This window comes from Coregonus lavaretus, assembly GCF_964263955.1.
Source record: "Coregonus lavaretus genome assembly, chromosome: 8".
Classification (NCBI taxonomy): Eukaryota; Metazoa; Chordata; class Actinopteri; order Salmoniformes; family Salmonidae; genus Coregonus; species Coregonus lavaretus.
In genome coordinates, this window is record NC_139995.1 from 41,319,171 (window position 1) to 41,607,528 (window position 288,358).

The 288,358-nt window shown below is 44.3% G+C and overlaps 3 protein-coding genes and 1 pseudogene across 4 annotated transcripts; 1 reads left to right on the forward strand and 3 right to left on the reverse strand.

Moving 5' to 3' along the window:
• Positions 1-55,644: 55,644 nt before the first annotated feature.
• Positions 55,645-170,094, reverse strand: LOC311134173 (testis-expressed protein 264-like). The gene is made up of 4 exons (XM_084167784.1): positions 169,614-170,094; positions 140,065-140,286; positions 81,670-81,844; positions 55,645-56,477 (listed from the first exon to the last, which is right to left on the reverse strand). Exons 1-4 carry the CDS (start codon positions 169,863-169,865, stop codon positions 56,176-56,178), a joined length of 951 nt encoding a protein of 316 aa, XP_084023910.1. The 5' UTR covers positions 169,866-170,094; the 3' UTR covers positions 55,645-56,175.
• A 13,351-nt stretch (positions 170,095-183,445) lies between these two features.
• LOC311134056 (acidic mammalian chitinase-like) lies at positions 183,446-187,204 on the forward strand (annotated as a pseudogene). Its single transcript has 11 exons — positions 183,446-183,485; positions 184,583-184,612; positions 184,712-184,892; positions 185,120-185,180; positions 185,265-185,426; positions 185,503-185,615; positions 185,763-185,886; positions 186,101-186,286; positions 186,521-186,643; positions 186,915-187,039; positions 187,182-187,204. The product of its transcript is annotated as an acidic mammalian chitinase-like (transcript).
• An 877-nt stretch (positions 187,205-188,081) lies between these two features.
• Positions 188,082-209,563, reverse strand: slc6a14 (solute carrier family 6 member 14; the record flags this gene model as incomplete). The annotated part of the gene is made up of 15 exons (XM_084166593.1): positions 188,082-188,225; positions 188,680-188,847; positions 188,993-189,102; positions 192,068-192,167; positions 192,264-192,382; positions 199,938-200,063; positions 200,162-200,254; positions 200,402-200,537; positions 200,623-200,763; positions 202,229-202,361; positions 202,560-202,698; positions 202,939-203,100; positions 205,461-205,592; positions 209,053-209,230; positions 209,501-209,563. The coding sequence occupies 15 exons, from the start codon at positions 209,561-209,563 to the stop codon at positions 188,082-188,084; spliced, it is 1,944 nt and encodes a 647-aa protein (XP_084022719.1).
• An 11,190-nt stretch (positions 209,564-220,753) lies between these two features.
• Positions 220,754-225,159, reverse strand: fmoda (fibromodulin a). The gene is made up of 6 exons (XM_084166855.1): positions 225,024-225,159; positions 223,458-223,874; positions 223,191-223,313; positions 222,819-222,959; positions 222,378-222,645; positions 220,754-221,900 (listed from the first exon to the last, which is right to left on the reverse strand). Exons 2-6 carry the CDS (start codon positions 223,827-223,829, stop codon positions 221,749-221,751), a joined length of 1,056 nt encoding a protein of 351 aa, XP_084022981.1. The 5' UTR covers positions 223,830-223,874; positions 225,024-225,159; the 3' UTR covers positions 220,754-221,748.
• Positions 225,160-288,358: the final 63,199 nt, after the last annotated feature.

Consider the following 288,358-nt stretch of genomic DNA (forward strand, 5'->3'; position numbering starts at 1 on the left):
AGTAAGCTCAGCTATCCCCATTGAGAACGTGTCTGTGCCTCGATCTAGGTTGAGCAAAACTAAACATGGAGGTGTTCGCCTTAGCAATCACTGGAATAAAGTATTCAACTGAGCCTGGTGAAGCACGAAGCTAGCTAACCCACTGCCTGGACTAGCTAGAGGGTAGGTACTGGTAACTATTAGCAACTGTGGGATAGTTCTCTCCTTCTTTCCACTCCTCTCCTCTTTTGACCTCACCCTCTCACCGTCCCCCCTACTCACAAGGCAGGCAATACGCTTGACCTCATCTTTCCTAGATGCTGTTCTTCTACTAATCTCACTGCAACTCCCCTCCAAGTCTCCGACCACTACTTTGTATAATTTTCTCTCTTGCTCTCCTCCAACACTACTCACTCTGCCCCTACTCAGATGGTAACGCGCCGTCGCAACCTTCGCTCTCTCTCTCCCGCTACTCTCTTCCTCTTCCATCCTATCATCTCTTCCCTCTGCTCAATCCTTCTCCCTCCAATCTCTTGATTCTGCCTCCTCAACCCTCCTATCCCCCCTTTCTGCATCCTTTGACTCTCTATGTCCCCTATCCTCCCGGCCGCTCGGTCCTCCCCTCCTGCTCCGTGGCTTGACGACTCATTGCGAGCTCACAGAACAAGGCTCCGGGCAGCCAAACGGAAATGGAGGAAAACTAGACTCCCTGCCGACCTGGCATCTTTTCACTCCCTCCTCTCTACATTTTCTTCATCTGTTTCTGCTGCTAAAGCCACTTTCTACCACTCTAAATTCCAAGCATCTGCCTCTAACCCTAGGAAGCTCTTTGCCACCTTCTCCTCCCTGCTGAATCCTCCCCCCCCCCCCCCCCCTCCTCCCTCTCTGTGGATGACTTCGTCAACCGTTTTGAAAAGAAGGTTGACGACATCCGATCCTCGATCGTTAAGTCAAATGACACCGCTGGTCCTGCTCACACTGCCCTACCCTATGCTTTGACTTCTTTCTCCCCTCTCTCTCCAGATGAAATCTTGCGACTTGTGACGGCCGGCCGCCCAACAACCTGCCCGCTTGACCCTATCCCCTCCTCTCTTCTCCAGACCATTTCCGGAGACCTTCTCCCTTACCTCACCTCGCTCATCAACTCATCCTTGACCGCTGGCTATGTCCCTTCCGTCTTCAAGAGAGTGAGAGTTGCACCCCTTCTCATAAAACCAACACTCGATCCCTCTGATGTCAACAACTACAGACCAGTATCCCTTCTTTCTTTTCTCTCCAAAACTCTTGAGCGTGCCGTCTTTAGCCAACTCTCTTGCTATCTCTCTCAGAATGACCTTCTTGATCCAAACCAGTCAGGTTTCAAGACTGGTCATTCAACTGAGACTGCTCTTCTCTGTGTCACGGAGGCTCTCCGCACTGCTAAATCTAACTCTCTCTCCTCTGCTCTCATCCTTCTAGACCTGTCTGCTGCCTTTGATACTGTGAACCATCAGATCCTCTTCTCCACCCTCTCCGAGTTGGGCATCTCCGGCGCGGCTCACTCTTGGATTGCGTCCTACCTGACCGGTCGCTCCTACCAAGTGGCGTGGTGAGAATCTGTCTCCGCACCACGTGGTATCACCACTGGTGTCCCCCAGGGCTCAATTCTAGACCCTCTCCTATTCTCGCTATACACCAAGTCACTTGGCTCTGTCATATCCTCACATGGCCTCTCCTATCATTGCTACGCAGACGACACACAACTAATCTTCTCCTTTCCCCCTTCTGATAACCAGGTGGCGAATCACATCTCTACATGTCTGGCAGACATATCAGTGTGGATGACGGATCACCACCTCAAGCTGAACCTCGCCAAGACGGAGCTGCTCTTCCTCCCGGGGAAGGACTGCCCGTTCCATGATCTCGCCATCACGGTTGACAACTCTGTTGTGTCCTCCTCCCAGAGTGCGAAGAGCCTTGGCGTGACCCTGGACAACACCCTGTCATTCTCCGCTAACATCAAGGCGGTGACCCAATCCTGTAGGTTCATGCTCTACAACATTCGGAGAGTACGACCCTGCCTTACACAGGAAGTGGCAGAGGTCCTAATCCAGGCACTTGTCATCTCCCGTCTGGATTACTGCAACTCGCTGTTGACTGGGCTCCCTGCCTGTGCCATTAAACTCCTACAACTCATCCAGAATGCCGCAGCCCGTCTGGTGTTCAACCTTCCCAAGTTCTCTCATGTCACTCCGCTCCTCCGCACACTCCACTGGCTTCCAGTTGAAGCTCGCATCTGCTACAAGACCATGGTGCTTGCCTACGGAGCTGTGAGGGGAACGGCACCTCCGTACCTTCAGGCTCTGATCAGTCCCTACACCCAAACGAGGGCATTGCGTTCATCCACCTCTGGCCTGCTGGCCCCCCTACCTCTGCGGAAGCACAGTTCCCGCTCAGCCCAGTCAAAACTGTTCGCTGCTCTGGCACCCCAATGGTGGAACAAGCTCTCTCACGACGCCAGGACAGCGGAGTCACTCACCACCTTCCGGAGACACTTGAAACCCCACCTCTTTAAGGAATACCTGGAATAGGATAAAGTAATCCTTCTACCCCCCCTTACCCCACCCCCCAAAAAAAAAAAAAAAAAAATATTGTAAAGTGCTTATCCCACTGGCTATAAGGTGAATGGACCAATTTGTAAGTCGCTCTGGATAAGACGTAAATGAAAATGTAAATGTAATAGAGCAGTGAAATAATTTAGTTTGAGTCATCAAGCTATGCATTTTCCGCAGGTTTATTGATTGTATTTCTCAGCAATAGCAGTGGGAAAGGCTCTGTTCTTGAAAAAAAAAAGGTCTGAACATTTACAGTGGTCATAGCCTACTTCAAGTGAAGCTAATCAAAGACGAATCAGTAATGAAAAAGCTGAATCAAACATTTACAGTACAGCATCATGGAGTGTGAACCATATTACCCAAGAACTATCATCAGCTTGCCGTGCCTTACAAAGAGATATTATCACACTTGGAAGGGCTCTCTTCTTTGCTAACTGGGGTTACCATGGAAACATGGTGGGTAAAAAAAGAGGATGGTGGTAGTGGTGGTGGGGGGGAGGGGGCAGTATGACAAGAGTGTTGCTGATATAAATTCTCACCATGTTGAGGTTATATATCTGGTATATTATGGGCTGAAAGTATATTTTTGATTGGAGGGAGAGAGAGAGGGAGAAGGAGAGAGAGAGGGCGAGAGAGAGCGAGAAGGAGAGGGAGAAAGAGGGAGAGAGAGAGCGCTACATGGGTTTGTCAAACGAAGCAATGAAGCATTTGTAATGAATAGGAAAATAAATTAAGGAGAGAATATTATCTTGATATTCACAAACAGACGTTCAGGATATAAATTAATTACCATTTAATATAGACTCAACTGTGATGTGATGTAAGCAGTGAGCAAAATATAGATAAAAGCAGGCTCCCTGTATAGGATATACAGGTGTGCGTCGTAAATGGCATCCTATTCCTTATAGTGCACTACTTTTGACCAGGGCCCATAGGGTGCCATTTGGGACGCAAGCACAGTAGTGATCAACAAGAAATCAACAAGAAACAACCAATCTACACTAATGAAGCATATGGGGAAGTGGTCACTTTCTCTTGTGATTTCTATTTCACAATCAACATTCAATTTCAAACTATGATTGATCATCAGAGAACTTTGTGAAGGAAAGCTGAGGTAATCAGTCACATTAGGTGCTGGACACATCACCTCATCACTGATGGGAGATAGTAGCTATAGCTGTTAGTTGAAGATGTGGCTGGGTTTTTAGTCAACCATCTCACTCATAGGGGAGAGTGGGGTAAGTTGAGCAAAAGGGGTAAATTCAATTGAGCCACCCTTGTTTCTAGGAAACCATACACAAATTGAATAATAATAATAATAATAATAAAAATAATATGCCATTTAGCAGACGCTTTTATCCAAAGCGAATTACAGTCATGTGTGCATACCTTTTTACGTATGGGTGGTTGAATCATTTGACAAATATTTAGGAAGAGGTCATCATTTCATGGAGTCTGTGAAGGATGAAACCACATGGAAAAAGTGGTAAGCAAGTTCGGTCCAAAAAACGTATTTTCACCAAGTCAAATTAATGTATTGTGTTAGAGGTTTCATGATGCTTGTATCTAAACCAAAGTAGATACTTTTAAGATTGTTCTATACATCAGTTGGGGTCTCTATAAGTGTTACGGATACAGGTATCCTGTATGTGTTTTTTTGTGTTTTTCCTCTCCTTCTGCCCTAATCACAGGTGTCCTTTGTGTTCCTGATTGGTGGTCGTTGGGGTGTTCCACCTGTCCGACATCCGTTTGTCTGCTGATTGCTGAGGTGGACCAATCAGTGGACATTCCTCTGCATTGCACCACCTGTTTCTGGTTTTTCACTCACATCACACATCCCATTGTTTTAATAGCCAGTCAGTTGTGTTTTTGCTGACAGAGACTCTTTTCGTTTGCGAGTATGGATACTGTGGTGTCCTGTTTTTTGTGTACTCACTCATTTGCTGGTTACTCTGTATGGTAACTATGTTGTGTGTTCCGGGGAAAAGGGGGATTTAGCAAGTTGCCCTTGGGCATACATTACCTGTAGAAAGAACATTGTCTAAAAACACTAGTTAGACCTGAGCGGACCACCCACTGTATTTTTGTATGGTTAGCAGTAGCTTAGCGGTTCTTGAGGCAGGCAAGATCAGTTTAGGTTTTTTTTACATTATTGTTTCATTTCTTGGGTCCTGCTCAGCCCTTTTTCCCAAACCTTTACCGTGTGTTCATAATAAACATTTTGTGTTTGACGATAGCTTATGGTTGTCGGTGTATTTTTGTTCTCACTGTTTCCGTGTCACTATTCTAATTTGCATGAGTTATGTCACGGGTCTCTTGTCCATCCACCCTAGACTTTTAAAGCCACGGGGTTCGTAACATAACATTTTCATTACATTTTCGTCATTTAGCAGACGCTCTTATCCAGAGCGACTTACAAATTGGTGCATTCACCTTATGATAGCCAGTGGGACAACCACTTTACAATTTTTATTATTATTTATTTTTTGGGGGGTGGGGTAAGGGGGGGTAGAAGGATTACTTTATCCTATTCCAGGTATTCCTTAAAGAGGTGGGGTTTCAAGTGTCTCCGGAAGATGGTGAGTGACTCCGCTGTCCTGGCGTCGTGAGGGAGCTTGTTCCACCATTGGGGTGCCAGAGCAGCGAACAGTTTTGACTGGGCTGAGCGGGAACTGTGCTTCCGCAGAGGTAGGGGGGCCAGCAGGCCAGAGGTGGATGAACGCAATGCCCTCGTTTGGGTGTAGGGACTGATCAGAGCCTGAAGGTACGGAGGTGCCGTTCCCCTCACAGCTCCGTAGGCAAGCACCATGGTTTTGTAGCAGATGCGAGCTTCAACTGGAAGCCAGTGGAGTGTGCGGAGGAGCGGGGTGACATGAGAGAATTTGGGAAGGTTGAACACCAGACGGGCTGCAGCGTTCTGGATGAGTTGTAGGGATTTAATGGCACAGGCAGGGAGCCCAGCCAACAGCGAATTGCAGTAATCCAGACGGGAGATGACAAGTGCCTGGATTAGGACCTGTGCCACTTCCTGTGTAAGGCAGGGTCGTACTCTGCGAATGTTGTAGAGCATGAATCTACAGGATCGGGTCACCGCCTTGATGTTATCAGAGAACGACAGGGTGTTGTCCAGGGTCACGCCAAGGCTCTTTGCACTCTGGGAGGAGGACACAACGGAGTTGTCAACCGTGATGGCGAGATCATGGAACAGGCAGTCCTTCCCCGGGAGTAAGAGCAGCTCTGTCTTGCCGAGGTTCAGCTTGAGGTGGTGATCCGTCATCCACACTGATATGTCTGCCAGACATGCAGAGATGCGATTCGCCACCTGGTTATCAGAAGGGGGAAAGGAGAAGATTAATTGAGTGTTGTCTGCGTAGCAATGATAGGAGAGGCCATGTGAGGATATGACAGAGCCAAGTGACTTGGTGTATAGGGAGAATAGGAGAGGGCCTAGAACTGAGTCCTGGGGGACACCAGTGGTGAGAGCACGTGGTGCGGAGACAGATTCTCGCCACGCCACCTGGTAGGAGCGACCTGTCAGGTAGGACGCAATCCAAGAGTGAGCCGCGCTGGAGATGCCCAACTCGGAGAGGGTGGAGAGGAGGATCTGATGGTTCACAGTATCAAAGGCAGCAGATAGGTCTAGAAGGATGAGAGCAGAGGAGAGAGAGTTAACTTTAGCAGTGCGGAGAGCCTCCGTGACACAGAGAAGAGCAGTCTCAGTTGAATGACCAGTCTTGAAACCTGACTGGTTGGATCAAGAAGGTAATTCTGAAAGAAACAGCAGAGAGTTGGCTAAAGACGGCACGCTCAAGAGTTTTGGAGAGAAAAGAAAGAAGGGATACTTGTCTGTAGTTGTTGACATCAGAGGGATCGAGTGTAGGTTTTATGAGAAGGGGTGCAACTCTCACTCTCTTGAAGACGGAAGGGACATAGCCAGCGGTCAAGGATGAGTTGATGAGCGAGGTGAGGTAAGGGAGAAGGTCTCCGGAAATGGTCTGGAGAAGAGAGGAGGGGATAGGGTCAAGCGGGCAGGTTGTTGGGCGGCCGGCCGTCACAAGTCGCAAGATTTCATCTGGAGAGAGAGGGGAGAAAGAAGTCAAAGCATAGGGTAGGGCAGTGTGAGCAGGACCAGCGGTGTCATTTGACTTAACGATCGAGGATCGGATGTCGTCAACCTTCTTTTCAAAACGGTTGACGAAGTCATCCACAGAGAGGGAGGAGGGGGGGGGGGGGGGAGGATTCAGCAGGGAGGAGAAGGTGGCAAAGAGCTTCCTAGGGTTAGAGGCAGATGCTTGGAATTTAGAGTGGTAGAAAGTGGCTTTAGCAGCAGAAACAGATGAAGAAAATTTAGAGAGGAGGGAGTGAAAAGATGCCAGGTCCGCAGGGAGTCTAGTTTTCCTCCATTTCCGCTCGGCTACCCGGAGCCCTGTTCTGTGAGCTCGCAATGAGTCGTCAAGCCACGGAGCAGGAGGGGAGGACTGAGCCGGCCGGGAGGATAGGGGACGTAGAGAGTCAAAGGATGCAGAAAGGGAGGAGAGGAGGGTTGAGGAGGCAGAATCAGGAGATTGTAGGGAGAAGGATTGAGCAGAGGGAAGAGATGATAGGATGGAAGAGGAGAGAGTAGCGGGAGAGAGAGAGCGAAGGTTGCGACGGCGCATTACCATCTGAGTAGGGGCAGAGTGAGTAGTGTTGGAGGAGAGCGAGAGAGAAAAGGATACAAAGTAGTGGTCGGAGACTTAGAGGGGAGTTGCAGTGAGATTAGTAGAAGAACAGCATCTAGTAAAGATTAGGTCAAGCGTATTGCCTGCCTTGTGAGTAGGGGGGGACGGTGAGAGGGTGAGGTCAAAAGAGGAGAGGAGTGGAAAGAAGGAGGCAGAGAGAAATTAGTCAAAGGTAGACGTAGGGAGGTTAAAGTAATCCAGAACTGTGCCATCCTCAGGAAAGGAACTTATCAAGGCGTCAAGCTCATTGATGAACTCTTCAAGGAAACCTGGAGGGCGATAAATAATAAGGATGTTAAGCTTGAATGGGCTAGTGACTGTGACAGCATGGAATTCAAATGAGGAGATAGACAGATGGGTCAGGGGAGAAAGAGAGAATGTCCACTTGGGAGAGATGAGGATTCCTGTGCCAATGCCCCGCTGACCAGATGCTCTCGGGGTATGCGAGAACACATGGTCAGACGAGGAGAGAGCAGTAGGAGTAGCAGTGTTTTCTGTGGTAATCCATGTTTCCGTCAGCGCCAAGAAGTCGAGGGACTGGAGGGTAACATAGGCTGAGATGAACTCTGCCTAGTTGGCCGCAGAATAGCAGTTCCAGAGGCTGCCAGAGACCTGGAACTCCACGTGGGTCGTGCGTGCAGGGACCACCAGGTTAGAGTGGCAGCAGCCACGCGGTGTGAGGCGTTTGTATAGCCTGTGAAACTATAATTGTTGTAAACTACAGCGGTTCAATGTTTTCTAGGAATAGACTAACTTAGTTTATTCAGCTAGCTAACTTGGTACAGTATTCTTCCGTGAAAACCATCCAGGGCACTGAATCCTATGATGCAACAGCCAATTAGCATGCCATTCTCCAATAACACGGTTTAGCACCAATACTCGGCCACAACAAACCACCAGTGTGTCAACACGCCAAGCAGATCATTCGTGCCGTAGAGTGGATCTACAGGCTTTGGCTGACCACTTTTCTGTACCAATACCAAGGGTTTTAGTGAAAGCAGAAGTTAGGAAAGCGGTGTTGGAGATATTATTGAACGAGCGAGTGTTTGAGGTACCGCCGCCTGAGCCTGCTGGTCCTGTAGGGGATGTGGCTGCTGCTCCTGTAATCCCGTCGGTGTCTGAGGACGAGGTTAAGGCTCCAGCCACATTGCCCCGTTTTGACCCACTGTCCGACAGTGATGCCAGGATGGATGTCCGCTCGACACGGCTCCAAATGGAGGTGGAAGACTTGATCAGGAACTGGAGACGCGTAAGATGGAACTGGAGATGCGTAAAATGGAACTGGAGGCAGAAACAGCGAGGTTAGTCTCTGCTCATACTATGCTTGCTAGTGAGCCGTCCTCACCAGCTATGTCGTCTGCTACTTTTGATATTAGTAGACATATCTCCTTGGTACCTGTGTTTAGGGAGTCAGAGGTTGATTCCTATTTCAGTGTTTTTGAGCGTATAGCAGTAGCATTGAAATGGCCCGAAGAGGTATGGTGCCTATTACTTCAGTGTAAATTAACAGGTAAAGCCCAAGAGGTTCTGTCAGCGCTACCTCTTGAAGACAGCTTGAATTATGACGTGGTCAAAGCTACTGTTCTTTGTGCCTACGAGTTTGTTCCTGAGGCATATCGACAGAGATTTAGATCTCATAAAAAGTATTCTACACAGACTTATGTGGAGTTTGCTAGAGACAAGGGAAATCTGTTTGACAAATGGCACACTGCTAGTAAGGTAACTGATTTTAACTCTCTACTGGAGTTAATCTTGTTAGAAGAGTTTAAAAACTGCTTACCTGAACGCATTGTAGTTTATCTGAACGAACAGAAAGTATCCTCACTGTCGGAAGCGTCTGGATTGGCAGACGAGTTTGTGTTGACGCATAAGAGCGTGTTTTCGGCACGTACGGAGAGCAAGGCCGCGGAGTTGCTAATTCTTAGCCCCAGTCTACCAGTAGTACATCCAGCACGCCCGAAAGATGTGCGTCACTGTTTCTATAGTCATAAGGTGGGACATATGGTTAATGATTGCTTTCTGCTAAAACGCAAACAGGGGATGCCTCAGCATGCCAGTCCGCCAACGGCTGTTGGGCTGATTCGTACGGTTATAAGGCCGGAATCAAAACAGATGCCTCATAGTGAATGTGGTTTGAAAGTCCCAGTCCCAGATCACAGTTATGAACCGTTCATTTTTGAGGGGTTTGTTTCCATATCAGATGACAAAGCGTCTCAGCGTCCGGTTAGAATCCTCAGAGATACTGGTGCGGCGCAGTCGTTCATACTATCTGATGTGTTGCCCTTGTCCGATAATACATATTGTGGTTCCAGTGTGTTAGTACAAGGAATTGAAATGGGATTCGTGCCATTGCACTTTGTGAACGTACACTCTGAGTTAGTCAGTGGATTGTTCAGAGTTGGAGTACGTCCTATGTTGCCAGTAAAAGGTGTGACATTTATAATGGGCAACGATATTGCCGGAGGAAAGGTGATACCCGTATTGGAGGTCTTGGATAAAAGTGACCAGTCTCTCTCTGAGGAGCTGGCACAGGGTTATCCAGATGTGTTCCCCGCTTGTGCTGTCACACGTGCTCATGCACGACAAGTGGGTGACGTGATAGATTTGTCGAACACGATTCTATTCAGAGAGTGTGACCCAGAGGATAGCTTGGGTGCTACCTCTGGTAAGCTGGTGCAGTCTGACCAGCAGCCCAGGGAAAGGAAGAAGTATGTGGAACTTGTTGCTGAGGCAATACAGTTACCAGTCACTCGTGAGCAGCTGATCGCTAACCAGAAGGTTGACATTAGCCTGGCTAAATGTTTTTCTAGTGTTGTCTCAGTGGAGGAGCTAAAGAAGAAAAACATGGCATACTTCATTGATAGTAATCTCCTCATGCGTAAATGGACATCCCATGTTGACGCTGGCGGAGATTGGAATGCTGTTTACCAAATAGTGATTCCTACAGCCTTTCGACAAAATGTTGTATCCCTCACTCATGATCACCAGTGGTCCGGACATCTGGGAGTCACCAAGACTTATGATCGGGTTTTGCGACATTTATTTTGGCCTGGTTTAAAACAAGATGTGGCTCAGTTCTGTCGGACATGCCACACCTGTCAAGTAACTGGGAAACCGAACCAGGTTATTCCTCCTGCGCCTCTTTGTCCCATACCTGCCATAGGTGAACCATTCGAACATGTGACGGTTGATTGTGTTGGACCATTACCAAAGACAAAATCTGGTAACCAGTTTCTGTTGACGATTATGTGTGTGGCCACCAGTTACCCTGAGGCCATTCCTCTGTGAAGGATTACTGCTCTGGTGGTGAGTAAAGCTTTGATCAAATTCTTCTCAACTTTTGGGTTACCTAAGGTGGTACAAACTGATCAGGGTACGAATTTCCTTTCTAAGCTTTTCAAACAAGTGTTAAAATCCTTATCAGTTACACACCGTGTGTCAAGCACATATCACCCAGAGTCTCAGGGTGTGCTTGAACGTTGGCATCAGACACTGAAGTCTATGCTCCATAAATATTGCTTGGAATCTGAGAAGGATTGGGATGAGGGAGTTCCTCTAGTTTTGTTTGCTGTCCATGAGACGGTACAGGAATCCCTAGGGTTCAGCCCAGCTGAACTGGTGTTTGGACACACCGTGAGAGGACCTATGAAAGTCCTTAAGTTTTTATCACAAGAGTTGTGTGTGAAAGAAAATGTGTTGGACTACGTTAGTCGCTTTCGTGAGCGCCTACATGGTGCCTGTGCTCTAGCAAAGGAAGCGCGGTCTTCCTCACAGAGACGTATGAAACGGCACTATGACGACCAGGCTGTTTCTCGTTCACTGCAGCCAGGTGACCAAGTTCTTGTATTGTTGCCTGTGCCAGGAGTGTCATTGTCAGCACGTTCCTCTGGTCCTTATGTAATTGAAAAGAAACTACGTGAAACTGACTACGTGATACAGACTCCTGATCGGAAACACCAAGCTCGTGTGTGCCACATTAACATGTTGAAGACATACCACACCAGACCCGTCACTCAGACAGTCCAGAGAAACTGGCCGAGACGGCTGTCTCTATTGCTGCTGCGGCTGTAGTGGGAGGTCATGTTAATGATGTGGACGGAGATGGTTTGGAGTTGCGCAATACTCAGCAGCAGTGTGCTAGATTGCCCAATTCAGAGATGCTACTGTCTCTCCTGTCAAGCCTGATTAATTTAACAGACGGACAGTCAGATGATATTGTGAGGCAGATGACAGCTTTCCATGTCTTTTTAATGATGTTCCTACACGCACAAATGTGTTAGAACATGACAATAATGTTGGAAACGCTGCACCTATCAAGCAACATGCTTATCGTGTCAACGTCTAAACGAAAGATAATGAGGGATGAGGTTGGTTATATGCTGGAGAATAACCTGGCTATGCCAAGTTCAAGTCCTTGGAGTTTTCCGTGCATTCTGATTCCCAAACCTGATGGGACATCCAGTTTATGTACGGACTATCGAAAGGTCAATGCTGTCACAGTGCCCGACTCGTTCCCGTTACCCAGACTGGATGACTGTATTGACACTGTTGGTGCTGCTACTTATGTAACCAAACTAGATCTTCTAAAAGGTTACTGGCAGGTGCCGTTAACCTCAAGTGCCTCCGACATCTCTGCCTTTGTGACCCCAGACCACTTCCTACAATATGCTGTCATGGCATTTGGGATGCGGAACGCACCAGCCACTTTCCAACGCCTGGTTAACACAGTATTGGCTGGAGTTCCTAATTGTTGTGCTTAACTTGATGATCTTTTCATTTATTCAACTGAGTGGTCAGATCATATTAACACTCTAAGGGTAGTGTGTGAACGTCTAGCAGCTGCTTCTCTAACCCTGAACTTAGCAAAGTGCGAGTTTGGGAAGGCTACTGTTACTTATCTCGGTAAACAGGTCGGCCACAGTCAGGTGCACCCTGTAGATGCCAAGATGTCAGCTATAAATGCATTTCCCGCACCTACCACCAGAAGAGAGCTACGCCGCTTTTTAGGGATGGTTGGCTACTATCGTAGTTTCTGTAAAAATGTCTCTGCGGTAGTTGCTCCATTAACGGATTTGCTCAGTCCGGCGAGAAAATTTGTTTGGTCTGAAGATTGTCACACTGCTTTCAACACTGCTAAAGCACTCTTATGTAGTACCCCTGTTCTTGCTGCGCCAGATTTTGAACGGCCTTTAAACTGGAGGTAGATGCAAGTGCCAGAGGTGCTGGTGCTGTTCTACTGCAGCCGGACCAGAGTGGAGTGGACCATCCTGTCTGTTATTTTTCGCGGAAATTTAACAAATGTCAGACGAACTATTCCACCATTGAACAAGAAGCTCTAGCTTTGTTATTAGCTCTGCAGTACTTTGAAGTTTATGTTGGTTCCAGTGCACTACCAGTGATGGTGTATACTGACCATAACCCCTTAGTTTTTCTCCACCGTATGTACAACCAGAACCAACGCCTTATGCGTTGGGCACTTGTAGTGCAAAATTATAATTTGGAGATCCGCCACAAAAAGGGTTCAGATAATGTGTTGGCAGATGCTTTGTCTCGTGTTTAGAGATCTTTGAATTTTTGGGTGTTGTGATAGTACGTGTGTCGCAAACCATTGTGGTTTGCTCTTTTAAGAGTGGAAGTGTTACGGATACAGGTATCCTGCATGTGTTTTTTTGTGTTTTTCCTCTCCTTCTGCCCTAATCACAGGTGTCCTTTGTGTTCCTGATTGGTGGTCGTTGGGGTGTTCCACCTGTCCGACATCCGATTGTCTGCTGATTGCTGAGGTGGACCAATCAGTGGACATTCCTCTGTATTGCACCACCTGTTTCTGGTTTTTCACTCACATCACACATCCCATTGTTTTAAAAGCCAGTCAGTTGTGTTTGCTGACAGAGACTCTTTTCGTTTGTGAGTATGGATACTGTGGTGTCCTGTTTTTTGTGTACTCACTCATTTGCTGGTTACTCTGTATGGTAACTATGTTGTGTGTTCCTGGGAAAAGGGGGATTTAGCAAGTTGCCCTTGGGCATACATTACCCGTAGAAAGAACATTGTCTAAAAACACTAGTTAGACCTGAGCGGACCACCCACTGTATTTTTGTATGGTTAGCAGTAGCTTAGCGGTTATTGAGGCAGGCAAGATCAGTTTAGTGGTTTTTGACATTATTGTTTCATTCCTTGGGTCCTGCTCAGCCCTTTTCCCCAAACCTTTACCGTGTGTTCATAATAAACATTTTGTGTTTGACGGTAGCTTATGGTTGTCGGTGTATTTTTGTTCTCACTGTTTCCGTGTCACTATTCTAATTTGCATGAGTTATGTTACGGGTCTCTTGTCCATCCACCCTAGACTTTTAAAGCCACGGGGTTCGTAACAATAAGCTTCAATATGAGGTCCTAAACCTAGCATGAAATTGCATCCTTGTAGCTGTGTGGGCTTATATAGTCAAAATGTTTGCCTTGGGGTAAGTTGAGCCGATGGCCATGGGGTAAGGAGAGCCAATTGTTGAGAAATGGCAAGTTGAGCAAATGTAAGTGTTTTCTTCCCAGGCGTAATGCAAGGCATTATCGCGGGGATATGAGGTACAGTAACAACAGGGCATGGCCTATGTTACATTTTTTTTTTTTTAAGCCTGTGTTAAAAGATGCTTAAAATTATTAAAAGACAAAACGCTAGCGTGATTGTGTTGAATTGTGTTCTGGAAATAAAGATAGACATGTTTTTTTTTAAAAGTACAGTAGTGGTAATATTTCATTCTGTACAGAAATGTGTAGGCGGCTTAACTTACCCTGTCCCGCAGATCAACTTACCCCATTCCCGGGGTAAGTTGTGCCAAGAGACCACTTCTTTTTTGGACAAGCTATGTTTTCAAAACTTAAATGTTTACATGAATTCGGATTATTTCCAGGGATACACAACATCCTGAAATACACTGAGTATACCAAACATTAGGAATACCCTCAGAACAGCCTCAATTCCTCAGGGCATGGACTCTCTGGGTGTCGAAAGTGTTCCACAGGGATGCTGGCCCATGTTGACTCCAATGCTTCCCACAGTGGTGGCAAGTTGGCTGGATGTACTTTGGGTGGTGGACCATTCTTGATACACATGGGACACTGTTGAGCATGAAAAACCCAGCAGCGTTGCAGTTCTTGACACTAACCGGTGCACCTGGCACCTACTACCATACCCCGTTCAAAGGCACTTAAATCTTTTGTCTTGCCCATTCACCCTCTGAATGCCATACAATCCATGTCTCAATTGTCTCAAAGCTTCATCTACACTGATTGAAGTGGATTTAACAAGTATGAAAATGTATGCACTCACTAACTGTAAGTCGCTCTGGATAAGAGCGTCTGCTAAATGACAAAAAATGTCAAAACAAGTGACATCAATAAGGGATCATAGCTTTCACCTAGTCAGTCTGTCATGTTTTGTATACTCAGTGTATATGTAGATATATTTGTTAGAAAGAATACTATATTTCCCTTAAAGGAGTGATGCTAAATGTAAAGAATGGCTCAATTTACCCCACTCTCCCATACATGCTGTTGCTGAACCTTAACCAGTGAGCAAAGCTGGTTATAAATACATAATTTCAACCAGTTTTACAGTTGAATTTATGTCCTGTCGACCAGTTTTGCTCACTGGTATAGGCTATAAGGGTACTGATGTTGATCAACTTTGCCTAGCTCTGATCCATGGTAGTAGACATTATACAGTCGTGGTCAAAAGTTTTGACAATGACATAAATGCTAATTTTCACAAAGTCTGCTGCCTCAGTTCTGATGATGGCAATTTGCATATACTCCAGAATGTCATGAAGAGTGATCAGATGAATTGCAATTAATTGCAAAGTCCCTCTATGCCATGAAAATGAACTGAATCCCCCAAAAAACATTTCCACTGCATTTCAGCCCTGCTACAAAAGGACAAGCTGCCATCATGTCAGTGATGCTCTCGTTAACACAGGTGAGAGTGTTGACGAGGACAAGGCTAGAGATCACTCTGTCATGCTGATTTTTTTAGGGTGGTAGATCAGCTTTAATATTGCAGATACAGTGGGGGAAAAAATTATTTAGTCAGCCACCAATTGTGCAAGTTCTCCCACTTAAAAAGATGAGAGAGGCCTGTAATTTTCATACACAGTAGCCATTGTGTGCCGGGTGTAGCACGAAGCTAGCTAGCTAGCCGTTCTTAAAACAAAGCCAACACAGTGGCCATTGCTAGCTACCCAGCACGACCTAGCTACCCAGCACGACCAGCGAACGGTACGGTAGCAGCTAATTACAATATACTTGTCCTAGCTAGCCAATGTTGAATCATTGCTGCGTCATGAAAGGAACTTGACACAGACACGAATGATCTGTTTAGTGTGTTATCACACTATTGGTGGTTTGCTGTGACCAAGTGTTTGTGCTTGGCTGTGTGTTACTGGATGCTGGCATGCTGGTTAGCTAGTTAACACACTATTGGTGGTTTGTTGTGAGTATTTGTGCTTAACTGTGTGTTAAACTGTGTGTTATTGGATGCTAGCATGCTAGTCAGCTATGGTGTCATAGTTGGCTAGCTGAATAAAGTGGGTTTGAGTTTATTCCTTTAAACATTGAACAACTGTTCAGTGAAACAATTTTAGTTTCTGAGGTAGAAGTTTTTGGTGAGGGAGGCCCCCCTCTCTCCTCTCCCAGATGCTTAGCTCATTTCATTCCGATCTCCTCTGCATTTTTGTAGCCATTTGCTACAGCCTGTCAACTATGCCTCTGCCTATCCCTGTTCTCTCGTCTCTGCACAGGCTACACAAACAACGCACAACATCGCGCGGCTGCTGCCTCTCCAACCTGGTGGTCCCTGCTCGCACCCCTCACCTGGAGTTCCAGGTCGCAGGCAGCCTCTGGAACTGCCGTTCTGCTGCCAACAAAGCTGACTTCATCCCAGCCTATGCCAACCTCCAGTCCCTCGACTTCCTGGCGCTGACGGAAACATGGATCACCACTGAAAACACGGCTACTCCTACTGCTCTCTCCTCGTCTGACCATGTGTTCTCGCATACCCCGAGAGCATCTGGTCAGAGGGGTGGTGGTACAGGAATCCTCATCTCTCCCAAGTGGACATTCTCAATTTTTCCCCTAACCCATCTGTCTATCTCCTCATTTGAATTCCATGCTGTCACAGTCACTAACCCATTTAAGCTTAATATCCTTGTCATCTATCGCCCTCCAGGTTCCCTTGGAGAGTTCATCAACGAGCTTGACGCCTTGATAAGTTCCTTTCCTGAGGATGGCTCACCCCTCACAGTTTTGGGGGATTTCAACCTCCCTATGTCCACGTTTGACTCATTTCTCTCTGCCTCCTTCTTTCCACTCCTCTCCTCTTTTGACCTCACCCTCTCACCGTCCCCCCCTACTCACAAGGCAGGCAATACGCTTGACCTCATCTTCACTAGATGCTGCTCCTCTACTAATCTCACTGCAACTCCCCTCCAAGTCTCCGACCACTACTTTGTTTCCTTTTCTCTCTCGCTCTCCTCCCACACTACTCACTCTGCCCCTACACAGATGGTAATGCGCCGCCGCAACCTTCGCTCTCTCTCTCCCACTACTCTCTCCTCTTCCATCCTATCATCTCTTCCCTCTGCTCAATCCTTCTCCCTCCAATCTCCTGATTCTGCCTCCTCAACCCTCCTCTCCTCCCTTTCTGCATCCTTTGACTCTCTGTGTCCCCTATCCTCCCGGCCGGCTCGGTCCTCCCCCCCAGCTCCGTGGCTTGATGACTCACTGCGAGCTCACAGAACAGAGCTCCGGGCAGCGGAGCGGAAATGGAAGAAAACTAAACTCCCTACCGACCTGGCATCTTTTCACTCCCTCCTCTCTACATTTTCTTCATCTGTTTCTGCTGCTAAGGCCACCTTCTACCACTCTAAATTCCAAGCATCTGCCTCTAACCCTAGGAAGCTCTTTGCCACATTTTCCTCCCTCCTGAATCCTCCTCCCCCCCCCCCCACCTCCTCTCTCTCTGTGGATGACTTCGTCAACCACTTTGAAAAGAAGGTTGACGACATCCGATCCTCGTTTGTTAAGTCTAATAACACTGCTGGTCCTGCTCACACTGCCCTACCCTATGCTTTGACTTCTTTCTCCCCTCTCTCTCCAGATAAAATCCTGCGACTTGTGACTGCAGGCCGCCCAACAACCTGCCCGCTTGACCCCATCCCCTCCTCCCTTCTCCAGACCATCTCCGGTGACCTTCTCCCCTACCTCACCTCGCTGATCAACTCATCCTTGACCGCTGGCCATGTCCCTTCCGTCTTCAAGAGAGCGAGAGTTGCTCCCCTCCTCAAAAAACCAACACTCGACCCCACTGATGTCAACAACTACAGACCAGTATCCCTTCTTTCTTTTCTTTCCAAAACTATTGAGCGTGCCGTCTTTAGCCAACTCTCTTGCTATCTCTCTCAGAATGACCTTCTTGATCCAAACCAATCAGGTTTCAGGACTGGTCATTCAACTGAGACTGCTCTTCTCTGTGTCACGGAGACTCTCCGCACTGCTAAAGCTAACTCTCTCTCCTCTGCTCTTGTCCTTCTAGACCTGTCTGCTGCCTTTGATACTGTGAACCATCAGATCCTCCTCTCCACCCTCTCCGAGATGGGCATCTCCGGCGCGGCTCACTCCTGGATTGCGTCCTACCTGACCGGTCGCTCCTACCAAGTGGCGTGGCGGGAAGCTGTCTCCGCACCACGTGCTCTCACCACTGGTGTCCCCCAGGGATCGGTTCTGGGCCCTCTCCTTTTCTCCCTATACACCAAGTCACTTGGCTCTGTCATATCCTCACATGGTCTCTCCTATCATTGCTACGCTGACGATACACAACTAATCTTCTCCTTTCCCCCTTCTGATAACCAGGTGGCGAATCGCATCTCTGCATGTCTGGCAGACATATCAGTATGGATGACGGATCACCACCTCAAGCTGAACCCTGGCAAGACGGAGCTGCTCTTCCTCCCGGGGAAGGACTGCCCGTTCCATGATCTCGCCATCACGGTTGACAACTCCGCTGTGTCCTCCTCCCAGAGTGCGAAGAGCCTAGGCGTGACCCTGGACAACACCCTGTCGTTCTCCGCCAACATCAAGGCGGTGACCCGCTCCTGCAGGTTCATGCTCTACAACATTCGGAGAGTGCGACCCTGCCTTACACAGGAAGCGGCGCAGGTCCTGGTCCAGGCACTTGTCATCTCCCGTCTGGACTACTGCAACTCGCTGTTGGCTGGGCTCCCTGCCTGTGCCATTAAACCCCTACAACTCATCCAGAATGCCGCAGCCCGTCTGGTGTTCAACCTTCCCAAGTTCTCTCACGTCACCCCCCTCCTCCGCACACTCCACTGGCTTCCAGTTGAAGCTCGCATCCGCTACAAGACCATGGTGCTTGCCTATGGAGCAGTGAGGGGAACGGCACCTCTGTACCTTCAGGCTCTGATCAGTCCCTACACCCAAACGAGGACATTGCGTTCATCCACCTCTGGCCTGCTGGCTCCCCTTCCTCTGCGGAAGCACAGCTCCCGCTCAGCCCAGTCAAAAAAACTGTTCGCTGCTCTGGCACCCCAATGGTGGAACAAGCTCCCTCACGACGCCAGGACAGCGGAGTCACTCACCACCTTCCGGAGACATTTGAAACCCCACCTCTTTAAGGAATACCTGGGATAGGATAAAGTATTCCTTCTAACCCCCCCCCCCCCCCCCCCCCCAAATTGTAAAGTGGTTATCCCACTGGCTATAGGGTGAACGCACCAATTTGTGAGTCGCTCTGGCTAAGAGCGTCTGCTAAATGACGTTAATGTGCCCTTGAGCAAGGCACTTAACCCTAATTGCTCCTGTAAGTCGCTCTGGTTAAGAGCGTCTGCTAAATGACTAAAATGTAAATGTAAATGTAAATGTAACTATGACAGACAAATTGAGAAAAAAAATCCAGAAAATCACATTGTAGGATTTTTTATGAATTTATTTGCAAATTATGGTGGAAAATAAGTATTTGGTCACCTACAAACAAGCAAGATTTCTGGCTCTCACAGACCTGTAACTTCTTCTTTAAGAGGCTCCTCTGTCCTCCACTCGTTACCTGTATTAATGGCACCTATTTGAACTTGTTATCAGTATTAAAGACACCTGTCCACAACCTCAGACAGTCACACTCCAAACTCCACTATGGCCAATACCAAAGAGCTGTCAAAGGACACCAGAAACAAAATTGTAGACCTGCACCAGGCTGGGAAGACTGAATCTGCAATAGGTAAGCAGCTTGGTTTGAAGAAATCAACTGTGGGAGCAATTATTAGGAAATGGAAGACATACAAGACCACTGATAATCTCCCTCGATCTAGGGCTCCACGCAAGATCTCACCCGTGGGGTCAAAATGATCACAAGAACGGTGAGCAAAAATCCCAGAACCACACGGGGGTCCTAGTGAATGACCTGCAGAGAGCTGGGACCAAAGTAACAAAGCCTACCATCAGTAACACACTACGCCGCCAGGGACTCAAATCCTGCAGTGCGAGACGTGTCCCCCTGCTTAAGCCAGTACATGTCCAGGCCCATCTGGAGTTTGCTAGAGTGCATTTGGATGATCCAGAAGAGGATTGGGAGAATGTCATATGGTCAGATGAAACCAAAATATAACTTTTTGGTAAAAACTCAACTCGTCGTGTTTGGAGGACAAAGAATGCTGAGTTGCATCCAAAGAACACCATACCTACTGTGAAGCATGGGGGTGGAAACATCATGCTTTGGGGCTGTTTTTCTGCAAAGGGACCAGGACGACTGATCCGTGTAAAGGAAAGAATGAATGGGGCCATGTATCGTGAGATTTTGAGTGAAAACCTCCTTCCATCAGCAAGGGCATTGAAGATGAAACGTGGCTGGGTCTTTCAGCATGACAATGATCCCAAACACACCGCCCGGGCAACGAAGGAGTGGCTTCGTAAGAAGCATTTCAAGGTCCTGGAGTGGCCTAGCCAGTCTCCAGATCTCAACCCCATAGAAAATCTTTGGAGGGAGTTGAAAGTCCGTGTTGCCCAGCGACAGCCCCAAAACATCACTGCTCTAGAGGAGATCTGCATGGAGGAATGGGCCAAAATACCAGCAACAGTGTGTGAAAACCTTGTGAAGACTTACAGAAAACGTTTGACCTGTGTCATTGCCAACAAAGGGTATACAACAAAGTATTGAGAAACTTTTGTTATTGACCAAATACTTATTTTCCACCATAATTTGCAAATAAATTCATTAAAAATCCTACAATGTGATTTTCTGGATTATTTTTTCTCATTTTGTCTGTCAGAGTTTACGTGTACCTATGATGAAAATTACAGGCCTCTCTCATCTTTTTAAGTGGGAGAACTTGCACAATTGGTGGCTGACTAAATACTTTTTTCCCCCACTGTAGATTGTAACTTCCATCAATGTAATTGTCTGCAACACTTCCAATCCCCCATATGTTTTTTCTTTTCTTTTTTTCGCATATATATATATACATACATATACACATACATACACATATATATACATTCATACACATCCTTTAAAAATATATATATTCCCCTTTATTACTTTTCAACCCCAACATCCCCTCCCTAATTGGAGTAAACTAGTGAACAACAATGCTTAGGCCTCTACTTCATGCTTATACATACTATATACATTTTATGGACACAGTCACTAATTATATTTTGTTTGTTTTTACTCCTGAACTTCCTCCGATCATTTTCATGTAGTCCATCTGGTATGCTTCTATATGCCATATCTTTCTAACTGTGCTCTTTCACAAAAGCTTACAATATATAACCTATATACTTATTATGGACACGCTGATTGAGTTAGAATAACAGACTGGAAGCTTTAAAAGGAGGGTGGTGCTTGAAATCATTGTTCTTCCTCTGTTAACCATGGTTACCTGCAAGGAAACACGTGCCGTCATCATTGCTTTGCACAAAAAGGGCTTCACAGGCAAGGATATCGCTGCTAGTAAGATTGCACCTAAATCAACCATTTATCGGATCATCAAGAACTTCAAGGAGAGAGGTTCAATTGTTGTGAAGAAGGCGTCAGGGCGCCCAAGAAAGTCCAGCAAGCGCCAGGACCATCTCCTAAAGTTGATGCAGCTGCGGGATCGGGGCACCACCAGTGCAGAGCTTGCTCAGGAATGGCAGCAGGCAGGTGTGAGTGCATCTGCATGCACAGTGAGGCGAATACTTTTGGAGGATGGCCTGGTGTCAAGAAGGGCAGCAAAGAAGCCACTTCTCTCCAGGAAAAATATCAGCGACAGACTGATATTCTGCAAAAGGTACAGGGATTGGACTGCTGAGGACTGGGGTAAAGTCATTTTCTCTGATGAATCCCCTTTCCTATTGTTTGGGGCATCCGGAAAATACCTTGTCCGGAGAAGACAAGGTGAGCGCTACCATCAGTCCTGTGTCATGCCAACAGTAAAGCATCCTGAGACCATTCATGTGTGGGGTTGCTTCTCAGCCAAGGGAGTGGGCTCACTCACAATTTTGCCTAAGAACACAGCCATGAATAAAGAATGGTACCAACACATCCTCCGAGAGCAACTTCTCCCAACCATCCAAGAACAGTTTGGTGATGACCAATGCCTTTTCCAGCATGATGGAGCACCTTGCCATAAGGCAAAAGTGATAACTAAGTGGCTCGGGGAACAAAACATCGACATTTTGGGTCCATGGCCAGGAAACTCCCCAGACCTTAATCCCATTGAGAACTTGTGGTCGATCCTCAAGAGGCGGGTGGACAAACAAAAATCCACAAATTCGGACAAACTCCAAGCATTGATTATGCAAGAATGAGCTGCCATCAGTCAGGATGTGGCCCAGAAGTTAATTGACAGCATGCCAGGGCGGATTGCAGAGGTCTTGAAAAAGAAGGGTCAACACTGCAAATATTGACTCTTTGCATAAATTTAATGTAATTGTCAATAAAAGCCTTCGACACTTATGGAATGCTTGTAATTATACTTCAGTATACCACAGTAACATCTGACAAAAATATCTCATAACACTGAAGCAGCGAACTTTGTGAAGACCATATACTTTTGTCATTCTCAAAACTTTTGACCACAAATGTAGAGAAGTTCATGTAACACTGTTTGTCATGATAAACTTCTTAATCTTAAACGTTTTCTAAATAACATATTGCAGTACACTGTTGCAATGTTAAATCTCCCTATAAAGGTATTTAACATTTTTAGCATGGAGGGAATGTGCCCACCTACTCCTCTAGCTAGGATAGAGTTAGTAATAACTTATGGTCACAGTGTGAGTATGTCACCTATAGCATTTCCTGTCACTCTTCCTGTGGGTGGGCTCCTGGTGCATCTACTGTGTGCGTGCGCGATAGTGTTCAGTCGCACCCCAGCAGCAGACACAGCAACAGACAATGATGCAAATGAGCAGGAACAAGTGCAATGATTGCTGCTGAATCTGCCATCTCTACAGAAACTCACCACTACGTGACGGATAATCAACGACATTATTTTCTATGGAAAATAATGAATGATGTGGAAGGTGTGTTCCACAACGCGTTAGCGGAGTGGAACTAACCTTCTACATAGTTGCATTATTTTCCAGAGAACTCATAGAGCCCCGAGTTGATTATCCCTTTTATACCATGGCTATAATTTAACACATTTGCTCCTAGAAATGTGTTCATTTGCCGGTAGAAATGCGTTCAACACCCACTGAAAGCTAGCAAGTTTACTAGATAGCTACAGTAGTTGCCTTGGTAACCAAACAAACAGACTTGCTAGTTTAGCTAACCAAACCATCAGTGCTAGGTTGCTATTATAAAAATCGAATTCAACAATGCCAATACTGTTTTCAATTCAACTTTTGATTTCCAAAGCAGCTCAAACATAGAACATGTAAGAAAGAACTATAGCCATTGAATTCTACAATGCAGATACAGTGGCTTGCGAAAGTATTCACCCCCCTTGGCATTTTTCCTATTTTGTTGTCTTACAACCTGGAATTAAAATTGATTTTGGGGGGGTTGTATCATTTGATTTACACAACATGCCTACCACTTTAAAGATGCAAAATATGTTTTATTGTGAAACAAACAAGAAATAAGACAAAAAAAACAGAAAACTTGAGCGTGCCTAACTATTCACCCCCACAAAGTCAATGCTTTGTAGAGCCAGCTTTTGCAGCAATTACAGCTGCAAGTCTCTTGGGGTATATCTCTCTATAAACTTGGCACATCTAGCCACTGGGTTTTTTGCCCATTCTTCAAGGCAAAACTGCTCCAGCTCCTTCAAGTTGGATGGGTTCTGCTGGTGTACAGCAATCTTTAAGTCATACCACAGATTCTCAATTGGATTGAGGTCTGGGCTTTGACTAGGCCATTCCAAGACATTTAAACCACTAAAGTGTTGCTTTAGCAGTATTCTTAGGGTCATTGTCCTGCTGGAAGTTGAACCTCCATCCCAGTCTCAAATCTCTGGAAGACTGAAACAGGTTTCCCTCAAGAATTTCCCTGTATTTAATTCTGACCAGTTTCCCAGTCCCTGCCTATGATGTTCTCGGGGTGATGAGAGGTGTTGGGTTTGTGCCAGACATAGCGTTTTCCTTGATGACCAAAAAGTTAAATTTTAGTCTCATCTGACCAGAGTACCTTCTTCCATATGTTTGGGGAGTCTCCCACATGCCTTTTGGCGAACACCAAACGTTTGCTTATTTATGTATTTAAGCAATGGCTTTTTTCTGGCCACTCTTCCGTAAAGCCCAGCTATGTGGAGTGTACGGCTTAAAGTGGTCCTATGGACAGATACTCCTATCTCCGCTATGGAGCTTTGCAGCTCCTTCAGGGTTATCTTTGGTCTCCTTGTTGACCTCCTTGCCTGGTCCGTGAGTTCTGATGGGCGGCCCTCTCTTGGCAGGTTTGTTGTGGTGCCATATTCTTTCAATTTTTTAATAATGGATTATTGGTGCTCCATGGGATGTTCAACGTTTCTGATATTTTTTTATAACCCAACCCTGATCTGTACTTCTCCACAACTTTGTCCCTGATCTGTTTGGAGAGCTCCTTGGTCTTCATGGTGCCGCTAGCTTGGTGGTGCCCAGTGGTGTTGCAGACTCTGGGGCCTTTCAGAACAGGTGTATATATACTGAGATCATGTGACAGATCATGTGACACTTAGATTGCACACAGGTGGACTTTATTTAACTAATTATGTGACTTCTGAAGGTAATTGGTTGCACCAGATCTTATTTAGGGGCTTCATAGCAAAGTGGGTGAATACATATGCACGCACCACTTATCCGTTATTTATTTTTTAGAATTTTTTGAAACAAGTTATTTTTTTCATTTCACTTCAACAATTTGGACTATTTTGTGTATGTCCATTACATTAAATCCAAATAAAAATCTATTTAAATTACAGGTTGTAATGCAACAAAATACGAAAAACGCCAAGGGGGGATGAATACTTTTGCAAGGCACTGTATACCATACATTATAGGGAAATATTGCACGCTCTAGAATGCCCTTCAAGCCAATCAGATATGAGTATTCAACAATGCCATGGTATAAATGCTGTAGGCTGTGGGAGACAGAGCATATGGTGCATTAATGAAACCTCTTCTCGACTGAAACTGTCTGTGCAACATTTTCAAGAAAGTGATCCACGCTCAATCAAAAGAGTGTGAGGAAGATACTTATAATGTCCAAAACTTCATACACAACCAGGCTACTACTGTCCAAATCTACTGTCCATATTATTGTAAAAGACAAAGTGGACTGAGGTGACTCTTTTACAATGCTACATTTTATCCTTCTTAAGTGTTTTATAGCTCTTTAGACCTGTCAAGGCAAAACCCAGACCCGTTGTTTAGTGTAGTGTAGTGTAATGTAGTGTAATATAATGTAATGCAGGCGTTTAGCATGGCTGTATTTTTGTATTTGTATTATTACGTATCCTGCCAAGGCAGCAGATACACTTCCTGGGATCCAGCAACATTAAGTCAGTTAAATACAATTTAAAATATTACATTACATTTCATAACACTTTTCACAACACATTAAGTGTGTGCCCCCAGGCCGCTACTCTACTACCACATATCTACAATACAAAATCCATGTGTAGGTGTGTGTAGAGTGCGTGTCTTATCATGTGTATGTGTAAGCGTGTGTCTGTTTCTGTGTCTGTGCCTTTGTGTGTGTCTCTTCACAGTCCCCACTGTTCCATAAGGTGTATTTTAATTTGTTTTATAAATCTGATTCTACTGCTTGCATCAGTTACCTGACATGGAATAAAGTTCCATGTAGCCATGGCTCTATGTAGTACTGTGCGCCTCCCATAGTCTGTTCTGGACTTTGGGATTGTGAAGAGACCTCTGGTGGCATGTCTTGTGGGGTATGGGTGTCCGAGCTGTGTGCTAGTAGTTTAAACTGACAGCTCGGTGCATTCAGCATGTCAATATTTCTTACAAAAACAAGTAGTGATAAAGTCAATCTCTCCTCTACTTTGAGCCATGAGAAATTGACATGCATATTATTAATGTTAGCTCTCCATGGACATTTAAGGGCCAGCCGTGCTGCCCTGTTCTGAGCCAATTGGAATTTTCCTAAGTCCCTCTTTGTGGCACCTGACCACTTGACTGGACAGTAGTCCAGGTGCGACAAAACTAGGGCCTGTAGGACCTGCCTTATTGATAGTGTTGTTAAGAAGGCAGAGTAGCATTTTATTATGGACAGACTTCTCCCCATCTTAGCTACTGTTGCATCAACATGTTTTTACCATGACAGTTTACAATCCAGGGTTACTTCCAGCAGTTTAGTCTCCTCAATTTGCTCAATTTCCATATTATTCATTACAAGATTAAGTTGAGGTTTAGGGTTTAGTGAATGATTTGTCCCAAATACAATGCTTTTAGTTTTAGAAATACTGTATTTAGGACTAACTTATTTCTTGCCACCCATTCTGAAACTGACTGCAGCTCTTTGTTAAGTGTTGCTGTCATTTCAGTCGCTGTAGTAGCTGATGTGTATAGTGTTTAGTCATCCACATACATAGACATACTGGCTTTACTCAAAGCCAGTGGCATGTCGTTAGTAAATATTGAAATAACTAAGGGGCCTAGACAGCTGCCCTGGGGAATTCCTGATTCTACCTGGATTATGTTGGAGAGGCTTCCATTAAAGAACAACCTCTGAGTTCTGTTAGACAGGTAACTCTTTATCCACAATATAACAGGGGGTGTAAAACCATAACACATACCTTTTTTCCAGCAGCAGACTATGATCAATAATGTCAAAAGCCTTACTGAAGTCTAACAAAACAGCTCCCACAATTGTTTTATCATAAAAAATATATATTTTTAATTTTTTTTTAAATTTAACCAGGTAAGCCAGTTGAGAACAAGTTCTCATTTACAATTGCGACCTGGCCAAGATAAAGCAAAGCAGTGCGATAAAAACAACACAGAGTTACATATGGGGTAAACAAAACATAAAGTCAAAAATACAACATAGAATATATATACAGTGTGTGCGAATGTAGTAAATTATGGAGGTAAGGCAATAAATAGGCCATAGTGCAAAATAGTTACAATTTCGTATTAACACTGGAATGATAGATGTGCAAAAGATGATGTGCAAATAGAGATACTGCGGTGCAAATTAGCAAAATAAATAACAATATGGGGATGAGGTAGTTGGGTGGGCTAATTTCAGAATGGCTGTGTACAGGTGCAGTGATCGGTAAACTGCTCTGACAACTGATGCTTAAAGTTAGTGAGGGAGATAAGAGTCTCCAGCTTCAGAGATTTTTGCAATTCGTTCCAGTCATTGGCAGCAGAGAACTGGAAGGAATGGCGGCCAAAGGAGGTGTTGGCTTTGGGGATGACCAGTGAGATATACCTGCTGGAGCGCAGACTAAGGGTGGGTGTTGCTATGGTGACCAGTGAGCTAAGATAAGGCGGGGATTTGCCTAGCAGTGATTTATCATCAATTTCTGTCAGCCATGCATGTTGAATATCCTTCCCTATAAGCGTGCTGAAAGTCTGTTGTCAATTTGTTTACTGTAAAATAGCATTGTACCTGGTCAAACACAATTTTTTCCAAACGTTTACTATGGGTTGGTAACAGGCTGATTGGTCGGCTATTTGAGCCAGTAAAGGGGTTTTTACTATTATTGGGTAGCGGAATGACTTTTGCTTCCCTCCAGGCCTGAGGGCACACACTTTCATTGTATAGTTTCTTCTTTGTGATTGGTATGGTGAGATCATGAAGCCTACAGATATGCCAGCCAGATCCTTCTTCCTGCCTCATAGAGTGCGTTCCAATAATATCTCCTTTCTCTCGAAGTGTGTACTTCTTCACTTACCTTCATAAATTTGAAGGATATGGCTGGTATATGAAAACTCCCTCTAGCCAATGCCTATCACCAATTCAATGCTTTAAAATATGTGGGGAGTAGTGAATGAGTGCACACTTCAGGAGGAAGGAGAGATTATTGGGACTGAGCCACAGTCTTCCAGCAGGAGCTACAGGGCCCAGGTGACCCAAAACAGTTTTATTGACATTAGAAATCGAATCATCATGATCGACTGTCTCTTGGACCAGATGGGTTCGGTGGGGGCTCGCAATCGCCGAGCCCATCTAAGAATGGGAGTTTAATGGACGAATCAGGGCCAAACAGGAAGACCAAGAAGGGACAGGAACTAGGCCAAGGTAAGGTCTGACTGGCGTAAATGCTAAAAAAAACTCCTACAGATATAGGATGCTGACACATGATTGCTCCACCACATACCTTTAATTTGGCTCAGTTACACAACATTTTGATCCAAGAATGGATCTTTGTCTGGTGATAGCTAAAAAAGCGCTACCACAAATTCCCCAGGTGTGTGTTGAAGAGATTTGGGGATACACAAGCCTGAAGATTGGAGGTAGGTAGATATATCAAATTATATCAGTGGCAATATTAGGAAAACATTTGCCACTTAGCAGAGGCCATACTTATCGTTTTCCTGAAACAGGAGACCAAGAGTAATTTGACGTGATTTGGAGCTGCTACTACGACTGTCGATGCTCGCTCAGCCTCCTCTTAGTTCTGAGGTATCTTCTATCAGGCCTTGATCACATTAAATCTGGCTCACGGCAGAATCGGCCGTCATGATCACACTCGGCAGCCAAGAGAGCCGCTCCCTCCCTACCCAGCTGTCTCTGCACAATTATTCCCTGTGAAACAGGAGTTCAAAAAGAGAAAACAGTGTGCCTCGCTCCGCTTTGAACCCTCAGCTAGCTAGATACCACACACATACAGTACCCACTCCACACCAGCCTCACATCACGTGCATGGAAAAGCTGTTTGTCTCTCCAACTCAGATCACTCTAGCAACATAGGCTATATTAGTTAACCGCCTCCAATACAATGTGCCTCTCTCTTGGATCCAAATAACACACAACTCATATTATTGAGTGGCTAAGTACAGTTGTTGCTTTGAGCACGTGTTTCAACCAAACACAGGTCCTGAATATCATACAGATGACAGTTGGTACAGTATAGTTCACTGGCTTCAACTGTACAAAGAGTCCCAATTAAGCGTCTGTTTGCATCAACTGTGGGCAGCAGAAGCTTGTGAATATATTGATGTAGAAGAGTCTATAATAGATTCTACTGTGCTGGACTTTCAGGTCACATAGTTTGCAGCTTGTCATCTTGATAAATGGTGCATGATGGCACCTTCACATGGATGGTAATGTATATTTTCTATGTTTTTATTTATTTCACCTTTATTTATCCAGGCGAGTCAATTAAGAACAAATTATTATGTCCTCTTGGAAGATAATGGTGTGTGGCACCTTTACATGGGTGTTGATGTCCTTTTGGTAAAAAGAGCATGGCATCTTCATATGGACCTTAATGTTATCTTGGAGCATGACACCTTCATTAGTTGGTAGATGTCCCCATGCTGTGTCGAGTGGCACCGTGATCAGGTGGTGAGATGTCAGACAGCAGCCAGTGTTGAAAGGACTGACCCTCCCTCCCTAACGGACCTGAACACCATCACACAACACATGGTGGAGCCAGAAGGAGCCTAAGCCATGTTCACCCTCAGACAGAGAGCCCAGCTGCTCAAGGCACTGCTCAAATACAGCCTTTATAGATGAAATATGTCTGATTTTGTCTATCATAACATTGGTATTATAATGGATATTACCATTGGTATGAGTATGATTGGCCAGTGTGAGTATACTAAGTATTATATAGTCATTGGTATAAGTATGATTGATGCACAGTCTGTAATGTTTAAAATAATGGCGTTGGTTCTTATCTTGTTTTAACATTTCAATAAAGAAACGATTAAACAATTCATGCTAAGATGGATATAAATATTTAACCCATAACACATACAGTGCCTTCAGAAAGAATTCATACCCCTTGACTTATTCCACATTTTGTTATGTTACAGACAGAATTCAAAATGGATGAAATAGATGTTATTTCTCACCCATCTACACACAATACCCCATAATGACAAAGTGAAAACATGTTTTTAGTTGTTTTAGATATTTAAAAAAAAGGAAATACAGAAATATCTCATTTACATACGTATTAACACCCCTGAGTAAATACTTTGTAGAAGCACCTTTGGCAGTGATTACAGCTGTCAGTTTTTCTGGGTAAGTCTCTAAGAGCTTCGTACACCTGGATTGTACAATATTTGAACATTGTTCTTTTAAAAAATCCTCAAGCTCTGTCAAGTTGGTTGTTGATCATTGCTAGACAGCCATTTTCAAGTCTTGCCATATATTTTCTAAACTGTAACTAGGCCACTCAGGAACATTCAATGTTGTCTTGGTAAACAACTCCAGTGTATATTTGGCCTTGTGTTTTAGGTTATTGTCCTGCTGAAAGGTGAATTTGTCTCCCAGTGTCTGTTGGAAAGCAGACTGAACCAGGTTTTCCTCTAGGATTTTGCCTATTCTGTTTCTTATTATCCTAAAACACTCCCTAGTCCTTGCCGATGACAAGCATACCCATAACATAATGCAGCCACCACCATGCTTGAAAATGAAGTGTGGTACTCAGTGACGTGTTGTGTTCGATTTGGCCCAAACATAGTCCTTTTGTATTCAGAACATAAAGTTTCTTTGCCACATTTGCCTTATTGCAAAATGGACGCATGTTTTGGAATATTTTTTATTTTGTACAGGCTTCCTTCTTTTCACTCTGTAATTTAGTTAAGTATAGTGGAGTAACTACAATGTTGTTGATCCATCCTCAGGTTTTCCTATCACAGCCATTAAACTTTGTTACTGTTTTAAAGTCACCATCAGTTCAGGGTGAAATCCCTGAGCGGTTTCCTTCCTTTCCGGCAACTGTTAGGAAGGACGCCTGTATCATTGTAGTGACTGGGTGTATTGATACACCATCCAAAGTGTAATTAATAACTTCACCATGCTCAACGGGATATTCAATGTCTGCTTGTTTTTTTTACCCATCTACCAATAGGTGACCTTCTGTTCTTTGTGGTTGAATCTGTCTTTGAAATTCACTGCTCAACTGAGGGACCTTACAGACAATTGAACAGCGCCTTGCAAAAGTATTCATCCCCCTTGGCATTTTTCCTATTTTGTTGCATTACAACCTGTAATTTAAATGGATTTGTATTTGTATTTCATGTAATGGACATACACAAAACAGTCCAAATTGGTGAAGTGAAATGAAAAAAATAACTTGTTTCAAAAAATTTAAAAAAAAGTAATAACGGATAAGTGGTGCGTGCAAATGTATTGTATGCTATGAAGCCCCTAAATAAGATCTGGTGCAACCAATTACCTTCAGAAGTCACATAATTAGCTAAATAAAGTCCACCTGTGTGCAATCTAAGTGTCACATGATCTGTCACATGATCTCAGTATATATACACCCGTTCTGAAAGGCCCCAGAGTCTGCAACACCACTAAGCAAGGGGCACCACCAAGCTAGCGGCACCATGAAGACCAAGGAGCTCTCCAAACAGGTCAGGGACAAAGTTGTGGAGAAGTACAGATCAGTGTTGGGTTATAAAAAAATATCAGAAACGTTGAACATCCCATGGAGCACCGTTAAATCCATTATTAAAAAATTGAAAGAATATGGCACCACAACAAACCTGCCAAGAGAGGGCCGCCCACCAGAACTCACGGACCAGGCAAGGAGGGCAACAAGGAGACCAATGATAACCCTGAAGGAGCTGCAAAGCTCCACAGCGGAGATAGGAGTACCTGTCCATAGGACCACTTTAAGCCGTACACTCCACAGAGCTGGGCTTTACGGAAGAGTGGCCAGAAAAAAGCCATTGCTTAAAGAAATAAATAAGCAAACACGTTTGGTGTTCGCCAAAAGGCATGTGGGAGACTCCCCAAACATATGGAAGAAGGTACTCTGGTCAGATGAGACTAAAATTTAGCTTTTTGGCCATCAAGGAAAACGCTATGTCTGGCACAAACCCAACACCTCTCATCACCCCGAGAACACCATCCCCACAGTGACGCATGGTGGTGGCAGCATCATGCTGTGGGGATGTTTTTCATCGGCAGGGACTGGGAAACTGGTCAGAATTAAATACAGGGAAATTCTAGAAGGAAACCTGTTTCAGTCTTCCAAAGATTTGAGACTGGGACGGAGGTTCAACTTCCAGCAGGACAATGACCCTAAGCGTACTGCTAAAGCAAAACTCGAGTAGTTTAAGGGGAAACATTTAAATGTCTTGGAATGGCCTAGTCAAAGCCCAGACCTCAATCCAATTGAGAATCTGTGGTATGACTTAAAGATTGCTGTACACCAGTGGAACCCATCCAACTTGAAGGAGCTGGAGCAGTTTTGCCTTGAAGAATGGGCAAAAAACCCAGTGGCTAGATGTGCCAAGCTTATAGAGACATACCCCAAGAGACTTGCAGTTGTAATTGCTGCAAAAGCTGGCTCTACAAAGTATTGACTTTGTGGGGGTGAATAGTTAGGCATGCTCAAGTTTTCTGTTTTTTTGTCTTATTTCTTGTTTGTTTCACAATAAAACATATTTTGCATCTTCAAAGTGGTAGGCATGTTGTGTAAATCAAACGATACAACCCCCCCAAAAATCCATTTTAATTCCAGGTTGTAAGGCAACAAAATAGGAAAAATGCCAAGGGAGGTGAATACTTTCGCAAGCCACTGTATGTGTGGGGTACAGAGATGAGGTAGTCATTCAAAAATCATGTTAAATACTATTATTGCACACAGAGTGAGTCCATGCAATTTATTATGTGACTTGTTAAGCAAATCTTTACTACTGAACTTATTTAGGCTTGCCATAACAAAGGGGTTGGATACTTATTGACTCAAAACATTTCAGCTTTTATTAATTTGTTAAAGAAACATTTAAAAAAAACATAACTCCACTTAGACATTATAATAATATAATAATATGCCATTTAGCAGACGCTTTTATCCAAAGCGACTTACAGTCATGTGCGCATACATTTTTGTGTATGGGTGGTCCCGGGGATCGAACCCACTACCCTACTACATTATGTGGTATTGTGTGTAGGCCAGTGACACAGAATCAACATTTAATCCATTTTAAATTCAGGCTGTAACACAACATATGGAAAAAGTCAAGGGGTGTGAATACTTTCTGAAGGTAACAATCACTCACCCCCTAAGGCAATAATAGACAGCTTGTGTTGACGAATGGGAATAACACATGCAATCATTTCTTATTCTAGACAGATATGCTCAAAGGTGGGATCTATTTGTGACTGGGAAATAATCATGATTTAGATTTACCCATGTGATACAGCAACTTTCCAGCTTTCTTATTTCTCCAAGTCACTAGTTATGTTTCAATGCTCTATTTCATCTCTCAATCCAAACACCCACATGCACACTAACACATAGACACACAAAATGCTGGTCAATTCCCTTTTTCCTCAAAATGAGTCAAAAAGTCCTTCCCCCGGCACTCATCTCTGCGTTGCTATGGAATTTTCACCAGCACAGTGTGAGAATGCCCAAGACTCAATGGGCTTCAAAATGAACTCAAAAAGTTCCGCAGCTGAATCCAACTTTGATAGGTACTTCAAATTTCAAGTAGTTCTCACACAGTGACATTCAGAAGGCCAACTGGTGTTTATTTGTTAACGTATCAAAAAACTGCACTCTATAAACAGAAGCCTATTCAAACCAAATTGTGTGATTGAATAGACATTGTAGGCTACAATATAGTGCATTAGTGACTGAGTGTCAAATTCACACAGGAGGATTTTGGGCTCAATCCAAAAAGAAGTCCTCCAACTAAGACCTACTTTCAGTTGGGTGATAAGAGGCTTTTGACTCTTTCTACATGAAATGAATGGTGCTATTGGTCCTGTATAGTGAGCAGAGACACAACACACAATGGGTGTCACTTCAAAACAGGAAGGAAGGTATTTTGATGGTGTTTCATGAAGAGGGATAGAGCTCAATAAAATGAATCTCTGTTCTCATCTACATATGCCTATATATGATCCATTTCAGTTTCTGAGGAGAGTAAAAGCTGTTCTTCAGCAGATTTCCCTAAATCAATCATTGCACAATAATATTATATTGCTCGGGGCAATCATTTATGTTGCATACATGGACATTTGAATTTAGTGAAGTGATGTTCAAGTGGAAATCATACATTTGGACAAATTATAAGACCTAGGCTAGCGTATTCAATCATCACGCTCAAAAGCTTGCCCTGTGAAATCAGTAGAGAATTTGGCACAAACCTCCAACATGCCGGTTGGTCATCACGGTTTGTTTTATAAATGGAAATAACACCCATGGTAAAGCTTTCTATGCGTTCTCTCGAGACCAGACTAAATAATTGCCTTCGATTTAGATGATGACAGAAAGAATGGCAATGACAGAGGTAGTAGCCTACAGGTAGAAGAGAGGACAGAGGTAGTAGCCTACAGGTAGAAGAGAGGACAGAGGTAGTAGCCTACAGGTAGAAGAGAGGACAGAGGTAGTAGCCTACAGGAAGAAGAGAGGACAGAGGTAGTAGCCTACAGGTAGAAGAGAGGACAGAGGTAGTAGCCTACAGGTAGAAGAGAGGACAGAGGTAGTAGCCTACAGGTAGAAGAGAGGACAGAGGTAGTAGCCTACAGGTAGAAGAGAGGACAGAGGTAGTAGCCTACAGATAGAAGAGAGGACAGACAAAATCCAATTAGCCTCAGCAACATATTAAAGTAAAATCCTACCTGTTCACCACATAATGTTATTTAACAATATATTAATATAGCGCCTGCTGCTACCCTATGGTGACCTATATGCCTACCCTATCTGCTGCTATAGTGAGTTTTACATTTCAGGACAGATATCTGACGTCTCATGGACTATGGCTATTATTGTTTGGCACTGGCATTTCTTTGGTGTGTGTTGATTGATTGGTATGTTTCACTTTTCGTAGGCTACCGCCTGCATCTACAGCTCGGCACTCAATAAAATAAAAATAAAATATCCCTTCCCTGCTCTAAAGACCAAGTTATCATCATAACTTTTAAATAATTGCGTTGTTAACCTGTGCGTAATTTCTATATAGCCTACCTGTGCACAATAACTTGGCTATGATTGAGTAATAAACAATGGATAATCTAAGAATATTTCATTAAAAAAAATTCTGACCTGTCACACTTTGCATTAGATAATGTGCCTGTAGCACAATAAAGCATTGACTCCAGATGAAGTGGGAGTGGCAGCTACCTGTGCCTGTGTTTATAAACAATTGATTCAAAATTATATTCAAACAGCTTGTAAATTCATCATCTTTCTTAGAACAGAAAATAGTCCTTTTGTAGGCTATTTCCATAAATTGCATAATTTCGCCATATCGCATAGGGCTACAATGCGTAAACCTACATTGATATGGAGGTAAAATAACAAACAGCTATTTGTGCTAAGACTGTTAGCTACAGACCGTAGCTATCCTGTTCTTTATTCCCTGTATTCTTTACAATCCACATGTTGTAATAGCTCTGTTATGATTAGACTATCATGTATTGTAGGCTATAGACCTGTAGAAAGAGCATTAAATAATGTACGTGTAAACAATGCGTCAGCTCATGCTATATAAATGCAAAAATATTTGTGATCAAACTGGCGCGCTGTGAGTAGAAAAGCCTAAAACAGGAGTTAATTTCTTACCTGGTCGCATTTGTTAAAGTCTTGTTGTAGCCTTATCAAGAATTCGAGGTTCACTCATCCGATCCCACCAAAATGATGACCCTTCAAGTCCCTTCTTCCCAAAGTCGTGTGGAACTCTGACTTTTGAAATAGTATAAGAACTTTTAAGACAAATTGAGTCGGGAAGTGGGGAAACGTCGCGCGTCGGTCTCCCAGGTGGAGCAGGTGGGAACTGTCCTTGGTTCTGAAATCTAGTTCAGATTGTCACGAGTAGCAAATTCCTCGACGTTTTTGACCACATAGTTGTGCTCAAAGTTCCAAGTGCTGAGTGTATATAGTAGTCTACTATGACTTTAAACGGACACACCGACCAGAGTAGATAGTGAAGTAGGCCTATATAGTTACATAATTCAAAATGTTGCTAAATGTCTCGGCAAGCGCTCTTCAAAACCACGAAGCATTATGCTGTGTAAAATATTCTAAAGCTTAGAATTCTCATTAGCAAATTTACACATCACGCGCCATTTAATAATACGATTATAACATTCTTGCCTAATGTGTTACTTCCAATGAAATACCTTCATAGCAGAGAGAGAGAGATAGAGAGAGAGAGAGAGAGAGATCCTTCTATGCGCGGGAGTTCATCAGGATCAACTTAGAAACAGACACACACCCTGACTATTGAGGCAGACAGTGGGAAACTCAAGCGCTGTTGATAGTCTTCAGCTCAGACCAACCTCTCTGCTCTGTAGTCTCGCACGCAAGTTGCTTGGTGTAAAGCAGTTGTGCTTGGACTGCAGCTTGCAGTGTGTTATTACTCTGCACAAAATACTAGTTGTACATTTATATACATAAATCGTTGCTGCTGTAAATATTAATTAATGTCCTTTATGGAATGATCTAATGATCTAATATCCCTCTCATGAAAATCCGATCTTTATCGATGTGCTACAAGGCTACTCTTGTAACATTAGGCTGTTAATAACCCCAAAACATTCTTGGCAATAACTTTATTCCAATTGCTCAATCTCATCTCTCTTCTTAAGCTTCAGAGACTTCCCAAGCTTCAGTATTTAAACTCACATTATTTCAAGAGTCTTTGCCTGGCTTTGCTACTATGCAGACTGCACTGGGGTCCTTTCCATTCCCATTCAATTACAGGACTGTAGCCTATAGGACTGCTGCCTTCTGTTAGTTAGTGTGAAGAGGTTCCGTTGGCTGTGTTTAATGAGTGCCTGTCCACTGCCCTGACATGGATAGGCTACCAACTACCATCAGGGCAACTAACCCCCCCCCCCCCAACACGCCGATTGGTCATCACGCCCGGTGAACGGTTTGTTTTATATATGGAAATAACACCCATGGTAAAGCTTTCTATGCATTCTCTCGAGACCAGACTAAATAATTGCCTTCGATTTAGATGATGACAGAAAGAATGGCAATGACAGAGGTAGTAGCCTACAGGTAGAAGAGAGGACAGAGGTAGTAGCCTACAGGTAGAAGAGAGGACAGAGGTAGTAGCCTACAGGTAGAAGAGAGGACAGAGGTAGTAGCCTACAGGTAGAAGAGAGGACAGAGGTAGTAGCCTACAGGTAGAAGAGAGGACAGAGGTAGTAGCCTACAGATAGAAGAGAGGACAGAGGTAGTAGCCTACAGGTAGAAGTGAGGACAGATATAGTAGCCTACAGGTAGAAGAGAGGACAGTATTGCTCATTTTCGTAAGCTGTGGTCTGAAAACTGAAGTGAAGCTGTGGTCAGAAAACCCTCCTCAACAACAAACTATCTATTTGACTATACTACTGTGGGGAGTTTTTGTGTGTGACAAATTAGGTTAGTTATTTTGAGCTCTCTACTTCCGTAATGACACAAATTCATGGGGATAGGGGAGCAATGGAGATAGAGAGGGAGACAGAGAGAGACAGAGAGGTAGAGAGGTAGACAGAGAGGTAGAGGGAGACAGGAGAAGAGAGAGAGAGGGAGACTAAAAGAGAGGTAGAGAGGGATACAGAGAGAGAGAGAGAGAGAGAGAGAGAGAGAGAGAGAGAGAGAGAGAGAGAGAGAGAAGAGAGAGAGAGAGAGGTAGAGCTTGTAGGTGGCAGGTGGACAGAGGACTGTCTGTTTGGGCCACTCAATGGTGCAGCTGTTGTGATCAGCTGTTTGGATCAACTGGGACTGGATGAGGTGTGGGGGATTCCCACCGGAATGTCCTGAAAACATCAGGAGAAGTAAGAGAGAGAGAGAGAGAGAGAGAGAGAGAGAGAGAGAGAGAGAGAGAGAGAGAGAGAGAGAGAGAGAGAGAGAGAGAGAGAGAGAGAGAGAGAGAGAGAGAGAGAGAGAGAGAGAGAGAGAGAGAGAGAGAGAGAGAGAGAGAGAGAGAGAGAGAAGAGAGATAATTTATCACTGCCTATTTGAATTCTTCATAGACTACAGACTTTGACCTTGAAAACTTGATGATATTCTCTCAACCGGTCCAGAGCAGGCAGGCTATTTCGTAACACTTTTGTTGAATTTCTTCTATGGTGTTATAACACCTACCGGTATAACATCAACCAAATGACTGTTGCATAATCTGTCACAGGGGAAGTGTTCATGAAGTCCTCATCCCCCTCTCTCTCATTCCGTCTTTCCTCCCCCTCTCCAGTCGTCTTTTGTTGTCAGCTCATCTGAATGGGGACACAACCAATTAAGAGAAAATCTGGAAACAAGAACAGGAAGCAACATAAGAAAACCAAATCATTCTATCTCAAATGAACTTACTTCATTACCTATATCTCTCTTTCCCATCCGTCTTTCTCTCTCTCCCTTTCTCACTCTCTCTCGCTCTCACTCTATTTTCTCACTTTGGGACAGTTTGTTTTCAGTGGGAAAGAGAGAGAGAGAGAGAGGTAATTAAAATGACTAGCGGTTGGTATTTGTTCGTTGCATAATTCCCCCTCTGCTAACACAAAGGGACCAATTGCCTCCTGAAATAGACTTTTAGTTAACGTTACAATGTCAGGGAGCTCTGGGGAGGAGTAGGGAGGAAAGGAGGGACGTTAGATAGAAGCATGTCGATTAATGTCCTGGGGGATTATAGAAAATGGTCTGTTATCAAAGACTTCCTGTCCAGTGGTCACTCACTGTCTGATGAAACATCTAGATGTTGTATTAGGCTAAGAACCAAAAAGGAGGAATACAAAAAAAAAACTCTCTCTGTGTCTGTGTGTTTGTGTGCGTCTCTCTCTCTCTCTCGCTCTCTCTGTTGTTCCATCATTTGGAGAAGGATGAATGAATGTTGTGGTAGGTGGGTCATGAAAATCTCTATCCAAAAAAATGCTTGCACTTATTCATTTACTTACCAAACCATCAATATTGCATACAGTACGTGTTCTTTCATATCAATGGTTACAGTATAATTGAGCTGGCAATGGCAGTACCAAGCTCAGCCACTGTGGGGTGCTTGTAACTCTGGACTTTGCACTGTTCCAGGGTGAGTTACTCTCCTCACAGATATGTCCCAAATGGCACCCTATTCCCGATTTAGTGCACTACTTTTGACCGGAGCCCATAGGGTTCTGGTCAAAAGTAGTGCAGTATATAGGATATAGGGTGCCTTTTGGGATGCATAATCCTTTCCCTCCTCACTTCACTTTCACTTCATTTCACCAGACACTGTACAGCAGAGGAGGCTGGTGGGGGGTGCTATAGGAGGACGGGCTCATTGTAATGGCTGGAATGGAATAAATGGAACGGTATCAAATTCATCAAACATATGAAAACCATGTTTTCAGCCTCCTCTGCTGTAGAGTTCATCAATTTAATCGCACAATTCAGAGAATGCTCTATAAATTACTATGACTCAATCTGAGTTCTCTAGCTTTTAGCTATACTTGGTTTGTTTGTTCAGACCAAGCCAAAACCTACAGTGCCTTGCAAAAGTATTCATCCCCCTTGGAGTTATTCCTATTTTGTTGCAATACAACCTGTAATTTAAATTGATTTTTATTTGGATTTAATGTGATGGACATACACAAAACAGTCCAAATTGGTGAAGTGAAATGAAAAAAAATTACTTGTTTCAAAAAATTATACTAAATAAATAACGTAAAAGTAGTGCGTGCATATGTATTCACACCCTTTGCTATGAAGCCCCTAAATAAGATCTGGTGCAACCAATTACCTTCAGAAGTCACGTAATTAGTTAAATAAAGTCCACCTGTGTGCAATCTAAGTGTCACATGATCGGTCACATGATCTCAGTATACATACACCTGTTCTGAAAGGTCCCAGAGTCTGCAACACCACTAAGCAAGGGGCACCACCAAGCTAGCGGCACCATGAAGACCAAGGAGCTCTCCAAACATGTCAGGGACAAAGAGTTACAATCAGGATTGGGTTATAAAAACAATATCCGAAACTTTGAACATCCCACGGAGCACCATTAAATCCATTATTAAAAATGGAAAAAATATGGCACCACAACAAACCTGCCAAGAGAGGGCCGCCCACCAAAACTCACGGACCAGGCAAGGAGGGCATTAATCAGAGAGGCAACAAAGAGACCAAAGATAACCCTGATGGAGCTGCAATGCTCCACAGCGGAGATTGGAGTATCTGTCCATAGGACCACTTTAAGCAGTACACTCCACAGAGCTGGGCTTTACGGAAGAGTGGCCAGAAAAAAGCCATTGCTTAAAGAAATAAATAAGTAAAACATGTTTGGTGTTCGCCAAAAGGCATGTGGGAGACTCCCCAAACATATGGAAGAAGGTATTCTGGTCAGATGAGACTAAAATTGAGCTTTTTGGCCATCAAGGAAAACGCTATGTCTGGCGCAAACCCAACACCTCTCATCACAACGAGAACACCATCCCCACAGTGAAGCATGGTGGTGGCAGCATCATGCTGTGGGGGTGTTTTTCATCGGCAGGGACTGGGAAACTGGTCAGAATTGAAGGAATGATGGATGGCGCTAAATACAGGGAAATTCTTGAGGGAAACCTGTTTCAGTCTTCCAGAGATTTGAGACTGGGACGGAGGTTCACCTTCCAGCAGGACAATGACCCTAAGCATACTGCTAAAGCAACACTTGAGTCGTTTAAGGGGAAACATTTAAATGTCTTGGAATGGCCTAGTCAAAGCCTAGACCTCAATCCAATTGAGAATCTGTGGTATGACTTAAAGATTGGCGTACACCAGCGGAACCCATCCAACTTGAAGGAGCTGGAGCAGTTTGCCTTGAAGAATGGGCAAAAATCCCAGTGGCCAGATGTACCAAGCTTATAGAGCCATACCCCAAGAGACTTGAACTATGGTCAAAAGTAGTGCACTATAGGGACTAGGGTGCCATTTGTTTAATCGGATTAGTACAACTTGTGACAGATCAGAGGTTCTCTCTCAGGCCCTGTACACACTCATGTTGTACAACTAGGGTTGCAAAATTCTAGGAACTTTCAATAAATTCCCTGGTTTTCCAGAAATCCTGATTCCAGATTTCCTGCTTATTCCCTCCTGATTCTGGGAATCTCCCAACCGGGATTTCAGAAAAAACAGGGGATTTATTGAAATGTTCCAGAATTTTGCAACCCAATGTACAACTGATGTACAAGGCATGTACACCATGGTTGTGATAAACATCTGACATTCTTAAGATGCAACAGAGAGTTTGTCTACACAACCATTGTGCAGAGTCTCCAAAACACTTGTATAATTACTTAACTCTCCGATGTATTAAACGCTATGATGTATTAAAACAGTTGTGTCAAATACTTTGTACATCAGTTGTACAACTACACTGTGTATAGGGCCTCTCAGTCTGCCTTATTGGGTCCAACATTTGATTCTTGCTCTCTGAGGCAACTGATATATAACAGAATATTTAGAAATTGAGTGAACATAGAAATTACTTATGTATGTTGTGACCCTTAAAGGAATAGCAGAACTGTGTTTGTTGATACACATGTTTTATATGCTCATCATTTTCATTCATTCTGTTTAGTAACACAGTCCCAACAAAACTCTCAGGAGAACAATATTGTTTACCAGAGCGGCAAAAATTGACAAATCAGTTCGATATCAGCATTATCAGCATTCAGAGCCAAGTAAATGTTGCAATTGTTTTGCTATCACTGAACCTGCGACCAAAAACAGGCTACATATGGGCAGTACCAAAACAAGTGATCTAATGATTCTGTCTCTTCGCAGCAAAATCTGCAGAGCTGGGATGGTTGTATCCCCCATATATATAACATTATATTGGTTGCAAGAATTTTGTATAATAATTTACATAGAAAAACTCTAAGTTTTGAATCCGGCATCGTTTTGTGTATCAGTTCATAAACCATGTGCCATGTAAATCGGTACATTGAAAATCTCCTCCCATCTATTTTGCAACCTGTATGGCACAGCTGTCAATTTTTTGGTCCTTAAATGAAACTGGTCTACTTTTTTTGGTCTTTAATGCAGGGCCAACAGACAACTTCCTTACCTTCTCCCCTTTCCACTTGCCTCCTCAATTGTTGCGGTAATGCTGCAATCGGTTGTAATTTTGGATAGAGCAGACATTTCCATATATTTTTGTTAACTGCATGTGTGACATTCAGTGGGGAGAACAAGTATTTGATACACTGCCGATTTTGCAGGTTTTCCTACTTACAAAGCATGTAAAGGTCTGTCATTTTTATCATAGGTACACTTCAACTGTGAGAGACGGAATCTAAAACAAAAATCCAGAAAATCACATTGTATCATTTTTAAGTAATTAATTTGCATTTTATTGCATGACATAAGTATTTGATCACCTACCAACCAGTAAGAATTTCGGCTCTCACAGACCTGTTCGTTTTTCTTTAAGAAGCCCTCCTGTTCTCCACTCATTACCTGTATTAACTGCACCTGTTTGAACTCGTTACCTGTATAAAATACACCTGTCCACACACTCAATCAAACAGACTCCAACCTCTCCACAATGGCCAAGACCAGAGAGCTGTGTAAGGACATCAGGGATGAAATTGTAGACCTGCACAAGGCTGGGATGGGCTACAGGACAATAGGCAAGCAGCTTGGTGAGAAGGCAACAACTGTTGGCGCAATTATTAGAAAATTGGAAGAAGTTCAAGATGACGGTCAATCACCCTCGGTCTGGGGCTCCATGCAAGATCTCACCTCGTGGGGCATCAATGATCATGAGGAAGGTGAGGGATCAGCCCAGAACTACATGGCAGGACCTGGTCAATGACCTAAAGAGAGCTGGGACCACAGTCTCAAATAAAACCATTAGTAACACACTATGCCGTCATGGATTAAAATCCTGCAGCGCACGCAAGGTCCCCCTGCTCAAGCCAGCGCATGTCCAGGCCCGTCTGAAGTTTGCCAATGACCATCTGGATGATCCAGAGGAGGAATGGGAGAAGGTCATGTGGTCTGATGAGACAAAAATAGAGCTTTTTGTTCTAAACTCCACTCGCCGTGTTTGGAGGAAGAAGAAGGATGAGTACAACCCCAAGAACACCATCCCAACCGTGAAGCATGGAGGTGGAAACATCATTCTTTGGGGATGCTTTTCTGCAAAGGGGACAGGACAACTGCACCGTATTGAGGGGAGGATGGATGGGGACATGTATCGCGAGATCTTGGCCAACAACCTCAGTAAGAGCATTGAAGATGGGTCGTGGCTGGGTCTTCCAGCATGACAACAACCCGAAACACACAGCCAGGGCAACTAAGGAGTGGCTCCGTAAGAAGCATCTCAAGGTCCTGGAGTGGCCTAGCCAGTCTCCAGACCTGAACCCAATAGAAAATCTTTGGAGGGAGCTGAAAGTCCATATTGCCCAGCGACAGCCCCGAAACCTGAAGGATCTGGAGAAGGTCTGTATGGAGGAGTGGGCCAAAATCCCTGCTGCAGTGTGTGCAAACCTGGTCAAGACCTACAGGAAACGTATGATCTCTGTAATTGCAAACAAAGGTTTCTGTACCAAATATTAAGTTCTGGTTTTCTGATGTATCAAATACTTATGTCATGCAATAAAATGCAAATTAATTACTTAAAATTTTTCTGGATTTTTGTTTTCGATTCCGTCTCTCACAGTTGAAGTGTACCTATGATAAAAATTACAGACCTCTACATGCTTTGTAAGTAGGAAAACCTGCAAAATCGGCAGTGTATCAAATACTTGTTCTCCCCACTGTATGTGTGTCTGTGTTCTTTTCTCCAGATTCTCTTTCAGAGAATAACAAACGACAGAAAAAATATATAACATTTCATCCATGTCTGTTGTTATATAGACTTTCATAGTCCTTATCATTATTGTGTTTTACAAGGCAATATGCTGGGAAACAGTTAGCATATTGTAACTGTCTGTCATGAAGTAGACAAAGGAAAAGAGGGAATCATAAGTATTCACCTCCCTTGGATTTTTAGATTTTTTTTTGTTGCTCTACAAAGTGGGATTCAAATAGATTACAAATTTTTTGTAATTGATCTACACAAAATACTCCATAATGTCAAAGTGAAAAGACAATTCTACAAATTTGTACAAATTAATAAAAACGAAACTAAAATATTGTCGTTGCATACGTATTCACCCCCTTCGTTTAGGCAAGCCTAAATTAGTTCAGGAGTAAAATTTGGCTTAACAAATCACATAATAAGTTACATGGACTCACTCTGTGTGAAATAATAGGGGTTGACTACCACTTTCATAGATGCTAACTGCTTTAGCTAACGCTAACTCCTTTTTGCACTAACTCTTTCGGCTCACCACATACGCTGCTGTTACTGTTATTATCTATCCCGTTGCCTAGTCACTTTATTCCTACCTATATGTACATATCTACCTCAATTACCTCGTACCGCTAAACATCGACTCGGTACTGGTACCCCATGTATACAGACAAGTTACTCATTGTGTATTTATTCCTTGTGTTATTATTTTTCTATTTATTCCTATTTATTTTTCTACTATTTATCTTTTCTTTCTGCATTGTTGGGAAGGGCCCGTCAGTAAGCATTTCACTGTTAGTGTACATCTGTTGTTTACAAAGCATGTGACAAACCAAATTTGATTTGATTATTGACAATAGTATCTTCTGACAGGGGGTTTTGTTAAGAGTCTGGACGCTTTCTGAAAACATTAACACACATCACTTACGGTACGGTTTTGGACACATAAGGAACGTATCTTTCATATCAGCGAGAAATCATATTTTTAAAATTACTACACACCTTTATAGGGTTAGAGTTCCCACACGGCCATATTTCCATGTTACAGCGCTTGTTTACGGAAAACAGACGGAAGACAGAGTGTACTACCTGTGCTAATTAGCTATCTTCGTGTCCGAACACCTGTGTGTAAACGAAAGACAGATGCCAAAAACATGTTGTCACTGAAAAATACTGTCGGCTGCAACTGTGTTAAAACCGGTTAAGACAGTGTACAGTAAGTAGCAATGTGCATGCCCTGCCCACCTGAAGATCTGTCTTTTTCAGCCATCTTTCCTGTGTTTGAAGGGTGCAAAATCCACTTGTCACTTAAATCTCACTGGATTGATTGCTTTCATTTTACTCCTGCGACTCTTTCATACTCTTGCTTGTGTGATATTATGTCTGATCTCGCAAATAATGTAAAGTATAGATAGGTGTAATCTCGAGCCAAGTTGATTTTTTATCTAAGGATATCCTGCTAATGACACACTTGTTGAATTATGCAACAGAACGTGACAACAACAGTAATTCATGAGGCAGTCTAGACAGTGCAGGTAACCTGACAGAGCTTGAGAGGATCTGCAGAGAAGAATGGGAGAAACTCCCCAACTACAGGTGTTCCAAGTTGTAGCATCATACCCAAGAAGACTTGAGGCTGTAATCACTGCCAAAGGTTCTTCAACAAAGAACTGAGTAAAGGGTCTGAATACTTATGTAAATGTGATATTTCCGTTTTCTAAAAAAACTGTTTTTGCTTTGTCATTATGGGGTATTGTGTGTAGATTCATGACGATTTTTGAAATGTTAATCCATTTTAGAATAAGGCTGTAACGTAGCAAAATGTGGAGAAAGTCAAGGGGTCTGAATACTTTCTGAATGCACTGTATATGAGTGCATTCTAAGAAAAACAGGTGACATTTTACGATGAATGTAATACCTGAATTCCCACCAAAATCCCTGAACGTTATTTGTCTGTGCCAGTAAAATGCTTTATGTGCTGTAATTCAGTCAATATCTGATCGATTTACAAAATTCCAAAAGTTTGGAGTATCTTCATCCATTGTCCAACTGTTGCATTTATTTGAATTGTTTTAAAAATCTTTTAACAATTTTTATGACCATTGCTAATAGTAAGGCGGGAGGTAAGCTGTTAGCAATGGTCATACATTTTTTTTTAAAGATTTTTGGACAATGGATGAAGATACTCCAAACTTTTTGAATTTTGTAAATCGATCAGATTTATATGGTGTCGAGTAAAGCTTAAACCATGTATTTAGATTGTAGGTAGGTAGGTAGGTAGGTATTGTAGTTAGGTATTGTAGGTAGTTTATCTAGGTAGTTATTGTAGGTTATTGTAGGTAATTATTGTAGGTAAGTATTGTATTCGGCTGAGCCCGGTGAAGCACGAGGCTAGCTAACCAATAAAGCTAGCTAGCTAGCGGGTAGCTACTGGTAACTATTAGCAACTGTGGATACAGTGAGGGAAAAAAGTATTTGATCCCCTGCTGATTTTGTACGATTGCCCACTGACAAAGAAATGATCAGTCTATCATTTTAATGGTAGGTTTATTTGAACAGTGAGAGACAGAGTAACAACAAAAAAATCCAGAAAAACGCATGTCAAAAATGTTATACATTGATTTGCATTTTAATGAGGGAAATAAGTATTTGACCCCCTCTCAATCAGAAAGATTTCTGGCTCCCAGGTGTCTTTTATACAGGTAACGAGCTGAGATTAGGAGCACACTCTTAAAGGGAGTGCTCCTATTCTCAGCTTGTTACCTGTATAAAAGACACCTGTCCACAGAAGCAATCAATCAATCAGATTCCAAACTCTCCACCATGGCCAAGACCAAAGAGCTCTCCAAGGATGTCAGGGACAAGATTGTAGACCTACACAAGGCTGGGATGGGCTACAAGACCATCGCCAAGCAGCTTGGTGAGAAGGTGACAACAGTTGGTGCGATTATTCGCAAATGGAAGAAACACAAAATAACTGTCAATCTCCCTCTGCTTGGGGCTCCATGCAAGATCTCACCTCGTGCAGTTGCAATGATCATGAGAACGGTGAGGAATCAGCCCAGAACTACACGGGAGGATCTTGTCAATGACCTCAAGGCAGCTAGGACCATGGTCACCAAGAAAACAATTGGTAACACACTACGCCGTGAAGGACTGAAATCCTGCAGCGCCCACAAGGTCACCCTGCTCAAGAAAGCACATATACATGCCCGTCTGAAGTTTGCCAATGAACATCTGAATGATTCAGAGGAGAACTGGGTGAAAGTGTTGTGGTCAGATGAGACCAAAATCGAGCTCTTTGGCATCAACTCAACTCGCCGTGTTTGGAGGAGGAGGAATGCTGCCTATGACCCCAAGAACACCATCCCCACCGTCAAACATGGAGGTGGAAACATTATGCTTTGGGGGTGTTTTTCTGCTAAGGGGACAGGACAACTTCACCGCATCAAAGGGACGATGGACGGGGCCATATACCATCAAATCTTGGGTGAGAACCTCCTTCCCTCAGCCAGGGCATTGAAAAAGGGTCGTGGATGGGTATTCCAGCATGACAATGACCCAAAACACACGGCCAAGGCAACAAAGGAGTGGCTCAAGAGGAAGCACATTAAGGTCCTAGAGTGGCCTAGCCAGTCTCCAGACCTTAATCCCATAGAAAATCTCTGGAGGGAGCTGAAGGTTCGAGTTGCCAAACATCAGCCTCGAAACCTTAATGACTTGGAGAATATCTACAAAGAGGAGTGGAACAAAATCCCTCCTGAGATGTGTGCAAACCTGGTGGCCAACTACAAGAAACGTCTGACCACTGTGATTGCCAACAAGGGTTTTGCCACCAAGTACTAAGGCATGTTTTGCAGAGGGGTCAAATACTTATTTCCCTCATTAAAATGCAAATCAATTTATAACATTTTTGACATGCGTTTTTCTGGATTTTGTTGTTGTTATTCTGTCTCTCACTGTTCAAATAAACCTGCCATTAAAATTATAGACTGATCATGTCTTTGTCAGTGGGCAAACGTACAAAATCAGCAGGGGATCAAATACTTTTTTCCCTCACTGTAACAAGATTCAACAACTGAGACATAAACTGAACAAGTTCCACAGACATGTGACTAACATAAATTGAATAATGTGTCCCTGAACAAAGGGGGGGTCAAAATAATCAAAAGTAACAGTCAGTATCTGGTGTGGTCACCAGCTGCATTAAGTACTGCAGTGCATCTCCTCCTCATGGACTGCACCAGATTTGCCAGTTCTTGCTGTGAGATGTTACCCCACTCTTCCACCAAGGCACCTGCAAGTTCCCGGACATTTCTGGGGGGAATGGCCCTAGCCCTCACCCTCCAATCCAACAGGTCCCAGACGTGCTCAATGGAATTGAGATCTGGGCTCTTCGCTGGCCATGGCAGAACACTGACATTCCTGTCTTGCAGGAAATCACGCACAGAACGAGCAGTATGGCTGGTGGCATTGTCATGCTGGAGGGTCATGTCAGGATGAGCCTGCAGGAAGGGTACCACATGAGGGAGGAGTAACGTCTTCCCTGTAACGCACAGCGTTGAGATTGCCTGCAATGACAACAAGCTCAGTCCGATGATGCTGTGACACACCGCCCCAGAGCATGACGGACCCTCCACCTCCAAATCGATCCCGCTCCAGAGTACAGGCCTCGGTGTAATGCTAATTTCTATGACGATAAACGCGAATCCGACCATCACCCCTGGTGAGACAAAACCGCGACTTGTCAGTGAAGAGCACTTTCTGCCAGTCCTGTCTGGTCCAGCGATGGTGGGTTTGTGCCCATAGGCGACGTTGTTGCTGGTGATGTCTGGTGAGGACCTGCCTTACAACAGGCCTACAAGCCCTCAGTCCAGCCTCTCTCAGCCTATTGCGGACAGTCTGAGCACTGATGGAGGGATTGTGCGTTCCTGGTGTAACTTGGGCAGTTGTTGTTGCCATCCTGTACCTGTCACGCAGGTGTGATGTTCGGATGTACAGGTCCTGTGCAGGTGTTGTTACACGTGGTCTGCCACTGCGAGGACGATCAGCTGTCCGTCCTGTCTCCCTGTAGCGCTGTCTTAGGTGTCTCACAGTACAGACATTGCAATTTATTGCCCTGGCCACATCTGCAGTCCTCATGCCTCCTTGCAGCATGCCTAAGGCACGTTCCCGCAGATGAGCAGGGACCCTGGGCATCTTTCTTTTGGTGTATTTCAGAGTCAGTAGAAAGGCCTCTTTAGTGTCCTAAGTTTTCATAACTGTGACCTTAATTGCCTACCGTCTGTAAGCTGTTAGTGTCTTAAGGACCGTTCCACAGGTGCATGTTCATTAATTGTTTATGGTTCATTGAACAAGCATGGGAAACAGTGTTTAAACCTTTTACAATGAAGATCTGTGAAGTTATTTGGATTTTTACGAATGATCTTTGACAGGGTCCTGAAAAAGGGACGTGTCTTTTTTGCTGAGTTTACATACAACATTTGTATAAAACTTGCATTTAATTAAATTACAGATGCGTACATCCCTCTGTGTCGTCTGTACACTCCCAATTCCTCCCTCTCTCTCTTTCCTTCTCACCCCTCCCTTCTTTATCTCTCCTTCTCAGTATTCTTTAGTGCACAGCAGACCATAACATAGCATGGCTAAGCATGACAGACCAAAGTCATACGACAACTGGCAAGTCGAAAAATACATTTTATTCAACCAATAATAAACATAGGGACTCAGAATATCATTCATTAGATAAAACAAGATACAACTAACACCCAAAGGCCTGTCAGAGTAAAGGCTATTGAGTGAGTTGTATGATTGTATGCTTCTAAATACTCTAGATTCCGTAATAAAACTGTTACTATAATTAATGTATAAGAAAAAAAATGTTATTGTTATATCTTGTATATATTGTCAATATATATAGTCAATATGACCATACAGTGGGGAAAAAAGTATTTAGTCAGACACCAATTGTGCAAGTTCTCCCACTTAAAAAGATGAGAGAGGCCTGTAATTTTCATCATAGGTACACGTAAACTATGACAGACAAAATGAGAAAAAAAAATCCAGAAAATCACATTGTAGGATTTTTAATGAATTTATTTGCAAATTATGGTGGAAAATAAGTATTTGGTCAATAACAAAAGTTTCTCAATACTTTGTTATATACCCTTTGTTGGCAATGACACAGGTCAAACGTTTTCTGTAAGTCTTCACAAGGTTTTCACACACTGTTGCTGGTATTTTGGCCCATTCCTCCATGCAGATCTCCTCTAGAGCAGTGATGTTTTGGGGCTGTCGCTGGGCAACACAGACTTTCAACTCCCTCCAAAGATTTTCTATGGGGTTGAGATCTGGAGACTGGCTAGGCCACTCCAGGACCTTGAAATGCTTCTTACGAAGCCACTCCTTCGTTGCCCGGGCGGTGTGTTTGGGATCATTGTCATGCTGAAAGACCCAGCCACGTTTCATCTTCAATGCCCTTGCTGATGGAAGGAGGTTTTCACTCAAAATCTCACGATACATGGCCCCATTCATTCTTTCCTTTACACGGATCAGTCGTCCTGGTCCCTTTGCAGAAAAACAGCCCCAAAGCTTGATGTTTCCACCCCCATGCTTCACAGTAGGTATGGTGTTCTTTGGATGCAACTCAGCATTCTTTGTCCTCCAAACACGACGAGTTGAGTTTTTACCAAAAAGTTCTATTTTGGTTTCATCTGACCATATGACATTCTCCCAATCCTCTTCTGGATCATCCAAATGCACTCTAGCAAACTTCAGACGGGCCTGGACATGTACTGGCTTAAGCAGGGGGACACGTCTTCGCACTGCAGGATTTGAGTCCCTGGCGGCGTAGTGTGTTACTGATGGTAGGCTTTGTTACTTTGGTCCCAGCTCTCTGCAGGTCATTCACTAGGTCCTGTGGGATTTTTGCTCACCGTTCTTGTGATCATTTTGACCCCACGGGGTGAGATCTTGCGTGGAGCCCCAGATCGAGGGAGATTATCAGTGGTCTTGTATGTCTTCCATTTCCTAATAATTGCTCCCACAGTTGATTTCTTCAAACCAAGCTGCTTACCTATTGCAGATTCAGTCTTCCCAGCCTGGTGCAGGTCTACAATTTTGTTTCTGGTGTCCTTTGACAGCTCTTTGGTATTGGCCATAGTGGAGTTTGGAGTGTGACTGTTTGAGGTTGTGGACAGGTGTCTTTTATACTGATAACAAGTTCAAACAGGTGCCATTAATACAGGTAACGAGTGGAGGACAGAGGAGCCTCTTAAAGAAGAAGTTACAGGTCTGTGAGAGCCAGAAATCTTGCTTGTTTGTAGGTGACCAAATACTTATTTTCCACCATAATTTGCAAATAAATTCATAAAAAATCCTACAATGTGATTTTCAGGATTTTTTTTCCTCAATTTGTCTGTCATAGTTGACGTGTACCTATGATGAAAATTACAGGCCTCTCTCATCTTTTTAAGTGGGAGAACTTGCACAATTGGTGGCTGACTAAATACATTTTTTCCCCACTGTATGCATGGCATGCAATTGTATCACACAAACACGTTTAGGGTTTGGTCGTCATGGAGACTATTTGGAAAACATGGGCGTCTGTATGATAGAATTAAGCAATAAGGCCCGGGGGGGGGGGGGGGGGGGGGTATACTACCACAAACCCAAGGTGCTATTGCTATTATAAACTGGTTACCAACATAAATAGAACAGTAAACAAGTATTTTTGCATCATACCAGTGGTATATTTTCTTATATAGACACGTCTGAAATGCTGTTTCAGCCAATCAGCAGCCAGGACCCAAATTACCCGGTTTATACCAGAGGAGGTGTGGTATATGGCCAATATACCACGGCTAAGGGCTGTTCTTATGCACTACACAAAGCGGAGTGCCTGGATACAGCCCTTAGCCTTGGTATATTGGCCATATACCACAATCCCTCCGAGGTGCCTTATTGCTATTATAAACTGGTTGCCAACTTAATTAGACCAGTAAAAATGATTATTTTTGTCATACCCGTGGTATACCACGGCTTTCAGCATTCAGGGCTCGAACCACCCAGCTTATACAGTACTTATACTGATTTTATAGATTTAAAAAGTTGTTTGGAAAGATTGAAAGAATGGGGAAAATAAACAGTATGGAAAAACATTGAGCACTTTTACATACCCAAACAAACAGAATATTCTAAATTGTTGTTTTTTTACACACAAGAAAAACACTATATGAAAGTCAAAAGTAAGATCATCTCAAATATAGATACACTACAGTTTTACTGCAATTACAGGATGAAGGTCAAAACATTACTCAGTCACAAGGGATGATAATCATCATTTTAATAGTAAAAACATAACAATCAAGTAAAAAAAATCTAAAATGCATCCAAACACACTTATTCACCATGCATCATTTTGCTATTTATATCAACGAAATACTTAAAAACAAACATGGATTTCAAGAAACTCAGGTTACCTGACGTATTTCTGATAATTGTTTATTTCAAGTAGACTATTTTCTGTCAGCCAACCAACAGCAGGACAGAAAGAAGGAGACCATTTTCCCTTTGGTACTCTGCCTGACCAACAGCTCAACACAACACACTCATCAGACTGACTCATCACCTCAAAATAGGTTCGGGAATAAAAAAAACAATACTTATAGGAACACACTCTATCTCAATAAGTCTTTCTGTGATTCCCTGCATCCTATTTCCTCACCTCAACCATATTGGAGGAGAAGGTCCACAATGGGAGGAATCAAGGAAAAACTCATTGAGAAAGAGCCATAGAAAACTGCACATTAGAATTCTCTCCTCCTCCCCCAACCTCCTCTTCTTCTTTTCCTTCCTTCATTCTCCCCCGTCTCTCTGCTGTCTGACTGGAGAACACCACTCCCTGAACTGCACTCACTGTTGGAGTCCGCACCTAGTGAGACAGGGAGAGAGAGTAAGAATAGGTAGAGGCCGCACTTAGGGAGAAAAATACATGGGGAGAACAAGTAAGACTAAGGAGAGTGCACACCTTTTTGTTGGCACTGTGTTACTAAGCAGAATCAATGAAAATGATGAGCATATAAAACATGTCAATCAACAAACACAGACCACAGACAGACAGACAGGACACATAGACAGACAGATAGATAAGAGAGCTAGATAGATAAGACAGATAGATAGACAAGACATATAGGCAAGACATATAGACAAGACATATAGACAGATAGATAGACAAGACATATAGGCAAGACATATAGACAAGACATATAGACAGATAGATAGACAAGACATATAGGCAAGACATATAGACAAGACATATAGACAGATAGATAGACAAGACATATAGGCAAGACATATAGACAGATAGATAGACAAGACATATAGACAGACAGACAGATAAGGCATATAGACAGACAGACAGATAAGGCATATAGACAGATAAGACAGATAGACAGATAAGACATATAGACAGCCAGATAGAGACAGACAGACAGACTGACTGACAATACATATAGACAGATAAGAGACAGACAGACAGACAGACAGACAGACAGACAGATAGATAGATAGATAGGCAGATAGATAGATATACAGATAAGACAGTAAGAAAGACAGACAAGACCTACAGACATTCAAGACATAAGGACAGACAGACAAGACAGATAGATAGATGGACATATAGACAGACAGACAGACAGACAGGACATATAGATAGACAGACAGCCAGATAGAGACAGACAAGACATACAGACAGGACATATAGACAGATGGATAGATAGACAGGACATATAGACAGACAGCCAGATAGAGAGAGACAAGAAAGACAGATAGACAGGACATATAGACAGACAGACAGACAGAGACAGACAGACAAGACATATAGATAGACAAGACAGACATATAGACAGATGATAGACAGACAGACAAGACATATAGAGAGATAGATAGACAGACAGACAGACAGACAAACAGATAAGACATAAACAGATAGACAGACAGACAACACCCCAAGGTGCCTTATTGCTATGATAAACTAGTAGCCAACTTAATTAGACCAGTAAAAAGTATTGTTTTTGTCATACCCGTGGTATACAGTCTAATATACCACAGCTTTCAGCATTCAGGGCTCGAACGACCCGGCTTATACATATACATGTCACGCCCTGGCTCGGGGGACTCTCGTATGTTGAGCCAGGGTGTTAGATTCTATGTTTTTAATTTCTATGTTGGCCAGGGTGGCTCCCAATCAGAGACGGCTGTAGCTCGTTGTCTCTGATTGGGAGTCATACTTAGGTAGCCGTTAGGCTTTCATTCGTTGTGGTTTCTTGTTCTTATTTGGTTTGTGTTAAACCGTAGACATCACGTTATCGTCTGTTGTTTTGATCGTGTGATCATTCTCTAAATAAATATGTTCACCTTCAACGCTGCGCATTGGTCCTCCTCCTTAGACGATCGTGACAGAAGAAACCACCTCGACTGGATCAAGCAGCGTGACGAGGAGAGAGGATGGACTTGGGAGGAGATGAGTGCGAGTCTGGCAAGAGGGATGGAGGCCTTGGCCACGGGTAGGAGTGAAGCCCATACATTTTTTAGGGGGGGGCTAACGCCGTGGACGACGGGGCAGCAGGAGGCCGCCAGGTTACGGGAGTCACTGGTCACCAGGGGGAAGGAGGATGTAGAGGCACGGCGAGAGGTACTGGCGTGTGTTGCCAGTCCGGGCCGGCCTGTTCCTGATCCCCACGTAGGGCCAGTGGTGTGTGTTCCCAGTACGGTCCGGCCTGTTCCTGCTCCCCGCACCAAGTCAGTGGTGCGCTTCGTCAGCCCGGCTCGGCCCGTTCCTGCTCCCCGCACCAAGTCAGTGGTGCGCTTCGTCAGCCCGGCTCGGCCCGTTCCTGCTCCCCGCACCTAGTCAGTGGTGCGCTTCGTCAGCCCGGCTCGGCCCGTTCCTGCTCCCCGCACCAAGTCAGTGGTGCGCTTCGTCAGCCCGGCTCGGCCCGTTCCTGCTCCCCGCACCAAGTCAGTGGTGCGTTTCGTCAGCCCGGTTTGGCCCGCTCCTGCTCCCCGCACCAAGTCAGGGGTGCGTTTCGTCAGCCCGGCTCGGGCCGTCCCTGCTCCCCACACCAAGCCAGTGGTGTGCGTCGTCAGTCCGGCACAGCCCGTGCCTGTTCCACTGGTGCCTGGTTCAGCACGGGTCAGCTGCTTCACGCCGGAGCTAGAGCAATCCGCTCCACCAGTGTGCAGTCCAGCTCCGGTCAGCAGGGCCAGACCGGACCAGGGGTACTTTGGGGGGTTAGAGAGCGAGTGGGGATCATGCCCGGAGCCGGATCCGCCGCCAAGGCGGAGTGCCCACCCGGTCCCTCCCCTGTTGTGTTTGGTTGGCGCGGTCGGAGTCCGCGCCTTTAGGGGGGGGTACTGTCACGCCCTGGCTCGGGGGACTCTCGTATGTTGAGCCAGGGTGTTAGTTTCTATGTTTTTCATTTCTATGTTGGCCAGGGTGGCTCCCAATCAGAGACGGCTGTAGCTCGTTGTCTCTGATTGGGAGTCATACTTAGGTAGCCGTTAGGCTTTCATTCGTTGTGGTTTCTTGTTCTTATTTGGTTTGTGTTAAACCGTAGACATCACGTTATCGTCTGTTGTTTTGATCGTGTGATCATTCTCTAAATAAATATGTTCACCTTCAACGCTGCGCATTGGTCCTCCTCCTTAGACGATCGTGACAATACAGTACTTATACTGATTTTATAGATTTTAAAAGTTGTTTGGAAAGATTGAAAGGATGGGGAAAATAAACAGTATGGAAAAACATTGAGCACTTTTACATACCCAAACAAACAGAATATTCTAAATTGTTGTTTTTTTACACAAAAGAAAAACACTATATGAAAGTCAAAAGTAAGATCATCTCAAATATAGATACACTACAGTTTTACTGCAATTACAGGATGAAGGTCAAAACATTACTAAGTCACAAGGGATGATAATCATCATTTTAATAGTAAAAACATAACAATCAAGTTTTAAAAAATCTAAAACGCATCCAAACACACTTATTCACCATGCATCATTTTGCTATTTATATCAACGAAATACTTAAAAACTTCAAGAAACTCAGGTTACCTGACGTATTTCTGATAATTGTTTATTTCAAGTAGGCTATTTCTGTCAGCAACCAACAGCAGGACAGAAAGAAGGAGACCATTTTCCCTTTGGTACTCTGCCTGACCAACAGCTCAACACAACACACTCATCAGACTGACTCATCACCTCAAAATAGGTTTGGGAATAAAAAAAACTATACTTATAGGAACACACTATGGCGCTATCTCAATAAGTCTTTCTGTGATTCCCTGCATCCTATTTCCTCACCTCAACCATATTGGAGGAGAAGGTCCACAATGGGGGGAATCAAGGAAAAACTCATTGAGAAAGAGCCATAGAAAACTGCACATTAGAATTCTCTCCTCCTCCCCCAACCTCCTCTTCTTCTTCTCCCCCACTTCATCCCCTCACTCCTCCCCCCCGGCTTTAACCCCCCTCTCCTCTGTGGTCGTCTTTAGGTGCTTGTTGCAGGGGGCGTCGCTGGCTTGCTCTGTCCCCGCCTCCTCCTCCTGTCCATCAGGGAGTTCCATGTCCAACTCCTCAAAGGAGGAGGAGCTGGTGCTCCTGTCGCTGCGGTCTTCACCTCCTCCTGTTCCTCCTCTGTCGTGTCGGAGCAGGGAGGAGACGCTGGATGGTGCTAGGGAGGTCTCTCTGCTGTCTGACAGGAGAACACCACTCCCTGAACTGCACTCACTGTTGGAGTCCGCACCTAGTGAGACAGGGAGAGAGAGTAAGAATAGGTAGAGGCCGCACTTAGGGAGAAAAATACATGGGGAGAACAAGTAAGACTAAGGAGAGTGCACACCTTTTTGTTGGCACTGTGTTACTAAGCAGAATCAATGAAAATGATGAGCATATAAAAAACATGTGTATCAACAAACACAGACCAGACAGACAGACAGACAGGACACACAGACAGACAGACAGACAGACAGACAGACAGATAGGACATATAGACAGATAAGACAGACAGATAGACAGACAGATAAGACAGACAAGACAGATAGACAGACAGATAGATAGACAGGACATATAGATAGACAGCCAGATAGACATATAGACAGGACATATAGACAGATAGATAGATAGATGGATAGATAGACAGTCAGAGGGGTGGCGGTCTGCGTATATTTGTAAACAACAGCTGGTGCACGAAATCTAATATTAAGGAAGTCTCGAGGTTTTGCTCGCCTGAGGTAGAGTATCTCATGATAAGCTGTAGACCACACTATTTACCAAGAGAGTTTTCATCTATATTTTACGTAGCTGTCTATTTACCACCACAAACCAATGCTGGGACTAAGACCGCACTCAATGAGCTGTATAAGGCCATAAGCAAACAGGAAAATGCAGCAAAACTTAAATCAGTTTTACCTAATTTTTACCAGCATGTTAAATGTGCAACCAGAAGAAAAAACTCTAGACCACCTTTACTCCACACACAGAGACGCGTACAAAGCTCTCCCTCGCCCTCCATTTGGCAAATCTGACCATAATTCTATCCTCCTGATTCCTGCTTACAAGCAAAAACTAAAGCAGGAAGTACCAGTGACTCGATCAATAAAGAAGTGGTCAGATGACGCAGATGCTAAGCTATAGGACTGTTTTGCTAGCACAGACTGGAATATGTTCCGGGATTCTTCCGATGGCATTGAGGAGTACACCACAATAGTCACTGGCTTCATCAAAAAGTGCATTGATGACGTTGTCCCCACAGTGACCGTACGTACCAGAAGTCATGGATTACAGGCAACATCCATACTGAGCTAAAGGATAGAGATGCCGCATTTCAAGGAGCGGGACTCTAACCTGGACACTTATAAGAAATCCTGCTATGCCCTCCAACGAACCATCAAACAGGCAAAGCATCAATACAGGACTAAGATTGAATCGTACTACACCGGCTCCGACACTCGTCAGATGTGGCAGGGCTTGCAAACTATTACAGACTACAAAGGGAAGCACAGCCACGAGCTGCCCAGTGACACGAAACTACCAGATGAGCTAAATTACTTCTATGCTTGCTTAAAGGCAAGCAACACTGAAGCATGCATGAGAGCATCAGCTGTTCCGGACGACTGTGTGATCACTGTCTCCGTAGCCGATGTGAGCAAGACCTTTAAACAGGTCAACATTCACAAGGCCGCAGGGCAAGACGGATTACCAGGACGTGTACTCCGAGCATGCGCTGACCAACTGGCAAGTGTCTTCACTGACATTTTCAACCTGTCCCTGACTGAGTCTGTAACACCAACATGTTTCAAGCAGACCACCATAGTCCCTGTGCCCAAGAACACTAAGGTAACCTGCCTAAATGACTACAGACCCGTAGCACTCACGTCTGTAGCCATGAAGTGCTTTGAAAGGCTGGTCATGGCTCACATAAACACCATTATCCCAGAAACCCTAGACCCACTCCAATTTGCATACCACCCCAACAGATCCACGGATGATGCAATCTCTTTTGCACTCCACACTGCCCTTTCCCACCTAAACAAAAGGAACACCTACGTGAGAATGCTATTCATTGACTACAGCTCAGCGTTCAACACCATAGTGCCCTCAAAGCTCATCACTAAGCTAAGGACCCTGGGACTAAACACCTCCCTCTGCAACTGGATCCTGGACTTCCTGACGGGCCAACACGAGGTGGTAAGGGTATATAACAACACATCTGCCACGCTGATCCACAACACGGGGGCCCCTCAGGGGTGCGTGCTCAGTCCCCTCCTGTACTCCCTTTTCACTCATGACTGCATGGCCAGGCAAGACTCCAACACCATCATTAAGTTTGCTGTTGACACAACAGTGGCAGTGCGTACGGCCCAGTACATCACTGGGGCCAAGCTTCCTGCCATCCAGGACCTCTATACCACGCGGTGTCAAATGAAGGCCCTAAAAATGGTCAAAGACTCCAGCCACCCTAGTCATAGACTGTTCTCTCTGCTACCGCACGGCAAGCGGTACCGGAGCGCCAAGTCTAGGTCTAAAAGGGTTCTTAACAGCTTCTGTTTATTATCTATGCATAGTCACTTTAACTCTACCTACATGTACACATTACCTCAATTATTTTGACTAAAAATACAGCCTTGCTACTGTTATTTTACTACTGCTCTTTAATTATTTGTTCTTTCTTTTTCTTTTTTTCTCATCAATTTTTTACTTAACTCTTATTTTTCTTAAAACTGCATTGTTGGTTAAGGGCTTGTAAGTAAGCTTTACACTGTAAGGTCTACACCTGTTGTATTCGGCGCATGTGACAAATCAAATTGGATTTGATTTAATATTAAATGTTTGATTATTATTAAAATGTTTTACCCATCTACCAACAGGTGTGTGTTTGAAATTCACTGCTCGAATGAGGGACTTTACAGAGAATTGTATGTGTGGGGTACAGAGATAAGGTAGTCATAAAAAAATTATGTTAAACACTATTATTGCACACAGAGTCCATGTAACGTATTATGTGACTTGTTAAGCACATTTTTACTCATGAACTTACTTATGATTGCCATAACAAAGGGGTTGAATACATATTGACTCAAGACGTTTCAGCTTTTCATATTTTATGAATTGTAAAATGTCTAAAAACATAATTCCACTTTGACATTATGGGGTATTGTGTGTAGGCCAGTGACACAAAATCTCAATGTAATCAATTTTTACCTCTGAACACAACAAAATGTGGAAAAAGTCAAGGGGTGTGAATACTTTCTGAAAAAGTTGAGCTTTCCAAAAGTTGTATATATTATAGAGATCACTCCGTTCGGGAGGCCAGATAATTTATTTATAAATCCCATTATTGGATGGTTCGATAGGTGGGTTTCCCAAGGGTTTGCATAGGCCAGCATAGCTGAAACTGTAGAATACTGCAGAATATAGCTAGCGTAAATAAATGGAGGTGAAGAGTTGGAGAATCATTCTTCAGGTGGGTTTTTACTTTCAGAAACTGGGGGAGGTGGAGAGAGAGAGAGAGAGAGAGGGAGAGAGAGAGAAAGAGTATACTGTCTATATAATAGTGAATGTAGAAAAAAATCTATACAGTTACATATCAGGATATTATTTTTGACGATACATTGTATCGTTTTGATAATATTGCAATTTTATTTTTATTTTAAATTTTTCTATTTTTTTCTTGTTCTCCATCTTCTTTTTAAATAGGGAGCCAATTTGTTTTCAGCACTTATTTCCATAACTGATCAAAACTCGTTTTCTCATGGCTCTCTCTTGTCCCTCCGCACAGACATATGGTGAACAATATGTTTAGAACATTGAATCGCAATACATATCGTATTGGCACCTAAGTATCGTGAATATCGTATCGTGAGGTCCCTGGCAATTCCCAGCCCTACTATCTAACCCCTACATTACTGGTTGTTACCATGTTATAACTGCTATTCTGGCAGATTGTTAATTAACACTGGCAGCACCATCACCAGATTAGGGCTGCGTGTCTGCATCCCAAATGGCACCCTATTCCTTATGTAGTGCTATATCTAAGAACTACTTTACTTTCTGAGCTGAGCCGTCACGTGTGACTCGGCGGGAACTCAAGACCATTCAAACTTCTTCTCAGTGTTAATTAAGGGGTCCTATAGGCAGCCAACATAGCACTTTTTAATTGGACCTGATCATGTTAGCATAGCAGCCTAACACACTTTGACAATATAGAGAAATAATAGAAAAGTAAAACACATAATAAAAGTAATAATAAATACACAATGAGTAACAATAACTTGGATATATACACTTGGTACCAGTACCGAGTTAATGTGCAGGGGTACGAGGTAAATGAGGTAGATACAGTATGTATATATAACTAGGAATAAAGTGACAGATAATAAACAGCAGCAGCAGCGTATGTGATGAGACAAAAAAGTTAGTGCAAAAAGGGTCAATGCAGATAGTTCAATAGTTAACCAAATATACTGAACAAAAACATAAACGCAACAATTTCAACGATTTTACTGAGTTACAGTTTAAATGAATTATTTAGGCCCTAATCTATGGATTTCACATGACCTGGCAGGGGCACAGCCATGGGTGAGCCTGGGAAGGCATAGGTCTACCCACTTGGGAGCCAGGCCCACCCACTGGGGAGCCAGGCCCAGCCAATCAGAATGAGTTTTTCCCTACAAAAGGGCTTTATTATAGACCGAAATACTCCTCAGTTTCATCAGCTGTCCGGGTGGCTATTCTCAGAAGATCGCGCAGGTGAAGAAGCCGGATGTGGAGGTCCTGGGCTGGCGTAGTTACACGTGGTCTGCGGTTGTGAGGCCGGTTGGACGTATTGCCAAAAATCACTAAAACGATGTTGGAGGCTACTTATGGTAGTGAAAGGAACATTAAATTCTCTGGCAACAGCTCTGGTGGACATTCTTGCAGCCAGCATGCCAAACCTCCCTCAAAACTTGAGACATCTGTGGCATTGTGTTGAGTGACAAAACTGCACATTTTAGAGTGGCCTTTTATTGTCCCCAGCACAAAGTGCACCTGATCATGATGTTTAAATCTATTCTAAAATGGATTGAATTGTTTTTTTTCCGAAACAAATTACACACAATACCCCATAACGAAAAGCAAAAACTGGTTTTTAGAAATTGTAGCAAATGTATAAAAAATTAAAAAAACTGTAATAATACATTTACATAAGTATTTAGACCCTGTACTCAGTACTTTGTTTAAGCACCTTTGGCAGCGATTACAGAAGTCTTCTTGGGTATGACGCTACATGCTTGGCACACCTGTATTTGGGGAGTTTCACCCATTCTTCTCTGCAAATCCTCTCAAGCTCTGTCAGGTTGGATGGGGAGCGTCGCTGCACAGCTATTTTCAGGTCTCTCCAGAGATGTTCGATCGGGTTCAAGCAGGTTTTCATCAAGGATCTCTCTGCACTTTGCTCCGTTCATCTTTCCCTCGATCCTGACTAGTCTCACAGTCCCCTGCCACTGAAAAACATTCCCACAGCATGATGCTGCCACCACCATGCTTCACCGAAGGGATGGTGCCAGGTTTACTCCAGACGTGACGCTTGGCATTCAGGCCAAAGAGTTCAATCTTGGTTTCATCAGACCAGAGAATGTTATTTCTCATGGTCTGAGAGTCCTTTAGGTGCCTTTTGGCAAACTCCAAGCGGGCTGTCATGTGCCATTTACTGAGGAGTGGCTTCCGACTGGCCACTCTACCATAAAGGCCTGATTGGTGGAGTGCTGCAGAGGTGGTTGTCCTTCTGGAAGGTTCTCCCATCTCCACAGAGGAACTCTGAAGCTCTGTCAGTGACCATCGGGTTCTTGGTCACCTCCCTGACCAAGGCCCTTTTCCCCCGATTGCTCAATTTGGCCAGGTGGCCAGCTCTAGAAAGAGTCTTAGTGGTTCTAAACTTCTTCCATTTAAGAATGATTAAGGACACTGTGTTCTTGGGGACCTTCAATGCTGCAGACATGTTTTGGTACCCTTCCCCAGATCTGTGCCTCGACACAATCCTGTGTCGGAGCTCTACGGACAATTCCTTCGACCTCATGGCTTGGTTTTTGCTCAGACATGCACTGTCAACTGTGGAACCTTATATAGACAGGTGTGTGCCTTTCCAAATCATGTCCAATCAATTAAATTGACCACAGGTGGACTCCAATCAAGTTGTAGAAACATCTCAAGGATGATCAATGGAAACACTATGTACCTGAGCTCAATTTCGAGTCTCATAGCAAAGGGTCTGAAGACTTATGTAAATAAGGTATTTATATTTTTATAAATGTGCAAAAAGTTCTAAAAACCTGTTTTCGCTTCGTCATTATGGGGTATTGTGTGTAGATTGATGAGGAAATGTTTTTAAATAATTTAATCAATTTTAGAATAAGACTGTAACGTAACAAAATGTGGAAAAAGTCAAGGGGTTTCAATACTTTCCGAATACACTGTATATACCTGGTCTAACTATTCAGCAGTCTTATAGCTTGGGGGAAGAAGCTGTTCAGGGTTCCAGACTTGGTGCTAGCTACCGCTTGCCATGCAGTAGCTAGATAACGGTCTATGACTTTGGTGGCTGGAGGCTTTGACTAGTTTTAGGGCCTTTCTCTGACACCGCCTGGTATAGAGGTCCTGGATGGCAGGGAGCTCGGCCCCAGTGATGTACTGAGCTGTACGCACTACCCTCTGTAACGCCTTGCGGTTGGATGCCTAGCAGTTGCCATACCAAGCGGAGATGCAGCTAGTCAAGATGTCCTCAATGGTGCAGTTGTAGAACTTTCTGAGGATCTGAGGGCCCATTTTTTCAGCCTCCTGAGGGGGAAGCTGCGTTTATGTGCCCTCTTCACGACTGTGTTGGTGTGTGTAGACCATGATAGATCCTTGGTGATGTGGACACCGAGGAACTTGAAGCTCTCGACCTGCTCCACTACAGCCCCGTCAATGTGAATGGGGGTTTGCTCGGCCCTCCATTTCCTGTAATCTATGATCAGCTCCTTTGTCTTGCTGAAGTTGGAGAGGGAGAGGTTGTTGTTCTGGCACCACACTGCCAGGTCTATGACCTCCACCCTATAGGCGGTCTTATCATCATCGGTGATCAGGCCTACCACCGTCGCGTCGCCGGTAAACTTAATGATGGTGTTGGAGTCGTGCGCGGCCACACAATTGTGGGTGAACAGGGAGTACAGGAGGGGACTAAGCACACACCCCTGAGGGGCCCTCGTGTTGAGGGTCAGCGTGGCAGATGTGTTGTTGCCTACCCTCACCACCTGGGGGCGGCCCGTCAAGAAGTCCAGGATCTAGTTGCAGAGGGAAGTGTTCAGTCCCAGGGTCCTTAGCTTATTGATTAGCTTGGAGAGCACTATGGTGTTGAATGCTGAGCTGTAGTCATTGAACAGCATTCTGTGGTAGAAATTCTATAGGAAGAGAGATTCTTTCAAACTACAACTTTATTATAAGATTTGGGAAAATGAAGCAATCAACCATCACTAAGAATAGTTCGGAGTTGAAAGCTCAACAAACAGAGTTGTCTCTCTCCTTTTATAGAAAGTACATCCTTTTATCTATGTGACTGTTAGCAGATGTGCAGAAACAGGCCCTGGGAACAGAGTTGTAAAAAGTGATTTAGCTCGTCTGTGTAGATCAAGATAGCTGATATCGTCACCATTCTCTGTTCCTTCCTGCACTTCCCACATAGCTAAATTCCTGCCGATCGTAAACACATGGTAAACACATCAAGGTTCCCTCCGGTCATGCTACTACAGCCTCTGAACTGCCTGCCTCGTCAGCTGTAGAAGACCATCACCTATTACAGGGGTAGGCAACTAGATTCAGCCGCGGGTCGGGGGGCACTGCAAATTGATCACAATTAAGCCCACAAAGATAGAATTTGAAAATAACAATAATTTCATAACTTGATTACATTTTATTTTTTTGTGGGAATACTTGGGAACAGATTTCCTAAATGAAACTCCTTTTTAGCTGAATTCCTGGTGATTTTACAGTCTTTTTTTAAACAAAAATAAATCACACGCGAAACGGTTTTGGCCGGCGGGCCGCCTGTTGCCGACCCCTGGCCTAAGACCTGCCAGAACCCTACATTTCTTTGAGATTCTCCTTGCAATGAAAAGCGGTATATAAAATAAATCTATCACTATCATTATTATTATTATTATTTGAAACAAGATACAATGGTCAACATTATCATGTGCATTTCGGCATATTTGGATTCAGCTCAATATCAGCATATTTGGATTGTTTGAGTGTGTGCAGTAAATAGAAAAGGGTAAGAGGCCCAGTCAGGGGGAATGTGTGCCATAGCTGTGTACAGTCATTAGTGACCAGTGTTACCAAATAAACTAATCTCCCCTGGCAGCAAACTCCACACCTCAATCTGGCCAATCTTCCTCCTCTCAATCAAGATGTGTGAGTGCTATTACTACCACACTCACTCACGCACGCACGCACACGCACACACACACAGTACACACAATGTTCACTCACACAAACACACAGTACACACAACGTTCACACACACAAACACACAGTACACACAACGTTCACACACACAAACACCGGGTACTTCAGGAAACAGCAGAGGGTGCACCCCCCTATCCACATCGACGGGACCGCAGTGGAGAAGGTGGAAAGCTTCAAGTTCCTTGGCGTACACATCACTGACAAACTGAAATGGTCCACCCACGCAGACAGTGTGGTGAAGAAGGCGCAACAGAGCCTCTTCAACCTCAGGAGGCTGAAGAAATTTGGCTTAGCACCTAAAACTCTCACAAACTTTTACAGATGCACAATTGAGAGCATCCTGTCGGGGTGTATCACCGCCTGGTTTGGCAACTGCACCGCCCGCAACCACAGGGCTCTCCAGAGGGTGGTGCGGTCTGCCGAACGCATTGCCGGGGGCAAACTACCCACCCTCCAGGACACCTACAGCACCCGATGTCACAGGAAGGCCAAAAAGATCATCAAGGACATCAACCACCCGGCCACTGCCTGTTCACTCCGCTATCATCCAGAAGGCGAGGTCAGTACAGGTGCATCAAAGCTGGCACCAAGAGACTGAAAAACAGCTTCTATCTCAAGGCCATCAGACTGTTAAATAGCCATCACTAGCACATTAGAGGCTGCTGCTGCCTATATAAATCACTGGCCACTTTAAGAAATGGAACACTAGTCACTTTAATAATGTTTACATATCTTGCATTACTCATCTCATATGTATATACTGTATTCTATAATATTCTACTGTATCTTAGTCCATGCCGCTCTGTCATTGCTCGTCCATATAAGTGTATATTCTTAATTCCATTCCTTACTTAGATTTGTGTGTATTGGGTATATGTTGTGAAATTGTTAGATATTACTTGTTAGATATTACTGCACTGTCGGAGCTAGAAGCACAAGCATTTCGCTACACCCACAATAACATTTGCTAAACACGTGTATGTGACAAATACAATTTGATTTGATTTTACACACAATGTTCACACACACAAACACACAGTACACACAACGTTCACACACACAGTACACACAATGTTCACACACACAGTGGGGGAAGAGAAGGAGACCTACCGCTGACTCTAGGAATAATATTTTTCTCCTTTAAAAAGGGAGCTTAATTAAATTCAACAAGAGACATCATCTTCCTCCCAAGGTGAAGTAGGTCATAAAACCAAGGTACTACTAAGGTAGGTACAGTAATGAATGGTAGAGAGGTTAAATGTCAGCAGGAGTAAAAGGAGAATTCTGAAATGGCTGTAGTATCTCCCAGTAATTACAAGTGGCCCATATTTCCAGCTACCCCTTTGACACATTTCAAACAGTGTATCAGGAAGGACAGGGCCATCATGACAGGGATATAGTCTCCTGGTCAAGAAGAATATAGCCTGATAGAAAAAGACACTCCAAATGGTCACAGTCAGATGAAAGGTCATCATCATTGATCATTTCAATACCACAAAGTGTGAAATCAGATGAGGGACATACTTAGGTATGTACAGTAATTAATTGAGGAGAAATGTCAGTCATTAGGAGCAAAAATAGAATTGGAAAGAGAACCCCTAGTAATAATTGTAAATCCCAGTGATTACCAGAGACCCACATTAGGACGAAGGGATATCATGACAGTTAACTACAATACACTTACAGGTAATGACATTGTGACAGGTAAAGACATAGAAATAGAACTATGGGTACACTCAATATGTCTGCTGGCCCACCCATCACAGAACACTGACTCGAATGGGGATGCCGTTCTAGTAATTAAAATTCTATGGGTAAACAGAGAATATCATTTCAATAACATTCTAGAGGCACCAAATCCCTAAGACTTGATGCTGTGGAGGTTCATATAAACAACTCATATCTTTATTGACAGGGTTCATACACATTTTGACAGATGGAATTTCATGACTTCTCCATGACCATGAAATTTCGATGACCAACATTTGTCGGCATCTCTATGTACGTATAAAAAAAGCAAACATACAGTGCATTTGGAATGTATTCAGACCCCTTCTCTTTTTCCACATTTTGTTACGTTACAGCCTTATTTTAAATGGATTAAATAAAACATTTCCCTCATCAATCTACACACGATACCCCATGATGACAAAGCAAAAACAGGTTTTTAGAAAAACTGAAATACCTTATTCACATAAGTATTCAGACCCTTCGCTATAAGACTCGAAATTGAGCTCAGGTGCATCCTGTTTTCATTGATCACCTACAACTTGATTGGAGTCCACCTGTGCTAAATTCAATTGATTGGACATGATTTGGAAAGGCACACACCTGTCTATATAAGGTCCCACAGTTGACAGTGCATGTCAGAGCAAAAACCAGAGCTCCGAGACAGGATTGTGTCGAGGCACAGATCTGGGGAAGGGTACCAAAAAATGTCTGCAGCATTGAAGGTCCCTAGGAAAACAGTTGCCTCAATCATTCTCAAATGGAAGAAGTTTGGAACCACTAAGACTTCCTATAGCTGGCCGCCTGGCCAAACTGAACAATTGGGGGAGAAGGGCCTTGGTCAGGGAGGTGACCAAGAACCCGATGGTCACTCTGACAGAGCTTCAGAGTTCCTCTGTGGAGATGGGAGAACCTTCCATAAGGACAATCATCTCTGCAGCACTCCACCAATCAGGCCTTTATGGTAGAGTGGCCAGACGGAAGCCACTCCTCAGTAAATGGCACATGACAGCCCGCTTGGAGTTTTCCAAAAGGCACCTAAAGGACTCTCAGACCATGAGAAACAACATTCTCTGGTCTGATGAAACCAAGATTGAACTCTTTGGCCTGAATGCCAAGCATCACGTCTGGAGGAAACCTGGCACCATCCCTACGGTGAAGCATGGTGGTGGCAGCATCATGCTGTAGAGTTGTTTTTCAGCGGCAGGGACTGTGAGACTAGTCAGGATCGAGGGAAAGATGAACGGAGCAAAGTACAGAGAGATCCTTGATGAAAACCTGCTCCAGAACGCTCAAGGCCTCAGACTGGGGCGAAGGTTCATCTTGCAACAGGACAACGACCCTAAGCACACAGCCAAGACAACGCAGGAGTGGCTTCGGGACAAGTCTCTGAATGTCCTTCAGTGGCCAAGCCAGAGCCCGGACTTGAACCCGATCGAACATCTCTGGAGAGACCTGAAAATAGCTGTGCAGCGACGCTCCCCATCCAACCTGACAGAGCTTGAGAGCATCTGCAGAGAAGAATGGGAGAAACTCCCCAAATACAGGTGTGGCAAACTTGTAGCGTCATACCCAAGAAGACTCGAGGCTGTAATCGCTGCCAAAGGTTCTTCAACAAAGTACTGAGTAAAGGGTCTGAATACTTATGTAAATGTGATATTTCTGTTTTTTGTTTTGTTTTGGCAAAAAATTATAGAAACCTGTAGAATAAGGCTGTAACGTAACAAAATGTGGAAAAAAGTCAAGGGGTCTGAATACTTTCTGAATGCACTGTAAATGTGGTATCGACACTTGGAGGCTGTCTTTGTTCCCATGTACCATCTCCTGTCGTTGTGCAAGGCACTTAATCCCCCCACCAAGTACAATACCTATTAGGCAACTGTATGAAACACGTTGTCAAACCTCAGTCTGAAGAGCTACTGGGTGTGCAGGGTTTTGATCCAGCCTTGCTCAAACACATCAGAGACAGTTTATCAAGGTCTAGTTGAGCAGCTCATTTTTAAAATGTGGTTTGTTAGAGGGGGACTGGAATAAAAGCCTGCACACCTAGTAGCTCTCCTGGAGGATGGTTGACCACCCTTGATGTAAAACATTGCCTTTATAAAATAATTAGCTCATTCCATATATCAAATATCAAATGGCTATGGCAGGCAAAAAATATTTTTTAAGCATTACATTTACGTCATTTAGCAGACGCTCTTATCCAGAGCGACTTACAGTTAGTGCATACATTATTATTTTTTTATTTTTTTAATACTGGCCCCCCGTGGGAATCGAACCCACAACCCTGGCGTTGCAAACGCCATGCTCTACCAACTGAGCTACCTCCCTGCCGGCCATTCCCTCCCCTACCCTGGACGACGCTGGGCCAATTGTGCGCCGCCCCATTGTCTCCCGGTTGCGGCCAGCTACAGCAGAGCCTGGATTCGAACCAGGATCTCTAGTGGCACAGTTAGCACTGCGATGCAGTGCCTTAGACCACTGCATCGATGCCAACTATTTTCTTTCAGGAAATGCACCTTTTTTAGTTGTCATATTTATCTTAGCTACCTTAGAAGTGTTTATTTTGCAGGCTGACTAGCATCTATTGAGTTGCAATGTCCGATAAATTGACTGCCCAAATCAACTTTAAGTTTCTAAAAAACAAGTTTTGCAGCCACATAATCCAAAAGAAGGGCTATCTAATATGTTTTCCTAAAATTGCTGTTCGCGTTTCACAAATTACAATTTTTTATTCACATGATTCGATTCACAGCGATTGAACAGAATCCCAACTAATACAATAAATAATTAATCATATGAATTGTTCAAAAAAGTAAATCAACTTTATATGACCTTATTCGCAAGTGTCGGTGTAAAGTTTTTTTGGGACATGACAAAAACATTAATACATGCTAATAATAGCTAAACAGTTAAATAGAGCAATAACTAGCCAGGCTACAATATATGTTTTGAATTGGCTACCTAGTTAGTCTGTTTCTATCATATTTTATAGGCTAGGCCTACCTGCTGCTAAAATGTCCAACTGTAGTCTCTCCTTGAGCAACGGCCCTCTCGCACACATGCAGGTGATGCGCGCACATACGGACACGCTAAAGTGTCATATTCTGATCCTGGCTGATATGTTGATTTTTATGTGATTGCTCAAATATTTTAAAACTGTGCCTAATAAATTATATTATCAGAAATTATGAAATACATTTCCATGATTTTTCCAAAACTTTGGGTATTTTATCATTTTCAGGCCTGGGAAACACAATTTTGTACGAACACTGTACTGAGAACATATACAGTGAGGGAAAAAAGTATTTGATCCCCTGCTGATTTTGTACGTTTGCCCACTGACAAAGAAATGATCAGTCTATAATTTTAATGGTAGGTTTATTTGAACAGTGTGAGACTGAATAACAACAAAAAAATCCAGAACAACGCATGTCAAAAATGTTATAAATTGATTTGCATTTTAATGAGGGAAATAAGTATTTGACCCCCTCTCAATCAGAAAGATTTCTGGCTCACAGGTGTCTTTTATAAAGGTAACGAGCTGAGATTAGGAGCACACTCTTAAAGGGAGTGCTCCTAATCTCAGTTTGTTACCTGTATAAAAGACACCTGTCCACAGAAGCAATCAATCAATCAGATTCCAAACTCTCCACCATGGCCAAGACCAAAGAGCTCTCCAAGGATGTCAGGGACAAGATTGTAGACCTACACAAGGCTGGAATGGGCTACAAGACCATCGCCAAGCAGCTTGGTGAGAAGGTGACAACAGTTGGTGCGATTATTCGCAAATGGAGAAAACACAAAATAACTGTCAATCTCCCTCGGCCTGGGGCTCCATGCAAGATCTCACCTCGTGGAGTTGCAATGATCATGAGAACGGTGAGGAATCAGCCCAGAACTACACGGGAGGATCTTGTCAATGATCTCAAGGCAGCTGGGGCCATAGTCACCAAGAAAACAATTGGTAACACACTACGCCGTCAAGGACTGAAATCCTGCTGCGCCCGCAAGGTCCCCCTGCTCAAGAAAGCACATATACATGCCCGTCTGAAGTTTGCCAATGAACATCTGAATGATTCAGAGGAGAACTGGGTGAAAGTGTTGTGGTCAGATGAGACCAAAATCGAGCTCTTTGGCATCAACTCAACTCGCCGTGTTTGGAGGAGGAGGAATGCTGCCTATGACCCCAAGAACACCATCCCCACCGTCAAACATGGAGGTGGAAACATTATGCTTTGGGGGTGTTTTTCTGCTAAGGGGACAGGACAACTTCACCGCATCAAAGGGACGATGGACGGGGCCATGTACCGTCAAATCTTGGGTGAGAACCTCCTTCCCTCAGCCAGGGCATTGAAATGGGTCGTGGATGGGTATTCCAGCATGACAATGACCCAAAACACACGGCCAAGGCAACAAAGGAGTGGCTCAAGAAGAAGCACATTAAGGTCCTGGAGTGGCCTAGCCAGTCTCCAGACCTTAATCCCATAGAAAATCTGTGGAGGGAGCTGAACGTTCGAGTTGCAAAACGTCAGCCTCGAAACCTTAATGACTTGGAGAAGATCTGCAAAGAGGAGTGGGACAAAATCCCTCCTCAGATGTGTGCAAACCTGGTGGCCAACTACAAGAAACGTCTGACCTCTGCGATTTCCAACAAGGGTTTTGCCACCAAGTACTAAGTCATGTTTTGCAGAGGGGTCAAATACTTATTTCCCTCATTAAAATGCAAATCAATTCATAATATTTTTGACATGCGTTTTTCTGGATTTTTTTGTTGTTATTCTGTCTCTCACTGTTCAAATAAACCTACCATTAAAATTGTAGACTGTTCATGTCTTTGTCAGTGGGCAAACATACAAAATCAGCAGGGGATCAAATACTTTTTTCCCTCACTGTATATCACTCTCTGTATGAGTGGTGGGCATAAGCTCAAGAAGTGCCACTTCAATCTCAGCATTTATAAGTGATAAATACAACACAAAACGTCTTGCGTTTCAGTTTTTTGTGTCTATGTCAGTGTTTTTGCAGCAGAGTGATGGTTTGGTTTGTTAGTTCTTCAGTTTACAAAATAGCAGATAGGACAGACAGGATCCTTCCTAATGTTTATTTATCTCATTCTGTCACAGTGGCTCTCTCACACACACACACACACACACACACACACACACACACACACACACACACACACACACACACACACACACACACACACACACACACACACCACCCAAGGACAGAGAGGGAGAGAGGGAGAGAGAGAGAGAGAGAGAGAGAGAGAGAGAGAGAGAGAGAGAGAGAGAGAGAAACAGACAGACAGAGAAAAAGACAGAGAGAGAGTGTGACTGCAGACGTACAGAGTGAGAAAGAGAGAGAAAAGCAGAGAGAGAGATGAAGTTGAAGCTGATAGGAGATGTCAGACTCCTGAGCTGTTGACAGCAGTTTATGTTAAAGGGTTTACCACCTGTCCATCTCTTTCCATATCATTCTAAACTGACCAATGTGCCACTAATGAAAGGACACCGAACAACACTCTGTCAGGACAATAAGGCAAGACCATTTCATCCTGTGTGACTTAAGTTAGCCTATACTTGGCAACATGAGTAAAATAATAGGAAATAGCTATGAAACAGAGCTAAACTGAAACAATTTATTGTACACACAGAGACAAACTCACAACCAACGGCTTTTTATCTTAATAAAACTGCCTCATTGCAGTGCAACTGAAATCTAACCAAGAGCTGTCGCTGATTAATTCACACTAGACTAATTTACATGTGATGGATAGGAGGTAGTAGAAACTGAAATCTGACAGTGAACAGCACAAACACACACACACACACACACACACACACACACACACACACACACACACACACACACACACACACACACACACACACACACACACACACACACACACACTACAGCTTAGTCACATGGGTTTCTGCCTGGCTTAAATTTGAGAGGAAATGTTTAGTGGTGCCTTCAGGCTACCAGCTAGCTAGAGTCTTACCACCCTTCAAAACTATTTTTATTTTTATGTCACCTTTATTTAACCAGTTAAGCCAGTTGAGAACAAGTTCTCATTTACAACTGCGACCTGGCCAAGATAAAGCAAAGCAGTGCGATAAAAACAACAACACAGAGTTACATACGGGGCAAAACAAAACATAAAGTCAAAAAATACCACAGAAAATATATATACAGTGTGTGCAAATGTAGCAAGTTATGGAGGTAAGGCAATAAATAGGCCATAGTGCAAAATAATTACAATTAGTATTAACACTGGAATGATAGATGTGCAAGAGATGATGTGCAAATAGAGATACTGGGGTGCAAATGAGCAAAATAAATAACAATATGGGGATGAGGTAGTTGAGTGGGCTAATTTCAGAAGGGCTGTGTACAGGTGCAGTGATCGGTAAGGTGCTCTGACAACTGATGCTTAAAGTTAGTGAGGGAGATAAGAGTCTCCAGCTTCAGAGATTTTTGCAGTTCGTTCCAGTCATTGGCAGCAGAGAACTGGAAGGAATGGCGGCCAAAGGAGGTGTTGGCTTTGGGGATGACCAGTGAGATATACCTGCTGGAGCGCATACTACGGGTGGGTGTTGCTATGGTGACCAATAAGCTAAGATAAGGCGGAGATTTGCCTAGCAGTGATTTATAGATGGCCTGGAGCCAGTGGGTTTGGCGACGAATATGTAGTGAGGACCAGCCAACAAGAGCGTACAGGTCACAGTGGTGGGTAGTATATGGGGCTTTGGTGACAAAACAGATGGCACTGTGATAGACTACATCCAATTTGTAGAGTGTTGGAGGCTATTTTGTAAATAACATCGCCGAAGTCAAGGATCGGTAGGATAGTCAGTTTTACGAGGGCATGTTTGGCAGCATGAGAGGAGGCGGCTTTGTTGCGAAATAGGAAGCCGATTCTAGATTTCACTTTGGATTGGAGATGCTTAATGTGAGTCTGGAAGGAGAGTTTACAGTCTAACCAGACACCTAGGTATTTGTAGTTGTCCACATACTCTAGGTCAGACCCGTCGAGAATAGTGATTCTAGTCGAGTGGGCGGGTGCCAGCAGCGTTCGATTGAAGAGCGTGCATTTAGTTTTACTAGTGTTTAAGAGCAGTTGGAGGCTATGGAAGGAGTGTTGTATGGCATTGAAGTTCGTTTGGAGGTTTATTAACACAGTGTCCAATGAAGGGCCAGATGTATACAAAATGGTGTCGTCTGCGTAGAGGTGGATCTGGGAGTCACCAGCAGCAAGAGCGACATCATTGATATACACAGAGAAAAGAGTCGGCCCAATAATTATTATTATCTATTATTGCCATGTGCTGATGTGTGAAATATGGTGTGAAACTTTTAGCTTGTTACCATTTAATGTGCCATAGGCAATACTGAGCAGTGAGATATAGGCTAGCACAGCTATACGTCAGAAATGATGAAAAGAAACCTCTGGAAAATGCAACCAAGTGCAAATCCATACGATGTCCACCCACTCTTCAGTGCACCCTTACATGTTAGTAAAAGACAGAGAGGAAAGAGTGACTTTGAGATGGAAGGGAGGCTGACAGAGGGAGGGTGAGTTGTGGGGTTAGCTGGCCCCGTCACAAAGACATGGGGCGATTGTCCAAGAAGGCGCCAGTGTTTCGCTGACCTCTGTGAGATGAGACCAGTCAGTGACAGGACCATGGGTACCTGTCACAGTATCATCACACACACACAGCACTGCGTCAGCCGGGGACACGGGGAATAGAGAGCAGCTGGATTTCTCACTGTTCCTCAACATTCAGTAGGTCTGCAGCCATGTGTGGAGGGGACAGAGAGTGAGAGATGACATCTTCTGATTGTAATGAATGTCATGGGTGTGCGTGAATGTGCACATGCTTGTGTGTATGTCTGTGCGTGTCTGTGTTGCACATTTTACATCCCAATCTTCTACTGAAGATGGCATCCTGAATTGTGCAGACAGACGGGTGTTGAGTTATTCCCAGCTGAAGTCCCAGTCTCTGTGCTTGCCTTGGAGGGCTTTTGTTGAGGAGTTAGATCAGTTAGATAAGTGGGTCCAAGTTTGTCTCTGTGTAAGTGTGTATGTGTGTGTGTTGGCCAGCAGGCAGCTAGATTAGGCCGGCTTTACAGGAAAGCTTTGCCTCAAGCCCAGCTTCTAACAGCCTGTATGGGCTAAGACTTCCTACCACAGACATACTGCCACACTGCTCTCCTCTCATTTACATTTTACATTTTAGTCATTTAGCAGACGCTCTTATCCAGAGCGACTTACAGTTAGTGAATACTCTCCTGTGTGTGTGTGTGTGTGTGTGTGTCTGTGGTGGAAAGTTGAGGTGAAAGTATCAGTGACTGAATGCAAAAGAAAGTGTGTGTGTGTGGTGTCATCGGTGTCTGTATGTGTGTGTATCTGTTGCATGTGCGTGCAGAACTGAGGTCCCGCTGGTATATTAGGCTGGAAAATGTGATTCCTCACGGTGACAGAGGACAGGTCATCAAACATTGAGAGGGTCCACACACGACATCCCACTGCTACCCTGCGCACACACAGACACACACACACACACACACACACCACTGCACCCCTTCATATCCCCCTGTTACTGCTCTATTCCTCTGCTCTCTTAGATCACATCAACACAGCATGGCCCTGCCATGGGCTACTACACTGACGAAACGCTGCTGCCACAAAAATTATATTCCTCTCTCAGTTTGTAGTCACCCCCCACAATGTGCACAGATATTCACAACCATACACACAGAAATGTTTATATGGATAATTCTGCCTGCACACACATTTCACCCTCAGGTTTTCTATCACCCACTCTTCATGCATTTACACACACTACATCCGTCCATTCCCCAGCCCACCATGCTGTGCCCCACCCTGCTGCGTGCCTGTAGGCCAGGACCAGGCCCAGGCTGCCTCCCCTCCCCTCCCGTTGTGGCTGGAGTAACGTTAATGGCTCACCTGACAGGTTAAGAGCTGAGGGGAAGCTGATTTAAAGGGAAATCAGGCAAGCTGAAGCAGTAGGCCAAGCACACAGCTCCTGGAAGCATATCTCTCAGAGACAGAGAGATAGCATTCCTGGTCTATGGTAGATATGGAGTCACAGCTATGGGTTGATTTAGATCACTCAACTTTCTCATCTTATCAGTTTGTGCAGTCATCCATGGAATTAGGTCTAGGCAAATATGTGGCCCTCAATATCTACTATGGAATCTGCCAAAAGTCAAACAGCCTGATATACAGGTCTGATGTTCTCTCTCTGTCAGACCCTGACACACACACAGACACCCACCCCCACACACTCACACTCACACAGTGACAGACAGACGGTGTGTACAACACCTCCATGACACACCAACAGCAACACTATCTATGGTGATGTTTGGGTGGAGACTAATCTTTTGCACCGTCTCACTATCAAGTGATATCTGCAGCTGTCTCTCTCTCTAAAACATTCATTCTCTATTTTGGCTCCCCTCTCCAAGTCTCACTTCTAGTCTGACCCATCTTCACTTTCTTTAAATCACGTTTTTGCCTATATTCTGCATCAAAACTACCTGCATGAGTGTCTGTCCAAATGATTTGATTTGGAATATCAAGAGTCAATATAGCCAGTCATTCCTAAACATATCCTCATAAAGCAGTTACATTAGCTGTGTCTCAAATGGTCCCTATGTAGCCCATAGGGCTCTAGTCAAAAGTAGTGCCCTATGAAAGGCAATAGGGAGCCATTTGGGATGCAGCCACTGTTAGTATTCATAAACCTCACCTCTCATTCTTGCTGTTGATTAAACATTAGGTGCCATGCCACAGTGCTAGTGGAGCCCAGGGGACTCTGCTACAGTTCCAGTCCAGTCTAGTATGGGTGAGCACTGAGCAGCATCAGGCCGTACATATGGTTGTGAAGGACAGACCCATAGTAAGTGACGGCTACCCAGGTGTGTGTGTCTATCTGTGTGTGTGTGTGTTTTCTGGGCATATGGTGGTGGTGGTGGCTGTGGCCAGTCCCCTGGTGAGTGACAGCAGCGTCCTGTGGGCCTTAGCCTTTCATTAGCACCTGACAGGGTGTCACTCACAGGATACAGTGTGTGTGTGCATGTCTGTTTGTGTGAGTGTCACTCACATGACAGGAGCACACCCTAGGAGCCTAGCTCATAAACACAGCCACACTATGACACACAGTGGGGATTCAGCTCATAAACACAGTGACCACCAACCATCAACAAGGTCCAAATCCCATTGGTACCAACTGGAAACTGAAATGATGCGACAATAACATACAAAACATACACTGTATAAGTTTTGAGCATTATTTTCCAATCTAATCATACATCATTTTTGTATATCGTTTTTCAAAAGACGCTATTGTCTGCTAATACGATGGAGTGACCTGTTATTCAACAACAAGTCAATTGCAATAACAGTAAAACTGACACTAACTGTCACAATGGATCACCATTACATGAACATTATGTGTATTTCTCTGCCACCTAGCTATCTGTGTTCTTACACCTGCCAATGTGGACAGTCAAATCCATTATTACATATACAGTGGGGAGAACAAGTATTTGATACACTGCCGATTTTGCAGGTTTTCCTACTTACAAAGCATGTAGATGTCTGTAATTGTTATCATAGGTACACTTCAACTGTGAGAGACGGAATCTCAAACAAAAATCCAGAAAATCACATTGTATGATTTTTAAGTAATTAATTTGCTTTTTATTGCATGACATAAGTATTTGATCACCTACCAACCAGTAAGAATTCCAGCTTAATTATTATTTAAGAAGCCCTCTTGTTCTCCACTCAAAACCAGTATTAACTGCACCTGTTTGAACTCGTTACCTGTATAAAAGACACCTGTCCACACACTCAATCAAACAGACTCCAACCTCTCCACAATGGCCAAGACCAGAGAGCTGTGTAAGGACATCAGGTATAAAATTGTAGACCTGCACAAGGCTGGGATGGGCTACAGGGCTACAGGGCTACAGGACAATAGGCAAGCAGCTTGGTGAGAAGGCAACAACTGTTGGCGCAATTATTAGAAAATGGAAGACGTTCAAGATGACGGTCAATCACCCTCGGTCTGGGGCTCCATGCAAGATCTCACCTCGTGGGGCATCAATGATCATGAGGAACCATGCAAGATCTCACCTCGTGGGGCATCAATGATCATGAGGAAGGTGAGGGATCAGCCCAGAACTACACGGCAGGACCTGGTCAATGACCTGAAGAGAGCTGGGACCACAGTCTCAAAGAAAACCATTAGTAACACACTACGCCGTCATGGATTAAAATCCTGCAGCGCATGCAAGGTCCCCCTGCTCAAGCCAGCGCATGTCCAGGCCCGTCTGAAGTTTGCCAATGACCATCTGGATGATCCAGAGGAGGAATGGGAGAAGGTAATGTGGTCTGATGAGACAAAAATAGAGCTTTTTGGTCTAAACTCCACTCACCGTGTTTGGAGGAAGAAGAAGGATGAGTACAACCCCAAGAACACCATCCCAACTGTGAAGCATGGAGGTGGAAACATCATTCTTTGGGGATGCTTTTCTGCAAAGGGGACAGGACAACTGCACCGTATTGAGGGGAGGATGGATGGGGCCATGTATCGCAAGATCTTGGCCAACAACCTCCTTCCCTCAGTAAGAGCATTGAAGATGGGTCGTGGCTGGGTCTTCCAGCATGACAACGACCCAAAACACACAGCCAGGGCAACTAAGGAGTGGCTCCGTAAGAAGCATCTCAAGGTCCTGGAGTGGCCTAGCCAGTCTCCAGACCTGAACCCAATAGAAAATCTTTGGAGGGAGCTGAAAGTCCGTATTGCCCAGCGACAGCCCCGAAACCTGAAGGATCTGGAGAAGGTCTGTATGGAGGAGTAGGCCAAAATCCCTGCTGCAGTGTGTGCAAACCTGGTCAAGACCTACAGGAAACGTATGATCTCTGTAATTGCAAACAAAGGTTTCTGTACCAAATATTAAGTTCTGCTTTTCTGATGTATCAAATACTTATGTCATGCAATAAAATGCAAATTAATTACTTAAAAATCATACAATGTGATTTTCTGGATTTTTGTTTGAGATTCCGTCTCTCACAGTTGAAGTGTACCTATGATAAAAATTACAGACCTCTACATGCTTTGTAAGTAGGAAAACCTGCAAAATCGGCAGTGTATCAAATACTTGTTCTCCCCACTGTACTAGTGATTCAAACAGTTTACAAAGTATAGGCCTACTGTTCTACTGCTTATTGACAGGGCAATAGCCTCAAACACAAAGCGGTGAGCTCCCAGTCCATACTGGAGTAGTTAGATGTGAGGGTTGTGCTTCTATTGATATGTATGCCATAAAAGATATAGTGCAGTATGCCCATGGAAGTAATAATGTAGGGCAGGGGTATTCAACTCTTACCCTACGAGGTCCAGAGCCTGCTGGTTTTCTGTGCTACCTGATAATTAATTGCACCCACCTGGTGTCTCAGGTCTAAATCAGTCCCTGATTAGAGGGGAACAATGAAGAAGAAAAAAAAGCAGTGGAACTGGCTTTGAGGTCAAGAGTTGAATTTGAGGGATGTAGGGTGTTCAATCAAAAACGCATATTTTGACCAATGGATAAAATAATCATAATCCGTTTAAAAGTTATTGGAGTTTTTATCATTGTAGGATGGCCAAAATTAGGGGGACTAAATTAATGGAGGTGGTCAAAAATCAGGAAAATAGCATAGCGTCAGTTAGGCTGGATGCTGTGTGAGAATGAAGGCTACCTGACAGGCTCACCTTTGAACTCGTCATCTTTCTTCTCAAATCCGGAGGACATAAAACAATATAGAGATAGATATCGATTTTGAGTAGTATTTTCATATTTTAGCATTCGCTTTTCATATTAATGCAAAATTCCTGTTCTTTTTAAAAGATTTCTCACAAAAACAAGCGTATCTCTGAATTGTTAACGGAGCACTGAGTGTACCGCAAGCTTTTTATTTGCAAAGCTTTTTACATTTAATTCAGCTCGTGTCATGCTAATTTAGCTTTTTGCGACCCGTGGAAAAAACTTTGCAGATGACCACCACAACATGTAAAATCCCCAAAAGTCGTTGTGAGAAAGCAGCACCACTCTGTCAACAGAGCTCGGTGCTTATTATCGGATGTATTAGGTTATGAAATCCGACTTTTTGGATATAATGTTAATGATATGTTAGAGAAAGACCCTACTGAACAATTCAGAACATGAAGAATCATATTTGTCTTGGTAAAATCTATTTTATAACATACAGTGCCTTGCAAAAGTATTCATCCCCCTTGGAGTTTTTCCAATTTTGTTGCATTACAACCTGTAATTTAAATTGATTTTTATTTGGATTTCATGTAATGGACATACACAAAATAGTCCAAATTGGTGAAGTGAAATGAAAAAAATTACTTGTTTCAAAAAATTCTAAATTCCCCTTTGCTGTGAAGCCCCTAAATAAGATCTGGTGCAACCAATTACCTTCAGAAGTCACAAAAATAGTTGAATAAAGTCCACCTGTGTGCAATCTAAGTGTCACATGATCTGTCACATGATCTCAGTATATATACACCTGTTCTCAAAGGCACCAGAGTCTGCAACACCACTAAGCAAGGGGCACCATGAAGACCAAGGAGCTATCCAAACAGGTCAGGGACAGAGTTGTGGGGAAGCACAGATCAGGGTTGGGTTATAAAAAAATATCCGAAACTTTGAACATCCCATGGAGCACCATTAAATCCATTATAAAAAAATTGAAAGAATATGGCACTACAACAAACCTGCCAAGAGAGGGCCGCCCACCAAAACTCACGGACCAGGCAAGGAGGGCATTAATCAGAGAGGCAACAAAGAGACCAAAGATAACCCTGAAGGAGCTGCAAAGCTCCACAGCAGAGATTGGAGTATCTGTCCTTAGGACCACTTTAAGCCATACACTCCACAGAGCTGGCCTTTACGGAAGAGAGGCCAGAAAAAAGCCATTGCTTAAAAAAAATAAATAAGCAAACACGTTTGGTGTTCGCCAAAAGGCATGTGGGAGACTCCCCAAACATATGGAAGACGGTACTCTGGTCAGATGAGACTAACATTGAGCTTTTTGGACGTCAAGGAAAACGCTATGTCTGGCGCAAACCCAAACACCTCTCATCACCCCGAGAACACCATCCCCACAGTGAAGCATGGTGGTGGCAGCATCATGCTGTGGGGCTGTTTTGCATCGGCAGGGACTGGGAAACTGGTCAGAATTGAAGGAATGATGGATGGCGCTAAATACAGGGAAATTCTTGAGGGAAACCTGTTTCAGTCTTCCAGAGATTTGAGACTGGGACGGAGGTTCACCTTCCAGCAGGTCAATGACCCTAAGCATACTGCTAAAGCAACACTCAAGTGGTTTAAGGGGAAACATTTAAATGTCTTGAAATGGCCTAGTCAAAGCCCAGACCTCAATCCAATTGAGAGTCTGTGGTATGACTTAAAGATTGCTGTACACCAGCGGAACCCATCCAACTTGAAGGAGCTGGAGCAGATTTGCCTTGAAGAATGGGCAAAAATCCCAGTGGCTAGATGTGCCAAGCTTATAGAGACATACCCCAAGAGACTTGCAGCTGTAATTGCTGCAAAAGACGGCTCTACAAAGTATTGACTTTGGGGGGGGGGGGGGGGGGGGTGAATAGTTATGCATGCTCAAGTTTGTAGTTTTTTTGTAGTTTTTCTTGTTTGTTTCACAATAAAAAATATGTTGCATCTTCAAAGTTGTAGGCATGTTGTATAAATCAAATGATACTAACCCCCCCAAAATCCATTTTAATTCCAGGTTGTAAGGCAACAAAATAGGAAAAATGTCAAGGGGGGTGAATACTTTCGCAAGCCACTGTAAGGAAGTGAAATTTAATCACCAAAGCGCGTTTTCACCCACTCTGGGCAGAGTGGGTGGACACCCTAAATAATGGTCTCTACTTCTACAGTACTAGGTATAGTCCAGTGGAGGGTGTGTGTGTGTGTTTGTGTCTAGGGCAGGGCTCTCTAACCCTGTTCCTGGAGAGCTACTCTAATCTAGTGCACCTGATTAAAAAAATTAGCTGGTTGATAAGCTGAATCAGGTTAGTTACAACTGGGGTTGGAGCGAAAACCTACAGGAGGGTAGCTCTCCAGGAACAGGGTTGGAGAGTCCTGGTCTAGGGCCTACTGTAGTGTACCTGTGATGTTGGTCCCCCTGTCCTCCTCAGAGTCATCATCTCCCAGCAGCCTCCTGTCCGGGTCCTGGCGGACCTCTGGTACGTAGAAATCACCCTGACGAGCCAGAGGACTCATGTAGTGGATCAGATCATCTCTGTAGATCTCCAGGAATGGGTGGGCACACAACTTCCTCTCCTGGGAGGAGAGAGGGAGGGGGGAGAGAGAGGGAGGTGGGAGGCAACAAACAGAAGGTGAGAAACAAGGGAGATTACATTACGGAGGATTATACAAGTCATGGGGAATGGAGGACTAGGTCCACGCACACATGCACACACACACACACACACACACACGCTAACACACACAAACACACACACACACACTTCCTGTTGAAGGAGGATCTAACGGGGCTGAGGCCCGTCTTGTCCTATCAGTAAGATGGCGACAGTGTGGTGCATCTCTCTAGGGCAACCGAAACACAGAAAACAAACATACTGAGATACAATAGTTGCTCCTAATATTAATGCATTTCTAAGAAAATGTCATGACAACTTTAATAAGAATTGGACAATGACAGTGTATACATGTACAGTATGTATTCTGTGTAGACATACAGTGGGGTCCGACCATGTTATCTGATGGCGCCGGAGAAGATGACTGCCGTTTTACAGCCCTCTAACCAATTGTACTATTATGTGTGTTTTTTCGCGTTATTTGTAATTTATTCTGTACATAATGTTTCTGCCATCGTCTCTTATAACCAAAAAGAGCTTCTGCATATCAGGACAGCGATTACTCACCTCGTATTGGACGAAGATTTTTTCTTCAACGAGGCGGCCGCAAAGGATATACTACAGACACCCGACAAGGCCCAAATCCCCATCATTCGCAGGAGAAAGAGACAGAGATATCGTGGACGTAGGTCGGGGTGCCTCGTAAGGATCCGACGGCGAGCGAGTAAACTGCCTCTTCCATCAATTCTATTAGCCAATCTTCAATCATTGGAAAATAAATTAGATGACCTACGATTACGCTTATCCTACCAACGGGACATTCAAATCTGTAATATTTTTTTGTTTACATTTTAGTCATTTAGCAGACGCTCTTATCCAGAGCGACTTACAATTAGTGAGTGCATACATTTTTCATACTGGCCCCCCGTGGGAATCGAACCCACAACCCTTGCGTTGCAAGCGCAATGCTCTACCAACTGAGCTACAGGAGGGCCAATATAATATCTTATGTTTCACCGAGTCGTGGCTGAACGACGACATGGACAACATACAGCTAGCGGGCTATACGCTACATCGGCAGGATAGAATGGCTGACGGTAAGACAAGGGGTGGCGGTCTGTGTATATTTGTAAACAACAGCTGGTGCACAAAATCAAATACTATGAAAGTCTCAAGGTTTTGCTCGCCTGAGGTAGAGTACCTTATGATAAGCTGTAGACCACACTATTTACCAAGAGAGTTTTCATCTATATTTTTCATAGCAGTCTATTTACCACCACAAACCAATGCTGGCATTAATATTGCACTCAATGAGCTGTATAAGGCCATAACTAAACAGGACAATGCACATCCAGAGGCAGCGTTCCTAGTGGCCGGGGACTTTAATGCAGGGAAACTTAAATCCGTCCTACCTCATTTCTACCAGCATGTTAAATGTGCAACCAGAGGAAAATAAACTCTAGACCACCTTTATTCCACACACAGAGACGCATACACAAAACTCTCCCTCGCCCACCATTTGGCAAATCTGACCATAACTCTATCCTCCTGATTCCTGCTTATAAGCAAAAACTGAAGAAGGAAGCACCAGTGACTCGGTTAATAAAAAGGGGTCAGATGACGCAGATGCTAAGCTACAGGACTGTTTTGCTAGCACAGACTGGAACATGTTCAGGGATTCTTCAGATAGGATTGAGGAGTACACCAAATCAGTCACTGGCTTCATCAATAAGTGCATCATTGACGTCGTCCCCACAGTGACCGTACGTACAGTGGGGAGAACAAGTATTTGATACACTGCCGATTTTGCAGGTTTGCCTACTTACAAAGCATGTAGAGGTCTGTAATTTTTATCATAGGTACACTTCAACAGTGAGAGACGGAATCTAAAACAAAAATCCAGAAAATTACATTGTATGATTTTTAAGTAATTAATTTGCATTTTATTGCATGACATAAGTATTTGATCACCTACCAACCAGTAAGAATTCCGGCTCTCACAGACCTGTTAGTTTTTCTTTAAGAAGCCCTCCTGTTCTCCACTCATTACCTGTATTAACTGCACCTGTTTGAACTCGTTACCTGTATAAAAGACACCTGTCGACACACTCAATCAAACAGACTCCAACCTCTCCACAATGGCCAAGACCAGAGAGCTGTGTAAGGACATCAGGGATAAACTTATAATATAATATGCCATTTAGCAGACGCTTTTATCCAAAGCGACTTACAGTCATGCGTGCATACATTTTTTTTTTTTTGTGTATGGGTGGTCCCGGGGATCGAACCCACTACCTTGGCGTTACAAGCGCCGTGCTCTACCAGCTGAGCTACAGAGGACCACTTGTAGACCTGCACAAGGCTGGGATGGGCTACAGGACAATAGGCAAGCAGCTTGGTGAGAAGGCAACAACTGTTGGCGCAATTATAAAAAAATTGAAGAAGTTCAAGATGACGGTCAATCACCCTCGGTCTGGGGCTCCATGCAAGATCTCACCTCGTGGGGCATCAATGATCATGAGGAAGGTGAGGGATCAGCCCAGAACTACACTGCAGGACCTGGTCAATGACCTGAAGAGAGCTGGGACCACAGTCTCAAAGAAAACCATTAGTAACACACTACGCCGTCATGGATTAAAATCCTGCAGCGCACGCAAGGTCCCCCTGCTCAAGCCAGCGCATGTCCAGGCCCGTCTGAAGTTTGCCAATGACCATCTGGATGATCCAGAGGAGGAATGGGAGAAGGTCATGTGGCCTGATGAGACAAAAATAGAGCTTTTTGGTCTAAACTCCACTCACCGTGTTTGGAGGAAGAAGAAGGATGAGTACAACCCCAAGAACACCATCCCAACTGTGAAGCATGGAGGTGGAAACATCATTCTTTGGGGATGCTTTTCTGCAAAGGGGACAGGACGACTGCACCGTATTGAGGGGAAGATGGATGGGGCCATGTATCGCGAGATCTTGGCCAACAACCTCCTTCCCTCAGTAAGAGCATTGAAGATGGGTCGTGGCTGGGTCTTCCAGCATGACAACAACCCAAAACACACAGCCAGGGCAACTAAGGAGTGGCTCCGTAAGAAGCATCTCAAGGTCCTGGAGTGGCCTAGCCAGTCTCCAGACCTGAACCCAATAGAACATCTTTGGAGGGAGCTGAAAGTCCGTATTGCCCAGCGACAGCCCCGAAACCTGAAGGATCTGGAGAAGGTCTGTATGGAGGAGTGGGCCAAAATCCCTGCTGCAGTGTGTGCAAACCTGGTCAAGACCTACAGGAAACGTATGATCTCTGTAATTGCAAACAAAGGTTTATGTACCAAATATGAAGTTCTGCTTTTCTGATTAATCAAATACTTATGTCATGCAATAAAATGCAAATGAATTACCTAAAAATCATACAATGTGATTTTCTGGATTTTTAATTTTTAGATTCCGTCTCTCACAGTTGAAGTGTACCTATGATAAAAATTATAGACCTCTACATGCTTTGTAAGTAGGAAAACCTGCAAAATCGGCAGTGTATCAAATACTTGTTCTCCCCACTGTACATACCCCAAACAGAAGCCATGGATTACAGGCAACATCCGCATTGAGCTAAAGGGTAGAGCTGCCGCTTTCAAGGAGCGGGACTCTAACCCGGACGCTTATAAGAAATCCCGCTATGCCCTCCGACGAACCATCAAACAGGCAAAGAGTCAATACAGGACTAAGATTGAATCGTACTACACCGGCTCTGACGCTTGTCGGATGTGGCAGGGCTTGAAAACTATTACAGACTACAAAGGGAAGCATAGCCACGAACAGCCCAGTGACACAAGCCTACCAGACAAGCTAAACCACTTCTATGCTCGCTTCGAGGCAAGAAACACTGAAGCATGCATGAGAGCACCAGCTGTTCCGGATGACTATGTGATCACGCTCTCCGTAACCGATGTGAGTAAGACTTTTAAGCCGGTCAACATTCACAAGGCCGCAGGGCCAGACGGATTACCAGGACATGTACTCCGAGCATGTGCTGACCAACTGGCAAGTGTCTTCACCGACATTTTCAACATGTCCCTGACTGAGTCTGTAATACCAACATGTTTCAAGCAGACCACCATAGTCCCCGTGCCCATAGGACACTAAGATAACCTGCCTAAATGACTACCGACCCATAGCACTGACGTCTGTAGCCATGAAGTGCTTTGAAAGGCTGGTCATGGCTCACATCAACACCATTATCCCAGAAACCCTTGACACACTCCAATTTGCATACCGCCCCAACAGATCCACAGATGATGCAATCTCTATTGCACTCCACACTGCCCTTTCCCACCTGGACAAGAGGAACACCTATGTGAGAATGCTATTCATTGACTACAGCTCAGCGTTCAACACCATAGTGCCCTCAAAGCTCATCACTAAGTTAAGGATCCTGGGACTAAACACCTCCCTCTGCAACTGGATCCTGGACTTCCTGACGGGCCGCCCCCAGGTGGTAAGGGTAGGTAACAACACATCTGCCACGCTGATCCTCAACACGGGGGCCCCTCAGGGGTGCGTGCTCAGTCCCCTCCTGTACTCCCTGTTCACCCATGACTGCATGGCCAGGCATGACTCCAACACCATCATTAAGTTTGCCGACGACACAACAGTGGTAGGCCTGATCACCGACAACGATGAGACAGCCTATAGGGAGGAGGTCAGAGACCTGGCCGTGTGGTGCCAGGATAACAACCTCTCCCTCAACATGACCAAAACAAAGGAGATGATTGTGGACTACAGGAAAAAAAAGAGGACTGAGCACGCCCCCATTCTCATCGACGGGGCTGTAGTGGAACAGGTTGAGAGCTTCAAGTTCCTTGGTGTCCACATCACCAACAAACTATCATGGTCCAAACACACCAAGACAGTCGTGAAGAGGGCACGACAAAGCTTATTCCCCCTCAGGAGACTGAAGGGATTTGGCATGGGTCATCAGATCCTCAAAAAGTTATACAGCTGCACCATCAAGAGCATCCTGACTGGTTGCATCACCGCCTGGTATGGCAACTGCTCAGCCTCCGACCGCAAGGCACTACAGAGGGTAGTGCGTACAGCCCAGTACATCACTGGGGCCAAGCTTCCTGCCATCCAGGACCTCTATACCAGGCGGTGTCAGAGGAAGGCCCTCAAAATTGTCAAAGACTCCAGCCACCCTAGTCATAGACTGTTCTCTCTGCTACCACACGGCAAGCGGTACCGGAGTGCCAAGTCTAGGTCCAAAAGTATTCTCAACAGCTTCTACCCCCAAGCCATAAGACTCCTGAACAGCTAATCATGGCTACCCGGATTATTTGCACCCCCACCCCATCTTTTTACGCTGCTGCTACTCTGTTAATTATTTAGGCATAGTCACTTTAACTCTACCCACATGTACATATTACCTCAACTACCTCAACTAGCCGGTGCCCCCGCACATTGACTCTGCACTGGTACCCCCCTGTATATAGCCTCCCTACTGTTATTTTATTTTACTTCTGCTCTTTTTTTCTCAACACTTTTTTTTTGTTGTTGTTGTTTTATTTTACTTTTTTATTAAGAAATAAATGCATTGTTGGTTAAGGGCTGTAAGTAAGCATTTCATGGTAATGTCTACACCTGTTGTATTCGGCGCATGTGGCAAATAAAATTAGATTAGATTTGATTTGAATGATTGACACCCTTAATAAAGATTAGCAATAATGACTGTATAAAATAAATAATACAAATACTAAGCTATATTGTATGCAAAAAATAATTGGTAAATGATATTATGTTATGCTAATACAATCGTTAAGAGAAAATTATTGCCACCCCTTATAAATAAAGTAGTCAAAGATTTAGTCCTACCTGACATGAGTTGGAGGCTGAAGGACACATGACCTCTATAGTAACTGCTATGTTGTGTTACTTTAATACATTTTTATAATAATGCCAGTGTACATAAAACAGTTAATAATTAAAAGACAAGCCTTTGAAGGTCTAGTCACATGCAGTTAGCCTAATAAAAATGGATGATGCCTGAGGTGTGTGTCTGTACTATATGAAAGTGCATACGTACAGTGGCTTGTGAAAGTATTCACCCCCCTTGGCATTTTTCCTATTTTGTTGCCTTACAACCTGGAATTAAAATGGATTTTTGGGGGGTTTGTATCATTTGATTTACACAACATGCCTACCACTTTGAAGATGCAAAACAGAAAACTTGAGCTTGCATAACTATTCACCCCCCCCAAAGTCAATACTTTGTAGAGCCACCTTTTGCAGCAATTACAGCTGCAAGTCTCTTGGGGTGTGTCTCTATAAGCTTGGCACATCTAGCCACTGTGATTTTTGCCCATTCTTCAAGGCAAAACTGCTCCAGCTCCTTCAAGTTGGATGGGTTCCGCTGGTGTACAGCAATCTTTAAGTCATACCACAGACTCTCAATTGGATTGAGGTCTGGGCTTTGACTAGGCCATTTCAAGACATTTAAATGTTTCCCCTTAAACCACTCGAGTGTTGCTTTAGCAGTATGCTTAGGGTCATTGACCTGCTGGAAGGTGAACCTCCGTCCCAGTCTCAAATCTCTGGAAGACTGAAACAGGTTTCCCTCAAGAATTTCCCTGTATTTAGCGCCATCCATCATTCCTTCAATTCTGACCAGTTTCCCAGTCCCTGCCGATGCAAAACAGCCCCACAGCATGATGCTGCCATCACCATGCTTCACTGTGGGGATGGTGTTCTCGGGGTGATGAGAGGTGTTGGGTTTGCGCCAGACATAGCGTTTTCCTTGACGTCCAAAAAGCTCAATTTTAGTCTCATCTGACCAGAGTACCTTCTTCCATATGTTTGGGGAACACCAAACGTGTTTGCTTATTTTTTTCTTTAAGCAATGGCTTTTTTCTGGCCACTCTTCCGTAAAGCCCAGCTCTGTGGAGTGTATGGCTTAAAGTGATCCTAAGGACAGATACCCCAATCTCCGCTGTGGAGCTTTGCAGCTCCTTCAGGGTTATCTTTGTAATCTCTTTGTTGCCTCTCTGATTAATGCCCTCCTTGCCTGTTCCGTGAGTTTTGGTGGGCGGCCGTCTCTTCGCAGGTTTGTTGTGGTGCCATATTCTTTCCATTTTTTAATAATGGATTTAATGGTGCTCCGTGGGATGTTCAAAGTTTCTGATATTTTTTTATAACCCAACCCTGATCTGTACTTCTCCACAACTTTGTTCCTGACTTGTTTGGAGAGCTCCTTGGTCTTCATGGTGCCGCATGCTTGGTGGTGCCCCTTGCTTAGTGCTGTTGCAGAGTCTGGGGCCTTTCAGAACAGGTGTATATATACTGAAATCATGTGACACTTAGTTTGCACACAGGTGGACTTTATTTAGCTAATTATGTGACTTGTCAAGGTAATTGGTTGCACCAGATCTTATTTAGGGGCTTCATAGCAAAGGGGGTGAGTACATATGCACACACCACTTTTGCGTTATTTATTTAGTATAATTTTTAATAAGTTATTTTTTTAATTTCAATTCACCAATTTGGACTATTTTGTGTATGTCCATTACATGAAATCCAAATAAAAATCAATTTAAATCAATTTAAATTACAGGTTGTAATGCAACAAAATAGGAGAAACGCCAAGGGGGATTAATTATTTTGCTGGCAGGGCAGAAATTTGACAAACTGACTTGTTGGAAAGCTGAGCTCTTCATTACGGGCCATTCTACAATGTTTGTCTATGGATTTTGGAGCACTTAAATGCTCCATACATACAAAAAAATTGTCATATAAACCATATTGATAATTATAAATGATGACAATGGATTAAGAACTATTGCTCTGACAGCTACAGTATCCTATTAGATTTTTTAGGCTTGCATATCTGTTGTTATATTTACTTTTTTACTAACTAAACTGTAAAGGTCTGAAAATGGTTACTTATTTTATGTTTTACTTTATTTATTTTTTAATGATTAAGAGACTCCATGTGTAAGGCTGACACTCGCCGTTATGCTGCAACCATGTTATGATAGTGCAGGGCGGGGGGAACTGGGGAGAAGGGGCTGGGGGGAGGGTGGGGATGGTTTACAGGGAGGGTTTTCTGGGTGGGGAACGACCAATGGGTTTCCCTGTGGGTCCTGCTTTTTGTTACGTATCCATGGGCTTATCAACACTAAAGATAACAATTATATCATGTAATATAACATTGATTTCTGAAAAACAATGGCAACACTAGCTGTTCTCTCCTAGAATTTAAAAGGTTTTAATTGTCCTCTCAAACATTCCAGCTGTCTTGATATCTTAGCAAGAAACCATATTGATATAGCAATGCTCCAAGAAACACACCTGCGCCATAAGGACTCACATAGAATGCAGAACCATTTGTACAAAGTGGCTGCTTTTTCATCAGCCCCAAACAAAACTAAAGGTGTAATCATAATGATACATAAGAAACTCAAAATCACCATCTTGGGTAAAGGCGAAGACAAAGGAGGCAGAAATAATTTCCTTAAATGTATCCATAATGTGAAGAGAATTGCCTATATTAATGTGTATGCTCCAAATTCATGTGATCCTAAGTTTTTTGATTCTCTGAAAAACATATTGTTATAATTAACTGAATTCCATCTGGTTATTGGGACAGACATTAATGCTATTTTGGACATGCGGGACAAATATAATAAGATCAAATACAATCCACACGCATAAAACATTCTCCTGAATTGATTTTATACATTTTAATTTGAGATTTTAGTCATTTAGCAGACGCTCTTATCCAGAGCGACTTACAGTTAGTGAGTGCATACGTTTTTCATAATGGCCCCCCGTGGGTAATCGAACCCACAACCCTGGGGTTGCAAGCTACAGGAGGCCTATATCATATAGAACTCCATTTTTAAATATTACGAAAATCGAAATATGAGCTTGTCCAATCACCACACCTTCTACTGCCAACTACACATTTCAGAATCTCCTAAAAGAGCCAAAAGATGGCGTTTCAACGTTTCATTACTACAAAATCCTACATTCTGTGATCAAGATGGCCTTTTTCCCTTTATTCAGATCACAACCTCTCACTTTCAGTTATTTGAAAAGGAAACCATCTCCCAAATATCACTATTTCTAAAACAAGCCATTGAAAGTTGGTTGAAATTTCAATGTAATCCTCCAGAAACGACAGAACAAACAATGCAACAAATATTGTGGTTAAACTGAAATATACTAATTGATAAAAAAACATAATTTTTTGAAAAAAGGTTTAAAAAAGGTATAATCTTCGTAAATTACAGTGGGGGAAAAAATATTTAGTCAGCCACCAATTGTGCAAGTTCTCCCACTTAAAAAGATGAGAGAGGCCTGTAATTTTCATCATAGGTACACGTTAACTATGACAGACAAATTGAGAAAAAAAAAATCCTGAAAATCACATTGTAGGATTTTTAATGAATTTATTTGCAAATTATGGTGGAAAATACAAACAAGCAAGATTTCTGGCTCTCACAGACCTGTAACTTCTTCTTTAAGAGGCTCCTCTGTCCTCCACTCGTTACCTGTATTAATGGCACCTGTTTGAACTTGTTATCAGTATAAAAGACACCTGTCCACAACCTCAAACAGTCACACTCCAAACTTCACTATGGCCAAGACCAAAGAGCTGTCAAAGGACACCAGAAACAAAATTGTAGACCTGCACGAGGCTGGGAAGACTGAATCTGCAATAGGTAAGCAGCTTGGTTTGAAGAAATCAACTGTGGGAGCAATTATTAGGAAATGGAAGACATACAAGACCACTGATAATCTCCCTCGATCTGGGGCTCCAAGCAAGATCTCACCCCGTGGGGTCAAAATGATCACAAGACCGGTGAGCAAAAATCCCAGAACCACACGGGGGGACCTAGTGAATGACCTGCAGAGAGCTGGGACCAAAGTAACAAAGCCTACCATCAGTAACACACTACGCCGCCAGGGACTCAAATCCTGCAGTGCGAGACGTGTCCCCCTGCTTAAGCCAGTACATGTCCAGGCCCGTCTGAAGTTTGCTAGAGTGCATTTGGATGATCCAGAAGAGGATTGGGAGAATGTCATATGGTCAGATGAAACCAAAATATAACTTTTTGGTAAAAACTCAACTCGTCGTGTTTGGAGGACAAAGAATGCTGAGTTGCATCCAAAGAACACCATAACTACTGTGAAGCATGGGGGTGGAAACATCATGCTTTGGGGCTGTTTTTCTGCAAAGGGACCAGGACGACTGATCCGTGTAAAGGAAAGAATGAATGGGGCCATGTATCGTGAGATTTTGAGTGAAAACCTCCTTCCATCAGCAAGGGCATTGAAGATGAAACGTGGCTGGGTCTTTCAGCATGACAATGATCCCAAACACACCGCCCGGGCAACAAAGGAGTGGCTTCGTAAGAAGCATTTCAAGGTCCTGGAGTGGCCTAGCCAGTCTCCAGATCTCAACCCCATAGAAAATCTTTGGAGGGAGTTGAAAGTCCGTGTTGCCCAGCGACAGCCCCAAAACATCACAGCTCTAGAGGAGATCTGCATGGAGGAATGGGCCAAAATACCAGCAACAGTGTGTGAAAACCTTGTGAAGACTTACAGAAAACGTTTGACCTGTGTCATTGCCAACAAAGGGTATATAACAAAGTATTGAGAAACTTTTGTTATTGACCAAATACTTATTTTCCACCATAATTTGCAAATAAATTATTTAAAAATCCTAATCTCATTTTGTCTGTCATAGTTGACGTGTACCTATGATGGAAATTACAGGCCTCTCTCATCTTTTTAAGTGGGAGAACTTGCACAATTGGTGGCTGACTAAATACTTTTCCCCACTGTATAAACAATAGGCTAAATGTAGGCCCATTTTCTTGGGGCCAATGAGGAGATTCGGGATCTTTCCCCCATGGCATCTTTCCCCCACCCGTTTTCAAATAAAATAAAATAAACTTTTATTGGTCGCTTACACAGATTTGCAGATGTTATCGCAGATGCAGCGAAATGCTTGTGTTTCTAGCTCAAACAGTGCAGTAATACCTAGCAATAAAACAATAAAATATTGTTATTTCGACCAATTGACATTAGATTTTTAAACGTGTATTTTTCCCTATATAAACACGCTATGTGTTTTAATAAAATCAACTAAATGTAGGCTAATGAGCTTGTCTGATGCTTTAAGCACACTGTAATTAAATAATTAAGACACACAAATGACTCGAGTGAGCCAGAGATCAATATAGCCTATCCAGAATAAATAAACCTGTTCACGACCCTCCTCCTCCAGCTGGTGCTGGCCTTCGCAGATTCTGCGGTTATGCACCTGAAGTTGCCGGTAATAGGCTACACCAGGGGTCGGCAACCTTTTCCATTTGGAGTGCCAAGTTATCTTACCATTTCTACCAATCTGCGTGCCAGTTATGATTTTCGTGTGCACATTTTCATGGAACAGTTTCATTTCATTTAAAATAAAGTCTTCGTATCACAAAATCATGTTTATGTGGTTAATAAACATTTTAAAAGTAACTTCTATTGCCAATGCCAATTATGTAAAAGTTGCCTTCATAAAGCCAACAAGTAAAAACATTGCAGCCTGCAGGTAGAAAATATCCTGATAAAAATAAATATCCTATTAATCACATTGGCTACGCATGGCCTGTCTGCAAGGAACTTGAAACATTGTATCAACTATCAACTTGGTCCAGCCTGAAGCTCTTGCTAGCAAACTTGCAACATTGTGTAAAATATTCTGGGCCCTTAGTTTATGGCACCAGTGAGCTCCAGACAGACACAGCTGTAGACTATTTGCGCAAGGGATAAGAAGTAATCAGGTAGGCCTATTTTATGACGTTTCCACCGGATCAGAAGATGACATGCTTTTCCCCTTTCACGCCAAGTGGTTATCGAAAGTAAAGCTGAAAATATATTTCAAATAGGCTACGTTGACAAACTATTGTCATTCTCAATGGATGTAAAAACAGACTTACTTTCTGTTTGAGGTGAAGAAAAAAATACTTTGAGAAGCTCCACAGTGGTGGTGAGTTAAGACAATCAGAAATACTATCAGATCCCCAAATTGACATATTTATAGGCCTACATTTGCGCGCAGGCCAGGTAGCCTAGGCCTACTTCAATGCATAATCAGGTGCGCGTCCTTACTCAACATTGACAGGAGCACTACAAACAAAAGACAACGAATAAATTGACAACTCCTAAATGGAGTGAAATAAACCAAAACGTGTTCCTCACAAGTGTAGCCTAGGTTGTGCAGTTCGCAAACAACGTGTCCATTCTGACAATGAGAATGGTAAAAGACTGTAATAATAATATATTAAATGCATTAACAGAAATTACCGTAACCAAACAAACACTGTAGATTAGAAATTATGGTAATTAACGGTACATGTACTACATGTACTACTGGTGATACTGGTGTGCCATCCCCATGGATTCCACAATGGATTAGTCCACTGAGACAGGCGTGAATCAGACGGATGTCTCGTGTGCCATGAAAATATATATGTATTTGCGACTGCTCAACAAAAACAAATATTGGTCGATCAACAGCCTATCGACCAGACAATCAACCAATCGACTAAATGGGGTCAGCCCTAATACACACATAATCCCAAAAAATAAGAACATAAATTATATAGGATGAACCATCACTAGAATACAGTATTTACTGTACTTATACAATGGGTGAAACTGTAAACATTATTAAAATGACCAGTGTTCACTGCGGCCCCGTCGATGTGGGTGGGGGCCTGCTCTCTCTGCTGTCTTCTGTAGTCCACGATCAGCTCCTTCGTTTTAGTGACGTTGAAGGAGAGGTTATTTTCCTGGCACTCCGCCTGGGCTCTCACCTCCTTCCTGTAGGCTGTCTCATCGTTGTTGGTAATCAGGCCTACCACTGTTGTGTCGTCAGCAAACTTGATGTTTGAGTTGGAGACATACGTGGCCATGCAGTCATGGTGAACAGGGAGGGGGCTGAGCACGCACCCCTGTGGGGCCCCTGTGTTGAGGATCAGTGTGGCAGAGGTGTTGCTGCCTACCTTTACTACTTGGGGTCGGCCCATCAGGAAGTCCAGGAGCCAGTTGCATAGGGAGGGGTTCAGACCCAGGCCCCTGAGCTTAGTGATGAGCTTGGAGGGCACTATGGTGTTGAAGGCTGAGCTGTAGTCAATGTACAGCATTCTTACATAGGTATTTCTGTTGTCCAGGTGGGATAGGGCAGTGTGCAGTGCAATGATGCGGTGCAGTGATGTGATTGCGTCATCTGTGGATCGGATGCGGCGATATGTGAATTATAATGGGTCTAGGGTGTTGGGTATGGTCCTTAACTAGCCTCTCAAAGCACTTCATGATGACAGAAGTGAGTGCTACGGGGCGATCGTCATTTAGTTCAGTTACCTTTGTTTTCTCGGGTACAGGAACAATGGTGGACATCTTGAAGCAAGTGGGGACAACAGACTGGGATATGAAGATATTTCTTCTCACCCATCTACACACAGTACCCCATTATGACAAAGTGAAAACCTGTTTTTAGATTTTTGTGCAAATTTATTGAAAATGAAATGCAGATAACTAATTTACATAAGAATTCACACCCCTTTGCTATGACACTCCAAATTGAGCTCAGGTGCATCCAATTTCCTTTGATCATCCTTGAGAAGTCACTACAACTTGATTGGAGTCCACCTGTGGCCAATTCAATTATTTGGACATGATTTAGAAAGAAACACACCTATCTATATATGGTCCCACAGTTGACAGTGCATGTCAGAGTAGAAACTATACCATGAAGTCCAAGGAACTGTACGTAGATATCCGAGATAGAATTTTGATGAGGAATATACGTATCTAGGGAAGGTTATACAACAATTTCTAGAGTGTTGAAAGTTTCCAAGAGCACAGTGGTCTCCATCATTGAAAAAAATAATAATAATATGGAACTACCCAGACTCTGCCTAGAGCTAGCTGTCCGACCAAACTGAGCAACCGGGCAAGAAGGACCTTAGTCAGGGAGGTGACCAAGAACCCAATGACCACTCTCACAGAACTACAGAGTTCCTTGGCTGAGATAGGAGAACGTGCCAGAAGCACAACAGTCTCTACAGTACTTCACCAATCTGGGCTTTATGGGAGAGTGGCCAGACGGAAGCCACTCCTGAGAAAAAGGCACATGACAGCATGCTTGGAGTTTGCAAAAAGGCACGTGAAAGACTCTGAGATGACAAGGCAAAATATTATGTGGTCTGACGAGACAACAATTTTACTCTTTGGCCTGAATGCAAAGCGCTATGTCTGGAGAAAACCAGTCACAGCTCATCACCTGTCTAACACCATTCCTACCGTGAAACATGGTGGTGGCAGCATCATGCTAAGGGGGTGCTTTTCAGCGGAATGGACTGGGAGACTGGTAAGGATAGAGGGAACAATGAATGGAGCCAAATACAGGCAAATCCTTGATGAGAACCTGCTTCAGAGTGCAAACGACCTTAGACTGGGGCAAAGATTTACTTTCCAACAGGACAATGTCCCCAAGCATACATCTAAAGCAACGCTGGAATGGCTTCAGAACAGGAATGTGAAAGTTCTTGAGTGGCCCAGCCAAAGTCCAGACTTGAATCCCATTGAAAATCTGTGGAAAGACTTCAAGATTGCTTTTCACTGCCGTTCCCCATCTAATTTAACAGAGCTTGAGAAAATCTGCAAGGAAGAATGGGAGAAAATCCCCAAATCCAGATGTGCATAGCTGATACAGACATACCCAAGAAGACTGAAAGCTGTAATCGCCGCCAAAGGTGCTTCTACAAAGTATTGACTCAGGGGTGTGAAAACGTATGTAAATTAGATATTTCTGTATTTCGTTTTTTATAAATTTGCTAGCATTTCTAAAAAACACATTTTCACTTTGTCATTATGGGGTATTGTGTGTAGATGGGTGAGAAAACAATTACATTTAATCCATTTTGTGGAATGTGGAATAAGTCAAGGGGAATGAATACTTTCTGAAGGTACTTTATAACTACAAACACAGTTATGTTTTGGAGTTTTTACATATTTATTAACTTATTTCCAGATACTGTATCTTCGGAACTACACACAATGCACTATTTCTCAACGTCATATGGAGGATCTAGTCTGTGCTACCAAGTTCGTATGCTAGCTCAAGGTGGCTAACGTTAGCCACACCTCATGCTCTTCACAGACTTTGTGGCTGTGTTATCTAGTGGGAACGCATTAGCACTGCAGGCTCTAGTACCTTCTTTCTGTGGGCTCAAAACGAAAGAGAAAATCATACCTGCTTGCTCAAATTGTGTAATGGTGGTACTTCGTCTGTTCTCCTTTTTGTTTTGTCAACTTTTCGGCATGTTCTCTGTGAAGTAGGCTACGGGAGTTTTGCAACTGTTTTCACCTTGGCTTAATGCTAGCGCGCTAGCTGACTGACATCTGGATTTCTATCCATTTTAGATTTTTCTCACTATAGCTATTGGATTTTCCCTGACTCTTACCATCGGATGAATCTGTAAGTCTCTGCTCTTTTGATCTGCGGTTATTTTAGTTGTGTTGTGCTAGTTGTGTTCTAACTGGTTTCCAGTAGTTGGGCTCTAGAATGCTGACCATAGCCGTGCTAGTTGGCTAGGCTGGCTAGGCTAATAGCTAATGTTAGATGGCTAAATAGTTAATGTTAGCTGGCTGGCTAGCTTTATTTTATATTTAGCTGGCTGGCTATCTTGCTGGCTAAGATAACTGCATATAGCTAACATTCTTAGTTTTTTGGTTAGATGGCGTTATGTATTTCCAAAACTTTGGTTGACTTTAATGTAGCTTGTAAAATCCAATAGCTTTTCTCCGTGTATATCAATGATGTCGCTCTTGCTGCTGGTGACTCTCAGATCCACCTCTACGCAGACGACACCATTTTGTATACATCTGGCCCTTCATTGGACACTGTGTTAACAAACCTCCAAACGAGCTTCAATGCCATACAACAATCCTTCAGTAGCCTTCAACTGCTCTTAAACACTAGTAAAACTAAATGCATGCTTTTCAATCGAACGCTGCTAGCACCCGCCCACCCGACTAGAATCACCACTCTCGACGGGTCTGACCTAGAGTATGTGGACAACTACAAATACCTAGGTGTCTGGTTAGACTGTAAACTCAACTTCCAGACTCACATAAAGAATCTCCAATCCAAAGTTAAATCTAGGATCGGCTTCCTATTTCGCAACAAAGCCTCCTTCACTCATGCTGCCAAACATGCCCTCGTAAAACTGACTATCCTACCGATCCTTGACTTCGGCGATGTCATTTATAAAATAGCCTCCAACACTCTACTCAGCAAATTGGATGTAGTCTATCACAGTGCCATCCGTTTTGTCTCCAAAGCCCCATACACTACCCACCACTGTGACCTGTACGCTCTTGTTGGCTGGTCCTCACTACATGTTCGTCGTCAAACCCACTGGCTCCAGGCCATCTATAAATCACTGCTAGGCAAATCCCCGCCTTATCTTAGCTCATTGGTCACCATAGCAGCACCCACCCGTAGTCTGCGCTCCAGCAGGTATATCTCACTGGTCATTCCCAAAGCCAACACCTCCTTTGGCCGCCATTCCTTCCAGTTCTCTGCTGCCAATGACTGGAACGAATTGCAAAAATCTCTGAAGCTGGAGACTCTTATCTCCCTCAATAACTTTAAGCATCAGTTGTCAGAGCACCTTACCGATCACTGCACCTGTACACAGCCCATCTGAAATTAGCCCACCCAACTACCTCATCCCTATATTGTTATTTAATTTGCTCTTTTGCACCCCATTATCTCTATTTGCACATAATCTCTTGCACATCTAGCATTCCAGTGTTAATACTATTGTAATTATTCTGCACTATAGCCTATTTATTGCCTTACCTCCATAACTTGCTACATTTGCACACACTGTATATATATTTTCTGTTGTATCTCTGACTTTATGTTTTTTTTTTTACCCCATATGTAACTCTGTGTTGTTTTTTGTTGCACTACTTTGCTTTGTCTTGGCCAGGTCACAGTTGTAAATGAGAACCTGTTCTCAACTGGTTTACCTGGTTAAATAAAGGTGAAATAAAAAAAAAAAAAATAAAAAAAATAAATAAAAAAAAAAAAAAATAAAATAAAAAGCTGTAAGCTGACTCATTCAGTGCTAATGTAACGTTTGCAGGCTGGTAGGGCTAACATTAGCCGGATAGTAGGGCTAATGTTAGCAGGCTAGTTGGCTAGCAACCTTGCAAGTTGATTTTTTATAATAAATTCATAAAGTATTTGCTTGTAAGAAACCAGTTGTCATGAGTAGTCACGATTTGGTTTATTTTGAAGTTATACTTTTGAAGTTATTTCTGTTGGAGTTTACATTATAGGGAATAGGCTGGTTTGCCAGGTCCTCTATATTACATCACACTCGGAAAAACATTTTCCGACATGACTACGGAATTCTGATCGGTTTTATGTAATAACTCAAAAATGTGGTTACGTTTATACTACCTACCCTTTAAACTCTTCTTTACTAAACCTCCCGAATGTGCCTGTTGACAGAAGGGGTAGGCCCTTTCAGCTCCTTCTACCCAGAAACATATTTTTTTTTTATCTTCAACTATTTTTGCTATCTATTTACTGATTTAACACAGATGTGGCCAGAGAAACGGCACAGTAACATACACCCATCCCATGTATGCCTCATCTGTCCATGCTTACACACATACGCGCACGCCGGCATGCATGAACACACACACACTTACACACCTACGTAGAGTAATTGTGATTTAGCTAAAAAAAAATAGGAGAGATAAAGAATCTTAAGACTGTACTCTTGTTATTCAGGTCAGTGACTTCTAAACACACCTCTGTTGCCTTCTTGTGCGTTTGGCATGGCTGAACGGAGCAGGGTGAAAGAGGCTGTCGCTAAAATGAAGGCTCAATTCTGCCTGGTGGTGAAAATACAGTATCTAGTCACAGTCTTGTATGGAGATTTGTCAATCATTTACCCCTCTGCCTCAGTGACCACTCTCTGCACTTCGGTAATCCGACTAGAGAATTGAGGGTAGAGGGAAGATTAGGTCTAGGCTATGCTGTCAGCACCTCTAATCAGGGTACATTTGCAATATTAAAATGTTTGAAGTGTCCTGTTGATAAAGTTTATTTTAAAAATTTTTGCAAATGAGACCAACATGTCTTGGAGGGAGGGAAGAAGAGAGACATACGCAGATATCAACATTGACCAGAAAAGTGGCTGTAAAACACAGAAAGTAGGAGAGGATGTAAGAGGAAGAGAGGAAGAGTGAGATGGGGGAGTGGGGAGAAGGATGAATAGCAGCAACAGTATGAAAGAGAGACAGAGAGGGAGGGATAGAGGCCTGTCACCATTTGACACTTGCCTATACCCCTATCTCAGATTGAGTGGTCTGCCCCATAATCTCCTGTCTCAGATTGTGTCTGCCCCTAGTGCCCCGTAATCCCACAGATTACAGGCATTAGACCACACAGGAACCGGCCAAGTGTCACAAACCCGTAAATTAAATACTTTGTCCATGAGAAGGAGGGCTAAACTGTATTTGATATAATGTTCCAAACACAATAACGGAGTCTGGTACGAGTGCTTTTAGCTTTGCTGCCCCCTCATCTTGAAACACTTTGCAGAAGTACCTGAAACTAGATTATTTTATTCCGATTTATGATTTTAAAATCACAGATGGGAGGGCTGCTGACCACCAATCGCACGTTTTTAAATCAGCTCTTTTAAGCTTTTTTATGTACTATGCACCATTTTAACTTCCATTCATTGTTTTGTTTTATGTTGCATTTTTATGTTGTGTTTTATGTTGTTTACTAAGTATGCTGCTTTCTTGGCCAGGGCTCACTTATAAAAGAGATGTAAATCTCAATGTGACCTTGCTGGTAAAATAAGGGAGAAATAATCATATAAAACTATTTTGTATTTGATGCTGCCCCTTTGCTAAGTAAGATGCGCTGGGTTCATAGCATCTTGGATGAACTTTCTCACTGGGTGTGGTTAGTGTCTATTAATTTGTGGTTGATGTGATCAATATATTTTGTTTTATTATTCTTAATTTTTTTAAGGAAGATATCAAAAACTCCTGCAAGCACTTGTATACCATTACTTTATAAAATCCCTGTCATTATTGACAGTCTTGCACCGCTTTACCCATCATCTGTCCTCTTAGCCACTGTCTGCCAGTTGTGTTCAGTCCCCTCTATTTCCTGTCACTCCAGTGGGAAGGGGGTCTTTGTCTAAGCTGATGATTGCTGTCTTTGGGGTCTGTGTCAACGTAATGGGCAAAATCCTCCCTCATCTCCTCCTGTCTCCTCCATCCTCTCTCTCTTTCTGTCTTTCTCTTTCTCTCCCTCTCTCTCTCACTCTCTCTCTCTCTCGCACGCTCGCTCTCTGTCTGTCCACAACTGACCACTTGTCCTCGGCTCCCTTTCCCTCTCTCTTTTATGCATCCATGCTCTATCTATTCCCTTTTCACTTTCTATAGGCTATTTTAGACTATAGACTCAATCTGTCTCCTCTGTGTGATGCAGTACTAGGGGTGATAGGGGTCTGCTCTGGTCTCCCAGTGAGTGCAGCTGAGTATAAACTTTTTTTTTTACATTCAACCATGTCCCTGAATACCTTGTTTTTATATCTGCCATAGTGACTTGTCACTGCAAGTCAGAGGGGATCTTGCAGCTACACTACCGTTCAAAAGTTTGGGGTCACTTAGAATTGTCCTTGTTTTTGAAAGAAAAGCAATGTGTTTGTCCATTAAAATAACATAAAATTGTCAGAAATACAGTGTAGACATTGTTAATGTTGTAAATGCTATTGTAGCTGGAAACAGCTGATTTTTTAAAATGGAATATCTACATAGGCGTACAGAGGCCCATTATCAGCAACCATCAGTCCTGTGTTCCAATGGCACGTTGTGTTTGCTAATCCAGGTTTATGATTTTAAAAGGCTAATTGATCATTAGAAAACCCTTTTGCAATTTTGATCCAGAAAAAACCTGCCCTATTCCCTTTATAGTGCACTATTTTTGACCAGGGCCAAAGTCGTTTTTTGACCGAAGTAGTGCACTATATAGGGAATAGGGTGCCATTTGGGACACATCTTAAGTATCTCTTGGTATTCCCTGGATAGCACTAATTGGAAATGCTGGCATGTAGTCGACAGTAGTCTATATCAAGTTCTTTTCGGATGTGTGTGTTTACTGTACGTGCCTCACCAGAAGTCTCACAGGGACCTTTTTATAGCCCTCTTATTATAAACTGCAGTGTATTTTCATTTATTTATCTAAAGGGAAATGTGGATGTGGTGTATATGTTGTTTCTCTACGCAGCTGTTCTTCCCCAGGCTAAGAACCTGGAGAGGAGGAGAGGGAGGACACTGCTGCCCCATCCTTATCATCTATCTATTGAGCCTCTCTTCCATTCTCTCCCTCTCTCTCAGAAACGTTTCTCTCTATCTCTTCTCCAAACTGTCTCTCTCTCTCTCTCGCTCTCTCAATTCAATTAAATTCAAGGGGCATGGGAAACATATGTTTACATTGCCAAAGCAAGTGAAATAGATAAACAAAAGTGAAATAAAATAAAATAAACAGTAAACATTACATTCACAAAAGTTCCAAAATAATAAAGACATTTCAAATGTCATATTATGTCTATATACAGTGTTGTAATGATGTGTAAATAGTTAAAGTAAAAAAGGGAAAATAAATTAATATAAATATGGGTTGTATTTACAATGGTGTTTGTTCTTCACTGGTTGCCCTTTTCTTGTGGCAACAGGTCACTAATGGTGCTGCTGTGATTGCACACTGTGGTATTTCACCAAATAGATATGGGAGTTTATCAAAATTGGATTTGTTTTTGAATTCTTTGTGGGTCTGTGTAATCTGAGGGGAATATGTGTCTCTAATATGGTCATACATTTGGCAGGAAGTTAGGAAGTGAAGCTCAGTTTCCACCTCATTTTGTGGGCAGTGAGCACATTTTTACATTTTAGTCATTTAGCAGACGCTCTTATCCAGAGCAACTTACAGTTAGTGAGTGCATACATTTTCATACAGCACATAGCCTTTCTTCTCTTGAGAGCCAGGTCTGCCTACGGCGACCTTTCGCAATAGCAAGGCTATGCTCACTGAGTCTGTACATAGTCAAAGCTTTCCTTAATTTTGGGTAAGTCACAGTGGTCAGGTATTCTGCCACTGTGTACTCTCTGTTTAGGGCCAAATAGCATTCTAGTTTTCTCAGTTTTTTTGTTAATTCTTTCCAATGTGTCAAGGAATTATCTTTTTGTTTTCTCCTGATTTGGTTGGGTCTAATTGTGTTGCTGTCCTGGGGCTCTATGGGGTCTGTTTGTGTTTGTGTCTCTCTCCCTCTCTGTCTCTCTCCCCCTCCCTCCCTCCCCCCTATGGGAGATCTCATAGGGGAGATGTGACTGTGAGAGTCCACTGGGAGTTTTCCCAGTCATTTAACGTTCTCATTTTATCTTCTGGGTCATCATGGGGATCATACTTGATTATCACTGAATGAACACTTAGCCTACAGACCAGGACTACCCACTCACCGTTCACACCCCTTCCCTAATAGTTAACCCTGTTCCTTTCCTTCTTTCTTCTCCACCTCTCTTCCTTAACAACTTTAACTTTAATGAGTGCAACTCTGAAACTTCACATGTTCATCTTTAAATGACCATTATTATTATTATCTCATTTTCTGATACTTTTTTTGTTCTCGGACAGAATAATAGGCAATTAATTACACAGTGCCATGCACACTGTAGAGGGGAACCTGTCTGTGAATGCTAATTGATTCAGGGAGCATTAGCATTTAGTCGTTGTCTTTCTCCCCCCTCTCCCAGAGCAGAGGATTAGGTCACATACTGTGCATTCGGGAAGTATTCAGACCCCTTGACTTTTCCCACATTTTGTTACCTTACAGCCTTATTCTAAAATTGATTTATTTTTTTATTCCCCTGACAATCTACACACAATACCCCATAATTACAATACAAAAACAGGTTTTAAAAAACAGATATCACATTTACATAAGTATTCAGACTCTTTACTCAGTACTTTGTTGAAGTACCTTTGGCAGTGATTACAGCCTCGAGTCTTCTTGGGTATGACGTTACTAGTTTGGCACACCTGTATTTGGGGAGTTTCTCCCATTCTTCTCTGCAGATCCTCTCAAGCTCTATCAGGTTGGATGGGGAGCGTCACTGCACAGCTATTTTCAGGTCTCTCCAGAGATGTTCGATCGGGTTCAAGTCCGGGCTCTGGCTGGGCCACTCAAGGACATTCAGAAACTTGTCCCGAAGCCACTCCTGGGTTGTCTTGACTGTGTGCTTAGGGTCGTTGTCCTGTCGGAAGGTGAACCTTCGCCCCAGTCTGAGGTCCTGAGCGTTCTGGTGCAGGTTTTCATCAAGGATCTCTCTGTACTTTGCTCCGTTCATCTTTCCCTTGAGCCTGACTAGTCTCCTAGTCCCTGCCGCTGAAAAACATCCCCACATCATGATGCTGCCACCACCATGCTTCACCGTAGGGATGGTGCTAGGTTTTCTCCAGACGTGATGCTTGGCGTTCAGGCCAAAGAGTTCAATCTTGGTTTCATCAGACCAGAGAATGTTGTTTCTCATGGTCTGAGAGTCCTTTAGGTGCCTTTTGGCAAACTCCAAGCAGGCTGTCATGTGCCTTTTACTGAGGAGTGGCTTCCATCTGGCCACTCTACCATAAAGGCCTGATTGGTGGAGTGCTGCAGATGTGGTTGTCCTTCTGGAAAGTTCTCCCATCTCCACAGAGGAACTCTGGAGCTCTGTCAGCGTGACCATTGGGTTCTTGGTCACCTCCCTGAACAAGGCCCTTTTTCCGGATTGCTCAGTTTGGCCTGGCGGTCAGCTCTAGGTGGAGTCTAGGTGGTTCCAAACTTCTTCCATTTAATAATGATGGAGGCCACTATGTTTTTGGGGATCTTTAATGCTGCAGAAATGTTTTGGTACCCTTCCCCAGATCTGTGCCTCGACACAATCATGTCTCGGCGCTGTACGGACAATTCCTTCGACCTCATGGCTTGCTTTTTGCTCTGACATGCACTGTCAACTTTGGGACCTTTTATAGACAGGTGTGTGCCTTTCCAAATCATGTCCAATCAATTAAATTGACCACAGGTGGACTCCAATCAAGTTGTAGAAACATCTCAAGGATGATCAATGGAAACAGGACGCACCTGAGCTCATTTTGTAACGTAACAAAATGTGGAAAAAGGGAAGTGGTCTGAATACTTTCCGAATGCACTGTAATTCTTGACAAAATTCTTCAAGCTCTGTCAAATTGGTTGTTGATCATTGCTAGACAACCATTTTCATGTCTTGCCATAGATTTTCAAGCAGATTTTGGTCAAAATTGCCACTCAGTAACATTCACTGTCTGCTTGGTAAGCTACTCCAGTGTATTTTTGGCCTTGTATTTTAGGTTATTGTCCTGCTCCCCATTGGGGAGTTGCAGCGATGAGACAAGATCGAAATTGGGGGAGTAAATGGGGGTAAAAAATATATATTAACAACATTTCCAATTCTGATATCTTATTTAATTGTGATTTATTCAACCCAAATGCAAATGTAATTATTTTCAATAAAACCTTTGGTGTCATCCCTTAAAATCGTTAAAAAAAAAGGGATGGGGGGTAAGATCATCTTTAATATTGCAGATAGATTGTAACTTCCATCAATGTAATTGTCTGCATCACTTCCAATCCCCTATATGTTTTTTGTTAGTGAACAACAATGCTTAGGCCTCTACTTCCAGCTTATACATACTATATACATTTTATGGACACAGTCAATTTTACTATAATTATATTTTGTTTGTTTTTACTCCTGATCATTTTCATGATGTCCATCCGGTTTGCTTCTATATGCCATATCTTTCTAACTGTGCTCTTTCACAAAAGCTCTCAACCTATATACCTATTATGGACACAGTATGCTTTACATTAGTTATCTTGTTGTATTAGTTGTTGTTAGTCGTTATTACTTCCATCCTTCAGCTCCATTGAACACCTCCCATCTATCTCTTAACACTATCCATATTGGATTTCTATTTGCCATATATTTTTCAACTGTACTGTGATGTTTCACAAAAGTTCTGAACCCTTCTATTGTCATTGTTTCTACAGATTGTACATTGAAAATATTTTTTTTTGCTAAAAGTATTATTATATCATTGATCGATTGACTGACTTTTCAGATCACCCAGTAGTGCTATCTGCAGGGTTAGCACCAGGTAAATATTGCAATCCTTTAGCCATTCCTGGACCTGTGTCCAAAAACAAGCTACAAATGGACAATACCAAAACAAATGATCTAATGATTGTCTCTTCGCAGCAAAATCTGCAGAGCTGGGAAGATTGTATCCCCTATATAAATAACATTCTATTGGTAGCAAGAATTGTGTATAATAATTTACATTTGCCATGAAATCGGTACGTCAAAAATCTCTTCCCAACTATTTTGCAATCTACAGTGAGGGAAAAAAGTATTTGATCCCCTGCTGATTTTGTACGTTTGCCCACTGACAAAGACATGATCAGTCTATAATTTTAATGTAGGTTTATTTGAACAGAGAGAGACAGAATAACAACAACAAAATCCTGAAAAACGCATGTAAAAATTTTTTGAAATTGATTTGCATTTTAATGAGGGAAATAAGTATTTCACCCCCTCTCAATCAGAAAGATTTCTGGCTCCCAGGTGTCTTTTATACAGGTAACGAGCTGAGATTAAGAGCACACTCTTAAAGGGAGTGCTCCTAATCTCATTTTGTTACCTGTATAAAAGACACCTGTCCACAGAAGCAATCAATCAATCAGATTACAAACTCTCCACCATGGCCAAGACCAAAGAGCTCTCCAAGGATCTCAGGGACAAGATTGTAGACCTACACAAGGCTGGAATGGGCTACAAGACCATCGCCAAGCAGCTTGGTGAGAAGGTGACAACAGTTGGTGTGATTATTCGCAAATGGAAGAAACACAAAATAACTGTCAATCTCCCTCGGCCTGGGGCTCCATGCAAGATCTCACCTCCATGCAAGATCTCACCCGTGTAGTTCTGGGCTGATTCCTCACTATGGTGAGGAATCAGCCCAGAACTACACGGGTGAGATCTTGTCAATGATCTCAAGGCAGCTGGGACCATAGTCACCAAGAAAACAATTGGTAACACACTACGTCGTGAAGGACTGAAATCCATCAGCGCCCGCAAGTTCCCCCTGCTCAAGAAAGCACATATACAGGGCCGTCTGAAGTTTGCCAATGAACATCTGAATGATTCAGAGGAGAACTGGGTAAAAGTGTTGTGGTCAGATGAGACCAAAATCGAGCTCTTTGGCATCAACTCAACTCGCCGTGTTTGGAGGAGGAGGAATGCTGCCTATGACCCCAAGAACACCATCCCCACCGTCAAACATGGAGGTGGACACATTATGCTTTGGGGGTGTTTTTCTGCTAAGGGGACAGGACAACTTCACCGCATCAAAGGGACGATGGACGGGGCCATGTACCGTCAAATCTTGAGTGAGAACCTCCTTCCCTCAGCCAGGGCATTGAAAATGGGTCGTGGATGGGTATTCCAGCATGACAATGACCCAAAACACACGGCCAAGGCAACAAAGGAGTGGCTCAAGAAGAAGCACATTAAGGTCCTGGAGTGGCCTAACCAGTCTCCAGACCTTAATCCCATAGAAAATCTGTGGAGGGAGCTGAAGGTTCGAGTTGCCAAACGTCAGCCTCAAAACCTTAAATACTTGGAGAAGATCTGCAAAGAGGAGTGGAACAAAATCCCTCCTGAGATGTGTGCAAACCTGGTGGCCAACTACAAGAAACGTCTGACCTCTGTGATTGCCAACAAGGGTTTTGCCACCAAGTACTAAGTCATGTTTTGCAGAGGGGTCAAATACTTATTTCCCTCATTAAATAGCAAGTCTCTCACTGTTCAAATGAAGCTACCATTAAAATTATAGACTGATCATGTCTTTGTCAGTGGGCAAACGTACAAAATCAGCAGGGGATCAAATACTTTTTTCCTTCACTGTATATGGGACGGCTGTCAATCCTTTGGTCCTTAAATTAAACTGGTATACTTTTTTATTTATCACAATTTTCTTTAACCAATTATGTTCTTTAATGCAGGGCTGACAGACAAGTTCCTTACTTTTTCCACCTTCCACTTTCCTCTTCCATTTTTGCGGTAATGCTGCAATTATTTGGTTGTAATTTTGGGTAGAGCAGACATTTCCATATGTTTTTGTTAGCTGCATGTGTGACATAACTCCACCAGTCCTACCTATGATATACAGTGGGGAAAAAAAGTATTTAGTCAGCCACCAATTGTGCAAGTTCTCCCACTTAAAAAGATGAGAGAGGCCTGTAATTTTCATAGGTACACGTCAACTATGACAGACAAAATGAGAAAAAAAAATCCAGAAAATCACATTGTAGGATTTTTAATGAATTTATTTGCAAATTATGGTGGAAAATAAGTATTTGGTCAATAGCAAAAGTTTCTCAATACTTTGTTATATACCCTTTGTTGGCAATGACACAGGTCAAACGTTTTCTGTAAGTCTTCACAAGGTTTTCACACACTGTTGCTGGTATTTTGGCCCATTCCTCCATGCAGATCTCCTCTAGAGTAGTGATGTTTTGGGGCTGTCGCTGGGCAACACGGACTTTCAACTCCCTCCAAAGATTTTCTATGGGGTTGAGATCTGGAGACTGGCTAGGCCACTCCAGGACCTTGAAATGCTTCTTACGAAGCCACTCCTTCGTTGCCCGGGCGGTGTGTTTGGGATCATTGTCATGCTGAAAGACCCAGCCACGTTTCATCTTCAATGCCCTTGCTGATGGAAGGAGGTTTTCACTCAAAATCTCACGATACATGGCCCCATTCATTCTTTCCTTTAGACGGATCAGACGTCCTGGTCCCTTTTCAGAAAAACAGCCCCAAAGCATGATGTTTCCACCCCCATGCTTCACAGTAGTTATGGTGTTCTTTGGATGCAACTCAGCATTCTTTGTCCTCCAAACACGACGAGTTGAGTTTTTACCAAAAAGTTATATTTGGTTTCATCTGACCATATGACATTCTCCCAATCCTCTTCTGGATCATCCAAATGCACTCTAGCAAACTTCAGACGGGCCTGGACATGTACTGGCTTAAGCAGGGGGACACGTCTGGCACTGCAGGATTTGAGTCCCTGGCGGCGTAGTGTGTTACTGATGGTAGGCTTTGTTACTTTGGTCCCAGCTCTCTGCAGGTCACTCACTAGGTCCCCCCGTGTGGTTCTGGGATTTTTGCTCACCGTTCTTGTGATCATTTTGACCCCACGGGGTGAGATCTTGCGTGGAGCCCCAGATCGAGGGAGATTATCAGTGGTCTTGTATGTCTTCCATTTCCTAATAATTGCTCCCACAGTTGATTTCTTCAAACCAAGTTGCTTACCTATTGCAGATTCAGTCTTCCCAGCCTGGTGCAGGTCTACAATTTTGTTTCTGGTGTCCTTTGACAGCTCTTTGGTCTTGGCCATAGTGGAGTTTGGAGTGTGACTGTTTGAGGTTGTGGACAGGTGTCTTTTATACTGATAACAAGTTCAAACAGGTGCCATTAATACAGGTAACGAGTGGAGGACAGAGGAGCCCCTTAAAGAGGAAGTTACAGGTCTGTGAGAGCCAGAAATCTTGCTTGTTTGTAGGTGACCAAATACTTATTTTCCTCCATAATTTGCAAATAAATTCATTAAAAATCCTACAATGTGATTTTCTGGAATCTTTTTCTCAATTTGTCTGTCATAGTTGACGTGTACCTATGATGAAAATTACAGGCCTGTCTCATCTTTTTAAGTGGGAGATCTTGCACAATTGGTGGCTGACTAAATACTTTTTTCCCCCACTGTATGAGTGTTTCACACTATGTTAAGGTAAAAATTGGAGTATAATTGTTGTCATGTCAATTTCACCAATCAACTGCATTACAGTTAAAAACGACATTGACTACCACCACCGACTTCTCTATGCCAGCTATGCTACCAGCTTATTCGAACGGGAGTTAGCATTTAGCAGTCACTTCTTCTAAACCTGAAAAGGGACTACTTCTAAATGTTATGCAGCAAAAACCAAATATATTAAAATCTGACTTTAGTAACCAGATTGTGGGCCTGTTACAATACAGCAATTATTTGACGAATATCAAGTTTGTTAGATCAGATGTGTTGAATGTGTGCCAATCCAGCGTCCTTCTTCTATCCCCCGTGGTCTGTGTTTCATTGACCTCTTTACCACATCTACAGTGAGGTGGAAAATTAACCACCTTCAGATGGGCTTGTTGAATATGTGCCATGTAGCTTTTGAATGGTTCACCGCAACCATACATTGCATTCAGAAAGTATTCAGACCCCTTGACTTTAAGTTTTCATTACGTTACAGCCTTATTCAAAAAATAATAATTCTCTCATCAATCTACACACAATACCCCATAATGACAAAGCGAAAACAGGTTTTTAGAAATATTAGCAAATATATAGCAAAACAAAAATAGAAATACCTTATTTACATAAGTATTCAGACCCTTTGCTATGAGACTAGAAATTGAGCTCAGCTGCATCCGGTTTCCATTGATCATCCTTGAGATGTTTCTACAACATGATTGATTGGACATGATTTAGAAAGGCACACACCTGTCTATGTTAGAGCAAAAACCAAGCCATGACGTCGTTGGAACAGTCCGTAGAGCTCTGAGACAGGATTGTGTCGAGGCACAGATCTGGGGAAGATTACCAAAAAATATCTGCAGCATTGAAGGTCCCCAAGAACATAGTGGCCTCCATCATTCTTAAATGGAAGAAGTTTGGAACCACCAAGACACTTCCTAGAGCTGGCTGCCCAGCCAAACTGAGCAATCGGGGGAGAAGGGCCTTGGTCAGAAAGGTGACCAAGAACCCGATAGTCACTCTGACAGAGCTCCAGAGTTCCTCTGTGGAGATGGGAGAACCTTCCAGAAGGACAACCATCTCTGCAGCACTCCACCAATCAGGTCTTTATGGTAGAGTGGCCAGACGGAAGCCACTCCTCAGTAAAAGGCACATGACAACCCGCTTGGAGTTTGCCAAAAGGCACCTAAAGGACTCAGACCATGAGAATCAAGATTCTCTGGTCTGATGAAACCAAGATTGAACTCTTAGGCCTGAATGCCAAGTGTCACGTCTGGAGGAAACCTGGCACCATCCCTATGGTGAAGCATGGTGGTGGCAGCATCACGCTGTGTGGATATTTTCAGCGGCAGGGACTGGGAGACTAGTCAGGCTCAAGGGAAAGATGAATGGAGCAAAGTACAGAGAGATCCTTGATGAAAACCAAAGCACTCAGGTCTTCAGACTTGGGCGAAGGTTCACCTTCCAACAGGACAACGACCCTAATCACACAGCCAAGACGACGCAGGAGTGCCTTCGGGACAAGTCTCTGAATGTCCTTGAGTGGCCCAGCCAGAGCCCGTACTTGAACCCGATCAAACATATCTGGAGAGACCTGAAAATAGCTGTGCAGCGACGCTCTCCATCCAACCTGACAGAGCTTGAGAGGATCTGCAGAGAAGATTGGGAGAAACTCCCCAAATACAGGTGTGCCAAGCTTGTAGCGTCATACCCAAGAAGACTCGAGGCTGTAATCGCTGCCAAAGGTGCTTCAACAAAGTACTGAGTAAAGGGTCTGAATACTTATGTAAATGTGATATCTGTTTTTTAAAACCTGTTTTTGTATTGTAATTATGGGGTATTGTGTGTAGATTGTCAGGGGAATAAAAAAAAAAATCAATTTTAGAATAAGGCTGTAAGGTAACAAAATGTGGGAAAAGTCAAGGGGTCTGAATACTTCCCGAATGCACAGTATGTGACCTAATCCTCTGCTCTCTCAGCTTTTCACTCAGTAGACATTTTTAGGATCATTGGTGTTCACAGACCCACGAAGGCAACTCACAGCATAATGAGGTAAGAAAAACCTCTAATGAGAGTGAGAAAATGTGAATATGTTGTTGGTATTTTTACACATCATACCAAAAGTAGATGCCTGCACTATGACATTGATAAAGACTTCCACAGTGTTCACAGAGATACTAATAATCCTTCAAAACTATGACATGGAAGAGCCATCAGCTATAGGCCTACCAGACTGGACGCTTTACTCTCCCTCTCGCTTGGCAACTAGCAGGAGCAAACTGGTTGCTAGGGAAACTGTCTTTATAGATTCCCCCCTTTCCAGAGATGTTGGTTAAACTGATATTCCAAAGAGCAGAAGAAAGGGAGGATGGAGGAGGAAGTAGGGAGGAGGGGGAGAGGCTGTGGATGTGTCTCTCTATCTTATGTTAAGCTTCATTGGATACTGAGAGATGATGAACAAGAGGCAGCACACTTTAAGTAACCGGTGATCTCGTCTGCAGGTAGGGTCAAGGATTGGGCAACAGGTGCAATCTATTGCACCTATCTCATCTAGGCCTAATACATATCATTCCATGAAGAATTGGCACTTCTGAATTTTATCTAGCCAGGTAAATCTATAGATTTCAGAGCTGGGTTCAAATGTGTATTTGATTATTTGTTATTTAAATACTTATTTTCTGTGTATTTGAGTATTTTCTAATAATGTGGCTCAAATCAACTACTTCTATTGGAAGTATTTTAAAGTATTTTAAAATAATTTCCTATAAATAGCCTACTATTTGAAAGTATTTTCAAATACTTATTTCCAAATACATTATTTCAAATACCAAACAGACCTGGTTCAAATGCATGGGAATATTTAATTATTGTAAATACTGTGTATTTGAGTATTTTCAAATTCATGCCAATAATTTCCAAATGTATTTCCAAATGCATTCCAATATTCAATTTGTTTTCAAATGAAAATGTCCTTTCAAATGACTTTGAAAGTAATTGAAACACCCTAAATAATACTTAAACCCAGGTCTGATAGATTTCCCAATTTATTGTCATACATTTTTCCCAATTTACCATAACACACTACCATCAAAATGAATGAAAACTAGGCCTAGGCCTATATTGTGGAATACATCAACAAGGTTATATTTAAAATGCAAATCTCGAAATGTCTATGCTGACGCAATAAGCACATTCATGGAGACAAGCTCTCTCTGCTTAATGCCTTCCAGTGGTTCAGCCCCAGACAGTAATTATGACCTTCCTCACTGTAAGGTTCAGACACAACACCCAACATGACTGGAGCTTAGTGTGCTGGTTATTACAGAGAGGCTAAAAAAGGCCCCTGAAAACTCTCCTTATATCACTACATCCCGTCTCCCCAGGCGAATGTTGCATACGCCTGGGTACAGATTTGGCCTTATGGGAAGGAGAATTACTTAAAAACACAGAGCTGGTCTGTTTGATTAAACTGTTACACTCTTCACAGCATAGTATCTTCAGTGGGGGAAGACAATATTGGCCAGGCAGGCAGAGTGTGATAATTGGTTCAAAACCATCAGTCTAAAACGATTTCCAAATAAAGCACAGAGGGTGAAAGTCAGTCTGCATTCTGCAATCTCTGTGGGTTGTTAGAATAGACAGACAATTTCCACCTCAGAAGAGTTCCAGCTAGCAGGTTTATAAAACATTGGCAGGCTTTAACACCATTTTATTAAGCACAGTGTCACCTTTACACACAAAAACAAAAACATTACACAAATAGAAATTAACCATGCGTCAGAGCCAGGAGAGAATGACAATACCACCCCTCTCTATTTAAAACCTCCAAAAACAAAGAAACTGTTCATCTTCATTGCAAAGGAAAAAGTAAGAGACGGAACCCAGACAATACAAGACAATTAATTTTCCTCATACTGGAAATCTATGGCTTAAAACCACTGTTGCGTTTCAAGCTATTGTTCTGGGTGTGGAGGCTGATTAACACAACCTTCTCAGAGAGTGTTAATGTGGGGAGATCGAGGGAGAGGAAGAGATGGAGAGAAAGAGAGAGAAAATGAGAGAGAACGAGAGAGAGAGAAAGAAGAGAGAGAGAGAGAGAGAGAGAGAGAGAGAGAGAGAGAGAGAGAGAGAGAGAGAGAGAGAGAGAGAGAGAGAGAGAGAGAGAGAGAGAGAGAGAGAGAGAAAGACAAGGAGAACAAGTGAGTGATAGGAGCAGTGAACATCAAAGGCCCAGACTGAACACTTCCTCACACCACACATGTAGCCTCCCCAGCGCCCACGGCCGAAATGCCCGCCAGCTGCACACCACACCACAGACGTAGCCTCCCCAGCGCCCATGGCCGCGGCGCCCGCCAGCTGCACACCACACACGTAGCCTCCCCAGCGGCTCCCCAGCGCCCACGGCCCCGCCAGCTGTACACCACACCACACACGTAGCCTCCCCAGTGCCCACACCACACCGAGCAGGGTATTATGATAGAGCTGTTGTAGGGCCTGATACATGGAGGATTAGCCCTCAGCACAGGCTGCAGACATCAATGATTATCTTCTGAGATATGATGAACAACAGGATACCTACCTTACACAGACTTCACTATGGTCAATAAGGAGTATGAAAACATGGAGGACTTAGAACTGGTAGACCGGCTGTGTGTACTAGATTGGGTATGGCTGTAGAGTGAGTCTTGTACAGTGATGTAAATGGATGTCTTATTAAGTTTGATACACAAAAAAAACACAAGATGCCAGAGCCCCCCAGGCCTACTACTGATCAACCAATGACTACACAGTATTGGCCACATACACTATATATACAAAAGTATGTGGACACCCCTTCAAGTTAGTGGATTTGGCTATTTCAGCCACACACGTTGCTGACAGGTGTATAACATCGAGCACACAGCCATGCAATCTCCATAGACAAACGTTAGCTTGTATAAAATACGTTTCTCCAACTGAAATACATGTGTCTTTATACTCTGTTTTAATATTAAAGATCCCTTATTGAAGTAATTTAATCAAGAAAAGTTAGTTTTATTTAAGTTTATTTAATGCTGAGAGCTCAGTTACTTTCAACGTGGCACCGTCATAGAATGCCATCTTTCCAACAAGTCAGTTCGTCAAATTTCTGCCCTGCTAGAGCTGCCCAGGTCAACTGTTAGTGCTGTTATTATGAAATGGAAACCACATGAGGTCGGTGGCACCTTAATTGGGGAGGACGGGCTTGTGGTAATGACTGGAGCGGAATTAGTGGAATGGTATCAAATACATCAAACACATGGTTTCCATGTGTTTGATGCCATTCCATTTACTCCATTCCAGCCATTATAATGAGCCATCCTCCTGTCAGCAGCCTCCACTGGTGGAAACAGCTAGAAGCCACAATGGCTCAGCCGTGAAGTGGTAGGCCACACAAGCTCACAGAACGGGACCGCCAAGTGCTGAGGTGCGTAGCGTGCAAAAATTGTCTGTCCTCGGTTGCAACACTCACTACCGAGTTCCAAACTGGCTCTGGAAGCAACACCAGCACAAGACCTGTTCATCGGGAGCTTCATGAAATGGGTTTCCATGGCCGAGCAGCCGCACACAAGCGCAATGCCAAGCGTCGGGTGGAGTGGTGTAAAGCTCGCCGCCATTGGACTCTGGAACAGTGGAAATGCATTCTCTGGAGTGATGAATCACACTTCACCATTTGGCAGTCTGACGGACAAATCTGGGTTTGGCGGATGCCAGGAGAACGCTACCTGCCCCAATGCCTTGTGCCAACTGTAAAGTTTTATGGAGGAGGAATAAAGGTATGGGGATGTTTTTCATGTTTCGGGCTAGGCCCCTTAGTTCCAGTGAAGAGAAATCTTAACGTTACAGCATACAATGACATTCTAGACAATTATGTGCTTCCAACTTTGTGGCAACAGTTTGGAGAAGGCCCTTTCCTGTTTCAGCATGACAATGCCCCCGTGCACAAAGTGAGGTCCATACTGAAATGGTTTGTCGAGATCGGTGTGGAAGAACTTGACTGGCCCTGCACAGAGTCTTGACCTCAACCCCATTGAACACCTTTGGGATGAATTGGAACGCCGACTGCGAGCCAGGCCTAATCGCCCAATATCAGTGCCCAACCTCACTAATGCGCTTGTGGCTAAATGGAAGCAAGTCCCCGCAGCAATGTTTCAACATCTAGTGGAAAGCGTTCCCAGAAGAGTGGAGGCTGTCATAGCAGCAAAGGGGGGACCAACTCCATATTAATGGCCATGATTTTGGAATTAGATGTTCAACGAGCAGGTGTCCACATACTTTTGGTAATGTAGTTTATCTTCACAAACATAGGCCTAGTCATCCCAAAGGCCCTCAACAGACAACAAAGCTCTGAAAAAGCCATTCAGAGAGTAGGCCTAAGCTTCACTCACTGAAGATTTGAGTATGTTCCAGAAGACAGAGCTCTGAGTGAGTCAGTGAGTGAGTGAGTGAGCTATTAGGCTCAGAGATCCTTCTGATGCAACGAGAGATGAGAACCCTCAACCCTCACACTGTCACAAATCCCTTTTGAGTTACTAATAATAATAATAATTTTACACTTGCAAAGCGCTTTTCATTATAAAAGAATAATCTCAAAGTGCATAAAATAAAATTTAAAATAGACATTTTTAAATTGTTTAAAAAACAAAAATATATCTAACCATATCATGAAAGCAACAATCAAAGTCTAGGAGGAAGTGTAGGCCAGCTGATAGAGATGAGTGTTAAGGCCTGCTTTAAAAGCCTCAACAGTCTGAACAGCCCTGTGATTATCTGGAAGGGAGTTCCATAGGCATGGTGAGTGGGAGGAAAAGGCACAGTCCCCCATTGTGCGGAGCCTGGTCCTGGGGACATGGAAGAGTTTGGCGTGGCTTGAACGTAGGGTGCGTGGAGGTTCATAGGGGGAGAGTAGGTCTGACAGGTAGGCAGGTCCGATGTCATTTAGGGCTTTGTAGACAAGGAGGAAAACTTTATAGTCAATTCTTTGAGGAACAGGTAGCCAATGGAGATCAGCAAGGATGGGGGTGATGTGGGCAGACTTTTTTGTTTGTGTCAGAATCCTTGCGGTACTGTTTCGGATGAATTTGCAGGCAGGCCCCCCAAGTACTACGTTTCCATAATAAATTCAGGAGAAAATGAATGCATGGATTAGCGTTTCTGCATCAATTGTGGTGAGAGAGTGTACTAGTGAGATTGAAAAATAAAAACCTTACTATTCACTTTCTAATCCACAAAGGATATGCACTAACATCTGACATTCACTCCAAGACGCATCTTCCATCATGATCAAATGATCAACTGTATCACCTTCGCTGATTCTCATCTCAGGGTCAACTGAAAGGTCAAATGCCACACTAATGAAGTAGGCAACATGAAGTGAATGTTTGAGGGGACATTTCCCTGAGGGAAGAAACATTGAGAATAAGGAACAAATGAAGAGGGACAGAGATGGGGATGATGAGTATAGGAGGGATACAACCTCCTCTACCTCCGCTCCACCCATCTCTCTCTCTCGCTCTCTCTACAATCTCCCTCTCTCTCACCCGACAAACATCTCTCACTCTCTCTCACCCTCTCTCTCTCTCAATTCAATTCAATTCAATTCAATTCAATTCAATTCAATAGACTTTATTGACATGGCAAGTTAAATTACTTACATTGTCAAAGTATACATATAACAACAATGGTGGGACCAACAGCAATAATAATAGTAGTAGTGGAAATAGGATCACAATATTAATGAGAAAAACAATACATTAAAGCAATAGTAGTACACCAGTCTCAACACGACTGAGAAGACACACGACATGGTATGAAAGCCAAAACAAAACAGGAAATATTATTGACATTACATTACACTTTTCACTGGCTGTCCCTCAGGTTGTGGCAGGAGGACACATATTTGGCTGCCAAAACTGCACATTTAGGCATTTCACCCAATAAATATTTGATTTTTTCTTCCTCTTTTATAGTTTCAAATTCTTTGTACTGAATGATAATTTTGGGAAAGAAAGATTCTCTTAGGTCTGAATATTTGTCACAGTGTAATAGGAAATGCAGCTCTGTCTCTACCTCTCTCCGGGGGCAGAGTGAGCACAGCCTGTCCTCTCTGGGCAGCCAGGTTTGCCTGTGACGACCGGTCTCTATAGCCAGACTGTGCTCTCTTAGTCTGTACCTAGTCATTGTTTTCCTCAGTTTTCTATCAGTCACAGTGGTCAGACAGTCTGCCACCATGTACTGTCTGTTTAGAGCCAAATAGCATTGAAGTTTACTTTGATTTTTTGTGGTGTCTTTCCAATAGGTGATATATTTTGCTTTTTCCTTTGTGATGATTTGGTTGGGCCAGATTTTCTGAGTGCTGTCCTGAGGCTCTATGAGGTTGGTTTGGGTTAGTGAACTGAGCCTCAGAACCAGCTGGCTGAGGGGACTCATCTCTTGTTTCATGTCTTGACATTGTAGAGCTGTGTGATGGAATGTTTTGGGGTCACTTGTTTTTAGATGGTTGTAAAATTTGATGGCTCTTTTTTCTATTTGAATAAGGAGGGGGTATTGGCCCAATTCTGCTCTACATGCGTTATTTGGAGTTTTTCTTTGCACTTGCAATACAGTCTTGCAAAACTCTGCATGCAGTATTTCGATTGGATGTTTGTCCCATTTGGTAAATTCATTATTAGAGAGCGGACCCCATACTTCGCTGCCATATAGAGCAATTTGTTCTATAACTGATTGGAACATTTTGTGGCAGATTCTAATTGGAATTTAGATTGTAATACTCCTTTTCATGCTCTTCTAGCCCCCCCCCCCCCAACAAACATCTGTATCCTAGTCACTTTATAACTCAGGCTAACCATCCTATTTGTATGGGCCATAAAACGGCTCTCTCTTTCCTCAGTAAATGAGTAGTAAATATGCTGGTGCACCCCTCCTGCCTGATCTTCATTCAGAGCGACATCCGTCTGGAATAAAATCTACATCGGATCAATCATATTCAAATGTGACATTTAGCGCTAACAAATGTCTGTGGATTCCCCGTGGCCGGATGACTAAAGTCATGTTTGAGCACTTGACTGGCGGGGTCCACACAGCCCCGTGAGTGAGTGTTTGTGTGAGAGAGAGAGAAAGAAAGAGAGCGAGAGCGAGAGCGGGAGCGAGAGCGAGAGCGAGAGCGAGAGAGAGAGAGAGAGAGAGAGAGAGAGAGAGAGAGAGAGAGAGAGAGAGAGAGAGAAAGAAAGAGAGCGAGAGCGAGAGCGGGAGCGAGAGCGAGAGCGAGAGCGAGAGCGAGAGCGAGAGCGAGAGCGAGAGCGAGAGCGAGAGCGAGAGCGAGAGCGAGAGCGAGAGAGAGAGAGAGAGAGAGAGAGAGAGAGAGAGAGAGAGAGAGAGTAAGAAAGGGCCTCAGAGCTCCTCACAGCCATTGGACCGACCAGACCTGGCTCAGAGGGTCAGACCCTGTCTGATATCTGTCTCAGTTCCAACAGACCCCGCATGCTCTCACTGGACCTCACCTCACCTCAACTGACCCAACACAACAGCAAAATGATAGCCCGACTCGCTAACGGAAGCTCAGAGCTAGGGAACACAGACATGGATGGAATGTTTCACATTTCTGTATCAGTATCCTCAACTACTCTGCTAAAATGAAAGACATGGTTGTTAACATATAGGCTCAAAGAAAGTGGAGTTCTTCGCATTTCTTTATCATTGTCCTAGACTAGGACTAGGCTATATTCTCTGGTAAAATGATTTAGCCTAAGGCTAAACATATAGACCCAATACATTCCTGCATATTTCCCCCTTAGCCTCATTCCATTGAATTGTTGAAATGGAGAGAAAGCCTGTATTTCCATAGCTTGATAAAGCACCTTCTAATTTTGTCCATCTAATTTATCCTCCTAGTGCTGGTGATTGTTTACTACGCAACAGAAGGAGAGGCAGAGAATAGGATTAGGATGGATTTATGATAAATGGAGATATCTCATCAGAATGCCTCTGTATGGATAGTCCATAAACACACACACACAGGCACACACAACATGCACACGCACACACACACGCAGGGTGAGAAAACAGAGAGGGTTTCTGGAAGAAAACGGCACCGATCTGTTCGATCACTCCTTTAAACAGTGAGAGGCTCAGAGAGATAACTAATAGGCTCATCTGATTGGTTGAGGCTCATCTAAAATGTCTTCTGACTATTTCCTCTCCAGGAATGACTCAGTCCCAATGGAAAGAAAGTACAATTGTTAGGCTACAGCAACGTCAGAATGGAAAAGTGCTTCCTTTCCTTTGTCTAGGTACAGAATTATGAGTGTGAGCCGGAGAGAAGAGTCGGTGAGGTTTATTCCCATAAACCTCTCTGTTACAAATGAAAAGAGTGATCTGCTTTCTGTGTTGTTCTACTTGAATGTGTGTCTGCGCCTCTGAAGCATGCCCCAGTTGTAGAGATGTAGGATCTTAATTTGATCACCCTGTTGCAGGATGACTTTCCTGCAATACAGAAAATGTAAAACTTGTAGTGTATTTGAGGTTTAAAGAGGCTTCTGAAGTTTGTAATTTCCACTTTGAAATTTCAGACTTGATTTTCCCTTACCCAAAATGTATAAATCCCTACAAAAATGTCCATTAATTATAATCCACATAATAATTCATATTTCCTGTTGCTGTAGGATTGTTTTCCTGCTGTAGCAAACTGGCTCAAATTAAGGTCCTACATCTGTATGTGCAGTTTAGGTGTTTGAGAGTCTGAGCCATCCTCACACCTTTCCGGTGACCTTTTAGCCCAGGTCAAAGAGTGCCTTAATGAACTTGTAAGCCCAAATGATTGATCTGAACCTGGAAACCCAGAGTTGGATGGCAGGCCAAGACCAAGCCTTGTTAAGAAGCTTCACCCCTACACGACACTGTCTCCCTCCCATACTGACTGACTGACTGACTGACTGGCTGGCTGGCTGGCTGGCTGGCTGGCTGGCTGGCTGGCTGGCTGACTGACTGACTGACTGACTGACTGACTGACTGACTGACTGACTGACTGACTGACTGACTGACTGACTGACTGACTGACTGACTGACTGACTGACTGACTGACTGACTGACTGACTGACTGGCTGGCTGGCTGACTGACTGACTGACTGACTGACTGACTGACTGACTGACTGACTGACTGACTGACTGACTGACTGACTGACTGACTGTCTGTCTGTCTGTCTGTCTGTCTGTCTGTCTGTCTGTCTGTCTGTCTGTCTGTCTGTATGTCTGTATGTATGTCTCTCTTTATCTCCCTCTCTCGGTCTGTCTAGCTTTCACTCATTCTCCATCACCTTTTCAACTTCATCCATGTCCTTTCCTGACATTTACAACTGAGCCCTACTGTTCCACAGGCCCTGCGGACTAGCAGCTGTTCCTGAGCCTGTGACCTGTGACTGACTAGGCTAATAAGCACTGCTAGCTGCCAGTCACAAAACACACTCACCTACAAACAAGCCCCTATCATCAGGCATCTTGTTGAGGAAAACAACAATTCTGTTCATTTAGCCTCACCGTAACTGACAGTCACTCGACAAAAGTGACTTTATTTCCCAAAAGTCTGTTTATATTAAACTCAGTCCCCCTCTGTGCTGGTGAGAGACCACGTCGGTGCCCCCGAGCAAACAAATGTTCTGTCGCCAGTTTCACTAACCCTCAGATCTCTGTAAATGTCAACACTAGTGCCCCTCTACACCCCTCCTCTCCACACTCCCATCCTCCCCACCCCAAACTCTAAACTCCAGTCTCAAGATGTCATCTTTGATGTGACATAGCCCTAAAAAGTCAGACAGCAAACACCAGGGCTGGTCAATGGTCTCCTGTCTTTGTTTCCAAATATCAAGCCCCTAGTGCCCTCTACCCTGGGACCAGTCAGACAGCCCCTCATTCTGCCCTGACAGGCCAGCCATGCTTAATACTGATGAGTTCCTCTGAAAAGGTCTCACCACAGGGGGACACAGAGTGTCAGCCACCACAGACATGTTCAGCACACAGTATCAGGCCAGGGCTCATAACTGCATCGTGTTACAGGCTTTGGTTTTTCCATTTATATTTAGAGGTTGGACGTTAGCACATTAGCACGTGGGCCGCACCGATTGGTGTTACCTCGTTAGTCAGTATGTGTTACACCTGTGCTGGTTTGTCATCTCGTTAGTGGGAAGCTATTTCACCTGGGCTGGCCCAGTGCTCCAGTTGTGTTGAGAGACGTGGAGGGTTAACACCTTTAGTTGGCTCTCCCTATTTGATTTTTAGAAAAACAATCCTTTATCTGATCTTCCCTGTTTTCGTTTTGCTCCACCTTTGTGGTTTGCTTGCTGTCTTTCAGCTTGGTGTGGGTTTTAATTTAGTTTGCCTCTTCTTGGGTAAATTTAGTGGGCGCTAGTGGTGGTTGTCTTTTAGGTTCCAGTTGTTGCTGCTAGTCAACTTTCATTGGACAACCGCATGAGTGTCTTTCAGAACCCCTCCAAAAACCCCACCGGTTTCGTTTTGGTTGTTGTCAGTGACTCCTTCTGTTTGAGTGTCAATTTTTGGTTTTCTTGCTGGGGAACGTAACAGTCGAGACACTATCCCAGTGGGCTAAATTCGTTGAAATGGGGTAAAAAAAATGACTGGTTTAAATGACGTCATTCAGCTAGTTGTTATTCATTGGGATAGTATACAGGCGTTCTTCTATGCGACATCGAGTTACAACATAGACGTTTCATACTGACATAGACAAGGCTACTATTTCAGACCTCCTGTAGCTCAGTTGGTAGAGCATGGTGCTTGCAACGCCAGGATTGTGGGTTCGATTCCCACGGGGGGCCAGTATGAAAAATGTATGCACTCACTAACTGTAAGTCGCTCTGGATAAGAGCGTCTGCTAAAATGACCAAAATGTAAAATGTATTTCACGCCACAATGGAGGCCATCACATGTACATTTTAGTGAACATTGCAGTTGACTTCATTTGAGGCAGGATATCACTGCGTTTTGCTTCACAGTCTCCAAGATGTACTGTACTATCTGTATGAGATCTAATATTAGTACCAGAGGTGCAGTGATAAAATGAAATGTCAGGGTGACATCCCTGTCTGTGTGGCTCTATGATAATACTTTATGAGAGAAAAGGGAATAGAGAGGGAAGATATGCTATTTCAAAAGCATCAAAATATCATGACCACGTAATAAATCAGTACACAGACCAGACCACCGCATGTGGTTTAGACTGGACTCATCTCTCCTGTGCCCTTCTGGCCATATAATCCTCACAATTTATCACTGACATTCTAAGCAATATCACTCTGCTAAGAAATATCTCATTTTCTCACATGTATGACAGCCTAGAGTGTAACTTTCCAGTCTAAAAGCATAGCTCAGTTGGATGCCACAGAAGGGAAGAGACCACTCCACTGAGCAGTGGGCAACGTGCCTATTGAACAGAGAGCTTACGTACCATCTTAAAAGAGCGTCTCGACAGCTCTTTTCAATTGTCATCAAATCAAATGTTATTTGTCACATGCTTCATAAATAACAGATGTAGACTAACAGTGAAATGCTTACTTACGGGTCCTTCACCAACAATGCAGAGTTAAAGATGGCGTAGTAGTGCAGTTGTGTTTTTATCGTCTGTCTGTAAATAGCCTGTAAATACCCTATTTTTCGTACATATTTCCCTATCAGACTTTTCATCCTTCTACAAGATATACTTTCCTGCAACCCGCCTCACTCAATGTGGAACGGATTCTATTATTGACTTACCTTTATCTAGAATCTAGAATCTCCAGTTGAAACTAGCTAGCCAGCTAACTAGCTACTTGCTATTTGCTATTAGCCACAGCTAGCGGTGTTTCACCCAGAACATTGGATTTTTTTCTGCGGGATTAATTTTAATCACTGGACATTGATCACCGGATATTCGGCCAGTCTGCACAGCGCGTTATCGACCCAGAACATATCAGTTTTTCCGCCGGAATCACTGAATCACTGGACCTTTAACTCCGGATTCATCGCTACCAGCTAGCTACCACCAGCCAGCTACAACAAAACGGACGCTGTGGTCTGGCTAATCATCCTGAGCTAGGCCCATCGCCCATCTCCCGGCTATCTACCTCTCTGTCAACCGGACGGGACCACCTAGTGTTGACACGGAGCCCCGCCGATCCTACACGACTGGTCTGCCGACGAAATCGTCTGATGTGGTTACGACGTTAACCACGAAGATTCCATCCATCTGCTAGCCCTGGCCCGCTAGCACACGCTAGCCGTGGCCTCTTACTAGTGCTTCACCACCGGACCTTATGATAACTCAGCTATACAGCTGATATCTGCTGGACTGTTCCTTTTTACGGTACTACATCCTGTTTATGTTTAGCCTCAGCCCAAACATGGTTAGTTTATTGTTGTTTCGGTTATTTCTAATTGTACTATATCACTGTAGACCCCCCAACCTAGCTAAACCTGCCTTGGATAGCTCCTTTGCCCCTCCCCCTATACACGCGGAGACCGACTCAATTGATGCCTCCAGCGATGCTATCTCTTTCATTGTTACCCAACGCTTAGGTTTACCTCCACTTTACTCATATCCTTCCATATCCTTGTCTGTACATAATGCCCTGAATCTTTTCTATAACACCCGGAAATCTGCCCCCTTTATTCTATGTACCCAACGCACTAGAAGACCAGTTCTTAAAGCCTTTAGCCGTATCCTTATTCTAGTCCTCCTCTGTTCCTCTGGTGATGTAGAGGCTAACCCAGGCCCTGCAGCCCTCAGTATCACTCCTACTCCCCAGGCGCTATCATTTGATGACTTCTGTAATCGCAAAAGTCTTGGTTTCTTGCACATAAATATCAGAAGTCTACTTCCTAAGTTTGAGTTATTCACTGCGTTAGCACACTCTGCCAACCCTGATGTTCTAGCAGTGTCTGAATCCTGGCTCAGGAAGGCCACCAAAAATTCTGAAATTTCCATCCCCAACTATAACATTTTCCGTCTAGATAGAACTGCCAAAGGGGGTGGAGTTGCAATCTACTGTAGAGATAGCCTGCAGAGCTCTATCATACTATCCAGGTCTGTGCCCAAACAGTTTGAGCTTCTACTTCTAAAAATCCACCTTTCCAGAAATAAGTCTCTCACTGTTGCCGCTTGCTACAGACCCCCCTCAGCCCCCAGCTGTGCCCTGGACACCATATGTGAATTGATTGCCCCCCATTTATCCTCAGAGTTTGTACTGCTTGGTGACCTAAATTGGGATATGCTTAATACCCCAGCCATCCTACAATCCAAGCTAGATGCCCTCAACCTCACGCAAATTATCAACGAACCTACCAGGTACAACCCTAAATCCGTAAACATGGGTACCCTCATAGATATCATCCTGACTAACATACCCTCTAAATACACCTCAGCTGTCTTCAACCAGGATCTCAGCGATCACTGCCTTATTGCCTGCGTCCGTAACGGGTCCGCGGTCAAACGACCACCCCTCATCACTGTCAAACGCTCCCTAAAACACTTTAGCGAGGAGGCCTTCCTAATTGACCTGGCCCAGGTATCCTGGATGGATATAGATCTCATTCCGTCAGTAGAGGATGCCTGGTTGTTCCTTAAAAGTAATTTCCTCTCAATCTTAAATAAACATGCCCCATTCAAAAAATACAGAACTAAGAACCGATATAGCCCCTGGTTCTCCTCAGACTTGACTGCCCTTGACCAGCACAAAAACATCCTGTGGCGTACAGCATTAGCATCAAATAGCCCCCGCGATATGCAACTTTTCAGGGAAGTTAGGAACCAATATACACAAGCAGTCAGGAAAGCAAAGGCTAACTTTTTCAAACAGAAATTTGCATCCTGTAGCACTAACTCCAAAAAGTTTTGGGACACTGTAAAGTCCATGGAGAATAAGAGCACTTCCTCCCAGCTGCCCACTGCACTGAGGCTAGGAAACACTATCACCACCGATAAATCTACAATAATCGAGAATTTCAACAAGCATTTTGCTACAGCTGGCCATGCTTTCCATCTGGCTACCACTAACCCGGCCACCAACTCTGCACCCTCTGCTGCAACTTGCCCATGCCCCCCCCGCTTCTCCTTCACACAAATTCAGACAGCTGATGTTTTGAAAGCGCTGCAAAATCTGGACCCCTACAAATCAGCTGGGCTAGACAATCTGGACCCTTTCTTTCTAAAACTACCCGCCGAAATTGTCGCTACCCCTATTACTAGTCTGTTCAACCTCTCTTTCATAACGTCTGAGATCCCCAGAGATTGGAAAGCTGCCGCGGTCATCCCCCTCTTCAAAGGGGGTGACACTCTAGATCCAAATTGCTACAGACCTATATCCATCCTGCCCTGCCTTTCGAAAGTATTCGAAAGCCAAGTTAACAAACAGATCATCGACCATTTCGAATACCACCGTACCTTCTCCGCTATGCAATCCGGTTTCCGAGCTGGTCACGGGTGCACTTCAGCCACGCTCAAGGTCCTAAACGATATTATAACCGCGATTGATAATAGACAGTACTGTGCAGCCGTCTTCATCGACCTGGCCAAGGCTTTCGACTCTGTCAACCACCGCATTCTTATTGGCAGACTAAATAGCCTTGGTTTCTCAAATGACTGCCTCGCCTGGTTCACCAACTACTTCTCAGATAGAGTTCAGTGTGTCAAATCGGAGGGCCTGTTGTCTGGACCTATGGCAGTCTCTATGGGGGTGCCACAGGGTTCAATTCTTGGGCCGACACTTTTCTCCGTGTATATCAATGATGTCGCTCTTGCTGCTGGTGACTCTCAGATCCACCTCTACGCAGACGACACCATTTTGTATACATCTGGCCCTTCATTGGACACTGTGTTAACAAACCTCCAAACGAGCTTCAATGCCATACAACAATCCTTCAGTAGCCTCCAACTGCTCTTAAACACTAGTAAAACTAAATGCATGCTTTTCAATCGAACGCTGCTGGCACCCGCCCACCCGACTAGAATCACCACTCTCGACGGGTCTGACCTAGAGTATGTGGACAACTACAAATACCTAGGTGTCTGGTTAGACTGTAAACTCAACTTCCAGACTCACATAAAGAATCTCCAATCCAAAGTTAAATCTAGAATCGGCTTCCTATTTCGCAACAAAGCCTCCTTCACTCATGCTGCCAAACATGCCCTCGTAAAACTGACTATCCTACCGATCCTTGACTTCGGCGATGTCATTTACAAAATAGCCTCCAACACTCTACTCAGCAAATTGGATGTAGTCTATCACAGTGCCATCCGTTTTGTCTCCAAAGCCCCATACACTACCCACCACTGTGACCTGTACGCTCTTGTTGGCTGGTCCTCACTACATGTTCGTCGTCAAACCCACTGGCTCCAGGCCATCTATAAATCACTGCTAGGCAAATCCCCGCCTTATCTTAGCTCATTGGTCACCATAGCAGCACCCACCCGTAGTCTGCGCTCCAGCAGGTATATCTCACTGGTCATTCCCAAAGCCAACACCTCCTTTGGCCGCCATTCCTTCCAGTTCTCTGCTGCCAATGACTGGAACGAATTGCAAAAATCTCTGAAGCTGGAGACTCTTATCTCCCTCAATAACTTTAAGCATCAGTTGTCAGAGCACCTTACCGATCACTGCACCTGTACACAGCCCATCTGAAATTAGCCCACCCAACTACCTCATCCCTATATTGTTATTTATTTTGCTCTTTTGCACCCCAGTATCTCTATTTGCACATAATCTCTTGCACATCTAGCATTCCAGTGTTAATACTATTGTAATTATTCTGCACTATAGCCTATTTATTGCCTTACCTCCATAACTTGCTACATTTGCACACACTGTATATATATTTTCTGTTGTATTTCTGACTTTATGTTTTTTACCCCATATGTAACTCTGTGTTGTTTTTTATTGCACTACTTTGCTTTATCTTGGCCAGGTCGCAGTTGTAAATGAGAACCTGTTCTCAACTGGCTTACCTGGTTAAATAAAGGTGAAATAAAATTTTTTTTAAAAAAAAGATAAAGATTATAAATATAAATAGTGACACGAGGAATAAATACACAGTGAATAATGAGTAAAAATAACATGGCTATATACAGGGAGTACCAGTACAGAGTCGACGTGCAGGGGTACGAGGCATTTCTATGAAGTAGGCTACAGCCCAGCAAGCCTATCACACCCACTTGGAGTTTGCCATTCAAAACAGGAGAGGTCTTACTGATAGATTGTGAAGAGGGATATTGAATGGCAGATCATAATGAAATAGCCTACCTCCAAATAGATAACAGACATTGGCTATGTTCAAATGTCCGTACTATCATACCACTTCCAATGCCTGGCCAATACGTTGCTTCATTCTGAGTAATATGCTAGTGTGTGGACATTCCAACAGAGAAAATGGTATTGTGTGGACAGAAAATTAGGTGTAAGGTTCAAGAGATGTGGCCATTGTACACTGCTCAAAAAAATAAAGGGAACACTTAAACAACACAATGTAACTCCAAGTCAATCACACTTCTGTGAAATCAAACTGTCCACTTAGGAAGCAACACTGATTGACAATACATTTCACATGCTGTTGTGCAAATGGCATAGACAACAGGTGGAAATTATAGGCAATTAGCAAGACACCCCCAATAAAGAAGTGGTTCTGCAGGTGGTGACCACAGACCACTTCTCAGTTCCTATGCTTCCTGGCTGATGTTTTGGTCACTTTTGAATGCTGGTGGTGCTTTCACTCTAGTGGTAGCATGAGACGGAGTCTACAACCCACACAAGTGGCTCAGGTAGTGCAGCTCATCCAGGATGGCACATCAATGCGAGCTGTGGCAAGAAGGTTTGCTGTGTCTGTCAGCGTAGTGTCCAGAGCATGGAGGCGCTACCAGGAGACAGGCCAGTACATCAGGAGACGGTCAGAAACAGACTCCATGAGGGTGGTATGAGGGCCCGACGTCCACAGGTGGGGGTTGTGCTTACAGCCCAACACCGTGCAGGACGTTTGGCATTTGCCAGAGAACACCAAGATTGGCAAATTCGCCACTGGCGCCCTGTGCTCTTCACAGATGAAAGCAGGTTCACACTGAGCACGTGACAGAGTCTGGAGACGCCGTGGAGAACGTTCTGCTGCCTGCAACATCCTCCAGCATGACCGGTTTGGCGGTGGGTCAGTCATGGTGTGGGGTGGCATTTCTTTGGGGGGCCGCACAGCCCTTCATGTGCTCGCCAGAGGTAGCCTGACTGCCATTAGGTACCGAGATGAGATCCTCAGACCCCTTGTGAGACCATATGCTGGTGTGGTTGGCCCTGGGTTCCTCCTAATGCAAGACAATGCTAGACCTCATGTGGCTGGAGTGTGTCAGCAGTTCCTGCAAGAGGAAGGCATTGATGCTATGGACTGGCCCGCCCGTTCCCCAGACCTGAATCCAATTGAGAACATCTGGGACATCATGTCTCGCTCCATCCACCAACGCCACGTTGCACCACAGACTGTCCAGGAGTTGGCGGATGCTTTAGTCCAGGTCTGGGAGGAGATCCCTCAGGAGACCATCCGCCACCTCATCAGGAGCATGCCCAGGCGTTGTAGGGAGGTCATATAGGCACGTGATGGCCACACACACTACTGAGCCTCATTTTGACTTGTTTTAAGGACATTACATCAAAGTTGGATCAGCCTGTAGTGTGGTTTTCCACTTTAATTTTGAGGGTGACTCCAAATCCAGACCTCCATGGGTTGATAAATTTGATTTCCATTGATAATTTTTGTGTGATTTTGTTGTCAGCACATTCAACTATGTAAAGAAAAAAGTATTTAATAATATTATTTCATTCATTCAGATCTAGGATGTGTTGTTTAAGTGTTCCCTTAATTTTTTTGAGCAGTGTATATACAGTTGAAGTCGGAAGTTTACATACACCTTAGCCAAATACATTTAAACTCAGTTTGTCACAAATCCTGACATTTAATCCTAGTAAAAGTTCCCTGTCTTAGGTCAGTTAGGATCACCACTTTATTTTAAGAATGTGAAATGTCAGAATAATTGTAGAGAGAATGATTTATTTCAGCTTTTATTTATTTCATCACATTCCCAGTGGGTCAGAAGTTTACATACACTCAATTAGTATTCGGTAGCATTGCCTTTAAATTGTTTAACTTGGGTCAAACGTTTCGGGTAGCCTTCCACAAGCTTCCCACAATAAGTTGGGTGAATTTTGGCCCATTCCTCCTGACAGAGCTGGTGTAACTGAGTCAGGTTTGTAGGCCTCCTTGCTCGTACACGCTTTTTCAGTTCTGCCCACAAATGTTCTATAGGATTGAGGTCAGGGCTTTGTGATGGCCACTCCAATACCTTGACTTTGTTGTCCTTAAGCCATTTTGCCACAACTTTGGAAGTATGCTTGGGGTCATTGTCCATTTGGAAGACCCATTTGCGACCAAGCTTTAAGTTCCTGACTGATGTTTTGAGATGTTGCTTCAATATATCCACGATGGTCATTATGGCCAAACAGTTCTATTTTTGTTTCATCAGACCAGAGGACATTTCTCCAAAAAGTATGATCTTTGTCCCCATGTGCAGTTGCAAATCGTAGTCTGGCTTTTTTATGGCGGTTTTGGAGCAGTGGCTTCTTCCTTGCTGAGCGGCCTTTCAGGTTATGTCGATATAGGACTCATTTTACTGTGGATCTAGATACTTTTGTACCTGTTTCCTCCAGCATCTTCACAAGGTCCTTTGCTGTTGTTCTGGGATTGATTTGCACTTTTCGCACCAAAGTACGTTAATCTCTAGGAGACAGAACGCATCTCCTTCCTGAGCGGTATGACAGCTGCGTGGTCCCATGGTGTTTATACTTGCGTACTATTGTTTGTACAGATGAACGTGGTACTTTCAGGCATTTGGAAATTGCTCCCAATGATGATCCAGACTTCTTTCTTTTGATTTTCCCATGATGTAAAGCAAAGAGGCACTGAGTTTGAAGGTATGCCTTGAAATACATCCACAGGTACACCTCCAAATGACTCAAATGATGTCATTTAGCCTATCAGAAGCTTCTAAAGCCATGACATCATTTTCTGGAATTTTCCAAGCTGTTTAAAGGCACAGTCAACTTAGTGTATGTAAACTTCTGACCCACTGGAATTGTGATACAGTGAATTATAAGTGAAATAATCTGTCTGTAAACAATTGTTGGAAAAATTACTTGTGTCATGCACAAAGTAGATGTCCTAACCGACTTGCCAAAACGATAGTTTGTTAACAAGAAATTTGTGGAGTGGTTGAAAAACAAGTTTTAATGACTCCAACCTAAGTGTATGAAAACTTCCGACATCAACTGTAAGTCCTGGCCAGGCGTTGCACTGGACTGGTGGACTTGTCTGCTTTCTTCCACTGTTAAGAGTCTTCACTGGAAGTATACCCCTTGGAGAGGGACCTGATGTCTGACGATAAAACCCTAATGCTGGGAGATGACTTCATTAATAATGGATGATCAATTTAACATCACTGGGGGGATGGATGGGCCACGCTAGGCCTCGGCATGGCAAAACCTCTGGCTGTTGCTGCACACACACACACAGCGCAGTCAGACCTCAATCCCCAAGTCCCCAGACACTCAGCACTCTTTACAGTTGTGATGGAGACCAGTGGAGGATAACAGGGTCCGGGTGCACACACACACACACACAGTGGAGGGCTACAGAGGGCAGGGGACAGGGAAGCCATCAAAGACGAAGAAGCCCTGAAGGGCATAAGATCACATAAGAGCAGGACCCCGCAGGACCCATCAGAGGTACAGTGTCACACACACACACATATATACACATACACACACAATTTTAGTTGCTGACACTTGTTGACAAATGTGTTAATATTTTTTAAATACAGTACCAGTCAAATGTTTGGACACACCTACTTTACATTGTAGAATAATAGTGAAGACATCAAAACTATGAAATAACACATATAGAATCATGTAGTAACCAAAAAAGTGTTAAACAAATCAAAATATATTTTATATTTGAGATTCTTCAAATAGCCACCCTATGTCTTGATGACAGCTTTGCACACTCATTGACATTCTCTCATCCAGCTTCACCTGGAATACTTTTCCAACAGTCTTGAAGGAATTCCCACATGTGCTCATTTCTCTCTGCCTCCTTCTTTCCACTCCTCTCCTCTTTTGACCTCACCCTCTCACCGTCCCCCCCTACTCACAAGGCAGGCAATACGCTTGACCTCATCTTCACTAGATGCTGCTCCTCTACTAATCTCACTGCAACTCCCCTCCAAGTCTCCGACCACTACTTTGTTTCCTTTTCTCTCTCACTCTCCTCCCACACTACTCACTCTGCCCCTACACAGATGGTAATGCGCCGCCGCAACCTTCGCTCTCTCTCTCCCACTACTCTCTCCTCTTCCATCCTATCATCTCTTCCCTCTGCTCAATCCTTCTCCCTCCAATCTCCTGATTCTGCCTCCTCAACCCTCCTCTCCTCCCTTTCTGCATCCTTTGACTCTCTGTGTCCCCTATCCTCCCGGCCGGCTCGGTCCTCCCCTCCAGCTCCGTGGCTTGATGACTCATTGCGAGCTCACAGAACAGAGCTCCGGGCAGCGGAGCGGAAATGGAAGAAAACTAAATTCCCTGCCGACCTGGCATCTTTTCACTCCCTCCTCTCTACATTTTCTTCATCTGTTTCTGCTGCTAAGGCCACCTTCTACCACTCTAAATTCCAAGCATCTGCCTCTAACCCTAGGAAGCTCTTTGCCACATTTTCCTCCCTCCTGAATCCCCCCCCCCCCCCTCCCCCCCTCCTCTCTCTCTGTGGATGACTTCGTCAACCACTTTGAAAAGAAGGTTGACGACATCCGATCCTTGTTTGTTAAGCCTAATGACACTGCTGGTCCTGCTCACACTGCCCTACCCTATGCTTTGACTTCTTTCTCCCCTCTCTCTCCAGATAAGATCCTGCGACTTGTGACTGCAGGCCGCCCAACAACCTGCCCGCTTGACCCCATCCCCTCCTCCCTTCTCCAGACCATCTCCGGTGACCTTCTCCCCTACCTCACCTCGCTGATCAACTCATCCTTGACCGCTGGCCATGTCCCTTCCGTCTTCAAGAGAGCGAGAGTTACTCCCCTTCTCAAAAAACCAACACTCGACCCCACTGATGTCAACAACTACAGACCAGTATCCCTTCTTTCTTTTCTTTCCAAAACTATTGAGCGTGCCGTCTTTAGCCAACTCTCTTGCTATCTCTCTCAGAATGACCTTCTTGATCCAAACCAATCAGGTTTCAGGACTGGTCATTCAACTGAGACTGCTCTTCTCTGTGTCACAGAGACTCTCCGCACTGCTAAAGCTAACTCTCTCTCCTCTGCTCTTGTCCTTCTAGATCTGTCTGCTGCCTTTGATACTGTGAACCATCAGATCCTCCTCTCCACCCTCTCCGAAATGGGCATCTCCGGCGCGGCTCACTCCTGGATTGCGTCCTACCTGACCGGTCGCTCCTACCAAGTGGCGTGGCGGGATGCTGTCTCCGCACCACGTGCTCTCACCACTGGTGTCCCCCAGGGATCGGTTTTGGGCCCTCTCCTTTTCTCCCTATACACCAAGTCACTTGGCTCTGTCATATCCTCACATGGCCTTTCCTATCATCGCTACGCTGACGATACACAACTAATCTTCTCCTTTCCCCCTTCTGATCACCAGGTGGCGAATCGCATCTCTGCATGTCTGGCAGACATATCAGTATGGATGACGGATCACCACCTCAAGCTGAACCCTGGCAAGACGGAGCTGCTCTTCCTCCCCGGGAAGGACTGCCCGTTCCATGATCTCGCCATCACGGTAGACAACTCCGCTGTGTCCTCCTCCCAGAGTGCGAAGAGCCTAGGCGTGACCCTGGACAACACCCTGTCGTTCTCCGCCAACATCAAGGCGGTGACCCGCTCCTGCAGGTTCATGCTCTACAACATTCGGAGAGTGCGACCCTGCCTTACACAGGAAGCGGCGCAGGTCCTGGTCCAGGCACTTGTCATCTCCCGTCTGGACTACTGCAACTCGCTGTTGGCTGGGCTCCCTGCCTGTGCCATTAAACCCCTACAACTCATCCAGAATGCCGCAGCCCGTCTGGTGTTCAACCTTCCCAAGTTCTCTCACGTCACCCCCCTCCTCCGCACACTCCACTGGCTTCCAATTGAAGCTCGCATCCGCTACAAGACCATGGTGCTTGCCTTTGGAGCAGTGAGGGGAACGGCACCCCTGTACCTTCAGGCTCTGATCAGTCCCTACACCCAAACGAGGACATTGCGTTCATCCACCTCTGGCCTGCTGGCTCCCCTTCCTCTGCGGAAGCACAGCTCCCCCTCAGCCCAGTCAAAACTGTTCGCTGCTCTGGCACCCCAATGGTGGAACAAGCTCCCTCACGACGCCAGGACAGCGGAGTCACTCACCACCTTCCGGAGACATTTGAAACCCCACCTCTTTAAGGAATACCTGGGATAGGCTAACGTATTCCCTCTAACCCCCCCCCCCCCCCAAATTGTAAAGTGGTTATCCCACTGGCTATAGGGTGAACGCACCAATTTGTGAGTCGCTCTGGCTAAGAGCGTCTGCTAAATGACGTTAATGTGCCCTTGAGCAAGGCACTTAACCCTAATTGCTCCTGTAAGTCGCTCTGGTTAAGAGCGTCTGCTAAATGACTAAAATGTAAATGTAAAAAAAATGTGCTGAGCACTTGTTGGCTGCTTTTCCTTCACTCTGCGGTCCGACTCATCCCAAACCATCCCAATTGGGTTGAGGTCGGGGGATTGTGGAGGCCAGGTCATCTGATGCAGCACTCCATCACTCTCCTTCTTGGTAAAATAGCCCTTACAGAGCCTGGAGGTGTGTTGGGTCATTGTCCTGTTGAAAAACAAATTACAGTCCCACTACGCTCAAACTAGATGGGATGGCGTATTGCTGCAGAATGCTGTGGTAGCCATGCTGGTTATGTGTGCCTTGATTTCTAAATCAATCACAGACAGTGTCACCAGCAAAGCACCCCCACACCATAACACCTCCTCCTCCATGCTTTACGGTGGGAACTACACATGCGGAGATCATCCGTTCACCCACACCGAGTCTCACAAAGACACGGCGGTTGGAACCAAAAATTCAGACCAAAGGACACATTTCCAACGGTCTAATGTCCATTGCTCGTGTTTCTTGGCCCAAGCAGGTCTCTTCTTATTATTGGTGTCCTTTAGTAGTGGTTTCTTTGCAGGAATTCGATCATGAACGCCTAATTCACACAGTCCCCTCTGAACAGTTGATATTGAGATGTGTCTGTTACTTGAACTCTGTGAAGCATTTATTTAGGCTGCAATTTCTGAGGCTGGTAACTCTAATGAACTTATCCTCTGCAGCAGAGGTAACTCTGGGCCTTCCATTCCTGTGGCGGTCCTCATGAGAGCCAATTCCATCATAGCGCTTGATGGTTTTTGCGACTGCACTTGAAGATACTTTCAAAGTTCTTGAAATGTTCTGTATTGACTGACCTTCATGTCTTAAAGTAATGATAGTCTGCAATTTCTCTTTGCTTATTTGAGCTGTTCTTTACATAATATGGACACTTGGTCTTTTACCAAATAGGGCTATCTTCTGTATACCCCCCCTACCTTGTCACAACACAACTGATTGGCTCAAACGCATTAAGAAGGAAAGAAATTCCACAAATTAACTTTTAAGAAGGCAATGCATTCCAGGTGATTATCTCATGAAGCTGGTTGAGAGAATGCCAAGAGTGTCATCAAGTCAAAGGGTGGCTATTTGAAGAATCTCAAATATAAAATATTTTTTGATTTGTCTAACACTTTTTTGGTTACTATATGATTCCATATGTGTTATTTCATAGTTTTGATGTCTTCACTATCTACAATATAAAAAATAGTAAAAATAAAGAAAAACCCTTGAATGAGTAGGTGTGTCCAAACTTATGACTGGTAGTGTATATTTGTAGCAGAGCGAGCAGGAGCACAAACGAGAGCCACGAGTGTACAGCCACCGCTTGCTCCTCATCATCTCCCTGCAGTGCAGTGGCACGCATCAGTTATATTCCAGATGGTGTCAACATTATTTACTTTCAATGCATTATGGAGTAGAACGTATTTTTAAAAAGTCACCAAAAGTGACCTTTTCAGTCGTTCTACAAACAAAATCTCCTCTGGGTGATGCGCCTAGACCCCCCCGCTACCTTTGCCACTGCTACTGAAAGAAATCCTTGGGGAAACACTGCACACACACACACACACAGAGAGAGAGAGAGAGAGAGAGAGAGAGGAGCTAAAAACAGACGGGTGGTCAGCGTAACGGCAGCAGAATGAGAGATGGTCGTGACTCGTGGCAGTGTGGATATTGGATGGGGCCCAGGGTGTAAAGATGTAATATGGAGGAGCATGTAATAAGTACAGAGGGTGCTGGGCTGCGTTCTGGGGCAGGCTGTGGTTGTTACATATGAATGGGAGTAGTTTAAAAGGGGCTATATCAGCCAAGGGGCTAACGCATGAGTGCAGTGAGGATGATGCTACCAAGCGGGGTCATCGACTCTTGTGTGTGTGTGTGGTGCGTGTCTGTGTTACCTGCGTGGGTAAGTAGCATTGTCAAACACAACAGGGCATTATATGCTGCAGTGTTGTTTACTACGCATTCATTCCTCATGAATAAAACATTAACAGCATTAGTGTTTCGCACCATGCACATTGTTCCCCTCCAGGAGTTGATGTCCACTCACTACATTGTGTTTTACATTTACATTTTAGTCATTTAGCAGACGCTCTTATCCAGAGCGACTTACAGTTAGTGAGTGCATACATTTTCATACTGGCCCCCCGTGGGAAACGAACCCACAACCCTGGCGTTGCAAGCGCCATGCTCTACCAACTGAGCTACAATTCAAAGCCATGAGGATCTCCTTGCATCTTGACCAAAATTGAAAAGCTAACGAAGTGTGCGTGAAGAAGCACACAGAACATCAGTGGTTGGCCACACAATACGCTCTGCCACTTGACATCAAATTACTCACGTGTGGATTTATGCCGATAAAATCTAAGTTCATATTATGATTCTGAATCAAGGCCAAATTGTTTTCATAGATAACGCATCAACTAAAATTAATGTAACAAGGTTTTTATTCAATGTTTGGTTTTCAAGAGGTGCTTAAAACTATAACTTTGAATACTGTAGCCTATCACCGGTAAAGAAAGATAAATAAAAGAAAAAGCAGAACACTTGAATTAAACTAATCATGTCCGGCTTTTAACAAAAAGACAAAAAGGTGCGATTGCATCACCCCAAAAAATTATGAGAGATTCTCATTATCTTGCTCTCCTCTTACAACCACGACCAGATACAAAACGAACTTACTACACGGCATATTTCAGGGATGAAAGTAGGGTACTGAGAGTCAGTGGAGACAGAAAAGCTGTCTTTCATAATGATAATGTTTCACCACAGCTTCTGCTGAGTAAGTCCACACAGACTCTATAACGCCTAAGTGCAAATCAATGGGTATAACTGACTGCTGTTTTCTTATCATGACACATTTTATATGATAAGGTTATGGACTGAGGGTAAAAAAATAAAATCATGCTTTTATGAGAAGTCATTCTGGTAGGGACTAGGGAGTCTACTGACACTGAGTTTGTCTGAAAGAACAACATGCGTATTCTTTCCGACTCATTCACACACACACATAGACAGAGACAGAGAGACAGAGACAGAGAGAGAGAGAGACAGAGAGAGAGAGACATAGAGAGAGAGACATAGAGAGAGAGACAGAGAGAGAGACCGAGAGAGAGACAGGGAGACAGAGAGACAGAGAGAGAGAGACAGAGAGACCGAGACAGAGAGAGAGACAGAGACAGAGAGAGACAGAGAGAGAGAGACAGAGAGACCGAGACAGAGAGAGAGACAGACAGAGAGAGAGACAGAGAGAGAGACAGAGAAACCCGAGACAGAGAGAGAGACAGAGAGAGAGACAGAGAGAGAGAGAGAGAGATAGACACAGAGAGACAGAGACAGAGAGAGACAGAGAGAGAGAGAGAGAGAGATAGACAGAGAGAGAGAGAGACAGAGAGAGAGATGCTCTCTATGCAACTGGGAGGAGAACTCCCCAGAGATCTGAGCATAGGGAGCTTCCAAGAGACACTACATACATACAGGGTCTGATAAAGCTCACATAGTGAATCACTGTGTTTAAAATGAGAGGGGGAGGGCAGATACAAAATGCCTTCAGAAGAAAAGCAGCAAGGAGAGACACTGTGTGCAAGCATGATGGATAGGTAAGTAAAATACCCAAATAAACATTGTACATTGAATAATACATTGAAATGAAAGTGAATTCCATTCATTCCCCAACATATTTAGGCCTAGTTCATGAGGTGGATAGGAAACATTTATCATTTTAAATGTCACAATAAGTGAGAGAGGCATCTGTCTTCCTTAGGCCTCCACTGCAAACACCCACTGTCACTAGGGGTTATTAATGGACATGAACTCATGAAATTAAAATGAGTTTGGCACACAATACAGACACCAACTCACCCAAATAAACACAATCACTCCCACCTACTACTGTATAGCTTAGGCTACATTTTTCTGTTTCCCTCAACGTTTTCCAACACTCAGAGCTCACCTTTCACCCACTCAGTAGAACAACTAATTCAAAATGTTTAAAAAAAACAGTAAAGACTGGTTTAGCACTAAAACTGGGAACTGTACCATGACACATAGACAGAGGATTAAATAGACAAACTTGTATGCCATCTGTAAATACAAATACAATTGTTAAAAGCCTAGTTGGTTTAGCCACGGAAAAAGACAGGAACCTTCCCGCTAGCCATGATTGGCTGAGATAATGGGATGGGCTGGACATCCCGAGAGATGAGTTTGGGATTGGTCTGCCATGTAGCATCTATTACATGCGCTGCTCAGTATGTGTAGATAATCCTTGCTACCACAGCTTTTTTGAAAGATATAGTAGCCATTGAGAACTGCAAAAGTGTTGCTACTGCTCTCAACAACATTGCTGCCCTGAATTTAGCAGGCAACATCGACAAAGATCAGTGGGAAAAAGTTGGGATGGACTACTTTCTGGAGGACAATCGTGCCATGCTGACTCTGAAAATAAATCAGACGATGAGGAAATCCCTGACTTAAGTAAAAACATTTTCATTGAATCAAACATTGTAGTCTTCTGATGACAGTGATGGGGAAGAAATGGAGATCAGTGTTGTTGTCATGGAAGAAGTTGACCGAGTTTTGAAATCAGCGGAATGCCCGGTGGAGGCAGAGTATGAGAAGGAAAATTCTGGCGTTTGATTGCATCCATGACAGAGAGGGAGAAAGATTTTATGATTCTTATGGCATTGCACACGGTCAAGTCGACACCTCCAGCCTCATAAAGTATCAATGCAAGGAGCTAAAGTGGAATACTAGTTTGTAAATACCCAAGACAGAAGGCAGATGGTATAGGCCTAGGAAGTGGAGAAGCAACTGGCACAAGACTGTATCGGACGGTTACGATTGGTTGTGCCCTGAAACTGGGAACCGTGCAATGAAAGACAGAACTTATGTTCCTTAGATGTAACGAAAATAATTTGTCAGAGTCCAAAGCAACTTATACAGATGGGTCAAGTGCCACTGAGTGACGCTGGCCAGGCTTTAGCAGCGTCAGGCCCAGGGCAGATGGCATTGCCAGCCAGGGAATGTGGCAGGGGAGGCAGACAATCACTTGCACGCACGCACACAAACACACATACAAACACAGACACCTTTACCAGGAGCTCAGCATTGCTACAGTGGCTGGCTGCCCATGGTGATGCCACCTGTACCAGAATGCTACCTAATTAACCCTTGAGAAACCCACGGCTCAGACTCCGCAATGACTCACTTTCCCAGCAGCCCCAGGCCTGCCGCTGTACTGAGTCAGTGGATACAAGGAGGGATGGGGAGTGTTGGGCTAAGGGCTGGAGTAAACATGGAGAACTTGGACTAGGGAATGAATGGTTCTTAGGGTAGAGGACAGGACAGGACAGCATAGATAAGGATGGATAAAGGGGTGAGGGGCGGAGGAGAAAACAGAAGGCAGTCAGTCATACTGTATATTATTACCTTGATGTAGCTGTCCAGCTGGGGGTAGACTCTCTGCACTCCGAAGAAGATTGACAGGGGCGTCCTGTGGGGAAAGGAGGCGCTGACCACGTGAGTGACCTCTGGGAAGCTGAAGACCCGGAAACCAAACTTCTCATAGAGCTGTTGGAGCTCCTCACTAGGCCTAGTATCGCCCTCACTCAGGATACTGCCCACCGCACAGCGACACTTCTCTCCTATCACCTAGAGAAAAAGGAAGGAAGGACAGAAGGGAGGGAGGGAGGGAAAGAGAGAGAGTCTTGTCAGCAAAAGGTTAAATCTCACTGTGAGGTGGAAATGAACATTCTGATGTGACAACACAGTCTGTTTGCATTTGATGTGATAGCTTTAGTTTCTATTGGGCTGTTGCCTATTGGTGGTGTATATACAGCAATCATGTATCATGATGTTAGTATTCCTTCACATCAGATTATTCTGAAAACAATCTGAATATGTGTCAATATGTTTGTCCTCAGCCTCAACCGTGGAACAATTTCAAAATTGATCTTTCTCGCTTCCGACTCTCTCTATCACTGTTGTTCTGTCCCTCCATCTTTCTCTCATTACAGTCATTCAGAGAGCCTGTAATTATACATGCAAACTGCCTCCATGGATGACAAGCTCCGCTCTGTGAGAGAGAGAGACGGGAGATAACCATCAGTCTTTCTTATCTCTGTCCCCCTCCCTCCCTCCCTCTCACAACAACCCCCGAAGCCTGCCGCAACAATTAAGGACTGCAAAAGCACTATTGTCGTAAACGGTGCCTTTATCTAAGCCCACCTTTACCTATGCCCATCAAAGTCTACCAGTCCCCCCCCCCCCCCCTAAAAAAATTGTCCACCGTCTGAAAAATGGCCAACCAATTTCACGGACAGACAGTTCCTTCAGTCTCCCAAAATGTCCACCTTCTAACAAACAGATGAGTCACAAAGAAGAGGCAGAAGATAGCCTGGCAGAAAACAGCTTAACATACTATGTGAAAGGAAAACTATTTTACACAAATAAATGGAAAACTATTTTACACAAATAAATAAATACAAATAAACAAAAAAGGTCAGAAGTTTTAGAATGCAGCACAGTTGGCAGGCAATGTTAAGAGCAAGGCTCTCGTTAGGGCTCTAAAACACTAATTGCTACATTTGGCTGCTAAGTTGCACTTGGTGGTTTTCTCTCCAATCTGGGGAGCGAATCGAACTGTCCATTAAAGGGTAGAAAAAGATTAGCCACTTAATACACATGAAGACTCATGAGACATCCGAAATGGCCTCCGGATTGTGTACGAACTAATGACCAATCAAACGGCTGATCTTTCTCACCAATTTCCAAGTCCCAGCAGGTGTAGAGGACAGGAAAGGGGTTGTATTCAGAAGGAGTGATTCTCCACACAGAACGTTCTTATTGTTTTTCCTCTATATGACGAACGAGGGCTAACGCAGTAAAGAGGCCAGGCTAGCCCGGTGTGGCGTTAACTCATTAAGACACATCTAAGGAGGACTCTCTTTCTTTCTCCCTCCCTCAGTCTCTCAGCCTTGCTATCACTCCTACATTTACTACGCTACGTGAAGCGGGAGGAAGGAGACATGGAGACCATGAGTCCACTCTCTGTCTGTCAGTTTTTCCCCAGGGTGAGTTACCTACTGTAACTCCAGAGCAGTTAGTTACTGTAGAGTGAGGATGTTGGAGTTGAGAACCCCTTATATGGCTCAGTGTCTCCAGGGGAATTTGTTTGTTTTACATTTGTTTATATTGCAATTTCTTTTGATATACTGTATCCATTATAATGATCCTGATAAATGAATTTGCCTGGTTCAGAGAAGCTGTCAGTCTCGTCACGTTCATATGCATGGCACGGTGAAGATCACAAAAAAAACCTGCAACATTGTTCCACAGGTCAGACAGCAAGGTTTAGACAAACCCCAACTGATGCAAACCAAATGCTAGCTTAGTAGTATGGGGAAATATTGTCTAGACGCTTTTTTCCAGGGGACATGAAGTTTCTAAATTGACTGGCTGGGCTGTGGCAGTGGGATAGTGGATGCGCATTGATAAATCTAATCTAAGCCCTTGTGTTTGTGATATCTACTAAGATAACTTATGGAATTGTTTTAAGATGGTCATACCATGGATAATTTAGCTATTTGATTTGGAATTTTAGGACCCCTGTAGGTATAAATATATATACAGTACCAGTCAAAAGTTTGGACACACCTACTCATTCAAGGGTTTTTCTTTATTTTTACTATTTTCTACATTATAGAATAATAGTGAAGACATAAAAACTATGTAATAACACATGTAGTAACCAAAAAAGTGTTAAACAAATCAATTTTAGATTTTAGATTCTTCAAAGTAGCCACCCTTTGCCTTGATGACAGCTTTGCACACTCTGGGCATTCTCTCAACCAGCTTTCATGAGGTAGTCACCTGGAATGCATTTCAATTAACAGGTGTGCCTTTTTAAAAGTTAATTTGTGGAATTTATTTCCTTCTTAATGCTTTTGAGCCAATCAGTTGTGTTGTGACAAGGTAGGGGGGGTATACAGAAGATAGCCCTATTTGGTAAAAGACCAAGTCCATATTATGGCAAGAACCGCTCAAATAAGCTGCCAGCAACAGTTTGGGTCTCATGGTGTGTCCCTTTCCAGATGGTTAAGCATTGCACCTGTACTATTACTGTACCTCAATTCCAACTGGCAAAGTTTGCAATTCTTTCCCATTTAACTTCTCGAGGTATTGCCATACAGGACTTTGCTGCTGTCGCTTGCCTTTCTCTACCATTAAGCCAAACTGTTAACGACGATGAGGTTGTGGTGGAGAGTAGACTCCAAAATAATTGATTCCTCGACTCCTTGCACGTCGACTCCCATTTCTGATTGTCAAGATTCGATTCCACTAGGAATCGACTCCTAAGATTCTGTATTTTTGTAACGGAGGAGACTGATTAGTTGCCATACTTCCGAGAACACAAACACTCACATCATTCATAGTGAGCTAGCGAGGGATGGAGAGAGAGGGGAGGGGCACAGCATAGGCAGGTCGGCCACTATCGGCAATCAAAAGCTGTATCTCGCAATGGAATCCTGTAGGCCTATCTTGTAACTTCAGTAAAACAGGGCCTTTCATCAATGAATAGGCTAGGATATTCTACTCGCAAAAGAACGAAGACTGAACACACACTCTCATCATTAGTGAAGAGAAAGAGCAGGGGTGTAATCATTAATCCAACCAGTTGCAAAACATTTTGCAACTAAAACAAGAGTTTTATTGGTCAAATTCAGGTAGGTCCCTCCCCGTTTCGTTCCGTTTACAACAGAATCGGCGTAATGAATATGGCCCCAGGCGAGCCAGCGTGAGGGAGAGAGAGGAGGGGGCAGGCAGAAAGAACTGTGGTGCGCATATTATGTCTTGGTAATCTGTATCTCACAATGTCTTGTCTTGCATGCCTCACAAATTTACCAAAGTAGCCTAGTTCACCTCTTCCACTCTGGTTTGATTTAAATTACATTTAAACTTTCCCCAGGCCTTTATAGCCTATCGTCTAGTTTGGCTATAATACGGAAAATAATATGTTGTGATAACTGCCTTGTCATTGTAAGTTTGTAGTGGAAAAAAATATAGTTTTTCAGTTAGGGATTTTTCTTAACGTTAAGGATCCCAATTTCGTTTACACGTTTTAACGTTTAAACGTTCAGACCCCTACTCCTTGATATCAACCAATCAGCATCCAGGATCCAAATAACCAGTTTCATTATAAACGACATATCGCCTTCGCTCTCTCTCTAGTAATCTTGACTGAGTCTGAGAGGTCTCCTTTAACACTGGCGGATGAAGTAGAGTACCAATCCCCTTGCCTCAGGGAGACATCGCTCTTTCCTCACTCAAGCCATAACCTACTACACAGCATTGAAAAGTAGGCTACTGGTAAAACCCTTCAGATTCACCACACCAGAACCTCTTGACTCAACCGGTTTTGGCGCCTACATATCGATCCATCTAATTTCTCTCTCAGTATCTCTTCAAAGTATTGCGTTGCAATCATAAGGCAGCTGTCTACTGCCTACCTATCTCCAAAAGGCACGTACCTTCCCAGATAGTATTTCACCAGAAGATAGCCTAACTGAAAACGGAATCCTATTTGAGACCGGATTCAAAGGCAGCATCCTTTGTGGATTGAGGTTATGGCCACCATCATCTACTCTCCATCTCTGGTTCCTGCTCACGCTCACCCCCCACGCCCACTTCAGCCATCTCCGTCAAGCCTGTGGAGTGTCAGCAGCAGGAGGGCCAGTGTCTCTCTGCTCTCTCAGCATGGCTGTGGATGGCTCCTGTGACTAAAGCGTGTGGTTAACAAGCAGTCCCGTCACAGTAGCTCTATCCCTGCTAACCCCCCGTAGCACTACACAAAGGCCTGAGATACACACGCGGGGCTAGCTGGCGCCTGGGTCTTCCGCCGCGATGGGACGGGACAACTACCACCACATGGTGCATTAGAGACCAGAATCTCAGCAATCTGGACTGACCCAAGGAGGGATGCAGGACAAAAAGGGGGGAAGGATGGGGAGAGGGAGGGAGAGAGGGAGGGATGGGGAGAGGTGGGAGGGATGGGGAGAGGGAAGGATGGAGCAGGGATGGGGGAGGCAGTGAGGGAAGGGGTGGTGGTAACAGCAGAGTCCACACAGAGCCGCTCTTCATCAGCCAGTGACAGGCCAGGGACCCAAATGAGTCCCACAGTCCACTAACACTACTCTAATTAATGATCAATGTCAGCAGGGCTGGGGAGAGGAATATACACTGCAGTAGACTACACCTAACCCAGTCTGTCAGCACAGGGCTGGGGAGAGGAACCTACACCTAACCCAGTCTGTCAGCACAGGGCTGGGGAGAGGAACCTACACCTAGCCCAGTCTGTCAGCACAGGGCTGGGGAGAGGAACCTACACCTAGCCCAGTCTGTCAGCACAGGGCTGGGGAGAGGAACCTACACCTAACCCAGTCTGTCAGCACAGGGCTGGGGAGAGGAACCTACACCTAGCCCAGTCTGTCAGCACAGGGCTGGGGAGAGGAACCTACACCTAGCCCAGTCTGTCAGCACAGGGCTGGGGAGAGGAACCTACACCTAGCCCAGTCTGTCAGCACAGGGCTGGGGAGAGGAACCTACACCTAGCCCAGTCTGTCAGCACAGGGCTGGGGAGAGGAACCTACACCTAACCCAGTCTGTCAGCACAGGGCTGGGGAGAGGAACCTACACCTAACCCAGTCTGTCAGCACAGGGCTGGGGAGAGGAACCTACACCTAGCCCAGTCCCCGAACAGATCTGGGACCAGACTAGACAACACCTAGGCTATCACACCCTCACACCCAATAGGAAGTCTCCACCAGGGAAGATGGATACAGTGAGATAAGAACTTCTACACTAGCTTTCATAAAAAAGTGTTCAGTTCAAACTGTCCAGTTGAATTATTTCATGTAGCCTATAGGCTACTTTAGAAATGGTAAGGTCATGACACACAAGGCGTTTCCTGGACATTGTAAAACTGGGTAGAGAGCTCACTCTGATACTCTCAAAATGGTGTAGGACTGAGGAAATAGCCTATAGAGATTGGAAAAACTAACTTTAGTGAGGCCTGGACATTTGATGGGATTTTTGTAGCGATTTTATTTTTGGTCACAGTGGGAGGCTCCTGTGGCGTAGAGCCAACACAAGGTTCCCAGCGGGGCACACTGGACAAAGAGACGCAGCTACAAACCCCGCTGCTCGGCCCTCTGGGAGATTGATGGACTTCAAACACAACTTTGAACGCGGTCCCATTTATTCTTCATTTCACATCCACTTAGGAAGCACCTCTCACTTTCTCCTCTTCCCATCCTCTCTTCCCTCTTATTTCCCTGTCTTCTCCCCCTCTTCTCTACACTCTCTCCTCCTATCCTCCTGTCCTCCTCCCCCTCCCTCTACTCTTCCTCATCAACTCTCTTCTCCAGCCCACCCCTCCTGGTGAGCTAGCCTTTTCGTGTTCGGCCCATGCTCAGACTGGTGCTAAAATACTAATAAATTGGTCTCAGGGAGCCACTTGGGATTGTGCTCTGTGAGGGCTGTTGATAAATCGTGGCATCAAGATGAATAGGGGCATTCTGGGGCTGGGTACTGGGGTGTTCAGGGAGTGGAGTAAGGTGGGCAGGGGGTGGGGATGGAGCAATCAAGGACCTTGAAAATAGGGCTGAATATTTCCCATGCTACGTCTCTCAGAGGGTCACCTCCACCAGTGTTATGCTCCAGTCCCTTCTCTAGAGGTTTTGGCACAAATGGGAAACAAGTGTTTTAGTTTGATCTGTCAATCATCACAAACAAAAAGCCCCACATCCTGCAATGTACTGCAACCCTGTTGTGGATGAGTGACTGTGACAACCTAATATGCACAGGGCTCACAAATGAACAGACAAAATTGTCATCTCATGCCCCAATCTCCCTCCGAATGCACCCCACTTTGGCAACAGGTGTGGACTAACAGTGAAATGCTTACTTACGAGCCCTTCCCAACAATACAGAGAAAGAAAATAGATAAATAACGGAAAAGAAAATGGAATGTTCATGTCGCCTCCATTTGCTCTTCTGAGGCACCTCTTCCTCTCTCAGATGTCAGCCAGAGAGAGAGCGAGGGAGGGAGAGCTTAGTTTAGTTTATTAGGATCCCCATTAGCTACTGCACAGGCAGCAGCTACTCTTCCTGGGGTCCACATAAAACGTACAAATACATGACAAAGTACAGAACAGTAATAGACAAGAACAACATAAGATATTACATTAAATAAATACACTTTTAAAAATGTAAAAAATAGTTATATATAGCAAAGACACCAAGAGACAACAAAAATACTATTTACACACTATTCATATATACAGTGCCTTCGGAAAGTATTCAGACCCTTTGACCTTTTCTACATTTTGTTACAGCTTTATTCTAAAATTGATTAAATTGTTTTTTTCCCTCATCAATCTATGCGCAATACCCCATAATGACAAAGCAAAAACTGTTTTTTAGACCCTTTACTCAGTACTTTGTTGAAGCATCTTTGGCAGCGATTACAGCCTCGAGTCTTCTTGGGTATGACGCTACAAGCTTGGCAAACCTGTATTTGGGGAGTTTATCACATTCTTCTCTGCAGATCGTCTCAAGCTCTGTCAGGTTGGATGGGGAGCGTTGCTGCACAACTATTTTCAGGTCTCTCCAGAGATGTTCGATCGGGTTCAAGTCAGGGCTCTGGCTGGGACACTCAAAGACATTCAGAGACTTGTCCCGAAGCCAGTCCTGCGTTGTCTTGGCTGTGTGCTTAGGGTCGTTGTCCTGTTGGAAGGTGAACCTTCGCCCCAGTCTGAGGTCCTGAGCGCTCTGGAGCAGGTTTTCATCAAGGATCTCTGTGCTTTGCTCCATTCATCTTTCCCTCGATCCTAAATAGTCTCCCAGTCCCTGCCGCTGAAAAACATCCCCACAGCATGATGCTGCCACCACCATGCTTCACCGTAGGGATGGTGCCAGGTTTCCTCCAGACGTGACGTTTGGCATTCAGGCCAAAGAGTTCAATCTTGGTTTCATCAGACCAGAGAATGTTGTTTCTCATGGTCTGAGAGTCCTTTACCTGCCTTTTGGCAAACTCCAAGCGGGCTGTCATGTGCCTTTTACTGAGGAGTGACTTCCGTCTGGCCACCCTACCATAAAGGCCTGATTGGTGGACTGTTGCAGAGATGGTTGTCCTTCTGGAAGGTTCTCCCATCTCCACAGAGGAACTCTAGAGCTTTGTCAGAGTGACCATCGGGTTCTTGGTCACCTCCCTAACCAAGGCCCTTCTCTCCTGATTGCTCAGTTTGGCCAGGCGGCCAGCTCTAGGAAGAATCTTGGTGCTTCCAAACTTCTTCCATTTAAGAATGATGGAGGGCACTGTGTTCTTGGGGACCTTCAATGCTGCAGAAATGTTTTGGTACCCTTCCTCAGATCTGTGCCTCGACACAATCCAGTCTCGGAGCTCTACGGACAATTCCTTCAACCTCATGGCTTGGTTTTTGCTGTGACATGCACTGTCAACTGTGGGACCTTTTATAGACAGTTGTGTGCCTTTACAAATCATGTTCATATTATGTCCAATCAATTGAATTTACCACAGGAGGACTACAATGAAGTTGTAGAAACATCTCAAGGATGATCAATGGAAACAGGACCTGAGCAAAACTTTGAGTCTCATAGCAAAGGGTCTGAATACTTATGTAAATAAGATATTTCTGTTTTTTCTAAAAACCTGTTTTTGCTTTGTCATTATGGGGTATTGTGTGTAGATTGCTGAGGACTGTTTATTTATTTAATCAATTTTAGAATAAGGCTGTAACGTAACAAAATTTTGAAAAAGTCAAGGGTTCAGAACACTTTCCAAAGGCACTGTACATTTTCATATTCTTATATACAGTACAGTTGAATTAGAAAGAGGAGAGGCGCTGTGATAAAATATTTTTTTAATCTGTTGTTTAAAGCTTAACTTGCTTTTTGCCTGAGTAACCTCTGGTGGCAGAGAATTCCATGATGACATGGCTCTACAGTCATGGTCAAAAGTTTTGAGAATGACACAAATATTAATTTTTACAAAGTCTGCGGCCTTTTTATGATGGCAATTTGCATATACTCCAGAATGTTATGAAGAGTGATCAGATGAATTGCAATGAATTGCAAAGTCCCTCTTTGCCAGGAAATTGAACTTAATCCCCAAAAAACATTTCCATTGCATTTCAGCCCTGCCACAAAAGGACCAGCTGACATCATGTCAGTGATTCTCTTGTTAACACAGGTGAGAGTGTTCACGAGGAAAAGGCTGGAGATCACTCTGTCATGCTGATTGAGTTAGAATAACAGACTGGAAGCTTTAAAAGGAGGGTGGTGCTTGAAATCACTGTTCTTACTCTGTTAACCATGGTTACCTGCAAGGAAAGACGTACCGTCATCATTGCTTTGCACAAAAAGGGCTTCACAGGCAAGGATATTGTTGCTAGTAAGTTTGCATCTAAATCAACCATTTATCAGATCATCAAGAACTTCAAGGAGAGAGGTTCAATTGTTGTGAAGAAGGCTTCAGGGCGCCCAAGAAAGTCCAGCAAGCGCCAGGACCGTCTCCTAAAGTTGATTCAGCTGCGGGATCGGGGCACCACCAGTGCAGAGCTTGCTCAGGAATGGCAGCAGGCAGGTGTGAGTGCATCTGCACGCACAGTGAGGCGAATACTTTTGGAGGATGGCCTGGTGTCAAAAAGGGCAGCGAGGAAGCCACTTCTCTCCAGGAAAAACATCAGGGACAGACTGATATTCTGCAAAAGGTAAAGGGATTGGACTGCTGAGGACTGGGGTAAAGTCATTTTCTCTGATGGAAAAAAAGCTTGTCCGGAGAAGACAAGGTGAGCGCTACCATCAGTCCTGTGTCATGCCAACAGTAAAACATCCTGAGACCATTCATGTGTGGGGTTTTTCTCAGCCAAGGGAGTGGGCTCACTCACAATTTTGCCTAAGAACACAGCCATGAATAAAGAATGGTACCAACACATCCTCCGAGAGCAACTTCTCCCAACCATCCAAGAACAGTTTGGTGATGAACAATGCATTTTCCAGCATGATGGAGCACCTTGCCATAAGGCAAAAGTGATAACTAAGTGGCTCGGGGAACAAAACATCGATATTTGGGGTCCATGGCCAGGAAACTCCCCAGACCTTAATCCCATTGAGAACTTGTGGTCAATCCTCAAGAGGCAGGTGGACAAACCAAAACCCACAAATTCTGACAAACTCCAAGCATTGATTATCCAAGAATGGGCTGCCATCAGTCAGGATGTGGCCCAGAAGTTAATTGACAGCATGCCAGGGCGGATTGCAGAGGTCTTGAAAAAGAAGGGTCAACACTGCAAATATTGACTCTTTGCATAAACTTAATGTAATTGTCAATAAAAGCCTTTGACACTTATGGAATGCTTGTAATTATACTTCAGTATACCATAGTAACATCTGACAAAAATATCTAAAAACACTGAAGCAGCAAACTTTGTGAAGGGGGATTTTATCAAACAAAACTATGCTACATTTTATCTCTGGGACCCTCAGGATGACAAATCAGAGCAAGATTACTGATTGTAAGTACATTATTTATCTTCAGAGGTGAATGTATCAAACCAGTTGCCGTGACAAAAGTGTTTTGTTGTTATGCACTATCCTCAAACAATAGCATGGTATTTTTTTGCTGTAATAGCTACTGTAAATTGGACAGTGCAGTTAGATTAACTAGAATTTAAACTTTCTGCCCATATAAGACATGTCTATGTCACGGAAAGTTGGCATTGTTTACAACGCCATTCTAGTCACATATCGAATATTAATCAGCAACCATCCCGGTATAGGGACACTGATCCCGTAGAGGTTAAAGAAGGATTGTTAAGCCTTGAGACAACTGAGACATGGATTGTGTATGTGAGCCATTCAGGGTGAATGGGCAAGACTAAATATTTAAGTGCCTTTGAACAGGGTATGGTAGTAGGTGCCAGGCGCAACGGTTTGTGTCAAGAACTGCAACGCTGCTGGGATTTTTCACGCTCAACAGTTTCCCGTGTGTATCAAGAATGGTCCACCACCCAAAGGACATCCAGCCAACTTGACACAACTGTGGGAAGCACTGGAGTCAACATGGGCCAGAACCCCTGTGGAACGCTTTCGACACATTGTGGAGTCCATGCCCTGACGAATTGAGGCTGTTCTGAGGGCAAAAGGGGGGGGGGGGTGCAACCAACTCAATATTAGGAAGTTGTTCCTTATGTTTGGTATACTCAGTGTATGTCTGTTTGAAGTGTATGCAAATAGGTTATACAAGTGGGTAAGGAATTTTCAACACACAAATGTTTCTTAAAAAGACGAAGAGAAGTAGTCAATTTCTCCTCAACCCTACACCATGAAAGACTATCATGCATGCTGTTGATGTTAGTTCTGTATGTGCAGTTAAGGGCAAGGTGTGCTGCTCTGTTCTGAGCCAGCTGCAGCTTTGCTAGATCTTTCTTTGCTGCACTTAACCCTATTACTGGACAGTATTCAAGATGGGACAAGATCAAAGCCTGAATAACTAGTACAGTTGATCTTTCTGTCAAAAACACAGAATATCTTTTTATAAACAGACATACCTCTCCGCATCTTCACAACAACTTTGTCAATTTGACTTGACCATGATAACTGACCATCCAATGTTACTCCTATGAGTTCAGCTTCTTCAACTTATTCAATGGTCACTCCAGTTGAGGTTTATGTCTAAGAGAATGCTTTGAACCAAAAACAATGCTTTTAGATGTATTTAAGAGAGAGAGCGACACAGAGAGAGAGAGAGAGAGAGAGAGAGAGAGAGAGAGGAGTGGAGTGCTTCCTTGAACTCTGTGGAGAGAGGAGGAGAGGCTGTGGAGGAGAGGAAAAGGGATGAGAGGGGCTTTACGCCTGGTGGTGTCAACTGTTTGAAGGGAGGGATAGGAAGAACAGAACAGTTGCTCCACAGCCCTGTATCTATGGCAACCATCACAGGACAACCTCACGCCCTTTCTCTCTGAGTCTTTTGTTTCCACAGAGGAAGTGATTAAAAAGAGAAGACTTTAGACTTGTGATAAATCCGATGGAGGAAAGAAGAAGCAACACTCAGCTAAAAACCAACCATTATCCCAGAAACCCTAGACCCACTCCAATTTGCATACCGCGCCAACAGATCCACAGATGATGCAATCTCTATTGCGCTCCACACTGCCCTTTCACACCTGGACAAAAGGAACACCTATGTGAGAATGCTATTCATTGACTACAGCTCAGCGTTCAACACCATAGTGCCCTCAAAGCTCATCACTAAGCTAAAGACCCTGGGACTAAACACCTCCCTCTGCAACTGGATCCTGGACTTCCTGATGGGCTGCCCCCAGGTGGTAAGGGTAGGTAACAACACATCCGCCACGCTGATCCGCAACTCGGGGGCCCCTCAGGGGTGCGTGCTCAGTCCCCTCCTGTACTCCCTGTTCACTCATGACTGCATGGCCAGGCACGACTCCAACACCATCATTAAGTTTGCCGATGACACAACAGTGGTAGGCCTGATCACCGACAACGACGAGACAGCCTATAGGGAGGAGGTCAGAGACCTGGCCATGTGGTGCCAGGATAACAACCTCTCCCTCAACGTGATCAAGACAAAGGAGATGATTGTGGACTACAGGAAAAAGAAGAGGACCGAGCACGCCCCATCCTCATCGATGGGGCTGTAGTGGAGCAGGATTTGGCATGGGTCCTCAGATCCTCAAAAGGTTCTACAGCTGTACCATCGAGAGCATCCTGACTGGTTGCATCACTGCCCGTTATGGCAACTGCTCGGCCTCCGACCGCAAGGCACTACAGAGGGTAGTACGTACGGCCCAGTACATCACTGGGGCCAAGCTTCCTGCCATCCAGGACCTCTATACCAGGCGGTGTCAGAGGAAGGCCCTAAAAATTGTCAAAGACTCCAGCCACCCTAGTCATAGACTGTTCTCTCTGCTACCGCACGGCAAACGGTACCGGAGCGCCAAGGCTAGGTCCAAGAGGCTTCTAAACAGCTTCTACCCCCAAGCCATGAGACTCCTGAACATCTAATCAAATGGCTACCCAGACTATTTGCATTGCACCCCCACCCCCTCTGTTTATTATCTATGCATAGTCACTTTAATAACTCTACCTACATGTACATATTACCTCAATTACCTCGACTAACCGGTGCACCCGCACATTGACTTGGTACCGGTACCCCCTGTATATAGTCTCGCTGTTGTTATTTAACTCTGCTGTTACTTTTATTTTGTATTATTTTATATTGTTTTTATTTTTTTATTTTTTATATATTTGTTATTCTTTCTTAAAACAGCATTGTTGGTTAAGGGCTTGTAAGTAAGCATTTCACTGTGAGGTCTACACCTGTTGTATTCGGCGCATGTGACAAATAAAATTTGATTTGATAGTTCATCCTCTCTTCTGACAGTTGTGCTTTTGTCAATTTAAACTCCCCATTCCATACAAAATCAACTGCCTTTCTCTGAGTAGCAAACACTATTCCAACTCTGACTGCGTTCGAAATGGCACCCTAATCCCTATGGGCCCTGGTCAAAGGTAATGCAATATATAGGAAATAGGGTGCCATTTAGAACGCCGACTCTGTTCTTCTGTCCGTCCCCCTACCCTCACTTCAGGGGGCCCAAAGCACTCTCTGAGGGCTTCTGAACTTGGGAACAGACAACATCCCGGGGTTTTAACAAACGAGCTGAGATCATTACGCCAATTAGGCCTAGCCAAACTTACATCAGGACTTGGCTGTGACTGTGTACAAACAGGATAGCCTATAGGGCCCATTGCTAATTGCGGGCTTGGGAAAAAGCAAATGGGTGTCGGTGTCACAAAGGGGGTTTGGAAGCAGAGCTGGGAAGAGTCATTCAACTCTGGTAGCTAACATTCCATCAGGTTGCTGTGGGTATGAATCGGGCTCAGATAGTGAGAATGGTACAGTTATTGCTAGTGACTCCAGCTCATAGTATTAGCCAATGAGATGGCGAGGAGAGGCATGGAATCAAATAGCAGTCCTATAAAGAGAATGGTGAACAAATTCATTAAGTCATCTAAAAGTATTGTGAGTGGTGATGGACAGAAGTACAGTATGCTGAGCAGTCAGAGGCTACCATTGCCAATCTGCTGTGGACTCCAGAGCAGAGGAACAGAGGGGGGCATGGGGGGAGTAGGAGAGAGAAAGAGAGAGGGGGAGAGAGAGAGAGACAGAGGAGAGAGAGAGAGAGGGGGGGGCGAGAGAGAAAGAGATGGGGAGAGAGAGACAGAGAGAGAGAGGGGGTGGGGGGAGAAGGAGAAAGAAAGAGAGGGGGAGAGAGAGAGAGAGAGAGAGAGAGAGAGGGGGGGGGGAGAAGGAGAGAGAGATAGCGGTAAAAACGATTTTAATTCAATCACTGTTTGACAGCATCCCTTTCGATTTTAAAAACTTCCCATACATGTTTGCCCATGGAAGAAGTGGTCAGAAAGTGACTTTTGTGACCTGAATGACAAAACATTCCGGAGATGCTCAAAGTTTACACATTTTGCATACCCCTCCATACCATGAGACATCCATGTTTTCATCAATTGAAAAGATAAACTTTTTTCATATGTTGTAGTTTAGATCCTACTTCACATCATCTGAGGTTTTTGTGTTGTGCTCACCATCGGTTGAGACACAACCTTCTCTTGAATACAGAGTGGGTGTCATTTCAATCATAGAAATAGAATTCATAGAATGGACCTATCCCTTCAGACCACTGCAATTTAGCTGGTACACCATTGAAATTTGAATTGACATTTTTTCATTCTCATTACTACCACAAAGATGGCCGCCGGTCCACCCACCATCGAATGTCAACTGAAATGTCAATTCTATTATCTATATTAGTATGATTTCAATTGGTTTCCTATGGAGAATTGACAGTATAATTTAAAACAACAGATATTCCCATTTAAGTCAACATTCTCTGATGTGTGTTGTGGACCTCCAACCATCTTTGTGGTACAATTTATTCCCATTTTAGTACATTTATCAGCCAAAACATGACATCCACAATGTATTCAAGGGCATGATGTGTCTCAACCGATAGTGGGCACAACACAAACACCTCAGATGATATTGAATAGGGTCTAAGCTACAACATACAGTGGGGAAAAAAAGTATTTAGTCAGCCACCAATTGTGCAAGTTCTCCCACTTAAAAAGATGAGAGAGGCCTGCAATTTTCATCATAGGTACACGTCAACTATGACAGACAAATTGATTTAAAAAAATCCAGAAAATCACATTGTAGGATTTTTAATGAATTTATTTGCAAATTATGGTGGAAAATAAGTATTTGGTCACCTACAAACAAGCAAGATTTCTGGCTCTCACAGACCTGTAACTTCTTCTTTAAGAGGCTCCTCTGTCCTCCACTTGTTACCTGTATTAATGGCACCTGTTTGAACATGTTATCAGTATAAAAGACACCTGTTCACAACCTCAAACAGTCACACTCCAAACTCCACTATGGCCAAGATCAAAGAGCTGTCAAAGGACACCAGAAACAAAATTGTAGACCTGCACCAGGCTGGGAAGACTGAATCTGCAATAGGTAAGCAGCTTGGTTTGAAGAAATCAACTGTGGGAGCAATTATTAGGAAATGGAAGACATTCAAGACCACTGATAATCTCCCTCGATCTGGGGCTCCACGCAAGATCTCAACCCGTGGGGTCAAAATGATCACAAGAACGGTGAGCAAAAATCCCAGAACCACATGGGGGGACCTAGTGAATGACCTGCAGAGAGCTGGGACCAAAGTAACAAAGCCTACCATCAGTAACACACTACGCCGCCAGGGACTCAAATCCTGCAGTGCCAGACGTGTCCCCCTGCTTAAGCCAGTACATGTCCAGGCCCGTCTGAAGTTTGCTAGAGTGCATTTGGATGATCCAGAAGAGGATTGGGAGAATGTCATATGGTCAGATGAAACCAAAATATAACTTTTTGGTAAAAACTCAACTCGTCGTGTTTGGAGGACAAAGAATGCTGAGTTGCATCCAAAGAACACCATACCTACTGTGAAGCATGGGGGTGGAAACATCATGCTTTGGAGCTGTTTTTCTGCAAAGGGACCAGGACGACTGATCCGTGTAAAGGAAAGAATGAATGGGGCCATGTATCGTGAGATTTTGAGTGAAAACCTCCTTCCATCAGCAAGGGCATTGAAGATGAAACGTGGCTGGGTCTTTCAGCATGACAATGATCCCAAACACACCGCCCGGGCAACGAAGGAGTGGCTTCATAAGAAGCATTTCAAGGTCCTGGAGTGGCCTAGCCAGTCTCCAGATCTCAACCCCATAGAAAATCTTTGGAGGGAGTTGAAAGTCCGTATTGCCCAGCGACAGCCCCAAAACATCACTGCTCTAGAGGAGATCTGCATGGAAGACTTGTGTTGTGTTGTGAAGACTTACAGAAAACGTTTGACCTGTGTCATTGCCAACAAAGGGTATATAACAAAGTATTGAGAAACTTTTGTTATTGACCAAATACTTATTTTCCACCATAATTTGCAAATAAATTCATAAAAGATCCTACAATGTGATTTTCTGGATTTTTTTTTCTAATTTTGTCTGTCATAGTTGACGTGTACCTATGATGAAAATTACAGTCCTCTCTCATCTTTTTAAGTGGGAGAACTTGCACAATTGGTGGCTGACTAAATACTTTTTTTCCCCACTGTATGTGAATATGAAGAAAAAATAACACATTTTTAGATAATTTATGTTTAAGGTAAAAAATAGAAAACTTTTTTTCAAGAAATTTAAAAATAGTTTGACAATCCTATTTGCAAGCTTTTAAATTATATAAATCTCAACTGTTTATCTTTTCCAGTGATGAACACATAGATGTCTAATGTTTATTCACATGACCAGAGAGGGGGAACCATGTTTATAGAGGCTAGCCCCTTGACCCTTCACCTTTGACCTGAAGTCCTGAGAGCACAGGTCTAGGGAACAGGCATAGGGGGATACAAAGTATGCATTCCCCAAAACCATATAGGGGACAGAAGCTGTGTAAACATAGACATGGATACCCCCTGACAAAAACACACATCACCACCGACCACACCCCTTTCCAGATGTTCTCCGGTATTTTTGAGCTTCATATGAGACTGACATATCACTAAACTCAATGAATGGCTGAGCCCATATGAGGCATTTAAAAAGGGTAAACAAGCTCAAATGTGGACCTATAGATGTGCAAAGGTAAAATTACTTCAAATGACCAACACTTTCAACTTCTGCGTCTACAACCTGCACAACACAATAGGCCAACCTTTGGTTCAAGGTAGTAGCCCTATACACCCTATTTCTGGCTTCGCTCTAGGGTACATGTTTGGGTATAGAATGGACACCCTGGGAAACAACATTCATATTTTCTAACACACGATAAGCTCATTATATGCAAACAAGAGGAATCAATAACAGATGTGGTAATTCCTCCTGAAGGTAATGTGTATGCTATCATATTCCACCCCCTCAATTCCAAATAGCACTGGGTTCTTTCTGATGCCATTATCTATATACCATTATCGCCATCTAGTGGATAATGGAGTAAATTACAAATCCAATCTGGAAATACCAGGGGAGAACGACTGCCACCTCTCATTGAACACACAGAAGTCAAATCAAATCTTATTTGTCACGTTTTGTAAACAACAGGTGTAGACTAACAGTGAAATGCTTACTTACAGGCCCTTCTGAACAATGCAACAAATAATATAAAAAATAATAAAAAATAATAATAACACAAGGAATAAATACACAATGAGTAACAATAACTTGGCTATATACACAGTGCACCATTACCGAGTCGATGTGCAGGGGTACGAGGTAATTGAGTATGTGGACACCTGCTCGTCGAACATCTCATTCCAAAATCATGGCCATTAATATGGAGTTGGTCCCCCCTTTGCTGCTTTAACAGCATCCAGTCTTCTGTGAAGGTTTTCCACTAGATGTTGGAATATTGCTGAGGGGATTTGCTTCCATTCAGCCACAAGAGCATTAGTGAGGTCGGGCACTGATGTTGGGCGATTAGGCCTGGCTCAGAGTCTGCGTTCCAATTCATCCCAAAGATGTTCGACAGGGTTGAGGTCAGGGCTCTGTGCATGCCAGTCAAGTTCTTCCACACCGATCTCGACAAACCATTTCTGTATGGACCTCGATTTGTGCACGGGGGCATTGTCATGCTGAAACAGGAAAGGGCCTTCCCCAAACTGTTGCCACAAAGTTGAAAGCACAGAATCATCTAGAATGTCATTGTATGCTATAGCATTAACATTTCCCTTCACTGCAACTAAGGGACCTAGCCCGAACCATGAAAAACAGCCCCAGACCATTATTCCTCCTCCACCTAACTTTACAGTTGGTACTATGCATTGGGGTAGATAGCATTCTCCAGGCATCCGCCAAACCCAGATTCACAGCACCCTCTGTAGCGCCTTGTGGTCGGATGCAAAGCATATCAAGCGGTGATGCAGCCAGTCAAGATGCTCTCAATGGTGCAGCTGTAAAAAAAAATGAGGATCTGAGGGCCCATGCCTAATCTTTTCAGCCTCCTGAAGGGTATGAGGCGTTGTCGTGCCCTCTTCACAACTGTGTATGGACCATGACAGTTCCTTAGTGATGTGGACACCGAGGAACTTGAAGCTCTCAACCTGCTCCACAACAGCCCTGTCAATGTGGATGGGGGCATTCTCTGCCCCCCGTTTCCTGTAGTCCACGATCAGCTACATTGTCATCAAATCAAATTCTATTTGTAACATACACGTGTTTAGCAGATGTTATAGCGGGTGGAAATGCTTGTGCTTCTAGCTCCGACAGTGCAGTAATATCTAACAAGTAATATCTAACAATTTCACAACATATACCCAATACACACAAAACTAGTAAGGAATGGATTTTAAGAATATATACATATAGACAAGCAATGACAGAGCGGCATGGACTAAGATACAATATAATATTATAGAATAGAATACAGTATATACATATGAGATGAGTAGTGCAAGATATGTAAACATTATTATAGTGACTGGTGTTCCATTTCTTAAAGTGGCCAGTGATTTCAATAGGCAGCAGCAGCCTCAAAAATACTAGTGATGGCTATTTAACAGTCTGATGGCCTTGAGATAGAAGCTGTTTTTAATTCTCTCGGTCCCAGCTTTGATGCACCTGTACTGACCTCGCCTTCTGGATGATAGCGGGGTGAACAGGCAGTGGCTCGGGTGGTTGATGTCCTTGATGATCTTTTTGGCCTTCCTGTGACATCGGGTGCTGTAGGTGTCTTGGAGGGCGGGTAGTTTGCCCCCGGTAATGCGTTCGGCAGACCGCACCACCCTCTGGAGAACCCTGCGGTTGCGGGCGGTGCAGTTGCTGTACCAGGCGGTGATACAGCCGGACAGGATGCTCTCAATTGTGCATCTGTAAAAGTTTGTGAGGGTTTTAGGTGCCAAGACAAATTTCTTCAGCCTCCTGAGGTTGAAGAGACTCTGTTGTGCCTTCTTCACCACATTGTCTGCGTGGGTGGACCATTTCAGTTTGTCGGTGATGTGTACGCCAAGGAACTTGAAGCTTTCCACCTTCTCCACTGCGGTCCCGTCGATGTGGATAGGGGGGTGCACCCTCTGCTGTTTCCTGAAGTCCACGATCATCTCCTTTGTTTTGTTGACGTTGAGTGAGGTTATTTTCCTGGCACCACACTCCCAGAGCCTTCACCTCCTCCCTGTAGGCGGTCTCGTTATTGTTGGTAATCAAGCCTACTACTGTTGTGTCGTCTGTAAACTTGATGATTGAGTTGGAGGCGTGCTTGGCCACGCAGTCATGGGTGAACAGGGAGTACAGGAGGGTGCTGAGCGCGCACCCTTGTGGGGCCCCAGTGTTGAGGATCAGAGAAGTGGAGATGTTGTTTCCTACCTTCACCACCTGGGGGCGGCCAGAATTGAAGTCCAGGGCGGGGTTCAGACCCAGGGCCTCGAGCTTAATGATGAGCTTGGAGGGTACTATGGTGTTGAATGCTGAGCTATAGTCAATGAACAGCATTCTTACATAGGTATTCCTCTTGTCCAGATGGGATAGGGCAGTGTGCAGTGTGATGGTGATTGCATCGTCTGTGGATCTATTGGGGCGGGAAGCAAATTGAAGTGGGTCTAGGGTGACAGGTAAGGTAGTGGTGATATGATCCTTGACTAGTCTCTCAAAGCACTTCATGATGACAGAGGTGAGTGCTACAGGGCGATAGTCATTTAGTTCAGTTACCTTTGCTTTCTTGGCTACAGGAACAATGGTGGCCATCATGAAGCATGTGGGAACAGCAGACTGGGAAAGGGAGAGATTGAATATGTCCGTAAACACACCAGTCAGCTGGTCTGCGCATGCTCTGAGGACGCAGCTAGGGATGCCGTCTGGGCCGGCAGCCTTGCTGGGGTTAACATGCTTAAATGTCTTACTCAAGTCGGCCACGGAGAAGGAGAGGCCACAGTCCTTGGTAGTGGGCCTCGTCGGTGGCACTGTGTTATCCTCAAAGCAGGCGACGAAGGTGTTTAGCATGTCTGGAAGCAAAACATCGGTGTCGGCAATGTGGCTGGTTTTCCTTTTGTAGTCCGTGATTGTCTGTAGACCCTGCCACATACGTCTCGTGTCTGAGCTGTTGAATTGCGACTCCACTTTGTCTCTATACTGATGTTTTGCCAGTTTAATTGCCTTGCGGAGTGAGTAGCTACACTGTCTGTATTCTGCCATATTCCCAGTCACCTTGCCATGGTTAAATGCGGTGGTTCGCGCTTTCAGTTTTGCGTGAATGCTGCCATCTATCCACAGTTTCTGGTTAGGGTAGGTTTTAATAGTCACAGTGGGCACAACATCACCTATACACTTCCTGATAAACTCAGTCACCGTTTCAGTGTATTCGTCTAAATTATTTTCGCAAGCTACCTGGAACATATCCCAGTCCGCGTGATCAAAACAATCTTGAAGCGTGGATTCCGTTTGGTCAGACCAGCGTTGAATAGTCCTTAGCACAGGTACTTCCTGTTTGAGTTTCTGCCTATAGGAAGGGAGGAGAAAAATTGAGTTGTAGTCAGATTTGCTGAAAGGAGGGCGGGGGAGGGCCTTATAACCATCACGGAAGTTTGAATAGCAATGGTCGAGGCTTTTAGCAGCGCGAGTACAACAGTCGATATGTTGATAGAACTTCGGCAGCCTAGTCCTCAAATTTGCTTTCTTAAAATCCCTGGCTACAATAAATGCAGCCTCAGGATATGTGCTTTCCAGTTTGCATAAAGTCCAGTGAAGTTCTTTGAGGGCCGTCGTGGTATCAGCTTGAGGGGGGATATAAACGGCCGTGACTACAACCAAAGAAAATTATCTTGGGAGATAATATGGTCAGCATTTGATTGTGAGGTATTCTAAGTCGGGTGAACAAAAGGACTCGAGTTCCTGTATGTTACTACAATTAAACCATGAGTCGTTAATCATGAAACACACACCTCCGCCCTTCTGCTTCCCAGAGAGATATTTATTCCTGTCTGCGCGATGAACTGAGAACCCATCTGGCTGGACCGATTTCGACAGAATATCCCAAGAGAGCCATGTTTCCGTGAAACAAAGTATGTTACAGGCCTTGCTGTCTCTCTGGAAAGAAATCCTTGCCCGGAGCTCGTTGACCTTGTTAACCAGAGAATGAACATTAGCGAGTAGTATACTTGGAAGCGGTGGGTGGTGGGTGCGTCTCCTAAGTCGAACCAGCAGGCTGCTCCGAGTGCCTCTCCTCCGCCGGCGATGTTTTGGGTCAGCCGCTGGAATCAGTTCAGTTGCCCTGGGGAGAGCAAACAAAGGATCTGCTTCGGGAAAGTCGTATTCCTGGTCGTAATGCTGGTGAGTTACCGCTGCTCTGATATCCAATTGTTCCCCCGTCTGTATGTAATGATACAAACCACTTTCTGAGCTAATAATGTAAAAAATAATACATAAAAAAACAAAATACTGCAACGTTTTCAAAGAGTTAGTCGCGAGGCCGCCATCTTCGTCGGCGCCAGTGTCTTACTATCTCTTGCTGATGTTGACGGAGAGCTTGTTTTCCCTGGCACCACACTGCCAGGTCTCTGACCTCCTCCCTGTAGTCTCATCGTCGTCGGTGATCAGGCCTACCACCGTTGTGTCGTCTGAAAACGTAATGATGGTATTGGAGTTGTGGGTGAACAGGGAGTACAGGAGGGTACTAAGCACGCACCTCTGACGGGCCCCCGTGTTGAGGGTCAGTGTGGCGGATGTGTTGTTGCCTACCCTCACCACCATGGGGCGGCCCGTCAGGAAGTCCAGGATCCAGTTGCAGAGGTACAGTGCCTTCAGAAAGTATTCATACCCCTTGACTTCTTCCACATTTTGTTGTGTTACAGCATGAATTTAAAATAGATACAATTTAGATTTTTTTCTCACTGGCCTACACACAATACCCCATAATGTCAAAGTGGAATCATGTTTTTCACATTTTTTTATAAATTCATTCTAAATGAAAAGCTGAAATATCTTGAGTCAATAAGTATTTAACCCCTTTGTTATGGCAAGCCTAAATAAAAATGTGATCAACAAGTCACATAATAAGTTGCATGGACTCACTCTGTGTGCAATAATAGTGTTTAACATGATTTTTGAATGACTACCTCATCTCTGTACCCCACACATACAATAATCTCTAAGAACCCTCAGTCGAGCAGTGAATTTCAAACACAGATTCAACCAAAGACCAGGGAGGTTTTCCAATGCCTCGCAAAGAAGGTCACCTATTGGTAGATGGGTAAAAAAAAAAGCAGACATTGAATATCCCTTTGAGCATGGTGAAGTTATTAATTACACTTTGGATGATGTATCAATACACCCAGTCACTACAGAGATACAGGCATCCTTCCTAACCCACTTGCCAGAGAGGAAAGAAACCACTCAGGGATTTCACCAATGGTGACTTTAAAACAGTTACTCCACAATACTAACCTAATTGACAGAGTGAAAAGAAGAAAGCCTGTACAGAATATTCAAAAACATGCATCCTGTTTGCAACAAGGCACTAAAGTAATGTGGCAAAGCACTTAACTTTTTGTCCTGAATACAAAAGTGTTATGTCTGGGGAAAATCCAATCCAACACATTACTGAGCACCACTCTCCTATTTTCAAGCACAATGGTGGCTGCATCATGTTATGGGTATGCTTGTAATCGTGAAGGACTGGCAAGTTTCAGGATAAAAAAGAAATGGAATGGAGCTAAGCACAGGCAACATCCTAGAGGGAAATTTGGTTCAGTCTGCTTTCCACCAGACACTGGGAGATGAATTCACCATTCAGCAGGACAATAACCTAAAACCCAAGGCCAAATCTACACTGGAGTTGCGAGTTGCTTACCAAGAAGACAGTGAATGTTCTTGAGTGGCCGAGTTACAGTTTTGACTTAAATCTACTTGAAAATCTATTACCTGAAAATGGTTATCCAATCTGACAGAGCTTTAAGAATTTTGAAAAGAATAATGGGCAAATGTTCCACAATCCAGGTGTGGAAAGCTCTTAGAGACTTAACAAGAAAGACTCACAGCTGTAGTCTTTGCCAAAGGTGCTTCTACAAAGTATTGAGTCAGGGGTGTGACTACTGTAAATTAGATATTTCTGTATTTAATTTTCTATACATTTGTAAACATTTCTAAAAACATGTTTTCACTTTGTCATTATGGGGTATTGTGTATAGATGGGTGAGAAAAACAACAACAATGTAATCCATTTTTGAATTCAGGCTGTAACACAAAAAGTGGAATAAGTCAAGGAGTACGAATACTTTCTGAAGGCACTGTAGGTGTTTAATCCCAGGGTCCTTAATTTAGTGATGAGCTTGGAGGGCACTATGGTGTTGAACGCTGAGCTGTAGTCAATGTACAGCATTCTCATGTAGGTGTTCCTTTTGTCCAGGTGGAAAATGGCAGTGTGGAGTGCAATAGAAACGGTGTCATCTGTGGATCTGTAGGGGCAGTATGCGAATTGGAGTAGGTCCAGGGTGTCTGGGATAATGGTGTTGATGTGATCCATGACCAGCCTTTCAAAGCATTTCATGATACAGATGTGAGTGCTACGGGGCAATATTAATTTAGACAGGTTACCTTGGCATTCTTGGGCACAGGGACTATGGTGGTCTACTTGAAACATGTTGGTATTACAGACTGGGTCAAGGAGAGGTTGAAAATGTCACAGAAGACACTTGCCAGCTGTTCAGCGCAGGCTCTGAGTACGCGTCCTGGTAATCTGTCTGGCCCTGCGGCCTTGTGAATGTTAACCTGTTTAAAGGTCTTACTCACATTGGCTACGGAGAGTGTGATCACACAGTCGTCTGAAACAGCTGGTGCTCTCATGCACAGTTCAGTGTTGCTAGCCTTCGAAGCGCGCATAGAAGGTATTTAGATCGTCTGGTAGGCTACCGTCACTGGACAGCTCGCGGCTGGGTTTCCCTTTGTAATCAGTGATAGTTTGCAAGACATGCCACATCCGACGAGCGTCATAGCCGGTGTAGTAGGATTCGATCTTGGTCCTGTATTGACGCTTTGCCTGATTGATGGTTCGTCGGAGGGCGTAGTGGGATTTCTTATAAGCATCCGGATTAGTGTAACGCTCTTTGAAAGTGGCAGCTCTAGCCTTTAGCTCAGTGCGGATGTTGCCTGTAATCCATGGCTTCTGGTTGGGATATGTACATACGGTCAATGTGGGGACAATGTCGTTGATGTACTTATTTATAAAGCCGGTGACTGATGTGGTAAACTCCTCAATGCCATCAGATGAATGACTCTGAGTAACATAGGATATTACAGTTCTTCAGATCACGTTGATAGGATAGTCTCGAACGGAGCTCATCCAGTTTATTCTCCAGTGATTGCATGTTCGCCAATAGAACGGAGTGTAGAGGCGATTTAACCACTCTCCGACATAGTCTCGTCAGGTATCCCGCACGCCGGCCTTTATAGCGCCGTCTCCTCATTCTTCAAGTGTCGGGGATTTGGGCCTGGTCCACAATAATCAATATGTCTTTCGCCTCAGACTCATTGAAGTAGAAGTCCTCATCAAAATCAAGGTTAGTGATAGCTGTTCTGATGTCCAGAAGCTCTTTTTGGTAATAGGAAACGATGGCGGAAACATTATGTACAAAAAAAGTTAAGATGAGCGCAAAGAAATACACAAAATAGCACAATTGGTCAGGAGCCCATAAAACGGCCTCCATTCCCTCCAGCGCCATTACTAGGAGTTCATGGCCGACCGCGGTACTGTAGGCATTGTTAGCAGAAAACAGGATCCCCATTATAGTGAATGGAAAAATGGCAATCTTCATGGTCAATCTTCCTGTTTTTTTGTAGACAATCATGGTACCAATCATATATTCAAATACACCAGATGTATGTGCTTGAACAGAATATTTTAAAATCACACACAGAAGAAGTTATCAGGATAATTTAATTGCTAATAGCAGCCTGCAGTACCCTGGTCGGCCTTCAACTTGAGTTACTCAATGAGAGCGGGCAACACTGAGCTAGCCTGCAACGTCACTTCCTGGAGTAGCTCAAAATTTGCCCTTGTACTCCTTCTAAACAACGCACATTTTTAAAACGTTGGCAAAGAGTAAATTCTACAAAACTTAGTGTACTCTATTCGTAACCGATTATATTTTTTGGATCAGAAAAATGTATTGAGATAAAATGTTTCATCGATGAGAAAACTTGCAAAATGTCAGCCAAGTTTCATGTTCATGTTTCCATCTTCTTCCACTTCCCGTCACTGGACTTCCTCTCATCACCATTTTTGGTGGTTAGTGGAAGCTCCAACTGGAGACCCAACGGGGAGGAAGATGGCATAAGTGGATGTTCTTGTTGAATCAGATGGCGTGTCGAATGGAGATGAGAGTGAGAAGGATTGGATTACAGTGGCGAACACAAAAGGAAATAAGAAAAGTAAAGTGGTTGTGGAATCTAGTAAATCCAAGCCTAGTTCTGATTCGTTTTTGGTCGGAGTGAGGTTTCTGGATCGATGGAGTTACCTGGGAGATCTGTTTGAAGTCTCTATGAAAATCGTGGATGCGTTGGACGAGGTGGCGTCGGTGAGATTAACGAGAAGTGGGCTTAATTTGGTATTCTGTGTATCTGTGGAACAGAAGGAGCGTGCGCTGCGCCTCAACAAGATATTTGATTGGAATATGTTGCGTGTGGATCTTCGAAGCAAGATGCCTATCAAGGTGGTTATCTCTGGGGTAGCGCTAGAAGTGAATGCAAAGGATATAATGTGAAGAATTGGATCAAGTGGTTGGTGGACACCGACTAACCAGCATGGTCGATGGAGTAAGGAAGCCTACTCCATAATATATATATACATTTTTTTAAAGAAGAGTCTCTCCCTTCTCACATGTATTTGGGATTTGTGAGATACCCTTTAAGACAGGGTTCCCCAACTGGCGGCCCATGGTTTTATTTGGCCCCCCAAGTTCCAGCTCCAAGTGATTTTAATTTAGGAAATCTGTTCCAAGGATTCCCACGCATAATAGAAAGACACATATGATCGTACACAAATGTAAGCAAGGTTTGAAATGATTATGTTTTAGTCAAATATTATATCTGTTTGGGCTTCTTGCGGACAATTTCTAGTCTACAAATTATTTGTAATTATATTCCGGCCCCCCCACCAGCCAGTCAAGAAAAATATTTATCGGCCCGCGGCTGAATCTAGTTGATGATCCCTGCTTTAAGAGCTTTCATGCCCAAACCCATGCAGTGTGATAAATGCAAATATTTGGTAATGTGTCACGTGTATGTAGACGGCAGTAGTATTGTATGCCAGGTGAGCCTAAATACTGCAATTGTGGTTGCGAACATGCGCCCGAATTCTTGAAATGCCCTGTTAGGGTGAAGGAGACAGAGGTGGCAAGAATAATGTCTCCTATCCGGAGGCGGTGAGAAGAGTGGAAGAAAGGTGTGACGTTGAACAAATAATGGTAGTAGGAGTAGAGACACCAGTGAAGTGCTTTGAAAGGCTGGTCATGGCTCACATCAACACCATCATCCCGGAAACCCTAGACCCACTCCAATTTGCATACCGCCCCAACAGATCCACAGATGACGCAATCTCAATCGCAATCCACACTGCACTTTCCTCACTGGACAAAAGGAACACCTATGTGAGAATGCTGTTCATAGACTACAGCTCAGCGTTCAACACCATAGTGCCCACAAAGCTAATCACTAAGCTAAGGACCCTGGGACTAAACACCTCCCTCTGCAACTGGATCCTGGACTTCCTGACGGGCCGCCCCCAGGTGATAAGGGTAGGCAACAACACATCTGCCACGCTGATCCTCAACACGGGGGCCCCTCAGTGGTGCGTGCTTAGTCCCCTCCTGTACTCCCTGTTCACGCACGACTGAGTTTCAAGTTCCTTGGTGTCCACATCACCAACAAACTATCATGGTCCAAACACACCAAGAAAGTTGTGAAGCGGGCACGACAACGCCTTTTCCCCCTCAGGAGACTGAAAAGATTTGTCATGGGTCCCCAGATCCTCAAAAAGTTCTACAGCTGCACCATCGAGAGAATCCTAACCAGTTGCATCACCGCCTGGTATGGCAACTGCTCGACATCCGACCGTAAGGCGCTACAGTGGGTAGTGCGTACGGCCCAGTACATCACTGGGGCCAAGCTTCCTGCCATCCAGGACCTATATACTAAGCGGTGTCAGAGGAAGGCCCAAAAAATTGTTGAAGACTCCAATCACCCAAGTCATAGACTGTTCTCTCTGCTACTGCACGGCAAGTGGTACCGGAGCGCCAAGTCTAGGTCCAAAAGGCTTCTTAACAGCTTCTACCCCCAAGCCATAAGACTGCTGAACAATTAATCAAATGGCCACTCTGACTATTTGCATTGACACCCCACCTTTGTTTTTACACCGCTGCTACTCGCTGTTTATCATGTATGCATAGTCACTTTATCCCTACTTACATGTACAAATTACCTCGACTAACCTGTATCCCCGCACATTGACTCGGTACCCCCTGTATATAGCCTCATTATTGTTATTTTACTGTGTTACTTTTTTAATTTATTTTTTACTTTATTTAGTAAATATTTTCTTAACTCTGTTTGTTGGTTAAGGGCTTGTAAGTAAGCATTTCACGGTAAGGTCTACACCTGTTGTATTCGGCGCATGTGACAAATACAATTTGATTTGATATTCCTTGTCAACAGAGGGACCCTGACATGTTGCATGTTAAGAAGGTGAACTTTGTAGCATTTATTGCATTGGTTATCAACTGCACAAGAAAATCTGAGAAAATAGGCATAGGTGTGAGTGCGGCTGAATTATTTTTTTTTACAGCAGAGGCATTACAAGGAATCTATGAATGCTACGTCCTCACAGGCCCCTGAGCCTGTTTAGGGATGTGATTTGAACTGTGACTGAAGAAGTGGGATGGTTTTTGATTGATTTATCAAAAACCCAGAAACAGTAGGTGGCGGCAATACACCAATAGGTTGTAGTCTGCCATAAAACCTCAAAGAAGATGATGACTAGATGCTTCAAATTTTCACCCCCTGCAATCCATCTGGGTTTCCCCTATCCATCTGTGGTGGTAGTGAATAAAATAATTCCATTGAACTTCCCATGTTGAAAAGACATTGCTGCTGATAGGCCCATACAATGCTGTAATTGTTACTTTGGGCTAGGCTAAATCTTGTCTGATTAATCAGACTGTAATACACAATTCATTGGTATATACAGCCTGACACATTTGAGTGCAAAATCGTGTAGACCTAAATGTCCCTTGCAAGCCAGAAGGTTTAATAAAATGACATTTAAACTTACTCTACCAGTTGTTTGTGTAGTTTGTCCTTCAGCCGCTCGAAACTTCAGACAAATATCCACAGGAAAGTATTGAGCCGGTAGGTGTATGGTTCTGTCGGCTTGAATTTCCGGTGTGTATTGTACCGAAGCATGCAACATAAACACTTGCACAATAAACAATAACCGTGTGTAACCAAACCACAGACTGAACGTTGCTTGCATTCAGCTGGCAGTGGAAAACCTACAGGCTCTCTAAAACGTTGGGTAAACAATATTTTCCTGTGGATATTTTGACTGAAATTTTGAGTGGGTGAAAGACAACCCGCACAGACAATCGGTAGAGTAAGTTTAAATGTACTTTTATTCAACATTCTGGTATGTAAGGAACATTTACACAATTTTGAACTCAAATGTGTCTGTTGCCAATTAATTGTGTATTATAGCCTGATTAATCAGACAAGGCTAAATCCTGTGTGACACAACCTGTGTTGAGTCAGAGCCAGGTAAGATCACAGAAACTGTAGCCTTCTAGTACTAGATCCTACCTCCAATACGAGATTCAAACTCAACCCTGCTGCATGACCTACTGAGACTCGTGAAACTTGATTTATCTTAGATTATATGGGCCACCTGGGGCCCACTGCAGCCACCTATACAATAATGTAGGCTATTACTCACTGCTGTAAGTCACTTTGGATAAAATGGCATCCCTAACATCTTCAACACTCTGAATACAGTAATTACAGACCAAGGTCATTTAGCAGTGCATGCCAGCCTTTATGATGTCAGCTAGAGAGCAATGGGCTTCAGTACTGTCTAACATAGGCCTGATAATAGCCTGTTCTTTCTCAAGACAAGAAGACCAATTCATAGAAAAGGGATTTATGTGTGCATATCCCTAACATCTTCATCACCACTTAATGGCTGGTAAGTGAGCCTAACATCAGACTTCTAGTAATGGTGTCTGTGTGTGCACAGGAAGTTGACTAGCACTGCGCAGGCAGGGGGTTGTGTTCTATAGCTAGCTAGTCAAGTTTACCTTTTTAGGATCATCGTAGAACACTCCAATTCTAGACAGATTGGGTCCAATGCTGCAACTCTCAGTAAAAAGTTGTCCACAATCTTTATATGGTCCCTGTTTGAACTTGTAGGCGATTGTGATGTTCTTGATTGGAGGAGAACCAGTCCGGATGTGTATTTCTGACAACAGTCCCGAGTACAGAACGTACACTACAATTGTCACAAAACTCAACAAGACGAAAATTAAACACAAAATTAACCATTCTGACATGATGTATGTCCTACAACGTAGCTTTGGTTGTTGAAACCTTTTCAGCCTTTGCGATTTACTAAAACACAGTCGGGAATTGATTTATGTTGGTAGCTAACTAGCTGGCTTGAAAGCCAACTAAAGCCACAACTACTTTCACAGTTAAAACGTCCGTTAACTTGATAATAACGCTCACATAACTCCATGAACAACGGGTCCGTTCAAATCCAGATTAATTTCCCTAAACAACAAAGACCAGTTGAAAACAACTTCCTGGGATGCACATCTGTGGAGACGAAAGTGGTGTATCGTTGTTTTCCATGACCATTGCTATTCAATATATCAGTCATATAAATTGTTGCTACCGACGTTTATAAACCAGAAAAAATCTACCAATGTGATTTCAAATTCAAACCATATCCCAACGAATAAAATTACTCGCTTTAGAAAATTTGATAATCTACCATACACCCCTCTATCTTTTTATCTTGGTCCAATCGATGATTCGGTTTGCTCCGTGAGACGCCACCAGAGGTCAATAAAGCCTCATGGAAGTTGTTACTGGGCAATTCCATGATAACGGAATGAAAAACAAAAACCATTGATTGCAAAGTTAAATAAACCATATAAATATATGCACAATGACTGCTTTTAACAATTTTCCACAGAACATTTTACAAAAACACATTTACTCGAAGAACATATGTGCAGATGTAAAGTTTGGTATCAGAATGACTGTAAAATCTCCCTTAATGTTTTATGTGACCACGTTTTCCAAAACCTTAAATATCTAATCTGAATTAAGATTAAGAAATGTCTACAGAAAGAAAGGGGTGTCAGCTATGATCAAAACATTTATTTTGGTTATTGAACTACAGTAAGTGAAGTGGATTAACACCCGGTAATGGAATGATGGTAACATATTTACATAATGGGTCCCTGATCTGTGGGACAGAAATGCATAATTATGAATGTCCTTCTCTTCATGGTGATGTATCCTGAGTAAGTACACAAAGGTAGAAAAATGTAATATCCTCCTTTGCATGTGTGGTTATTATTCTAATGAGCTTTGCCCCCAAACAAGACCAAATTTGGGTGTTCCGGACCGGACCAAATCTGCACCAATCATAGAGGTCTATGTTTCACAAGTTTGGACATCACAGTACAGCACAGTAGAGCGCAGTAGAGTAGAGTTCAGTACAGTACAGTACCGTTTAGAGCGCAGTAGAGTAGAGTTCAGTACAGTACAGTACAGTTTAGTTCAGTATAGTAAAGTACAGTAGATTTCAGTACAGTACAATAAAGTCAATTTTACTGTACTCTACTCTAGTGTGCTCTACTGTACTGTACTGTACTGTACTGTACTGTAATGTACTGTACTAAACTCTACTGTATAGTACTGTACTGTATTTTACTAACCTATAATCTACTTCTCTGTACTGTACTGTGCTGTCCAAACTTGTGAAACAGACGTCTATGATTGGTTCAACATCCATGGACATCCGGTGTTGGTCAGTGCTCAGTGGGTGAGAGGGCTGGTTACCGTCAATTTAAACAGAGGTGTCAGTAAGAGCCGGGAGAGGTGACATTAACTGGAGAGTGAGAGGAGAGAGACAGGGAGAGAGAGAGGGAGGGGTTGTCCAGACACTCTTGCTTTGACCACCACGTAACAGAAAGTGAAAGAAAACATTGAGCTGAACATAACAGTATGCCCAACCCGTATAATATCGGAAGGGAGGAGAGTAGCAGGTGATCCAACTGTGGTTTGTGACTACTATGAATTCTCATTGTAGACACTTCAGTTGCAGTCATTCTGTTACTGATTTGTTGGGTCATTCTGATATCAATTTGGTAACAGAATGATGCGTTGTAAACACTTAATAAATCATTAACCAAATTGTTATCAGTACAAACACTATAACTAATTGGTAGGTCTACCTTTGGGAACTTCTGTCATTCTGTGAACTTTCATTACCCTCCATCCTCATGAGGCAGAGAAATGTGAAAATATCTTAAAGATATGTGGGTTTTTGGTAACATTTACATTTTAAGCAGACGCTCTTATCCAGAGCGACTTACAGGAACAATTAGGGTTAAGTGCCTTGCTCAAGGGCACATCGACAGATCTTTCACCTAGTCGGCTCGGGATTAGAACCTGCGACCTTTCGGTTACTGGCACAACGCTCTTAACCACTAAGCTACCTGCCGCCCCATGTGCCCCCCATAATGATAAGACACTAGCAATATTTCTTAAACTTACAGAACGCAAATCATTTCTCCAAAACTAAGTATAAATGATGATATTATATTTACTTCAACATTATTGTATTTTGATATATTTATATGACCTTTTAAGAGTTTTTCTGCTAGATGTTTTCTAAGACCCCTTTTCAATCTATTTGACCAGAAATCAAAGCCTGGATAGGAAATGGTTGAACATTTCAAAAAAATATTTAGACTCTTCACTTTCATTTGACAACACATTTGATGTGTTCCTATGAACTTCACATGATAGTACTCATGGGAAATGCCCTACTACACTATACACACAGACACAGCGGTCTTCTGTAGCTCAGCTGGTAGAGCACGGCACTTGTAATGCCAGGGTAGTGGGTTTGTTCCCCGGGACAACCCAAACACAAAAATGTATGCACGCATGACTGTAAGTCGCTTTGGATAAAAGCGTCTGCAAAATAGCATATTATAATAGACTATAATGTATTTGACACCAAATCCCCTTGATAAAGATGTAAAGGCTCTGGTACCGCTTGCCGTGCGGTGGCAGAGATAACAGTCTATGACTAGGGTGGCTGGAGTCTTTGACAATTTTTAGGGCCTTCATCTGACACCGCCTGGTATAGAGGTCCTGGATGGCAGGAAGCTTGGCCCCAGTGATGTACGGGCCGTACGCATTACCCTCTGTAGTGCCTTGCGGTCGGAGGCCGAGCAGTTGCCATACCAGGCAGTAATGCAACCAGTCAGCATGCTCTCGATGGTGCAGCTGTAGAACCATTTGAGGATCTGAGGACCCATGCTAAATCTTTTCAGTCTCCTGAGAGGAAATAGGTTTTGTCGTGCCCTCTACACAACTGTCTTGGTGTACTTGGACCATGTTAATTTGTTAGTGATGTGGACACCAAGGAACTTAAAGCTCTCAACCTGCTCCACTACAGCCCCGTCTATTAGAATGGGGGCGTGCTCGGTCCTCTTCTTTTTCCTGTAGTCCACAATCATCTCCTTTGTCTTGATCATGTTGAGGGAGAGGTTGTTGTCCTGGCAACACACGGCCAGGTCTCTTACCTCCTCCCTATAGGCTGTCTCGTCGTTGTCGGTGACCAGGCCTACCACTATTGTGTCATCTGCAAACTTAATGATGGTGTTGGAGTCGTGCCTGGCCATGCAGTCATGAGTGAACAGGGAGTACAGGAGGGGACTGAGCACGCACCCCTGAGGGGACCCAGTGTTGAGTATCAGTGTGGCTGATGTGTTGTTACCTACCCTTACCACCTGGGGGCGGCCCGTTAGGAAGTCCAGGATCCAGTTGCAGAGGGAGATGTTTAGTCCGAGGGTCCTTAGCTTGGTGATGAGCTTTGAGGGCACTATGGTGTTGAACGCTGAGCTGTAGTCAATGAATAACATTCTCACATAGGTGTTCCTTTTGTCCAGGTGTGAAAGGGCAGTGTGGAGTGCAATAAAGATCGCATCATCTGTGGATCTGTTGGGGCGGTATGCAAATTGGAGTGGGTCAAGGGTTTCTGGGATAATGGTGTTGATGTGAGCCATGACCAGCCTTTCAAAGCACTTCATGGCTACAGACGTGAGTGCTACGGGTCGGTAGGCATTTAGGCAGGTTACCTTAGTGTTCTTGGGCACGGGGACTATGGTGGTCTGCTTGAAACATGTTGGTATTACAGACTCAGACAGGGAGAGGTTGAAAATGTCAGTGAACACACTTGCCAGTTAGTCAGCGCATGCTCGGAGTACACGTCTTGGTAATCCGTCTGGCCCTGCAGCCTTGTGAATGTTGACTTGTTTAAAGGTCTTACTCACATCGGCTATGGAGAGCGTGATCACATAGTCGTCCGGAACAGCTGATGCTCTCATGCATGTTTCAGTGTTACTTGCCTCGAAGCGTGCATAGAAGTAATTCATATAATCTATATATTTATAGGCTGCATTTATTGTAGCCGGGTATTTTAACAAAACAAATTTGAGGACTAGGCTTCCGAAGTTCTATCAACATATCAACTGTTGTACTCGCGCTGCTAAAATCCTTGACCATTGCTATTCGAACTTCCGGGATGGTTATAAGGCCCTCCCCCACCCTCCTTTCAGCAAATCTGACTACAACTCAATTTTGCTCCTCCCTTCCTATAGGCAGCAACTCAACCAGGAAGTAGCCGTGTTAAGGACTATTCAACGCTGGACTGACCAATCGGAACCACACTTCAAGATTGTTTGGATCACGTGGACTGGGATATGTTCCGGGTAGCTTGCGAAAATAATTTAGACGAATACACTGAAACTGAGTTTATCAGGAAGTGTATAGGTGATGTTGTGCCAACTGTGACTATTAAAACCTACCCTAACCAGAAACTGTGGATAGATGGCAGCATTCACGCAAAACTGAAAGCGCGAACCACCGCATTTAACCATGGCAAGGTGACTGGGAATATGGCAGAATACAAACAGTGTAGCTACTCACTCCGCAAGGCAATTAAACTGGCAAAACATCAGTATAGAGACAAAGTGGAGTCGCAATTCAACAGCTCAGACACGAGACGTATGTGGCAGGGTCTACAGACAATCACGGACTACAAAAGGAAAACCAGCCACATCGCCGACACCGATGTTTTGCTTCCAGACATGCTAAACACCTTCGTCGCCTGCTTTGAGGATAACACAGTGCCACCGACGAGGCCCACTAACAAGGACTGTGGCCTCTCCTTCTCCGTGTCCGACATGAGTAAGACATTTAAGCATGTTAACCCCCGCAAGGCTGCCGGCCCAGACGGCATCCCTAGCCGTGTCCTCAGAGCATGCGCAGACCAGCTGGCTGGTGTGTTTACGGACATATTCAATCTCTCCCTTTCCCAGTCCCACATGCTTCAAGATGGCCACCATTGTTCCTGTAGCCAAGAAAGCAAAGGTAACTGAACTAAATGACTATCGCCCCGTAGCACTCACCTCTGTCATCATGAAGTGCTTTGAGAGACTAGTCAAGGATCATATCACCTCTACCTTACCTGTCACCCTAGACCCACTTCAATTTGCTTCCCGCCCCAATAGATCCACAGACGATGCAATCGCCATCACACTGCAACTGCCCGATCCCATCTGGACAAGAGGAATACCTATGTAAGAATGCTGTTCATTGACTATAGCTCAGCATTCAACACCATAGTACTCTCCAAGCTCATCATTAAGCTTGAGACCCTGGGTCTGAACCCCGCCCTGTGCAACTGGGTCCTGGACTTCCTGACGGGCCTCCCCCAGGTTGTGAAGGTAGGAAACAACATCTCCACTTCGCTGATCCTCAACACTGGGGCCCCACAAGGGTGCGTTCTCAGCCCACTCCTGTACTCCCTGTTCACCCATGACTGCGTGGTCAAGCACGCCTCCAACTCAATCATCAAGTTTGCAGACGACACAACAGTAGTAGGCTTGATTAGCAACAATGACAAGACCGCCTAAAGGGAGGAGGTGAGGGCTCTGGGAGTGTGGTGCCTGGAAAATAACCTCCCACTCAACATCAACAAAACAAAGGAGATGATCGTGGACTTCAGGAAACAGCAGAGGGTGCACCCCCCTATCCACATCGACGGGACCGCAGTGGGGAAGGTGGATAGCTTCAAGTTCCTTGGCGTACACATCACCGACAAACTGAAATGATCCACCCACGCAGACAGTTGTCACGGATTCAGCCGAGGCTGCTCCTCCTCCTTGCTCAGGCAGGCTTCGGCGTTCGTCGTCCCCGGAGTACTAGCTACTGCCGATCGATGTTTCGGTGTTTGTCTTGTTTGGTCTTTATTGTTTACACCTGTTTCCCATTATGTTGGATTGTATTCCCTATATTACCCCCTGTCTCTCATTGGTTATTTTGTGTGTGATTGTTCGTTGTCATTTCGGCAGTTGCTTTGTGTTACGGGTCTTTGTGTTTTCCTCCCTGTTTGGAGGTTTGTTGTTTTGTACGTTTTTACTGTGTTCAGTAAAGTACGTTGCCATCCACTCTGTGTCCTGCGTTTGACTTCGCTGACCGCATACACGTCGTGTGACAGAATCACACACCAAGACATGGAGTCAGCAGGAGCGGTGGTGCCAGCTGGATCAATGGAGGAGCGCGTAACACAACAAGCGGCCATGATCCAGGCTCTCGACACCGCCATGGAATGGGTGATGAACACCTTGGAGCGATGGGAAAGAGGAGGTTTGCCCACACCTCCTCCGACGATACCACCACCATTAGCTATACCCATCGCTTCACCTCCGGGGTCCAGTGGGATTCGGCTCTCGCTCCCGAGGGCTTATGATGGCACCGCGGCCGGGTGTCAGGGTTTCCTGCTCCAACTGGAACTCTACCTGGCAACCGTCCACCCGGTGCCCTCGGGATACGAGAGCGTGTCCGCCCTCATCTCCTGTCTGTCCGGCAAGGCGCTGGAGTGGGCCAATGCCGAGTGGAGGGGAATAGACGCCGCTACAGTCAACTATGCGGAGTTCACCCGCCGCTTCAGGGCGGTGTTCGATCATCCCCCAGAGGGGAAGGCGGCGGGTGAGCGTCTGTTCCACCTCAGACAGGGGAAGAGGAGCACGCAGGAGTTCGCACTGGACTTCCGGACTCTGGCTGCCAATGCGGGATGGAATGAGAGGGCCCTCATCGACCACTACAGGTGCAGCCTGAGGGAGGACGTGCGTCGGGAATTGGTCTGCAGGGACACCAACCTAAGCTTCGATCAGCTGGTGGACATGTCGATTCGCCTAGATACCCTGTTGGCTACCCGCGGACGTCCGGAGTCTGGGCCGTCCATTCCATCCCCCAGCACTTCCGAGCCGAGCCCTATGGAGCTCGGGGGTGCTGGTGCTAGGGAGACTAGGAGAGAGACCAGGAGAGAGGCCGTCCCCTGCACCAACTGTGGCCGCAGAGGACACACTGCGGGTCGGTGCTGGGGAGGGTCTCCTAGGAATCGAGGCAGTAGGCAGCGCACTGATGAGTCATTCCAGGTGAGTAAGCACCCAACTCACCCAGAGCTCTCTGTTGTACATATGTGTATTAAAGTTGTGTTTCCCGAGGTTTCTCCTCACTCCCAGCATAAGGCGCTAGTAGATACAGGCGCAGCTGGGAATTTTATCGATCGCCGGTTCACGTATAAGTTAGCGATTCCTATTGTACCAGTTGATGTGCCCTTCCCCATCCATGCCCTAGATAGCCGCCCTTTGGGGTCGGGATTGATTAGGGAGGTCACAGCACCACTTAAGATGAAGACGCAGGAGGGTCATTAGGAGATTATACGGTTGTATTTGATTGACTCTCCTGCGTTTCCCGTGGTGTTGGGGCTTCCCTGGTTAAAATCTCATGACCCCAACATTTCATGGCAACAGAGGGCTCTCAAGGGATGGTCTGATCAGTGTGTCGGGCGGTGTGTAGGTGTTTCTGTAGGGGCAACGACGGTGGAAAGTCCGAACCAAATTCCCACCATGCACATTCCTCCTGAGTATGCCGATTTGGCACTCGCCTTCTGTGAAAAGAAGGCGACTCAATCACCACCTCATCGACAGGGGGATTGTGCGATAGACCTCCAGGTAGGCGCTGCGCTTCCTCATAGTCATGTGTATCCTCTGTCTCAGGAGGAGACGGTGGCTATGGAGACATACGTCACCGAATCTCTGAGACAGGGATACATACGATTGTCCACTTCCCCTGCGTTCTCGCGTTTCTTTTTTGTGAAGAAGAAGGATGGGGGTTTACGCCCGTGTATTGATTACCGTGGTCTCAATCAGATTACAATCAAATACAGCTATCCTCTCCCTCTGATTGCTAGTATACGGGGCGCGATTCTTCACAAAATTGGATCTCAGGAGCGCTTACAACCTGGTGCGCATTAGGGAGGGAGATGAGTGGAAGACAGCATTCAGTACCACCTCGGGTCACTATGAGTACCTCGTCATGCCATACGGTTTAATGAATGCTCCTTCAGTCTTCCAATCGTTTGTGGACGAGATTTTCCGGGATTTGCATGGACAGGGTGTAGTGGTGTATATTGATGACATTCTAATATACTCCGCTACACGAGCCGAGCATGTGTCCCTGGTGCGTCGGGTGCTTGGTAGACTGTTGGAGCATGACCTGTATGTGAAGGCGGAGAAATGTCTGTTCTTCCAGGAGTCCATCTCCTTCCTGGGACATCGGTTGTCCACGTCAGGGGTGGAGATGGAGATTGACCGCGTTTCAGCCGTGCGTAATTGGCAGACTCCCACCACGGTGAAGGAGGTGCAGCGGTTTTGGGGTTTTGCCAATTACTACCGGAGGTTTATCCGGGGCTTTGGACAGGTAGCAGCTCCCATCACCTCCCTGCTAAAGGGGGGCCCGGTGCGTTTGCAGTGGTCGGCTGAGGCGGACAGGGCGTTTAGACATCTGAAGGACCTGTTCACCTCGGCTCCGGTGCTGGCACATCCGGATCCCTCTTTGTCGTTCCAAGTTGAGGTGGATACGTCCGAGGCGGGGATCGGTGCTATACTGTCTCAGCGCTCGGGCACGCCTCCAAAACTCCGCCCCTGTGCTTTCTATTCTAAGAAGCTCAGTCCGGCGGAGCGCAATTATGACGTGGGGGACAGGGAGCTGCTAGCGGTGGTTCAAGCCCTGAAGGTGTGGAGGCATTGGCTTGAGGGGGCTCAACACCCTTTTCTCATTCTGACTGACCATCGTAACCTGGAGTACATCCGGGCAGCGAGGAGACTGAACCCTCGTCAGGCTAGGTGGGCCATGTTTCTTACCCGATTTGTATTTAAGCTCACTTATAGACCAGGGTCACAGAACGGTAAGGCAGACGCCCTGTCCCGATGATATGACACAGAGGAGAGGTCCATTGAGCCCACTCCCATACTTCCGGAGTCTTGTCTGGTGGCACCGGTAGTGTGGGAGGTCGATGCGGACATCGAGCGGGCGTTACGTGCCGACCCTACTCCCCCACAGTGTCCAGAGGGACGGAAGTACGTGCCGCTCGAGGTCCGTGATCGACTGATATATTGGGCTCACACGTCACCCTCCTCTGGTCATCCTGGTATTGGTCGGACAGTGCACTGCCTTAGTGGGAAGTACTGGTGGCCCACCTTAGCTAGGGACGTGAGGGTTTACGTGTCTTCCTGCTCGGTGTGCGCCCAGTGTAAGGCGCCTAGACACCAGCCCAGAGGGAAGTTACAACCCCTACCTGTTCCACAACGGCCGTGGTCTCACCTATCGGTGGATTTTGTCACGGACCTTCCCCCCTCCCAGGGGAACACCACGATCTTGGTCGTTGTGGATCGGTTTTCTAAGGCCTGCCGTCTCATTCCTATGCCAGGTCTCCCTACAGCCCTACAAACGGCCGACGCCCTGTTTACTCACGTCTTCCGGCACTACGGGGTGCCTGAGGATATAGTGTCTGATTGGGGTCCCCAGTTCACCTCTAGAGTCTGGAGGGCGTTTATGGAACGTCTGGGGGTCTCGATTAGCCTTACCTCGGGCTTTCACCCTGAGAGTAATGGGCAGGCGGAGAGAGTAAACCAGGATGTGGGTAGGTTTCTGAAGTCCTATTGCCAGGACCGGCAGGAGGAGTGGTTGGGGTATATCCCATGGGCAGAGATAGCCCAAAACTCACTCCGCCACTCCTCCACTAATCTTACGCCTTTTCAGTGTGTGCTGGGTTATCAGCCAGTCCTGGCACCCTGGCATCAGAGCCAGATCGAAGCCGCTGCGGTGGATGAGTGGTTTCGGCGCTCGGAGGAAACATGGAGCATGTCCATCTGCAGCGGGCTATCAGGCGGCAAAAGGCGAGCGCCGATCGCCACCGCAGTGAGGCTCCGGTGTATGCACCGGGAGATCGGGTCTGGCTCTCGACCCGAAACCTGCTCCTTCGCCTGCCCTGCCGGAAGCTGGGTCGACGGTTTGTGGGGCCATTTAAAGTCCTGAGGAGATTGAACGAGGTATGTTATAGGTTACAACTGCCCATTAAATACCGCATTAACCCCTTGTTCCATGTGTCTCTCCTCAGGCCGGTGGTAGCTGGTCCACTCCAGGAGAATGAGATACGAGAGGCTCCTCCGCCCCCACTAGACATCGAGGGGGCTCCGGCGTTCTCAGTCCGTTCCATCGTGGATTCGAGGCGTCGGATGGGGGGTCTGCAGTATCTCGTGGAGTGGGAGGGGTACGGTCCGGAGGAACGGTGCTGGGTCCCTAGGAGGGACATCCTTGATCCCTCCCTGTTGAGGGATTTCCACCGGAGTCATCCGACTCGCCCTGCTCCGCGTCCTCCTGGCCGTCCCCGAGGCCGGGGTCGGCGCATGGCTGGAGGCGCGCGTCAAGGGGGGGGGGGGTACTGTCACGGATTCAGCCGAGGCAGCTCCTCCTCCTTGCTCGGGCAGGCTTCGGCGTTCGTCGTCCCCGGAGTACTAGCTACTGCCGATCGATGTTTCGGTGTTTGTCTTGTTTGGTCTTTATTGTTTACACCTGTTTCCCATTATGTTGGATTGTATTCCCTATATTACCCCCTGTCTCTCATTGGTTATTTTGTGTGTGATTGTTCGTTGTCATTTCGGCAGTTGCTTTGTGTTACGGGTCTTTGTGTTTTCCTCCCTGTTTGGAGGTTTATTGTTTTGTATGTTTTTACTTTGTTCAGTAAAGTACGTTGCCAGCCGCTCTGTGTCCTGCGTTTGACTTCGCTGACCGCATACACGTCGCGTGACAACAGTGTGGTGAAGAAGGCACAACAGAGCCTCTTCAACCTCAGGAGGCTGAAGAAATTTGGCTTGGCACCTAAAACCCTCACAAACTTTTACAGATGCACAATTGAGAGCATCCTGCCGGGCTGTATCACCGCCTGGTACTGCAACTGCACCGCCCGCAACCGCAGGGCTCTCCAGAGGGTGGTGCGGTCTGCCGAACGCATTACCGGGGGCAAACTACCCGCCCTCCAAGACACCTACAGCACCGATGTCACAGGAAGGCCAAAAAGATAATCAAGGACATCAACCACCCGAGCCACTGCCTGTTCACCCCTCTATCATCCAGAAGGCGAGGTCAGTAGAGGTGCATCAAAGCTGGGACCGAGAGAATGAAAAACAGATCCTCAAAAAGTTATACAGCTACACCATCGAAAGCATCCTGACTGTTTGCATCACCGCCTGGTATGGCAACTACTCGGCCTCCGATCGCAAGGCACTACAGAGGGTAGTGCGTACGGCTCAGTACATCATTGGGGCCAAGCTTCCTGCCATCCAGGACCTCTATACCAGGCTGTGTCAGAGGAAGGCCCTAAAAATTGTCAAAGACTCCAGCCACCCTAGTCATAGACTGTTCTCTCTGCATTTCACTGTAAGGTCTACACCTGTTGTATTCGGCGCATGTGACAAATACAATTTGATTTGATTTAATCTATCCCATTTCAAGATCAATCTTTACAAGTATATAGGGGGTTTGGTGGTAGGAGAAAGTGGCTAGCTAGGGTGTAGGGGCTAGTTGCAGGGGCTAGGGTGTACTGAAGAGGCTAAGGGGTTACTAATGATCCCGTCCCTATGGTTGATAATTTCAGCAAATTATTACAACTGAAAACAGACTTGCTTTTTAACTGTCAGTAAATAATATCTTAAAACAAGGATGTATGAAGTTTATCAGTGTTTTAGTGAAGGCAGCGGAAACCCTAATTCAAACAGGTGAATGAGGCTTATTGAGTTTTGTTGCATAATGGAAAAGCCATAGAGATATGAGAGAGATACAGTGAGGGAAAAAAGTATTTGATCCCCTGCTGATTTTGTACGTTTTCCCACTGACAAAGAAATGATCAGTCTATAATTTTAATGGTAGGATTATTTGAACAGTGAGAGACAGAATAACAACAGAAAAACGCATGTCAAAAATGTTATAAATTGATTTGCATTTTATTGAGGGAAATAAGTATTTGACCCCTCTGCAAAACATGACTTAGTACTTGGTGGCAAAACCCTTGTTGGCAATCACAGAGGTCAGACGTTTCTTGTAGTTGGCCACCAGGTTTGCACACATCTCAGGAGGGATTTTGTCCCACTCCTCTTTGCAGATATTCTCCAAGTCATTAAGGTTTCGAGGCTGACGTTTGGCAACTCGAACCTTCAGCTCCCTACACAGATTTTCTATGGGATTAAGGTCTGGAGACTGGCTAGGCCACTCCAGGACCTTAATGTGCTTCTTCTTGAGCCACTCCTTTGTTGCCTTGGCCGTGTGTTTTGGGTCATTGTCATGCTGGAATACCCATCCACGACCCTTTTTCAATGCCCTGGCTGAGGGAAGGAGGTTCTCACCCAAGATTTGACGGTACATGGCCCCATCCATCGTCCCTTTGATGCGGTGAAGTTGTCCTGTCCCCTTAGCAGAAAAACACCCCCAAAGCATAATGTTTCCACCTCCATGTTTGATGGTGGGGATGCTGTTCTTGGGGTCATAGGCAGCATTCCTCCTCCTCCAAACACGGCGAGTTGAGTTGATGCCAAAGAGCTCGATTTTGGTCTCATCTGACCACAACACTTTCACCCAGTTCTCCTCTGAATCATTCAGATGTTCATTGGCAAACTTCAGACGTGCCTGTATATGTGTTTTCTTGAGCAGGGGGACCTTGCGGGCCCTGCAGGATTTCAGTCCTTCACGGCGTAGTGTGTTACCAATTGTTTTCTTGGTGACTATGGTCCCAGCTGCCTTGAGATCATTGACAAGATCCTCCCGTGTAGTTCTGGGCTGAATCCTCACTGTTCTCATGATCATTGCAACTCCACGAGGTGAGATCTTGCATGGAGCCCCAGGCCGAGGGAGATTGACAGTTCTTTTGTGTTTCTTCCATTTGTGAATAATCGCACCAACTGTTGTCACCTTCTCACCAAGCTGCTTGGCGATGGTCTTCCAGCCCATTCCAGCCTTGTGTAGGTCTACAATCTTGTCCCTGACATCCTTGGAGAGCTCTTTGGTCTTGGCCATGGTGGAGAGTTTGGAATCTGATTGATTGATTGCTTCTGTGGACAAGTGTCTTTTATACTGGTAACAAGCTGAGATTAGGAGCACTCCCTTGAAGAGTGTGCTCCTAATCTCAGCTCGTTACCTGTATAAAAGACACCTGGGAGCCAGAAATCTTTCTGATTGAGAGGGGTCAAATACTTATTTCCCTCATTAAAATGCAAATAAATGTATAACATTTTTGACATGCGTTTTTCTGGATTTTTTTGTTGTTATTCTGTCTCTCACTAATAAATCTACCATTAAAATTATAGACTGATAATTTCTTTGTCAGTGGGCAAACGTACAAAATCAGCAGGGGATCAAATACTTTTTTCCCTCACTGTAGGAGTGGTCACTGAGAGTATAAAAGGGTTCAGCAGCCCATGGAGCAATGTACAGAGCAACTGTGGGCAAACTACTCATATGTGTTGGTAAGTGGAAGTACTCTCTGGCTTATTTAGCTTATAACTAACTGTACTAAAGCTAACATTTTATTTTATATTTGAATTGTAATGACAATCACCAACATTCAAACATACAAGGCTCTATACTAATTATCTGGCTCCCTGGGGAGGGAATAGACCACTGGCAAATGTCCTCTAGCTATGCATTTTGTCAATGCTGCTGTGGTCAATGTCTGTTTCTAAGGACTGGGATTGCCAGCCCCATGACTGTCAGAACGCTGCGTGTGGATGTGGTGCAGGGAATCAAGCGCAGGAACAAGGGTGTTCGTCAACAGACTTTAGTAATCCAAAAACAGGTGCATTGCCAACCCAACCGGGAGGCAAGAACAAATTACGCACACAAACAACAGTGCGCAAAAACAAGAAAAGGCGCACGCAGTGCGGACTCTCGATACTAACAACACGAGAGAGGAAACTCCTCAATAGCAACAGCTGACAATAATAATCACACATAACACCTGACCCAACACACGATAACTAAATAGGAAACAAAATCAAACACTAACAAGGGACAGGTGTACAAACAGACAAAACCAAACAAACATGAAACATCGAACGGTGGCAGCTAGTACTCCGGGGACGACGACCGCCGAAGCCTGCCCGAACAAGGAGAAGGAGCAGCCTCGGCCGAAACCGTGACAATGACCAGCCTACACGCTTAGAAAAAAAGAGTTCCAAAAGGGTTCTTCGGCTGTCCCCATAGGGCAACCTTTTTTGGTTCCAAGTATAATTATTTTGGGTTCCATGTAGAGTCCTCTGTGGAAAGGGTTCTACATGGAACTCAAAAGGGTTCTACCTGGAACCAAAAAGGGTTCTTCAAAGGGTTATCCTATGGGGACAGCTAAAGAACCCTTTTAGGTTCTAGATAGCACCTTTTTTTCTAAGAGTGTATATTCATGTCTGAGGGGACGGAATAGTAGAACATCAGCACATTATTTCATTATTATTACAGTTCTGAATTATATATATATATATATATTTAAATAATAATAATAATTGCTTCTTCCTTTCTTTATTTCTGTCGCTCTCGCTTCCTCTCTCTCTTCTTCTCTTTCTCTCTCTAGGACTGGCTCACCTGCTGCATGTGAAGCTAGGTACATTTTATTTACATGTAGCAAACCAGAGAACAATGAAGTCTGTCAACCCTGACTCTAAAACTGCCTAACTCTACCATTACTAATACCCTTCCATAGGATCCTCCTACATCCTGTCCTGTTATTTCACTAACTGGGGCCAGTATTTGATCGCTGACGTGAACCCCTTCCTCTGTGACCATCTGATCTATGCCTTCGCCTGCATGGCCAACAACGAGATCAAGACCTCTGAATGGAACGATGAGATACTCTTCGGACAATTCCAGGCCTTCAAGAACCAGTGAGAGAGACACACATGCATAAACACACAGACAAACACACACTCTTGCAGGCAGGCATGCACGCGCGCACGCACATACACACTCATGCAGGCGTGCACACAAACTCGCCCAGGCACGCACGCATGCAGGCACACACACACACAAATGCAGGCACACATTCTCATTCAGGCACCTACACACACATACCTAAACTATGACTAACCCCAACTCTCGTATTTGCTTACAGGAACAGCAACCTGAAGACTCTGCTGGCCATAGGAGGAGGGAACTTTGGCACTCAGCCGCAAGTGGAGATACACACACACACGCACGGACGCACACACACACACACAGACACACCCTGTGTCTGAGCCGTGTATGTCCCAATGTTCACAGAGATGGTGTCCAGTACAGCCAACCGCCAGACGTTCATCAACAGTGCGATCAAGTTTCTGAGGCAGTACCAGTTTGATGGCCTGGATATTGACTGGGAGTTCCCCGGATCCAAAGGCTCCCCGCCAACAGACAAGTACAGATTCACCATCCTGGTGGAGGTCAGACTCACACACACACATACATACACACACATGAATGAACAAACACACCCCTCTGTGTACTGTCTCCCTCTAGGAGCTGATGGCTGCCTTCGAGGCTGAGGGAAAGAAGACCAACCGTCCTCATCTGATGCTGATTGCAGCTGTGTCTGCAGATCCCCAAGATTGGACCGTCAGTACACACACTGGGCCTCATTGATATATCAGTTCTTATGAAAAATGTGTACACAAAAACATGCATGATCTATCAAATACTACCTTGCATATTGGAAATGGTTTGTTTATTCAAGCCACTAAATATTAATTTGTATCTCTCTCCCTCTCTCTCCCTCTCAGGGTGTTGGACTTCCTGCATGTGATGACCTATGACTTCTATGGATCTTGGGAATTCACCACTGGAAAAAACAGCCCTCTCTACCAAGGACCGGCTGATCAGGGAAACCATATCTATTACAATGTAGTGAGACTCTCTCACTCTACTTCCCTCTTTCTTTTTCTCCCTCTCTCATATTTCTCTCTACCCATCTCTTACTCTCTCTCTTCCCCTGTTTATCAAATTGGTCTCTTCCTGCCTGTCTAGTTTCCAGTTGAGAGTGAGTAACACATCTTTATTTTTCCAACCTTTGCTCCTTCTCTCTCTAGTGTTCTCACTACCAGATACTGTGTGTTGTCAGGACTATGCTATGAAGTACTGGAAAAGCAATGGTGCCCCCGCCGAGAAGCTCCTGGTTGGATTTGCCATCCACGGCAACACCTTTCAGCTGGCAAGTGGCTCTAAAACTGGTGTGGGCACTCCCACCATCGGCCCAGGCCCTGCCGGACCCTTCACCAGTCATGCTGGCTTCTTGGCCTACTACGAGGTAACTGACACAGGACCAGGATACTGTAGGTCTGACATTGCACCCTATTCCCTACACAATGCACTACTTGTGTGCTCTGGTCAAAGGTAGTGTACTATATGGGGAACAGGGTGCCATTTTGGACTCAATCACAGTGTGTGTTTGTGAGTGATTACATCTGCAGCTTCCTGAAGCAGGCTTCCAGTTGAAGACGATGTATACTCCCAACCCTAACGTAAGTGTGTGTGTCTTTAGATCTCCACCTTCCTGAAGCAGGGAGTGATCGAGGTCTGGGACTTTCCCCAGATGGTGCCCTACGCCTACAACAAGCAGAACGTGTGGGTCGGATACGATAACGTCAAGAACTTCCAAAACAAGTTCTGTGTTTGTGTGGGAGTGCATCTGTGGGGGAAAATATATGACTAGAGGGTAATGGAGTAGAATCCTACTCTGTTACAATAAGGCTAATAATATATGCCACTTCGCATATGCTTTTATCCAAAGTGATTTATAGTACTGCGTCAAACCCACGATTTTGACTTTGGAAGCACCATTCGCTGCCAACTGAGTTCAAGTTCTACCACATACAAAAATCAAATTTCACCCCCTTATGTAAACCCTCCACTACCCTCTCTCCCTACCCCTACAGATCAAATGGCTGAAAAACAATAGCTTCGGAGGAGCCATGGTGTGGAGTCTGGCAATGGATGACTTCTCTGGAACCTTCTGCGGAGAGGGCAGATACCCAAAAGTCTGGACTGGGAACCGGAGCCGGTGAGAGACACACACACACACAAACGCAAGCCTGCATGCACACACAAACATTCACAACCCTCTCCATCACTATGTCAACCAGAACTGGGTTAAAATAGTACTTGAAATGATATCAACCCCCTCTCTCTTCCATCTCTCCCAGGTCGTTTCATCAGCTTCAAGTGAAACCATGGTTCCCCCCTATTAAATAGTTCCTACCCCCATGAAGGAGCTGGGTCTAAAGGCTGTGTGGTTGTTAGGGCCACTGTTGTCATAGCCTATTCTAACATCAGCTCCATGTAATATGTCTAATCCATTATAACACCAGCTCCATGTAATATGTCTAATCCATTATAACACCAGCTCCATGTAATATGTCTAATCCATTATAACACCAGCTCCATGTAATATGTCTAATCCATTATAACACCAGCTCCATGTAATATGTCTAATCCATTCGAACATCAGCTCCATGTAATATGTCTAATCCACTCCCAAAATTTGAATGCTTCCTGCTGTCTCTGTCACTTTACTTCCTCCACTCTGCGTGTCTTTGAGGTCAACTACATTGCACTTGAACTGTGCACAATAACTGATCTACAAATCACCTTGCATCCCACATAACTACTCAGTATGTGATCAAGATTCTGCACCTCACCTTGCTCAAACTAATTGCCTCAAACACCCTCTGTCGGTTTAGTTTCCATACAATCCATTTCACCACAGAGAAGTAAGCAGTAAGAGAGAAGTCCTTTATTAAAGGCTGACAGACAGTACAAAGGACACAGAGCTTAGACTGAGTGGTCATTAACATGACATAGTTTAAGTTAAGGCACTGACATTTAACACGTAGGAAACATGTACACAAACACAGAACATAGAAAATTGAATACACTTCAACTTCATTTCAAATCTGTGATGTTATAAATTAGAATATTTAAAAAACTAACCACACCACAGTGCAAAGTGAAACTAAGCATGAATCATTGTGATCAGATAGTGGTAAAAACACACACGTATAAAACGCTTATAAAATCTTATGAAAAGTGGTGATACCAGGGGGTTAGAGGCGTGTGAGGTTGTTGGAGATGTGGTAAACATTGTTGTCTGGCAGGTGGAGAGAGTTCTTCCTATAGTACCGCTCTCCCCGGTGGACCTCCAGGTACGGACCCCAACCCTCTACAGGAGAACACACCGCACACATACGCTGCAGACAGAGAGACAGACACATTAAATGTACTGTAATAGAGAGGACGCTTGGAGAGACACACAAACAGACTTTAATAGGGAGGCATTAACACTAGAAACGCTAAAGCAGTCATTTTGGCTGCACTTTTTTGTTTTGTTTTTATACTCCGCCGTTTATAAAGTCAAGCCCCCCTCCGTCCTTGATTTTCCCTAAGTACCATTTATCTTTTTTATTTGATCTTTAACGCTGCATTGTTGGCAAAGGACCCGTAAGTAAGCATTTCACTGTTAGTCTACACCTGTTATTTACGAAGCATGTGACGAATAACATTTTATTTAATATACTGCATGCATTTTGACCTGAACTTTCCAGGACCTGGGTTTGAAAAAAGGATTCAGACAATTCCAGGAGAAGTTCCAAACACTCTCAGAAGTCCTAAGGATCTACACTTCTGCCACACACACACACCTACCTGCCAGGGGTTTCCTTGGGCGTTGAGTATTTTCCAGACGGCGACGAGGGGGATCCAGATGAGACAGAAGGCGATCATACACCATCCCAGAGCCACCCCCCACGCAGGGTACTGCACCGTACCATAGGATGGCGGATGGAACGTCAACAACGACCAAACCAAGATCACCTACATAACACACACGCATTAGAGAGCGTGTGTGCGTGCCAGAGGGAAAAAAGGGGTTAGAGAAATGAGGACCATGGAACAGAGCCAGGTAGGATAGAATCTAAGTTCTAAAGAGAAAGACAGAGACAGCTTAGAGAGAACTCACAGTGATGACAGCAGGAGAGATAAAGAACCAGCATGCTCTCCACCACAGCCAGAAGAGAGAACTCCTCGTCCCAATCATCATCTCTATGTCCTTAATGAAACGATTTCCTCCTTCACACAAACACATAATACAAATGTCACAGACTATGTTCCATACGTAATATGCTGTACATGTAGCTATAACATGTAATATCCTGTATATGTAGTTATAACATGTAATATCCTGTATATGTAGCTATAACATGTAATATCCTGTATATGTAGCTATAACATGTAATATTCTGTATATGTAGTTATAACATGTAATATCCTGTATATGTAGTTATAACATGTAATATCCTGTATATATAGCTAAAACATGTAATATCCTGTATATGTAGCTATAGCATGTAATATCCTGTATATGTAGCTATAGCATGTAATATCCTGTATATGTAGCTATAACATGTAATATCCTGTATATGTAGCTATAGCATGTAATATCCTGTATATGTAGCTATAGCATGTAATATCCTGTATATGTAGCTATAGCATGTAATATCCTGTATATGTAGCTATAGCATGTAATATCCTGTATATGTAGCTATAACATGTAATATCCTGTATATGTAGCTATAACATGTAATATCCAATATATGTCACTATAACATGTAATATCCTGTATATGTAGCTATAACATGTAATATCCTGTATATGTAGCTATAACATGTACTATCCTGTATATGTAGCTATAACATAACCTGTAATATCCTGTATATGTAGCCATAACGTAATATCCTGTATATGTAGCTATAACATGTCATTTCCAATATATGTAGCTATAACATAATATGTAATATCCTGTATATGTAGCTATAACATGTAATATCCTGTATATGTAGCTATAGCATGTAATATCCTGTATATGTAGCTATAGCATGTAATATCCTGAATATGTAGCTATAACATGTAATATCCTGTATATGTAGCTATAACATGTAATATCCTGTATATGTAGCTATAACATGTAATATCCAATATATGTCACTATAACATGTAATATCCTGTATATGTAGCTATAACATAACATGTAATATCCTGTATATGTAGCTATAACATGTAATATCCTGTATATGTAGCTATAACATGTACTATCCTGTATATGTAGCTATAACATAAAATATCCTGTATATGTAGCTATAACATGTAATATCCTGTATATGTAGCTATAACATGTAATATCCAGTATATGTCACTATAACATGTAATAACCTGTATATGTAGCTATAACATAACATGTAATATCCTGTATATGTAGCTATAACATGTAATATCCTGTATATGTAGCTATAACATGTAATATCCTGTATATGTAGCTATAACATGTACTATCCTGTATATGTAGCTATAACATAACCTGTAATATCCTGTATATGTAGCCATAACGTAATATCCTGTATATGTAGCTATAACATGTCATTTCCAATATATGTAGCTATAACATAATATGTAATATCCTGTATATGTAGCTATAACATGTAATATCCTGTATATGTAGCTATAGCATGTAATATCCTGTATATGTAGCTATAGCATGTAATATCCTGAATATGTAGCTATAACATGTAATATCCTGTATATGTAGCTATAACATGTAATATCCTGTATATGTAGCTATAACATGTAATATCCAATATATGTCACTATAACATGTAATATCCTGTATATGTAGCTATAACATAACATGTAATATCCTGTATATGTAGCTATAACATGTAATATCCTGTATATGTAGCTATAACATGTACTATCCTGTATATGTAGCTATAACATAACCTGTAATATCCTGTATATGTAGCCATAACGTAATATCCTGTATATGTAGCTATAACATGTCATTTCCAATGTAGCTATAACATAATATGTAATATCCTGTATATGTAGCTATAACATAATATGTAATATCCTGTATATGTAGCTATAACATAACCTGTAATATCCTGTATATGTAGCCATAACGTAATATCCTGTATATGTGGCCATAACGGAATATCCTGTATATGTAGTTATAACATGTAATATCCAATATATGTAGCTAAAACATGTAATATCCTGTATATGTAGCTATAACATATAATACCCTGTATATGTAGCTATAACATAACATGTAATATCCTGTATATGTAGCTAAAACATGTAATATCCTGTATATGTAGCTATAACATATAATACCCTGTATATGTAGCTATAACATAACATGTAATATCCTGTATATGTAGCTATAACATGTAATATCCTGTATATGTAGCTATAACATAACATGTAATATCCTGTATATGTAGCTATAACATGTAATATCCTGTATATGTAGCTATAACATGTACTATCCTGTATATGTAGCTATAACATAACCTGTAATATCCTGTATATGTAGCCATAACGTAATATCCTGTATATGTAGCTATAACATGTCATTTCCAATATATGTAGCTATAACATAATATGTAATATCCTGTATATGTAGCTATAACATAATATGTAATATCCTGTATATGTAGCTATAACATAACCTGTAATATCCTGTATATGTAGCCATAACGTAATATCCTGTATATGTGGCCATAACGGAATATCCTGTATATGTAGTTATAACATGTAATATCCAATATATGTAGCTAAAACATGTAATATCCTGTATATGTAGCTATAACATATAATACCCTGTATATGTAGCTATAACATAACATGTAATATCCTGTATATGTAGCTAAAACATGTAATATCCTGTATATGTAGCTATAACATATAATACCCTGTATATGTAGCTATAACATAACATGTAATATCCTGTATATGTAGCTAAAACATGTAATACCCTGTATATGTAGCTATAACATAACATGTAATATCCTGTATATGTAGCTATAACATAACATGTAATATCAGGTATATGTAGCTATAACATAACATGTAATATCAGGTATATGTAGCTATAACATGTAATATAATGTAAATGTAGCTATAACATAACATGTAATATTCTCTATATGTAGCTATAACATGTAATTTACTGTATACGTAGCATATTTTTACTTACCGTAGATGTAGAACACCCCAACAAGCTCCAGCAGAGCAGCGATCAGTAGAACAAAGCCAGCACAGAACTGATCCATCAGAGTCACCCAGTATATCCCTGCCTGGAGTGACGCAGGCAGGCACACACACAATAAATAAATGTGAACGAAATTATGGTATCTAAAGACCTACTTTAGTTACGGTAACTAAGGACTTACCTGGGTTACGCACGGCAGGCCGAGCAGGAAAAGGATGGCACAGGTTGCCACAGAGATGATAGACCGCTTTGATTTGAAAGTTTCAGGGAAGGCATCCTGTAGGCAGGTGGAGATGACCTCTGGGGGACAACGGCAAGAGTCAGAGGTCACTGTCCAGGTCTAGTTAGTTAGTTAGTTTTTGTGTGTTGTGTTGTATAAATATATATAACCCAGGGCTGACACACACATGTGCATGGCATACAGTGAGGGAAAAAAGTATTTGATCCCCTGCTGATTTTGTACGTTTGCCCACTGACAAAGAAATGATCAGTCTATCATTTTAATGGTAGGTTTATTTGAACAGTGAGAGACAGAATAACAAAACAAAAATCCAGAAAAACGCATGTCAAAAATGTTATAAATTGATTGGCATTTTAATGAGGGAAATAAGTATTTGACCCCTCTGCAAAACATGACTTAGTACTTGGTGGCAAAACCCTTGTTGGCAATCACAGAGGTCAGACATTTTTTGTGGATGGCCACCAGGTTTGCACACATCTCAGGAGGGATTTTGTCCCACTCCTCTTTGCAGATCTTCTCCAAGTCATTAAGGTTTCGAGGCTGACGTTTGGCAACTCGAACCTTCAGCTCCCTCCACAGATGTTCTATGGGATTAAGGTCTGGAGACTGGCTAGGCCACTCCAGGACCTTAATGTGCTTCTTCTTGAGCCACTCTTTTGTTGCCTTGGCCGTGTGTTTTGGGTCATTGTCATGCTGGAATACCCATCCACAACCCTTTTTCAATGCCCTGGCTGAGGGAAGGAGGTTCTCACCCAAGATTTGACGGTACATGGCCCCATCCATCGTCCCTTTGATGCGGTGAAGTTGTCCTGTCCCCTTAGCAGAAAAACACCCCCAAAGCATAATGTTTCCACCTCCATGTTTGACGGTGGGGATGCTGTTCTTGGGGTCATAGGCAGCATTCCTCCTCCTCCAAACACGGCGAGTTGAGTTGATGCCAAAGAGCTCGATTTTGGTCTCATCTGACCACAACACTTTCACCCAGTTCTCCTCTGAATCATTCAGATGTTCATTGGCAAACTTCAGACGGGCATGTATATGTGCTTTCTTGAGCAGGGGGACCTTGCGGGCGCTGCAGGATTTCAGTCCTTCACGGCGTAGTGTGTTACCAATTGTTTTCTTGGTGACTATGGTCCCAGCTGCCTTGAGATCATTGACAAGATCCTCCCGTGTAGTTCTGGGCTGATTCCTCACCGTTCTCATGATCATTGCAACTCCATGAGGTGAGATCTTGCATGGAGCCCCAGGCCGAGGGAGATTGACAGTTCTTTTGTGTTTCTTCCATTTGCGAATAATCCACCAACTGTTGTCACCTTCTCACCAAGCTGCTTGGCGATGGTTTTGTAGCCCATTCCAGCCTTGTGTAGGTCTACAATCTTATCCCTGACATCCTTGGAGAGCTCTTTGGTCTTGGCCATGGTGGAGAGTTTGGAATCTGATTGATTGATTGCTTCTGTGGACAGGTGTCTTTTATACAGGTAACACGCGGAGATTAGGAGCACTCCCTTTAAGAGTGTGCTCCTAATCTCAGCTCGTTACCTGTATAAAAGACACCTGGGAGCCAGAAATCTTTCTGATTGAGAGGAGGTCAAATACTTATTTCCCTCATTAAAATGCAAATCAATTTATAACATTTTTGACATGTGTTTTTCTGGATTTTGTTGTTGTTATTCTGTCTCTCACTGTTCAAATAAACCTACCATTAAAATTATAGACTGATCATTTCTTTGTCAGTCGGCAAACATACAAAATCAGCAGGGGATCAAATACTTTTTTCCCTCACTGTATACAGTGCCTTCGGAAAGTATTCAGACACCTAGACTTTCTCCACATTTTGTTACATTACAGCCTTATTCTAAAATTGATAAAATAAATACAAATCCTCAACAATCTACACACATAATGACAAACTGAAAACAGGTTTTTAGATTTTTTTGCAAATAAATAAATAAAAGTATTCAGACCCTTTGCTATGAGACTTGAATTTGAGCTCAGGTGCATCCTGTTTCCATTGATCATCCTTGAGATGTTTCTACAACATGATTGGAGTCCACCTGTGGTAAATTCAATTGATTGGACATGATTTGGAAAGGCACACACCTGTCTATATAAAGTCCCACAGTTGACAGTGCATGTAAAAAAAAAAACAAGCCACGAGGCTTGAGGAGAGGCACAGATCTGGGAAAGGGTACCAAAATATTTCTGCAGCATTGAAGGTCCCCAAGAACACAGTGGCCTTGCATCATTCTTAAATGGAAGAAGTTTGGAACCACCAAGACCCTTCCTAGAGATTGCCGCCCAGCCAAACTTAGAAAATCGTGGGAGAAGGGCCTTGGTCATGGAGGTGACCAAGAACCCGATGGTCACTCTGACAGAGATCTAGAGTTCCTCTGTGGAGATGGGAGAACCTTCCAGAAGGACAACCATCTCTGCAGCACTCCACCAATCAGGCCTTTATGGTAGAGTGGCCAGACGGAAGCCACTCCTCAGTAAAAAGGCACGACAGCCCGCACTTAAAGACTCTCAGACCATGAGAAACAAGATTCTCTGGTCAGATGAAACCAAGATGGAACTATTTGGCCTGATTGCCAAGCGTCACGTCTGGAGGAAACCTGGCACCATCCTTACGGTGAAGCATGGTGGTGGCAGCATCATGCTGTGGGGATGTTTTTCAGTAGCAGTGACTAGGAGACTAGTCAGGATCGAGGGAAAGATGAACGGAGCAAAGTACAGAGAGATCCTTGATGAAAACCTGCTCCAGAGCGCTCAGGACCTCAGACTGGGGAAAAGGTTCACCTTCCAATAGGACAACGACCCTAAGCACACAACCAAGACAACCCCGGAATGGCTTCGGGACAAGTCTCTGAATGTCCTCGAGTGGCCCAGTCAGAGCCCGGACTTGAACCCGATCGAACATCTCTGGAGAGACCTGAAAATAACTGTGCAGCGATGCTCTCCATCCAACCTGACAGAGCTTGAGAGGATCAGCAGAGAAGAATGGGAGAAACTTGTGTGCCAAGCTTGTAGCGCCATACCCAAGAAGACTTGGAGGCTGTAATCGCTGCCAAAGGTCCTTCAACAAAGTACTGGGTCTGAATACTTATGTAAATGTCATTTCAGTTTTTTAGTTTAAAAAAAATGAGCAAACATTTCTAAAACAGTTTTTGCTTTGTCATTATGGGGTATTGTGTGTAGATTGATGAGGGGGGAAAACAATTCAATCAATTTTAGAATAAGGCTGTAACCTAACAAAATGTGGAAAAAGTCAAGGGGTCTGAATACTTTCCGAAGGCACTGTATGTATGTACAGTTGAAGTCGGAAGTTTACATACACCTTAGCCAAATACATTTAAACTGTTCACAATTACTGACATTTAATCCTAGTAAAGATTCCCTGTCTTAGGTCAGTTAGGATCACCACTTTATTTTAAGAATGTGAAATGTCAGAATAATTGTAGAGAGAATGATTTATTCCAGCTTTTATTTCTTTCATCACATTCCCAGTGGGACAGAAGTTTACATACACTCAATTAGTATTTGGTAGCATTGCCTTTACATTGTTTAACTTGGGTCAAACGTTTCGGGTAGTCTTCCACAAGCTTCCCACAATAAGTTGGGTGATTTTTTTCCCATTCCTCCTGACAGAGCTGGTGTAACTGAGTCAGGTTTGTAGGCCTCCTTGCTCACACACGCCTTTTCAGTTCTGCCCACACATTTTCTATAGGATTGAGGTCAGGGCTTTGTGATGGCCACACCAATACCTTGATTTTGTTGTCCTTAAGCCATTTTGCCACAATTTTGGAAGAATGCTTGGGATCATTGTCCATTTGGAAGACCCATTTGCGACCAAGCTTTAACTTCCTGACTGATGTCTTGAGATGTTGCTTCAATTTTCCTTCCTCATGATGCCATCTATTTTGTGAAGTGCACCAGTCCCTACTGCAGCAAAGCACACCCACAGCATGATGCTGCCACCCCTGTGCTTCACGGTTGGGATGGTGTTCTTCGGCTTGCAAGCTAACCCCTTTTTCCTCCAAACATAACGATGGTCATTATGGCCAAACAGTTCTATTTTTGTTTCATCAGACCAGAGGACATTTCTCCAAAAAGTACGATCTTTGTCCCCATGTGCAGTTGCAAACCGTAGTCTGGCTTTTTTATGGCGGTTTTGGAGCATTGGCTCCTTCCTTGCTGAGCGGCCTTTCAGGTTATGTCGATATAGGACTTGTTTTACTGTGTATATAGATACTTTTGTACCTGTTTCCTCCAACATCTTCAAGGTCCTTTGCTGTTTTTCTGGGATTGATTTGCACTTTTCGCACCAAAGTACGTTCATCTCTAGGAGACAGAACGCGTCTCCTTCCTGAGCGGTATGACAGCTGCGTGGTCCCATGGTGTTTATACTTGCATACTATTGTTTGTACAGATGAACGTGGTACCTTCAGGCATTTGGAAATTGCTCCCAAGGATGAACCAGACTTGTGGAGGTCTACAACTTTCTTTCTGAGGTCTTGGCTGATTTCTTTTGATTTTCCCATGATGTCAAGCAAAGAGGCACTGAGTTTGAAGGTAGGCCTTGAAATACATCCACAGGTACACCTCCAATTGACTCAAATGATGTCAATTAGCCTATCAGAAGCTTCTAAAGCCATTGCATCATTTTCTGGAATTTTCCAAGCTGTTTAAAGGCACAGTCAACTTAGTGTATGTAAACTTCTGACCCACTGGAATTGTGATACAGTGAATTATAAGTGAAATAATCTGTCTGTCAACAATTGTTGGAAAAATTACTTGTGTCATGCACAAAGTAGATGTCCTAACCGACTTGCCAAAACTATAGTTTGTTAACAAGAAATTTGTGGAGTGTGTTAAAAAACAAGTTTTAATGACTCCAACCTAAGTGTATGTAAACTTCCGACTTCAACTGTATGTATGCATGCATATATATGTAACCCAAAAAGTGTTAAAACAAATCAAAATATATTTTATATTTGAGATTCTTCAAAGTAGCCACCCCTTGCCTCGATGACAGCTTTGCACACTCTTGGCATTCTCTCAACCAGCTTCATGAGGTAGTCACCTGTAATGCATTTCAATTAACAGGTGTGCCTTGTTAAAAGTTAATTTGTGGAATTTCTTTCCTTCTTAATACGTTTGAGCCAATCAGATGTGTTGTGACAAGGTAGAGGTGGTATACAGACGATAGCCCTATTTGGTAAAAGACCAAGTCCATATTATGGCAAGAACAGCTCAAATAAGCAAAGAGAAATGACAGTCCATCATTACTTTAAGACATGAAGGTCAGTCAATACAGGACATTTCAAGAACTATGAACGTTTCTTAAAGTGCAATCACAAAAACCATCAAGTGCTATGATGAAACTGGCTCTCATGAGGACCGCCACAGGAAAGGAAGACCCAGAGTTACCTCTGCTGCAGAGGATAAGTTCATTAGAGTTACCAGCCTCAGAAATTGCAGCCCAAATAATTGCATCAGAGTTCAAGTAACAGACATCTCAACATCAACTGTTCAGAGGAGACTGCGTGAATCATGCCTTCATGGTCGAATTGCTGCAAAGAAACCACTACTAAAGGACACCAATAATAAGAAGAGACTTGCTTGGGCCAAGAAACACGAGCAGTGGACATTAGAGCGGTGGAAATCTGTCCTTTGGTCTGATGAGTCCAAATTTGAGATTTTTGGTTCCAACCACCATGTCTTTGTGAGACGCAGAGTAGGTGAACGGATGATCTCTGCATGTGTGGTTCCCACCGTGAAGCGTGGAGGAGGAGGTGTGATGGTGCTTTGCTGGTAACACTGTCTGTGATTTATTTAGAATTCAAGGCACACATAACCAGCATGGCTACCACAGCATTCTGCAGTGATACACCATCTCATCTGGTTTGTGCTTAGTGGGACTATATTTGTTTATCAACAAGACAATGACCCAACCCACCTCCAGGCTGTGTAAGGGCTATCTGACCAAGAAGGAGAGTGATGGAGTGCTGCATCAGATGACCTGGCCTTCACAATCACCCGACCTCAACCCAATTGAGATGGTTTGGGATGAGTTGGACCGCAAAGTGAAGGAAAAGCAGCCAACAAGTGCTCAGCATATGTGGGAACTCCTTCAAGACTGTTGGAAAAGCATTTCAGGTGAAGCTGGTTGAGAGAATGCCAAGAGTGTGCAAAGCTGTCATCAAGGCAAAGGGTGGCTACTTTGAAGAATCTAAAATAGAAAATATATTTTGATTTGTTTAACACTTTTTTGTTTACTACATGATTCCATATGTGTTATTTCATAGTTTTGATGTCTTCACTATTATTCTACAATGTAGAAAATAGTAAAAATAAAGAAAAACCCTTGAATGAGTAGGTGTCCAAACCTTTGACTGATACTATAGATATAGAGATATAGAGATATGTGTCGGAGGAAACACTGTTCAACTGACGACCGAAGTCAGCCTGCAGGCGCCTGGCCCACCACAAGGAGTCGCTAGAGGCCAAACCCTCCCCTAACCCGGACGATGCTGGGCCAATTGTGCGCCGCCCTATTGGACTCCCGGTCACGGCCGGTTGTGACACAGCCAGCCTGTAGTGCCTTAGACCGCTACTTCCAATAGAAGTAGTTGATTCGGGCCACATTATTTGAAAAATACATGTGTACTTTATTATTTGTTATTTAAATACTTATTTTCTGTGTATTTTAGTATTTTCAAATAATGTGGCCCGAATCAACTACGTCTATTGGAAGTAGCGGTCTAAGGCACTACAGGCTGGCTGTAGCCTGTAGGGCGGCGCACAATTGGCCTATCGTCGTCCGGGTTAGGGGAGGATTTGGCCGGGGGGCTTCACTTGGCTCATCGCGCTCTAGCAACTCCTTGTGTTGGGCCAGGCGACTGCAGGCTGACTTCGGTCGTCAGTTGAACAATGTTTCCGCCGACACATTGGTGCAGCTGGCTTCCAGGTTAAACGAGCGGGTGCTAAGAATCGCGCCTTGGCAGGTCATGTTTCGGAGGACGCATGACTCGACCTTCGCCTTTCCCGAGCCTGTTGGGGAGTTGCAGCAATGAGACAAGATCGTAATCACAAAATTGGGGAGAAAAAGGGGGTAAAAAAATGTTATACTAATATTTTTAATTATTTTCTAATACTTATTACAAATACTATTTTCAAATCTGTCATTCTCATTGAAGCAAATCTAAGAAGCAGTAAATCTGTTCTATGTGCACTATTTCTATGCTTCCCATTCTTAAGTTTCGTTTTTGCATCTTTTACTTTCGGTTTTGTACGCTTCAAACAGCTGAAAATACAATATTTATGGTTATGGAAAAGATCTTTCACAGGGGTTTAGATGGTACAATGATTCTCTACACTATACTGTACTTGCTTGTTTTGTCACAAACTGAAATAACTACTTGAATTTTTGAATTTTAGCAATCAGGAAATGGCTGAGCGATTTCTGCATAGTGCATCTTTAAATGCATTTGTGTATTTTCAAACTTTCCAAGTGTATTTCCAAATATTTTCCAATATTCAACTACTTGTCTTTTCAAATAAAAAATATCTAAATACTTACTTCCAAATATCTTTGAAAGTAATTGTGTGACTGACCTATGCCAGCAAACTGCGAGTCAAGTCCGAGGGTGAGCAACATGAAGAAGAAGAGGATGGACCAGAGAGGAGAGATGGGCAGCTTGGATAGGGCATCAGGGTACGCAATAAATGCAAGGCCAAAACCTACACACACACGCACACACACGCTTTGTTAGTGTTTGTTAAGTGGCATTTATGTCAGTAAGGTAAAGCTAAATACAGTACAGTGGTGTACTACTGACCTGCCTGGGCCACCTCTGATACAGGCTTTCCGTATACATGAGCCATGTGACCTAGGATGGAGAAGATGGCGAAGCCTGCAAACACGCTGGTACCTATAGAGTGACATTAAACAGGAAAGGAAAAACGATGTACTGGAACACAATGAAACCATTGAAACAGTGTTCTTCAATGTACATTTCCTACTTTATATGATTCCATTAGCATCTGTCTGGTGTGTGTGAGTTGCGTTTGTGTCATACCACAGTTGGTGAGGCAGACAGTCAGTGCGTCCTTGAACACATTGTTGTGGAACTTGTTATAAGAAGACAGGGCTGTGACACCACCCCACGCTATTGACAGAGAATAGAAGATCTGTGTGGCTGCATCTCTCCACACCTTCCAGAAAGACATAGGATTTAGTTACTTCATCAATCAATCATATGTGTATTTTGAGTTGACAGGTAAGAGGTTAGGCTCTGACCTCTGCCTCGCCCAGTTTTGTGAGGTTGGACTGGGAGCCAATGTAGAACTCGATTCCGTCTCTTGCGCCCTCTAGTGTAACTCCCCGGATCAGCAGGATCAGCAACACCACATAGGGAAATGTAGCGGTGAAATACACCACCTGGGGACAGACACACAAAAATATTAGAGAGACAACACACACACACACACACACACATCCGAGAGACACACATTAGAAAGAAAGGACCAACTCTCACACACTAGTGGTGAGTGGGTCAGCTGTTTGTTCACCCACACCCACCCGCAATTGCTAATAACCCATCCGCAACCTCCTGACTATATGTGATAAAGTGAAAATCTGAGGCCCGCACCAGACCCTAACCCGCTAATATAGAAAATACTGTAGGCTACCGTCAGAGACGGCAGTACTTTTTTTTTTTAACTATCTTTTTGCCTGATTTTAGATATGTTTCTGCTTATAATTTCCGACGTTTTGGTAGGCTATTTGTAAGTCAACGTGCAGTTTCTCTTCTGTCATTATGTTGCCCAAGAAGACTAAGTAAACCCTTGCTCACCAGAATAATGTCATAAATCGATAGAATGAATGCTTCAATCTAGTTGACGTCGGTAAAGTTCTCCGTCAACTCTGATACTTCCACGGAGCAAAGACGTTTAGGGACCGGGGAGAAAATGAAATAACTTAAACAAACTGGAAAGATTTTCTGTGTAAAATTTCCAAATGACATCAGTTTGACCGGTTGTAATGAAATAGAAAGCTGTGAAAACGACCCAACATGTTTCTGATAAGATTTCAGTTCAGCTTGGATGCATATTTTATGTGGTTGAAATACTATCAGCTTTTATGATGCTGATATAGATAGATACAGTCTGTCGCGGTTCTAACTGCGGATTCGCATTCTCTCAAGATGATGAAATAAATAAATTATATTTCTCCCTCCTGTTTCTGACTAAAAATTGCCTACATTTGGTGTATCATTTTACTGCAAGACATTTTTAATTCTGCAGGACTTACTAAGGCTAAGTGAGAAGTTATAGACCTACAGTCAGTGTCCAGATTTCAGTTTCCATTTAACCCATCTGAACAGTAGGCTACAGTTCCCTTGACGTGCCATAAGCCTATTTGAAGTCCCGGTCTTATGACTGTCAAATTTGTATAGTGCCTCACAATCATCACACATAACATAGCCGGCACTGCTGTCATCCTCTTTTACCACTTCACCAAATCTTCCCCAAACATTACTTTTCTGGCCCTCCCTTCTCTTTATTTTCAACTCTCCATTTCGCAGCTTTTTTCTTATTGAAATAAACTCAGACATTGTAATTTTTTTCCTCTGTGGATCGACGTTTCCAAATGCATTTGGCGATTGGCATGTAAGCTATTTGGTGCACTTACAGTTAGGCTCTAAAGCTTAGGTTTATGCACTAATGCCAGCTAGCCTAAAATAATTAAAGGTATTGTTTTCTCCTTATTCAATATTTCATGACCCTAAACCTGCCCGCCTCATGGATATAACCACGGCGACTGTGGGTTATGAGTCAACCCACGCATCACTATCACTACCACACCCACACACAAACAGGAAATGGATCTGGGTCATACAGACTTTTCCTGAAGACTTGATGCCTTTGTAAAGGGCAGCAGCGATGAGCAGCCATCCCAGTAGCAGACAGAGAGCCAGATGCCAGACCACCGGACCGGTCTCATCCAGACCACTAGACCTTTGTAAGGCCACCAGGCTGGGGATGGACAAAGACAGATTGACCACCTTACAGACCGGCACATCTTACAGTCAGACACAGTTTAAACACAACATTATACAGACAACCTGGCATTCAACACAACCTGTGCGACCTCTGAAGTATTTTCAACTGTGAGTGAAATTGAAACAGAATCAAGGCAAAGTGTGTATGTATGTATGTGTGTGTGTTACTCACTCCCAATACTGTTCGCTGGGGCTCTGTACTGGGATGTTGAAGATGTTTTCCTTTGGGCAGGTCTCATTCTCCCACAGTGTCATGTTGGCTGCAATTACTGGTACACTCCAGTTGGCAGCTGGAGTAATGTTGCACACTTCTGTAGAGGTCAGAAGCCCTTGGTCAGAGTGGTAAAGTTACTGGGCACTCTTTTCAGGTTCACCTGGGTCGTTTTCATTTAAGCATATCATGGAAAACGTTTTTAAATGTTAGGCAACGTAAAATATTGGTCCAGGTTCTTTTGTTTTGAGACTAATTAAAACGATGGAAGAGCAAAAGCTGCACAACAGGGAAACTTCACTACATCTTTCAATGTGACACTATGTTATAAAACAGGTACCTCTAGGTGTGAGGCTACAGTTGCTGTTGGACCAGTAGAAACAGTCACTCCATGGCAGAGGGGACTGGAAGGAGGCAAACATGTAGTAGAGACTGTAGGCAATGATGACATTGTAGTAGATGCCTACTAACGTACTTACCAAAACCATAGCTACACCCACACCTGGAGAGGATAGGGAAAGGGAGAGGGAGAAGGAGAAGGAGAGAGGGAGAAGGAGAGAGGGAAAGGAGAGGAGGGAGGGAGAAGGAGAAGGAGAGAGGGAGTGGGAGAAGGAGAGAGGGAGAAGGAGAAGGGGAGAGGGAGCGGGTGAAGGAGAGAGGGAGTGGGAGAAGGAGAGAGGGAGAGGGAGTGGGTGAGAGGGAGCGGGAGACGGAGAGAGGGAGATGGAGAGAGGGAGAGGGAGAAGGGTTAGATGTTTATCATCAAGGAGCGTTCTTCAATATTTGAATTGGAATTTCAATTCACTTCCTGAATAGATTGAATTGTCCCCATCCCTGATAGAAAAGTATCTTTATTGACAAGACATACGGGTCTGTGAAGTTCCATCTTTATCACATACTGATTCAGCCTGAAGCAAACAGCCAGAACCAGTGCTTCCTGGTATACTGGTCAACCTGTCACGTTGTAGTTCCTCATCTTAAGATGTATCTAAATCAAGGAAGTCCCATTAAGGTAAACATTCTCTTTTCCAAGGAAGACGTGGCAGAGAACACATGATAAGTGAGACATTCTACGGTACGATGTATCCACCAAAGCACGCGCAAGAATAATTGCAGTGGCAATGTAAAAAAATTACACTGAACAAAAATATAAAACGCAACAAGCAACAATTTCTAAGATTTTACTGAGTTACAGTTCATATAAGAAAAATCAGTCAATGGAAATAAATTAATTAGGTCCTAATCTATGGATTTCACATCACAGATATGCATCTGTTGGTCACAGATACCTTTTAAAAAAAGTAGGGGCGTGGATCAGAAAACCAGTCAGTATCAGGTGTGACCACCATTTGCCTCATGCAGCGCGACACATCTCCGTCACATAGAGTTGATCAGGCTGTTGATTGTGGCATGTGGAATGTTGTTCCACTCCTCTTCAATGGCTGTGCAAAGTTGCTGGAATTTGGCGGGAACTTGAACACGCTGTCGTACACGTTGATCCAGAGCATCCCAAACATGCTCAATGGTTGACATGTCTGGTGAGTATGCAGGCCATGGAAGAACTGGGACATTTTCAGCTGCCAGGAATTGCCAAATTCTCCAAAACATTCAATTCTCTGGCAAAAGCTCTGGTGGCCATTCCTGCAGTCAGCGTGCCAATTGCACGCTCCCTCAAAACTTGAGAAATCTGTGGCCTTGTGTTGTGTGACAAAACTAAACATTTGTGTGGCCTTTTATTGTCCCCAGCACAAGGTTCGCCTGTGTAATGATATACCACACTTATCAGGTGGATGGATTATCTTGGCAAAGGAAAAATGCTCACTAACAGGGACGTAAACAAATTTGTGCTAAACATTTGAGAGAAATACGATTTTTGTGCTGATGGAACATTTCTGGGATCTTTTATTTCAGCTCATAAAAAATGGGACCAACACTTTACATGTTGCATTTATATTTTTGTTCAGTGTATATATGGATTGGTCACAAACAAGTATTACTAAGAAATTGCTTACATGCACACCCTAGACCAGTGTTTCTTAATCCTGGATCTGGGTGCACATTTTTGTTTATGCCCTAGCACTACACACCGGATTGAAATAATCAACTATTAGAATTAGGTGCGTTGCGTAGGGTTAGGGTAAAAACAAAAACCAGGATTTGGAAACACTACCCTATACAGTTTTATAACTAATCAATAGCAGTAGAGAAGGACTTGATCCAATATTGAGTAATGTCTTTACCGTGAGTCAATAAAAGTGCACCATAAATGTGTTCTGTGTTTGGCATACAGCAGCTAGAGGCCAGTCTGACAGAGTGACACATTAACCCACTGAGCTTGGGGCTTGGTAGGGTTATAGGTCAGCCCAGGGGCTGGGTACATACAGTAAATGGACTAGCAGCCTTATAGGGTTAGCCCTGGGGCTAGACTGATAGTTCCTCCAGCTCATACATAGAGTTTAAGTTCAGGTCATATGGTTAACCATTAGTACACTGTTCAAACAAACTTGAGACCATTTTCCTCTAAGGTCAATAAGGCTGATCCAGTGGTGTAATGGGCTGGCTGCTCACACAAAATGTGAATGGATGAGTTCCTAGTAGTGGAAAAACCAGTCGTACAGCCGGTCCCAATTCACTCCTTACCCATTACCTTTGGCCCTTACCCTTCAATGTCTGCAGATCTGAAGAGCCTGGCTAGGTATAAGCAGTAGTGGTGGGGGTTCCAAAAAAAATAGCTTACACCTTACATACTGTATCTGCAAACATTGAAGGGTTGAGACCAAGAGTAATGGGTAGACAGTGAATTGGGACCGGTATGGGCTAAGGGGCTAAATTAGGGGTACGAGGTACAAGGGTTAGTCTTACCCTGAAATATGGGCAGAGCTCTCCACACGTTGACGGGGCCTTGGCTGCAGAACTGACCGAAGGAACTCTCCAGGAAGAACATAGGTATACCAGCAACAGCCAGCATGATGACATACGGGATGAGGAAAGCACCTAGAGAGAGAGAGGAAAGAGAATTTGACACTGTGATAACAAATCCAGGAATATGAGGTAGTCAGTGAATGGTTGGAGCGTATATGGGCTTAAAACTCCAATAAATACGATAATCTGAACTGTACCTTTAAGAACGTTCTGCCATGGTCACGTTTAGAAGTGTGATTATAGGGCAGGATTCCCCAATAGGCGGCCCGCAGGCCAAATTTGGCCCGCAGGTGATTTTATTTGGCCCCCCAAGTTCTGACAATTATCATTTTTTGGGACATAAGACTAAAATCATCAGGAAATGAGCTTCAAGTGATTTTAATTTAGGAAATCTGTTGCCATGTACACCCACGCATAAATAGAGGCATGTGAGCTTATCCCATAGTTATCAAGGTTTTAAATGATTCTGTTTTTGTCAAATACTTGATCTGTTTAAGATTCTTGCGGTCAATTTGCAGTGTACAAATTATTTATAACTATGTTTCGGCCCCCGACCATCTGCTCAAGGAAAAATCGGACCACGGCTGAATGCAACTGGGGAACCCTGTTATAGGGTACTGAGTTCCTATTGAACAGTGGACAGGTGTGTCATTAGTGCACACTAAGCAAGCTTAGGTCAGTGTGTGTGTGTGTCAGTAGAGGCTCCTCAGAGGAGGAAGGGGAGGACCATCCTATTCAGTGAATTTCAGAAAAAAATGATTTTTACATAAAACTATACTAAATATATTAATGTTATCAAATTAATGATTAAAACACACTGTTTTGCAATGAAGGTCTACAGTAGCCTCAACAGCACCTTCTAGGGTATAATAATGGTGTAGCCGGAGCAAAGATATTTTCCGTCCTCCTCTGGGTACACTGACTTCAATACAAAACGTAAGAGGCTCATGGTTCTCACCCACTTCCATAGACTTACACAGTAATTATGATGACTTCCGGAGGACGTCCTCCAACCGATCAGAGCTCTTGCAGCATGAACTGACATGTTGTCCATCCAATCAAAGGATCAGAGAATGAATGTAGTACTAAAGGCATAAGCTACAGCTAGCTAGCACAGCAGTGCATAAAGTGTGGTGAGTAGTTGGCTCAGAGATAGACAATAGTTGAACAGTTTTGAACAAATTCATTTCTTTAAAAAAATATGGATAAGCAGTTGTTTTGTTTCTTCCTCTTAGTTTACCTTTCACTCACTTAGACAGCTAATTTAGCCTACTCAACAACCTGACTCAAACACAGAGGAATGCTATTTATGTTAGCTAGCTGGCTAAGGCTATCCAACACTGCAACTCTTCCAAGTCAAGGTAAGCTTTCGGGTTTATAAATGTATTGCCACCGGTGACCGCCAGGCTAACTACTTGCTGTACACTGTACTGCGTGATTGTACACATAGATTGGATTGTGGGTTTACTAATGTGTTAGTTCTAGTTTCTTCAAGTGCAGTTGCAAAAACCATCAAGCGCTATGATGGAACTGGCTCTCATGAGGACCGCCACAGGAATGGAAGACCCAGAGTTACCTCTGCTGCAGAGGAGAAGTTCATTAGAGTTACCAGCCTCAGAAATTGCAGCTCAAATAAATGCTTCACAGAGTTCAAGTAACAGACACATCTCAACATCAACTGTTCAGAGGAGACTACGTGAATCAGGCCTTCATGGTTGAATTGCTGCAAAGAAACCACTACTAAAGGACACCAATAATAAGAAGAGACTTGCTTGGGCCAAGAAACACGAGCAATGGACATTAGACTGGTGGGAATGTGTCCTTTGGTCTGATAAGTCCAAATTTGAGATTTCTGGTTCCAACCGCCATGTCTTTGTGAGACGCAGTGTGAGTGAACGGATGATCGCCGCATGTGTATTTCCCACCGTAAAGCATGGAGGAGGTGGTGGTGTTATGGTGTGGGGGTGCTTTGCTGGTGACACTGTATGTGAATTATTTAGAATTCAAGGCACACTTAACCAGCATGGCTACTACAGCATTCTGCAGCGATACGCCATCCCATCTGGTTTGGGCTTAGTGGGACTATCATTTGTTTTTCAACAGGACAATGACCCAACACACCTCCAGGCTGTGTAAGGGCTATTTGACCAAGAAGGAGAGTGATGGAGTGCTGCATCAGATGACCTGGCCTCCACAATCACCCGACCTCAACCCAATTGAGATGGTTTGGGATGAGTCGACCGCAGAGTGAATAAAAAGCAGCCAACAAGTGCTCAGCGTATGTGGGAACTCCTTCAAGACTGTTGGAAAAGCATTCCAGGTGAAGCTGGTTGAGAGAATGCCAAGAGTGTGCAAAGCTGTCATCAAGGCAAAGGGTGGCTATTTGAAGAATATCAAATATATTTTGATTTGTTGAACACTTTTTTGGTTACTACATGATTCCATATGTGTTATTTCATAGTTTTGATGTTTTCACTATTATTCTACAATGTAGAAAATACTAAAAATAAAATAAAAACCCTTGAATGGAGTAGGTGTTCTAAAACTTTTGACCGGTAGTGCACGTTTCTTAGAAGTAGTTTTCACATAAAACTTTATATGTCCGAACTCAGAATCAAATATGCTTCCCAAACATAACATGTTCGCTGTGGTAGAACGTTTATTTTGATTGGCGATTTTTTTGCATTTATCAGAGTGCCATCAGCTAGCCTGATTTCAGATGTGTCCATGTAAACAGGATTATTAGGGAAATCGTTCTTCTTGCAAAGCGTGTAAATGTTTTAATCAAACTATTATAGTAATCTGACTATCCACAATAATTGCATTATTGTGTGCATGTAACCGCACTCAATGATGTAGGCTGTGTAGCGGTTAGCAGTTAGTGGTTATGGTATGAAGGTTTGACTTAGATACGTTTTTTCGCCTAGTCAGACAACTGTTGTGTTGTGCACTGAATACCAAGCAAAGGGAAAAGGTGAGAGGAGAGAGAGCGTAGATGTGAGAACGAATTATTCAACAAGCAAAGTGATGATACTGTATGTGGCTGCTATGAAAGTGAACGGGTGATCAGGGGTGTATTCATTCCACCGATTCTGTTGCAAAACATTTCTTAAACGGAAGGAAACGGAACAAAACGGGGGATGAAACTAGCGGAATTTGTCCAGTAGAAACTCTAGTTTTAGACGTTCCGTGTTGCCACTGTTTGGACTAGTGACTACACCCCAGATCAGCTAGATGCTGGCAAGAGTGTGCAAGGCTGTATTGAATGTGCCACCGTCTGTCACCTTGATTACTCCAATTTGTTTCAACCTGTACACCTATGTTATAAACTTTCATTTTTAGGCTAGGTTGTAGCAACCTCATGATGGGTATTGGGCAAATTCGAGTATCATGTAAACATTGAGCTTGGGTGAATGGAATATGAATGACAAGTCATCCAATAGGCTGTAATAGAAATTAGGCCATGCTCAAAAATCATCATCCCTAATCTTAAACTGCACTGACCGCCACTGGTGTGTGTGTGTCCACTTACCTCCTCCATTCTTATAGGCCAGGTAGGGGAACCTCCATACATTCCCCAGACCCACAGCGTAGCCAATCATAGACAACATGTATTCCCTCTTATTTGTCCAGTTCCCCCTGTCAGTATTCTCATCATTGCTGCCCACATGGGAGTCCTGCTGCTGCTTCTTCTCATGGTCATCCTTAACCTGTATCACAGACAGCCAGACAGACGAACGCACGCACGCACGCACGCACGCAAGCACATAGTAAGTGAGAGCATATTTCATAAAGCTTAGAAGCCAATGTCAAGCCATTGTTACATACAAACAACACACTGGAATTCGTTTTTATTAATTTACAGTGAATAACACCCCAACCATGACAGAGAAGTAGGCTATACAGTTAAATTATATATTTTCCGCAAACAACCATGACATAATTGACTGCTACACCAAGAGAGTTGCATATCATCCTACCGTGTCAGGGGCCGCGGGGTTTTTAAATATTACGTCTGTGAAACTGCACCAATATTTCCTCATTTTGCTGCTGTCTGTCGCGTGCAGAAGTGATGTGTGCGAAACGTTTGTTTGGGACAGACAGGTACACAGGTATTTAAACTCCCGTGAGCCTGAGTGACAGACAGGTCACCCTCGTCTCTCTAGCCAATCACCGCTCTGCTCCAGAAGTCACCTGCATTACCGCCATACCAAATTATAGCTTGAGTGAAACGTTTGAAACCGCGTTCGTCCGCATGCGTGTGTGTGCGTGCATGTGCGCGTGCGTGTTTCCAACCAGAGGACAAAGACATACTTACAGTATTTTCTCGTAAAGAGACCTAAATCTTTCATTCTTTTGTCCTCTTTCAGATATGACTAACTATTTCCAATGGTGGAAAAAGTACCCAATTGTCATACTTGAGTAAAAATAAAGATACCTTAATAGAAAATGACTCAAGTAAAAGTGAAAGTCACCCAGTAAAATACAACTTGAGAAAAAGTCTAAAAGTATTTGGTTTTAAATATACTTAAGTATCAAAAGTAAACGTAATTGCTAAAATGTACTTAAGTATAAAAAGTGGTAAGTATAAATTATTTCACATTCCTTATATTAAGCAATCCAGAAGGCACGATTTTCTTGTTTTTTATTTATTTACAGATAGCCAGAGGCACACTCCAATACTCAGGCATCATTAAAAACGAAGCATTTTTGTTCAGTGACTCTGCCAGATCAGAGGCAGTAGGGATGACCAGGGATGTTATGATAAGTGTGTGATTTTGACCATTTTCCTGTCCTGCTAAGCATTCGAAATGTAACTAGTACTTTTGGGTGTCAGGGAAAATGTATGGAGATTCATTTCTTAAGGAACGTAGTGGAGTAAAAGTAAAAGTTGTCAAAAATATAAATAGTAAAGTAAAGTACAGATACCCCAAAAAACGACTTTAATGTATTTTTACTGAAGTACTTTACACCACTGACTATTTCTAGTGGGTTTATTCTATCAATGCCAAACAAAACAGGTTGCCTATAATTTTGGTCAATGACTGAATAGGGTCAAGTGCTTTGTAGATTGTTTTCTAGTGTGGGTATGTGCTTATGTGTGTGTCTGCACGTGCATGTGTTTTGGATGCATGTGTGGATCCATGTGCATGTCTGTGTGTGTGTGTGTGTGTGTGTGTGTGCCTGTGAATGTGTGTGTTAGCCCAATAATGTACTGTTAAGGAGTGTAGGCGAGCCTACTTCTTTAAAGTCCAAGGACCTTACATGTTATGTTCAGAGGTAAACTGGCTCTGGCAGCAAAAACAGCCAAATACTCCATCTAAACGTGAATGCTACATATACACTATTTTGACACAGTTGCAGCCAACAGGTCCCCTGTAGCTCAGTTGGTAGAGTATGTGTCACGAACGTCTTCCAAATGAGTAGACCAAAGCGCAGCGCGTTGAGCGAACATGACTTTATTAATTCAAAGTCTGGAACAAAACAATAAACAAGAACGATTCGTGAAGTCCTCTGCTATACTGACAGAACATGGAACAAAAACCCACAATGCCCACAGGAAAACAATCAGAATAAATATGGCTCCCAATCAGAGATAACGAGCCGACAGCTGACACTCGTTACCTCCGATTGGGAGTCATTGACCAAACCTAGAAAAGAACCCCACAGAACTGCAAACAAGAAATACACCCAAAACCCAACATAACCAAACCAAACCCCAACAAAACAAATACACCCTGGCTCAAATATAAAAGTCCCGGAGCCAGAGTGTCACAGTACCCCCCCCTAAAGGTGCGAACTCCGGGCGCACCAGCATACAGTCTATGGGAGGGTCTGGGTGGGCGTCTGTCCACGGTGGCGGCTCTGGCCCTGGTCGTGGTCCCCACCCCACCTTAGTCACTATCCGCTTCCGTAGCCTCCTCCATTTGACCACCCCCCAACTAAACCCCACTGGATTAAGGGGCGGCACCGGATTAACGGGCAGCACCGGACTAAGGGGCAGCACCGGACTAAGGGGCAGTACCGGACTAAGGGGCAGCACCAGGATAAGGGGCAGCACCGGACTCAATGGCGGATCCTGGCTGGCTGGCTCTGGCGGATCCTGGCTGGACGGCTCTGGCGGATCCTGGCTGGACGGCTCATGGCAGGCTGAAGGATCTGGCTGCTCATGGCTGGCTGACGGATCTGGCTGCTCATGGCTGGCTGACGGATCTGGCTGCTCATGGCTGGCCGACGGATCTGGCTGCTCATGGCTGGCCGACGGATCTGGCTGCTCATGGCTGGCCGACGGATCTGGCTGCTCATGGCTGGCCGACGGATCTGGCTGCTCATGGCTGGCCGACGGATCTGGCTGCTCATGGCTGGCTGACGGATCTGGCTGATCCTGTCTGGCAGAAGGCTCTGGCTGATCCTGTCTGGCGGAAGGCTCTGGCTGATCCTGTCTGGCGAAAGGCTCTGGCTGATCCTGTCTGGCGGAAGGCTCTGGCTGATCCTGTCTGGCGGAAGGCTCTAGCGGCTCCTGTCTGGCGGAAGGCTCTAGCGGCTCCTGTCTGGCGGAAGGCTCTGGCTGATCCTGTCTGGCGGAAGGCTCTGGCTGATCCTGTCTGGCGGAAGGCTCTAGCGGCTCCGGTCTGGCGGACGGCTCTGAAGGCTCATGGCAGACGGGCGGCTTATGCAGCGCTTGGCAGACGGACAGTTCAGACGGCGTTGGGCAGACAGGCAGTTCAGGCGCCGTTGGGCAGACGGGCAGTTCAAGCGCCGTTGGGCAGACGGGCAGTTCAGGCGCCGTTGGGCAGACGGCAGACTCTGGCCGGCCGAGACGCACGATAGGCCTGGTGCGTGGTGCCGGAACTGGTGGTCCCGGGCTGAGGACACGCATCTCAGGGCTAGTGCGGGGAGAAGGAACAGGGCATGCTGGACCCTGGGGACGCACATAAGGCCTAGTGCGTGGTGCCGGAACTGGTGGTCCCGGGCTGAGGACACGCATCTCAGGGCTAGTGCGGGGAGCAGCAACAGGACGCACAGGACTCTGGGGACACACAGGAGGCTTGGTGCGTGGTGTAGGCACTGGTGGTACTGGGCTGGAGCGGGGAGGTGGCGCCGGAAATACCGGACCGTGCAGGCGTACTGGCTCCCTTGAGCACTGAGCCTGCCCAACCTTACCTGGTTGTATACTCCCCGTCGCCCGACCAGTACGGGAAGGAGGAATAACCCGCACCGGGCTATGTAGGCGAACCGGGGACACCATGCGTAAGGCTGGTGCCATGTAAGCCGGCCCGAGGAGACGCACTGGTGGCCTGATGCGTTGGGCCGGTTTCATGACATCCGGCTCAATGCTCAATCTAGCCCGGCCGATACGTGGAGCTGGAATGTACCGAACCGGGCTATGCCTGCGTACAGGAGACACCATGCGCTCTACTGCGTAACACGGTGTCTGCCCGTACTCTCGCTCTCCACGGTCAGTCCAGGGAGTAGGCGCAGGTCTCCTACCTGACTTCGCCACACTCCCTTTTAGCCCCCCCCCAAGAAATTTTTGGGTAGTACCCACGGGCTTCCAGCCTCGACTCCGTGCTGCCTCCTCATACCACCTCCTCTCGGCTTTAGCTGCCTCCAGCTCTTCACGAGGGCGGCGATATTCTCCCGGTTGTGCCCAAGGACCCTTTCCATCCATTATCTCCTCCCAAGTCCATGAATCCTTGATAGGCGTCCATAACTCCTGTGTAGGTAGGTCCTGTTGCCGCTTGACACGCTGCTTGGTCCTTTTAAGGTGGGTTTTTCTGTCACGAACGTCTTCCAAATGAGTAGACCAAAGCGCAGCGCGTTGAGCGAACATGACTTTATTAATTCAAAGTCTGGAACAAAACAATAAACAAGAACGATTCGTGAAGTCCTCTGCTATACTGACAGAACATGGAACAAAAACCCACAATGCCCACAGGAAAACAATCAGAATAAATATGGCTCCCAATCAGAGATAACGAGCCGACAGCTGACACTCGTTACCTCCGATTGGGAGTCATTGACCAAACCTAGAAAAGAACCCCACAGAACTGCAAACAAGAAATACACCCAAAACCCAACATAACCAAACCAAACCCCAACAAAACAAATACACCCTGGCTCAAATATAAAAGTCCCGGAGCCAGAGTGTCACAGTATGGTGCTTGCAACGCCAGGGTTGTGGGTTCGTTTCCCACAGGGGACCAGTATGAAAATGTATGCACTCACTAACTGTAAGTCGCTCTGGATAAGAGCGTCTGCTAAATGACTAAATTGTGAAATTATTTTTTTGGTTACAACACTTTTCTGGTGTCCTTCTTCCAATACACACAGGTGTTCAGAGACTCTAGATAGCTAATTAGAACAGATGGTTGCCTCTGTCTTCCGTAAACAAGTGCTGTAACGTTGAAATATAGCCATGGTCGAGAGCCATGCATCTGCCGAAACACAACCCAATCAAGCCGCACTGCTTCTTGACACACTGCTCACTTAACCCGGAAGCCAGCCACACCAATGTGTCATAGGAAACACTGTACAGCTGGCGACCGAAGTCAGCGTGCATGCGCCCAGCCCACCACAATAGCACAATGGGACAATGGGACAAGGACATCCCAGCCGGCCAATTCCTCTCCTAACCCAGACGACGCTGGGCCAAATGTGCACCGCCTCATGGGTCTCCCAGTCGCAGCCGGCTGCGACACAGTCTGGGATCGAACCCAGGTCTGTAGTGACGCATCTAGCACTGCGATTCAGTGCCTTAGACCACTGCACCACTCAGGAGGCCCTGGTGTGTAGTAATTTAACCTTTTGTTTTATGAAAAATTATATGACAGTAAACTTCCAAAGGTTTCCAAAGCCGTATCACAAGCAAGGGTTATTAACATGTAGACAGAGAGTGTCGGGACTATTGTACACAGTCCTGCACCATCGTCAATTCTTGAGCTGAGAACCACAGAGGGAGCCCTCTTTGTTGAACAAAAGCTACTGTGTGCCTATGTCACAGGATCAGATAGTGGTTGAGAATCATCTTGTAAAAACATACCTGCCTCACAAACAAATCTGGTTTGTGTGTTCTTTATGACTGCCATGGGTTAGCTGATTTCCTGGTAACTGTTTTGAAAAACATACTGATGGTGTTTTATGAGTAATGTATTGATGCATTGCAACGGTATTGTAAACAATAAGAGAACCAGTGTTTTTTGTCTGGAATCTTTTGACTGATTCTATTGTGTTAGGGGATAGTGTCATATCTGTGTCTAATATAACTTTTCTCAAATACTAAGATATGTCATATCACTTTGGTGATGTATAACTGTAATACACCATCACTAAATACACCAACTTAGTTGCCTTGGACAATGCACATTTGTTTTCAAATTCATTAGAAGGTATTTTGGTATTTTATTAGCGAAAGCAGCAAGTACTCTTCCTGGGGTCCACACAAAACATGAAACATGACATAATACTGAACATTAAAAGACAAGAACATAACTACATACATTTAAAACAACACACATAGCCTACAAATCAGTACAGAAAATATCTAGGTCAAATAGGGGAGAGGCGTTGCGCCATGAAGTGTTGCTTTATCTGTTTTTTGAAACCAGGTTTGCTGTTCACTTGAGCAATCTCAGAAGGAAGGGAGTTCCACGCAATCATGGCTCTATATAATACTGTACGTTTCCTTGAATTTTTACTGGATTTGGGAAGTGTGAAAAGCAGGGCCTAAAATGTACTTTGTGGTCCACCAGCCACTGTGGCAGGTAGATTAAAAAATCTACCAGCCACTCAGATTTCTTACCAGCCAAAATAATATTTTGTGTGCATCAATTACACCAACAAAACACCCCAAAATGGATGAGCATGCTTTGTAATGTTTCTTAAACAATACATGTATTACTAGTAAGAAGTAATGTGGTATATTGTTGAATTTAATTAAAATGTTTGTGACTTGAGTCTTTTAACCAAAATATCGGAGACAAACATTTTAATGTCTCCCTTTAAGGGCGGGAGGTTACCGTGGTAACGAGACTCCAGTTATGACTAGTAGCACCATTGTCTTCTCTTCCCTAGCAGTTGAAATTTAAACATTGAAAAACAACCTAGATTGTGAACAAAACAATGTAAATAGCCAAGAAACACAAGGACAAACTCTCACTTCAGTAGACTTTCATTTCAAGTTAATGAGACCAACTTTTATGCCTGTGTGTACTGCGCAGCACTTCTAAAAATGAATATTTCAATCATCTCTTCACATGTGCACAGCCCCCAGCCAGGCAGTGTTGCAGTGTGAGGTGGGATAGGCTATAGGATTCCTAGTTCTTTGACTTTGTTTGATTAATTGACCAACTATGAAATTAAACGGTAGAAATACTTTGAAAACCGCTACTGCAGCATTTATTTAGCTATAAATGTGATCATACTTGACTATTTTTATTCACAAATGCGAATGAAATGTTCACACTGTGGAGCTCTGACCACACATGTTACCCGCCAAAGCCAAGATCTACCCACATTTGACAGGTGGGGGGTGTTAATTTTTGGCCCTGGTGAAAAGACCCCTGGTGGCGTGTCTGGTGGGGTAAGTGCATGTGTCAGAGCTGTATGTAAATTACCTATTCAAACAATTTGGAATTTTCAACACATTCATGTTTCTTATAAAAAGAAGAAGTGATGCAGTCAGTCTCTCCTCTACTTTTAGCCAAGAGAGACTCGCATGCATAATATTGATATTAGCTCTATGATTACAGTGAAAAGCAAGACGTGCTGCTCTCTTCTCTGCCAGCTGCAGTTTTTATAGGTCCTTCTTTGCAGCACCTGACCATATGACTGGGCAAAAATCAAGATAAGATAAAACTAGAGCCTGCAGGACTTGCTTTGTGGAGTGTGGTGTCAAAAAAGCAGAGCATCTCTTTGTCACAGACAGACCTCTCCCCATCTTTACAACCATTGAAACAATATGTTTACAATCCAAGGTAACACCAAGTGATTTAGTCTCCTCAACTAGCTCAACAGCCACATTATTCATTATCAGATTCAGCTGAGGTCTAGAACTTAGGGAATTATTTGTAACAAATACAATGCTCTTAGTTCTAGAGATGTTCAGGACTAGTTTATTACTGGCCACCCATTCTACAACTGACTGCAGTTCTTTGTTTAGAGTTGCAGTGATTTCACTAGCTGTGGTTGCTGACGCGTATAGGGTTGAATCATCAGCATTTATAAACACACAGGCTTTGTTTAATGCCAGTGGCAGGTCATTAGTAAAAATAGAAAAGAGTAGAGGGCCAAGAGAGCTGCCGTGCGGTACAACACACTTTACATGTTTAACATTAGAGAAGCTTCATTAAAGAGAACCCTCTGTGTTCTATTAGATCGATAGCTCTGTATCCACGATATGGCAAAGGTTGAAAAGCCTTAACACATACGTTTTTTCAACAACAAGTTATGGTCAATAATATCAAAGGCTGCACTGAAATCTAACAGTACAGCACCCACAATCTTATTATTATCAATTTATTTCAACCAATCATCAGTAATTTGTGTCAGTGCAATACATGTTGAGTGCCCTTCCCTATAAGCATGCTGAACGTCTGTTGTTAATTTGTTTACAGAGAAATAGCATTGTCAAAAACATTTTTTTGCAAATGTTTGCTAAGAGTCGGCAGCAAGCTGATTGGTCGGCTGTTAGAACCAGTAAAAACTGCTTTACCATTCTTGGGTAGTGGAATGACTTTGGCCTCCCTCCAGGTCTGAGGATTTAAACAAATCTAATATTTACAGACTCAGATAAAAAATATGACAAATAGGAGTGGCAATAAAGTCTGCTACCATCCTCAGTAGCTTTCTATCTAAGTTGTCAATACTAGGTGGGTTGTCATTATTGATGGACAACAATCATTTTTCTACCTCACCCACACTAACTTTAGAGAATTCAAAATTACAATGCTTTTCTTTCATTATTAGGTAATTTATGCATGAATGTGATAGCTCACAGTTTGTTGTTGGCATTTAATGCCTAAGTTTGCCTACTTTGCCAATGAAATAGTAATTAAAGTAATTGGCAACATCAAAAGATTTTATGAGAAATTAGCCATCTGATTCAATGAAAGATGGAGTTGAATTAGTCTTTCTGCCCATCATTTCCTTTAAAGTATTCCAAAACTTTTTTCCATCATACTTTATATCTTGGTTTCATAATAAAATGTATTCTTTATTTTTGTTCAGTTTAGTCACATAATTTCTCAATTTACAGTTTTTGCCAAACAAATGTGCAGCCAGATTTATTCACCACTCTGTTTGCCTCGTCCCTCTCAACCATACAGCTTTTAAATTCCTTATCAATCCACGGGGCATTAACAGTGCTAACAGTCCATTTCTGGATGCTCCTCATTACACACATCAGACCAACAAATATTTTTTGTATCTTCAACATAGGAATCAGTACAAAACGTTTTGTATCGTCTCTTCTACACTATGTTAGGCCCAGCCTTTGGAACTGTCTTTTCTAGATATGGCCAATATATTATGGTCAGTACATCCAATGGACATGGATACACCTTTAGAGCAGAGTTCTGCAGCATTGGTAAAAATGTGATAAATACATGTGGATGATATAGTTCTTGTACTGTTTGTAAACACTCTGGTAGGTTGATTAACAACCTGAACCAGATTAAAGACACTGGTTACAGTGATAAGCTTCCTCTTGAGTGGACAGCTTGATGAAAACCAGTCTATATTCAGGTCACCCAGAAAATATAACTATCTGTTAACATCACACACATTATCAAGCATTGCACATATATTATCCAGATAATGAATGTTAGCACTTGGTGGCCTATAGCAGCACCCCAAAAGAAGAGACATTAGATGAGGCAGGTGAACGTGCAACTGAGTCTAAGATGATCAATATATGAATGTTATCTGAATTTTAGCAAGTTATTGATTTCATAAACCTTATTTCTAAGGCAACATTTAATATGTACAATGTTTTGCCCTTTCCTCGGTAGCTTATCGGAGATAGACATAATATGAAGAAAAAAAACACAAAGCATGACAAGAACATTGTCAATCAGGCACTTGTGAGTGTCAATTGGTGTATGTATGATGTGGGGCTGAAGCTATTGACCCAGAAACTAGGCTCTCTCACTCCTCCTAGTCTTTTGGGAGGGAGGGTGGACAAAGAGTCGAAGTGGATGCACAGCTTCCGAGTAGTCTTCGTTAAGGAAGATGTTGGCTCCTCTCAAGAACAGCCATCTTGTTCTTACACCTTAGATTTATATTTTAGCAGACGCAACTTACAGGAGCAATTAGGGTTAAGTGCCTTGCTCAAGGGCACGTTGACAGATATATCACCTAGTTGGCTTGGGGATTTGAACCAGTGACCTTTCGGTTACTGACCAAATGCTCTGAACCGCTAGGCTACCGCTATCGGCCACCACCAATGTCAGGGAAGTGGTGAGAAGTATTGTTGATGTTCTCAGACTACCTGTAGCAGTAACAGCAGAGGCAGAGGAGGCGAGGCATGGGAAGAGAGGATGTGGTCCGATATACAGAGATACAGGATGTAGTCTACTGTAGTAGGCCTACAGGTTGGATGTGGTTCTCATAGCTGGGCTGTAAAGACAATAGTTTCCATGGCATCACAAATACACACAGGTATACAGTAAACAAGCAATTGGAATAATGTATATTGATCTATCATCAAATATAGTCTGACGAAGGAAAGGCACTTTTCAGGTTAGTTAAGCACTGAGTTACCTCATTTATCCGTCATGCACTGCATCATTGTTGTGTATGTGAGCAAGGATGCAGTGAGTTCATTACACATATGCTGACACAGAGAGAGATGGTCACATTACAGTAACAGCACCCTCATCATAGGATTAGACACACACACATACACACACACACACAGGCTACATCATGTTGTTGCCATTGTACAGGACACTGTATTTTTCCAAGACTCTGTTTACAGAGATTACAGCATGTTTTCAGTCTTAAACAGTCATTTTACGGTAATCCTGACCGCAGGAAACTAGTAAAGATAACAGACATGTTACACATCACCAAAGCCCCGTCTTAACCCTAAAAGCGCCAACATATTGTTCGTTTAAAGTTCATGGAGAGTCAAAATCACGTTTTTGATTAATTGGATGATATTTGAAGGAAACCAGATCAAAGTATTTTATCATAAAGTTACTGGACCCCCATGTCAAACACTTGGATTCATTATTAAGGGCACAAGGTGACGTCAACTTAACTCTCATTATAATACATCAACGGTAACATGATATTTTCTTACCTAATTTAAATAAGTACCATTTTACATTTTAGCAGACACTCTTATCCAGAGCAACTGCATACATTTTCAAATTTGTTCTTACTGGTCCCCCATCAGAAACTAACCCACAACCCTTGTGTTGCAAGTGCCATGCTCTACCAACTGAGCCACACTCATCCTGTCTTTTCAAACTTCCTGGTAGTTAGCCATGAGAGAAAAAGTACTTTTCAGAATGACTTAAAAGTGCCAACTGGGGTCATTTTGTTACCCCAAATTGGTAATCTGATGTCCTCACCTCTTCACTGTGATAGCTGATGTGTTTTGAACTTTCCATCACAACATACAGTAGCTGTCGTGGCATCACCCAGGTGGGTGATACACATTGGTGGTGGACAAGGTGTGTTCCCACCTTACCATTCAAAGCACTTACCTTGGGTATGACTGGAAGTGTGTGTTTCTGTGTGTGTGTGTGTGTGTGTGTGTTTGTGTTCCCGCGTATGTGCGAACATGTTTGTTTGTGCGTACTCCTTCAGCCGACGAATGATTGATGTGGCAATTAAGAACAGACAAAAGCTTCATTCTCCTGTGTGTGTCAGTCAGCCAAGCCAAGATCCCACTCTCTCCTGGCTGCATTCTCTCCACTCTGTCCTGCATTCCTCTCTATGTCCTGGTGCCCCACAGAGACATAGTTGGGTGATCGGGTCTCTGTCTCTGTCTCTGTCTCTGTTCTTGCCTTCGTCTCTGTCCCTGTCCCTGTCCCTGTCCCTGCCTCTGTCTCTCGTATAACATACATACTGCAGACCGTACCCAATGAAAGCTAATTTCTGGTTTTCGTCTGGCACTGTGGGTTTACAGTGGCACTCAAGTTACATTTTTGTCCCAAAAACTATATTGACTTTGTGAAACAAGTGATTGAACCAAAACATTAACCCAAAATCAATAACCGGTTAAGTCTTAGTAAAACATGGATACCTTTATTAAGTCAATAAGAAAGCCCTGTAAAGGACATCGAAACACCCGGCCCTTTGTCAATAATAATTCCAATACATGCAGTAGGCCTACATGTCTCTCCAATCATAAATCACAACAGTTACATCCCTAATCAGGTTAGGGCTGGAACACAGAGATTTGAGCCAATGGTTTTTCTCTGAGGCTCATATGTCAACAGACAACGTAAATGATGGACAGCCAACTGCCATTCGTCCATCATTTTTTCTGACCGTCAAAAAGTTGACATGAAGTTGACTTTGGAAGCACTTTCAATATGCTTTGCAAATTCTATCTATTTCTAAAGTTTAGAAAACAACTTGACCTGATATGGAGATGTATGATAATGCCCTTTGAATGATATTAGTAAAACAAACAAAACCAAGATAAACTTGGTGGGCCTTTGTGTCTCATAACCCTCTGCTGCCCCTTGTTGGTGAGATTGGGGAATTGCAATGTGATGGTAAAGTGAGGACTGCTGGGTTGTCACTAGTTATCACAGCCACAGAGTCAAAATTGGCTATATAAAAAAATTCATGAAAGCAAAAATTAGCTTCTTGGTCTTAATTTAAGGTTAGGGTTAGGCATAAGTTTAGCAGTGTTGTTAAGGTTAGGGTTAAGGTTAGGGTTAGGTTTAAAATCAGATTATAGGAGGAGAAATTGTAGCTCAGTTGGTAGAGCATGGCGCTTGCAACGCCAGAATTGTGGGTTCAATTCCTGTCAAATACATGCATGACTGCAAGTCATTTTGGATAGCAGCGTCTGCTAAATGGCTTATATATGATAGAAATAGGTGGGGGTTTAGCCATAATTATGACTTTGGGGCTGTGGTAACTAGTGACAATCAGACTGCTGCCCTCTGTTCGGGAAATAGGGTTGCAGATGTGTAGTGGAAATGCTGCATTCTGGTGGTGTTACACCTCGATGGTACTGCAGCCCGGTGGTGAGATGGGAGTGTTACACCTCGATGGTGTTGGCCAAGCGCAGACAAAGGACTGAGTTGGAGGGGACATCCCCGGTGCTGATCTCATTCCCATCCAGACGCACCGTCCTCAGTTTGGAGAAGTTCATCACGTCCACGGCACTACAGAAACTACCCAGGGTAAACTCTACAAAGAGAGAGGGAAGGAAGAGAAGAGACAGAAAGATATTGTTTAAATTGTGGCATTCAAACAACTTCAAAGTGCTGCTGGGATCACATCATTAGACTCTGGACATGTGTCCTACATGCAGCATAGTGTAAGGGTATCTGTGCACCACAGCCACACTATGCTGCACAGCCACATGAAGTGTCCCAAGGACCAGAAGCCTTACTGTAACCTACCCTTCCCCCCAACCTCAATGGAGCATTGTCATCATGGACTTCAATGGACAGCCAAGATGCTGTGTGCTCATACATGTGCATGTGTATGTTATGCTTGCATGCATGCAAACATGCATACTATATACAATTTGAGGATATGAAATGTGGATGCTGTTGATCCTCATGGGCCTCCGTAGTTCATGTCATGATGAGATGACGCTAGCTGATAAATCCGTTTTGATTATGCTTAATTAGGTTGTCAGACATCACTAATTACACACACCTTTAATGTGGTTGGCCTGCAGGTAGAGGTGCTCCAGCGTCTGGCTGACGAGGGGGATCCTCTCCAGCTGGTTAAAGCTGAGGTCCAGCTCCACCAGGCCAGTCACGTTGAAGGTGTTGGGGGGGATGCCCTTGTCCGTCAGCTGGTTGTGGCCCATGCGGATGTACTGCAGCTGGGAGAACTTACTGAGGAATCCCTCTGGGACAGCGCTAATGGCATTAGACTCCAGGTACAGCTGGTGGATGCGCTCTGGGAGGCTGTCTGGAACCTGGGGTGATCAATCAGTCAGTCAGTCAGTCAATAGATCACTCAATCAATAAAAATGTACTCATATAATGTGTTTTTACAAAAGCATTTTTCACTAAGTGATTCACAAAGAGAAGGCAGAAAAGTGAAATGCACACACACACAGACACGCACACACCCTCTACACTACGGTACCTTCTTCAGCTTGTTGCCGCTGACGTCGAGCAGTGTGAGTGAGTTCAACCCCCTAAGAGACGTGCCCATCTCCGTCAGAGCGTTGTCATGGAGATACAGGATGGTCAGGTTGTCCATGCCCTCCAGGGCCTCTGGCATTATCTAGGCAACCACAACAAAACAAACTTTATTGAAATGATTGCATAAAACAGTAAGGAAGCCCGGGATGCTTGTGGTCTTTCCAAGAGTGTGTTTTTTCACATGCCTCTTGGACACTTGATTGAAAAACATCTGGATGCACTTTACAATCAAAATAAAGACTGAATACAGATGAAGAAGAATAAAAGTGTTTGAAAGTGCAGCAGTGATGAAGGGTCTGAATGATGTTGTTACCTTGTTGATGTTGTTGTTGTTGAGTCTGAGGTCTCGTAGTGAGTGTGGCAGGTTGGGGGGAACACCAGTCAGGTTGTTATGTTGAAGGTACAGACGCTCCAACCCCTGCAGCTTGGCAAAAGCCTGGAATACAATGAGGATAAAAGTATGTTGTAATCTATGTATTGGTTGGTTGATCGAAGTGTAGTGTAGACTAGTGTAGTGTAGCCTAGTGTCGTATCGTATCGTGACGTGCTGTGACGTGTCGTGTTGTATAGAGTAACCTACCCTCTTGCCGATTTTGTCCGTAGACAGCGCGTTGTGATGCAACATGACCCAGACTAGGTTGGTGGCGTTGGCCAAGGCGGAGTCTGGCAGGGCGGTGATCTCGTTGTGCTGCAGGTACAGGTACTTCATCCTGGAGGGCACGGTGGGCATGGTTGTCAAGCCCCGCCCGTCACAGTACATAGCGATGGGGAAGGAGGGCGGGCAGTCACACTCCTCAGGACACTCCCCCCCGGTGGTGTCGGCCAATAGGGAGCCCTCGGCGTAACCGCGACCATGCAGGGCGGACAGCCAGAGAAACGGGTCCTGCCTGCCTGGCATGGCGAGGGATAGCGTCAGGATGCACGCCAAAAAGAACACACACACACCACGCATGGTCACACACACGCAGGAAAGAATTCACACAGAAGTCTGCTGCAGCTAAAAGGAGAGAAAGAGAGGGAAAAAATTTTAGGAGACTTACCCAGAGTTCAGAAATGTGAACCTACCTGAACATACTGGGAAAGACTCCAAATGATCATTGACCAACCTGACCCTACTGTACAAGAAAGGGGCCCAAAGAAATGAGAGAACATTGTAAAGGACCCATACTCTACCTTTGGGAGTTGAAACTCATAAATTACCATCAAGACGTTTCTCTGCCCCCCTTTGTAAAAACAACACATATGAAAGTGATGTATTCCTGCTACCAGATCATTAGTACATAATGTACTCCTGGACTCTACACTATAACATCATTTTCTACATCTACTCTAATGGAGAATGACTGGAAAATATAGATTGACGTATCAAAACACCATAAACAGTCCCAAGTAAAATGTAATCTATCAAAATGTAATCTATCACCACATAAAAAGAGAGGAGAGCTACAGGGGATCAATTCCATGAACAACACAAACACACACACACACACACACACACACTCACACAAAACAGTTATGAAAACAAGCCAACACTAGATATACTGCATGTTAAATACTGTACGTTACTGCAGGGGCAGTATTTAAGGTTCTTTATTCATCAAGTAATGGATCCACTTGTAAAAAATATTAGAATATATAAATGAATGTACACTCTTAGCAAAAAGGGTTCCAAAAGGGTTCTTCGGCTGTCCCCACAGGATAACCCTTTTTGGTTCCAGGTAGAACCCTTTTTGATCCAGGTAGAACATTTTGGGTTCCATGTAGAACCTTCTGGGGAAAGGGTTCTACATAGAACCCAATAGGGTTCTACCTTGAACCAAAAAGTGTTCTTCAAAAGGTTCTCCAATGGGGACAACCGAAGAACCCGTTTAGGTTCTAGATAGCACCTTTTTTTCTGAGTGTAGTCTTTGTATACGTATCCACTCTGGTGCCAAACCAGCACTATGTACAGGGAAATGTGGAACAAGTATCCTTTGATGCAAAAAAGAAAAAGAAAAAAGATAGATGTTAGTTTATTTTCTGTTCTCCCCATTTCCTATAACATTTGGTTGTTTAAAACACACACACACACACATGCACACAAACAAGAAAACACACATACAATACTCATGCACACACAAACACACACACACACACACACACCTACCTGATCAGTGAGAACCAGTCCCTCTTGACTCCCTCTTGAGAGGCTGTGCCGGACTGAGAGGGACTTTGCCAAACACTTTGTGAAAACCTCTCTCTCTCTCCTTGACTTCCTTCCCTCCTCCATCCCCCTCTCCACCCATCCATTCCATTCCTCTCGACCCCCCTCACTCTACTTTTGCTAGCGTCCCCCTGCCTTTTCTTCCCTCCCTCACCCTTTCCTGTTACTACACCCTACCCTGCCCATCTGCTCCCTCCTCTGCTGAGTGTCTCTGTTCTTGTCTCAACAGGCAAAATGTTTGGTTGTTCAGAACATATGAAGCTGTTCGCTGAAAGAAGCTGAATACTGCATATGGAAAACACACTTAGGTGCTGGACTCTACTGAGTCTGCAAAGCTGTTCAACCATGAAACTCAATAGAAACGGACCTAAATTAAGCCTGACGTAAAAGCATTCCTAAAAGACCACAGTATCGTCCTTCTCCTGCTCATCTTTGGCCTTTCTCTACTTTCCTCTCACGTTATCTCTCTCTTTCCCTGTCTGCCTGTTTTTATTTACATTTACATTTTAGTCATTTAGCAGACACTCTTATCCAGAGCGACTTACAGTATGTGAGTGCATACATTTTCATAATGGCCCCCCGTGGGAAACGAACCCACAACCCTGACGTTGCAAGCGCCATGCTCTACCAACTGAGCTTTTCCACTATCTGCCTCTCTTTATCTCTCTGCCCCTGTCTATCTCTCTCTGCCTCTGTCTATCTGTGCCTTTCTCTGTGCTTCTCTCTGGTAGATGTCAGGGTGGTAAGGGTTAAATGAAGGTGTCTGATTTTATGATCTCTTACCATGGGCCTCTTCCTCAATCTCCCTCTACTCTCTTCCACCGCTCCTCTCAATTCAATTTCAATTTCAATTTAAGGGCTTTATTGGCATGGGAAACGTATGTTAACATTGCCAAAGCAAGTGAAGTAGATAGTAAACAAAAGTGAAATAAACTATAAAAATTAACAGTAAACATTACACTCAGAAGTTCCAAAAGATTAAAGACATTACAAATATCATATTATGTATATATACAGAGTTGTAACAATGTGCAAATAGTTAAAGTACAAATCGGATAATAAATAAACATAAATATGGGTTGTATTTACAATGGTGTTTGTTCTTCACTGGTTGCCCTTTTCTTGTGGCAACAGGTCACAAATATTGCTGCTGTGATGGCACACTGTGGTATTTCACCCAGTAGATAAGGGAGTTTATCAAAATTGGGTTTATTTACTAATTCTTTGTGGATCGCTATAATCTGAGGGAAATATGTGTCTCTAATATGGTCATACATTTGGCAGGAGGTTAGGAAGTGCAGCTCAGTTTCCACCTCATTTTGTGGGCAGTGTGCACATAGTGTGTCTTCTCTTGTCTTCTCTGCCTACGGCGGCCTTTCTCAATAGCAAGGCTATGCTCACTGAGTCTGTACATAGTCAAATCTTTCCTTAAGTTTGGGTCAGTCACAGTGGTCAGGTATTCTGCCACTGTGGACTCTCTGTTTAGGGCCAAAAAGTATTCTAGTTTGCTCTGTTTTTTTGTTAAGTCTTTCCGATGTGTCAAGTAATGATCTTTTTGTTTTATTATGATTTGTTTGGGTCTAATTGTGTTGCTGTCCTGGGGCTCTGTGGGGTCTGTTGTGTTTGTGAACAGAGCCCCAGGACCAGCTTGCTTAGGGGACTCTTCTCCAAGTTCATCTCTCTGTAAGTGATCATTTGGAAATCACTTCCTTTTAAGTGGTTATAGAATTTAAAGGCTCTTTTCTGGATTTTGATCATTAGCGGGTATCGGCCTAATTCTGCTCTGCATGCATTATTTGGTGTTTTTCGTTGTACACAGAGGATATTTTTGCAGAATTCTTCATGCAGAGTCTCAATTTGGTGTTTGTCCCATTTTGTGAATTCTTGGTTGGTGAGCGGACCCCAGACCTCACAACCATAAAGGGCAATAGGTTCTATAACTGATTCAAGTATTTATAGCCAGTTCCTAATTGGTATGTCGAATTTTATGTTCCTTTTGATGGCATAGAAGGCCCTTCTTGCCTTGTCTCTCAGATCGTTCACAGCTTTGTGGAAGTTACCTGTGGCGCTGATGTTAAGGCCGAGGGATGTATAGTTTTCTGTGTGCTCTAGGGCAACGGTGTCTAGATGGAATTTGTATTTGTGGTCCTGGCAACTGGACCTTTTTTGGAACACCATTATTTTTGTCTTACTGAGATTTACTGTCAGGGCCCAGGTCTGACAGAATCTGCGCAGAAGATCTAGGTGCTGCTGTAGGCCTTCCTTCGTTGGGGACAGAAGCACCAGATCATCAGCAAACAGTAGACATTTGACTTCTCTATCCATCTCTCTTTTCCCAGTGGAGTCCTGCTGGTTTTGATGAGAGGAGATGGGATGGGCGGCTGTTAGGAGATAAGAAACAGCGAGAGAGAGAGAGAGAGAGAGAGAGAGAGAGAGAGAGAGAGAGAGAGAGAGAGAGAGAGAGAGAGAGAGAGAGAGAGAGAGAGAGAGAGAGAGAGAGAGAGAGAGAGAGAGAGAGGATAGATGAGAAGGGAGACGATGATGAGAGAAGAGAGCAGACAGTAGACACAGTATACATAGGAACATGGGAGAAGCAGGGAGCAGAAGAGCAAAAGAAAGATGGGAGGGGGAGAGGAAAAAGGATGGGAGGGGGAGAAGAAAAAGGATGGGAGGGGGAGAGGAAAAAGGATTGGAGGGGGAGAGGAAAAAGGATAGAAAGGATAGAAAAGTGAAGAAGACCGCCTCACGTTTGTGAAATTTCCGTTGTCTAGATATAATTCAGATAGGGTCAGTTTGTCCACATGGAAAAATAGATAAATAGCTCCTTCATATAGGACACTATGGGCAGAAGAGAAGGAGGGGGGATAAAGAGAGGGACCATACCTCAAACACTGTATTTTGATTACAGCCGTGCCCATTTAGCTTGCAAGCATCATCATTTTAGCATCATTTGCTATCTATATATAGTGCCATCAGAAAGTATTCATACCACTTGACTTATTGCACATTTTGTTGTGTTACAGCCTGAATTCAAAATGCAGTAAATTGATTTTTTTCTCTCACCCATCTACACACAATACCCATTAATGACAAAGTGAAAATATGTTTTTAGACATTTATTGAAAATGAAATACAGAAATATCTCATTTACATAAGTATTCACATCCCATTGCTATGACACTCCAAATTGAGCTCAGGTGCATCCAATTTCCTTTCATCATCCTTGAGATGTCACAACAACTTGATTGGCGTCCACCTGTGGCCAATTCAATTGTTTGGACATGATTTAGAAAAGAAACACAACTGTCTATATAAGGTCCCACAGTTGACAGTGCATGTCAGAGCAGAAACTATACCATGAAGTCCAAGTAACTGTCCGTAGATCTCCGAGATGGAATTGTAATGAGGCATACACTACCGTTCAAAAGTTTGGGGTCACTTAGAAATGTCCTTGTTTTCCATGAAAACATACATGAAATTAGTTTGAATAGGAAATATAGCAAAATGCATAGGAAATGTAGTAATTGACAAGGTTAGAAATAATGATTTTTAATTGAAATAATAATTGTGTCCTTCAAACTCTGCTTTCGTCAAAGAATCCTCCATTTGCAGCAATTACAGCCTTGCAGACCTTTGGCATTCTAGTTGTCAATTTGTTGAGGTAATCTAAAGAGATTTCACCCCATGCTTCCCGAAGCACCTCCCACAAGTTGGATTGGCTTGATGGGCACTTCTTACGTACCATACGGTCAAGCTGCTCCCACAACAGCTCAATAGGGTTGAGATCCGGTGACTGTGCTGGCCACTCCATTATAGATAGAATACCAGCTGACTGTTTCTTCCCTAAATAGTTATTGCATAGTTTGGAGCTGTGCTTTGGGTCATTGTCCTGTTGTAGGAGGAAATTGGCTCCAATCAAGCGCCGTCCACAGGGTATGGCATGGCATTGCAAAATGGAGTGATAGCCTTCCTTCTTCAAGATCCCTTTTACCCTGTACAAATCTCTCACTTTACCACCACCAAAGCACCCCCAGAACATTACATTGCCTCCACCATGCTTGACAGATGGCATCAAGCACTCCTCCAGCATCTTTTCATTTGCTCTGCGTCTCACAAATGTTCTTCTTTGTGATCCAAACACCTCAAATTTCGATTTGTCTGTCCATAACACTTTTTTCCAACCTTCCTCTGTCCAGTGTCTGTGTTCTTTTGCCCATCTTAATCTTTTATTTTTATTGGCCAGTCTGAGATATGGCTTTTTCTTTGCAATTCTGCCTAGAAGGTCAGCATCCCGGAGTCGCCGCATTACTGTTGATGTTGAGATTGGTGTTTTGTGGGTACTATTTAATAAAGCTGCCAGTTGAGGACCTGTGAGGGGTCTGTTTCTCAAACTAGACACTCTAATGTAGTTGTCCTCTTGCTCAGTTGTGCACCGGGGCCTCCCACTCCTCTTTCTATTCTGATTCTCTTTCTGCGCTGTTCTGTGAAGGGAGTAGTACACAGCGTTGTACGAGATCTTCAATTTCTCGCATGGAATAGCCTTCATTTCTCAGAACAAGAATAGACTGACAAGTTTCAGAAGAAAGTTATTTGTTTCTGGCCATTTTGAGCCTGTAATCGAACCCACAATTGCTGATGCCCCTGATACTCAACTAGTCTCAAGAAGGCCCGTTTTTTTGGTTCTTTAATCAGCACAACAGTTTTCAGCTGTGCTAACATAATTGCAAAAGGGTTTTCTAATGATCAATTAGCGTTTTAAAATGATAAACTTGGATTAGCAAACACAACGTGCCATTGGAACACAGGACTGATGGTTGCTGATAATGGGCCTCTGTACGCCTCTGTAGATATTCCATTAACAATCAGCCATTTCCAGCTACAGTGGGGAGAACAAGTATTTGATACACTGACGATTTTGCAGGTTTTCCTACTTACAAAGCATGTAGAGGTCTGTCATTTTTATCATAAGTACACTTCAACTGTGAGAGACGGCATCAAAAAAAATCCAGAAAATCACATTGTATGATTTTTAAGTAATTAATTTGCATTTTATTGCATGACATAAGTATTTGATCACCTACCAACCAGTAAGAATTCCAGCTCTCACAGACCTGTTAGTTTTTCTTTAAGAAGCCCTCCTGTTCTCCACTCATTACCTGTATTAACTGCACCTGTTTGAACTCATTACCTGTATAAAAGACACCTGTCCACACACTCAATCAAACAGACTCCAACCTCTCCACAATGGCCAAGACCAGAGAGCTGTGTATGGACATCAGGGATAAAATTGTAGACCTGCACAAGGCTGGGATGGGCTACAGGACAATAGGCAAGCAGCTTGGTGAGAAGGCAACAACTGTTGTCGCAATTATTAGAAAATGGAAGAAGTTCAAGATGACAGTCAATCACCCTCGGTCTGGGGCTCCATGCAAGATCTCACCTCGTGACCACAAACTTTTGAACTGTAGTGTATATCTGGGGATTGGTATAAAAAAAATTCTAGAGTGTTGAAAGTTTCCAAGAGCACAGTGGTCTCCATCATTGGTGATGGGTTTTATTTTTTAATTGGATTTGTATGTGATGAATAGCTTGGAAGGAATGCATTAATGAGGAGCACTGTACTGATATGGATTGTTTCACATAACAGGCTGATAAGAACACTCTCTCTTTGTTGTCTGTGAAACTGTCCTTGAACATGGCTACAGTGGATTTTGTGTATTTTCGGTGCTGACTCCGCAGGTTATTATCGTAGCAACTATGCCTGGTAACAAATGGAACGGATTGGCTGAAATGGAGTCTGGACCACACTCAGTCCTTTGCTCTGGTTGGCCAACAGAAGAAGTGGAGGCTTTCTGTCAGAGTATTTGAAGAAGAACTTAGAACAATGGATTAGTTAACTGAGTGCCCTGCGTGGTATTTCAGTGGACCCGTATATACGAACCTTCATACTTATCATACATACATTTTGCATATAATAAATTTAGCTTGGATTGAATATCTCTTGATTATGTTTTCTCTTATTCCAATACCAGATTTGAATTACGCAATTTCTAACAATTGGTGACCTCCGACTGTGATCTGGTAGCGGAACTTCACTTCGCTGGAATTCACCCAGCCTATTGGACATCACTGTCATCGAACTGTGTTTCACAAATTGCCCGGGCTTCTATAAAGGTAAGCAAAACACCTATTGTAATATAACTGAAGTTTTGCACATTGGCTTTATCCAAATTAATTTTGTGAAGCACCTGTTTGATGTAAGTGAACCCTATTCTACTATAAATAACAATTACAGTATACTATTTTGATTTCATAATATACTATGCAAATGTTTGATAATTGTGATGGTTAAACCCATGGGAGTGCAAACTATGACTAGAGGTTCATAGGTGGCACTTTAAAGCAAATAAACAGTGTGACCTATGGTTAGAGGGTGTGACTCCCATAGGATGTATTTTAAATTAACAGTGTGACCTATGGTTAGAGGGTGTGACTCCCATAGGATGTATTTTAAATTAACAGTGTGACCTATGGTTAGAGGGTGTGACTCCCATAGGATGTATTTTAAATTAACAGTGTGACCTATGGTTAGAGGGTGTGACTCCCATAGGATGTATTTTAAATAAACAGTGTGACCTATGGTTAGAGGGTGTGACTCCCATAGGATGTATTTTAAATTAACAGTGTGACCTATGGTTAGAGGGTGTGACTCCCATAGGATGTATTTTAAATTAACAGTGTGACCTATGGTTAGAGGGTGTGACTCCCATAGGATGTATTTTAAATAAAGTGTGACCTATGGTTAGAGGGTGTGACTCCCATAGGATGTATTTTAAATAAATGGTGTGACTCCCATAGGAGGTGTTTTAAATAAGTAGTGAACTATGGTTAGAGGGGTCTGACTCCCATAGAAGTTATTCTACACAAGTGGTGTGACAGTACGGTTTATGACTTAAAAATCATAGGAAGCATGATAAAAGGTTAGACAGTGTGAGTGTGGTCGTATGAATGAGAGTGTGAATGATAAACCAGTATACCTTGATAGAAAACTAATTGGAAGTTAAAACGTCTGTGGCTGTCCAAACTGTGTAATTTGGGGATAACTGTTGGGTTCGTGATTGTTTAAACCATATAACCCATCAATAACAATTGGGAACATAAAGCTAAAGTGATTAATTGTGTGACTGAACTGGTTTTGAATAGTTTTGTTGAAACAATTTGGTTTATTATTTGATTCAGTGTTTGATGTTTGACATAGCATAATACTGGTTTTAGGTGCTTGGGTTGAGGCTTCTTTTTTGTTGATTATTTGATGTAATGTTTGACCCTGCAAAATACTGGTTAAACAATTAGACTGAAATAATTCGGTTTATCATTTAAATATAAACATGCACCAACTTTAACTAATTAGGTGGGAATAATTTGATTTAAATAACTAGATGAAAGTACTTTAAATAACCACAGAATATTGGAAACACTAACACAGCTCCTCGAAGGAACCTGCTCCCACCAGAGGAGAGGGAGAGAGAGTTGCGAGGGGAGGGGCTGGAGACAGCGAGAGTGTGGCTTTTGTAGAGTCAAGAGAGAGAGAGAAGGGGGGTGATTTAGATTGATACAAACAATTATTGATGGGTTAGGACTGGGGATATCTGTATCATTTATATTTGCATTTTTGGTTATTTAGTTAAATAAAGTGGTCTAATGGTATTACTATTACCCATTTGGTTTTAACCTAGAAATATTAGACCATTAACATTGAAAGCACTTTTTATACAAAATATTGGAGTCAGTAAGGTTTTAAATTACAATTAAGAATAAATAATAAAGTTCTTAAAACAAAAGTATAGATACAACAACATTGGCAAAAATGACAGATAAAGTAATTAAAGTGTTGAAATCCACCCTCGAGATAAATGGGGGAAAAGACGGGAAGGAATGGAAGAGGAGAGGAGAAAAGTTATACAAAGAATGGATAGCAGATGGATGGATAATGGCAATGAATGGAATCCCAGGGGAAGGAGAACCGAGGACAATACTGACGGCCCTGAAGAAGAGAACAGAGAAGGCAGTAAGTGAGTGGAAAGAGGAAGGAGAGCCCCTCAAAGGGAAGTCCAAAGACGCGATGGAGAAAGCCAGGTTAAAGGAGCGGATTGGTTTGGCTATGTTGGAGAAACTGAAGAAAATGTGGGAAGACAAAGCACCACCCAAGATTATACATCGGTTGTATCCAGCCCTGCCATCGGCCCCACCACCGTATGAAAACCCTCCAAAAACAATGGCACCAGTGTTGGAACTGACTGGGCGGGTACAGTATCAGCAGAAAGACGGCGTGCTGCAGGATACATGGGTGGATGAAGAAGAGGTGAATAGACGAAGAGGTGATATCGAACAGATGTTGAAAACTGCACGAGAACTGAAAGAACAGATTTCTCAGCTGAGTAGACTGGATAAAGAGGAAGAAGACTCAGAGAGAAGTACAGAGTACCGGGACTTGTGTCGAACCGGAGCAAGTGAGAGAGAGAATGAGGAAATAGGAGGTAGAAGCACAGCCAGTTCAACCATTTATGACAACAATGCCGAATTAAGAAAGGAACTGAAAGTACTGGAAAAGCAGGTGAGAGAAGACAGAAAGGAGCTGGCACTCACATCACTGCAAAGAACACCAGAGCCAAGGGGGGGCCATTGTATTGATTTGGGAGAAGAAGAGGAAGAGTATGAAGACGTAAAGCAGACAAAAATGCTCTATGGAGCTTTTCAAGGAGATATTTGGGATGAGGAAGGGCCTGCACAACGCACACGGGCCAAAACTCAAGGGAGAGGGGATAACTGTGGGGGTCAGTATCCTCTGAGAGAAACAACAGTGGGAGCTTCAGTATACAAACCCTGGCCACACAGGGATGTGCAAACTCTGGTTGACAGTTTACCCCAGCCTGAAGAATCAGGACACAGGTGGGTGAAGGCTTTTGAGAGCCTTACTGCAGCAGATGAACTCACCATAGGGGATATGGTGGCAGTGATGAACAGGTGCATGGGAGATCATGAATGCAAAGAGATACTCACACAAGCAGGCCTGAGAGGAATAGTAGGAGCAGCAACTGGTTTTGATCGATACCGAACTGTCATATGGGATGCAGTTAGAAGGAAGTATCCCACTCAGGCAAGGCCAGATCTCATGAGAACACTGATGCTGAATGATGATGAAACCATACCAGCCTACATGAAGAGGGCAAAGTGCCTCTGGAGACAAGCATGGAATGAAGAGCCCACCAAAAATACAATGAGTCACCTCTTCCTGGCAAACTGCCTGGGGGGACTCCCAGACCAGGCCCGGGTAGAGTGTGAAAAGGTTGTGGCACTCACAGCAAAATCCATCCCAGAGTTCACAGAGATAGCCCAACATCATGTGGAGCGATGGAGGGAAGGCAAGAGGAAGGAGGAAGACGAACTAAAGCAGCTACAGAAGAAAGTTTTGAAAAAACAACTGGCTGAAGACAAACCAGGCAAACAGATGGTTCTGACCAGTACCCCGAATCCACAGGGTGTGCCAGGTATTGATCCAGCTGCAGCCGCGGCTGCTGCAGTGGTACAGGCGCTAACTGGAATGGTGAGACCCCAGATGATGGCTCCTGTGGGGCCAAACGGGTACTGGTCTGTCGGGATGTACACAGAGCCAGACCCACCTCAACAGCCTGGTTATGCACCACGTTGTTTTAACTGTGGGGAACCAGGACACATGGCAAGATTTTGCCTACACCCACACCAGAGATTAAGAAAACGACCAAGAGGACGAGGTTATGGAGGACAGCAAGAAGGGGGTGGGCCCAGATACCCAGGTCAAAGGCCAACCTGGCAAGGCGCCCAACAATTCCAACCACAACCAGCACCCCAATATCCTGGAGGGTCAAATATCCAGCCACAGCAACTACCCAACCCTGAAATGCTGCCAAGTATGTCATGGATGGGAATGCAACACCCCAACCAGGACCCCCAATGAAGCTGCCAAGAAACCCAATCTAACCACACCACCAACATCTACTCATTTCCACCAGGGTTAGAACCGGTAGTGTTATGTTTAATTGGAGGAAGCTATTTGTGGTTGTTGTTTTTCAAATTGGGTTTTTCAAACAAAAAACAACACACCTAGTATGATGTTTATAAAGCCTTATTGTTTCAATTTTGGGGGGTTTCAGCACGTCAAGGGTGATAGGTCTTAGAGGAGCACACAGTGAATTTTATGGAGTTTTTTAGCCTTTTGGCTGAGTTTGGGGTATATATGATTTCTTATGAGAATGAATGTCATGAGGACTTAATGAACACTTGGGATAACTAACATTTATGAAATATTTAGAATAATGGTAATGTTTAGTATACTATGGGATTAAACAGTTCGTTAAATGATTTCAACATTCTGGTGTTATTTTAATCATCCACACTAGTAAATTCTAAAGGCATGAGAGGAGGACTTTAAGATAGTTTATTTTACTAAATTGAGGGTCATTTATAGTACTGTGAAAATTGTGAAGAAGATTATAATTTGGTAATAATATATTTGATTTGAACCATAAAATAACAGAAGACAGAGTGGAGGATTGGCAATTGGATAATGAATTACCAATATTAACTAAAGTGATTGTTTAGGTAGGTGGTAATATTGACACATGGCCAAATCATGTGTCAAATGGGGGATGGATGGTATGGTAGCAGATGGTAGGATTAAATATTAAATATATACGAAGGAGAGGACAAAATACTTTAAAAAAACAACAACATGTATGATAGTTTATTAACCACACCTGTATGTCAGAGGTTTTGTGCCCCACAGGTGAACTAAAGGAGAAGGTGACCCACTCTATCTAACCAGGAGACTGAAGCAGGCCTGGCGGGAAGGGCCCTACCAAGTACTGCCTTTGCCAGCAGAATAGCTGAGAGATCCATCTGGGTGCATGTCACTCACTGCAAAAAGGTAAACCCAGCTACACCTGACGAACAAACACAGAGTTAGGAGAAAGATCCGATCACCACTAGGGCTCGGGGGTTGGCTCCTTAACGAAGATTCCCTTACCCTGTCTGATCATCCCTGTGTGAGTTCGATAGAAGGTGAAGCAATGGGTTGGCCTCTGGCGTCTGACATGTTCTCAGGGCGAGGGTGGCGATTCACAGGTCTCCCGACGGTAGGTAGCTGTCTGATTGTGGGGGCCATATTCCTAACACACATGGACCCTCCTGTTTCAGCCAGAAGTGGTAGTTAACCTAACACAAGTTGAAAAGGCATAGGAGACAGCTAGACGTAGGGAAAGGGGAAATACTAGGGACTTTAGGGAAGGACATCACCAATCTCCATACACAGTTTAGGGTTGTGAAAGTAGGGAATTATCAGAAATGGCAGTGCGACCCATATGAGGGTAGGTACTGTCTGAAAGTCTGAATTATGCTAAAACAGATTACAGACCTGACAGGTGAGATATCCTCTTCATCTGGGGCACCCTATAGAGTAAACCTCTCTGAGGGAGGTAGTGAGACAGTGCAAACTATAGACCTGAAGGAAGTAGTACAGATGGAGACGGAGTAAATAGATTTTAACTTTTGGTTGGAATGGATTCAGTATACGGTCTAAAGAGGACTGTTATGCCTGTAGGACAGCCAAACCAAGGTTAACAACTACTCCGTTCCCCTTGACAGGCTTTGACTCTCTGTCAGGTTTATCCTCCATGCAAGCCACCTGGGAATGTGGTGAAAGAGTCTTATGGTAACTTGCACTATCTGTTTCCCCCGATAACAAAGTCATCCCGACCTGGGTTGCCTCAGTTTGAAGTCACAGGGGATTCTTATTGTTTTTCTAGGACTAATAAGATAGGATACAGGGTAGGGCATCTTAGCTCCTGCTCCCACACAGAGAATGTCACAATTAAAAGAGACCATGACTAATCTCTCCTCTTTGTTGCAGCCAGAGGATTTTAGGACCCAAAACCAGACCCGTGCTGACATCTGATGGATGTGTGGTGATAACTGATTGTGAACTCAACTACATATGTAAACAATCAAACGTGTCAGAGACTGGTGAGTTGTCACGTAGAAAGTAGGACCTCCAGGAATCCTTTGATGAAAGGATATATATATTGATGGGATAGGAGTACCCCGAGGGGTTCCAGAACAATTAAAAGCTAGGAATCAGATCGCAGCTGGGTTTGAATCAAGTATTTTCTGGTGGTCAACAATTAATAAAAATGTAGATTGGATAAATTATATTTAATATAACCAGCAAAAGATGTATAAACCACACTCGTGATGCAATAAAGGGATTAGCTGAGCAGACAGCGGCAACTAGCTTAATGACATGGCAGAATAGAATAGCTTTAGATATGCTTTTGGCTGAGCGGGACGGGGTTTGTGTTCTGTTTGGATATATGTGCTGTACTTTCATCTCCAACAATATAGCACCGGACGTGCCCGTGACCAAAGCGCTTGAGTGACCATCACCACGCTGGCGAACGAACTGGTTGAGAACTCTGGTATTGATAGCTCCATAAACGGTTGGTTTGATAACATATTTGGTAAATGGAAAACTATTGTTGTGACTATTCTGGGTGAAGTTATAGCTTCTATGGGTATACTTGTTCTTTGTGGATGTTGTCTTATTTCCTGGCTGAGTGACTGGTTTGGTGAGTACTCTTCTATGGTGGTTACTGGATTTCTGACCCTAGTAATTGTGTTTTTAAATGTGTTGTGCTGCTTGCATCGTCCCCTGTCTCAGGAGGTCAGTGGTAGGAGTGGTGCAGGCGTCAGGTATGATGCTGTTGTTACCGGCCCAGGATGATGCGGGTGACTCTGCTACTGACTCTGAGACCAAGCTGGATGATCCATGGTTTGCCTAGTAAAATACATACACGCATTTATTTTTAGTTCTTGCTCATTTATTACCTTATGTTTTTACTAACCACTGTGATTGTTTATTCTTCCTGATGTGAAGGTAAAGGATTCCTGGGTGGCTGGTAGCCAACTCAGTACATGTTAGGTGTAGGGGAGGAATAGAGGGTTAAAATTATTATTTTTTATTTTCTATTAACATTACATTTTGTGATTTAATTTCCATATCCTGTTATTCTTAAGGGTGATTATACTCTGTTTAGAGTGACACCATAAATGGTGTCAAAAGAGGGAATTCTAAAATTTCCCTTTAAAAATCTTTAATCACACCCTAGAGTTTTAATAATCTTGTGTTTTGTGTTCTATTAATCCTGTGTTTTATGCTTTATTAATCAAGTTAACCATGTGAATGTTTGTCTTTCCTTATGTGATGGTTTGAACTTCTTTGATGACTGGTAACAGTTTGCAAGTTGGGTGTCGATGGAAGGACTGAAGGACTTTTATTATCAAATTGTCTATTAATAAAAGTGTTTATTTTTGTTTGTATTGTATTTTAATGAGTGACACCCTAGAGGGCGTCAAAAGGGGGAATTGATGGGTTTTATTTTTTAATTGGATTTGTATGTGATGAATAGCTTGGAAGGAATGCATTAATGAGGAGCACTGTACTGATATGGATTGTTTCACATAACAGGCTGATAAGAACACTCTCTCTTTGTTGTCTGTGAAACTGTCCTTGAACATGGCTACAGTGGATTTTGTGTATTTTCGGTGCTGACTCCGCAGGTTATTATCGTAGCAACTATGCCTGGTAACAAATGGAACGGATTGGCTGAAATGGAGTCTGGACCACACTCAGTCCTTTGCTCTGGTTGGCCAACAGAAGAAGTGGAGGCTTTCTGTCAGAGTATTTGAAGAAGAACTTAGAACAATGGATTAGTTAACTGAGTGCCCTGCGTGGTATTTCAGTGGACCCGTATATACGAACCTTCATACTTATCATACATACATTTTGCATATAATAAATTTAGCTTGGATTGAATATCTCTTGATTATGTTTTCTCTTATTCCAATACCAGATTTGAATTACGCAATTTCTAACATTGGGAAATGGAAAGAATATGGAACTACCCAGACTCTGCCTAGAACTGGCCTTCCAACCAAACTGAGCAACCAGGCAAGAAGGACCTTGGTCAGGGAGGTGACCAAGAACCCAATGACAGAACTACAGAGTTCCTTGGCTGAGATGGGAGAACCTGCCAAAAGGACAACAGTCTCTACAGTACTTAACCAATCTGGGCTTCATGGGAGAGTGGCCAGACAGAAGCCACTCCTGAGAAAAAGGCACATGACAGCAGCCTGGAGTTAGCAAAAAGGCACGTGAAAGACTCTGAGATCATAAGGCAAAAGATTCTGTGGAATGATGAGAATTGAGAATGGAAAATGAAAGTGTTTATACAACAAATGTTAGTGCATCGAATTGTATAGTATCACATCGAACCGAATCACATCGAATCATTTCAAACTAAAACGTATTGTTCCTGTATCGTATCGGAGCCCATTATGGAACGCCATCTTTGCGTGTCAAAAAAGATACACATGAAATAACATTATTTTACGTCAAATAACACAATTATATTATAGAATGTTGTGTGCTCTGAATTAGCATGTGCAAGCCAAGCATCACCACTATGATCAGTAGCACTGTCAAAAATGTCAAAAATAAATCAAAATAAGCCTGTAAACAAGCACACACATCGGCCATGTTGTGTTTACGATAGCCCGTTGGTAATAAGCCATTATTTCTTAGACCAAATGGGAATTTGTCTGTGTGAACATTTGAAATAAGATCAGGATAAAAAATGTTAGCTAGGTAGTCCAACATTCTCCCGACCCCGACATGCAACTATCCCAGAGGCAGGGGAGAAAAGATGGTGATCCTGTTGCATCGAGAGTCCCTACTGCTTCTGCCTGCCAGCCAGACACATCTCAAGCAGTTTCACCTGATTAATCCTAGCTAGTCAAAATACAGAACAATAATCAAGCATTTTGTGAACATTGATGACAGTTTGGAAATTGGAGGTAGGCTGTCTCCCTACTACGTTGACTTTGGTTTGCAGTATGACAGTCACTCACAAATATATTTGATACAGATGTTATTAGCAACATCTGGGGTAGCTAGCTAGCATTAGCTTGGTACCTAGCTAGCACCAATGCAACCAGCCTGAAAACAATGACCAGAAACAGCAATCATTTCCAATATTCTTAGCTATGATTTAGGAATCCATGTGACTAAGTATTAGCTAGGCAGACACTTGCTGTTCTCCTATTGAAATCGAACTTCAGTTCATGAAAATAACTAGCTAGCTAGCTAGCTAGATAACGAACTAAACAAGCTAGCCAGCTACCTAGCCTTGTTGCCCCAAACTAATGTTACAAGCAGTTTAGCTTCATCTGGCTAGTGTAGCTTGACCGGACCGGGTTTGACACCTATGTGAAGCTAGCCACAATAAGGATTAGCCACAATAGTGGAATTTGCGGTTCACCTTCAAAATAAAAGTCCCTCTTTGAAGATGATGCAAATTGATACAAATAGTGGAATCATGCCATACTTGGAATAGATAATGGGTTGGAATGTTTAAGTGATAATGCCCGAGAAGCCAGGGTTTGGAGGATATATTAGCATTGGTCGAGGTCCAGCAAACTGCCAATATATCCTCCAAACACCGGCTTCAAGGGCATTATCACTTTTATACAACAGGTTACCAACATATTCAAATAATGATTGACTATTTCATCCTTCCACAAGATATAGTCCAGACACAAATCTAGGGTTGCTACCGAAGCCGGCTGGTCGTTCGTTCTATCGGTTCGGTTGCCAGAGACGCGACCCAGTCGTTCAGTCTTTTTGTTCTGTATCTAAGGCCGCGACCCAGTCATTTAGTCTTTTTATTCTGTGTCTATGGACGCGACCCAGTCGTTCGTTCTAAATGTTCTATTACCATACTGTCTGGCAACTTTCGTATCCCTTGCTTGCTAGCTAGCCAACTACGGCTAACTTACAGTCACGTCAAACAGTGCAGCCAGAATAACAACAGTAGCTGCATTTGCATTTGTTTAAGCTGTTTTCTAGTGACATTTATTTGGTACATCCATAACAATGAGCTAACGAGGTGCGATTTCGCCTGGCATAGAAAATGTGCTCTCTCCTCAGGACACTGTTGTTCAGAGGAGCTAGCCAACAACACAGCTAACACAATCACTTCAAACTGAAGTGAAAACTAGCTGCACTTCGTTTCGTTTGACCTTTTTTCAATTGACATTTCTTTGTATATATCCATAAAAATTATGCCAGCTGTCACGCCCTGGCTCCTGGACTCTGTTATGTTGATCCAGGGTGTGTTGTTTCTATGTGTTTTGTGTGCTAGGGGGATTATCTAGTTCATTTGTTTCTATGTTGGCCAGTGTGGTTCTCAATCAGAGGCAACGTGTATCAGCTGTTGCTTGTTGTCTCTGATTGGGAACCATACTTAGGCAGCCTGTTTTCCACAGTGTGTGGTGGGATCTTGTTCCGTATGGTTTGTATTGTACCAAGGACTTCACGTTTCGTATCGTTTGTTGTTTTGTTCGTGTGGTGAATTAATAAATAAAGTATGTTCACTTATCACGCTGCGCATTGGTCCACTTCCTCCGACGATCGTGACAGAAGATCCCACCATAACTGGACCAAGCAACGTGTCCAGGAGCCAACGCCAGAGAGGGCTCTAAAGGATATCAACCTCGACTGGGTCAAGCCGCGGGAGGAGGAGAGAGGCTGGACTTGGGAGCAGAGGAGCGAGAATCTGGCGAGAGCCATGGAGGCCTGGCCTACGGGGAGGAGAGACGCCCAGAACATTTTTAGGGGGGGGGGGGCTCACGCCGTGGACGACGGGGTAGCAGGAGGCCGGGATAGAGTGGTTCAGCGGGTTGGCAAAGGAGGCCGCCAGGTTACGGGAGTCACTGGTCACCAGGGGGAAGGAGAATGTAGAGGCACGGCGAGAGGTACTGGGGTGTGTTGCCAGTCCGGTCCGGCCCGTTCCTGCTCCCCGCATAGGGCCAGTGGTGTGTGTCCCCAGTACGGTCCGGCTTGTTCCTGTCCCTCGCACCGAGCCTGTGGTGCCCGTCGCCAGCCCGGTCCGGCATGTTCCTGCCCCTCGCACCAAGCCTGTGGTGCGCGTCGTCAGCCCGGTCCGGCCTGTTCCTGCTCCCCGCACCAAGCCAGTGGTGCGCTTCGTCAGCCCAGTTCGGCCCGTCCCTGCTCCCCGCACCAAGCCAATGGTGCGCGTCGTCAGCCCGGTCCGGCCCGTCCCTGCTCCCAGCACCAAGCCTGTGGTGCGCGTCGTCAGTCCGGCACAGCCCGTGCCTGTTCCGGTCAGCTGCTCCACTCCGGAGCTAGAGCAATCCGCTCCACCAGTGTTCAGTCCAGCTCCGGCCAGCAGGGCCAGACCGGACCAGGGGCGCTTTGGGGGGTTTGTTGGAGGGTGGGGGTCAAGCCCGGAGCCGGAACCGCCTCCGAGGAGGAATGCCCACCCGGCCCTCCCCTGTTCGGTTTATGTTTGGCGTGGTCGCAGTCCGCGCCTTTGGGGGGGGGGTACTGTCACGCCCTGGCTCTGGGACTCTGTTATGTTGAGCCAGGGTGTGTTGTTTCTATGTGTTTTGTGTGCTAGGGGGATTATCTAGTTCATTTGTTTCTATGTTGGCCGGTGTGGTTCTCAATCAGAGGCAGCGTGTATCAGCTGTTGCTTGTTGTCTCTGATTGGGAACCATACTTAGGCAGCCTGTTTTCCACAGTGTGTGGTGGGATCTTGTTCCGAATGGTTTGTATTGTACCAAGGACTTCACGTTTCGTATCGTTTGTTGTTTTGTTCGTGTGGTGAATTAATAAATAAAGTATGTTCACTTATCACGCTGCGCATTGGTCCACTTCCTTCGACGATCGTGACACAGCTGATTCATGATTTCGACTGGCTGAGAAAGGCTGCCTGCCTGTCTGTCTCGTCCCAACATGTTCATTGCTATGGGACAGCTGGATATCGAATTTGAATATTGAAACAATGTTGCAAATGTTGGAGAGACAGACAGCAAGGTTTATACAAATCTCCGCTGTTGAAAACTAAGTGTTAGTCTAAAAGAAATGTGAGATAATGTCTAGATCATTTCCACTTTTGACTGTCTCTCTCTACCGCACCTGCTGTCTCGACCTCTGAATGACCCTGCTGGTCATCTATAAACTTTTGAACATCTTGAAGAACAATCTGTCCTTAATGGCCATGTACTATCTCCACCCTGCACAGCCAGAAGAGGACTGGCCACCCCTCAGAGCCTGGTTCCTCTCTAGGTTTCTTCCTAGGTTCCTGCCTTTCTAGGGAGTTTTTCCTAGCCACCGTGCTTCTACATCTGCATTGCTTGCTGTTTGGGGTTTTAGGCTGGGTTGCTGTATAGCACTTTGTGACATCTGCTGATGTAAAAAGGGCTTTATAAATACATTTGATTGAATTATAGATGCTTTTTATAGTGGAGATCAAGTTTATAAATTGCCTGGCTGGGCTGATGGAACAGTGTAAATAGGCATTTTAATATCATAGATTTAGCCGGTGGTAACTTTTGGAATAGACACCGGCTGGAATGCGGTTTTAACCAATCAGCATTCAGGATTAGAACCACCCATTGTATAATGTTATATCAATTTTACGAGTGATAGTGTAATCAATGTGTAATAACTCCGTTAAGAATTATAAACGTGTAAATTGATTATGTGATGTGCAGTCATATTCAGGTCCTGATTGGTCAACAAGCTTATTTGACGCTTTAAATAGTGTATATTTTTTGACACGCAAAGACCCAAACGTGTTCCATAGCCCATGGATCTAGATACGTATCGAATCGTCTTCAAAGGGAAAGATGCACATCCCTAATATACTATACTGTATGAATACTCTGAGTATACTAAACATTAGGAACACCTTCCTAATATTGAGTTGTACCCCCCTTTTGCCCTCAGAACAGCCTCAATTTGTCAGGGCAAGGTGTCCAAAGCGTTCCACAGGGATGCTAGCCCATGTTGACTCCAATACTTCCCACAGTTGTGTCAAGTTGGCTGGATGTCCTTTGGGTGGTGGACCATTCTTGATACACACGGGAAACGGTTGAGCGTGAATACCGAGCAGCGTTACAGTTCTTGACATAAACCCAGCCTATGCCAACCTCCAGTCCCTCGACTTCCTGGCGCTGACGGAAACATGGATCACCACTGAAAACATCGCTACTCCTACTGCTCTCTCCTCGTCTGACCATGTGTTCTCGCATACCCCAAGAGCATCTGGTCAGAGGGGTGGTGGTACAGGAATCCTCATCTCTCCCAAGTGGACATTCTCAATTTTTCCCCTAACCCATCTGTCTATCTCCTCATTTGAATTCCATGCTGTCACAGTCACTAGCCCATTTAAGCTTAATATCCTTGTCATCTATCGCCCTCCAGGTTCCCTTGGAGAGTTCATCAATGAGCTTGACGCCTTGATAAGTTCCTTCCCTGAGGATGGCTCACCCCTCACAGTTTTGGGGGATTTCAACCTCCCTATGTCCACATTTGACTCATTTCTCTCTGCCTCCTTCTTTCCACTCCTCTCCTCTTTTGACCTCACCCTCTCACCGTCCCCCCCTACTCACAAGGCAGGCAATACGCTTGACCTCATCTTCACTAGATGCTGCTCCTCTACTAATCTCACTGCAACTCCCCTCCAAGTCTCCGACCACTACTTTGTTTCCTTTTCTCTCTCACTCTCCTCCCACACTACTCACTCTGCCCCTACACAGATGGTAATGCGCCGCCGCAACCTTCGCTCTCTCTCTCCCACTACTCTCTCCTCTTCCATCCTATCATCTCTTCCCTCTGCTCAATCCTTCTCCCTCCAATCTCCTGATTCTGCCTCCTCAACCCTCCTCTCCTCCCTTTCTGCATCCTTTGACTCTCTGTGTCCCCTATCCTCCCGGCCGGCTCGGTCCTCCCCTCCAGCTCCGTGGCTTGATGACTCATTGCGAGCTCACAGAACAGAGCTCCGGGCAGCGGAGCGGAAATGGAAGAAAACTAAATTCCCTGCCGACCTGGCATCTTTTCACTCCCTCCTCTCTACATTTTCTTCATCTGTTTCTGCTGCTAAGGCCACCTTCTACCACTCTAAATTCCAAGCATCTGCCTCTAACCCTAGGAAGCTCTTTGCCACATTTTCCTCCCTCCTGAATCCTCCCTCCCCCCCCCCCCCCCTCCTCTCTCTCTGTGGATGACTTTGTCAACCACTTTGAAAAGAAGGTTGACGACATCCGATCCTTGTTTGTTAAGTCTAATGACACTGCTGGTCCTGCTCACACTGCCCTACCCTATGCTTTGACTTCTTTCTCCCCTCTCTCTCCAGATAAGATCCTGCGACTTGTGACTGCAGGCCGCCCAACAACCTGCCCGCTTGACCCCATCCCCTCCTCCCTTCTCCAGACCATCTCCGGTGACCTTCTCCCCTACCTCACCTCGCTGATCAACTCATCCTTGACCGCTGGCCATGTCCCTTCCGTCTTCAAGAGAGCGAGAGTTACTCCCCTTCTCAAAAAACCAACACTCGACCCCACTGATGTCAACAACTACAGACCAGTATCCCTTCTTTCTTTTCTTTCCAAAACTATTGAGCGTGCCGTCTTTAGCCAACTCTCTTGCTATCTCTCTCAGAATGACCTTCTTGATCCAAACCAATCAGGTTTCAGGACTGGTCATTCAACTGAGACTGCTCTTCTCTGTGTCACAGAGACTCTCCGCACTGCTAAAGCTAACTCTCTCTCCTCTGCTCTTGTCCTTCTAGACCTGTCTGCTGCCTTTGATACTGTGAACCATCAGATCCTCCTCTCCACCCTCTCCGAAATGGGCATCTCCGGCGCGGCTCACTCCTGGATTGCGTCCTACCTGACCGGTCGCTCCTACCAAGTGGCGTGGCGGGAAGCTGTCTCCGCACCACGTGCTCTCACCACTGGTGTCCCCCAGGGATCGGTTCTGGGCCCTCTCCTTTTCTCCCTATACACCAAGTAACTTGGCTCTGTCATATCCTCACATGGCCTTTCCTATCATTGCTACGCTGACGATACACAACTAATCTTCTCCTTTCCCCCTTCTGATAACCAGGTGGCGAATCGCATCTCTGCATGTCTGGCAGACATATCAGTATGGATGACGGATCACCACCTCAAGCTGAACCCTGGCAAGACGGAGCTGCTCTTCCTCCCGGGGAAGGACTGCCCGTTCCATAATCTCGCCATCACGGTAGACAACTCCGCTGTGTCCTCCTCCCAGAGTGCGAAGAGCCTAGGCGTGACCCTGGACAACACCCTGTCGTTCTCCGCCAACATCAAGGCGGTGACCCGCTCCTGCAGGTTCATGCTCTACAACATTCGGAGAGTGCGACCCTGCCTTACACAGGAAGCGGCGCAGGTCCTGGTCCAGGCACTTGTCATCTCCCGTCTGGACTACTGCAACTCGCTGTTGGCTGGGCTCCCTGCCTGTGCCATTAAACCCCTACAACTCATCCAGAATGCCGCAGCCCGTCTGGTGTTCAACCTTCCCAAGTTCTCTCACGTCACCCCCCTCCTCCGCACACTCCACTGGCTTCCAATTGAAGCTCGCATCCGCTACAAGACCATGGTGCTTGCCTTTGGAGCAGTGAGGGGAACGGCACCCCTGTACCTTCAGGCTCTGATCAGTCCCTACACCCAAACGAGGACATTGCGTTCATCCACCTCTGGCCTGCTGGCTCCCCTTCCTCTGCGGAAGCACAGCTCCCGCTCAGCCCAGTCAAAACTGTTCGCTGCTCTGGCACCCCAATGGTGGAACAAGCTCCCTCACGACGCCAGGACAGCGGAGTCACTCACCACCTTCCGGAGACATTTGAAACCCCACCTCTTTAAGGAATACCTGGGATAGGCTAAAGTATTCCTTCTAACCCCCCCCCCCCCCCCCCAAATTGTAAAGTGGTTATCCCACTGGCTATAGGGTGAACGCACCAATTTGTGAGTCGCTCTGGCTAAGAGCGTCTGCTAAATGACGTTAATGTGCCCTTGAGCAAGGCACTTAACCCTAATTGCTCCTGTAAGTCGCTCTGGTTAAGAGCGTCTGCTAAATGACTAAAATGTAAATGTAAATGTAAACCGGTGCGCCTGGCACCTACTACCATACCCCGTTCAAAGGCACTTAAATATTTTGTCTTGCCCATTCACCCTCTGAATGGTACACATGCACAATCCATGTCTCAATTGTTTCAAGGCTTAAAAATCCTTCTTTAACCTGTCTCCTCCCCGTCATCAACACTGATTAAAGTGGATTTAACTAGTGACATCAATAAGGGATCATAGCTTTCACCTGGATTCACCTGGTCAGTCTATGACATAGAAAAAGCATGTTTTGTATACTCAGTGTATATAAATATCTATGGAAGTGTACAGTTGAAGTCGGAAATTTACATACACCTTAGTCAAATACATTTAAACTCAGTTTTTCACAATTCCTGACATTTAATCCTAGTAAAAATTCCCTGTTTTAGGTCAGTTAGGATCACCACTTTATTTTAAGAATGTGAAATGTCAGAATAATTGTAGAGAGAATGATTTATTTCAGCTTTTATTTATTTCATCATATTCCCAGTGGGTCAGAAGTTTACATACACTTAATTAGTATTTGGTAGCATTGCCTTTAAATTGTTTAACTTGGGTCAAACGTTTCGGGTAGTCTACCACAAGCTTCCCACAATAAGTTGGGTGAATTTTGGCCCATTCCTCCTGACAGAGATGGTGTAACTGAGTCAGGTTTGTAGGCCTCCTTCCTCGCACACGTTTTTTCAGTTCTGCCCAAAAATGTTCTATAGGATTGAGGTCACGGCTTTGTGATGGCCATTCCAATACCTTGACTTTGTTGTCCTTATGCCATTTTGCCACATCTTTGGAAGTATGCTTGGGGTCATTGTCCATTTGGAAGACCCACTTGCGACCAAGCTTTAACTTCCTGAATGATGTCTTGAGATGTTGCTTCAATATATCCACATAATTTTCCTTCCTCTTGATGGCATCTATTTTGTGATGTGCACCAGTCCCTCCTGCAGCAAAGCACCCCTACAGCATGATGCTGCCACCCCCGTGCTTCACGGTTGGGATGGTGTTCTTCGGCTTGCAAGCAACCCCCTTTTTCCTCCAAACATAACGATGGTCATTATGGCCAAACAGTTTTATTTTTGTTTCATCAGACCAGAGGACATTTCTCCAAAAAGTACAATCTTTGTCCCCATGTGCAGTTGCAAACCGTAGTCTGGCTTTTTTATGGCGGTTTTGGCGCATTGGCTTCTTCCTTGCTGAGCGGCCTTTCAGGTTATGTCGATATAGGACTCGTTTTACTGTGGATATAGATACTTTTGTACCTGTTTCCTCCAGCATCTTCACAAGGTCCTTTGCTGTTGTTCTGGGATTGATTTGCACTTTTCACACCAAAGTACGTTCATCTCTAGGAGACAGAACGCGTCTCCTTCCTGAGCGGTATGACGGCTGCGTGGTTCCATGGTGTTTATACTTGCGTACTATTGTTTGTACAGATGAACGTGGTACCTTCAGGCATTTGGAAATTGCTCCCAAGGATGAACCAGACTTGTGGAGGTCTACAACTTTTTTTCTGAGGTCTTGGCTGATTTATTTTTATTTTCCCATGATGTCAAGCAGAGGCACTGAGTTTGAAGGTAGGCCTTGAAATACATCCACAGGTACACCTCCAATTGACTCAAATGATGTCAATTAGCCTATCAGAAGCTTCTAAAGCAATTACATAATTTTCTGGAATTTTCAAAGCTGTTTAAAGGCACAGTCAACTTAGTGGATGTAAACTTCTGACCCACTGGAATTGTGATACAGTGAATTATAAGTGAAATAATCTGTCTGTAAACAATTGTTGGAAAGATTACTTGTGTCATGCACAAAATAGATGTCCTAACCGACTTTCCAAAACTATAGTTTGTTAACAAGACATTTGTGGAGTGGTTGAAAAACTAGTTTTAATGACTCCAACCTAAGTGTATGTAAACTTCTAACTTCAACTGTATATGGAAAACACAACATAGTCATAGCTGAAAATAGCACTCCAAAGCATAACCACAGACCTTCACAGGGCCGATAAGCCATAAAGCAAATTTAGTTAGAATTGCCCCCTGATTCAGTACGCAATGTTTACATGCATTCAGCATACGTACATGGTGCATGTGCTACATACAAGAAGGGTGACTGAAATAAATGCTACCTTTCAGTACCCCTGTGCTTCCCACAGGCAATAAAGCTAGCCACAGATCTTATTAAGACTAGGCCCCTCTGAAGCTAGCTACAGTGCAACACAGTGCAAACTCTACACCCTTTCAAAATGTTTTTTCAACTGTCCCCATATGAGAACCCTTTTTGGTTCCAGGGAGAGCCCTTTTTGGTTCCACGTAGAACTATTTTGGGTTCCATGTAGAAGCCTCTGTGGAAAAGGTCCTACATGAAACCCAAAAGGGTTCTACCTGGAACCAAAAGCATTCTATCTGGAACCAAAAAGGGTTTGTCAAAGGGTTCTCCAATGGGGACAGCCGAAGAACCCTTTTAGGATCGGAGAACCCTTTTAGGTTCTAGGTAACACTTTTTGTTCTAAGAGTGTACAGGGTTAACTCTACAGAGGTAGCTATACTACAGAGTGCAAATATGGTGAAAATAAATATGGCAGGCCTATAAAACTGTGAGGGCTGACTGAAACAGTACCCTCTGACAGAGGCCTGCGGTAGACAGAGACTTGGCTGGGAGCCTAATCAGATCATAAACACATCTTATATACTGTATATTATACAGCAGTATTGAGGGAGGAGGCACCACCAGATGCTATAGGCTATAGATGCCCACTCTTACTGTAACTATACTTGGGGTGTGGAAGAGCTAGTGTTTATTGGGGTAGTCTAAACAAAGGAAGGAGGCTTGGGGACGAAGTTTGTGAGTGTGTGTTTGTGTTTAGAGTTTAAGTATGTCTCTGCAGTGTCAGGAAATGTTTTACTTTCCTACCTTTCTCTCTGGGCGTCTTTAGGGTGGGGGCATGAGGCAGCAGCGCTCTGAAATACAGAATTGAACGTGTGTGTGTGTGTGTGTGTGTAATGGAGTTAAGAACGTACCGGAAGCTCACTCCACAGCTAGCTTGAAATGTTGCAGATGGAGCCATCCAATTGGTACCCTTTGGGTGGGTCAAATCATTGGAACATTGTCATAGAGGACGGTCACGTGTGTTAGCAAAGCAGAGGTCCCAAGTTCGAGCCAGGTATGACCCAAATCGGGGGGAAGTGGTTCTCGCTAAGCAAGCAGCGTGAAGTCCTTTACACAAGTAATGTGATGGCCATAACACAAGAAACAAGACATCCTTTACACAAACAACGTGACTGTGATGCGTGTGATAGAAGGAGTCAGGCGCAGGAGAGTAATACGCATCCAAAACGTTTATTCCGTCGATAAACAGTTGCGCAAGTATGCGACAACAAAACTCAGGCACAGGGGAAATATCTACCCTGGCAACAACAAGGTAAGGATAGCTCAACCGAGCTACACACAGCTCACAACAAACAATCACCCACACAGACAAGGAAGCAGAGGGAACACTTATACAATGACTAATTGGGGATAAGGACCAGGTGTGTGTGATTAATTAGACAAGACTAGTGGAGTGATGATAAATGGATCGGCAGCAGCTAGTAAGCTGGTGATGACGAACGCCGAAACCTGCCCGAACAAGGAGGGGAGGCAGCCTCAGCGGAAGTCGTGACAGTACCCCCCCCCCCCCCTTGAAGCACGGCTCCAGCAGCGCACCGACCCCGGCCTCGGGGACAGCCAGGAGGACGCGGAGCAGGGCGAGCCGGATGGCGATGGTGTCCAGAGGAGGTGGAGGGACCTCCCGCACCTCAGACTCCTGGAGTGGACCAGCTACCACCGGCCTGAAACGAGGGGTTAAAACGGTAATCAGGGGGAAGTAATAACCTATATGTGACCTCGTTGACTCTCCTCAGGACTTTGAACGGCCCCACAAACCGCGGCCTCAGCTTCCGGCAGGGCAGGCGGAGTGTCAGATTCCGGGTCGAGAGCCAGACCCGATCCCCCGGTACAAAGACGAGGGCCTCACTGCGGTGGCGGTCAGCGTTGGCCTTCTGATGACGCATGGTGCGTTGGAGGTGAACGTGGGCAGCATCCCACGTCTCCTCCGTGCACCGAAACCAGTCATCCACCGCAGGAGCCTCGGTCTGGCTCTGGTGCCACGGTGCCAGAACCAGTTGGTAACCTAGAACACACTGGAAAGTTGTTAGGTCAGTGGAGGAGTGGCGGAGAGAGTTATGGGCAAATTCTGCCCATGGCAAGAACACTGACCACTCCCCCGGCCGGTCCTGGCAGTAGGACCGCAGGAACCTACCCACGTCCTGATTTACCCATTCCACATGCCCATTACTCTCGGGGTGGAACCCAGAGGTCAGGCTGACCGAGACCCCCAGACGTTCCATGAACAACTTCCAGACCTTGGACGTGAACTGGGGACCTCGGTCAGACACTATATCCTCTGGTACATCGTAGTGCCGGAAGACGTGAGTAAACAGGGCCTCCGCAGTCTGCAGGGCCGTGGGGAGACCGGGCAGAGGAAGGAGGCGGCAGGACTTTGAGAAGCGGTCCACAATGACCAGGATGGTGGTGTTACCTTGGGAGAGGGGAAGATCAGTCAGAAAATCAATGCTAAGGTGAGACCATGGTCGTTGTGGAACTGGTAACGGTTGTATCTTACCTGCTGGGAGGTGCCTAGGTGCCTTACTCTGGGCGCACACCGAGCAGGAGGAGATGTACACCCTCACGTCCTTAGCCAAGGTAGGCCACCAGTACTTTCCGCTCAGGCAGCGCACTGTACGACCGATACCTGGGTGACCAGAGGAGGGTTACGTGTGTGCCCAGAAGATCAGACGATCACGGATAAGAGCAGGCACGTACTGCAGCCCAGCTGGACACTGAGGTGGAGATGGCTCTGTGCGTAATGCCCGCTCTATATCCGCGTCCATCGCCCATACTACCGGCGCCACAATGCAGGAGTCCTGGAGTATGGGTGTGTTGTCTCTGGGCCTCTCCTCTGTGTCATACAGCCGGGACAATGCGTCTGCCTTCACGTTCTTCGTACTCGGAATGTATGACAGTGAGAAATCAAACCGGGTGAAGAATAGGGTCCACCTGGCCTGGCGAGGATTCAGCCTCCTCGCTGCCCAGTTGTACTCCAGGTTACGGTGGTCCGTCCAGACGAGGAAAGGGTGTTTTGCCCCCTCGAGCCAATGCCTCCACATGGTCAAGGCTCGGACAACAGCCAACAGCTTTTGATCACCAACGCTGTAGTTCTGCTCCGCCGGGCTGAGCTTCTTCGAAAAGAACGCACAGGGGCGGCGCTTGGGTGGCATACCCGAGCGTTGAGACAGGACAGCTCCTATCCCAACCTCGGACGCATCCACCTCCACTACGAACGGTCGTGATGAATCGGGGTGGGCCAGTACTGGGGCTGAGGTGAACAGACCCCGCAGTTTGCTGAAGGCCAGGTCAGCCTCAGCAGACCAGCATAGCCAGGACGGCCCACCCTTCAACAGGGAGGTAATGGGAGCTGCGACCTTGCCAAAGTCCCGGATAAACCTCCGATAATAGTTGGCAAAGCCAAGGAAACCTCCTTAACCGTGGTTGGAGTCGGCCAATTGCGCACGGCTGAAATGCAATTCTCCCTCCATCTCCACACCTGAGGTGGAAATGCGGTATCCAAGGAAGGAGACGGACTGCTGGAAAAACATACACTTCTCTGCCTTAGCATAAAGGTCATTTTCCAACAGTCGGGCCAGCACCTTGCGAACCAGGGACACATGCTCGGCGCGCGTAGCGGAATACACCAGGATGTCATCGATGTAGACCACTACACCACGACCAAGCATGTCCCGAAACACCTCGTTCACAAAGGACTGGAAAACTGAGGGAGCATTCATCAAACCTTAGGGCATCACTAGGTATTCATAATTCCCGTGGTTGGGCTGAATGCTGTCTTCCACTCATCTCCCTCTCGGATACGCACCAGGTTGTACGCACTCCTGAGATCTAATTTGGTGAAGAAGCGTGCCCCATGCATTGATTCAATCACTGAAGGAATGAGGGGGAGAGGATAACTAAATCTTATCGTCTCCCTGTTCAGTGGTCGATAATCAATGCACGGGCGCAGACCACCGTCCTTCTTCTTTACAAAGAAGAAACTTGAGGAGGCGGGTGAAGTGGAGGGACGTATATACCCCTGGCGCAGGGACTCAGTGACATATGTTTCCATAGCCACCGTTTCAGCCTGTGATAGGGGGTATATATGACTTTTGGGAGGTACAGCGTCTACCCAGAGGTTTATCACGCAATCCCCCGCCCGATGAGGTGGTAATTTAGTTGCCTGCATTTTAGAGAACGCTTGTGCCAGATCGAGATATTCAGGGGGAATGCGCAAGGTGGAGGTACGGTCTGGACTTTCCACCGTGGTTGCACCAACGGAAACACCTAGACACCTATCCTGGCACTCTCGCGACCACCCCGTGAGAACCCTCTGCGGCCATGAGAAGGTGGGGTTGTGGAGTGCTAGCCAAGGGATACCTAATACCACAGGGAAAGCAGGAGACTCAATAATGGAAAAAGTAACCTGCTCACAATGAGTCTCCTGGGTAATCATGGTGACTGGTGCAGTAACTTCCTTAACCAACCCGGACCCTAATGGTCGACTATCAATTGCTCTGATGGGGCATGGAATGGATAGGGGAATCAATAGAATGCCTATACGGTGTACGAATGCCCTGTCTATAAAGTTCCCAGCTGTGCCTGAATCGACTAGTGCCTTACACTGGGGAACATCCATGTGCTCAGGAAAGGAGATTAGTATTTTACAGTGCGCAGCAGAGGGCTCTGAACGAGTGTGGGTGTTCGATACCTGGAGTGATGCGAGAGTGCCCTGCCTGCCGCCTCCAAACCCAGAAGAGCGTTGACGACAACGTGTGGTGAAATGTCCCTTTGCACCACCAGTGTGGCACTGGCACTGTCGTCCTCCACTCTCTCGGCCGGCGGCTCCACCCAGCTCCATCGGCTCGAGGTCTGATTCTTCCGGGGTGGAAATGGGCAGACCCCTACCAGGACGTCCTCTGGCTGCCAGCAGGTTGTCCAACCGAATAGCCATGTCCACCAGTTTATCGAAGGACCACATGGTGTCCCGGCAGGCTAGCTCCCGTCAGACGTCCTCCCGCAGATGGCACCGGAAATGGTCGATCAGGGCCCAATCGTTCCACCCGGACCCCGCTGCCAGCGTCCGGAACTCCAACGCGAAGTCCTGCGCGGTCCTCGTCCCCTGCCTCAGGTGGACCAGTCGCTCACACGCCTCTCGACCGTCGGGCGGGTGGTCGAATACCGCCCAAAAGAGGCGAGCGAACTCCCTGTAGTCCTCCATCTCGGCTCCTCCTTCGTTCCACACCACGTTGGCCCACTCCAGGGCTTTCCCACAGAGGCAGGAAACGAGGACGGACACCTTCTCCCGCTCCGATGGTGCCGGCCTGATGCTGGTGAAGTAAAGCTCCAATTGAAGGATGAATCCCTGGCACAGCGCTCAAACGCCCGTGGTCGGGATATCTGGATCCCTCCTGGTGCTGGGGTGTAGGTGGCTGGATCCGGTTGGCCAGCTAGTCTCGACAGATCGAGTCTGCTCCTCTCCAGGCGTTGGATGACCTGAAGAACCCGATCCATCGCTTCCCGCAAGCTGGCCAATATCGTGGAGTGCTCCTGGACCCGTGCCACGACTCCAGGCATGCGCTCTTCTCCCGCTGACTCTATAGCGGGAGGGTGATTCTGTGATGCGTGTGATAGAAGGAGTCAGGCGCAGGAGAGTAATACGCATTATATAATACGCGAAATATCTACCCTGGCAACAACAAGGTATGCACACATGACTGTAAGTCGCTTTGGATAAAATCGTCTGCAAAATGGCATATTATTATTTAACAAGGTAAGGGTAGCTCAACCGAGCTACACACAGCTCACAACAAACAATCACCCACACAGACAAGGAAGCAGAGGGAACACTTATACAATGACTAATTGGGGATAAGTACCAGGTGTGTGTGATTAATTAGACAAGACTAGTGGAGTGATGGTAAATGGATCAGCAGCAGCTAGTAAGCCGGTGACGACGAACGCCGAAACCTGCCCGAACAAGGAGGGGAGGCAGCCTCGGCGGAAGTCGTGACAGTGACGTTCTTTACACAAGCAACGTGACGTCCTTTACACAAGCAACGTGACGTCCTTTACACAAGCAACGTGATGTCCTTTACAGAAGCAACGTGATGTCCTTTACACAAGCAACGTGATGTCCTTTAGACAAGCAACGTGACATCCTTTACACAAGCAACAGGACGTCCGTAACACAAGCAGCGTGATGTTCTTTACACAAGCAACAAGACGTCCTTTACACAAGCAACTTGACGTCCTTTACACAAGCAACGTGACGTCCTTTACACAAGCAATGTGACATCCGTAACACAAGCAACGTGACGTCCTTTATACAAGCAACGTGGCACGCGCAACACATGCAACTTGATGTCCTTTACACAAGCAACGTGAAGTCCTTTACATAAGCAATGTGACATCCGTAACACAAGCAACGTGACGTCCTTTACACAAGCAATGTGAAGTCCTTTACACAAGCAACGTGATGTCCTTTACACAAGCAATGTGACGTCCTTTACGCAAGCAACGTGACGTCCTTTACACAAGCAACGTGACAATCGTAACACAAGCAATGTGTTGTCCGTTACACAAGCAACGTGACATCATTTACACAAGCAACATGAAATCCTATAACACAGGCAACATGTCGTCCGTTACACAAGCAGCGTGATGTCCTTTACACAAGCAACATGACATCCGTAATACAAGCAACGTGACGTCCTTTACACAAGCAACGTGACATCATTTACACAAGCAACGTGACGTCCTTTACACAAGCAATATGATGTCCTTTACACAAGCAACGTGACGTCCATAACACAAGCAGCGTGATGTTCTTTACACAAGCAACAATACGTCCTTTACACAAGCGTGACATCCTTTACACAAGCAATGTGACGTCCTTTACACAAGCAATGTGACATTCGCAATACAAGCTACAAGACGTCCTTTACACAAGCAACGTGGCATCCGCAACACAAGCAACTTGACGTCCTTTACACAAGCAACGTGACATCCGTAACACAAGCAACGTGTCATCCGTCACACAAGCAACGTGACGTCCTTTATACAAGCAACGTGACGTCCGTAATACAAGCAGCGTGATGTCCTTTACACAAGCAACAAGACGTCCTTTACACAAGCAACGTGTCGTCCGTCACACAAGCAATGTGAGATCCGCAATACAAGCAACGTGACGTCCTTTACACAAGCAATGTGACATCCTTTATACAAGCAACGTGATGTCCTTTATACAACCAATGTGAAGTCCTTTACACAAGCAACGTGACGTCCTTTACACAAGCAACGTGACAATCGTAACACAAGCAACGTGTTGCCTGTTACACAAGCAACGTGACATCATTTACACAAGTAACAGAACGGCCTTTACACAAGCAACGTGACATCCGTAACATAAGCAACGTGATAAGCAACGTGTTGTCCGTAACACAAGCAACGTGATATCATTTACACAGGCAATGTGACGTCATTTATACAAGCAACATGACATCCATAACACAGGCAACGTGTCGTCCGTTAAACAAGCAGCGTGATGTCCTTTACACAAGCAACATGACATCCGTAATACAAGCAACGTGACGTCCTTTACACAAGCAACGTGACGTCATTTACACAAGCAACGTGACGCCCTTTACACAAACAATGTGACGTCCTTTACACAAGCAACGTGATGTCCTTACACAAGCAACGTGACGTCCTTTACACGTGTGTGCGTGTGTATAAGGCCTGGGGCAGGAGACTTAAGGACTCTCAACTGACAGTTGATTAAAGACTGGAATGGGCTTACCCAGCTCTGAGTGACAGGAAAGAGAGAGAGAGAGAGAGAGAGAGAGAGAGCGAGAGAGAGAGAGAGAGAACGTGTGTGTGTGATTGTGTGGGTGTGAGTGTGTGTGTGACCTCACCACTCCCTTCTAATGACCGTCTCATTCCATAGGTCTTTATCCCATCACTGTGATGCTGGGAAACGTCCAGTTCCACAGTGGAATTTAGAATTCACTCTTCCTTCTGAAACACCTTCAGAACCACAGATACCATTTCACATGGCTTTCCCCTCAGGACGTCTATACACAGATATTAATACAGAACAATTCTCCCTTCAAACTCTTGGAATGTGTTTGTCCCTGTAATAGGGCCTGGCTAGTCCTGTTATTCTTAACAGAGCAGCTTTGTCTCATCATTTTTATAACGTATTGTTTTAATTTGAGGGACACTCTGAAGAGGTCCATGATAGAAGGGCCCTGGTATGGTGGACCAGAAGTCTTGGGGGGTGGGGTTGTGCAGTATACATACAGCACATTAGTTATTTCAGCATTGCTATTCACATGAGTTTTTACCACCCATCTTTGCTTTTAGAAACTAAACAAATCAAATGTTCAAAACACACCTTCCCAGAGAAATGCCACAATCCAGAACAAAAAAAACACTCACCCATACATGCAACCCACACAACCCAAAATACCCTAAACAACACCCCAAAGCCACCAGCACCCCTCCTTCTGCCCTCCCGGCCAGTGTGTGTCTCTAAGTGTCTTTGACCCACTCTGGACAGAAAGGGCCATTTACAGCTTTATAGGGCTGTTTAGTGCATCCTCATCATTATACAACTAACACTCTCTTGATGTGTCTCTCTCTGTGTGTGTGTGTGTGTGTGTGTGTGTGTGTGTGTGTGTGTGTGTGTGTGTGTGTGTGTGTGTGTGTGTCTCTCGCTCTCTCTCCCTGGCTCTTTTTCACTTTCTCTCTTACTCTCTCTCTTTCCTCCTCTCTTTCGCACTCTCAGTCTCTCCCTTTTAATTGTATATTTTCTCTTTCCCCCTTTCTCTTTACTTTTCTCCCACCCTCTCTTCTCACTTGCTTGGTTACCAGATACACACACCTCAAGGGTACGATGGAGATTTCTTCTTTCTTCTATGAGGTTGGTGGATAGACTGAGTGGCTCCTGTAGTAACCAGCTCCAGAGAGCCTGAGGGTCAGACATACCTCTCTACCCAAAACAGATGTCTCTTCATCATATCACACAGCTGCTTCAGCTGCTCTGCAGGAAATTCATTGCCTGAATTGGTAAACATTCTCTTTTGGGCTCTCGTCACAGTGAAACTCTGCAATATGATGTATTTGAAGAAATTACCAAATTAATTTAACATTTCACAATTTACAGAAGACTGTTAGCCCCTAAACTAATCCCTACATTGCCTAGACTTTAGCTCAGTGGGCCAAAGTGGTCTTGAGGCTCATGGATGACCGTGTTTTGATACCTGGTCGGTAACAAACAGTATAAATGTGTGTGCTTGGTAAGCACATTTTAGTGGTCCTGCAGAGCTATCGTCTGTTCACTTATCCTGTTTGGGAAGTAGGAGACACAGGCCCAGAAATCACACACATATCATCAGGAAGTGTGGTTGACTGAGTCTGGGCCATGTCCCAGATGTGTTCCATACGCACACATTTACACATTTTCACACTTATGCACTTACGCACACACACATACATGCACACATGCACATTATTACACACACACGCAGGCACATGCACACACGCACACACAGGCACATGCACACAAGCACACTTACACACACATATTCACACAGACAGATGTTGGTGATTAAAAGCCTCTCAGAGTGGCGGAAACATTAAACAGTGTAACCATGGAAACTATTCTATGCTAGACTGCAGTGATAGTGCATGTTGAAATGGCGCCATCTAGCCACAATACGAGGGAGTGCCCTGGTGTGTGATTCCAAACACTAAACTAACCCTTATTGTCTACAACACTGTTCCCCAACATGTTGTATATTTTTATTACATTAAATTAGAAAAACATCTGATTCACACAGTGAGGATGCCTTGGCAAAACGCTCTGTAAATATTGTACATATTGTTGCATTATTTTAAATATATTTGTTTGTTTTTTGATAACCTTTTGAGGGTTGAGCTAAAATATCTGGTGGGGACTCATTGAGTTGCAGGACTGACGCTGGCAAGTCTGTTTACTTGGCTTGGCTAGCTATAGCTGATGATGTGCTGGAACTGGGCAATTCCATGGTACTAGAATGATGCTGAGACTCAGATTTTTCTCTTTAAAATGTATATCAAACAAAAACCAATAATTGCAAAGTTAAACAAACCATACAACTTTATGCACAAGGACTACTGTACATCAGCAGAGAGAGGGCAGAGGTCTGGGCAGACTGTGGAACTCATAGACCTTAGCGGAACTGGAACCATAAGGACTGGAAATCAGCCAGAAGACATCACACAGCTCGGATATGAGGCAGGACTGTCTTTCTGCAACACAGCAGTTAGGAAAGAATTACATCTGGATTGCATGTGTGTCTTTGTGTGTCGGTGCATGTGTTCTAACATCAGATCAGAGACAGTTATATGTCTGTTGATGATGTATGACCTCATCAGTTGTAGATATGAGCAGACTGCTGGTGATTTAGTGCTACCACTCACATACTGTACACACCCAACTATCTGATAGCGCTGATATATGGGGATGGAGAGAGTGGGAGGGTTGGCTGGGGTACATATGGAGGGGAATGGGAGACTGATGAGAGAGTGGGAAGGTTTGCTGTGGGACAGACGGATTGGTTGTTTAGCAGCAAAACTGACGTGTGCGCAACTATGGGGCAAAACAGACAGGGTTGGCTTAGATTGTTGACAACATGTAAGCTATATTCCGTCTCCAATGTTTATTGAAAACATAAATATATTTGCACAATGAGCACTTGTTGTCTGTCAAATACATCATAACAATTGTTGGTTAGCAAGCTAGCAAATTTAAGCCATATTAGCATTGACATGAAATCAGTCAAAACACCTCAAAACAAGACATGGTATACGCAGTACAGTTTAGGAGGGTCTGGGCAGGGGAATAGGTACCACATGGAGGGAGAGAGAGAGAGAGAGAGAGAGAGAGAGAGAGAGAGAGAGAGAGAGAGAGAGAGAGAGCGAGCGAGCGAGAGAGAGAGTGAAAGAGGGAGAGAGAGAGGAAAGAGAGAGGCATTTAAATTTAAAGTAGGCAGATAGCCATGACTTCACTCTTTCACTGTCTGCCTGGAGGAATACTGTGGACTTTGTCTTCTCACATTCACAAGGCTTGGCTTGGCCCTTTCTCAGCGTGTACTGGCTCTCATTCACTGTATACTGTTCTATTTTAGGGCTTTCCCCTCTATCTCTTTGTCTCATGTAATCACAAGGTTGCTGGTTCAAGTCCTGTTCCAGCTGTTACCCATCAATCACTACACCTACGGGTTAAACTCAGAAAATGAGCCTGGACCATACATAGTTACTGTACTAAACTTGAAGCAACGTTTTTGGTGTGAAAAGTGAATATTGCATGCTACTGTTGCTGTCGACCTACACTCCCCTACGTATGTATTTTGATGTTCATTTTTTTATTTGTTTTTATACTCCATCATTTTGGATTTGATATCAAATATTTCGTATGAGGTGACAGTACAGAATGTCACCTTTTATTTGATGGTATTTTCATACATATCTGATTTACCGTTTGAAAATTAAAGCACTTTTTATATTTAGTCCCCCCATTTGAAGATGTCATAAGTATTTGGACACATTTCACTTATAGCGTATTAAAGTAGTCATAAGTTTAGGATATGGTACCATATTCATAGCATGCAATGACTACATCAAGTTGTGTTGACTCTACAAACTTGTTGGATGCATTTATCTTATAGTTTGTTTCGGTTGTGTTTCAGATAATATTTTCTCCAATAGGAAGGGAATGGTGAATAATGTCATTTTGGAGAACATTTTTAATGTAAGTAAGAATAAATAAAATATGTTTGTGAACACTTCGACATGTGGATGCTACCATGATTATGGATAATCATGAATGATGATGAGTGAGAGTTACAGAGGGACAAAGCTCATACCCTCTAAAAGGCTAGCCTCCCCTGTTATTGGTCATGCTGAGAGGTTAGCTGTCATGAATACAGCCGAGGCTGCCCCTCCTCCTTGTTCGGGCAGGCTTCGGCGTTCATCGTCACCGGAGCACTAGCTGCCACCGATCAATGTTTCTGTGTTACACTAGTCTTGTCTTTATTATTCACACCTGTTACCCATTATGCTTATCTGTTTTCCCTCCTGGGTTTGTGCGTGATTGTCCGTTGTTTTACGTCGTTTGGTGAGCTGTTGTACTGCTCTTCCCTGCGTGGAGGGTTTGTTATGGTTTACTTTTGTTTTAGTAAATCCATTCATTTCTCAGTTCTGTGTCCTGCGCCTGTTTCCGTTTCACCACTTCACCCAGACGTTGACAGAATCACGCACCACCTATGGAGTCAGCAGGCACGTCCGATCCCAGCGCCTCGGTGGAGGAACGCATCCAGCAGCACTCGACCATGCTGCAGACTCTAGGTTTGGCTATGGATCGTGTGGTGAACACCATGGATCGATGGGAGAGGTGGCTTTCCTACACTTCCTCCTCCTCTGATTTCTTCCCCATCAAGACCATCAAACCCTGGATCCAGTGGAATTCGGCTCTCGCTCCCGAGGGAATATGATGGGACAGCTGCTGGGTGTAAGGGTTTCCTGCTCCAGGTGGAGCTCTACCAGGCAACCATCCACCCAGCTCCCTCGGGATACGAGAGCGTGTCTGCCCTCATCTCCTGTCTGTCGGGCAGAGCGCTGGAATGGGCCAACGTGGAGTGGGGTGGAATAGACGCTGAGTCCGTACTTTACGAGGATTTACCCGCCGTTTCCAGGCAGTATTCGATCATCCGCCGGAGGGGAGAGCGGCGGGGGAGCGTCTGTTTCACCTCAGACAGGGAAGGAGGAGCGCACAGGACTTCGCCATGGATTTCAGGACACTGGCAGCCAGCGCGGGATGGAATGAGAAGGCCCTGATTGACCACTACCGATACAGTCTACGGGAGGATGTTCGTAGGGAGCTGGCCTGCAGGGACACGAATCTAAACCTGGACCAGCTGGTAGATTTATCGATCCGGCTGGATAATCTGTTGGCCACCCGCGGACGTCCGGATCAGGGTCCGTCCAGTCCATTCCCCAGCACTTCCGACTCCACTCCTATGGAGCTTGGAGGTGCTGATGTGGAGAGACTCGACAAGGGGGTGGTCTCCTGCACCAACTGTGGCCGCAGAGGACACACTGCGGGCCAGTGCAGGAGAGGACCCTCATGGAATCGAGGCAGCAGGCAGGGCCCTGGTGGGCCATCCCAGGTGAGTAGGCACCCAACTCACCCAGAGCTCCCTGTTGCTCACATGATGGTCAATGTAAATTTCCCTGGGTTTTCCCCACATTCCCAGCATAAGGCGCTCGTAGATTCCGGCGCAGCTGGGAATTTTATGGATAGGCTGGTTGCGCATAAATTAGGGATTCCTATATTGCCTGTAGATGTGCCCTTCCCCATACGTGCCCTAGATAGTCGCTCTTTACGGTCGGGTATGGTTAGGGAGGTCACAGTTCCACTCCGATTGGAGACGCAGGGGGGTCCTGAGGAGAAAATGAGTCTCTTCCTTATCGATTCTCCTGCATTTCCCGTGGTGCTGGGGCTTCCCTGGCTAGCCACCCATGACCCCAGGATTTCGTGGCAACAGAGGGCTCTTAAGGGATAGTCAACTCAGTGCTCGGGAAGGTGTGTAGGTGTTTCCGTAGGGGCAACTACGGTGGAGAGTCCAAACCATGTCTCCACAATGCACATTCCCTCAGAATATGCCGATTTGGCTCTCACCTTCTGTAAGAAGAAGGCGACTCAATTACCACCCCATCGACGAGGTGATTGTGCGATAGATCTCTGGGAGGGCGCTGCACTTCCCAGTCACAGGCGGTGGCTATGGAGACATATGTCACCGAATCTCTGGGACAGGGATACATTCGGCCCTCCACTTCCCCTGCCTCCTCGAGTTTCTTTTTTGTGAAGAAGAAGGATGGAGGTTTAAGCCTGTGCATTGACTATCGAGGTCTAAATCAGATAACCGTAAAATACAGCTATCTTCTACCTCTCATAGCTAGTATGACGGAGTCATTGCACGGGGCACGCTTCTTCACAAAATTGGACCTCAGGAGCGCGTACAATCTGGTCCGTATCCGGGAAGGGGACGAGTGGAAGACGGCATTTAGTACCACCTCTGGTCACTATGAGAACCTCGTCATGCCGTACGGGTTGATGAATGCTCCCTCAGTCTTTCAATGCTTTGTCGATGAGATTTTCAGGGATCTGCACGGACAGGGTGTAGTGGTGTATATAGATGATATTCTCATCTACTCCGCTACACGCGACGAGCATGTGTCCCTGGTAAGCAAGGTGCTTGGTAGACTGTTGGAGCATGACCTGTACGTTAAGGCTGAGAAATGTCTGTTCTTCAAACAGTCCGTCTCTTTCTTAGGATACCGCCTGTCAGAGTCAGGGGTCGAGATGGAGTGTGACCGCATTTCAGCCGTGCGTAATTGGCCGACTCCTACCACGGTAAAGGAGGTGCAGCGATTTTTGGGGTTTGCCAACTACTACCGGAGATTTATCTGGGGCTTTGGCCAGGTAGCAGCTCCCATAACCTCGTTGCTGAAGGGCGGACCGGTGCGCCTGCAGTGGTCAGCTGAGGCGGACAGGGCTTTTGGTCAGCTGAAGGCGCTGTTCACCTCAGCTCCCGTGCTGGCTCATCCGGATCCTTCCTTGCAATTCACAGTCAAGGTGGACGCATCCGAGGCTGGGATAGGAGCTGTACTGTCTCAGCACTCGGGTATGCCTCCCAAACTCCGCCCCTGTGCTTTCTTTTCGAAGAAGCTCAGCCCGGCGGAGCAAAACTATGATGTGGGGGACCGGGAGCTGTTAGCTGTTGTGAAAGCTCTTAAGGTGTGGATACATTGGCTTGAGGGGGCAAAACACCCTTTTCTCATTTTCTGGAGTACATATGGGCAGCGAGGAGACTGAACCCTCGTCAGGCAAGGTGGGCCATGTTTTTCACGCGTTTTGTGTTCAACCTGTCGTACAGACCAGGTTCCCAGAATGCTAAGACAGACGCTCTGTCCCGGCTGTATGACTCAGAGGAGCGGACCAGGGAGCCCACTCCCATACTTCCGGCTTCTTGTCTGGTGGCACCGGTGGTATGGGAGGTTGACGCGGACATCGAGCGGGCGTTACGCACAGAGCCCACTCCCCCCCAGTGTCCAGTGGGTCGTGTGTACGTTCCGTCTGAGGTTTGCGATCGTTTGATCTATTGGGCTCACACGTCACCCTCTTCTGGCCATCCTGGCATCGGTCGGACAGTGCGCTGTCTTAGTGGGAAGTACTGGTAGCCTACCTTAGCTCAGGATTATGTTTCTTCCTGTTCGGTGTGCGCCCAGTGCAAGGCACCTAGACACCTGCCCAGAGGGAAATTACAACCTCTCCCCATTGCACAACGGCCGTGGTCACACCTATCGGTGGACTTTGTTACGGATCTTCCTCCGTCACAAGATAACACCACGATCCTGGTCGTTGTGGATCGGTTTTCTAAGTCCTGTCGTCTCATTCCGTTGCCCGGTCTCCCTACTGCCCTACAGACCACGGAGGCCCTGTTTACACACGTCTTCCGGCACTACGGGGTACCTGAGGATATAGTGTCTGATCGGGGTCCCCAGTTTACATCAAGGGTCTGGAAGGCGTTCATGGACCATCTGGGGGTCTCGGTCAGCCTGACCTCAGGGTTTCACCCCGAGAGTAATGGGCAGGTGGAGAGAGTAAACCAGGATGTGGGTAGGTTTCTGAAGTCATATTGCCAGGACCGGCAGGGATATTGGTCAGTTTACATCCCCTGGGCAGAGATGGCACAAAATTCCCTCCGCCACTCCTCCACTGACCTGTCTCCCTTTCAGTGTGTACTAGTTTACCAGCCGGTCCTGGCACCATGGCATCAGAGCCAGATCGAGGCATCTGCGGTGGATGAATGATTTCGGCGCTCGGAGGAGACATGGAACGCTGCCCATGTACGCCTGCAAAGGGCTATCAGGAGACAGAAGGTGAGTGCCAACCACCACCGCAGTGAGGCTCCGGTGTATGCACCAGGGGACCGGGTCTGGCTCTCGACCCGAAACCTGCCCCTTCGCCTGCCCTGCCGGAAGCTGGGTCGGCAGTTTGTGGTGCCCTTTAAAGTCCTGAGGAGGTTGAACGAGGTTTGTTATAGGTTACAACTCCCCCCTGATTACCGTATTAACCCCTCGTTCCATGTGTCTCTCCTCAGGCCGGTGGTAGCTGGTCCGCTCCAGGAGTCTGAGGTGCGGGAGGTTCCTCCGCCCCCAATGGACATCGAGGGGGCACCGGCGTACTCGGTCCGTTCCATTCTGGATTCGAGGCATCGGGTGGGAGGCCTGCAGTATCTCGTGGAGTGGGAGGGGTACGGTCCGGAGGAATGGAGCTGGGTTCCCAGGAAGGACATCCTCGACCCCTCCTTGTTAAGGGATTTCCATCGTCGTCATCCGACTGGCCCTGCTCCGCGTCCTCCTGGCCGTCCCCGAGGCCGGTGTCGACGCACGGCTGGAGCCGCGTGTCGGGGGGGTACTGTCATGAATACAGCAGAGGCTGCCCCTCCTCCTTGCCTGGGCAGGCTTCGGCGTTCGTCGTCACCGGAGCACCGGGTGGTCCTCTGTAGCTCAATTGGTTGAGCATGGCGCTTGTAACGCCAGGGTAGTGGGTTTGATCCCCGGGACCACCCATACGTAAAAATCTATGCGCACATGACTGTAAGTCGCTTTGAATAAAAGCGTCTGCTAAATGGCATATTATTATTATTTTATATTATTTATTATTCACACCTGTTACCCATTATGCTTATTTGTTTCCCTATAATTACCTCTGTTTTCCCTCCTGAGTTTGTGCGTGATTGTCCGTTGTTTTACGTCGTTTGGTGAGCTGTTGTACTGCTCTTCCCTGCGTGGAGGGTTTGTTATGGTTTACTTTAGTTTTAGTAAATCCATTCATTTCTCAGTTCTGTGTCCTGCGCCTGATTCAGTTTCACCACTTCACCCAGATGTTGACATTAGCATGCTTTGTTCTAGCCTCTAACTTTCTCACTCATCATTATTCATGATTCATTCATTATTTTTCTTAATCGTGGCATTATCAGAATTGATTTAGAAGTGTTCAGAAACATCTTATCTATTCACTTAGAAAGAAACTTCCTCCAGTCATCATTCACTATTCAGTTCCTAATGGGCAAAACATGATCTGAAACACAACCAAAACAAACTGCAAATGCACCCAACAAATGTGTAAAGACCACAAGCTTGATGTAGTCATTGTGTGATATATTGTGGAATAAACTTTTGATGGTACACTGCAAGTGAAATTTGTCCTGATACTTATGACATATTCTAAACGGTAAATCAGATATGTATGAAAATGCCTTCAAATAAAAGGTGACATTCTGTACTGTCACCTCATATGAAACATTAGATCTTGATACCAAAATGCTGGAGTATAGAGCCATTTAACATTTTAGCATCACTGAATACAGCTGTAAGTGAGTGTATGTGGTTGTTTGACAGAGTGACTTATTCTAGTGGTTAGTTGGCTCTCACTGGCTGCCTGCTGGTGAAAAGACTGATTCTCCTGCATTAAGAACCTGGCCAAGAGACGATGGAACGTTTCCTAATTTCATGCTTTTGTTTATGGAAAAGCCATCGGCCAGTGTGTGTGTGTGTAGTATAATAGAATGGTATGTGCTACCTGTCGGCACAGTCTGTCCTAACATAAGCCACATATTTAAAAGATCAGTCAAGGTTTTAAAAATATATTTCATCCTGAAACAGATATCCTGAATATATCAGGGTTTCTCATTCATTCAATTATAAACCAGGCAGACAAATCTATATCATAATAATGTTATTTTGAAACTCTGCCAATTTGGACCCAACTTTCTGTTACCATGGAAATGTTTTCTAAAGTTCTTCATTCTTGTTTGTCTGTCAAACATCAGTTTGAACTCTGTATACGTGTATCAAAAATCAGTAACTGCTTTTCTCATCAAGGTTTCCCTCAATAACATTACAGCTCATACTTAAACATATTATTGTAGATCAAAGGTATCCGATGTCATAATAATAGTGCCCTATTTAGTCCCCTATTAATAATCCTCCAGTTTAGCCCCTTCTTTCAGTCCCCTAATAACAGTACACATTATAGTTCCCCCTTTAGTCCCCTATTTCAGTCCCCTACTCAGCATAATAGTCCCCTACTCACCATACTAGTCCCCTGTTTTAGTAGTCATAGCTAAACTGGCTGGCATTATGTCAGACATATGATGACGCTGTTCCCCTGAGGAGACTGTCATGTAAAATCCTTTGGTTCCTCCCCTGGCAACATACACAGAAACAGCATGTCTGACTGACACTCAGAGTGTTGGGCAAAGTGCTTACACATGTGCCCATGTGCACACACAGCCACACACACACAGACACTTTGGAACTGATGGTGGTGTTATGATATCTGTTTGTGCTAGGGGGAGCTCCTTCTTTGTGTTTCTCTCTCTCTCTCTCTCTGTTCCCACACTCCTCTTTCCTTCTCTCCCTCAGTCTCCACCCTCCCTTTCTACTTCTCTCCCTCAGTCCTCCCAACCTCCCTTTCTCCCTTAATCCCCCACAAGATCCCCCTCTTCCAGTCCCTCCCTCTCTCCAACCCCTCCCTTCTTCTCTCTATCCACACTGCCTTCCTCTTCTCTACCCTCCTCCCTCTCCCTCCATCTCTCCTACCATTTTTTTCTCTCCCTTGGTCTACATAACTACCAGCAGCAACCCTGGAAAGCACTGGAATATTTTCACTGTACGCAGCTGAGATGCATGCTGAAATGCCCAAAAGATGCACACACACACACACATGCATGCACAAACCTTGGGGCTGTTGTCTGGAACATAATTCCAGAGATTGTCCCTTTGCATAAGTACAGTGTATGCAGATTAGGAACAGACCAAAGAGCATCTGATACTGACGGCATGTAGCCTTTGAAAACTTTACCAGATTATAATTCAAACCCCATGCCATGATATCAGACATGTCCTTTATAACATTCTTCCCCTTTCCCCCCTTCTCTCTCTCTCTCTCTTAATTTTAGATAACATGTTTCCACCAAATGTTGCAGGACAGACAGTTACTATAGGGTGTTGTGTCTGAGTGGAATGAGGGAGAAGAGAAAGAGGGAGAGAGAGCAGAGAGAGCAGAGAGAGCAGGGAGAGCAGAGAGAATAGAGAGAGAGAGAGAGAGAGAGAGCAGAGAGAGATCAGAGAGAGCAGAAAGAGTAGAGAGAGAGCAGAGAGAGTAGAGAGAGCAGAGAGAGTAGAGAGAAAGAGAGAGAGAGAGCAGAGAGAGTAGAGAGAGAGAGAGCAGAGAGAGCAGAGAGAGAGAGTAGAGATAGAGAGAGCAAAGAGAGAGAGCAGAGAGAGCAGAGAGAGTAGAGAGAGAGCAGAGAGAGTAGAGAGAGCGACAGAGCAGAGAGAATATAGAGAGAGAGAGACCAGAGAGAGTAGAGAGAGCAGAGAGAGTAGAGAGAGAGTGAAAGAGAGAGCAGAGAGAGAGAGATCAGAGAGAGTAGAGCGATAGAGGGCTGATAGAGATAGAGCAGAGAGAGCAGAGAGTAGAGAGAGAGCAGAGAGAGTAGAGACTGAGAGAGCACAGAGAGCAAAGAGAGAGAGCAGAGAAAGCAGAGAGAGAGTAGAGAGAGAGAGAGCAGAGCAGAGAGAGTAAAGAGACCAGAGAGAGTAGAGAGAGCAGAGAGAGAGAGAGCAGAGAGAGTAGAAAGAGAGAGAGCGAGAGCAGAGAGAGTAGAGAGAGAGTAGAGAGAGAGAAAGTAGAGAGCGAGAGCAGAGAGAGAGAAAGTAGAGAGATAGAGCAGAGAGAGTAGAGAGAGAGAGCAGAGAGAGTAGAGAGAGAGAGAGAGATGGAGCAGAGAGAGTAGAGAGAGAGAGAGGTTGCAATCTGAGCCTTGCACTCTTCAATATTTACATCAACGAATTGGCCACTATTGTAGAAAAATCCCCAGCCCCTGGTGTTAGTCTCCACAATTCAGAGGTTAAATGCCTGCTCTTCGCAGATGACCTATGCCTGCTGTCACCTACAGCAGAGCCTGGACCTGCTAGAGCAGTACTGCCAGACCTGGGCCCTGGCAGTAAACCTCAAAAAGACTAAAATAATGATTTTCCAGAGAAGATCCAGATCTCAGGGAATTAGACCAAAGTTCTCAATTGGTACAAAATATATAGAGTACTGCACACACTACAATTACTTAGGTTTAAAAATAAGCTCAACTGGACACCTTAATGATGCAGTGAATGAACTGAGAGAGAAAGCATGCAGGGCATTCTACAGCATTAAAAAACAAATTCAAATTGAAATACCTATTAAAATTAGGCTAAAACTAATTGAATGTGTCATTGAACCAATTGCACTTCATGGCAGCGAGGTGTGGGGTCCACTTGCAAAACAAGATTTCACCAAATGGGACAAACACCCCATTGAAACCCTGCATGCAGAGTTCTGTAAGATTATCCTACATGTCCAGAGGAAAATTACAAACAATGCATGCAGGGCAGAATTAGGCCAATATCCACTAATAATAAAAACTCAAAAAAGAGCAATTAAGTTTTGGAAACATCTAAAATATAGTGACCCCTCTCATATCATTACCAAGGCCTGCAATGCCAAGAGCTGCATTTCCTGACAAAATGTAAAAAATATAAAACAATTAGTGTCATTTCCCCAAATTTGAAACCGTTTTTCAAGGTTTAAAGACCTCTCTGATGAGAATAGAGAGAGAGAGTAGAGAGAGTAGAGAGAGTAGAGAGAGTAGAGAGCGAGCAGAGAGAGAGAGAGCAGAGAGAGCAGAGAGAGATCGAGAGAGAGAGAGCAGAGAGAGAGCAGAGAGAGTAGAGAGAGAGCAGAGAGAGAGAGAGCAGAGAGAGAGAGAGCAGAGAGAGCAGAGAGAGATCGAGAGAGATCGAGAGAGAGAGAGACCAGAGAGTAGAGAGAGAGAGCAGAGAGAGAGAGCAGAGAGAGTAGAGAGAGAGAGAGCAGAGAGAGAAAGAGAGAGAACAGAGAGAGCAGAGATAGAGCAGAGAGATCAGAGAGAGAGCAGAGAGAGTAGAGAGAGAGAGAGAGAGAGAGAGAGAGAGAGAGAGAGCTCAAAGCCATTGCTCCTGCATTTTTAACAAAAAATATAGATTTAGAGTTAGATAAAGTAGGATTTTTTGGCAGGGACATATACAGGATGCTACCCTCCACAACATAATCTTCATTCCAAACCAAAACTCCAAACCTACAACCTGATTTTGGACAGAATTACCTGGAAGTCTTTCTACTACCAAGGATTACTATTCCCAAACTATACAGCAAATGCTCTGGCAAACAAACAGAAACCTGAAAACACCATCCAACCTGGAACTGAGTGAGTAATGTTTAGTATGAAGCTATTTTTTACTTTAAAAAAACCAAGAAAAATACATTACAATGATATATTGTACTTTATAAGGACTGAATGCTAAGGCTACCAACCTTGCTAGTACAAAGAGATACAATTTCAATTAGCACTGACGTGTGAAGTGAGAGGTGTCAAAGGCAGGAGAGTCGCACAGTCTACCCCAACCAAATGGAGAGGCCTTAGAACCCCACAGAGCAACCCCAAGCAGAAAGTCAACTTCCCAGCACAGGGTACTACTCATTGAAATGAAGGATAAATTCACCCAGCTGGAGGTAAGGCAGGTGGAGCTGGAACAGCAGGTGAACACACTCCAGTCAGCACAGACCCAGACAACAGTCCTTCACAACAACACCCCCTTAACTAGACCCGAAGAGCTGGAGGTAGAGAGAGACATGTCTGCACTCTGGACTGTGGTGAGACAACATCAACAGGAGAAAGAGCAGGAGCAGGAGAAGAACAGAGCACTAGAGGAGAGGATCAGAGTGCTGGAGGAGAAGGTGAGAACGATGACGGGTGACATAGAACAACCCATTAGAGAGCTGGCCACCCCCGCAGAGAAGCCAGCAGAACAGCCCACCTCAGATCCTGGCCAAAGTCTCGACACCGCAGCAGAACAGTACACCCTAGACCCTGACCATAGCCTCGACATCACAGCCAGACAAACAAATGAAGAACCCCAAGCCCTGGGGACCCCAACCCCTCTGAGCAACCCCCCTGTCAGACACCCTGATAGCCCTCATGACGACCCCCCCACACCCACTGAGGACATACACAAGCCACAGATTGTACTCCTTATGGACTCAAATGGGAAATACATAGAAGAAAATAAACCTTTTCCAAAACACACAGTGTCTAAACATCTACACCCCCACCCCCACCAATTAACCCCCCCCCCCCAAGTCAACCATGCCCACACCCCATTTAGGCCCCCTCAGATCAGAGCTATGCCCCTCCTACCCACCCCAAGGCCCCAACTCCCACAAAGAGGGCCTCAATATGAGTCACACATACGCCCAGGCCGTGAGCAGGCAAACAGGTCCAACACCCACTCTTACACTAGCCCAAGCCAATGGCATGTACCAGATGCTCAGCAGGCTCTGCTCACAATTACTGGCCTGAGGCCAAACCACACAACCAACAACATTAGACACTTTATGGAACACAAAGACTTCACTATTTCATCCTGGAATATCCAAGGCCTGAGGTCATCTGCCTTTGGCCTAAAGAGCAGGAAACTGGACTTCACCAAAGAAATCGGAAATACAGACATTGTCATCCTACAAGAAACATGGTATAGAGGAGACGGACCCACTGGTTGCCCTCTAGGTTACAGAGAGCTGGTAGTCCCATCCACCAAACTACCAGGTGTGAAACAGGGAAGGGACTCAGGGGGTATGCAAATTTGGTATAGAGCAGACCTAACTCACTCTATTAAATTAATCAAAACAGGAACATTTTACATTTGGTTAGAAATTCAAAAGGAAATTATCTCAACAGAGAAAAATGTCCTCCTGTGTGCTACCTATATCACCCCACTAGAATCCCCATACTTTAATGAAGACAGCTTCTCCATCCTGGAGGGGGAAATCAATCATTTCCAGACCCAGGGACATGTACTAATCTGTGGCGACCTAAATGCCAGAACTGGACAAGAACCTGACACCCTCAGCACACAGGGGGACAAACACCTACCTGGAGGTGACAGCATTCCCTCCCCCATATGCCCCCCTAGGCACAACTACGACAACATAACCAACAAAAACGGGTCACGACTCCTGCAGCTCTGTCGCACACTGGGTATGTACATAGTCAATGGTAGGTTTCGAGGGGACTCCTATGGTAGGTACACCTATAGCTCATCTCTTGGCAGTAGTACTGTAGACTACTTTATCACTGACCTCAACCCAGAGTCTCTCAGAGCGTTCACAGTCAGCCCACTGACACCCCTATCAGACCACAGCAAAATCACAGTCTACTTGAACAGAGCAATACTCAATCATGAGGCATCAAAGCCAAAGGAACTGAATAATATTAAGAAATGCTATAGATGGAAGGAAAGTAGTGTTGAAACCTACCAAAAAACAATTAGGAAACAACAAATTCAATCCATTCTAGACAACTTCCTGGACAAAACGTTCCACTGTAATAGTGAAGGTGTAAACTTGGCAGTAGAAATCCTAAACAGTATATTTGACCTCTCAGCTTCCCTATCAAATCTAAAAATCTCTAACAGAAAACCGAAGACAAGTAACAACAGTGATAAATGGTTTGACGAAGAATGTAAAAACCTAAGAAAGAAATTGAGAAACCTATCCAACCAAAAACATAGAGACCCAGAAAACCTGAGCCTACGCCTTCACTATGGTGAATCACTAAAACAATACAGAAATACACTACGGACAAAGAAGGAACAGCATGTCAGAAATCATCTCAATGTAATTGAAGAATCCATAGACTCTAACCACTTCTGGGAAAATTGGAAAACACTAAACAAACAACAACACGAAGAGCTATCTATCCAAAACGGAGATGTATGGGTAAACCACTTCTCCAATCTGTTTGGCCCTATAACAGAGAACAAACAGCAAAAAAATATACATGATCAAATGCAAATCTTAGAATCAACTATTAAAGACTACCAGAACCCACTGGATTCTCCAATTACATTGAATGAACTACAGGACAAAATACAAACCCTCCAACCCAAAAAGGCCTGTGGTGTTGATGGTATCCTCAATGAAATGATAAAATATACAGACCACAGATTTCAATTAGCTATACTTAAACTCTTTAACATCATCCTTAGCTCTGGCATCTTCCCCAATATTTGGAACCAAGGACTGATCACCCCAATCCACAAAAGTGGAGACAAATTTGACCCCAATAACTACCGTGAGATATGCGTCAAAAGCAACCTTGGGAAAATCCTCTGCATTATCATTAACAGCAGACTAGTTCATTTCCTCAGTGAAAACAATGTACTGAGCAAATGTCAAATTGGCTTTTTACCAAATTACCGTACGACAGGCCACGTATTCACCCTGCACACCCTAATTGACAAACAAACAAACCAAAACAAAGGCAAAGTCTTCTCATGCTTTGTTGATTTGAAAAAATATTTTGACTCAATTTAGCATGAGGGTCTGCTATACAAATTGATGGAAAGTGGGGTTGGGGAAAAACATACAACATTATAAAATCCATGTACACAAACAACAAGTGTGCAGTTAAAATTGGCAAAAAACACACACATTTCTTTCCACAGGGCCGTGGGGTGAGACAGGGATGCAGTTTAAGCCCCACCCTCTTCAACATATATCAACGAATTGGCGAGGGCACTAGAACAGTCTGCAGCACACGGCCTCACCCTACTAGAATCTGAAGTCAAATGTCTACTGTTTGCTGATGATCTGGTGCTTATGTCACCAACCAAGGAGGGCCTACAGCAGCACCTAGATCTTCTGCACAGATTCTGTCAGACCTGGGCCCTGACAGTAAATCTCAGTAAGACAAAAATAATGGTGTTCCAAAAAAGGTTCAGTTGCCAGGACCACAAATACAAATTCCATCTAGACACCGTTGCCCTAGAGCACACAAAAAACGATACATACCTCGGCCTAAACATCAGCGCCACAGGTAACTTCCACAAAGCTCTGAACGATCTGAGAGACAAGGCAAGAAGGGCCTTCTATGCCATCAAAAGGAACATAAAATTTGACATACCAATTAGGATCTGGCTAAAAATACTTGAATCAGTTATAGAATCCATTGCCCTTTATGGTTGTGAGGTCTGGGGTCCGCTCACCAACCAAGAATTCACAAAATTGGACAAACACCAAATTGAGACTTTGCATGCAGAATTCTGCAAAAACATCCTCTGTGTACAACGTAAAACACCAAATAATGCATGCAGAGAAGAATTAGGCCAATACCCGCTAATTATCAAAATCCAGAAAAGAGCCGTTAAATTCTATAACCACTTAAAAGGAAGCGATTCCCAAACCTTCCATAACAAAGCCATCACCTACATAGAGATGAACTTGGAGAAGAGTCCCCTAAGTAAGCTGGTCCTGGGGCTCTGTTCACAAACACAAACAGACCACACAGAGCCTCAGGACAACAACAACAACAACAACACAATTAGACCCAACCAAATCATGAGAAAACAAAAAGAGAATTACTTGACACATTGGAAAGAACAAACAAAAAAACAGAGCAAACTAGAATGCTATTTGGCCCTAAACATAGAGTACCCAGTGGCAGAATACCTGACCACTGTGACTGACCCAAACTTAAGGAAAGCTTTGACTATGTACAGACTCAGTGAGCATAGCCTTGCTATTGAGAAAGGCCGCCGTAGGCAGACCTGGCTCTCAAGAGAAGACAGGCTATGTGCACACTGCCCACAAAATGAGGTGGAAACTGAGCTGCACTTCCTAACCTCCTGCCAAAGGAGTATGACCATATTAGAGAAACATACTGTATTTCCCTCAGATTACAGAGATCCACAAAGAATTCGAAAACAAACGCAATTTTGATTAACTCCCTAATGTACTGGGTGAAAAACCACAGTGTGCCATCACAGCAGCAATATTTGTGACCTGTTGCCACAAGAAAAGGGCAACCAGTGAAGAACTAACACCATTGTAAATACAACCCATTTTTATGTTTATTTATTTTCCCATTTGTACTTTAACTATTTGCACATTTTTACAACACTGTATATAGACACAATATGACATTTGAAATGTCTTTATTCTTTTGGAACTTCTGAGTGTAATGTTTACTGTTAATATTTATTGTTTATTTCACTTTTGTTTACTATCTACTTCACTTGCTTTGGCAATGTTAACATACGTTTCCCATGCCAATAAAGCCCTTAAATTGAATTGAATTGAAATTGAGAGAGCAGAGAGAGAGAGAGCAGAGAGAGAGAGAGAGAGAGAGAGAGAGAGAGAGAGAGAGAGAGAGAGAGAGAGAGAGAGAGAGAAAAAAAAAAAAGAAAGAGAGAAATAAAGAAAGAGCAGGACTTTGCCTGTGTGCCTCAGGAAAGTATTTGGCAGTAGGTTGAAATACTGCTGGCAGCCTGAACACACACACACACACACACACACACACACACACACACACACACACACACGTCCATTATTTCATTCGTCTTAATCAGAATTAATGATTATTAATGATATTTCATCAACATTTATACATGGAAAAATCAATTTCTCTTATTCAACCGAATCCAATGCGTGGCGGGAAGGCCATGTAGCCTATTTCTATGTGCACTAAAAGCCAATGTATGCTTGATCTGAAAATGTGGTCGGAGGCTCCATATGGCGGGTGTGACGCAATTGTGGAGCCTCTGGCAGCACGCAGAGGCCAAATGGCGCACTGTACCGCATCACCGTGCGACTCCCAAATTGTTTAACAATGCGGAGCGCTCAGTATAGCTCCGCATTGATATGATTGGTTGATGGTAGGTGGGGGCGAGTGGTCCTGTATAAACCCAAACTCACTTCCTTGACAACAGCTCTGCTGCTCGGCAAAAAGCAAGAGGCTGTATCACCGATTTACCGTAAATCCTGCACTGCCAATGCAGATATCAGATTGACCATGTACCGCCTTTTAGGCGCGCACGCTCCTAATACGCATAACCAGAATGACAGAGACAGGACACAGACACACGGAACTCCGACATAACCTGGGAATTTGGGAAACATGAACAAAGGAAACCATATATTGAATTGAATAAACAGAACTTCTACCTCATGAGTCTTGCGATCGTTCATGTGCACAAAACATCGCGCCCACTCAGATGGTAAGAAATGGTCAATGAAAATGAAGGTATCAAACATGAAACAGAAATGTCTAAGTGCTGCAATAAACGGTACAGGGATGGAATGATGAAACGCTAGCAATTGTTGTAGAATTAAATGGAATATAGATTGACCACATATGCATTTAAACGTGTGAAAGTGCCAGCAAACATTTTAACAAGAGAACAAAGTGCTCTCCACTGGCGGGAGTTTGGCGAGCGCAAGTGGAGAGACGCGCCTATGGTGCGTCTTCGCCACAGTAATAATTAATTTCAACAAATTCCAAATGCAAGCTTCATAGGTAAATGATACATTTCAAGCAATTTTCAAATTTCAAAAGATCAGTAGGCCTATGCTAGTAATTGTAGCTTGAAGCCCCATTGCAGGTGAGCTTGCAAAGTACAGTTAATATTCTTGATCACCAACATTTTTTGGAGCTGTATATTTATTATGGCAATCCTCACTCCTTACAATTTGATTTTTGATCTGCACTCGATCCTATAGATGTATAGAACATCTGCAATCTGTTCGCAAACTCACTCGACCAGTGTTGATTGACAGTTGCTGGTCCAATCAGAGGGCCGAGTGTGCGTTTCACTAGCCAATCTGTCGCACGTTATTTTATTTTGCAAGGGCGATGCTGAGGCTATTGTCACTGGCTGCGTGGGGAGTAATGGAGACTGTGCCACAAAATGAATGACAATGTAACAAAACCTGGTCAGATAATTTCAAGTCATCAGTCTCAAGTCAAAGTCAAGTTTCAAGTTATTTTATTTTCTATCAAGTCGATTATTAAGTCATCAAATTTGGGACTCAAATCAGACTCTAATGTGACTCAAGCGAGAACCACCTCTAATGTCTACTACATGTTAATACTGTACAGAGAACAGCTCAGGAATACAAACGACCACAAGCCAGAACTACTACTGTTCTACCACAGCTAAGAAAAGTATGTATCCTATGTTTCCTTCATTTACCTGGGGTGAGTTTGTGAGTTTACGCAAGTTGAAGTTGGACAGAAATGCTTTTATTCAAATATGAGTAATTCCACTGTAATTGTACTGTAGTGAGTTATACCTTTAAAGGTGGGCATTTCATGTTCTGACTAACAGGCAGAGTGGTGTTAATGTGTATGACTGTACTTTAACCCAATCTTCCCCTAACTCAATGAGAGATGTGGCTGTGAATGTGAAGATTAAGTCCAGTTGACTTGTAAGGACACCCTGATGATGCCTTCTGTCATCTTTGTGTGTACACGTGTGTGTATTATCTGTGCGTGTGTGTGTGAGCAAGATAAAGTGTGTGTGTGTGTGTGTGTGTGTGTGTGTGTGTGTGTGTGAAAGCAATCCACTGTATTATTAAGACGCTGCAGCTGTGCATGTGGAAAAATACAGACACGCATTCCTCTCTCTCTCCAACGCAGATGTTTGTCTGCACAGCAAGAAATGGGAGGGCAAAAATTTGCATTAATTCCTGTACTGTATACTGGTACTGGTCTGGTGATGTGTATATGTATTTCATTCATATAATTATTATTCCCAGGTTATCTAAACTATCTCCATGGCTACAGTGCGGTCAATAGTGGCCCTGGGTCTCTGGCTGGGTCTGGTGCTAAGTGTCTGCAGCCCATCCGGTTACTCAACCCTGCACCTTAGAGGCTGCTGCCCTATATACATACACATGGAATGACTGGCCACTTTAATAATGGAACACTAGTCACTTTACTAATGTTTACATACTGCTTTACTCATCTCATATCTATATACTGTATTCTATTCTACTGTATTTTAGTCAATGCCACTCCGACATTGCTCATCCTAATATTTATGTATTTCTTAATTCCATTATTTTACTTTTAGATTTGTGTGTATTGTTGTGAATTGTTAGATACTACTGCACTGTTGGAACTAGGAACACAAGCATTTCGCTACACCCGCAATAACATCTACTAAATATGTGTACGTGACCAATAACATTTGATTTGATTTGATACAAGGTAAGACTATACACACACAAACATGCACGCACAAACACACACACACAGACAACATAGGGTTGGGAGGGAGAAAATGCTGAGTAGAGGAGAAAACCTCTGTGATGGATTAACCAGGGGAATATGATCAGCCAAAATTATGCTCAGTTCGTTTCTCTCTGAGAAAAACACTCCTCATGCTGTGCCTCCAAATATTTTCAAATGACGAAAGCTGATAGAATTATGAACTCCTGAACGCTTCTCTTGGACTGCAAATCAGCACATGGAGAGTGGATTTATCTTCCTGCCTCATCTTCAACAACAAACCTGTGAATCTTACAAACAGTCAGACACTGCTTGGCCGCTTGGTCGCTCAGCTGTGTCTCCTGGACAAAACACTGTTAAGATTCCTGGATTCCTGTTCCCCCTGGAAAAGAGGATGTTTGGGTGGGAGGGGGCGCGAGGGATAGAGAATGACGAGAGAGAAACAGAGGTAGATAAACAGGGAGGGAGAGAGAGAGGGAGGGAGGGAGATTTCTCCTCTGGGCTCTCATTTACATTTACATTTTAGTCATTTCCAGGAGACAGGACCATAAGCTGGTATGTCTGACAAAGAGCTAAACAGCAGGCACTCCCTTCACAGTAGAGCACCCGGACAGCTAGCTACCGTTACCCTTCTGCTAACAGCTATAGGCAGGAACAGGAGGGAGAGACAAGGAGAATGTGTAATGTTCTCTCGCCTTCTGTTTTAGGATCTGGCATTAACTGGAGATGTTGGGGTTTGACTAGATTCTGCTCCTAAAAGAAAAGTGATCCCAGCATCTGTTCAGGGGAGTCATTCTCATACGGTCAGCCATTTCAGCAAAGGTGATGGTGGTGCATTCAAAATATGGCAACTTTTAATAGAAGGAAATGGGGTTCGGTTTATGGTATAAACATGTTATGTGAAGTAAGAGTATATGGGAAAAAATAGAATTGCTGTGCATAGTGTATGTAATACCATACTGTCAACTCTGGCCTCTCTGTCCTCCTCTCCTTTCTGTCCTGTCTGTCTCCTCTGTCTCCTCTGTCCCCTCTGTCCCCTCTGTCTTCCCCTCAATCCTTTCTGTCCCCTCTGTCTTCCCCTCAACCCTTTCTGTCCTCTCTGTCCCCTGCAGAGTTTGATGTGTCTAGTTTCTGCCGGGAGGTGGGTCCTTTGTCCTACCCCAGGATGAGGATCCTTTGTCTGGACGGCAACAAGATGTCCTACCACCTGAATGGGTGTACTGCCTCAGAGTTCTGCACCACAAATACTGTACATCTAACCCTGACCTCTGAACTCTAACCCCCTGACCCTACTACAACTCTGCTTTGAAGCTTACCTCAGCAAGATTCTGTCAAATTCCACAGGTCCAAACATTCAGAAATAAACACATGCACACAAGCACGTCAATCAAATGCACATTCCTCAAACACATGTCACTGATGCACTTTCGGACACATGCTAGGTCACACACAAACACAAGCACATGCTCGCATGGTCTCAGAACAGGTCTTCTAGACTCAATAAAAAACAATTGAGACACAATACAATTTCAATGAAATCCTCCAAGAGTAGAGCTAAGGCTTATATAGCGCTGGTCTGCTAGTTTCACAGTAGCCATTTATCAATCAATCAATTTTATTTTATATAGCCCTTCTTACATCAGCTAATATCTCGAAGTGCTGTACAGAAACCCAGCCTAAAACCCCAAACAGCTAGTAATGCAGGTGTAGAAGCACGGTGGCTAGGAAAAACTCCCTAGAAAGGCAAAACCTAGGAAGAAACCTAGAGAGGAACCAGGCTATGAGGGGTGGCCAGTCCTCTTCTGGCTGTGCCGGGTGGAGATTATAACAGAACCATGCCAAGATGTTCAAAAATGTTCATAAGTGACAAGCATGGTCAAATAATAATCAGGAATAAATCTCAGTTGGCTTTTCATAGCCGATCATTAGAGTTTAAAACAGCAGGTCTGGGACAGGTAGGGGTTCCATAACCGCAGGCAGAACAGTTTAAACTGGAATAGCAGCAAGGCCAGGCGGACTGGGGATAGCAAGGAGTCACCACGGCCGGTAGTCCCGACGTATGGTCCTAGGGCTCAGGTCTCTCAGTTGGCTTTTCATAGCCGATCATTTAGAGTTGAAAACAGCAGGTCTGGGACAGGTAGGGGTTTCGTAGCCGCAGGCAGAACAGTTGAAACTGGAATAGCAGCAAGGCCAGGCGGACTGGGGGCAGCAGGGTGTCATCATGCCCGGTAGTCCTGACGTATGGTCCTAGGGCTCAGGTTCTCAGAGACAAAGAGAGAACGAGAGAATTAGAGAATCAACCCCTACAAAAATATCCATTAATTATAATAATAATAATAATAATATGCCATTTAGCAGACGCTTTTATCCAAAGCGACTTACAGTCATGCGTGCATACATTTTTGTGTATGGGTGGTCCCGGGGATCGAACCCACTACCTTGGCGTTACAAGCGCCAGGCTCTACCAGTTGAGCTACAGAGGACAGAGGACCATAATCCACATAATAATTCACATTTCCTGTTGCTGCAGGATTATTTTCCTACTGTAGCAAACTGGCTCAAATTTAGATCCTACACATATCCTTGACATCTATAACACATAGTCTGATCAGCGTATGAAACAGTATTCATTCAACTCTGTCTCTACCTGAGAACATCTTCCACCAAGGCTTCTTCATATATCACAGTACTGTAGAGTCATCTTGGAGTTGCATTTATCGAACACACACATATAAATGTGCACATTATATAACATTGGTTATTGTAATGTTTTACAATATTCACTACATTTAGCTAAGGTCAAATTATACGTGCTGTATTGGATGATGCATGACTGTATCTTATTGCTTTTGCAAATGAATAGAACAATAAAATATACACTATTATCATAGTTTTTCTCTCTCAACTAATATTTTAGAACAGACACTACTGATGTAGACATGAAGGAATACCTGTTTTATGTCAAACAAAACTGTTGTCCATTCCAGAGCATCAGTCACTATAAACCCTGTTATATTAATTAGTCTAGATCCTGGTCCTGTTGCTCTACAGGTAGCTAGCTCTCTGTCTGAGACACACAAAAACATTCCTTCGCTATGACCACAGCCCATAATGACCTGCTGTTATCTCCATGGAAACCCACTGTTTGTTATTCCTGAATATCAGCTTCACAGACCTAGAAATCACACATGTAACCCTATCCCTACACGTTAGTAGAGGTATTGGTCTTCCAGTGAGTGGCATTTTAACATACTGTGTTCCAAGTACTTTACCATACCTCTGAACCTATAGGGGAAAGTGTGTGTGTACTAATGTCAATACCATAATTTTCCAGGTGATATTGCATTTTTTGCAGACCCAGCCATTCAGGGGGCACTAAATCTGGACCAGCATACATGCAATGGAAACTATGTGGCTGAGTATGTGTGTGTGTCTGTGTTTGTGTGTGTTTGTGGAAAACCTGTGATAAATTGCTATGTACCAGACTACAATTTTCCTGAGTTGATCATCTCCCACTAGAACATTCATCACTCACCGCACACGTACAGACACCACTAATCACATGTTAATTTTCTCCTCTCCACCACACTTACCAGTGGTGGTATCGTCAGAGAGACTAGAGACGAGTCTGTGTTCTGATCAAAGACATGTATCATCGCTTATTCAAGACAGAAATTCAACATAAAAACCTGTGGCTCTGTCCCAAATGGCACCCTATTCCCTACATAAAGCCCTATGGGCCCTGGTCAAAAGTAGTGTACTATATAGGGAATATGGTGCCATTTGGGACATAGTTGTGCTAGGCCTGTGCCAGCAGTGACTGCAGTCTAGTAGGGATTCAAGGTCTAATGCAGCCATTTTTATCTGAATATCAATCATTTCTGGGGAATAATGAAGTACCTTACTGTGATTTTTTTTTATTTTTTATTTTTATAATATAATAATAATAATAATATGCCATTTAGCAGACGCTTTTATCCAAAGCGACTTACAGTCATGTGTGCATACATTTTTACGTATGGGTGGTCCTGGGGATCGAACCCACTACCCTGGCGTTACAAGCGCCAAGCTCTACCAATTGAGCTACAGAGGACCAAAGAACAAAGAACTTATTAACAAAGAGCCATTTCTCAAGCAAGAATTTTGCTAGGACTGTCGGTGGTCTGAGTTGGGAGGGGAAAACGTAAAACTAGCTGTTATTGGCAGAGGTTTGGAACTATCTGTCTTATTGGTCTATTAACTAATTTATCGCCTGGTGATGTCACCAGGCAGGCCAAAAATCCATCACCCCAAAACAGGCAAACATTTCAGGCAGTCTTTTCAAACAGCTAATAAAACATGTAATAATTTGGTGGGTGCTTACAGTATATTTGTCCTACAGTATATTAGGGTTAAGTGCCTTGCTCAAGAGCACATCAACAGATTTTTCTCCTTGTTATCTTGGGGATTCAAACTAGCAGCCTTTCGGTGAAGAGGGCTGTGTTAGCCCTCCCGTTGTCCTAGGGTCAAAATGACCCGCCACTGTGTTGAACCAACTTATTTAATTTTTATATTTTTTGGATCATTTGTGAGAAGGAGGCAGTGATACTTTCTTTAAAGTCTCACTGTCTCCTTCTCACAAATTATCCCAAAAATGTACAATTTAAATAAAGTTGGTTCAACACAGTGGCGGGTCATTTTGACCCTAGGACAACGGGAGGGTTAAGAAACTCTCTGGTTCCATCACCGTTTCCTACACACTCCCTAAAACACTACGTCATCACAGCTACGTTACACTGACTTTCCACATCTCACCTCTCCTGTTGTCCAAGTCAGGACAGAGGCATATTTCCATCAGGTTTATGGCCCGGTGGTATTGGAGTACATAAAGGCCTAGCTTAGCTGTTCTAGCTTAGCTGAGTTAGTGAATGTTAAGATACTGTCTCCCTGACCTGGACCTATACCCGGACCCGGTTAGCAGCCTCTCCTGTTGTCTGGACCAGAACGGAGATATATTTCCACACCCCCTGGTTTTGCATTCCCTGGCCCTGTAGTGTTGGCATGTGTAGAGCCCTGACGTTGCTGTTCTCTGGTTTGCAGAGTTAGTTAGTGAATGTTTAGCTCCTGTTTTCCTTAATTAATATAGTACATTTACATTTACGTCATTTAGCAGACGCTCTTATCCAGAGCGACTTACAAATTGGAGACGTTAAAGAAACGCCCACCTTCCTTACTCCAGACACCTGAACCCTCCCTCACCCCAATCCCACTTTGTCCTCTCTCTCCCCGCCCTCCCTTCACCCCCTCCCTTCCTCCTCCTAGCCTGGCCTTTGCATTCCCCCTCCCTTTTGCCCTCAGATCAGCCTCAATTTGTTGGGGCATGGACTCTACAACTTATCGAAAGCGTTCCACAGGAATGCTGGCCCATTTTGACTCCAATGCTTCCCACAGTTGTGTCAAGTTGGCTGGATGTCCTTTGGGTAGTGGACCATTTTTGATACACATGGGAAACTGTTGAGTGTCAAAAACCCAGCAGCGCTGCAGTTCTTGACACTAACCGGTGCACCTGGCAACTACTACCATACAACGATTTTGTTTTTCATGAGCATGGCCTTATTTCTATTACAGCATGTTGGATGTCATTCATATTCCATTCACCCAGTTCAATGTAACATCGATAGGTTTAGGCTACTACATGATACTCAAATGTTCCCTATACCCATCATGAGTTTGCTACAACCTAGCCTATGAATGAAAGTTTACAATGTAGGTGAACACAGGTCGAGAGAAAAATTTGAGATGACAGACAGTGACACATTGAAAGACAGTGACACATTCAATACCACCTTGCACACTCTTGCCTGCATGTAGCTTATCTAGGGTGTAATCATTAGTCCAACAGTTGAAAAGTATTTTTATCCCTGTTTCGTTTGCTTCCGTTTAAGAAACGTTTTTCAACAGAATCGGCTAAATGAATACACCCCTGATCACGCATAAACACAGTTCACTTTCATAGCAGCCACGTTGTATTCCTTCTTGTCTCTATGCACTCTCCTCCTCTCACCTTTTCCCTTCGTTTGTGGACTTTAATGAACAACACATCAGCTGTATGTGACCAGGCGAAAAAACCTTTCCAAGCCAAACCATGTCATAAACGCTACACACAGCCTACATCATTGTCCCCATATTAGCTAAAGTAACATCCTAGTCAACATAGCTACTAGAACTAATGCGTTAGTAAACCCGCTACAATCATGCAGTAACGTTACAGTGTATAGTCTGTAAGCAGTTACACCGGCAGGCCCCGGTGGCAATAAATTAATAAAACCAAAAGCTTACCTTTACTTGGAAGAGTTCCAGTGTTGTGTTGGATAGTCATAGCCAGCAAGCTAACATAGCATCCCTCTGTTTGAGCCGGGTGTTTGAGTAACTAAACTAGCCAGCTGCATTTGCTAGCTGAGTAAGTGAAACTGAAAGTGAAAAAAAACGACCATCTCTCTCATGCTTCTCCTTCAATTTAATTAGTTGAAAACTGTTCAACTATTGTCTTTCACTCTTTTTGAGTCAACTACTCACCACATTTTATACACTGCAGTGCTAGCTACCTGTAGCTTATGCTTTCAGTCCTAGATTCATTCTCTGATCCTTTGATTGGGTGGACAACATGTCAGTTCATGCTGCAAGAGCTCTGATAGGTTGGAGGACATCCTCCGGAAGTTGTTATAATTACTGTGTAAGTCTATGGAAGGGGCTGAGAACCAAGAGCCTCCTAGGTTTTGTATTGAAGTCAATGTACCAAGAGGAGGATGGAAGCTAGCTGTCCTCCGGCTACACCATGGTGCTACCCTACAGTGTGTTTTAATCAATTACTTGGTGATTAAAATATAGTATAGTTTTATCTGCATCTTTTGACTATGTCCCTTATCCTCCCGGCCGGCTCAGTCCTCCCCTCCTGCTCCGTGGCTTGACGACTCATTGCGAGCTCACAGAAGAGGGCTCCGGGCAGCCGAGCGGAAATGGAGGAAAACTAGACTCCCTGCGGAACTGTCATCTTTTCACTACCTCCTCTCTACATTCTCTTCCTCTGTTTCCGCTGATAAAGCCACTTTCTACCACTCTAAATTTAAAACCTCTGCCTCTAACCCTAGGAAGCTCTTTGCCACCTTCTCCTCCCTGCTGAATCCTCCTCCTCCTCCCCCTCCCTCCTCCCTCTCTGTGGATGACTTCGTCAACCATTTTGAAAAGAAGGTTGACGACATCCGATCCTCATTTATTAAGTCAAATGACACCGCTGGTCCTGCTCACACTGCACTACCCTATGCTTTGAATTCTTTCTCCCCTCTCTCTCCAGATGAAATCTTGCGACTTGTGATGGCCGGCCGCCCAACAACCTGCCCGCTTGACCCAATCCCCTCCTCTCTTCTCCAGACCATTTCCGGAGACCTTCTCCCTTACCTCACCTCGCTCATCAACTCATCCTTGACCTCTGGCCATGTCCCTTTCGTCTTCAAGAGAGCGAGAGTTGCACCCCTCCTCAAAAAACCTACACTCGATCCCTCCGATGTCAACAACTACAGACCAGTATCCCTTCTTTCTTTTCTCTCCAAAACTCTTGAGCGTGTCGTCTCTAGCCAACTCTCCTGCTATCTCTCTCAGAATGACCTTCTCGATCCAAACCAGTCAGGTTTCAAGACTGGTCATTCAACTGAGACTGCTCTTCTCTATGGAGGACTGCCCGCTCCATGATCTCGCCATCACGGTTGAGAACTCCATTGTGTCCTCCTCCCAGAGTTCAAAGAACCTTGGCGTGATCCTGGACAACACCCTGTCGTTCTCCGCTAACATCAAAGCGGTGACCCGATCCTGCAGGTTCATGCTCTACAACATTCGCAGAGTACGACCCTACCTCACACAGAAAGTGGCACAGGTCCTAATCCAGGCACTTGTCATCTCCCGTCTGGATTACTGCAACTCGCTGTTGGCTGGGCTCCCTGCCAGTGCCATTAAACCCCTACAACTTATCCAGAACGCTGCAGCCCGTCTGGTGTTCAACCTTCCCAAGTTCTCTCATGTCACCCCGCTCCTCCGCACACTCCACTGGTTTCCAGTTGAGGCTCGCATCTACTACAAGACCATGGTGCTTGCCTACGGAGCTATGAGGGGAACGGCACCTCCTTACCTTCAGGCTCTGATCAGACCCTACACCCAAACGAGGGCACTTTGTTCATCCTCCTCTGGCCTGCTAGCCCCCCTACCTCTAGGGAAGCACAGTTCTCGCTCAGCCCAGTCAAAGCTATTCGCTACTCTGGCACCCCAATGGTGGAACAAGCTCCCCCATGACGCCAGGACAGCGGAGTCACTGACCACCTTCCGGAGACACTTGAAACCCTACCTCTTTAAGGAATACCTGGAATAGTATAAAAGTAATCATTCTACCCCTCCCTCCCCCAACCCCCTCCTTTAAAAAAAAAGTGGTGGTCCCACTGGCTATCATAAGTTGAATGCACCAATTTGTAAGTCGCTCTGGATAAGAGTGTCTGCTAAATGATGTAAATGTAAATCTAAAAAGGAAAACTCTTTCAATAATTTAATGAAATTCACTGAGGAGGATAGTCCTCCCCTTCCTCCTCTGAGGAACCTCCGCTGGTGTACATCATAAAGTCTGGGTGGTAAAGAAGGAAAAACATTCTAGCTCTGCCCACAAGAACAGACATCTATCAACTTTTCTCTATTTCAACAAATACAATATAGTGTAATTTAAAAACCCACATCTTCTGAAGTATTATGCATCAACATAAAACTAGTCTACTAAATAAAACTAAAACATGATTCACAACATTGGTATACTACATTGGGACTTTTGAATGTGAGGAGGGGAAATACATTTAAATCCCTAGATTCAGCCAGAGCCACAGAGGAGTCTTTCTGACTGAGAATACACACTCAAATCATATTGGTTTCATTATGAAACCATCCTTTCATTTTACTGTGCTTCCTCGCCCTACTGGAGTCACAAAGGCTTTATTTCTGTGATGGGTGATTTGAAGGAGTCAGGCGCAGGAGGGTAAATCACAGAATACAGAATTTATTCTGGAACACAGAGTTACGCAGAAATGCGTTGAACAGTCCAGTGCGCAAAACAGGCACACTGGAACCAAACGGGCACACAGGGAAAAATACCCTGGCAATACAAAATACACGGAGCTCAACCGAGCTACACTCTCCTCACAATAAACAATCACACACAAGGACAAGGGGGCAAAGGGAACACTTATACAAGTACTAATGAGGGGATATGAACCAGGTGTGTGTAATAAACAAGACAAAACAAATGGAATGATGAGATGAGGAGCGGCAGTGGCTAGAAGGTCGGTGACGACGAACGCCGAAGCCTGCCCGAACCAGGAGAGGAGGCAGCTTCGGAGGAAGTCTCAACAGTACCCCCCCCCCCCACCCCCCCCCCCCCCCCCCTTGATGTGCAGCTCCAGCAGCGCGTCGACACCAGCCTCGGGGACGGCCAGGAGGACGCGGAGCAGGGCGAGCTGGATGGCGACGGTGGAAATCCCGCAACAGGGAGGGATCGAGGATATCCCTCACCGGGACCCAGCACCACTCCTCCGGACCGTACCCCTCCCACTACACGAGGTAATGAAGGCCCCCCACCCGACGCCTCAAATCCAGGATGGCACAGACGGAGTACGCCAGGGCCCCCTCGATGTCCAGAGGGGGTGGAGGTACCTCCCGCACCTCAGACTCCTGGAGCGGACCAGCCACCACCGGCCTGAGGAGAGACACATGGAACGAGGGGTT

Coding starts and splice junctions, on each gene's coding strand:
- fmoda (XM_084166855.1), bottom strand. CDS start 223,829: ATGCGTGGTGTGTGTGTGTTCTTTTTGGCGTGCATCCTGACGCTATCC. Junction 223,314..223,457: donor CGGACAAAATCGGCAAGAGG/GTAGGTTACTCT, acceptor ATTGTATTCCAG/GCTTTTGCCAAGCTGCAGGG. Junction 222,960..223,190: donor ACAACAACAACATCAACAAG/GTAACAACATCA, acceptor GTGGTTGCCTAG/ATAATGCCAGAGGCCCTGGA.
- LOC311134173 (XM_084167784.1), bottom strand. CDS start 169,865: ATGTCAGAATGGTTAATTTTGTGTTTAATTTTCGTCTTGTTGAGTTTT. Junction 140,287..169,613: donor TCTACGATGATCCTAAAAAG/GTAAACTTGACT, acceptor CTTTTTCTCTAG/GTGATAGGAGAGAAGTGTCG. Junction 81,845..140,064: donor AGCTGGACAGCTACATCAAG/GTAATAATATAC, acceptor CTCTCCTCCCAG/GAGAGGAAGTTGTGTGCCCA.